Source organism: Emys orbicularis, chromosome 2 (assembly GCF_028017835.1).
Source record: "Emys orbicularis isolate rEmyOrb1 chromosome 2, rEmyOrb1.hap1, whole genome shotgun sequence".
NCBI lineage: Eukaryota > Metazoa > Chordata > Testudines > Emydidae > Emys > Emys orbicularis.
Window position 1 is genome coordinate 278810931 of NC_088684.1, and position 272390 is coordinate 279083320.

A 272390-nucleotide genomic window follows, 5' to 3' on the forward strand; every position below is an offset into this window, starting at 1 on the left:
ACCAAATAAGAACAGCACAGGCAGGAGAAAAAAAATCATCTCGGCACTATCCAAGAGGGAACTAGTGCAGTCAACAGCACAGCTCTTTCTATGTCCATTCGGTCCTTGGTGTTTCTATTGAAGCTGCCAACGATACCAACTGTGATAGAGAGACAAGGTGGGTGAGATAATGTCTTTTATTGGATCAGCTTCTGTTGGTGAGAGAGATGAGCTTTTGAGTTTACACGGAGCTCTTCTTCAGCTCTGGGAAACTTCCTGAAGGCAGCTCTACACTTACAGTGCTGCATCTGTGCCGCTGTAGCACTTAAGTGAAGACCCTCCTATGCCAATAGGAGAGCTTCTTCTATCAGCGTAGTTAATCCAGCTCCCCGAGAGGCAGTAGCTATGTTGACTGGAGAAACTCGCACATCAACATAGCGCTGTCTACGTGGGGGATTAGGTTAATATAACTATGTTGCTCAGGCATGTGGATTTTTCACACCCCTGAGCAATGTAATTATGCTGATATAGGTCTGTACTGTAGACCTGGCCTCAGAATGTCATTGGTGGAACAGATTATTTAGCATAAGTAGTTACTCCTGGGGGAATTCTGCACCAAAAACTTAAAAACTCTGCACCAAAAAACTAAAAATTCTGTGCACAATATTTTTAAATTCTGCATATTTTATTTGTCAAAATAACACAATATAATCATGCCAGTTTCAATTACTTTGGTAATTTATTTCAAAATATCGGTCAGCAGATATAGCTGTAACAATACAGACAAAAAAAAAGATTGTTTTTTTACAAATAGATTCCTTACTAGGCATATTATTACAGAACTTTGAGTAATTCATTTACATTAAAATACAGAACTGTATTTCCTGCACCTGTCAGAAGCAGTGCAAAGGCTTGGGAGTGTCAGGGGTAACGGAGGAAGTGAGAGAGAGGGAAGGAGCCTGGAGTCAACCTGGAGGGTTGTTGGGTGTGGGTGGGAGAGGAGCAGTATGGAACAGGTTTTTTTGGTGGGGGACAGGCTGGATTATTAGGGAGACCCTGGCTGATCCCAAGCCTCTCCCATTCAGTCAGGCACATCTACCCCTGTCCCCCCCCTCCCCCATCCTGATGGGTCCCTGCAGCCTCCTCCCTGTGTGGCCATGCACCCCCACTCCCATTCAGCCCCTGGCTCAATGCTGTCACCCCACTAGTTCCTGAGCCCATGTCCCAGTCAGTCCCCCCACTAACCATTCTGAACCCCAGTCTGTGACCCCCCCAGCAGCCCTGTGTGCCCCACTCTGTCCTAACCTGGCTCTGCAGGCAGGGTGCTGTGAGGAACTCCTGGGGGGATTCTGTGTTACTGTGCGCACACGGAATTTTTTTCCCCACAGCAAATACATTCTGACCCATAAATGCAGCAGAGGCCGCTGTGGCACCAGAACAGCCTGCGGCATTCATGCTGTTGGCTGTTCTGGCACCACAGTGGCCTCTGGTGGGCAAATGGTGGAACTGCAGCACTTCTGGCACAGAATGTATTTTCTGCAGGGAAAAATTCTGCGGGTATCATGAATTCTGCGCATGCGCAGTGGTGCAGAATTCCCCCAGGAGTAAGTAGTTAACCCATATTTCAAGGGACCATTCAAAGTGAAGTGTCCCATTAACACCCCTCCAGGGGTGGGGAGAAAGGGAAATGCAGCTGTTCCACCTTTTATTTAGGTGACACTCTTGAGTACCGTTTCCTGGCCCTGAAGAAGAGCTCTTTGTAAGCTCAAAAGCTTGTCTCACAAACAGAAGTTGCTCCAATAAAAGATATTACCTCACCCACCTTGGCTCTCTAATATCTTTGGACTGACAAGGCGACAACACTACTGCGTACAAGTGTGATAATGATTCTTACATTTGTCCACAGGAATTCCAGTGTTTTTGTAATAATTTAATATTCCCTAGCTCCTATATAGCACTTTTCATCTGTAGATTACTAAGCACTTTACAAAATTACTAAATATCATTATTTCCCATTTACATATGGGGAAACTGAGGCATAGAGAGAGGTTATAGTGGCTTTCCCAAGGTCACCCAGCAGGCTAGTGGCAGAGCCAGTGACAGCATCCAGCTTTCCTAAATCCCAATCTACTGCTTTATCCCCTAGGCCACAAATAGAAAATTCAAACAAATGGGCAAAAGTATAGAAACAAACTAATGAAATAGTAAATTGCTAAAGTGTAGTTTATCCAGTTAGGGTTTGTCATATCATGCTAACATAGTAACTTTCTTAAGATTCTTGATTAAAAGGTCACCATCAATTTAAAAATCTCACTTCTCTCTGAAGTGAATTTTTTACCTATTACTGTTACACATGGTACCTGAGATTACGATGATTGAAAGATATTAGAGAAAATATATTATTTTTCTCTATTTTTTCCAGTTTATTTACTTTGTGCATTTGACAGCAGTTTGTATACAGTATCCCTGTCAGTTTCACTGTTTGTGCAGCTTTTTCATGCAGTAACAAGAGTGAGAGAAACATAAGGGGGGGAAAGGGAAAATGTGATTGCCTCATTAACCTCCTCCTTCCCAGTGTAGGGCCTGCCCATCCCATCACAGCCATAGGTAGTGGATTAGGGATAGCTCATGCTTTTAGAAAGAAGTTGTGATAAATGAAGCGGAGTGGGGGCTTCCTTTTATGGACACCCAGCCAGCCAGTTAGCTATAAAGTCCCTCTTGGTAGCTATTCTCTACTTTCTTTACCTGTAAGGGGTTAAAAAGTTCCCCCGGTAAAGGGGGGAAAAGTGGGTACCTGACCAAAAGAGCCAATGGGAAGGCTAGATAGAACTTTTTAAAATGGGGAAAGAAACTTTCCCTTTGTCTGTTGCTCTCCGTGAAAGAGGGGAACAGAGGGCAGCAGGAATGCTGTGTAAAGCTTAAGCCAGGTCCGATCATAAATCATCAGATCATGCCTAGAACTACTTATCTGAACTTCAAATGTGTAAGTAGATCAGAATGTTCAGCTAGATGCGATCAGGTTTATTTCTTATTTTGGCTTGTGGATTTCCTCTGTGCTAACCGCAGATACTTTTTTTGCTTGTAACCTTTAAGTTGAACCCCCAAGAAAGCTGTTTTGGGTGCTTAATTTTTGTAATTGTTTCTTTTAAGATCTAGCAAAAAGCCTAAGTTCCAGATGTATTTTTTCCTTTTTGTTTTTAATAAAATTTACCTTTTTTAAGAACAGGATTGGATTTTTGGTGTCCTAAGAGGTTTGTGCATGTTGGTTGATTAGCTGATAGCCACAGCTAATTTCCTTTGTTTTCTTTCTCAGCTCTTCCCCGAAGAAGGGATGGGGGTGAAAGGGCTTGAGGGTACCCATAAGAACATAAGAATGGCCATACTGGGTCAGACCAAAGGTCCATCCAGCCCAGTATCCTGTCTACCGACAATGGCCAATGCCAGGTGCCCCAGAGGGAGTGAACCTAACAGGTAATGATCAAGTGATCTCTCTCCTGCCATCCATCTCCACCCTCTGACAAACAGAGGCTAGGGACACCATTCCTTACTGATCTTCGGTAATAGCCATTAATGGACTTAACCTCCATGAATTTATCTAGTTCTCTTTTAAACCCTGTTATAGTCCTAGCCTTCACAGCCTCTTCAGGCAAGGAGTTCCACTGGTTGACTGTGCACTGTGTGAAGAAGAACTTATTTGTTTTAAACCTGCTGCCCATTAATTTCATTTGGTGGCCCCTAGTTCTTATATTATGGAACAAGTAAATAACTTTTCCTTATTCACTTTCTCCACACCACTCATGATTTTGTGTACCTTTATCATATCCCCCTTAGTCTCCTCTTTTCCAAGCTGAAAAGTCCTAGCCTCTTTAATCTCTCCTCATATGGGACCCGTTCCAAACCCCTAATAATTTTAGTTGCCCTTCTCTAATGCCTTTTCTAAACCTTTTCTAATGCCAGTATATCTTTTTTGAGATGAGGAGACCACATCTGTACGCAGTATTCAAGATGTGAGCGTACCATGGATTTATATAAGGGCAATAAGATATTCTCCATCTTATCCCCACAGGGAGAATTCCCAAGTGCTCCTTCCTGGGTTCAAAGGGTGGGGTTTTTTTGCATTTGGGTGGTGGCAGCATTTACCAAGCCAAGGTCAGAGAGAAGCTGTAACCTTGGGAGTTTAATACAAGCCTGAAGGGGCAAGTATTAATTTTTAAAATCCTTGCAGGCCCCTACTTCCTGCACTCGGAGTGACAGAGTGGGGCTTCAGCCTTGACAGAAGTCGATACAGAAACACCATATTTTTTATGAAAAGCAGGAAAAAGGTGATGTTGTGTGCTGGTAAGTGCCATGTCAAAGCACGTCCAGCCTGAGGAAGTGAGCTCTCTGTTCTTACAAAGGCCTTCAAAAGGCACAAGGCTGAAGAACTGAATCCTCAGTTCCATTCTGTAGCAGCTAGCACATACCTGGGCTACAGTGTTTACTCCAGTGTGTGAGATAGGAGTAAGACACCTGGCCCACGGTCCCCAACTTGTGGTGTTTGGGGATAGTAGGGCTATGTAAATACCCCACGCCAGCTCACCCACAATCCCACCTTCATGGAATTGGTTCCATGCCTGCTGTCCATTTCTTAGTCAATGGACTCATGGCGTTTCTAACCTATTTGTCTCCTTAGGCAAGATTTGCCCAATGAAAGAAAAATGAAATATGGAGTGTTCTGAGTTATGTACTTTTTGCTTCAATCTTGAAACTGTTGAAATATACATTGGCTCTGTGTGTAGTATTACCACACAACAGGGTACATGGTTATGAGATAATCACACATCAGGCATACAGCAAGTAAGGAAAATGACTGCAGCATGACCCATGCTGGGCCACAGCCAATACATACCCTGATGGGTGTTTTTTCTCCTTTATATAATGGGGACATGATATTTAAACCTTTAGCACAAAGTATGCCTGACATTTTGGAGGCCGCCAGATTTTTCACTCCAAGCAAGAAGTGCTGAGCAATATGAGTGAGGTTAGTCAACAGTCTCATTATGTGCTGGTATATTTGGAAGATGGGTTGCATGACAGTGTAAATATGGCTCCTTCAGCATAAGCTTTTCTATGTGGGTGGCCTGAACTGCCACCAGGACTGTCAAGGCAACCAGTAATTTCATGCAATCAGTGTTCCTGCGGTAACTTCATTTGTGTAGATACAACCAGAAAGAGGCCCCCACAAGAATTAATTCTCTCTCCAGTCCTTTTCAACATCTGCATGCAACCACTAGGTGAACTGGTCAGATGACATGGACTCAAGAGCCAGCAATACGCAGATGGTACACAGCTGTAACGATCCTTCACTACATACAACCACACCACTACCACCAAGCTGGCCAGTGCTTGGATGAGATCAGCTCATGGATGCAGAACAGCGCGCTGAAGCTTAACCGGAGCAAAAGGAGATGAAACTGATGGGCAGAAGAGAATATTTTGAGGCGTTTGCAGCTGTGATACAGGCTCCTTTGATTGATGGTTCACATCCACAATTGATCAGTTCAATCCATAGTCTAGGAGTACTCTTGGATTCCTTGCTGATGCTGAGCTCTCACATTACAATGGCTGCACGTAATGCTTTTTACCATCCCTGTCTAGGAAACGCTCTCCCATCCTGGCGGATGAAGACATGGTTTTCGTTATTCATGCCATCATCATCTTTCATCGGCTGGACTACAGCAGTGTAATATACCAGGGCATGAAATCTTAAGCACTTCGGAAACCCAACTAGTACAGTGCCTCTCCTCAGCAACACAGGCTACCACGAGCACATCACTCTTGTCCTCCATTCTCTCCAATGGCTTTTTATAGAATTTTAAATCAAGCTCAGGGTCTCAGTCCTTATCTTCAAAGGGCTCCGTGGCCTGGGTCTAGGATACCTGATGCTCCGGAACAAAGACCATGGTTGACAAGTTTGTTCCTCTGGCACAATCGAACTCTCAACAATAAGAGTAAAGCATGTCTGTGCAGGAGACAGAACTTTCTCTGGGGTTGGTCTGAGACTTGGCATGAGCTCCCCCAAGAAACTAAGGGCCATCACAAACCTCACCACTTTCTGCTTCAAGCGCAAGGCGCATTTCTTTGACCTGCCTTCTCGAACATAAACATGTAGCAACAGCACAGGGGAGCATCAGGTTATGTACTAGTTGGAGTTTCCTAAATACTTAAGGTTTCATGCCCTGGGTATATTACATTGCTCTAGTCTGGCTCTGTGCAGAGACCCAGCAGTCAGCACCTCCCCTCCTGGTCATGCCTGAGACAGCAACACAGGGCAGCCCTGTGGCCAGATTCCACTGCCTGCACAGGAGATAACAGGCTGGGGCACCCACATCCCTGCCCAATGGGGACCCTCTGCCAGACTCCCAGTGCTGTAGGCTGGGAAGGGAGTCCCCAGCTCCCTGAGCTCCCTGCCCTGGGGTGAGTAGCAGCAGGTATGGGGCTACAGCCCAGATACCGGGGCTTTCCATGAAGAGTGGGGGTGCTTGAGGGCCCAAGGGGCTGCACGATACCTTCCCTTGTGCTTTCCACACTGCAACCTGCCCTGGCACGGGGGACTCAGGCTCAGTACATCCCAGCACTTCCTTCTGTGCCTGCAGACCTGCATGTGGCTGGCTCTGCCCTCTGCAAATCGTACAGCAAGCCAAGCTGTGCCCCACCATCTTCACTCTGGGACAGGCGCCCTACTGAAAATGGGTCCTCTCACTAGGCTCCCTCTTGAGGAAAATTCTGGTTGTCACCCTGAACAGGTATATTTATTTAATAACAATAAAAATCAAACTGTACCATAACAAAACCACTGCACACACTTCTCCTTTTGGGGAGAGGATGAGAGAACAAATGCCATGTGACCAATGTTAGTCATGTTGCTTATGGTGAGAAGCATTGTATAAAAACCTATAGAAAAGAGAATTTTCCTCTGTTTTGCTCCAGCTCTAAGTAATTTAGCATTTACAGTGTGGCATATGCAGAATCAGCAATCTCTCAATGTGCTGAGACAGAGTTTTCCAACGCAGTCTTTTTCCTAGTTTGAATCAATTTCTTTCTTAGGAATGACACTCGATGTTGAAAATTGGAGAAAAGCCCCCTGTAAATTAAGGGTGTCTGAACTGAGTTAGGAACCCTAAGATCTCTCCTTGTCCCCTTTTCTTTATAATTAAATCTTAATGTTTATTTATATTTGTAATCCTCCCGACTGTGATGCAAGAGCGTGAATATCAACCTCAGGGCAGACTGTTAAAAATCAGGGCACAAACCCTAATTGGTTGTGAACTCTAAACTTAGATTTCACTAACCAACTGCACCAAGTGCAAACTCCTCAGGCACTTTAGCAGCCTTAACCCGGTGACACAGACAATTTCCTTGGGTACTCTGATCTTTCTTGCCACCCACGTGTTATGCTTATAGGAAGCACACAGGATCTTTTTCAGGGGAAAAGGCAATAAGCCACGTTTATTGAAGATACAACAATTAGCATATGCATTCAATCTCACACACACACACACAGTCCCGCCAGTCGATGTTATAGTTAGCAGTCCAGAGTCCAGATCAACCTAGTGGCCAGCTAGGTTGATCATGGGTAGGTAGGAGCCGGGTTCTGTTGGTCACGACACGATGCTCCAGGGAAGTCTTGGCAGGACGAACCCAAAGTTTCATGGAAAGGCACCCTGTTTATACAGTGATTTTTCCTTCATTGGGACCAATGAGTTTTTCACCGTCATGCTGTAATCAATTGTTGTTTGAAGAGTGCTTGTTTTCTTAAATTGTCCTCCTCATCCTTTATCTTGTTCTTTCATCAAGTCTCTCAGGGAATTATCCCATGCTGGTTTTGATCACAGCTATCTTGTCCCCATTGATAGCTTCCTGTCTCATCTTTTGAGTTGTCAATCTGCCCTTCTCTGACATTTCAATAGGGGCGTGTTGCAGCCTCCTGGCGCCCTTGCGTCTGTCTTCGGTTCCTCCCTAGAACATCTGGTTCGGTGATGGCCTTCACACTTATCTCTTAACACACATTCCTCATTCACACACAGAACAGAACTAATTTACACAGAACATTTTGAACAGGAACATCAAGTTGCAATGCAAAAGAAAAGCAATCATTGCATTCTTTTACTTATTTTAAAATGCAAAACCTACAACAAAGTGGTGACCTTGAAAGGTCTGTTACTGTCTTGAAATCAGCTCAGACACAGATTCTGGCTGATGTATTTCTACCAATGGCACATTAGACCATTCCTTTCTGCTATTCCAAAAGGGTGGCTGGCAGGATATGGTCAAATCATACATCAATACATTTAATACATGCTACATTATTATTCTTTATCCTTCAATCTAAATTATATAAAATACAAACATAAAATCCTACTACTACACACGTAAGTGTATCTCTGTAATCAATGGCCCCTTACACCAAGAATCTCAGCAATATTCAGGTAACTCCTGATCCCAAAGGACCAGTCACTTACCCCATGTCAACTGTACTTTTTAAAGACTCACACTAAAGACAATGCTCGTAGCCAATCCTGTAATAAATTATATGAAGATTTATTAAATAGAGAGTTATTTACAAGATTAAAGCAAGCAAGTAGACACATGAATGAGTTACAGTCTTAGGTTTCAAAAGGTAATATAGACTTCTATAGTCAGCAAGCTCAATTTGACCTTTAGGGCAAACCCAGACTATGCAGCTGGGGATCTCTTGCTTATGCCTAGAATCACTTCCCCTGCTCCTCCCACCCTGAATCCAAGCAGCATAGAAATGCCTAGTTCCTTTTGTTTGGGGTTTTTAATCCCCCTCCTGCCACGTGCTCTGAGCTGCAAACTCAGCTGATGGGTGGAGTCCTCTTGCATGAGTCATCTTCATGAGGATGAAAGCAGAACTACAATAAGAGTCTTTAGTCTTTTTGTTGATGGTGTCTCAATCCAGATGGAAGGAGTTTCCGGTTGTAAGATCCAAACCTAGCTCATCAGGTATCAATGGGTCTCCTCTTTTAGAAGAGGCATAACAATTTCTGTAGAAAAGCAACTCTTCACACTAATTAACATCCCGCTCCTGTATGGTGATTCATGCGGTCACAGAGGCTCACAATACATCCACTCAAATCCTACATTACAATACGGAACACAGATATTACCAGCAAGATTAATGCAGCAAATCACAAGCATTCAATAGAGTCCAAACACTTTCTTATAATTCTATTACCTATTTTATCAATATTAACCCACCAGGGACCCAAATAGATTCCAGCTGTGGATCTGTCAGTGTCCAGCTGAGACATGGGGACCATGACTTGAGTGGCCCCTGGTCTGCCAGCATCACAGTATAACAATAGCACCTAGAGACCCTGAGAGGAGATTGGGGCTAGGCGCTGTACACACACATAATAGCAAGACAATCCCTGCCCCCAAACCCTCAATTCTCTAGGTATGATGCAATGCCAAGTGAATAAAACAACTAAACAGGGAAGGAGTTGGTGAAGGGAAACTGTGAAACAATCCTGGTTAACTTAATAAGAAGCAGTAGCAGCACACCCTTCTGCCTAACCATTGCAAGCATCACAGCAGAGAAGCATTTAAGGGGGCATTTGAAAGAGTACAAAGTATGGCTTCACAGATTTGTACAAGTAGCTGCCCCCAAGCACAGAGGGCAGCATGGGCAAAAAAAAGCACAAAAACACTGCAGGGAAAATTGCCCTAACGGGAAGACTGGCATACTTGGCAGAGAAGAGGCTGGCATCAACAGTTTAACAACATATAAGAGGTGATATGTGAGGCAGGGCTAAGCAATGGAAAGATTTTTAGGCAAAAATCATGAAGTTTGTGTTTGATGCAGTGGCAAAGAGGGAGCCAATGGTATTCAGAAACTAGAGAGGCTCTTGAAACTGGAGCACGCAGTTTCTCCTTGCCTAGCACTTGTGCTGGAGGGGACAATCCCCTTCAAACGGATGCCCAACCCACTGTAGGCATTCTAGGCTTCTGTTTGTCACTAGTGTCTGTGCGTTTTGGAGTCTTCCAAGTCACCACAGCCGGTTGCACTGAAGTGCTCCAGGGGTCCAGCTGTTGGTCCAGATGTCTGGGATGGGGAGACTCTCTCAGGCTTGTAGGCAGATGGGAGAACCGTAGACTTTTGGGATGGCTCACTTTGGGGATTAGTAAGCCTGGTAGGATAGAACAGGAAAGGACTTGATGCATCAAGCTCACCAGGCAAAGCCCCACAGCCAACGGTGCTGGGGACAGGAAGAGGGATTGTTGGGGCTGGGGGGGGCTCATCTGTGTGTGGACATGCACAAATGATACTGTCATTGGCTTCTCCAAATCTGAGATGGGTGAGAGTTAGCTGGTCGGAATAGGGCACCTGATCCAGCCCCCTGGGACAGGAGCCACTGCTTCAGGAGTGTGGGCTGGGCTTAGCACCCCCAAAGAATATTATCAGCCAAATATGCCTCTGTCTTCTTGGCTAACTATTTGCCTCCATTTTGGACCAAAATTCCAAAGGCTGGTGGCAAAAGAATAACAAAAGATGGTTGTTGACAAAGTGCTGTCCCACTAGGGTGACCAGATGTCCTGATTTTATCGGGACAGTCCCGATTTTTTGGTCTTTTTCTTATATAGGCTCCTATTACCCCCCACTCCGTCCCGATTTTTCACATTTGCTGTCTGGTCACCATATGTCCCACTGAAAGGGAATAGCTCTAAACAGTAGACTGACTCCCAACCAGGAGAACTTTCATGGGCACGAAATCAGCTGGCAGGGTCTCTAGTCTGCTGGCAGAGGCTACTGAAAGTTATAAAAGAGCAGGAGCTGCTCTTTTTAGGGGCCATTTTTCTTCAGCTCAAGAGAAGGGAGAAGCAAGCCAGCAGGTAGGTGCCACTGCCAGTTGAAACGGTGGGGGGCGGGGGAGCACTGCTTCCTTCCCTGAACACAGATGGTCCCCAAGGACTCCAAAGGGAAGGGTGAGTTCCAACTCTGAGGAGGGGGTGCCAGAAGATCTGCATCCTGGCTGTGCGCCTAGGGACCCCAAGACTGAGGCAGTCGCTGGGCTCCATTAAAGCTGTGGACTCTTAAAACACTTGGGGACCCAGTGGCTGGGTTCTTTAACAGCATTCTAGTGAGGGCTGGGGTGGGGGTACTCAGCTGGTACCTATGACAGTCACAACAAAGGAGCATCCTTTTGAGAGAAGTTACTCCTCCATGCATCAGGTGAAAATAGCCTTTAGTCATAAGAAATAAACCCCTATTACTGTAGAATAAAAAATTTTGATACTTGGGTCTTTAACTTTTTCACCTGATGTCAGCACTTAAAATGACGGGTGTTGCTATATCATGAAAATAATGTGGCATCATTCCATGAGGTATAAGCCACTCACATAGTCCCCAGCTTTCTGGATTAATTTTTATGATATATGAAGGTCAGATATGGATAAACCCAACAGAATTGAAGAAATGTTGGGAAAAGGCTACATTAGAGACATATTAATATAGTACTCCTGACATAGTAATGATTATGGCCTTTCTTGCATGCTGCTTAATGCAGCTAGTTTTTCTATTTACAGATAGCAGTTATTTTTGGAATTAGCAAAAGGCTAGGAGATGCATCAAAGACTGTTCTTAAAGTTAAATATAGTACAACCAGCAAAGCAATTCTGGAAAGTATCATTTAATTAAACACTACCATTAACTTCTTGTTGATAACTTATCAGAAACAATTAGGTCTGAAATATTGGTGGTACACTGAACATTTCAGAATCCAAACAGACTCTTAACAGAAATATTTAAAGCACAAAAAGGAAAAGACATAACCAGCTTTCATGCTAGTCTCCTGAGCTTCTCTACAATTTTTCATCAGAATTCTATTAATACATGCTGCCCAGCAACTTCTCTTGAATCCAGCTGCGTTTACGTACATCCAGACTCCTCTTTGTAATTCAGGCCCAGATCCTCAAAGGTATTTAGGCGCCTAATTTCCATTGCTACAACAACAATGCATAGTGAAATCAATGGAAGTTAGGAATTTAAATACCTTTGAGGGTCTGGGCCTAAGAGCCTAGATTGAATTGATGTTTGTTGATGCAACTCAAGAACAACCAACTCCGTGTGCCCTAGGAGTTTTCCATGGAGCACCAGCAGGGACTCCACTGATCATACCTCATCTGTGGACCAGTTTGAGAATAGCTGCTGTGGATTATCCACAGATCTGGCAGCGGTTCCCTATTAGTTGCATGCAGAGCTTCATCAGCAATTATGCTGAACATTCCACTTTCATTAACTTGATCTATGATTTGCTTTCTTATCCATAGGCCCACACCAGATATTAGTTAATTCTGTAGAGTTTTTGATCAATTGGTAGTATTACATGGAGTATTTACAAACTGTCTCTGCAGCACTTTGCCTCCTTCATCAATCCTGAGCCGTAGCAAGGCTTGAAAATGACCAGGATTCTCCTATGGTAAGAGGTTAGTCAAATCACCATGGTTATCCCTTAGTCTCACATTTGTTCTCACTCAGAGGGTCAGATCCTCAGCTTGTGTAAATGGACAGAGCTCCACCAATGATGTCCAGTTACAGCAACTGAGGAACTAGCCCTGTATTTTTAGAACATTTTTGGTTTCAGTAAAGAACAAAATTGTCAGACACGTAGATGGACATAATTTGTTGGGGAAGAGTCAACATGGTTTTTGTAAAGGGAAATCATGCCTCACCAATCTACTAGAATTCTTTGAGGGGGGTCAACAAGCATGTGGACAAGGGGGATCCAGTGGATATAGTGTACTTAGATTTTCAGAAAGACTTTGACAAGGTCCCTCACCAAAGGCTCTTAAGCAAAGTAAGCTGGTATGGGATAAGGGGGAAGGTCCTCTCATGGATTAATTGGTTAAAAGATAGGAAACAAATGGTAGGAATAATGGTCAGTTTTCAGAATGGAGAGGGGTAAATAGTGGTGTCCCCCAGGGGTCTGTTCTGGGACAGTCCTGTTCAACATATTCATAAATGATCTGGAAAAAGGGGTAAACAGTGCAGTGGTGAAATTTGCAGATGATACAAAACTACTCAAGATAGTTAAATCCCAAGCAGACTGCGAAGAGCTACAAAAGGATCTCATAAAACTGGGTGACTGGGCAACAAAATGGCAGATGAACTTCAATGTTGATGAATGCAAAGTAATGCACATTAGAAAACATAATCCCAACTATACATATAAAATGATGGGGTCTAAATTAGCTGTTACCACTCAAGAAAGAGATCTTGGAGTCATTGTGGATAGTTCTCTGAAAACATCCACTCAATGTGCAGTGGCAGTCAAAAAAGCAAACAGAATGTTGGGAATCATTAAGAAAGGGAGAGATAAGAAGACATAAAATATCATATTGCCTCTATATAAATCCATGGTACGCCCACATCTTGAATACTGCGTGCAGATGTGGTCACCCCCATCTCAAAAAAGGTATATTGGAATTGGAAAAGGTTCAAAAAAGGGCAACAAAATTTATTAGGGGTATGGAATGGCTTCCATATGAAGAGCGATTAATAAGACTGGGACTTTTCAGCTTGGAAAAGAGACGACTAAGGGGGGGATATGATAGAGGTCTATAAAATCATGACTGGTGTGGAGAAAGTAAATAAGGAAGTGTTATTTACTCCTCATAACACAAGAACTAGGAGTCACCAAATTAAATTAGTAAGCAGCAGGTTTAAAACAAACAAATGGAAGCATTTTTTCACACAACACAGTCAACCTGTGGAACTCCTTGCCAGAGGATGTTGTGAAGGCCAAGACTATAACACGATTCAAAAAGGAACTAGATAATTTCATGGAGGGTAGGTCCATCAATGGCTATTAGCGAGGATGAGCAGGGATGGTGTCCCTAGCCTCTGTTTGCCAGAAGCTGGGAATGGGCAACGGGATGGATCACTAGATGATTACCTGTTCTGTTCACTCCCTCTGGGGCACCTGGCATTGGCCACTGTTGGAAGACAGGATACTGGGCTAGATGGACCTTTGGTCTGACCCAGGGTTGTGAGTTCAATCCTTGAGGGGGCCACTTAGGGATCTGGGGCAAAATCAGTACTTGGTCCTGCTAGTGAAGGCAGGGGGCTGGACTCGATGACCTTTCAAAGTCCCTTCCAGTTCTAGGAGATAGGATATCTCCATTAATTTAGAAAAAAAAAATTAGACCCAGTATGGATGTTCTTATGTTCAGTTATTTGTTTTTGGACACCTTTATGGAATTGGTGGTTAGGTTACCTGACCTGTGACAGGTCGGAAAGAATAGTAGTCTCTATTGGAAGGAGCTGGTCTAGTTAAGAGTGGAGTTTCAGTAGCACAGCGATGCTCTCAATTCATGACTGGGCTCCCATTGGTTCCTGTCCTGCTCTTCACTTTTCCTTTAAATGGGCAGGATATTCGTGTTTCACTGCAGTTTAACTGAAAGTACTAAAAGTACTGGATCTCTGCCCTGTATGGATATTACAAAAAATCCCATCCTAGAAACCCACACAATTCTCCTCCAGTCATTTGTCCATATACTATCCTAGGAAACAACAACAAAATGGCACGTCTCTGTGAAATGCCAGCACCATTCACAGTCACACAGGAGATACTAAAAGAGATGCAGGTAATTCTAAAAAGTTTTTCGAAAATTTCTGAGAGATTTTTAAGTATACAGTTTCGCATGAACAAGAAAAGGTGATCACTGTAGTTATCCTTAAAGGTACAAGGATTAAGAGACCCAAAATAAACAGGTTTCCTGTTCCACAGATGTGGCTCTGCCATAATAAAATGTAGGGGAAAGGATTTGCACTGGAATGCGTTACCTAGGGAGGTGGTGGAATCTCCTTCCTTGGAGGTTTTTAAGGCCCGGCTTGACAAAGCCCTGGCTGGGATGATTTACTTGGGAATTGGTCCTGCTTTGAGCTGGGGGTTGGACTAGATGACCTCCTGAGGTCCCTTCCAACCCTGATATTCTATGATTTGAGGCTAGAGCCTCGCCAGTAGCTGAAACTGTGTTGTGCAGGGTATTTACACCATTTTGTTTTCCATCACAGCCCCATAATTCATGAGGATGGTTTGTTTTTATTATAGTCCTAAAAAGCCCCAATCAAATATTGGGGCCCTACTATGCTAGGAATACTGCTTTTGCAAGTTTCCATGTATAATCTGCATAGGAGCCAAGATCAAATATGATACACATTCAGTTTAGTTAAAGCATTTGTGCAAAACATCTGTGATGGCCCAAATAGTTTAAGTTTCAGTGAATTCTTTGATTATGTCCTGCTAAACAAATAACCAACAGAAGGCCTCATTCAGATGGGTGGAATGGATGCCAGCCAGTGAAATGCCTTCTCGTATTCTTATGCAAATTATCTACTTTTTCCCTCTATGCCGCAGAGACAGCAGATTTATTGTCTGAAGAGATTTCCACAAGTAATGTGTGACTCTGACAGGGAAGTTACTAGTGTTGCAGGTGACATTTCACTGAGATAATGAGAGATAATTTTGTCTTAAGCAATTGGGGGAATGGCACCAAGGGATACCGATTAGTTCTGATAAAAATAGAAACAGCTGTTGAATCATGGCAAAAATAAGGAAAAAATCATAAACACATTTTATAGCAACCAAACACCCCCATAGGGCCAAGGCTGCTGAGAGCGGGTTCAGGCCCTGGTGAAAAATTTTTTTTGGGCCCCCCAGCAAGAGGGGACCGGCTAAACAGGGCTGACGAGGGGGGTGGGGGAAGCCAGGCCCCGGGCTCCCTTCCGGACCGCCGGGCCCTGGTAATTTGTACCGGCTCCCCCCCCCTCGTCGGCCCTGCATAGGGCAGGAAGTTTTGAAACTGAAAAAATAATTGCTTTAAATTTTTTTAGCTAATCCTCTGAATGTCTTCAACTGCCCTTATTACTTCCACTGTGTGGCCAGTGATCAAGTTCCCATATGACCCTGTAATGTTGTTACAATTTGTTCAGTGGCTCACCTAAATATTTCCTCTAAAACAGCTCCTTCTCTTTTTTACCCCCAGATGTTATAATGGGCAGTCCTGACACCAGCTACTAGGGACAGTTGAGTCACAGAATTCACACCAGGATTGAATTTGGCTTAATAGGAAATCTAAACTTCCAACATCACATGCTAGTTTAAAAACAACACTCCTCATCTCTGCCCCAGTGGTTCATACAATAATCCAGGAAGCAGTGGCAGGATCAAAGAGCCACAGGGAAGCCCTGGCTTAAAATTCAAGCGTAACAAATTTATTTGAGCATAAGCTTTCTTGGGCTACAGCCCACTTCTTTGGATGCATAGAATGGAACATATATTGAGGAGATATATATACACATACAGAGAGCATGAAATGGTGGGAGTTGTCTTACCAACTCTGAGTGGCCAATTAAGTAAGAACACCACTAGCTGTCACCTTCAGCCCCCAACTAAAACCTCTCCAGTGCATCATCAAAGATCTACAACCTATCCTGAAAGATGATCCCTCACTCTCACAGATCTTGGGAGACAGACCTGTCCTCGCTTACAGACAACCCCCCAGCCTGAAGCAAATACTCACCAGCAACCACACATCACTGAACAAAAACACTGACCCAGGAACCTATCCTTGCCACAAAGCCCGATGCCAACTCTGCCCACATATCTATTCAAGTGACATCATCATAGGACCTAATCACATCAGCCATGCCATCAGGGGCTCGTTCACCTGCACATCTACCAATGTGATATATGCCATCATGTGCCAGCAATGCCCCTCTGCCATGTACATTGGCCAAACCAGACAGTCTCTACACAAAAGAATTAATGGACACAAATCTGACATCAGGAATCAGAACATTCAAAAACCAGTAGGAGAACACTTTAACCTGTCCGGTCATTCAATGACAGACCTGCAGGTGGCAATTTTGCAACAAAAAAGCTTCAAAAACAGACTCCAACGAGAAACTGCTGAGCTTGAATTGATATGCAAATTAGATACAATCAACTTAGGCTTAAATAGAGACTGGGAATGGCTGAGCCATTACAAACATTGAATCTATCTCCCCATGTAAGTATTCTCACACTTCTTATCAAACTGTCTGTACTGGGCTATCTTGATTATCACTTCAAAAATTTTTTTTCCTCTTACTTAATTGGCCTCTCAGAGTTGGTAAGACAACTCCCACCTTTTCATGCTCTCTGTATGTGTATATATATATCTCCTCAATATATGTTCCATTCTATGCATCCGAAGAAGTGGGCTGTAGCCCACGAAAGCTTATGCTCTAATAAATTTGTTAGTCTCTAAGGTGCCACAAGTACTCCTGTTCTTTTTGCGGATACAGACTAACACGGCTGCTACTATGAAACCTTAAAATTCAAGCTTATGCTGGCTCTGTCATGAGATTACAGATACTGCGAATACACACATACTTATCACTATGCATGGGAGTAGTCTCACTGGCTTTAATGGGGCTACTCAGCTAGCGGAGTATTAAGCATGCGTATAAGAGTTTGCGGGTTCATGGCTCTATGTCCCTGACACACACTAATTTCAGCTAGGTTCTGAAATGGCTCAAGATCAAGTCTTGAAAACTCTTGCAGCTAGCTACATTTTTGCTGGCAGGCGGTGGCCTCTGCAGGATAAAAAAAAACAAAACAAATTTGACGAGCTCTTGAAAAACCATTCTCTAACTAGCATACCACATGGAACCTATTAATATTGTGAAGCAGTGGGTTCTAAGTTAAGAGAACAGCAAGAAGAGCATGAAGGAGAAGAAACAGGCAGGAAAATGTACACCCCAAAGGCATATCTTCTTAAGAGCTAAAATAGAACTTCTTGAAGAAGTTCTGTGAGAATTCATTCCTGTGCTTGCTTCTTCAAAGGGTAACATTCTCTACAATGAGTGCTCTCTCTCATGCTTCCATTCACTGAAGGAGGGTTTTGTTCCCAATGGTGTAGGATAAGCTGTTTAAAAAGGGGATCATTGATGTTTAGGCTGTTTTTTTAAAGATATGCAAACAAAACGAAGCCTACAAGGCACAGTTTGGCTGATGGTGTACTTGGGAAGTTTTGAACTTGAGAATAAGGTTACAGGCTTTATGCTAGATGTGTGCAATTTTGTCACAGGCTCAGAGAATCATGGAGCTGTAGCAGCCTCTACCTCATTATAGGGTACAACTAACTTCCACATTATGAAGCTCTGTTTTAGTCTCATATAACCTTAGCTTGGAAAATTTCATGTGTTCTGAAAGTGACCAGATTTACTCCAAAAACAAAAGAGAATGTTGCTGAAAACTTTCAAGAAAAGTCAAAATTACTTTATTCTCAAAATCTAAGGTAAATCAAAATATAGATATCCTGCTCTGTCTACACATCATATTCATTTCTTCCTCTCCTTCAATTAGAGGCAAATTGTCATAGAAAACAGAAAAATATTAACATAAGCTTTTACATCAGGGCTATTATTCACACAGATTTAGGTATACACCTACATTTATTTTGTATAATTATAAATAAATACAGAACATTATTTCACTTCTCCCCAAAATGACCCAAGAAAAACAATGTTCCTGTTTTGTCTGAGTGTTGTGTCATTTTTCACCCTGTAGGAAAAGATCACAGCTGCCAACATTTTACAAATAGTTTTTGGTTTAAACAGACTGAAATTCAGCATTAGCTCATTGTACTTCCCAAAATGCTCACTGTGAATTCCAAACCCTTTTGTGGTTCAGATTAGGAAGTTATTAGATTTGCTTTAAGAGATGCTGAAAAATTGTCCAGACCATTGCCAACAGCACCAGTAAACTAATTTTATTTTAATTATGGGTGTAAGCAGGATCTGAATGAGCTCTCCCCTGACATCTAATGATGAGCTGAGGAAGGGGACATCAGGAGCTGACTTTGTTTGCATGGGCACACCCACCCTGCCGAGGTGCTCAGCATGATGGGGCTGTTTTGCCCAAATGATCACTTTTGGCTGGTGTTGGGTCAAAGGCACTAAAGGGTTGGTATCCTTGTTGTGTGAATCAAGGGCAGCTGAACTGTGCTTGGCATACCCTGATTGAGGGACTCACCCTCAACTAAATTGCACTTGGTAGGCAGGGGACATGGGTGCCAAAGCCCAGGGGAGTTGAGAGAGGGTGGGGACAAGTACTTGTACCTGGTGGTGTTTGCCCTATTTGACTCTTCCTCTCTCCCTTGTGTAATAACAGAGCTGATTAAGACTCAGTTGAGAGTCTTGTTGCACACCAATAGAGCTGAAATCATGGATAACCCAGCCTAAGCATTAGGCCTCCTTTGGGACAGTGTCTGTGATGCAAGAGACTGCCCAGTCTGCACTAGCAGTGAGGCTTCCCCACTAACAGCTGAAATCACAGTGCTACAATGACTCTGAGAGCTGTGTTAAGTGGTGGGATCTTAGACATCCCTGAGAATGTGGAGCGTGGAGGCGAGCGGCCAGCAGGGCAGCTGATGCCAGAGCACGTGCCCAGACAGCGGGGCAACCAAGATGTCCCCCCCTGAGAGCTCATGCAGATGCACCTCTGAACTCTGGGTCTTCACTGACCAAGAACAACTGAGTGGGATGCGGTGGAGGGAGGGGCATGTAAAAGGAGCCTTTGGTTGCTGGACTTAAGAACCTGAGGCAAAAGGACACTGCTCAACATACTCTGGGGTGGGTTGTTTGCTTATGGTTTTATGTTTATGAATCCTGCTTGTGGCATCTTCCCAAATTAATGCCAGGTTACTTCCCTCCTTTTATTCAAAGTTTCTTTTCTACCCTCGGACTCTGCTTGCGAGTGGGGTAGTATTGCATCTCAGAGGCGTCTAGGGGGTGATGTGTAATTTCCCCAGGTTACTGGGTAGGGGTTTGAGCCGGTTCTGTGTTGTATTGTTGAAAAGGAACCCCTAGATATTGAACCTGGCCCTTGTTGCTGCCGACTCCAACTGACAGAAGGGTTACATGGGATACCCCTAACAGGAATGTGGATGTATTCTCCCTTTTTACATACAGATGCTGGTCAAATTTTGATCCAACTGAAATCAATGGTGAAATTCCCATTGAGATAAATGGGAGCAAGGACCAAATTTTGCTCCCATTTAAGCAAATTTTAACCCTAAGGAAAGTTTGGAGCAGGTTCAGGATTTCCCCCTTCATGCATAGAAAAGTATAAAAAACAAAATGATTGAGGATTAAATACCAAATCTACAGAAGAAACTGATTATGTGGAATATTTTTAATGGTCTACAAAGCTTGTAATCACATTCCCCTGCAACAATATTTGTATATTTATATTCATATAGTCACATCTATAAAGTATACTGTTCCTCTTCCTGTAATCTCATGCCTACCCCAGTCTCTGTTCCACCAGTACTTGTGTCTATGTCTAGGAATGGGTGTGTGTTAGGTCTCTTTATAAAATAACAAAATGTACATATTACCAACCATTGTTATGTGGCATGACTCCAACACAATCGTGGAAATGTGAATATTTAATAGAAAAAATTTAATTTGCATTTTACAACATACAAACATGACACTATCAAATTGTAGCAAATGAATTCAATTGAAAAATATTTTCAAAATATTTTAAGTAATGGGTTGGAAAATAAATAATGTTATCTAAAGGAAATGCTCAGGTTTTGCTTTTAAGAGGAGGTAGTAATACTATCACTGACCTCTTTTCAGTCTTCTGTTCCATAATTTATGTAGAAAAATATACAAGAAACCAATTTTTAGGTAAAGAATATGTTGGGTTTGTAACATTTAACAAATAAAACAGCCTAAAGCAAAACCAAAAAGAATACAATTATTTTATTTCTGTACATCAAGACTACAAATAGTATTTTAACACTTCATTTATTACCCAAATTAGGAAATTATACATTTTATACTGATACTAGTAAACACCTTAAAACCACTCCGTTTCTCCACATTTAAAAGTATATTGCTGGTTACTGCTTATTAAATACGAAACCCAACAGAGCTTCCAGTGACAGCGAAATAGTTTTAGAATAATGTCTGTAAATTCTGATTTTTTATTAGTTATTATTAAAAACCAGAGAGGATGCACGTTTACGCATCTTATAGTTTGACTTATAATTATTTTTTTTAATTGAATGCAAATTAAATGTGAACACAAATCTTGACTCAGTGATGTACCTATTATTAGAGAACTGATTACTTTCATATGAATCCAATTTTTCCCTTGGCAATCAAATTATGTTAAGCAACATGTTCCCACCTACTTCTCTGAGCAGAACTGCTAAGAGCCAGATGGATGCAAAAGCTCCTTAGTCACAAAAATAATGAATTAAGACAAGTTTCTACAGCACATACATGGTATTTAAGATGAAGAGAAATGATAGGGAGAAGGAATGTGAACACTGCAGGCTTCAGATATAAAAGATAAAGCCTGATGCTTTGGTTGAAATACTTTTAATAGTTGTTACAAGTATATTTTTTCCAAAGTCATGACTACTGTATGTACTGTGTATGCCATAGGAGTTTGATACATTAAAAAAAAATCTTTACAGGCACAAAGGAGAGACAGAAACAGAACAGAGAAAAGCATGGATAGTCATATCTGTTTACGACAATGTCCAGCTGATCATGACGCGGCCAAACGTAGAACTTAAAAATAATCATGCAAATCCAATTTCTTGAAGATATTTCAGAAAGCACAAATAAAATATCAATGTTATATCTCAGTGCCTGCCATCTCAAGAGATGGTAGTTTAAAACAAATCCATTCTGTTTTAATTGCAACAACTAAGTTTTGTAAACAATTCTACCACATGAGAAAAGATGTGGGGTTATCAGTAACAAGCGTTTTCAATCTCTCAGTTCTGGGATATCTGCAAACATCTACTTCCCTCTGAAGATTTATAACAGGATGTTAAGACCTCTCTTATCCCAACATGCTGCACTACACACAACTTTATTGCCAACTTGTAGAATTATTTATATTTGAACAGCACAGAGCCAAAGCTTCATCTTTGGTTAATTTCACTGAGATGTCACTGTTCGTTAAATGTGCTCTTGCTTGGCATAAACACAAACCCCAACCACACTGCACACAGCATTCATTATTTTGAGTCATAATAAAGCAGTGCCAATGTAAGTTTAATGACACTTAACTAACAAATCATGTATTTAAAAATGAAACCTATTTGAGGGTATCTGATAAGAAACGAGAGCTGCAGAAACCTAGACTGAGTTCCCTTCATCTGCTTGTGTATGGGTGCTGCTTATGGAATAGGCACTGGTAAGTTCCTCTGCAGAGCTTCTGTTTAAACCTCAGTTCAACTCAGCTCAGCTCAAATCCAGCAGCACATTCAATGGCGTAAAGAAGTTTGCTCCGCATAAGGTTTTCATCATAAAACTCAGGAAGCTTCAGCAAGTTCATGCAGGTACTGGCAGTGGGTAGCCTGTCTAGGTCAGATCCTCCATTGTGAATGCAAAATGCAGGATATAACTCCTGGAAAATACAAAAATAGGAAAAAATTAAGATAGATACACACAGGCTAAAAAATAATTCCACGACAATCCACAAACTTCTAGGCAAGGAGCAATTAGAATTTAAGTCTGTTTCAATGGCATTTGCAAAGGTTTAAAAAGGTCATAGAGGATTTTTTAAACAAAGGGCTGGGGGAAAGCCAACAGATACGGAGGAGCACAAGGTTCAGGCAGTGACATCCATTAGGGATGAATTTATTAAAGGCGGAACTCTATATCCTAATAAAGAGGATTGGAATGAAGTTGATAAAGTACAGGTAGGAGCTGTGAGGTCAGTCAAATGTAAAAAAGTCCTATTTAAATATAACATGAAGGCAAGCAACTGAATATTGACAACATGTATGAGTTCTTATATACAAATATTAGAAGTCTAAATACGAAGGTGGATGAACTAGAGTGTTTGGCATTAAATAAAGATATTGATATAATAGGGATCACAAAAACTTGGTGGAATGAGAATAATCAATGAGATATGGTAAGGGTATAAAATATATAGGGATGACAGAATAGGTTGCATTTGTGGGGAGAGAAGCCCTGTAGGTGAAAGAAAGTAGAGTCAAATAAAGTAAAAATCTTTAATAAATAAAACTGTACCATGGAATCTGTATGGATAGAAATTCCATGTTTGAACAATAAGAGTATAGCAGTAAGAATATTCTATCGACCACCTGAGCAGGCTGGTACTGGTGACTGTGAAATGCTCAGGGAGATTAGAGAGGCTATAAAGGCAGAAAACGCAATAATAATGGGGGATTTCAATTATCCTCATATTGACTGGGTACATGTCACGTCAGGAAGGGATGTAGAAATAAAATTTTCAGACTCATTAAATGACTACTTCTTGGAGCAGCTAGTCCTGGAACCCACAAGGGGGGAGGCAATTCTTGATTTAGTCCTAAGTGGTGCACAGGATCTGGTCCAAGAGATGAATATCACTGAACCGCTCATAATAATGAGCGTAATGTAATTAAATTTAACACACTTGTAGGGGGGAAAATGCCAAAGAAACCCACCATAGTAGCATTTAACTTCTAAAAGGGGAACTACACAAAAATGAGGAAGTTAGTTAAATGGAAATTAAAAGGAACAGTCACAAGAGTGAAATACCTGCAAGCTACACAGAAACTTGTTTAAAACACCATAACAGATGTTTAAATTAAATGTAACCCCCAAATAATACTTTAAAATGCCATCATGGCTAAACAACAGAGTTAAAGAGGAGGTTAGGGGCAAAAACGCATCCTTTAAAAACTGGAAGTCAAATCCTAGTGAGGAAAATAGAAATAAACTCTCGCAAGAGTAAAAGTATACTTAGGCCAAAAAAGAATTTGAAAAGCAAATGCTAAGGACACAAAAACGAACAGCAACTTTTTTTTATTTTTTTTTAAATTACATCAGAAGCAGGAAGCCTGCCAAACAGTCAGTGGGGCCACTAGATGATCGAGGTGCTAAAGGAACACTCAAGGAAGACAAGGCTCTTGCGAAGAAGCTAACTGAATTCTTTGCACTGGTCTTCACTCTAGAGCAGGAGTGGCCAACCTGTGGTTCCGGAGCCACATGCGGCTCTTCAGAAGTTAATATGCGGCTCCTTGTATAGGCACCAACTTCGGGACTGGAGCTACAGGTGCCAACTTTCCAATGGGTCAGGGGGTGCTCAACTGCTCAGCCCCTGGCTCTGCCACAGGCCCTGCCCCCACTCCACCCCTTCCTGCCCCCTCCCTTGAGCCTGTAGTGCCCTCGCTCCTCCCCCACCCACCCCAGAGCCTCCTGCACGCCACAAAACAGCTGATCAGGAGGTGCGGGGAGGGAAGGGGAAGCGCTGATCAGAGGGGCTGCCGGTGGGCGGGAGGCGCTGGGGGGCTGATGGGGGGCAATGTACATTGGTAAAATCTGGCTCCTTCTCAGGCTGGCTACCCCTGCTCTAGAGGATATGGAGGAGATTCTCACACCAGAGCCACATTTTGTAGGTGACAAATCTGAGGAACTGGCCTACATTGAGGTACAGTAACTCCTCGCTTAACCTTGTAGTTATGTTCCTGAAAAATGATACTTTAAGCGTAACAATGTTAAGCAAATCCAATTTCCCCATAAGAATTAATGTAAATAGGGGGGAGTTAGGTTCCAGGGAATTTTTTTTTGGACAGACAAAAGACAATATATATATATATATATATATTATACACACACACACACACACACACACACACACACAGTATACGTTTTAAACAAACAATTTAATACTGTACACAGCAACGATGATTGTGAAGCTTGGTTGAGGTGGTGAAGTTAGAGGGTGGAAGAGGGTGGGATATTTCCCAAGGAATGCCTTGTTGCTAAATGATGAACTAGCACTCGGCTGAGACCTCAAGGGTAATACATTGTTGTTAATGTAGCCCAGGGGTTCTCAAACTGGGGGTCGGGACCCCTCAGGGGGTTGCAAGGTTCTTACGGGGGTTGGGTGGGTCACGAGCTGTCAACCTCCACCCCAACCCCCACTTTGCTCCAGCATTTATAATGGTGTTAAACATATGAAAAAGTGTTTTTAATTTATAAGGGGGGGGGGGTCGCACTCAGAGGCTTGCTATGTGAAAGGGGTCACCAGTAAAGAAGTTTGAGAGCCACTGATGTAGCCTCACGCTCTACAAGACAGCACAAATGGAGTGAGGAGACACAATAGACACATGACAGTGTCTGCAAACACTCCCTGCGGAAACTGAACAGTGATGATGAACCCACGCTTTCCCACTGGAGCGTACCACTTTCCAAAGTGTGTGTGTGTGTGTGTGTGTGTGTGTGTGTGTGTGTGCGTGTGTGTGTGTGTGTGAGAGCGCGCGCCACACACACCGCTTGTGTGAGAGAGAGACATGCATTGGCCCTTTAAGTACGCTGACCCCACTCTAAGTACACTGCCTTTTAAAGTAGATCAGCAAGTTGAGACAGCAGCTGCTGCCAGCAAGCTCCCTCCGTCCTGAGCCCTGTCATGTCCCCCCCTTCTCTGTGGAGATGGGGTACAGGAATGGGGGAAGGGGGACACCCTGACATCAGCACTCCTCTTCCTCCCCAACCCCCTGCACAGCAAGCAGGAGACTCCCGGGAGCAGCTCCAATGCAGAGGGCAGGAGCAGCACACGGCAGTGAGGGGAAGGACATCTGAACTGCCTGGCAATTGGTAGCCTGCTGGGCGGCTATCGCACAGGGAACTAAGGGAGCTGATGGGGGGCTGCCGTCCCACCCTGGTTCCAAGCCCCCACCCGCTATCTTCAACGGTCTGCTCTTCCTGCAAGCAGAGGACAAAGCAGGTGGCTGCCACACAAAGTTATAAGGGAGCATTGCACAACTTTAAACGAGCATGTTCTCTAATAGATCAGCGACGAAACAATGTTAACTGGGATGACGTTAAGTGAGGAGTTACTGTATCACTAGCAGAGGTTTTGGAATGAACTGATAAATTAAACAGTAATAGATCACCAGGACCAGATGGTACTCACCCAAGAGTTCTGAAGGAACTCCAATATGAAATTGCAGAACTACTAACTGTGGTATGTAACTTATCACTTAAATCAGCCTCTGTACCAGATGACTGGCAGATAGTTAATGCAAGGTCTATTGTTCAAAAAGGCTCCAGAGGTGATCCTGGCAATTACAGGCAGGTAAACCTAACTTCAGTACCAGGCAAACTGGTTGAAACTATAGTAAAGAACAAAATTATCAGACACAGATAAACATGATATGTTGGGAAGAGTCAACATGGCTTTTGTATAAAGAAATCATGCCTCACCAATCTATTATAATTCTCTGAAGGAGTCAAGAAGTATGTGGACAAGGGTGATCCAGTTGATATAGCATGCTTGGACTTTCAGAAACTCTTTGAGAAGGTCTCTCACCAAGGGCTCTTAAGCAAACTGAGCAGTCATGAGATAAAAGGGAAGGTCTTTCTCATGGACAAGTGGTTAAAAGATAGGAAAGAAAGGATAGGAACAAATGGTCAGTTTTCACAATGGAGAGAGGTAAAAAGCAGGGTTCCCCCAGGATCTGTACTGGGACCTGTGCTGTTCAATCTATTCATAAATGATCCAGAAAAGGGGATGAACAGTGAGGTGACAATTTGCAGATGGTACAAATTTACTCAGGACGGTTAAGTCCAAAGCTGACTGTGAAGAATTACAAAGGGATCTCACTAACCTGGGTGACTACATGGCAGATGAAATTCAATGTTGATTAAAGCAAAGTAATGCACACTGGAAAAAATAATCCCAACTATACATACAAAATGATGGAGTCTAAATTAACTGTTAATTTAACCACTCAAGGAAGAGATCTTGGAGACATTGTGGACAGTTCTCTAAAAACATCTGCTAAATGTGCAGTGGCACTCAGAAAAGCTAACAGAATGTCAGGAACCATTAGGAAAGGGATAGGTAATCAGACAGTAACTATCATAATGCCACTTTATAAATCCACGGTACACCCACACCTTGAATACTGCGTGGAGTTCTGGTCACCTCGTCTCAAAAAAGATATATGAGAACAGGAAAAGATGCAGAGAAGGGGTATAGAACAGCTTCAATATGAGGAGAGATTAAAAAGACGGGAATATTCAGCTTAAAAAAAAAGACGACTGGGGGCGGGGGATATGACAGAGGACTATAAAACATGAATGGTGTGGAGAAAGCGAGTAAGGAAGTGTTATTTATCCCTTCACATAACACAAGAATCAGGGGTCACCCGAAGAAATTAATAGGCAGCAGATTTAAAACAAACAAAAGGAAGTACTTCTTCATACAACACACAGTCAACCTATGAAAATCATTGCCATGGAATGTTGTGAAGGCCAAAAGTTAGGGTTACCATACGTCCGGATTTCCCCGGACATGTCCGGCTTTTTGCTACTCAAATCCCCGTCCAGGGGGAATTGCCAAAAAGCCGGACATGTCCGGGGAAATAGGGAAGCAGCATAAGCCCGGGTCCGCCTGGCCCCAGCACAACCCGCCGGGTCCGCAGCGCAGCCCAGCCCAGCCGCCCGGCTACATTGTAGCGAGCTCGGGTGGGGGAAGGGGGGGCGCAGCCGCAGAAGGCGGCGAAGGGGCCGCTGCTGCCCCCGGAGGCCGGGCGGACCACGCGCCCCAGACGAGCCCGCAGGACCACGGGGAGGCCGGGCCCAGCCAACGGCTCGGGCTTCCCTCGCGGGCGGGGACTCCCCGGCCACTGGGGGACCCTTCCTGTGGCCCCATCACCCCGCGGGGCAGGGAGTGCGGCGTGTGCCAGGGCTGCAGGGACCCGCGCTGCCCCGGTCGCCGCTGAGCATCCGAAGCCCCCGCCAGGCAGAGGCTGCCGGGGGAGCGGGGCAGGCGGGGGGGTGCAGAGGCTGCAGGGCGAGGAGGAGCAGGGCAGGCAGGGGCATAGAGGCTGCAGGGGCGGGGGGGTGCAGGGGCTGCAGGGTGAGTGGGGAGCAGGGGGCACAGAGGCTGCAGGGGCGGGGGGGGGTGCAGGGGCTGCAGGGTGAGTGGGGAGCAGGGCAGGCAGGGGCATAGAGGCGGCAGGGGGGTGCAGGGGCAGGGCAGGTGGGGGGCGCAGAGGCTGCAGGGGCGGGGGGGTGCAGGGGCTGCAGGGCGAGTGGGGAGCAGGGGTCACAGAGGCTGCAGGGGCGGGGGGGGTGCAGAGGCTGCAGGGCGAGTGGGTAGCAGGGAAGCACTTAGCAACCCCAACCAAGATCAGAGCGGGAGGGAGGAGGGGGAATGTGGGGTGCTCAGAGGAGGGGGCAGAGTTGGGGCAGGGACTTTGGGGAAAGGGTTGGAATGGGGGTGGGGAAGGGGCGGAGTTGGGTGGGGCCGGGGGTGGGGCCGGGGCGGAGAAGGGGCGGAGTTGGGGCGGGGCTGGGGGCAGGACCGGGGCCCCGTGGAGTGTCCTCTTTTTTAAATGTTTGAATATGGTAACCCTACAAAAGTAGAACTGGGTTCAAAAAAGAATTAGATACGTTCATGGAGGAAAGGTCCATTAATGGCTACTAGCCAAGACAGTCAGAGATGCAACCCCATGCTCCAGCTGTCTCTCAAACTCCAGCTGCCAGAAGCTGAGACGGGACGACAGAGGATAGATCCCTTGAAATTGCCCTGTTCTGTTCGTTCCCTCAGATGCATATGACCCTGGCCACTGTCAGAGACAGGCTACTGGGACCATTGATATGACCCAGTATGGCTGTTTTTATGTTCCCTTGGTTGCCCTAAAAGCATGCCCAAATAGGTATGGCAAAAAAAAATTCATGGCCATATTGTAGAAAACATAAGGTCTTAAGGTGAATAGCTAGCTGTGTTATTGTTCACGTGCTATATTCTGCAAATATCTGGTTCCACAGAAACAGTGAAACAGGAAAATTTAAAATATAGTAGCATGCAGAAAGAGGTCTTTGATTTATTTGCAACTAAGAAATTATTTGCAGAAATCTTAGGTACAATTAAGTATAGGCTCGCCTTACAAAGTCTTCCAAACATAGATTCATAGATTCTAGGACTGGAAGGGACCTCGAGAGGTCATCGAGTCCAGTCCCCTGCCCGCATGCACAATTCCTGTCATTTCCCCATCCCTACAGAATTTGTAGACTTGGAGCTGGGCACTGGAATTTCATAACACTTGTATACTTACTGAAAATGCACCACTGTTAAGCATTGGGAGCAGAACTGAGCGATTTAAAAAAATTTTTTTTTTTACTAATAGTTTTCCATAGATAAAAGCATTTCTTGGGTCCTAAAATCTATTCAAGTAGATTTCGGCAAAGGGTTTCAGATGACCCACACAAAAAAAAGTTTTTGAAAGAATTGAAAAGTTTCATTTAGACTATTTTGAAATGTTTTGTTTAAACTTTTCAATTTGAAATAGTATTTTAAATGGATCTTTGGCCAATTAAAAAACAAAACAAAAAAACCACACACACCAAAAAAAGATGAAAAACATCTGAAACCACCGATTCAAAATGAAAACTCAAAAGAAGTCCAATCCCTGTTTCAAGTCATCTCAAAATGAAACTGTTTTAAGTTTTTGTTTCAACAAAAACTTTTTGGGGAAAAGGATTTGGTCCAAACTGAACAGGAATATTTTTGTATTTGCAGTTTGCCTGCCTCTCTCCTTGCCCACTTCCCGAACTAAAAAATCCATTATTTGCTCAGCTCTAATTGGAAGCTAAAGACCACCAGCAGTACTGGGGGCAAGTATAATGGGCTGGGTCCTTGGGCCTGTTCAGCCCACTTTGCATTGCACTTTTTTGTTATTTTCCTTATTGCTTCATGTTTTTCCTTGATACCCTTATATAGATGAAGATCTCTAACAAAAATAAAAGTCCCTTCTTCTCTTGCTACCAGTCAAATGGATTTTCTATAGAGTTTAGTTAATCAAGTCTTACAAGTTAGAATTTGTATATACACATCTAAAATAAACTTTTTCTTTCAAATTCAATTTCAATTCTCTCTACATTCACATTAATATGTTACCCACATCGTATCAAGCCAAGGCTGGATTAAGAAGTAGCGATGCCACAAATAAAGATTGGTTAAATGTTATATTATCATGTGACCATCTGTCTCGGACTACAACCTGAATTTCATACAAAAAACAATGATCAACCACCTCCTCCTTGGTCCTCAGGTTATTTTTTAGTACAGTTAGAATAGGTAAAATAAATATGGCCAGAAAGCACATACCAAGCACATTACCAACAACTTAATCTTCCTACTGCACATAACAAGTCAGGACATGTAAATACTATTTTCTTTGCTAAATTCTGACAGTGTGTCTAATGCTCTCCAAGACACAGATCAAAGGCAGTCCTGGACCCAAAGACTTTGCAGTCTAAGGTCCTGATCTTTTTGCATGTACTTAACTGTATGCACATAAACATGAGTTGTCCTAATGAGGTCAATGGCAGTATGTGCATATGTAAAATTAAGCACATATGTACATTTTTGCAGGACTGGGACCTAAAATTGTCTATTAATGAGACACTATATTTTCCAGACAAGATGCATAATATTTTATTTTAAAGACCATACACTTCTGTGCTTTTTAAGATGCAGAGTACCAATAATATACCACAGAATCATGTAGTTCTTATGTACCTACATATAAAACCAATAAGGAGTCTAATAAGGTAGAAACTAGCCAAATTTGAGTTGGTCTTCTGATATGCTGAGCAAGTATCTGAGGTTTTATTTCATGTATAGTTTTCTAATTTCTTTAAGAAATCAAGTTTACCTTGCCAAGACAAATGGGGATGCAGAGGACATTTATTTGTTACACCTAATGCTCTGCTTTCATTGGCAAGGGAATATTAATTTCAACAAATGCTTGGCTGAGCTAAAATAGATCATCTGGTTTTAGAAATTGTAAAAAAAAAAAAAAAAAAAAAAAAAAGCCACCCTAAAGCAGGAGGTCAATGAGATTTTAAGTTAAATTATTGTTTAAATGGAGGCCTTAAAATGTGTTTCACTGCTAAAATGCTGCAATTTTAGGGTTCTTTTCAAAATGCTAATTGAATTTTCCTACTTTAAGCTTTAAAAATGTAAAAAATGAAGTTCTATATTGAAATGTCACGCCAAGGGCACCATTTGTTGCATAATTAAATACTCTACAACGGGAAGCTGCAACAGTTTGGAAGTAAGAAGTATCATCAATTTATTATGTGACCTGATTGGAACTTAACAATTTTCAACCACACTTTAATGATTTTTTTGTCTGTAACAATCACATTTATTAAACTTATTAAACTTTAATTAGCTTTAGCAAATGTTACTCTGAGTCCGATAATCTGGCACTAAGAGTTTTAATAATTTTTAAATGCTATAAACCCAGACTGTGCTATTTATAAGCTATGAACTCTGAAACAATCCCTTCTCTTAAATAAATATGAACTATAGCAAAGGTGAAGGTTCCACAATGTAGTACGTACAAGATTTTAGAGTCTGAGTGCTAATGATTGTGTTCTTAATAGCAAAATTTAATATCTATTTTAATACAACTATAGAACAATTAATTACTGAGGACATTTTGCATTAATTTCAACCCTCAACATATTGCAAGCTTTTTTTTTTTATAACAAACTCATATACTCATTTGACTTATTTGACTGCTAATACTTAGCACTTACAGTACATAGTGCTTTTCATCTTGAGAGCACTGTACAAACATTAATCATAGGCTACCACTATATGAACACTCATGCCAATAGACATTGCCTATTCCCTTTTCCGGTATTCATTTACAACTTGAGGGCACCTATAAGGGCCTTAGCAGCTAGCACTAGATTGCTTGGGCACATTTATGAGCAGCCCAACTTCTCTTGGGTGGCTGGTGAGCCCCATGATGCCAATGGCATACCCTACTTGGTAGGGGGCTACTGCTAGCCAATCCATGCACCCCTCAAGTGCTGGAACTGGCTGGTGCTCAGTGCTGCCCACATAAAAAAAGCAATATTTTTTGCTGTACTTCCTACTGCCAGAGTAGCTGTGTGGGGCGTGGCTTGTAGTTCAGTTCTATAATTAACTCCAACTCCTCGCTGATGTGTTTGACCATGATGCCCTTGACATAGCTATTCTAGCCCGCCCATTCTCCTCTGGCACAGCACAGCCATGCTACAGCCGACAGCCCCCGAGCTGCTCTCCTGCCTTTCACACGTGACCCAGTTACACATGGGTTCTAAAGCCTCTCCTTGAGCACTGACCTCTTTGGATTCACATTCCACATCTTTTCTTACACCTCATAGGCTGCTTCAGTGCTTGGCCATTCTGTACCTCCTGCTTTTGCTGACTGGTCTCCCTCCCTCCCCTTTGTTAGAAAGACAAGTGGCAATTTGGTGCATTTCTCTCTCTCTTTTATTATGTTTTTTCCTTTGGTGTATGGCCAGTTTTAATTGTGTCCTGTCCCCTACACCTTAGGTCTCATCTCCTGTGAGTCTAATCTCTGCTTTCACTGGCACCATCTGGAGTGGTCTTGAGACTAGAATAATGTAGCAACTAATTTCCCATCCATAGGTGCATACAATTGGGGGTATTGACATCAGTGTTTGAGGGCTTTTCAAATAACTGACCATATATGAGGAGTCTCACTGGATACCTTGCTATCATCCTGGTGTGCTTGAGCCCAGATCTGAATACAATAGATGAGGGGGACAGCTCAAGACCACGCATGATGTGAGTTTCAAATGATCACACATTGTAATTATCACATACTGTGTAGTATATGCCACATGCGTGGGTAAAAATAAAGCAAAATAAACATTTTGTAAGTGGAGCTAGTAATGCTGCTTCTCCTTACAGTTGCCCAACACTTCCCACTATATGACCCTGCTTCAGTTACTTATAATTTAGCATAAATGGTTAGTTTGGCAGAAATTTTACATGCTGTGTATAACATAAGAACGGCCATACTGGGTCAGAACAAAGGTCCATCTAACCCAGTATCCTGTCTTCCGACAATGGCCAATGCCAGGTGGGAATGAACAGAGCAGGTAATCATCGAGTGATCCATCCCCTGTTGCCCATTCCCAGCTTCTGGCAAACAGGCTAGGGACAGCATCCCTGCCCATCCTGGCTAATAGCCATTGTTGGACCTATCCTCCATGAATGTATCTAGTTCTTTTTTGAACCCCGTTATAGGCTTGGCCTTCACAACATCTTCTGGCAAGGAGTTCCACAGGCAGACTGTATCTATCTCAGGCTGAACGTTTTGGAGCGTTTCAGCCACAATGGTTCAGCCATTGCTGAGAATGAGGCCAGGGAAAATTATGTTGTTAAAAAATTCTTACAACCATTTTGTTAAGGTGTTCTAGTATCACCATGCCTTAGAGAAAGCCCTTAACATTTAGCAGAGTAGTCGCCCTGATATCAGTGATGTGCCTTTTGCTTTCTCCATGAAAATATGCCAGAATCTGGGCAGTTACAAGCTTCTGAAAAATCAGTTTTCACATGTTCAGTAGAGACTTAAGTTTGGCAGATCAATTCTTTCAAGATACCGTCTGCACTGAGCATGCTACAGCCCAGGACTGAGCAAAATTTTTCCTGCAATTGCTCCTTCTAGCCCAGAGGTGGGCAAACTACGGCCTCCGGGCCGGACCGTCCTGCCTGGTCCTTGAGCTCCCGGCCGGGGACGCTAGCCCCTGGCCCCTCCCCTGCTGTCCCTCCTCCCCCGCAGCCTCAGCTCGCCGTGTTGCCAGCGCTCTGGGTGGCGGGGCTGCGAGCTCCTACCGGGCAATGCGGCTGCGAGAACCGCCGGCTTGCTCCAGTGCTCTAGACTGCGGAGTGGCGTGGCTGGCTCCGGCCGGGCGACGCAGCTGCCAGTACTGGTGCTCTGAGCAGTATGATAAGGGGGCAGGGAGTCCCGGGGGGCAGTCAGGGGACAGTTGAATAGGCATGGGAGTCCCGGGGGCCTGTCAGGGGGCGGGGGTGTGGATAGGGGTCGGGGCAGTCAGGGGACAGGGAGCAGGGGGGGTCGGATAGGGGGTAGGGTCCCAGGGGGGGCAGTTAGGGGCTGGGGGTCCCGGGAGAGGGAGGTCGGGACAAGGAGCCGGGGGGGGTGTTGGATGGGTTGGGGTTCGGGGGGGCAGTCAGGGGGTGGGAAGTGGGAGGGGGCGGGGGCCAGGCTGTTTGGGGAGGCACAGCTTTCCCTACCCGGCCCTCCATACAGTTTCGGAACCCCGATGTGGACCTCAAGCCAAACAGTTTGCCCACCCTTGTTCTAGCCACATCTGGCTCTGGAACTGGGAACAGGGAGACTCTCCTGCACTCTCAATGCTCCCCTGCTACTGGCACTCAGGCAAGTGAGGACGACGACGCAGTCACACACCCATGCAGAGAGGTCAGGGGAAGCAGAGCCAGTAGATGTTGGATAAGGAAAGAGGTGGAGGAGCTGAAGTGGGGATGGGTTGATAGAAGCAGTGAGGGACAGATGAAGGGCACAGCGGAAGAAGGGTCTATATAGCCATTTGAGAACACTTCCCTGCAGAATATGGAACTGAAAACAGCAGTCCTCAGTTTTCACATTATTTTGCTGTCAGCAAAAAGCTGTGAAACCCATTGGCAAAGTGTCTCCCCCCTCTGCCTCTAGTGACTGGATCCACATAGCAGATGACAACTTACTACTGTTATCAGTTAACTTGATTACTTAAAGTGTAAGAGGTATATGCTGTGGATCGAAGCATCTGAACACTGCTGATGACCCAAGTTAGGAGTCAGTATGACTCTACATATGGAATGTGTTTTTTCCAGATGTTTTAAAATTAGGAAATAACATTAAAAAAAATCCCCATGTTAGGTTGCAAAGCCAAATACACAAAAGTTAGGAAATGCCAGAATTAAGGCTGCTTGTTCAACCTTAATTTAGCCCTTTGTGCATCATGATACGGTCTTTAATTACAGGTTTCAGAGTGGTAGCTGTGTTAGTCTGTATCAGCAAAAACAACGAGGACTCCTCGTTGTTTTTTTTTAATTACATGATCACATATCAGTTTTCCACAGGATCCTGGCCTCATTCAGTGCTCAGGGTTGTATAGTGAATGAGGCAACCGATTACAGGATTAAGGAAATCCTCATGATTTCATGATTAAAGAAATTGAATGCTACCCTAGAGAAGTAGATTCCTTACCTGGACAAGTCCCTTAAAACAAACTTTTCACAGTTGGCCACTAATTGTGAGTTCCTCGGGTTTCCAATGTGAAACACCTGGTGCCAGATCTGCAGAAGTGCTGAGTACTTACAGCTGCAATTAAAAATTCACTGGAGCTGTGCTTTGAACACACAAAGTGCTATAAAAATGTGAAGTAGTTTGAAAAAATCAAGTGCCAGGTGTCCCAAGTTGAGCACTGTAACAAGGGCTTCTCCCCAGCTTAAGGACTCATTGCCATGACCACAGTCCCTTTTATGCAGTTTTACTGTCCAAACAATGTCAAATCAACTAACATACAGTTCCTCAACTTACCCCAGGCTACAGCTCTCAGAGGTTTTCGCCCTTTTAGTTCTCAGGTTCCTTCTGCTTCCCCTCCAGGGAACTCTGGCAATCCTGCTGCTCCAGGGTTCCCTAGTCCCAGGGAGCAGGCAGTGAGGGCCCCTTTTCCACTCTCTCTGCCCCTTTCCTGACTGGCTCACAGCTTGACTCACCCAAGCTCGCCCTCTCTATACCTAGATGCCCTCTTTTACAGCTCAGCTGGGGTCAGGTGGCCAGTCACAGGTGCACTGGCCCTGCTCCCTCTTAAAGGGCTAGTATCACTCTGTGACAAAACTCTCAAAATTAATGGAAAATTTTGGCCTCTCTCTCTTAGTGTCTCAGTTCCCCAGCTGCAAAATGGGGAAACCAACAGCACCATCAAATCTCACAGAAGTGTTGGGAGAATAAATGTATTAATATTTGTGAAGCACTCAGATACTACAGTGACAGCATCACAGAAAAAATGTCCACGAGGAAATGAATAATTCTATATTCATTAGAATTATTCACTTCCTGGTGGACATTTCTAAGATGGGGCTTGTATGGAGTGCCTGGAGCCACACACTAAATGGTGATCAAAAGAAATATTAAATAATTACTCATTTACTGAGTGGGGCAGAAGTCCTGGGGAAAAAATAGTATGTGATCATGTAATAAAAGCCCGTATCATAATGCATACACACAAGAGGGCTGAATTAAAGCTGCACAGGCAACCTCAATTCTGGCACTTCCTAACTTCTTAGTGCTTGACTTTGAAACCATACAGTTCTTTTACCATAGGTTTTTTAGGTCTAATTTTAATATATCATGTATGGTGAAAGTGTGCAGAACTCCAAATATATTTTCCTCATCTCCATGCTGTTGCACTCATCTGAACTGCATAATGTTCTTATTTAAAATAATGTTAAAAACTGCTCTGGAAATATTTATTTAGCGAGAAAATTATCTCACTCACAACCCTAAATAGAAATAAGTACAGATATTTTGTAATCTAATAGTGATAAGAACTGCAATACTTGACACAGAACTTGCATTCATCTGCCGTTAGAACATAAGCCTATATTTATCCAGAAAATATGAAAAATGACTTACCACTCCATTGCTAGTTAAATATAACCTCAAATTGCCTTATAATGTGAAATGTTATTAACTGTATAGCCTAAGAGTAAGTTAATTCAGCAATACATCTAAGATAAGAGCGAAAGAGAGCAATATATCAAAGTGTTATTTGAAAGTGATTGTCTGCACTGATGACTGTCTATACATTCCAGATAAGCACAGATTTGTATTAATTTGTTAGACAGAACAGTACTATAGTGTTTGACAACATATTTACTATTACTGTACTACTGCGTTGACATTCAACAGTCTATTCTTTACAATATATTCACTAAAGACAAGCACTGAACATTCCCAAACTTCTAGAGGAATTGGAATCCAAAGCCAGATTTGGGTCAGAATTGCTTCTATTACAACAGAGCAAACCAAAACCACTGGTCTGAACATCCCTGAAGACATTTTAAGATTGAGATCTGCACAGACCCATCACTAATATTTACAAGTGGCAGATAAACATTTTCTCCACATTCAGACTCTATTGCAAATAGCAGTCTAAGGGCAGGTCTTCACTACGGGGGGGGGGGGGGGGGGGGGATGGTCGATTTAAGATACGCAAATTCAGCTACGCGAATAGCGTAGCTGAATTCGATGTATCGGAGCCGACTTACCCCGCTGTGAGGACGGCGGCAAAATCGACCTCCGCGGCTCCCCGTCGACGGCGCTTACTCCCACCTCCGCTGGTGGAGTAAGAGCGTCGATTCGGGGATTGATTGTCGCGTCCCGACGAGACGCGATAATTCGATCCCCGAGAGATCGATTTCTACCCGCCGATTCAGGCGGGTAGTGTAGACCTAGCCTAAGAAAAGCTACTTGTTAGCACAATATTTGAATGATGGGTAATGAAGTATAAGCAGATAAATGGTATTCAAAAGGAAACATGAGAAATATGTTCCCGGATTCAAATGCTGATGGGTTTTAGTGGATGTTGATATATCCTAAATCCTCTTCTGCCTATTTCTGAACACATTCAAGCTAAAATCAATCTGTTCCCTGAAACTGATGGCAATGCTGCTTTATGTACACTATTAATCGAGATGAGATGCAGTAAAAGCAGTGCAGCAAGCATCCTTCACAGCAAAGTACAAACATTTTTAATGATGTGTACTTCTTGCAAAGTCCCACTACCCACCTAAAGGAACTCTCCAGTCAGAATGCATGAATCTGAAATAATGTTTCACAAAAATATTTGTAAGCTATATGATTAACTATACTCATTATGCACATTTGCAAATGTTTAAGTAGCAATTGTGGTTATAAACAGACTTTTTTCTTGCGTTTTCTTAATTCCCAAAGATATAAATGTCCATATTTTAAACCAGCCAGTTTGTTTCTGTGATAATTGGATACTACTAGTAGTCTGGACAAGCACTCTAATCAAAGCCATGTAATTAATTTTAATCAAAATTCAGCAAGGTGTGTACCTTAAAACCCAACAGAGGAGGTCGAGAACAGCTTGTTACAAACTTGAGTAGTTTGCGTTTCTCTTCATCAGTGAAGCTTTCCACAACTCTCCAAAATATTTTAATTACAGGATGGTCTGCAGTGTATCCACCTATAATACAATTTTAAAACATTTTAAAAGAAAACAAATCCGTTTTATACAATACGCAAGTAGACAAACTATTTTTAATATATCATTTTAGAGACTATCCTATCAGTTCTAGTCAGGTTGAAAGAAATTAAAAGCATCATGCCAATTCATCTGATTTGCTGTTCACTATCACCTGCAGGCCTCTTTGGACATTAGTAATTCACAAACTTCTCCCTCCCTTAGTATCTGTGTTTTGCATCATTTTCGTCCAGTCCTATTAATTGCACTTTTACAGGATGAATCTCATTTAAAAAAAAATTTCTGGCTCCCTTTGCAGTAACATTACTAGTAACAATTCTTTTAAAGGAAAGTAAAAATAATTGAAAAAAAAAAAATGAAAAATGAGAATATTGAAAGCCTACTGACAGCAATAGCTAGGATATTCAAAGGTAGCCATTTATACAATCATAATATGCTTTTATACGGATTGAATATTCATTGGTAGAAAGAAAAAAGATGGATTGTATTTTGGTACTAATGAATTGACAATGCACAGAATTGCCATGCAATGTGTGATTTAATTTGTCTTTTTATAATGGAAGAACATTTCACTGCACAAAATACATTCCTGGACTTGGGTAAAATCATAACATGCAAGAAAACTTCGCTGTGCAGAATACTGAGGAAAGCATTTCTTTATGATTAAAATGGAGATTCAAAGAATTACTCAGAAATAAAATACTTTTAGCAGACTTAAAATATTAATTCAAGACCTTTTCTGAGATGGGTATGAGACAAATGAGCATGATAAATGGGTTTGAACAAAATTTGTTTAGTCGTTTTCACAACTGATTATGCAATAATTATTATAAAGAGGTAGGACAGAAAGAGTAATGGGAATGGGTGAGTATGACTGTATATCTCCTATAAATCAATATACCCAGGAAAGGGTGAATATAATACAGACAAAATCAGTTTTTAAAACATGCATTGACATTTATGTATCGTCCAATTCTGCAACCCTGAGCAAAGCCTTTCACTGAGGACTAGTGTTTTCAATGGGCAGCTCGCAGATTAAGGGCGGAAGAATTATCCCTTCTTGACTCCTTCAACGATAAGTATTTGAATGCGTTGGTTGAAACAGAAATCTAAAGTCACTTGGGTCCTTATTGTCAGAGCTGTTGAGCCTCCCAACTCCTATTGAAGTCAATGAAAGCTGCAGTGCTCACTTATTTATACCTAGGTACCTAAACATGGGTTTATCTGTGTAACTCTAGTTACCCACATTTGATAAATCTGATCTTATTTTTTCCAACCCTCTTAAATTCAGGGAATCCAAAGGCCTCTCATTTTGAGAGCTTTGCCACGGACATCAAAAGGGCAAGATTGGGCTCCATCTCCTCTTCTAAGAAGATGCTTTAGGATGAAAATGTAAAGAAATTTTTTTTTAAATTCTTTATTTGTGAATCAGCCATGATAGCTCATTTGTGTAGTTGTGATATACTTGCCTGAATAGTTTGTGAAGGATTTAAGGTCATCCAGACTAATGGGAACCTGGGCACCAGAAATCAAAACCTGCACGTGGTGAAAATTAGATAAGATTTGAGATAGAAATTGAACAATTTTTTCAGTTTTGAAATAATTATTAAGCAAACACTTCTCCAACATAGCTAAACAGAAGTACCTGTATTTCTTGCTGATCAAACATCCTAAGACATTCGAGGTTAACAACATTGGCAAGACCCTGTCGGAATGCAAGGCAATGTTGTCTAATCTGTTTGTTTAGTCTGTAGTCTGCTACAAGATGGATGTAGGCTATTCTGTTTGCACTGGTGACAGGAATATCCTTTCCACCTGGCTTCAGTTCAACCACCTGTAAACATAAAAATATGTATTGGTTCATAATCCTGGTAAACACTAATTCTATATATTGCACGTAAATGGAAAACTTACGCTTCCAAAAATGAGCCGCAGAAAACTCAAGGACATGACTTACATACTTGAAAATAACAAACATATTATAAAATCATTGAAATTGGAGAAAAGAATATCATGAGGCTGTATTACTACATATTGATATATATATAAGCAGTACAAATTATGGTATAAGATGTGAGGTATCACAGGACCTGATTTTTCAGCCCCTGACCTCCAGTTGTACTTGTGTAAAACTGGGTATACATATATACACACACCTGTGCCTAATTATACCATAAAGTAATTGGGGCTGGGAGGTGTCAGAAACTCCACTTCTAGGAAGAATGAGGTGTAAAATACTAAATAGAGTATTATGAATCAGCTAGAGCAGCGGTTCTCAAACTTCATTGCACTGCGACACCCCTCTGACAATAAAAATTACTACATGACCCTCAAGACCAAAGCCTGAGCCTGCCCGAGCCCCACTACCCCAAGGGGAGGCGGGGGGAAGGGAAGGAGGCAAAGCTGAAGCCCAAGGGCTTCAACCCCAGGCGGGAGGCCTGTAACCTGAGTCCCAATACACAGGGCTGAAACCCTCAGGCTTTGGCCTCAGGTGGTGGGGCTCGGGCTTCAGCTTCGTTCCTGGGCCCCAGCAAATCTAAGCCAATCCTGGTGAGCCCATTAAAATGGGGTCGCAACCCACTTTGGGGTCCCGACCCACAGTTTGAGAACCACTGAGTTAGAGACTGGTGGCAAAATCCTGAGCCTGTTAAAGTTCATGGGAGCTTTGCCATTGACTTCAGTGGGGCGAGGCATTCATCATCGATATTTATCCCTGGGAACAGGAGTAGCTTCCACAAGTGTATGAACCTCAGAGTTCTCCTCAGGAAGCAGTTAAAAAGGCTCAGTTTGGCTGGACTGTGCTGTTCTAGCTTAACTGTTTGGTAAAGAGAACACTGGTACTAGTGCATTCTGCAACATCACATTACAATAAGGAAATCCCAATTCCTGATGGCCAAAAGTAACGATTTTGATATAGGCCTGATTTAGAGAGCTGTTGAGCACCCACAACTCTAACCTAAGTGAATGGGAGTTGTGGGTGCTCAACATTTCTCTACATCAGGCTCATATCAAAATTGTGAAGTGATGAAAAATTATGGGCCTGATTTTTCAGAGATGCTGAGCATCCACAATTCCAACCTAAGTGAATGGGAGTTGTGGATGCTCCACATCTCTGAAAAAACAGGCCCATAATTGTTCATCATATTGAAAAGAGAAGGTTACTCACCTTGTGCGGTAACTGAGGTTCTTCGAGAGGTTTCCCCTTGTGGGTGCTCCACTTCAGGTGTCAGTGCGTCCTGGCGCCGCTGATTGGAGATTTTCGGTAGCAATGTCTGGTTCAGGGTGCGCAGTAGCAGTCTTGTGGCGCTACTGGTGCCTCATCTAGCACGCTCATGCCCCAACCCCTTCATTTCCTTCTCTACCATGGAGTGTTTAGCTTGTACTCTGAAGTAGAGAGGAGAAGGGTGAGTAGTGGAGCACCCACAAGGGGACACATCTCCAAGAACCTCAGTTACTGCACAAGGTGAGTCATCTTCTCTTCTTCTTTGAGTGCTGTCCCTGTGGGTGCTCCACTTCAGGTGAATGTAGAGCAGTGCTTTCATGAGGACGGAAGGGACTTCGTAGTTGAGGTAGTTGCTGAGGCTAGTACAGTGAGGCCTAGTCTTGTGTCTGAGCTTGAACCGAGAGTAATTGCGGAGTGGTTCGTGAATGTGTGTTCGGAGGCGCAGGTGACTGCCCTGCAGATGTCTAGAATGGGCACATTGTGGAGGAATGCTATGGAGGTAGATAAAGCTCTTGTCGAGTGGGCTCTGATGCCCAGAAGGACTTCAGTGTTGTGTAGTGAATAGCACATATAGATATAGTTGGATATTCATTTAGATAAACTTTGCGTAGATATGGCAGAGCCCTTTGATCGTTCTGTTGTCAACACAAAAAGTCTAGGAGATTTTTGGAAGGGCTTTGTTCCGTCCAGATAAAAGGCCAAGGCACAGCGAACATCTAATGTGTACAGGACTGCCTCTTGAGTGTTAGTATGTGGTTTTGAATGAAATTTAGCTAAGTGAATCGGATGGTTGAGGTGGAACGAAGACGATACTTTGGGCATAAACTTAGGATGTGTTCTAAGTGTTACTTTATCCTTGAAGAATATTGTGTACGGGGGGTGAGCCATGAGAGCCTCTATCTTGTTGACTCTTTGCGCTGATGTAATGACAACCAGGAATGCCACTTTCATAGATAAGTGAAGTAATGAGCATGTGGCTAAGGGTTCGACTTTTGAGAACGAAATTTAAGTCCCATGCTGGCGTGGGTTCTCGGATGTCTGGGTACATGTTCTGCATGCCCGTTAGAAATGGCTTAGTAATCGGGTGAGTGAACATTGAGGTGCCGTCTACCTGTTGATGGAAGGCCGTGATGGCAGTGAGATAAACTCTAAGCGAGCTCATAGCAAGCCCTGAGTTCTTTAAGGATAATAAATATTCCAGGATTAGTGGAAGTGGTGCCTGGCTTGCAGATATTTGTTTGTTCTAGCACCATAAGAAGACTCTTTTCCATTTTTGGAGGTAAGCAGTACGCATGTTGTGTTTCCTGCTGTTTAACAACACTTGTTTTATTTGTTCTGAACAGGTTAGTTCATCGTGGTGGAGCCATGAAGGAACCACGCCTTCAGGTGAAGTTTTGCCGGGTCCAGATAGAGAACTTGACTGTCCTCCTGCGAGAGAAGATTCCATCGGCAAGGGAGAGTGAACGACGTACAGCTCGCCATTCGTGTCAGGTAAGGAAACCAAGTCTGTCTGGGCCATGTCAGTACTATGAGTATTATTTTGGCCCTGTCGGTTCGTATTTTGTGTATTACTCTGAAGATTAGCGGTATCGGTGGGAATGCGTATAGGAGAGGAGCGTTCCATTTGAAGTGTCCCCTAGGGATCGAGCAAAACTTTGGGCATTTCTTGTTTGCTGGCATCACGAACAGGTCTATATATGGGGATCCGCACCTGTGAAAAATATGATGTGTTATTTCGTCGTTCAGTTCCCATTCGTGCTCTTGGAAAAACTGTCTGCTTAATGTGTCCACCATTATGTTCAGCCAACCCGGGAGGTATGCTGCTGTAATAGTGATGTGTTTTATGCACCAGTTCCATAGTTTTAAGGCCTCTGTACATAAGGAGTAGGAATGTGCTCCACCCTGGTGGTTTATATAGAATGTACACGCAACGTTGTCCATCAGGACCCTCATCGTTTTGTCTTGTATAAGAGGGAGGAAATGTAGGCATGCATTGCAGACCGCATGTAATTCGAGCAGATTATCTATAAATGTGTTTCCGTGGGGGACCACGTGCCTTTGATGGTATATTGGTTTAGGTGAGCTCTCCATCTGATCAGTGAGGTATCTGTTGTGATTTGTATGGATGGCAGATCCTGCTGAAACGGGATGCCTGAGCAAACATTTATTGGGTTTGTCCACCATCGTAGTGAATGTAGAACCTCGGGGGTCGGTGTGAATCTTTTGTTTAGGCTCTGTTTTTGTGCGATATATACTGAGCTCAGCCATCCTTCAAGGCAGCACACGTGTAGCCTGGCGTGTTTTACAACGAAAGTGGTGACTGCCCTATGTCCCAAAAGTTGTAGGCAGGTGCATGCAAACACCCATAGGCTGCCTGAGACCACCGATATGAGGGAGGTCATTGCTATGAACCGGGGCATCGGTATTGATGCTTTGGCCTCCACTGAGTCCAGGTGCGCTCCTATAAAGTCTAATTGTTGTACAGGAGTTAAGGTAGATTTCTTTTAGTTGATTTGTAGCCCCAGGGAGTGAAAGAGAGAGATGGTTTGTCGAGTACCGTATATACTCGTTCATAAACCGAATATTTTTGGTAAAAAAGTGACGCATCAAAGAGCGGGGGTCGGCTTATAAACCGGTCTACACCAAAATTTGATGAGTTTAAACTTTATGAAATCATTGAATTGAATATCTAATACATTGTTGTTTTGTTTACCTGGAGGGGCTCCATGCCTGCAGACACTCCAAGTAAACAAAACGTCCCGACCCGCCGGCGGCTTACCCTGATGGGCCAGGAGCCAAAGTTTTCCAACCCCTGAAATATAGGGTCGGCTTATGAAAGGGTCACACAGTTTTTGCTATTTTTACCTATCCATTTGGGGGGGGGGGGTCGGCTTATAAACGAACGGGCTAATGAACGAGTATATACGGTAATTCATAATGCATCTGTCAGTGTGGTGCCTTTTAGCAGGCAATCGTCTAAGTATGGGAATATCAATATTCCCTGTCTCGCAAATGAGCATCTACCACCGCTAGGGTTTTGGTAAAGACTTGTGGAGCCTTTGACAGTCCGAATGGCAGAGGTTTTGTCCCACTGTGAATCGTAGGAATCATCTGTGAGGGGGATGGATGGTAATGTGGAAATACGAATCTTGTAGGTCAAGGGCTGAGAACCAGTCCCCTTCTTCCAGCACAGGAATGATTGAGTTCAGTGTGACCATTTTGAATCTGTGGGTATGGACAAATTTGTTGAGTTTTCTGAGATGTAGTATGGGTCTCCACCCCCATTTTTCTTTTGAGTCAGGAAGTAATGGGAATAAAATCTCTTCCCTCTGTTGTGGTGGAACTTGTTCCATGGCCCCTAATTGTAGATGATGTACTTCTTGTCTCAATAGATGCTAGTGAAAAGGGTCCCTGAAGAGGGATGGGGAAGGGAGGTGGGTAGGTGGGATGGAGGTAAAGGGGATGGTATAACTCGTTCAAATGATCTCTAAAACCCAATGGTCTGTGGTGATAGAGGCTTACGTTTGGTAAAATGGTCAAAGCCGATGACGCTGGTGGTCGGGGAAAGTCAGTCAGACCCTTGACCAATGTTTCAAAATTGCATCTTGTTTGGTGGCGCTTGGGACGTCGTGGCCTGAGATTGGTTAGGGCGATGTTTCTGTGGTCTGTGCCTTTGTCTCTGATTGTCATATGGTCTCTACTGACACTGCGATGTGTTGTCCCTGTTACGGTTGTAAAGCCTGTTAGGGAGCGTGTAGATCCCTAGGGTCCACAGTGTCGCTCTACAGTCCTTCATGGAATGGAGGACCTCATTCGTCTTAGCGGAGAAGAGCTTTTCCCTATCGAAGGGGAGGTCCTCTACCTTGTTCTAAAGTTCCCTTGGGATACCCGATGAGTGTAACCATGATGCCCTGCATGTAACTATGGCTGTCACCGTTGTGCATGCCATTGTGTCTGCCACGTCAAGGGATGCCTGCAGCTCTGTTCTAGCAATAAGTTGGCCCTTGTTGACGATGGCTCGGAAGTGGTTTTTTTTCCCCTCTGGAATATCCTGGACAAAATCATTCAATTTGGTATAATTGTCGTGGTCGTAGCTGGCAAGTAACTCTGTGAAATTGGCCGTGCGAAATGAAAGAGTCGAAGATTAAACCTCTTTGCGCCCCAAGAGGTTTAATCTCGTCCAGTCCTTGTCTAGGGGCGTGGATTTGAATTGAGAATGTTTGCCCCATTGGTTAACTGCCTCTCCTACTAAGGAGTTAGGTTGTATGTGTGCGAAGAGGAAATCCATGCCACACGGTATTTCCTGTCCGTATGCTTATTGTTTGGGGGGGATGGTGGCACGCGTTTACCACACCATTTCTGCAGGTTCCATCAAAGCGTCGTTTATGGGCAATGCTATCTTCGTCATGGAAGAAATGTGTAAGATCTTGAGGAGTTGGTGTTGTGTCCTTGGTATCGCCTCAAGAGGAATGTTCTGACTCTGTGCCATCTGCCAGAATAGCTCCTGAAAGTGCTTTAAGTCATCTTTAGTAGTGGGAGGCGGGGGCATAACTGCTTCATCAGGGGAAGAAGAGGAGTTGTGAGCTGGGGATGTCTCTTGTTCTGTGGTCTTCTTCCCTCTCCTCTGTTACCTCAGAAGGTTTGGGTACTGATGTCGTTGCAGAGCGTATGGGTTTCCTCTGAGTAGGAGGTCGTCTGTGGAATTGAGACCTGTAGGCTGCCCATGGGTCCCATTGCAGCAACTGAATGGGAAATGGCATGGGAGGGCACATCCATGGGTTACGAGCCATGGGAGCAGATCCCTGGTATTCTGTTCCCATGGTCTATAATAAGGTTCAGTGCCTGCTGGAGAGGAGTGTCCAGAAGAGAAAACTGCCTCCTGTGTATCATCCTCCTCGAAAAAAAGGTCGAGCAATAGGAGATTCAGGTGCCGTCAGTACCAGAGAGCAGGCAATGCCAAGCAGTGGAGATCCGGGTGTAGAGGACACTTGCATGTTTGACGAGTGCATAAGGGGGATCGGTGCCGACGTATGCAATGCTGTATCCTTCTGTGCCGCCTCTTTAGGTGGAAGCGAAACTGGTGCAGACTTTTTGTGTGTAGCCTTCTTAGGTGCTGTGGATGCAGGTCTCGGCGGTTTCGCGGTTGGTGCCAATGAACTCAGTGCCAGTGGGGGAAGCCATCACAGGTGGTTAAGGTTGTGGTACTGTGCCCTTTGTAGGGGTAGTTGGTGCCATGGAGGAGGATGTTGCTTTGTGCCTGTTACTCAACTCCTTTATCCTGCCAGCAGAGGTCCCGGAGCAGCCCAGTGCGTCAAAAGTGCTTACTCTGGAGGAGGTCGGCACTGCAGGCAGAGATCTCACCAGAGACCGTTTCTTTTATAACTGTTCTCGGCTCGGTGGAGACATGGCCGTTTGCCTCAATTTTATAGAGGTGTTGGCATTTAGTCTGCCCATGGAGGATGCGCCCGGGGAGTCCCTTGTCGCAGTTTGTCCGGGGTCTGATGTTGGAGTGAGGGATTTCTCCATTAGAATAAGTTAAAGGCAAAGATCCCTATCTCTCCTTGCTCTAGCTTTAAGATTGTTACAGTGAGCGCACTTCTGCGGTATTTGCGACTCACCTAAGTATCGGACACAAAGGGAGTGACAATTGGAGGTTGGCATCGCGTCCTTACATGAAGTGCATCTTTTAAAGCCTGGGGAGCCAGGCATATTTGAGACGTCCCTGGTGAAAACTGGGGGACGGGAAATGAAAGTTTGTTTTTTTAGTGGCTATCTAACTAGATTTAACTAACTAACTATACTAAGTAAGTAACAGATTGTTAATAAACAAGGGTAAAAACTAAGCTATCTAACCTTATTGGAAGGTTTACAGTGACAACGCTAATGGACTCCGTGTCAAGCTGAGGACGGTTGAGAAGGAACTGAAGGGGTCGAGGGCATTTGCGTGCTAGATGAGGTAACAGCGGTGCTGCGAGACTGCTACTGTGCATGCACACGCCCGACCAGACACTGCTACCGAAAATCTCCAATCAACAGTGCTGGGATGCACCGACACCCGAAGTGGAGAACCCACAGGGACAGTACTTGAAGGTTTTGTTCCTGTACTAAAAAACCCTACAAATAAATAAGCTTATCAAACTACTTTGGCATGCAAAACTATTGATTTGCAAATGGATATACAATATTATCAGTAAGATATAAAATGGGTTCCAATATGGATGCTGAAATATTCCAAATACAGCAGGATTAAAGTAAGGCCATTAATCTTTTAATATTATCCTTCACGAAAGGAGAATAATTTTGCTGAGCGAGCAACCAAACAGCGGTGATTGTTAGGGTTGGGGATGCTTTTAGAAACTATCTGTGACTCTAAGGTTATTCCTACATTGGGGCTGATGTAATTTCCAGCTTGGATACACATACACACACTAGCTCTGATCGAGTGTGCTAAAAATAGCAATGTAGCTGTGGTGGCACAGGCAGCAGGACAGGCTAGCCACCTCGTTTATAATCTCATATGAGAAACTAAGCATGTATTCAGGTGGCTAGTCTGTCCTGCTGCCTGTGCAGACGCGACCACACTATTATTTTTAGCGTGCTAAGTCAATCAGAGCTAGTGTGGATATGCAGGGGCTGGACTAGATGACCTCTCGAGGTCCCTTCCAGTCCTACGATTCTATGACTACCTGAGCGTGAAGTTACACCTGCAGTTCCAGTGTAGACATACCTACCCTAAGACCAGATCTACACTTGGAGCTGGAAGGTGCGATTTCCAACTCACACAGACATACCTGCGCTAGCTCTACTCAAGTTAGCATGCTAAAAATAGCAGTGTAGCTGCAGTAACATGGGCAGTGGCTCAGGCTAGCTGCTGAGTACATACCTGGGGGTCCATGCAGGAACATACTTAGGGTAGCTAGCCCAAGCTGCTGCCCATGCTACCATAGCTACCCTGCTATTTTTAGAACTCTAGCTCAAGCAGAGCTAGTGTGGATACATAAATGTGAGCTGGGAACCTCCCTCCCCCCCATCTACACTTCTAAGAGAAGATGTAGCCTAAGGTTATGTCTATGCTACAAGTAAAGGTGTGATTGCAGCAGTGGTAGACACACCTATGCTTTAATTTAGTTAACACAAGTAACAATAGTGAAGGCTTAGTGGCATGGGTTTCAGCACAGGCTAGCAACAAGAGTACATATCCAGTGTCCCCACACTGGACTTGTACCATGGATGCTAGCCTGTACCACCCCATGTACAGTATTATTGTTACCTGTGCTAGCTAGATTAAAGCTAATATAAGTATGCCTACCTGTGCTATAACTGAACCTTCACTTGCAGTGTAAACATTCCCTAACCCTTTTAAAAGTGTTTGATTTGATAGGTAAATTCCCTTCTGGTACACAAATATTTTCCAGACACTACCCTCCACTGCATTTTGAACTGGTGCGCTAGTGGTCACAGCTTTGAACACACAGGTCCAAAGAGTTAATAAAAATGGCTTCTTTATGTAATACACTATCTCATGCTATAAGATGTTCTAGTACTACACACAATGAAGAGTGCTAATATGATAATCTGTATAGCTTTAGCAGCATTATTTTTATTGATTCATAGATTTTTAAGGCCAGAAGGGATCATTATGGTCTGTTAGTCTGACCTCCCGAACAACATATGCCACAGAATTCAATCCAGCTATTCCAGCATCTAGCCCAATACATTTATAGTTGAATTAGAACATAGTTTTTAGAAAGAGCCAATCTTGATTTAAAGACTTCACATCTTGATGAAGTATTTACCACATACTTTGGTAATCTGTGCCAATGTTAATTACCCTCACTGTTAACAATGGGTGTCTTATTTCCAATTTTAATTTTGCTGAATTCAGCTACAAGCCATTTGATTATATCTTTATCTGCTAATCTAAAGAGGGCTCTCGTTAGATATCGTCTCTATGTGGGAACCTACAGACTGTTATCAAGTCACGTCTCAACCTTCTGTCTGATAAACTAAGTAGATTGAGCTCTTTTAGGGTATATCTACCCTGCAAGAAAACAATTCTCAGAGCCTGGGTCAACTGACTCGGGCTCGTGCTACGCAACTAAAAATAGCAGTGTAACCATTCCTGCTTGGGCTGGGGCCTGAGCTCTGAGACCCACTCCCCTCGCTAGGTTTCAGAGTCCTTCTCAGGGTCACTGCTTTATAGAATACAATTCCTAATCTTGAAAGTATAGCTTACATTGCATTTGGCCATATTAAATGTGTGTTTGTTTGTACCCATCTTACAAAGGTGCTTTGTTTGTTTTAATAAAAGACCAATAGATGTCTCATGACTTTTTCAAATTCTGCACATAAACAAATCTTTAGCTACTATTCCATTTGTGTATCACATTTTCTATTAGCTCTCCTCTTCCCTAATCTTTACTACAAGATAGTTGAGATCAATCAAAACACTTGTGCTAGAGCTCCCTGAATAGCAATTGGCAGGGCATCCTCTGTGAGGATTCCTTGAATTTGGAACTCACTCCTGCACTTGGTGCACCAGAGCCTGGATTTGTTAACCATCCCGGCATGCTGAAAAGCCCAACTTTTCCCCTTCTCTGTTCAGGGCCGTGTAGTTTGAAGTGGATATAGTTATGGACAGCCCTTTATCTAGATTTACACTGTAATTTTCAGTCTATGAGCTAGGTGCCGAGCATGCTGCATGGGCACCTATAGATGTATTTTAAAAATCTGAATAAATAAATGTAAAAAAAACAGAATCCTGGTTTCCTAATAAGTTCTCTGGTTCCTATTTCTTCTTTAACTGCAATAAATAATCTTGCTTCTGACACAGTAACATTTCCATGGCAAACAACTGTGATACCACAGACAAAAGTAAAGACATTTGCTTGAAAAGAAGATCCTTGGAGATTTTGCTAACTACATGTTCCTAGTGTTCCAACCAACATGGGATCAATTTTATCATCTGTACTCAAACAGTGGGGTCTTACTCTGAGTAGTAGGACTGATATGACAGACATACAAGGCACACGATGCCAGGAAGACCCAAAGGTATTTTGCACAAGGGGCAAAGTTTGGGCTGACAAAAAAGTTTTTGTGGATATAGGTGTAGTTTAGTTTTAACCCATCCTTTATTTAGTTAGAATTTCAAATGGGACTACTGTAGACCTGCCACTCAACTTTGAAAGCTATACTACTCACCTGGGTGTATATCAGACACCCTCCATTAGCAATGACATGATAGGCTGATAGATCTTTAAGACAGGCTATGTTGTTGCCTTTTCTGTCTGTTCAACTTTTGCCACTAGATGGTGCAAGAGAACAGTGTGGGTACTTATGTATGAAGTCTCAGTGGAAAGCATCTCAAAAAGAGCACACTTACAGAAACAGTTTTAATTTTCATTTTGAATATGTCAAAGTTAAAAAACTTCCAAAAATCTTCCTAAGTACTTTAAGAGGTTCTTTACCAAAACAATGCATTTAAACTTCAAAAGAAATTGGTCTGAAGAAAATCATTACTCTGTGGATAATAGGCATAATATACAATGTGGGTTCAGTAGGTTAAAATAACTCTATTTCATGTATTGAAACTGTGTGTTTCTTTAAAACGATAACAAAAAATCCAGGTGGAATAAAAAAAGAACAAAGCCACCAGTTTAAAACTATCAACTGGTAATTGATCTCAGACATTTATCTCGATAAAAGTTCAATACCCCTATGTAATGTGTTTTTTAGAGAGAAAACATGTTCAGGGGGAAAAAACAACAGCTTGCTTAATTCACATTAATGTTCCTACAAGTAAAGCAAAAACAAAATTCGAAACTTTCACTTGTTTTATGAAGCTAGACACTTTGAAGGTGCGAATAATTATTTTAGATTTGCCCCCCAAAATTTTTTTAAGTCCATCGGTGTAGACCTCTGAATTATTTCCTCATGTCTGGAGCTGGCAATAGAATTGCTCAAGTGAGCATAATTCAATTCAATAACAATATGGTATGCCCACTGCAAAGAGATTACCAGACATGTTAAGGAATGGCACTGAAATAATCGAGAGATTTTACTTTAAAATACAATTATGAAGGCTCAGTGAAAATCATAAAAATAGTCCAATGGCAGGACTAAAAACAGGATGCTACGGTTATTAAACTGAAGTTTCCTCATGTGGTTCTATATCCCAGATCAGGCCTTTGGGATGTCAACTACAGTTTCAATTAAAAGTGAGATACCATCCTGCCTGAAACAACCCCTTCCCTTCGTGTTTCTTAAAGGGCTCAAATGATAACGTCTGGCTTTTTATGTGCTTTTCACATAAGTAGAGAAGCTTCTGAACACTTACCTGCTGGGAGGCCATAGGTCAAACAATGAATTTTATTTATTTGGATGAGACTTTGTTCCTTGTTTGATAGGTTTCTTTCTGAGATCCTGTATTTCATATTGTTCTGCGTACTGTAAGTTAGTAAGCCTTTCTTCCAAGTGTCAGAAAGGAAAAAAAGCTCTCCGACTTCTGGTGCATAAATCCAAGAGCAAGACTCTCCGAGTTCTCTGAGGACAATTTGTGGTGCAAAGAGGGCTTAGAGCAACTGGAGGCAGCTGGTGGAGAAGTCCCCCTGCGCAAAGGAACTTTCTGCTGGTGTAAATCTGGCCCCTCCACCACAGAAGGTGGAAGGAAGGGTGTTTGGGGCATTCTGGGGGCAGAGAGAGGATATGCATATTTTAAGAAAAGATAATGTCCCCTCTACACGTTGTTGTGAGGGGAGGAAGTGGTCATCTTAAGTTAGCATTGTTGGATTTGCAGGGGGTCAGGTAATCTGGGGTGGATCTTTCGACCTCAGTTCCACTCTTACCAGAGAGCTGTGAAAGAGCACTCTCTGAGGGTATGTCTATCCTGCAGCTGGGAGTGTGCTTCTCAGTGGTGGGTAGCTCTGGTCAAGCCAGCATGCTAAAATACCTGGGCTGAAGGGAACATGGTCTGAGTTCAGTCTAGAGGGTCAAAGCCAGAAGCACCAGTCCGTACTAGTGTGACGCTATAGAGTCAGGCTGAAGTCGAAGTTGATGAGCTGCATCAGTTCAGTGTCAAGGGAGTCAACCACAGTAGGGTTAATAGACCAGAGTCAGGGAGAGGTGTCAGGACCGGAGCAGGGAACCATGAAACAGAAGTGAGGCTATGTATCAGGAGCAGGGCTGGGGCCAGAAATCAGGAGCAAGGCAAGGTATCAGGAGTGTGCAGCAAGGTCTGTGTGCAGCAGCAAGCCACCTAGTTGCACAGACAGACTACAGGTGTTTCCCCTAGGCCTTGAATAGTGTGCCTGGGCCAATCAAGGAACAGAGTAGGCTCTGCCAGTCAGGACCTCCATGGACAGGACATCCAATGGCGCTTGATCCCATAAGGCTCACAGCCTTATAAAAACAATGCTCTGTCAGAGCCATTGGGTGGTGGTGTGGATGCAGCACTCAAGTGACCAGCACATCCAGGTTCTAGCCCCACGGAGCCTCACACCACTGCCCGCCCTCAAATGTTGCCTGATCAGGCTTATCAGGATGGGTCCTGTGAAAGGCCTCCACCAGTTACGGGGCATGTATGTGACTGGCAAACACTTCAGGGCTGTATTCCTCCCAGTCCACCAAGTACCACAACTTGCCTTGTCTGAGTTTGGAGCCCGGAATGGCATTGACAACATACTCTTCATGACCCAGGACCTTAAGAGGCAGAGGTGGTGGCTATACATGACCAGATAACAGGTTCTCTGTGTGCAGTTTCAGGAGCGAGATGTGAAAAACAGGATGTATTTTAAGGGACTTAGGTAGCTGAAGTTTAAAGGCTACATGGTTAATCCACTGGCAGATCTGATATGGCCCATGATATTGGTGATCCACCTTGTGAGACAGCCTGCCCATATGGAGATGGTTGGAGGATAGAACACCTTTTGTCCAGTTGTGCTTTTCTATTTCTGACAGTCCACATGCTTCTTATAGACTTCCTTGGTTTTGTTGAGTTGACCCTTCAGCTGCTTCTGAATGTGGTGAAGTCATTGGACCATATCAGTAGCTGCAGGGTTTTGGGAGGCTGTCAGCAGTGCAGGATGGAACCAGGTATGAAACTTGTAGTTGGCAAAAATGGAATGCTGGCAGAGTCACCTGTCTTTATGCTCCGTCCCTGGACCTAACCCCCCGACCAGGCTAACAAGGTAATCAGCCTGCTGACAGGAGAAGTCTTGGACTGGTTCTCTCCCCTGCTGGAGCCAGATGATGTGATGTTGACAGTGTTGGGGATCCTTCCTCCAGGCCTTCTCCACCATCTTCAGTGATCTCCATCCTACGCACATGGCCAAAGCCATCCTTGGAAGCTTTGACAGGGTCAGGGGTTGACTATGATCCTATGCAGCGCATTTCCACTGGCTCGTGGCAGACATGGAATTGAGTGAGGCAGTCCTACTATACCAGTTCTGAATTGAGCTGAGTGAGGAAGCCAAGGACAAATTAGCCCGCATGGAGCCTCCCATGGGCTTGGAAATGTACACTGACATATGTATCTGGATTGATAACCAGCTGCATGAGTGTCGAAGGAGAAAGGAGGGGCTGCACTGCCACCATGCCCATGCCCCACACTGCCAGCCCAAAACCAGACTCCTGAACCAGAGGCAGCTGACCACCGATGAGAAGAAGTGACTCTGATGCATTAATTTGTTCCTTTTCTGTGGAGACAGAAGCTTTCATAGCAACTTCTGAGGCCTCAAAATTCTTCCTCAGAGAATCTTCTGTCACAGCTCAGGGCACCTGATTCCCCCTTGATGGTCCAGCAGGCTCCTCAGCCATCACCTCTCTTGGGTGAATACATGTCTCTCTCTCCCTTGGGACTGGGATATTTCCAGGTTGAAGAGTTCCATTCCTACACTGTATTATTCCCCAAAAGTTGAGTGCCTAAGCAGGCTTGCTTCGCTTCTCTCCTCAGTGATGGTAATCAGTGTAATTCCCAGCACATACAAGTTACCACATAGTTCTTTCTAAGCAAGCACTTTTGTTCTTAAGGTAAAAGCATTACAAAGAAAACATTCGAACAACAAAAGAACCTACACACATTAACAAAGCTTCCAGAGATCACCTCCAACAAGGGCTCTGGTTGGTGATTTGTCCTTCAAACCCCACACAGGGGGTATTCCTGAGATCACCAGTTCATAATAGTTTTTATTCAAAACTAGCCACCAAATCTTGTATGGTCTCAGCGGGCCAAAGACCCTCCAACTCTTCCCTAAGGACTGGGACCCCCCCCCCTTGGACCAGAGGTGCTGTTTGTCTGCTGGATCAGAAAAAAAGCCCTGAGTCAGTTTTAACTCAGGCTATTTAATCAAACATTCTCCCTTTGTCTGTTGGTCCCTGAAGAATCCAGTCTGAACAAGTAGATGCAAGCCTCCCTCCAGACGCTGCCAGCTCTCTGGAGGTGCTGCCTAACCACCCCATACTGGGCTTAGTTCCTGGAAGGCTGTGGTCTCCCCTCCTGTGGAAATACACACACTCCATCCACAGTACATAAACATTTGCATTTCTAATACAATGAACGCCTACAAAACTTAATTCAATAAGGTTTGTCCAAGATATTGTCATATCTATCATACCTTCTACCCTGTGTGTGGTCTAAAAGGGGAAAAAGTCTCCTTTAGCTGGAAGACTCAAACTCTTAGCAAAACAAATGACTGAGTTCACTTTCCTCATTGGACAAAGAGGACTCTGAGGAAGAGGAAAGCGTTTTCCTATTTTTTTTTTTTTGTAAAGACTGTTTGAACTTAGTCTCATCCTTATGTTCTGAGCATTTTACAAGAGTTTTTAGTTTCTTAGCTGCCAAACCAGGAGTTAAAGTACAGAAAGAATTAGAGTCAATATACATAGCTATTTGGGAGGAGCCTTTTCCCGTGAGACTTTTTTTACTGGCTGCCATTTTGTGCACTTGAGCCCCCAGTGAAAAACCAGGCCAGTGTCACTGCAGGAGCTACCTCTTTATCAGGAGCTACTGCTATTTCAAATGGCCTGGTACAGTGTTCCTTCTCCTAACTAGAAATCCTAATGAGTGCAACCTCAAGTTGACTGAAAGTCCATGAGAACTGAGAGCATTTAGCACCTTGTTGGACTGGACCTAATGTGTTGGTAATAGAATTCCAACCTCTCTTGCTGATAGAATCCTTACTGAAAGTGACTTTCACTGTAGATAATGTCTGTGCCACAGCTGCTGGGTGGGCACTGTTATGAAGACAGCTATTTACAATGGTAGATTTATGGTGCATTTATTAGGCACTAATTCATTAGGAACTAAAGTGGTTGTTTAGCTGAAAACTAGAGATAATGTACACTCGACATATAGTATAAATTAAATACTCAGCTCTTTTCCAGACAAAGTGAATTAGCCTTACCTTAATACAGTTAATTAGTACTCAATGCTTAAGCAAGCTCTGGTGATCAAACACAGGACAGAATGTATTTGTCTACATGAGGTTTATTAGCATACTAAAGTAAAACTAGAAAAAAAACCTCAATACTCAAATGCTGAAGATAATTAAAAAATCAATTAGTCCTGCAGCAATTACACTAAAATCCAGAGGGTCTCATTCTTCAAGGCTAAAATGTTCTTTATCCAAGTATAAACAAGAACACTCAATTTTAAACAACCTGACAGAATTTCAGTTAGTTACTCAGAAGTGCATTTTATGTTCAACCTTTCTTTTAAAGATATTCTACAATTAACAATCAAAACCCTTGTTACTATTAACTGCACCCCCTTGGTAGAGAATTTGAATTCAAACTGCTTGGCAAGAATGCACTTGGTACAATTTTTTGGTATTAATAGTTACACCTGGCAGCATCTCCATCAAGAAGAATCTTCCTCAATGCTCTTCCTGGCAGCTTTTTGTTTTTAATCTCTCCAGCTGCTTGTTGTTCTACGTTCTCCACTGGATGTTTGGCTGACTTTCTGAGTACAGATGGACCAGATGTGTTATAATAGATCAGAGACTGGAATCCTTCCATGAAATAATAACTTTTTGAATTGGGGGTTGAATTGTTTTTTGTTTGTATTATTAAACCCTCAGTTTTTAAATGCTCTGAAAGGAGTAATTCATGCTATTGGACTAATACTTAAAACAAAACAAATAGCAGCTTATTATCACAAACACTCATGTTTATAAGTAGAGGCAACCACTTTGTATATCTGGTGACCTTAGCAACCAAGTATCAATAAGTGATAAAACTAAGTCCACTGACCGGACAGTTCTAAGGCAACTGCAAAACACTTGACATGAACATTTGTAGATGGATACAATTGAGAAAATGATTTCCCATACAACAGTATATTGGATCACTGCTTTCAATTTTGGATGTTGTTATACAGACATGCATAACTCACAAATCTCAGCATATTGATGTGTAATCCAGAAATAAATGTTAATGGATTACATTTTACATGAACTATTATTTATGTTAGGCAATTGGCCACCTTTCAATGTGATTTATGATCCCCAAATTTGAAGATATTACTTTAAGAATGTAACAGGGTGTCAGGTTCTAAGATCCTGCAAACGGAAGAGAAATGGATGATGGAACAGGAGAAACAACAGCAGCAAGATTAAGCAGTACGCCAAAAGTACCAGAACCCAGACTTGCTGCAAGAAGGAGCACTGGAACCAAGAGTTACAAATTCCAGGAGTGGCTGCTGCAGAGGCTCATTGACCGTTTCATTAGCCAGGCTGCCACTAAACTCAGGCTTTCCCTGTCTGAGTTGAGAAATGAAGAGGACCCAGAGGTCTACCTGGTCACTATTTAGTGAAAAACTATGAGGCTTACTACATCTAAGTGTGAAGAAGGGTCCCAAGTTATCTGTTTGGCCTCCTTTCTTATAGAAGAGGTACAAACTAACATCAGGCCCTGAAAGAGGATGCCGCTATATATTACAAAACTGTGAAGACTGCTATTTTGGAGCAAGTATAAGTAATACAGGAGATGTAAAAATACCATCTCTCTTATATAGCGCTTTTCATGGGTAGATCTCAAAGCACTTTACAAAGGAGAGCAATCACTCCTTTGCTTAAGCTTGAGAACTAAAGGATATCCTGATATTGGAGTGTTAATTGAAAAATCTGCATGAGAAGCATGCAGATAGACTGCTCTTGTGATTCTGCTGCTGTTCATAGCTTTGCTGTTCAGAACCTTGTGGGCAGCAGTGAAATTGACAAAAATCAGGTCTGTTTCCAACACTTACTACTTGGGGAAGATCAGAACAGCAGAAGACGCAGCATTAGAGATACTCAGTGAGGAAAAATATACACAGCGTATTAGGAAGTATTCCTACTATTATAAAATACTTTGTTCAAGAAATTGACTAGGATATTTGGGGCAATTTACTACTAGAACTATCAGTCTTTTTATCAACAAATAAGCAATGCTGACACAAATGAGAGTCTTTTTTGTGTTTTTGATAAGTACAGGATCAGTTATTATTCACTCCAAATATTGAAATAGTCAGAATCACTGTGCCTCTTTACTTAAAGTTGCACAAACAGCACTTGTCACACATGTGCCTTATCACTTTTACATCCAAATACGAATGTAGTAGGGAAATTAATGATTAACTTGTCAAGCTGGGAAGGGGAAAAAATGCCACACTTACCTGTGCCTCCCCAAGGTCATTATTCACCACAGTAAAGTTTAGCCCAAGTTCTTCTACATCCCCTTCGTAGCTCTTGAGAAAAAGCAAATTTTTGTACATTTCTGGATCTAATGAAGCCAGATGATGAATGTCCACATCAGCACTTGTCCCCAGCAACTTTGAGAGGAAAAAACTAGCAAATGGCAGCTCTACCAGCATATTTTCATACAGTGCCTAAGAATAAGAACAATTAAGAAAACTACATTAGCTTTCATTATGGGTACTACGAAAGTTATTTTTAATATCTATCATCTGTTTCTTACATTTCTGTAACTTTCCCTTAATTTAATGTCTGAATAGAACCTCTTGGTGTAAAAATATCCATGTATTGTATCCATTTACATGTGCAACTGTAGTCTGATATTTTAACAATCCTGCTATTGAAATATCATGCTTTAAAACTTTACAAATAAGTTATCTGCCCATTGCAAAAGCCATGGCATTTTCATACTCTTTCTAACATATATCGACACTATGAATATAACAGTTGCTGGGAACCTGTTAGACACCATCATTCATTTACAAGAAAAACAAGGGTTATCAGTGCCAATAACCACCTCCTCCAGAATGTCTTCAGATCAGATGAAAGATGTCTATTCTATGCCATTAGTCAACCCATACAGCTACTGTGAAGCAGATTCCAGAGTTTCCATTCTTAACTCTAATTTGCCAGCCATTTCAAAGGTAAAACGTGAGTGCGATTCTACTCTGAAAAATAACTATGTAAAAATTGCCTCTTACTAATAAATAGCAGATCTTCATTCTTTCTGTACTTAGAGTCAATGTTGCATACTTTGGTGAACAAAATACGTTACTAAATAACAAAGCTAAGAAAGAGAAATGGCTGGATTCTATTCCTTATTGTGCATTGTCAACATGATTTGCAAATTTCCAATTACAATGCCTATCAGCTATACCTGTGCAACATACCAAACTGAAGTCACTGGTGGGGCATAGGAGCAATCAAAGGCATAAGTTAGCCTGGCTAAACATTTATTATTGTTGACGTGAGAGTATGAAAGAATCCACCTTGATTTTCAGTTCCCAACATCATTGATGGATTTTTATTTTTATAACCTGTAAACTGAAAGTATTTGATCTAGAAATTGTGAAGCCTACATGGAACCCCACTAATCCATTTTTTACTGAGTCAAACTTTGAAATGTGATTATACACTGCTACCTTGATATAACGCGACCCGATATAACACGAATTCGGATATAACGCAGTAAAACAGTGCTCGGGGGGGGGGGCGCTGCGCACTCTGGTGGATCAAAGCAAGTTCAATATAACGCAGTTTCACCTATAACGCGGTAAGATTTTTTGGCTCCCGAGGACTGCATTATATCGAGGTAGAGGTGTACTCTATGTAAAGTCCATGCATATTCCTCCCATATACCAACCTGTCGGTCAGAGAAAATATCCAATGATAGCCATCCTCAAAAAGAGGGAGAAGGGGAAATGTGTGGAGGAAGAGAGAGAAGACTAAAATTTTATAGAGGTGTTGGGGGGGAGATGGAGAGAAGGGAAAGCATCCAAATGTTATACACTTTTAACATAAAAATAGATAAAAATGTGCATTTTACATTCAGACCTCCTTCTACTGTTCATTAGCCACATTAGCATTTTTCTCTAGACCACAGTTCAACAATCATGACCTCAGTATTTCACACCACACCAATGGAGAGAGAACGGGAAAGGGGCATAAGGAGGCTATTACTGACAGTTTCCCTTTCTGCTGTTTGAAAGTTTAGCTATTTACGTGTTACTCAATTCCCCTGAGATTGCTGTAGTATTTAGAAAAGGAAATAATATGTAAGCAAGGAAAACAATGAAGAGCACTAATCACCCAGTGATAGCCTAACAAAGGTGTTAAAGAAAAAACTCACAATTGCTTAACCTTTTGAAGGAACATTTTTTGGTTGTCTTGTTAGACTTACCATTAAGAATGCATGAATAATGAGTTCAAAGCCAAAGGATGTATTATACATATAACTATATGATTTATTCAAGGTGTGGAAGTCGAACCCCGCATTTGTGTAGCTGACTTTAAAAGTAAACTAAAAGTGTAAATCATTAATTTGCAATGTATAAGATCACTGTTTGCCATTCCAGCATTAGTAACAATAAAACCATTGTAATTCCTTAAATATATCAAAGCTACCTGAATTTAAAATGGAATCCCATCTATGACTCATAAAATGTAAATGCAGAGGTATACTTTTTTTTTTTTTTTTTTTTTTACACAAGGCAGGTTTAAACCTTTAAAGCATTTTATATACAAGGACTAATAAATGATAGCACTAAAAACCATGATCACATCAGCTAAATGGATTATAAATTAAATTTCCATAATATATGCAACTGAAATACAAATGTAGGCATAAATCAAGGTATTTTCTAAACACAGGTTAATTACACAAATTCAAAAACTGTCTATTTTTTATGCAAAATAATCCACTTAGCATTTTTCATATTGGTCTTAATTCTTAGCCACTTGCAACACTTGCTCCTAGAAGCCTATCAATAACTCTATGTCAAGAAAAAATAGCAATAGGTAGATTGAAGAAACTTGTATGTTATTTTTCAAGTGTCTGTCTTTTATGAGTGTTTATTGCCAGAAATTGTGCCAAAATGATCTGAAATAAAAAGGATTAATTATAGTAGAAGCCTTTTAATATAAGTGAGTGCACTAGCGATGCAATTAATGCAAATCGTGATGCTATCAGGAGAATAAATGTGAACAACATCACAGGCCATTTCTGTTTGCTGCCAAATAACTTTAGTAATTTACTACATTAAGAATCAATAAAAAAATAATGCTTTTCAAATGCATCACTATCAATCTTCAGGTAGTTCCAAACTGAACATTTATAACAATCTAAAAACTATATAAAACATTTTTAAGCCACCTTGATTGTGCAGATAGGTGATAACTTTAATTGCTGCTTATGTTAGCCAAGTGATTCTAAATATAAAAAGTAAAGTACATTTGTAAACAAGGTAAAATAAACAGTTAATATTCTAATTAGTGTAAAAGCTAAGTTTTGATATTGAATGTCCTAATAAAGTTTTCTCTTTGATAACTTAAGTCACGATCAGCTTCAGTCCTTTCAAAGAGGTGAAGTATAGTATAACAAAGCCAACATTGCACTGAAGTGGACATATGCCCTACTCTGCAGGAATCTGCCTAGATTGTGAACCTTTATCTTTCAACTGCAGATTAAGAGCAGCAAACTCCTGAAGGAAAAAATTAGCTTACACTTGAGATGGGATCTGTTCTAATGCCTTCTCTTTGACCACAACTCTGATGCCTCCTGTCCATACCCTGGTGCATGAGACCAAGGAGCCATAATGGCTGATCCAATTACAAACAAACAAACTCCCTTGCTACTATTACAAGAACTCTAGTCCTTCATTCAGCCAAGCTTCCTTTAGCCCTTAATGGTTGGCTCTTTTAGAATCCATTGGAGGATGACACTAGTGTTTGGGAGGTCATGTGCCCTACTTTCCTATGTTAAATTTGCCCTTTAATTTACTCCCTTGCATTGGCTAATCTGTCATTATCTTGTAGACCTAAGAGTTGCACATAATTACAGAAAGGAAATAACCCAAACAGAAACTCATGAAAGAAGCAAATCTAGCCTAAAACCTGAGAATGAATAGATTATGGGCCTGGTTTTACTAGATGGCAAACATCTTCAAAGACAATGAAAGCTAAATAGTGCCTCCCAGGATCAGGCCCAATCTTGCCCCCACTGATTTCAAAAAGAGCAGAAGTGGAAGCAGGTCCTTTCTTGGATTGGGAAGACTGCCAGTAAAACTCAGCTCAGGCCACTCATTTATCATTCCTCAAATTTTGAGTCCTAGTGCTCAATCCTGCAACCAGATCCCTGCAGGCAGACCCTTGCACTCATCCAAAGCCCCACTGAATCCACCTGCATGGAGACATTGCAGGATAAGGGCCCAAGTCAACACTTTCCTGGTTGTCAAAAAACAACACATCATAGAAAGAAAAGGCCATTCTACGTATACAAAGTGTTTTTTTAATGTAGAAGAGGATAAGGTATTTTTTTCAAACACAGAAGGTATCAAATACCTTAAATGTGTAACAAATACATTCAAGCAGATGTTATATAAAACAATAAATACCATAGCTCTGAGATGTATACCAATATCATCTCAAGAAAAACCAGAACAGATTTTGTACCCGTCCTGTAATTTTAATGACTTTTTGTTAGAATATCACTTTTTCTGAAATTTCTGGTTGTAGGGAAAAAGCTTTTGTTTGTTGTACCTAGTGTCTTGGATAAATTTCATTAGGTTGATTACATTCTTTCTCATCTACTGCTTTAAATGGATACAGTATTCTCCCTCATCTTCTGTACCTCTATTTTTGGATAGTCTTGCTGGGGTCATTATAACGGTTGCCATACTGCATCACAGAGATCAAATACCATAGCATTATACTATATGCATATTGTAGCAATTTTATAGGAACTGTGTAAATAGTTATGTTCATTTTAGGATGTAACACTTCTATTGAAATACCATGAAAGTAGTAATACAAATTTACAGTTCTATTATGCTTTTCATCTAAGGATGCAGTTTTACAAATATTAGTGAATTTATCCTCCCAACACCCACCTGAGGCAGGGCCGGCTCTAGGATTTTGGCCGCCCCCCGCCCCGTTTTTTTCTTACCCCACCCCCCGGCCCCGCCTCAACCTCGCCCCTTCCCCAAATCCCCAGCCCTGCCTCCTCCCCCCAGGCTCTCAAGCCTAGGAGGGAGGGGGAGAAGCGGCGCGCGCACCGCGGCCACTCGGGATCTCCCCCTCCCTCCCAGGCTCTCAAACCTGGGAGGGAGGGGGAGCAGCGGCGCGCGAATCAGCTGTTTCGCGCGCCGCGGCCGCTCAGGATCTCCCCCTCCCTTCCAGGTTTGAGAGCCTGGGAGGGAGGGGGAGCAGCGGCGCGCGAATCAGCTGTTTCGCGCCATGGCGTGCGAGCGGCGGCAGCAGGGGAGGTGAGCTAGGGCGTCCGGGGCACATTTTTAGGGGCGGCATTCTGGCGCCGGCCATGCCACTCCTAAAAATGTGCCGCCCCAAGCACCAGCTTGTTTTGCTGGTGCCTAGAGCCGGACCTGACCTGAGGTAGGCATTATCTGTTATCTATTTTCCATAGCAATGGAAAAATGAGGCACAGAGAATTTAAGCAACTTGCCACAAGTCACAAAAATCTGTGGTGGAGTGAAATAGTCCTGGGCCTTAACCTCAAGACCATCTTTTCTCCCTTTATAATATTAAATAGTTACATTTACAAATATAAATAAAAAGTTACCTGAATATATTCAGAACAAATATATAGCCAGACTGAAGTGCAACTGGTTACAATATGGGATAAGCAGAGGGGACAATTTGTTTGACTTCTAGACCTTTTATAGCATACCAACATAGGTAGAAACTTGTTTGCCTAAACCACATGATATATCATAATACTCAGGTTCTAAAAAAAGATTTTAAACATATTATTGCTTATGATATTGAAGACAGGAATGAGCAGAGTAAGATAGGGACACACAAAACTTTTAGAATATTTTTATACCCATTTTTTTCTGATGTTTAAAAAGTTTTAAGAGGCTAAAATGAACAAACGACATTTTCCAGGGTTATCAAAGCTGAAAGTGTCTCTTGGCAGTTGTAGCACAATGTCCTGATGTTGCATCTTCCTACTGTAATGTGCTGAGACATTGCTGTGGTCAGTCCAGGGCATTTTAGAAACTCAGGTGGTGAATTTATTACTTTATGAGTGACACTCAAAGTGGAAAAGTTGAGTGTTGAAATTCTGAGGGACATTTGTGGATGGGCAGGAGATAACAGAATGTCATGGAGACAGCAGAAGAAAAACTAATGTGTTGAGAATGCTGTTTTTATCATGTATCATCAGAACAATTCTCAGGGCAGGGACTGCACCTTTTCTATATTCAGCACAATATTGAGCACATTCCACAGATCCTAAGGCTATGTATATTGTCCATTATCCTACTACTTACGCACTACACAGGCACATTAGATTTGTGTATTATGGTCAGAGGCAGAAAGACAGTTATGATGGAAAAGCTCTTCCAAAAAGGAAATTCTTGTATTGTGTTCTAATATTGGCCACGCTTTGAGTTGGTCTAGTCATTTCAGTGTGCAACAAGTTAATACAGAATGTATAAAGGATTTGGTAGCTTGGAATAACAGAGCTTACATGAATGTTAGAGCATGCTGATTAAGGATCCAACCCTGCAAAGCAGATACATGCATGTACTCATGCATCCACACTGAGTGTGATGGGACTTCAGGAAAGGGTCTGCTCCAGTGAATTTTTTTTGCAGGATTGGGGCCCAAATAAGTTCTCACTTATGATTCCCAATACCTTCTGTATGAGGAAAAATGATTTATGATTACTTTATATACTCTCCATTAACCCTTTATAACCTAACACCACTTTTAAAAAAGCACTGAAATGATAAAGTAAAAAACACCTAGAAAGTGAGTGTGGTCTTGAAGGCTCACAAAGGAAAAGACTGAATTTGAAAAGACTGGTCTTTTAAAACTAAGTTATTTCCTTCATCAGCCTTCAAGACCCCAGGCATCCAGAGAGTAACCTTCTCTAATTTAGTCATTTGTAAACAGTTATTAAATAATACTTTTATAGTGAAATTCATCTTCAAAGCTGTATAGGACCACTAATAAAAATTAAAGAAAAATAGAGAATCATTAGTACTTTCTCCTACCTTATATTATTTATATTCTAGTTATATTTCATCCTGTTCACAAATTCCTCTTTAAAATAGCCTAATTCTTTGTGGCCTTGTTAAACAAAAGTTAAATGTGAAGATTGACTGCATAAAAAATAATTCAAAAGTGTTTTTTCTTTATCGTGACTCACTGCCCTCTCCTTACTCATTTTACCTTTTTTTCAAAACTAGTATTTTCTCATTTTGAAGCACGAAATCATTTCTTGTAGACATGAGCATAATAAAATTTTTGAAAGTGAGAAAAAGTAGATTAACATATTGCTTTCAACACAATTATGGAAAAACAAATTATAAAACAAGAATATCAGCTGTGTGTTACTATTTGGTTGCTGTAACCCATTGCCCCTCAGTCTGTATTTCAATGAATGCAATCCATTATATTATTGCAGTATAGAAAGACCCACTCAAGTCATTCTACAAATGGAAAATCTGCTATATAAAATATATTTTTTTAAATATTGCTGTACTTTTATTTGGCCACTACTGCATAGCTCTTCTGCTTCATAAAACATAAGACTAAGACTTTATAGTACTGGTGCCTAAAGTTAGGTCTTAAATTCATGTTTAGGCACCGAAACAAGTGGCCCAATTTTCAAAAGTGCTGAGTATGCAAAAGGTTCATTTTGCTTCAATATGCTAATATTTTACTTCTGGAATTCTAAGTTGAAATATGATTTTCATAGGATATAAAATAAGATGAGATTGGTGGTCTCAAACTAACTCTTGCTAGTTATTTATTAACATCACAAAACCACCACAACATACCACAGCACTACTAAAATCCTCAGCTCTTCAGAGGAGTAAAGTTTTCAGATAAAGCAAAGTCATTTGTAAATTGGTATTATCTTTGATTTCTTGCCTGCTGGAAATGTTGAAGGTCAGCAAGTACAAGTTCATAAAAGCTCCAGCCATTTTGGGTAACTGAGTGTTTCGGTTGTGGAAAGCTTGCTTGTCAAATTTGCTGCAGTCAATGTAAAAATCTGAAATTGATTAGAAGTTTGTGATAAGCAGAGAATGTACTAGTGACTGACTGATTAATATTATCTTAAAAATCTAGGGATGTGGTTCTTAACTGTATATCATAGAATACATTTCTAATTAAACTATTTGAGAATTTCTGCTATAATGATCTTGAGTCATTTTGATTCATAAATGACGATTCATACCAAAGAATATTTGTATTACAAGAATAGTGGAGAGCCATTTTTAATCACCAAAACAATATACAGCACGTCACATCTACTCACTATCAGGGAGTGTTATAATGAGGAGAGGCAAACATCATTCTAACTTACACTACAATTGATAGCTAAAAGTAGGCTAGGAGTACAAGTCAATCAAACGTTGACTCCACCACTTACCCCTAAGGCCCCCTCCACCTGTCACCATAAGTCCCTCTCTCTGGGTAATTACTTCCAGGGTTGAGATTAACATATGACTAAAAACAAGAGGTATTATGTGACCCCTCTAAGAACTCCTCCTACCACCCTCTATCAATTGGAGTAGATTTCAGCTTTGTACGACCTCCCCGAGAGTGGGTTTGACCAATCAGGGCAAGTTCAGGGACAGGGAGACCCATTCAAAAGAGGGGCCTGTGACGCCTCTAAGAACACCTCCAACCACCTTCTTCCAATAGGCATGGGTTTTACTCCTTTATGCCCTCCCGGAAGGGAAACATGTATAAATTGGAATAGGCATAGAACGAGGATCTAGGCAGAACCCTCAATCTCCGGAGCTCAACAGTTGGCTGGTTGGCAGTACCACCCCTGAATCCCCATCGCTGTGTGGAATAAGCCATTTTGTTTCAAGAGCATATTTTTCAGACATCGTGGAAACACTGAGGGGAAAACATGGCCTCTTTCATTACCCCCATGAGAATTACAGAATTCATTTTAGCTCTGAGAGCACTCAGTTGTCTGTGGAGAAAGCACTACGTCAGCAACAGTTCTGAGGAGCAGGGAGCTGTCAAGGGGAGTCCTTTGGCCCAGCCATTGACGGATACCTCAGAACCTGACCCCGAGACTCAAGCACTCGTGAGGCAGACTGACTAGCATGATGGCCACCGAGCCATGGAGGAAGGCAACCATGGCTGATTGAAGAAGATGAACGGCGAAGATGTTGCTCAAGTAAATAGACTATAGAAAGTAGCAGTCAAGGATGGGGTGTAGTGGGGTAGGAACTGACCTAGGGTTGCATATATACAAAAAATAGCGGACTTACAGCTGTTTCTTTTCTGAAAGTCTCGACAGCTCAATGACAACCTTTCTAAAAGACCTGGAGATGCTGGACAGCACTGCATCAGAGAGCAAAGGTGAATCAGATCCAACTTGTTTTTGCTGAAGATGACACAAAGTGTGAGGAAGAGGATGGATTTAAGGAAGGCCCTTGCCATAGCACTAACAGCCAGTGCCATGCTGAGAGTGTAAACGAGTCAAGCAGTCTACTGTAAGCATTTCTGTTTATGCTGTCCTTGATCATTGTCTTAGGGAGAAGCTTTTTGAAGACTGAGGGCTGTGTTATAGATGCACCAGACCAGCGGCATCATAACTGTATGAATTGGACTTCAGAGAATAGAAACAGCATGCTCCAGACCCTGTGTGCTGACCTGTGTTTGTAAAGCTTATTAAACGCCATAGGTTATGCAATGCCTGTGCTTAACCCAAGAAAATTTAGCACCAGGGGTGACCTTGGTAAATGCTGTGCACAGCGCTTGAGATTCTAACAGTGTTTTAAACAAAATTACTAAACCGAAGGATACCCACTTAGTGCATTATATTGACTGCTTGATCCACACAAAAAGTTACAGAACATTGATTAGGAAAAAGACTAACTGTAAAAAATCTAAAAGGATTAAGTTAGAGAATAGTGAGGGGACGATATAAAATATTATAAAACTTGGTATCTGTAAATAAAAATATCTATTGAAAAGGTCTTTGTGAGTATCTGTGTTTCTGTTACAAGGACTGCGTGGCCCTTAAATAAGATGAAAGTTTTGATGGGGCATCTCAGTTTGTTTTCAAGGGTTGTGTCTCTTTTAAATATAAATAGTTTGTGAAAACCCAGCTATTGTGTCTTTAATAGAAGAAACCTATTTATAGCAAAAAGCTGAAATGCGTGTAGTAGAATCGGGGGGGGGGGGGGGGACGAACGAGTTTAAAGCAAAAAATATCCTATATTCTGTATAAAACAGATATTTGAGAAATGTATTTGAGTACAACAGAGTTGACTCAATACCATCGAACTACAATGGTTTAACTATGACCTATTGAAAAAATGGGGTTGTGTGGAACTACTGACTTCAGATGTAATCACACACCCATGTTTCCTTAATGTTCCATGTTATGCATATTAGGCCCTGCTGAGGTTGGAAAAATTATCAATAATTAGGTTTGATGGGTATTCACCCAAAGTAAGTGGGGGAGGTAAGCTCTGTTAATATGAAATTAAATAAAAGCTCAGGAGTTTGCAGATTACGATGGGTCAGTCCTTCTAGTAACTCAAAGTCATTTCAAGTTTAAAAATACTGTATTTTCAAAAATAAACAATGGTTTAACCCAAAAAAATGAAATTCTGCCAGGATTCACAAACCTCCATTATATTTATAAAACAAGAATATGCTATAAGAACAATCAAACATTTAAAAGCTATGAGTATTTGTAGGGTGTTTACTATGGTTGTGCTACATCCATTTTTATTTAAAACCAACCAGAACTTCAAGCACAAAAGAAACGTGTTTAAAATGAAAAAAATTAAGACATGCATTGAGATCTACAAGGCCCCCAGTCAGGAGAGGGTGCAGTAACACTAAGGATTGTTGTGTATGGTGATCTACTGTTTAATTCTGTACGATATACCTATAGTGCTCTGTTTTTGATTGAAACAGAAAAATATATTGTAACTAAAAATTAGACAAAACCATTAAGAGAATTTAATAAGACAATTAAAATTTTCACCCATAGATCAAAAAAGGGAATGTTTAGAGAGGGGTGCATAAACTCCTCATGTATCTATTTATTAAGATCTGTAGTGATCAAAGCACCTCCTAACTACAGACACTGAAGTTTGTTTGAAACAAAGAGTTAGGTTGGTATAAAATCCTGAGCTTTTTTGGAGACTGTCTTTTATAACAGAAACCAGAATGGCTGCTGCTGGACGGCAAGACGTTGCTTGTTTTAACTCTGAAAATATTTATTATATAATCTTACTCTTTGTACATGCTGTCCTTACTAATAATGACACGTCTTTATTGCAGTGTGATCTGTTTAGTATGGAAAGAGCAACTTCAAGCTGTATTTCACCAGAGCAAAGTACAATCCCATTTTAACTATGGTTGCGCTTAATACTGTTTTTAAGTGGTATTCAACAGGTTGTACATGAATTTGGTGCATTTGGGGAATAATACTAACTAAAATTTTGCTTGTTTTTTAACCCACAGACCCAAATACACTTTGGGGGGGGGGGGGGGAGGAAATAACCATGTGCTAGCTAGCATCGCTTTTCCCTGTGGCGGGAAGTAAATTTCTGTAACTGGCTTTTAAATAGGTTTTTAAAATGGGTCTTTCAAAAGTTTGGTTTTAATGATTAAATTGTTGTTTGTGATTTAGGGCATATGCAGGAGATAGGGGTGGGGTTTTTTAAAAGGGATTTTGTTGCAAACTTTGTTTTTGGGTGCCTGGGGAAAACATGCTTGTATTAAAAATGTCTATGTATTGGAGAACCACTAGTGATAGAAAGAAACCAAAACCTGTGTGTGGGTGTTTGTTTTACAGCCTGAAATGGATTTTGTAAAGCGGACTTGGAGGTTGACTCTCACATAGTGTCTGATGTAGAAGACACACCTGATGGTTCTGTTGAGAAACCTCCAAACACTCTGAAAATGTAGGTGCAGACCCCCAAACAGATGTGTATATGGAGTAAGAAGCTGGCAATGGGTATTATGTAGATTTAGGAATGAGATGTATTCTGAGGAATTTCATTTTGTCAATCTTGAATGTAAAAATTCAAGCCAGCAGGTTGTTGAAATCATACACAGGGGAATACAGTTAGTTCTTGAAAACATTAATGGTAGGCTAGCCCCAGATGATTTTGTTCAATTACGTTTAGACAGCTGTAATTTAAACAATTCTTTGTTTTCAGTAAGAAGAACTAGGAATGACCTGGGTGCTGAAGATTTCTTAAATCAGGCTGCTAAACTGCTAAAGAGTAATAGGGTGATACTTGTTGATGGGACCATATGCATCATTGTGACAATTGTAAAAAACACATCACCACACATGGATGGGGGTGACCGTAGAGTTTTAAATTCTATCCTCAATAATCTAATCATACATAAAAAGAAACTGTATTTAGTAGACTTGACTTACACCAATACTAATCTGTTTGTTGCACATAGCCTCTTGGCTGTCATGTCCAATAGTAAACCTACAGATGCAGAACTGTTACATGGGTCAAGAAAGCTCCATGAGAAACTGGGGTGGTCAGATCAAAAGATTATGCTCAGCGATCTAGCATTGTTTGAACAGCATTTACAAGTCAACATACCGGTGTGCTTTATGTGGAGGAAGGGGGGTGGGGTTTTGTTTTTAAACGTGGGACACAGTGTATCCCGAGACTTTTTTTACCCTGCTGTACAATAAGCATTATTATGGAGTTCTGGAGGTAAAAAAGTCGTTTGACGTGAGAAATTATTGAGAGTTCTGCCACATGCAGTACAGTCACCAACATTTGCAGGTATCTGTGCTGCCTCTGCTTAAGCACAATGTGTGCAGACAGTATGGGCATTCAACTAGGATGCCCTAGCTGTAGACTATATTGCAGGTACAAGGAGCGTTCAGAAAGACGCAGACTCTGCATGAAAAAAACAAGTTGTACGTCTGTCTAGAACTTTATGTGATAAGGATCAGTCTTATGTTGACATGGGGCACAAATGCAAAGCGAGGTGCTGTAAGCAGAGTCAAGGTATCACCTCCAGGGATGTAAACAGTCACCTGTATTTTATGGATAAACTTAGAAAGCCTGAATTATCAGAAAAGTATAATTTTTTACAATTTTGAATGCACGCAAGGGACAGGGTTGCATGTGCCCAGGTACATTTTTGCTACGTCCCTGAAGCCAGAAAAATCCTGGGAGTTCAGGGGCAGCAAGTGTCTTTCTGCCTTTTTTAAGACTTTTTTCAGAAAAAGCTCCAGGACTACTCATTCATAGTGCACAATTCCAAAGGTTATGGCGAGTACTTCATTGTCAGACAGTTACTGAAGGAAAAGATATTGACAGAACTGATAATATAATGTAGTAAACTGGTGTGAATGTGACATGGTCACAATGACAAATTTAAACAAATTTTATTCATTGGCTGATTTAACATACCATTTTACAGCAGACTGAAAAATGGACACTAAGACCCCTGCCTATACAGGGGTCTGAGCTGCTTCATTCTTCCGTTTTGTTCTTATCCAAGGTCTGCTCTTGAGATCTGTCTCATGCATGAGCAAAAACAGCTGATGCATGACAGATTTACCCACACAGGGCTACTGATATGTGGGTACTCAAAGGCCTTGTCGAGCTGTCAAGAGATTTTCAGAAAAGAAACAGCTGCAAGTCCGCTGTTTTTTAGATTTATGCAACCCCAGATCGGTTCCTACTCATTAAACCCCATCCTTTTTATAGTTATGTACCTGAGCAACGTCTTCAACAGTCACCTTGTTCGACTCTGATGAGCCACGGTTGCCTTCCTCCATGGGGGTAAATGCTCGGTGGCCATCATGCTCGTCAGTCTGCCTCACAAGCGCTTGGGTCTCGGGGTCAGGTTCCAACATATCCATCAACAGCTGGACTAAAGGGCTCCCGTCGACAGCTCCCTGCTCCTCAGAACTGTTGCTGATGTAGTGATTTCTCTGCAGGTGACTGAGCAGCCTCGGAACTAAAACAAATTCCATAATTCTCATGGGGGTAATGAAGGAGGCCATGTTTCCCCTCAGCGTTTCCACGATTTCTGAAAAACACGCTCTTGAAACAAGATGGCTTCTTCCAAACAGTGATGGGGCTTCAGGGGGTGGTGCTGCCGACTGGGCAAATGCTGAGCTCCACAGTTTGAGGGTTCTGGCCTAGACTCTCGTGCTATACTTATTTCTGACTGGTACGTTTCCCTTCCAGGAGAGCTTAAGGGGGTGAAACACTCATGTCAATTGGTAGAGGGCTGTGGGAGGTGTTCTTAGAGGGGTCATACGTCCCTCTTCTGGACAGGTCTCCATGCCCCTGAACTTGCCCTTATTGGTTATACCCACTCTTGGGGAGATCCTACGGGGCTGAAACCTATTCTGATTGGTAAAGAGTGGTGGGAAGAGTTCTTAGAGGGATCACACACAATCCTTGTTTCTGATCATGTGTCAATCTCGACTCCGGAAGTAATATCCCAGGGTGCAGTGTCAGGAGGGTGGGGCCTTAGGGGTTGGGGTCAATATTTGATTGATGTTTTACTCCTAGACTGCTATATCATTTGCTTTTCTTGTTATGCATACAAATTCTGCACATTTGGAAAAACCCTGGATGAACTGATAGTTACTAAACTACTACACTATTAGTGTTCCTAACTGAAATTCCAGTGATCTGTTTTACAGAATTTTCTTGCTTTAAGTTTTAACATAATTTGATGGGAAGTAAAATGAGAATGTGGAAGTAAATTAGAAACAAAGTTTTACTTTTATCATCTGAATTACAATCTTTTAAAAATAGTCCAGTTATCTATTATTTCCCTAACCTCTAGACACACTTTATCAAGATAAATCAACATTTATTAATATCAGTAAACCAGTCATTTTTAATAAGAATTCAAATACAATGAATTCATTTCAGTAAATATTCTGAACTTAACTTAAATGGACCTAGGTGTTTCCAACTGTGAAAAAAGATCAGGGTGCCATTACCACATACTTTAACTGTTTATTTATTTCTTGTCCAGGAGCTTGATTTAGAGGCAATAAAATGCAATCAGTACACAAACCAGAAACAGAATCATCTGCTAATGGAACTTTTAATTGATAAGTGACCACTGACATGAGGTAATTCTTTCCATATAGAGCTGCTTGCAGAGACCTTTGTGCACTTCATCAGTAAACAATCACTAACATAAGCATTAAAGAAAATTTAAATACATTATGACCCAATAAATATCACAATCAATCAATATACTCTTTTCTCGCCTAAAGATTTAGTGTTAAAATACCACATCTTAGTAGCCTTTTAGTGCTGGACATATATTTACAATGTTGGTACTAAGTTGAGTACTTTGTAATCAAAAGATAATTGGTTAAGTAAACCAGCACACAAAGGAATTGTCAGGTTGAATAACCGTGTTAGAAAATAAATTCATACCAATGTATGTAAATATTCAAAAATAGGCTGAGCAGCTCCTTTAAAATATCTCAGAGTTGCATATTATTATGTCATAATTAATGGAACATGTAACTTTCAGTGGTAAACTCTTATTTTGGGGATTTACTATTTTGACCCTTTTAAACAGATCAGGAAACTTAAGGAAAAAATGCTAAATCTGCTAAAAAGAGAGATTTTTCTTTTTTGAACAATCTTTTAAACTGCTTACTTCTCCTTTTAAAGTCATTGTAAGGAAGATTCATGTCATTTTTGACCAAACACAAAAGTACTATGAGTTTAAGCAATATTTGACCCCTTGATTCCATTTTGTTGTTTGGAAATAGAACTTTTGAAATGATTTAAATAATGACTTTGTACAAACAATCTACTTGTTTGTTAGCATACTAATTCCACACCCACCTTTTTGGGAATTAATGCTTGTCAATGGAGCTTGCACTACAAATGAATAATACAGTTGACTGATTTAAGCCAAACCAGAGTAGATCTTTCCTATATGGACAAAACTAAAGGGAAAAAAGTATAGCCTACAAATTAGGAAAAAATTCTTGACAGAGAAACTAGGCAGAAGGAGACTACCACGATAACGTCTAACACTATGGGTGCTACAGCAGCACAGCTAGTGTGCCATAACTTAGACACTTTCTACAGCAAAGGGGTTTTTCTCATCGCTATAGGAACTCCACTTCCCCAAGTGATGGTAGCTAGGTCAATGGAAGCATTCTTCCATCAACTTAGTTATGTCTACACCAGGGGTTAAATCAGCATAACTACACCACTCAGGGGAGTGAATTTTACACGCCTCTGAGCTCCATAGCTATGTCAACCTAACTTTTATGTGTGGACTAGGCCCAAACTGTGGTGGTTGAGGCACCATGATTTTAGTTATTAAAATGAATAAGAAGTTTAACTGCTATCTCTATAGTCTTTTCCTACTCTTTCTTTGTTTTGCCTGTTCATCTTTTTAGTGCAGGGATGTATGCATGTGTGTGTTGTTTAAAACTCATATACTCAAAGCCTTCACATATATTCTGTTCATGATTTAGGAGTTTAGTCCAATATGCACCGTAGCCAATGGAAAGGTTCTGCTTGATTTCAATGGGTTTTATATTAGTCTCTAAAACAATTAAAAAGGATTTTAGTTCACCTTTAAAGGAATAGTGTAAAGGCCAATAAGATTAAAATTGGACCTATGGATAATATCTTGCACAATAACAAAATGAACTAGTCTACAATATTTCAAGTTTTGGATTAGCTGTACATACAGGAATTCTGCACATTGTATATGAAGCCTTGTGCACTATTTATCCCGTTAGATTTGTCAATTAAAATCACAACGCAAACTCTTCATATTTCAGAAATGTAACCCATTAAATTTCATTAGAATCAATAATTAATTGTTCTCTATTTCAATTTGATTTAGTCATAATAAGCCATTTAGAATTTGATCCAATACCTTTTCATTCAGTAGTTATCTAATCTTACTGAAAGATACAGCTTTAAAACCTAATTTGTCAAATATCTAAGCTTAATATAACACTCTTAGATCTCACTGCACATAGTCCACCATAATCAGATCACCACATATATTAAAATATTGCACAACATATATATATATGTTGTGCAATCTAGGCAATTTAGAAAATACTTTCTTTAATATGCATCAATATAATGCGCACAAGGCCATAAATCAATTATTTCAGTCCTATGTTAATATTAATTGCTGTGATTGATCTTTAGCACAGATTATTAACAATATCCCTGCATACTATCATCAAAATACTACTACCAATTTTTAAAAAGTTAAACATCTTTGCCTCTCTACTTAACATGTCTCCAAAATGCTACTTGACCAGTAAATTGGTTCCCAAGTGGACGGGCTTTCATAATTCAAAGCAAGCAAAGAACAAACCCTTCATTCTGTGTCCTGCCACCTTTCTAAGAAACAGGAAACACCATGACAAAACAAACTCCAATTTCTTTTTCACAAATCTTCAGTGTCTTTAGAGGACTTTTGATTGACTTCTGCAAAGAAGCTTCACATTGATAGATCATACAAATGAATCAGGAACACCGATCCATGGCTCACTACTCCTCATCAATGGTCTAGAGTCAAAGAGCACAAATAGAGGAGATAGCTCATTCGGTCTTGGGAACCAGTTGAGTCTAAGGGTATGTCTACACCCAGCCGCTAGTTCGGCGGCTGGGAATCGAAGTTCTGGGTTCGACTTATCGCGTCTTGTCTGGACGCGATAAGTCGAACCAGGAAGTGATCGCCGTCGACTGCGGTACTCCAGCTAGACGAGAGGAGTACCGCGGCGTCGACGGGGGAACCGCGGCGTCGACGGGGGAGCCTGCCTGCCGCGTGTGGACCGAGGTAAGTTCGAACTAAGGTACTTCGAACTTCAGCTACGTTATTCACGTAGCTGAAGTTGCGTACCTTAGTTCAAATTGGGGGGTAAGTGTAGACCAAGCCTAAGTGTAATGGAATACTAGTGTCTGAAGCAATCAAAAATCCTGTCAAAGACATTAGAAGTCATGACACGACAAAACAGTCATATTTTCAGAACTATCAGGCCTGCTCCAAAACGGAGGTAGTAAGAAACCATAAAAGTTCTAGTTCCAAACATGAGAGGACTAACAAGTTCATTTCTGTTCAACAATCTTTCAGACACATCTCTAAACTAGCCGCTGATTCTGCATAAGAATATAACTAAAACTGTCAAAAAACCCACCTTTTATAATCTAATGTATAATGTCAAGGTTCCAAATTATATATTTTGACTATTTATCCCTGATGATTCTGATTTCTAATCCTTCTTTGGGCACTGACTGTGAACCACTTCACTTTTCTGCCTCAGATTCCACTTCTGTAAAATGGCGGCAGTTACAGTTATAAGGATGTTGTAAGATTGATTTATGTTTTCACAGCACTACACAAGTGCTAAGTATTTTTATACGGGGTGTATATTTAGGTCGCCTAACACTTTCCATTATAAAAAAAAAATTGTAACCTTTTTTGAGAAGCTTTAACAATTCCATGTTTGCAACAGATCTTTGAAATTCATCAGATAGGAAGTTCTTTGACCACAGAAGTGCCTTTTCACTGTCCCATGAAATTCCATTCACATTTAGCTGATTTAGAAACTGTTAGAAATCACAATTTTCCTTCTCTTACTTGTGTTCCTCAGGAAAATGTTGGCAGCCTAACAAAACAACTGAACTCTAACATTCTAAAGAGCCACACTGCTGCCAAAGTAGCAGAAACTGCACTGGGAAATCTAGGAGCTGGCAGAACAGCTGTTGTGGAAGGGGAGGGAAAAGGAAGCTAAACCAAGCCATATACTTCCCCTCCCCCTTCCCTCCTATCCCCAGAGCACATGATAACAGCATCCCATTCACAGCTCTGGAGGCACCACAAGAAACAGGAGCTTCTCACCTCCAAGAGAGGAAGACAGAGGGAGAGCTGGGCTGAGCAGGTTCCCCCTTACCCTTGAATAGTCCATATCACCAGCAGTCCATCCCCCGAGAGATAATAGCCTTCTCCTACTGCCAGCTAATGTAGTTAGTCCTGTAGCTCAAGAGGTAGAAATCTGTGCTGCAGTGCTAAAGGGTCAAGATTCAAACCCTGCTAATAATGCACAGTTTTTGCAGTTGTACACAGAAGAATTATTTTTAAAAAAACTAGGCAATTACTTATGATTGACAACTATTATTTTCCACAGGATCGCTGCCCTGACTCATTCAGCGTACAGATTAAATGCACAAAGGGTCAGAAATAAATTTGCATGGGCAACTGTAAATCTTACATTTCCAAACTTTCAACTGCTTGACTTTGCAACCTAAATAATTAACAGCTTTTTGGTAGCAATTTTGTAATTAACATCTAGATTTAAAAAGCCTGAAAATATAAGATTTAGAAGATATTTTATTAATCCTTAGCTAATTTTATTAATGAATCAAATAGCATTATGAATACATGTTAAGTTATTAAAAAACCTCTGGACAGGAAACAGAAAAAAGTAAATCCGGTTATGAATCTACACATTACTGAAAGTCAAACGCATTTGGCTGATAGCACTGAATGGTTCCTGCGATACACAGAATTTATGTAAATTATTAAATTTTAATGTATTTGTTTTCTGATAACACTGAAACTTTTTAAGTGAGAGTTTTCAGTGGCAACACTCTGTCTTTTGGTTTATGCAAATAAGAAATTGCTGTGGATGCCTGACTGCTTCCTTTGCAGTATTCCTATTTTATTTACAAAAAAGCTTTTAATAATGTACTACTGCTTTTAAATAATTCTGTGCAAATGCATAAAATGAAGCATTTCTGGAAATGGATGAATGACTATTCAATAATGTCTAACTTAGACCACAATACTGGCAGTTACTGAATAGTAAGGCCGTGCCTTATCTTTCTGTTTAATGAATCAGCTCTCTAAACATGCCAGTAAAAAGGTGTCTCTGCACCTGGATAGAGCTAATTATTAAATAACACTGTCACTTCATACCTTATACAAACATACTGCAAATACAACAATAATCTATGCCTTCAAAATGTTAAATGATATATTCTCTGATTTCAAAGGGCAAAAACAAAACAACATTTGTTCTGATAGAGCTCTTCCTAAACAATGGACAGCATCACTTTTTCTTTGTGACTTCTCATGCCCTTATATTAATATTTAAGATGCAATCACAGAAGTGCTGTTGAACTGATAATAAATAAAATTAAGGGTCCAAGATTGCAATCAGTTGTGGAAAAATAGTTCCAATAAATATAAGCATCTCCCAGCACTGTCTGCTCCCAGATCAACTCCAACTTCTTTTGGAGCTCTGAGAGGCACCTTCTGAGCCCTCAAGAGAGAAGACTCTGCAGGCAGCTTTTAAACAATTGAGATCCCCACCCCCACCCCCACCCCAGCCCCCAACAGACTTATAGCTGCTGGGCCCTGCAGACCAGGGAGAGAACGAAGTCGTGAATCTATAGGCAGGTCAGACTTACAACATTTTCCATAGTTCAGGGCTATTTGGATGTGAGGTTTGGCTTTGTCCCACTCCTAATTATAGCGTGTCCTTCAAAATGGATACATTGCTTTAATGTAAGTGGCTGATTTGGATTTTTCCCTGTTTCACAAGTCTTCATGTAGTGATCATTTGGATAGATCTAAAGGTGGAGGGTTGCCCAAATTAATTTTTAGACCAGAATTCCATTCTTTTGCTATTTTTAAGAGGGCACTGTCAAGTTAAAAACAAATTTTTTAAAAAAATGTTCTTACTTGCATTAATGACATAGTTTATTAAAAGTGAAACATTGTTCCAAATGTTTACTTTTCACACAATTTTTACATTTTTCTAACCAGTGTTTAGTCCATATAATCTTTTTTTTTTATTATTCTTGTGCACTGAATTTTTTTTCTTCCAACAAACCTGCTTCTACAGAACTTAAAAAAACAAAAACAAAAAAAACAAAAAAACAAAACACAACCCCCCCCCACACACATTTCTGTGAGATAATCACCGGTATAAAACTTTGTTTTTTCAGTCCTAAATTTTGGACCAATTGACCTGGCTATGGTGTAACTTCCCTACTCTGCTCACATACATTGCAAGTGGGGGCTCAACTCACCAGCCCTTGTATACCTGTGGTTTTGTGCACACTCACTCCTGTGCACACATTTTTCCAGCATCTGGATAATCTCATGAAGTAGAGAAGGACTAAAAATACAGAATCCATCTGAATGCAAGACAAAAGTTTTCCTTTAAACTTAAATATGGAGAGTAAAATTTTCAAAATCTGAGACTTCAGAGCCTTAATCTGAAAGTCTATGGGAGTTTCACACCAGTGCCCAAATTAATTTTGAAAATGGGATACTAGATGCCTTTGAAAATTTACCTACCGTTTTTATCAATTAAAACAATAGCAATCATTGCTATGTTTATGGTTGAAATACAAATGCTCAAAATTACTGGTTAGAAGTCCCTGGCTTTAAAGAATGTTGACAAGAACTATACTCAATGTTCTTTGTAAGGCACTCTCAATACCAGAGCTGGCCAGAAAACAGCAAAAAATTTTAACAGAAGTCATAGTGAAATTAAGTTCCCATTTCTCATTAAACGTTCATTACCAACTAGCTCCATTCAACAGTAATTTATTGTCATTTGGGTTTTCACAGCATCTAAATCCAAAGCCCCCAAAACATGGTACCACAATTATAACACAGGTGCATAATGACAGGTTTCAGAGTAGCAGCCATGTTAGTCTGTATCCGCAAAAAGAACAGGAGTACTTGTGGCACCTTAGAGACTAACAAATTTATTTGAGCATAAACTTTCGTGGGCTACAGCCCACTTCTTCGGATGCATCGAAATCCATCAACTTCATGAAAAGATGCATCCGAAGAAGTGGGCTGTAGCCCACGAAAGCTTATGCTCAAATAAATTTGTTAGTCTCTAAGGTGCCACAAGTACTCCTGTTCTTTTTACAGGTGCATAGTAAATGATAAACTCAAACATTGTGAAAGTTACTATATAAATAAAAAACTCTTTATCAGCTCCCTTCTATGCTAAAATTCTTCATGAACATCCTCATTACAACCAAAACTCTGTCACCCAAAATTTTCCCCTTTTAAAAGTAAAACTGAAGAAAGGTTTTTCAGAGCTGTGTGTTGAGAATTAACTATGGAATACTACTGCCAGTGCAAAATGTACAGCTAAATTCCTAAAAAACGGCTCTCTACATTTCCCAATCTATTGTAAAGGAAACATTTCCTTTCCTCCCCAGCCTGTGAACTATCAACAGAGTCAATAGCTACAAACGCAATTGGTTTCAGAGTAGCAATTGGGTATCTATCCACTTCAGTTACTTAAAGTGTGGGCCAAAAGACAGAGAATTAAAATATTATTTCCTCTATAGTACGTGGCACCAAAATTTAACACATTATTTATTATTGGTAGTACTGAACCCCCGTCAGGGACCAGGATCCCAGTGTGCTCAGAGCTGTACAAACCAAGAACGTAAGGACAGTCCCTGCCCCCAAAAGCTTACAATGTCAGACAAGAGAAAATAAATGGATACATACAGATGGGGGAGCACAAGGAAACAATGAGACAAAATTGGTCAGCATGATAGACAGTGGTCTCAGAACACCAGCAGCCTAATTGTTGTCAAGTTTTTTAAAGGCATAATAGAAAAAGAGAGTTTAGAGAAGGGATTTAAAGGAGGAGAATAAGGTAGCTTTGTCATTGTTTACAGTGAGCTCCCCCCAAGAAAGAAGCAGCATAGGAAAAAGCACAAAGGTGCTTGCTTGAAAATTTAACAAGTGGAAAATGAAGACTGGCATCATCAGCCAATCGGAGGCAGGTGTCAACATCTCAACAGCAAATGAGAAATGATATTTCAGGGTGGGGACAGGTTGCTAAGGGCCTTTAAGTGAAGATCGTTCCAACCAGTGGCAGCTCCAGGCACCAGCGCAGCAAGTGCGTGCCTGGGGCGGCAAGCCGCGGGGCGGCGGCCTGCTGTTCGCTCCGAGGGCGGCAGTTAGGCCGCCTTTGGCGGCATGCCTGCGGGAGGTCCGCCGGTCCCGCGGCTTCGGTGGCAATTTGGAGGCGGGTAAGCCGAAGGCGCGGGACCGGTGGACCTCCCACAGGCATGTCGCCAAATCCGCAGGACCAGCGGACCTTCCGCAGGCGCGGCGCTGAAGGCGGCCTGACTGCCATGCTTGGGGCGGCAAAAAAGCCTGGTTCCAACAGCATTCTGAGTGGATATGAGTGGGACAGGATTCCATTTGTCAAGGAGAAAATGATGTTGCAGTAATTGAGATATGAGATGAGGAGAGCCTGAATGAGAGTTTTAGCTTGGATCGATAGGGAGGTTGCATCTGAAGAGATTTTATGCAGAAAGTGTCTGCAAGATATAGTCTGATGTGAGGACCTAGAGAGAGGTCCAGGTCAAAGATGATGCCCACGTTAGAATCCAGTAATGAGTAGGAAAAGAAACTGAGAACGAGAACTTAACTCAGTATTACATTATGCACCTTTTCTATATGGTATTGTTAGGTCACATTGGTTAGAAATGATCAGAGCAACAGTTCTGAAATTTAGCAATGTGCCTTGTGTAACCAAAAACCTGTTAATTCCTGCAAATATTCATTTCACATAACTGGCATGATGAAAAAATATTTGCAGCCAAACTCTTGAGAATAGTTTCTAAAACCCTAATGCACGATGACTTGTGCATGTGAGTACTTCCATTGGCTTCAATGAGACTAACCTCATGGTTAAAGCTAAATATATGTAATTCAAAGTTTGCTGGACTGGGATTTAATACCGCTAATTCTCTTCTCACTTCAACTGTGTAACTACCATTAACATTAATGAGAATTATGCAGGTGCATCAATAATATAGCTATACAGCCAGTGAGTAAATAAAGTGGCAATATTATTTACATTACCAGTAAATAAAAATATTCCCTTCTCTCCAAACTGACAAAGAAAAACATTAAACTTCCCCAACTTATTCCTCCTTTCTTAAATTTACTTTTTTTAAAAGCTTCCACTGTAAATGATCTTTTTACTCCTAATGTTATGAATTGTACAACAATAATTTTTTTAAAAAAAGTTTTCACCTTTCCAAGCATCCTTCCTAGGAAGTAATAGTGTCTGGCATAAGAATCTCCAACGAGCATCTGTGCAGCAGGGTTGGGGTAAAGAAGTCCTTCATTAGTGGTCTTAAAAAATCCCTGGTTAGGGTTAAATCCTGATTTAAGCAGTTCATTCAGAAATTCTCTAAAAATTCCACCACCATCAATACCAGCTTCATCCAGGCCATGTGCGTTAAGTAAATGAACACGAATTCGCTTTTTCAGATCAGGTTCTGGGGGGAAAAAGTTGAGAAGAAAAGTCACATACAAGAACCTATACAAAGTTTGTTTCAGGGAAAAAAAATACATGCACACTACACTTAGATGTCAGTACAGATATATATAACAGTGTATTGTGCTGTTGCAGAAATCTATTATTGGCTTGAGTTTGAGATGGTTGCATTACTCAAAAGCAGAGAAGTAACTTGTGAATAATACAGCTCATCCCAAATGAATGCTACAAAGACTTCATACCAAACCACCTGGACACATATGTGGTTTATAAAACTTATTTTACAGAAAAACTATTGTACACGGGTTTTATTGAGCGTAATAGTGGCACCATTTCGGGTGTCTCTCCACCTGTAAACCGAGTCTCTTTTCACGTAGTAAGTTCAACTATATCAGCCTCAAAGGCAGAGAGAAATTATAGCAACCTCCATGAATTTTTTGAAATAGCTACTCTTTACATAATAATGTTGGGAGTTTAAGACCCAATATCTTCCAATTCAGCAGGTTTAGAAACAAATGCTATGTATCTCACTAGAAAAGAGGGTTGTCCAGCTCCTCCACTAGATAAAACATTTTTAGTCCAGATGCATGTTCTGGTTCATGAAATACTGGATCTTAAATCTGTCACTAGTCCAGGACTGAATATTATCCATCCTGCACCTTAGATCTTACTGGTTTCAGAGTAGCAGCCGTGTTAGTCTGTATCCTCAAAAATAACAGGAGTACTTGTGGCACCTTAGAGACTAACAAATTTATTAGAGCATAAGCTTTCGTGGGCTACAACCCACTTCAAGCTTATGCTCTAATAAATTTGTTAGTCTCTAAGGTGCCACAAGTACTCCTGTTATTTTTTAGATCTTACTGTAATTTCAGGGGATGAGGTGTGGAAATTCCTCATTAGGGAGGCAAAGAAGAAAACATTTTTTGTCATTTTTTTTTTTAAATAAAATGGAAGGCTGCTGTTTGAAAGCTGATCAGAGATTTGGATATCAGTCGTCATCTCAGGGAAATGATTTATAGGACCAAGTCCAGTTGACAAAGGACATGAAAAAATATCACATACTGTACACACACACATACACCTAAAAGGTGTGGAGTGAGGGCAATACTCACTGATCATGCCCGTTCAAACCTCCTTATCTGTACTCTTCACATTAAGTTCCTGATCCTGCTATTTGTTGCAGGTGGATAGACTGCTGCACCCATATACAGCCCCAGTGAAGTCTTCACACTTGAAAGCTGGTTGCAAACACCTACATTTTTTTCTTTTCTTTTTTAAAAGTCTGCCTGAAAGTTTTCTTTCGTCCAAAATTATTCCTGCCCAAAGCAGAGGATGGGCATTATTCAGTCCAGGACCAACACAGGTATAAGGTTTGACATTTCATAACATATAATGGCTGGAAACAGGAGATTTATTCCATTGCATCGGGTAGCGTTCTAATAGGATACATAACACTTGCTCCTAGGCCTGTCTAGATTATAGACCTTAAAAGTACAGGATTAACTATATAATTGTCACAGGGATTTCTTACATTTCATTAGCTGTAATTCCTCTGTCCCTCAGAACTGTGGAAAGTTGGGCTCAGGGTATTTAGGGAGCCGGGCTTTACAAGGGAGGGTATAAAATATAGTACCCATTTATTTTTTCCCCTCTAGAAGATTTCAGACAACATTTTTCTATGAAACATATAGCGTACATATGACGCACAATCAAGTGGGAAGGAGGATATAAACTTTTTTATCAGCACTTGTTTGGGCCAACTCCTGTCACTCTGTTGTTGATCAATGTGACCAATACCAAACAAATGCTGATAAAACTTTATTCCATTGCAATACGTACTGTATATAGCACATCATATATGTAGGTAATATTCATGGGATTAAATTGCAGTATCTTGTAATAAATGCCAGCTTTACATGCATTCTGCCCAATAGTCCATCTCACCTGAACTACTGCTAATATTCCTGTTCTCTGAGCAACTTCACTCAGCTACTTTAAAAAAAATCCACTAGTCAGAAAAATGTTTTCTGCTTTCTCCCACTACAGAATGCCCTCTTCCACAAAAATCATACTGGCCTGAGACACAGAATCGGCAAGGTTCAGCTCGGTACCAATGACAGCTGTAAAGTCCAATACCTTATGATTATTCAGCAATAGAAAAGGGAGTATTATACCACTGAGAAGAGGAACTTCTCAGGTTCAGTGACATACATTACTTGTCAGGAAGTTCATTAAGATATTAAGCGTTACATTTTATATATGCAAATGTTGTTTTGAGTCAGAGCTTTTTAAAATTATTAGTTATAATTTCTCTCTTCCTGTGAGTCCTATACAGTTGGTCTTACAGTAAGTATGTATCTGGCTTACAGGTGGAGGAAAAAGGTGGTCCCAGTAAAATTTTTAGAAACTGAAACAATTCTAAAATAGTTTTTCCACAATATATGTGATGACATCTACAGTATACATGTAGGTGTGGTATGGGGTAAGGATTTTATCAACACTTGTTTGATGTGGCCTGCATAATTCATGACTTTGCCACTCATGATCTTGAGGCAGTCCTACTAATACATATAAAGGGGTCTTTGTCTCCAAAATCTCAATTCCATTCCACTCCACTCCTATTTTTTAAAATGATCTAGACTGAGTAAGGTACCACTGAAGCATTAGTTTATAATGATTCTCTTTTACTTGAGTGCATATGGAAAAACTGGCTGCCTTCTTCCAAAATCAATGCCCATTGCTCTTTTGTGATCTCTTTTCCTATTGATCACTTCTAAGACCTCATCTATGTTCACTCAATCTTCCAGGTCCATTTTAATCAATTCAGTCTATGATCCTGAAACTATCCCTGTTACAGTTTCTAGGAATTTCTTCTTTTCTATACTACTCACTGTATCTGAACCACCCCGGATCTAACTAGAACTATGCCATACAACTATACTGACTCAAAAATAAACAATGAAATAAATATAATGTTTGTTTATCACCCACTATAGCTGCTGTTGATTAAACCAGATTCCACATGTACAGGGTTTGGACTGAAACTGAACAGTATTTAAATATGTGTGTGTGTGTATATATATATAGAGGGGGGGGAGGGGAATGTGAGGTGGGATGTGGAAAATAATCTATAAGCAGCATGTAAACAATTATTCTATGTTTGGAATGTATCTATATCTGGCATGGAGGGGTCATCTCTAAGGGGTCAAAGGATAGTTCAAACTCCATGCTCATTCTGTGTCTTCAACGAGATTACCAACAAGTGTGTTCGTTGATAATACATGTGACGATAGTTTGGGGATAGAGACTCTTGTCCATCTGGAAATGGATGAAGACCACTGAGTCATTTCATATAGGTCAAACAGCCATCATCAGTAAAGCATTTAGTCACTTCTGATATAGTAATCTGAGCTTGTAAATTAGAAATGAAAAACTTCATACCATTACTAGAACCCCTTTAGTGTAAATAGCTTTTAGTCTCGTTTGACACATACACAATGACCTTTAAAATGAAAACAGGTTATACATGTATGGAAGGGAAAGCAACAATAATATGTAGACTTACTTAGCCCTTTTATCTACAGAACTCAAAACACTTTTAAAAAAAGAGCATAAAGTAATAGAGCGGAGCAAAGAGTGGGGAAAAAAGTCTGCAAATATTAGTTCAGATTCAAAAATAAAGTTTGATTTGACTCTGTTCTTGAACCTTCCTGTTTGCATTCTGTGACCATATGAGAACTGAAGCTTTAACAGAGTGAATACTTGCAAAAAGCTCACTTGAGGCTTGAATAAACAAGCACGTGCTGAAAGCAAATTTTAAATTATGTTTGTAAATGTTTGTAAAAATTCACAATTCATGCTATGTTGATTAGTTACATAAGCTACCTAGTCAGAAAATTTTTTTTGACTTATGTAATAATCAACCCAGTGTGAACTATGAACATTCATAACCTGTCTGAACAATTTACAGACCAAGAGTACGTCTATACTACCCGCCGGATTGGCGGGTAGTGTTCGATGCATCGGGGATCAATTTATCGCCTCTCGTCTGGACGCGATAAATTGATCCGCGAATCGACGCCCGTACTCCACCTCGGCAGGAGGAGTAAGCGGAGTCGACGGGGGAGCCGCGGCAGTTGACTCGCCGCTGTGAGGACGGCCAGGTAAATCAAACTAAGATACTTCGACTTCAGCTACGTGAATAGCGTGGCTGAAGTTCCGTATCTTAGTTCGATCCCCCCCGCTAGTGTAGCCCAGGCCCAAGATTTATTTGCTGAAAAAAATTACAATTTTGAATAATAAAAACATTTGAAAAATTCATATTTTGCTTCCTTTCTTTTCCTGTTTGTAAAGTTCAATAATTTTTTAACCAACTACTCCCAGAACTCTAGTATCATCTCCATTTTTGCAAAGGCACACTGAAGTTATGTGACTTGCCGAAGGGCACATGCATCTTGAGTATATGACAGCCATGGACAGAATTCAGGTCTCAACTACCAGTTCTGTGACTTATCCATTTTTAACCACCACCACCACCACCACCACACCAAAGGTTAATAAATGCACACAAAAAATATACAAGTTAATTCACCTTCTGTTCCTACAGTAAATATAATCAACAATTGGATCACACATCAGATAATATAGGAGTGCTTGTCGTATGTTGCCATATTGTGTACCTCTTCTTAAAACAGAGAGGCTATCATGGATACACCACAGACCCAACCTTCAGTACCACATTTTCCCTGAAGCAACTATAAATATCTAGTTACAAGAAAGAGTAATATTAGGACTATATTAAGGCAACCAACTGAAAAGAATCAATAAAATACAGTACATTTCCCTTTCCTTTTAAGCATGAAAAAGATCTACCAAAGTCAGTGTTTAAGATGATTAATTTAGTAGCTTTGAAGTTATAAAAGTTTAAATCTAGCAAGGCAGATCTCCCCGCCCAAGATTACTTCAAATTTAGTGGAGTTTAAAACATTATGGGGCTGTGAAGCACTTCAGTTTTGCGTCTCTCTCACTTGTAGGTGCCAGGGATCTCAGAGTTCGGGATACCGCTTCTTCTTTTTTTTTTTAAACCTTCCAGTCGAGTAAAGGCAAATATATAATTATATGGTGAGATTTATACACTCAATCAATGTTATTTTTAGTATATTGTAGAACTTCAATGCAAACATACCATTTTCAGGGGAAAGTTTGTCATAAGCATCTTCATAAATATAATTTCTTCGGATAGTGACATTAATTCCATCCAGAAATGGACCATCTCCTTGAACTTCCTGTTTATCTGCATAGATCAGTCTTTGAAAGATCTGGTAAAAAGAATAGAAAAAAAAATCAAATAATCATACTGAAATCTGCATTTTCAGTAAAGAGGGGTTACCTTATTAGTAACTATTGTTCTGCAACAGTTGCTTCTGTGCATTCACATGCATGAGATTTGTGCCTCTAGTGGCCATTTATGGAACTGCATAACAAAGCCATACTCGCTTGGGGGGGGGGGGGGGGGAAGGGGGAGAGCACTCTTGAGCTAAGACAACAAAATGAATTCCATCTGCCTAATGGAGTGCACCCCGCACACCCTGACCATCTCAGTTCCTCCTGCTTTTCGGCAAAATTCTGACATACAAAGAACTCCAAGGCAGAGGGGAAAGTGATGAGTATTCTGAATGTACAGAGGCAACTCTCAAAAAACAAGAGTTACTAGTAAGTAACCCTTCCTTGTTCAAGGACCTCTGCGCTGCCTCACTTATAGAAATAACAGGAGTACTTGTGGCACCTTAGAGACTAACAAATTTATTAGAGCATAAGCTTTCGTGGGCTACAACCCACTTCTTCGGATGCATCCGAAGAAGTGGGTTGTAGCCCACGAAAGCTTATGCTCTAATAAATTTGTTAGTCTCTAAGGTGCCACAAGTACTCCTGTTATTTTTGAGGATACAGACTAACACGGCTGCTACTCTGAAACCTGTCACTTATAGAAGATTAGCAAGCAGTGCCCCCAACAGAGGATGGTAGGCAAGGACTTAGAGGCAAAAATAGACTGTAGCACCACTTTACCAAACCGATGCCAAGTCCAATTAATAACACTTAGTGAAAGTGTGACCAGAACTCAGTGTTGCTGCTTGGCAAATCTCTACGATAGGAACCTGTCTCAAACAAGCTAGAGAGTCCACCATAGATAGCCTTAATGGAGTGTGTTTTTAAGACAAGTGGTACTGGTTTTCTGGCTAAAGTATAAGAATACTCAATACACCTCTTAATCCGGGGGGGGGGGGGGGGGGGGAATTGTTTACTAAATGGTTCTGCCTTACACCTCTCCCTATGGCAACAATCAATGTTAGAGTATTTTAAGGGCTTAGTCCTGTCCAGATAATAGCACAGGGCTCTTTTCATATCTAAGCAATGTACGCTGGACTCCCTGGGTAAGAATGGTTTCTGGAGAAGGAAACAGGGAGGGAGACATACTGCAACAGATGGAAGTTGATACCACCTTCAGCATAAAGCTGGGTGAGATCTCAAAATGACTTTGTCTTTATGTACTACTGTAAATGTTAGAAAGGCCAGCAAGCCACTGAGCTTGTTAACCCTCCTAGCAGAAGTAATATAGATTAAAAATGCAGCTTTGATAGACAGGTACCTATGGAAGCTTGAGACAGGGGCTCACAGAGTAGAACTACCAACAGTTAAAACCCTGGTCAAATCCCTGGCCAGAAAGGTCCTTGTGTGCTAGGAAAGGCATTAACCATCTCTTAAGAAACCTGGAGACTGTGGGATGAAAGAATAAAGACTTGTCTAACAAAACAGTAAGAGGCAGAAACAGCAGCTTAATAAACCTTCATGGAAACTATTGCTAAACCTTGTGATTTGAAATATAAGAGATACTCAAACTGCTGGGGCTCCTTCGCATGATGGGGTTAACCCATTACTTTTCACCCAACACATAAACCATGTTCCATTTTAGTTCTTTCATGACTAACAGTAGTGCTTGAACACTCCTAACTTCCATGGATCTTATGTGTTCACTATCTTTGGTTCTTCTGGTGAAGAATCCTCCTTTATTGATTAGAGAGGAGGTGTGGGCACAGAGGAAGATGAATGGATGATTCTCTGATTAGCTGGAGAAGATCTGTATATCAATGTTGCCTAAGCCACATTAGTGCTATCAGTAGGATACTGGTTCTGTCCTCTCTGATTTCCTTATGATTCTGGGTATCAAGGGAATGGGATGGAAGACTGCTTCAATACAGAAGGAATGCATCCAATAAAGATTTCTTCTCACTTTAAGTCCTGGTGCAGGACAGATGACATTTGGCATTCTGACTAGACATGAATACTTTGATTAGAGGTTGACCCCACCTGAGTAAGAGTGAAGACACTCCTGACCAGTTTAGGGACCATTTGTGTTTGTTATAAGAGTTCATGCTGAGTGCATCTGCATATATACATTCCTCTTCTGCTAGGTGTGCTGCTAGTGGGTGAATGTGATGATGAATACATCAGAGCCATAGCTTCCTTGCCTCCATAGATGAAGTTGAGAATGTGCTCACCATTTGTTGATCCACTACATGGCCACGGTATTGTCTGTGAGCACCTGGACTATGCGATGTCTGGACAGCCACAAGGCCTTTAGAACCCATTTTACAGACCAGTTCTTCAATACATTGATGTGCAATCTGGATTCCCAGGTGTTCCAGTGGCCACATGCACCACAACCCAGAGTGCAGGCATCTGTGGTGACTGTAACAGTAGCGGATGGAGGAGTGAATTTTCTCTGCTCTACCATCAACGAAGTTGTTGAAGCACCTGCAGGAACAAGATCAGCTTCCTTTTCAGACTGTGTACATTGGATCATCCAAGTTTACTATTAATACTGGTATGAAGCAAGGCTGTGTCTTAGCGCCCAATGGCTTTGGCATTTTCTTCTCTATTCTTCTTAAGTACATCTTTGGAAATGATCCACCTGGCGTACTAGTTGAATCAAGGATGAAAGGCAGCTTGTTTAACATCAGACAATTCCAGAGCAGAAAGCATGTCATCCAGCTTACTATTCAGGATCTGCCTCTCTCAGGTGACACTGCATTCATCTCTAATTCACCTGATGAACTGCAGGTCATGGTGAACAAGTTTTCTGATGCATGCACCAAGTTTGGCACAGTAATCAGTATAAAAAAAACAGTTGTCATGTCACAAGGTACCAACATTCCACCTAAAATCTATGTCAATAATGAAGCTCTGGACAACGTGGATCACTTCTGCTATCTTGGCTCAATTCTTCCCAGCTCACCTAACTTGATAGGGAACTTGATATAGAATCGGCAAAGCTTCTGTTACCTTTGGCAAACTTAACGTCATGTGTTTGGAACAAGTTGCTAACCCTGAATACAAATGTGTCTGTTTATCAGGCTTGTGTCCTTAGTACCCTCTTTTATGTCTGTGAAAGCAGGCTTACCTACTCCAAGCAGGAGTGGAGACTGAACAGTTTCCACTTCCGCTGTCTCAGAAAAATCCTTAGAGTTACTTGGTACCAATGGATCACTGATAACAAGACCCTTGAGAGAACTGGACTACAGTCTATGCTGAACGTTCACAGGCTTTGCTAGTTAGGACACGTGGAGTGCATGCCTCAAGATCGTCTGCTGAAAGCTGTGCTTTATGGTCAACCTAAGAACTGCCTGCAATGCAGAGGAAGGTCAAACCTCTGATACAGCGATAAGGTCAAGCAAGTCCTCAAGAAATTCAGCATTCCCACTGACAACTGGGAAAATCCTGCCAATAATTTTTCAGTTTGGAGAAGCCGTGTTAAGACTGGTGCAGTCACTTCAACGAACCATCAGAGAGCCCAGGCTGAGGCCCTCCGGTGAGCCAGGAAGCAGAGTATGCTTCAACTTCCATCTGGTGTTTGGACCTGTAGTCACATGGGAAGCTTTGCCGCTTGTGCATTGGGCTCTTTTCTCATACCACTGCTAAGCATCGACAGACCAGCTTTGTCACATCTTCTTTCATCTGTCAAGATTTTGGATGGCCATGCACTGGATGTGTGATGAGACACTATCTAGTGTTGATGGTGAAGACAGAGGATAAGGCCAAACGTCCTTTGCTGGATTGAGTAAACCCAGGAGAATAGGAAAAGCAAATGTCTTTTTTCTGTTCTTGCATGATGCTGAAAAGGGGATCAGACTGTCTGAAATTCCACTCTGTAACTGAAAGATATTAGCCATTCTCCCCATCAACTCCTGAAATAATTTCTGGTCATCAGGAGGGGAGATGGACAAAGTCTCCATTTCATCTTCAAGTAATATATATTCCTCTATGGGAAATTGCTCCATTTCCTCTGGGCATCTCCTCCCCATTGTCAATCTTCTTGAGGAGGCAATAGCGCTGGTCGTATCTGTGCCAAATGTTTCATTTGAAGGTAGCGGTGCCTGAGGCGAGTCAGCTGTCAGGAAAACTCTCAAGCCTTGATTGAGCTGCTTCAGTGCCAGAAGGGGCATTGGTGCCTACATTCTCATTAGTGCTGAAGTTAGTGCCATGCTAGTTTTGGCAGCATTGAGCAAAACTTTCACTGGCTCCTGAATGTGGGGCCACATTAATAATTGAAGAGATCCCTTCATAAGATCTTTCAGACATATGGAGTTTTTGGAGAGGGAAGTCAGCTGGGCTTTCTGGAGCAAATTGGAGAAGTTAGCATATTCAATTCCAAGGAAATCCCATGCTCCTGAAGGATGTTCTGGATCAATACTGGCAATGAATATTGAAGTGCAGAGTCAAAACGCAGAGGTGTAGCCAAAAGCTTTGATAAACAAACCTCAGCCATGAGAGAGGAAAGTCAGTGGTGCTAGAGACATGCATGCCAGTGAGGTGTCTAAGTCACTCAGCATTGAGGAGGAGTGTGTATTAGAGGCAGTGTCGAGACTGGTAAAGCGTCTCCAAAAATTATATGAATCAGAGGAGAATGAAAACAATGTTTCCTCCCTTGTTCTCCTCCTTGGACCCCTTCTGCAGATCAGAATACTTCCTCTTTTCCTTTCTCTTCCCCAAAACAGGGGCACTAAGGTATCTGTAAGCGTGACTCTCTCTCTCGTGATGTCAAACTTTGCCAACTCCAAGGGCAGTGAGGGAGTCTTTAGTGTCATCGCAGACTGAGGTGATGGAGCAGTCTGTTTTGACAAGAGCCTGCAGTCCTGGATAGTGCTGGGCCAGAGGGTCAGTTCCAGTAAGTGTTTGCCTCAGGGAGGTCAACCTCAGCCCCAACAAAGAGGGCTGCACAAAGGTCTCTTTACAGTAGGCCTCGGCAAACAGGCACACCTTGAAACTCCTGAGGGAGCACTAGGATGGTCTGGCTAATGGCTCAAAGAAGCCTAGTGAGCCTGCAGTCTTAGCTGTCTGTCAATAATAATAATTATATATGGAGATATACGTATCTCATAGAACTGGAAGGGACCTTGAAAGGTCATCGAGTCCAGTCCCTTGCCTTCACTAGCAGGACCAAGTACTGATTTTGCCCCAGATCCCTAAATGGCCCCCTCAAGGATTGAACTCACAACCCCGGGTTTAGCAGGCCAATGCTCAAACCACTGAGCTATCCCGTCCTCAACCAAGGAGTAAAGGCATGACAAATTGGGCACTGGCACACTCGGTGAGCCTTTCAGGAACACTAGGCACCAAACATGTGCATCTGTCTCTAGAAAGATTGCTGAGCAAGATGCACAACTTTTGGACCCAACATAACCGCAGGATAAATGAAGGCAAGTAGCCTCAACTACTCCAACTATACCATGTGTAATTAACTAACTAATTATAGAAGATAGATTAGGCTAATTAGCTCACAGACACAAGGAGTAGTTCCATTTAGCTTTTAGCAGTAGCAGAGAAGAAACTGGGGTGGTCATGGGGGTAGGGGTAATACTCCCTTATATGGACAGAGCTGATCATCATAATGTGAGAGCATTCTGGCACCCTTAGGAGGCATGGCTTTGTTACACAGTTCCACAGCTCAACACTAAAGGAGCTAATCCTGTAAGTGGAAATGCACAAACAAACTGGGACTGGATTACTCAAGTCCTAGCTGTACAGAATGTATACTGAAAGCCAATGAACAATAATCTCAAGTGATCTAATCAGAATAGGATGTTGAATGGTTTGGAAAAAATACCTATCAGAACTTGCATTATCACATTGCCATGCTATATGAATATGTTTTAAATAAATTTTTATTCTCTACTGTTTCCAATCTCTGATACAAGCCTAAAAATACACATTATTTTTCTACCAAATTTATCACTGTCCTTTCAGTAAACATTGATTTATTTCCCCCATGAAACTATTTTTCATTTCCTTGATGGTGCTGGTACACAATGATTCCAACACAATTCTGGGAATAGTCTGTTAATTAACTGATGCTGTAGAGCCAACAGAAGCAGCTCAGAAATTGTTTCTAGGGGTAACATCACAATGGTAGCATTAAAAAAAAAATCTTGTGGGATTTGAAAAAACATGGCCCTCAAAATTATACACTTAAGATCCAGAATGCATTCATAATCAAATTATAAACAACTATAAACAATATATGGAATTGAAAGTCACATTTTTCCTATACAGTAATTAAGTGTTCCTTTAAGTCCAACTACCACTGAATGCAGAAACTTAAGTTCTGGGCATTATTTCCCCAAAATGACTCTCACTCATATTGTACTGGGTTAATGAGTACACTGTATATGAGAATCTTGGATCCTGCAATAAGATGCAGGTACATGCACTGTGCATCTACTTGGAGCTCCACTAACTGCAATGGGGTTTAGTATTGGTGCAGAGGTCCACCCACATAGATCCAATTGCAGAATCTGGGCCTATGCTTGCTTATTATACAGCATTACCATTTCTCAAATGATGTTAGCATAGTCTGTCCTTCTAAGTAAGGAAAAACTATTCTAAAACATTGTAAAAAGGGAAAATAAATTGAAAGACATAACAGTCAATCTTGCCCAGCACCTTCTGCATTGTAGTGGCCATGCAAATACTGGGGACAAACAGGAGCCGCGTGGCCTGATTCTCCACTGGATAGAGGGATGGGATGATCTGAGGCCTGATTCCCCACATAGTTGAACTCACTGTATTACATTTACTGTAAAATCCTCAAAATACACAAAAATTAAAAAAATTAAATACCTTTACTCTTTCCTCAAAAGGAACTACAAAAGGTAGCTCCGTCAGAATTGCAAGTTGTCGTTCCTCAGACACAGAAAGAGGTGCTGGCTCCAAACCCACTTAAAAATATGAACAAAGAGTTTATCAATTTTGGTAAAAAACTGCTTTTCTAATAGTGTTTACCTTGTAAAAATAAATTCATAATTTGCATTCAATCAAAAAACTACATACATGAAAAAGCAACAGAGGGTCCTGTGGCACCTTTAAGACTAACAGAAGTATTGGGAGCATAAGCTTTCGTGGGTAAGAACCTCACTTCTTCAGATGCATCTGAAGAAGTGAGGTTCTTACCCACGAAAGCTTATGCTCCCAATACTTCTGTTAGTCTTAAAGGTGCCACAGGACCCTCTGTTGCTTTTTACAGATTCAGACTAACACGGCTACCCCTCTGATACATACATGAAGACAACTGATTTAGTGGAAGCAAAGTAGCCAGCTGTAAGTTGGCTTCTTATGAGCCTTACCTTCCTAAAATATTGCAGTTTCTACTGGTAAAGTGAAAATTGAGCAATTAAAACTTACTGCAGACAAGATGTATATAGAATGATATGCTATTGTGCTTTTCAATCTCCTTTAGAAAAATCATGTTATTTTCTGCTTTTCTAAATGTTGTTTAATACAATAGAAAAATAAAATTTTAAATATTAGAAACTTATCAGCTAATTAAGGGAAGGTTGTAATTATTATTTGCATTAAGGCAGCGCCCAAAGGCCCTATCACACTGACCAAAGGGCTCCATTTCCCACAGTAATTTGGTGTACTTAGCTTTCAACCATGGAATCTGTTTTTGTCCAGCACATAGGGTGACCAGATGAGGGAAAGAAAAAATCGGGACACATTGGGGGGAGGGTGGGGGGGCGCAAAAAAAAAATCGCTGCCGGCGGATATCGGGACAAGATCGGTCGGGACGCGGGACACATGACGTCCTACCGGCACACCAATTTTGGCATGACACTCTAGTGCCTCAGCCAACACCCAATGAAGTCAACTGATTTATTTCGATAGGCTTGGGAAGTGCAAAAAAAAGACATTTGTCCTGTGATCAAATTAAATTTCAGTCCCCATGGAAAGGTGAAGGGAACATCAAAAAGCTACATTAGCGGCTTGAGTGAACAGCAAGGAGAAAATAGCCAAAGAGCATAAGGAGTTAAAGGAAAAGGCTTCCACTCCAAGATAGTCTCAAACCATGATGCAACTCTTTTGGAACTTTCTAGGTGTATCCCCATAAGGAGGTATTTAAGAAATAGTTCCCATTTGGGTTTTGGATACTTAAAGTATATCATCTTAACCTAATTTAATAGAAAGAAAATTAAGTCAGCTGGGCAGATGCCTCATATTACAGCAAACGAATTAAAGTGCAGCGTGAGACATGAAACCAGCACAAGATGCTATGGGCTTTATTAACCTCCTTGATTGTGTTGATGGAGATTCATCTAGCTACAGACCGAATACCAGATAATAAAGCCCCAGACATTTTCACTTTCTTGCTTATCATCAGAGCCAGAAAAAAGCTGCCTCAGAGGCAAGGCCAGGCTGTCTGCAGACAAGGTAGGAGAAAAAAAAAAAGGCTGAAATAAATAGTACATGTAACTAATGGGGCCACGGAGATTACACGGGCATTTGCAATCCTTCCTTTGGCATCTGTTTATGGGGTGGTGATGCCTGGCTGCCCTTCTGCAGCTAGGCACCACATCAATGATCATTATCAAAAGGTGCTGTACTTTAAATTTCCCAAATCATTTCTAAGTAGAGTTATTTTAGGTACTGATTTAGTGTGACATGACCCCACATATTAGTATACTTGATGAATATTCACTTTTGGCAAATCTCAGCATTGCAAGCCCCTGGAATTTTTGATAAAGTGCTTCCTTGAGGTTACTTAGTTTCTTAGTAAACATTTTTAATTAAAGTCAATGTATGCTGCCTCTTAAGCTAAGGGTTAAAAGCATTTTAAACAGAAAGTGCATGTACAGCAAAGGTAAACCACTATCCAACTTCGACAGTTCAATTATTCTGGTCAATTAGTCAATTTTATCTGCATTTCTCCATCAAGGTTTCCATCTTTAAAAAGAAATATTGGATGGAGTCATCAATACACAGTGCATTTATAACTCAAGAGTCTGCCATTTAAGTAAATGAAAAAGCACAAATAAACACTACCATATGTGATTCAGCAGTACTTTCAAATTAATTGACTTTATCCCATATGGAGTCAAGTGGGATTAAACAGATCATACGTATATTGTTATATGTTTGTTTTCACACAATCACGTTGATCACACCTTTCTTCTTGTCAGTGAATTTTGTGGTCATGAAAGGTGCCAGACTGACAACCCTGGAGGCTGAAGCACTTTATTTAGCTAAAGGAGGACAGCACAGGCAACTGCAGCATGAGTTTCCTCACACACGTGCCTTATCCTGGACCTTGACAGGTACTTGCAAAGGGGAGGGGTAGTCCACATCACCCTGATATTCAGTCTGTCCCATACAAGCAGCTATAAATTCTCTAGGCAATGTGGACGGACCTGGTGGTGGATGAAGGGTCACAAGCAAAGTTACCAATGGCATAGCAAACATTGTATAAAGCTAGCAACGACGACTCATGGTACAATATTGTCTTGGTCATTTCTATCAGAGCTTAGCCTAAGTTTTGCATTTTGTATTTTGTGATAGTTATTTAGTGGAGTTAAGATGCAAAAGGATAATAATTGTGTCTTGAAACTCTGTTTTGCTGAAAGCATATTGATGCTTCTGGTCACAAGTGCTTTGGAAAAACACTGACTCAGACCAAGGTGGAGCTTCTGGAACAGGATGTGCCAGTTTACAGACCTGAGCTTCCTGTACTGAGAGTTGACTCCCAGGACACAGTGCTTGCTTTGGCACAAAAAGCGCTCCAACTGTGCCGAAAGCACCACTACCTTCTGGCAGAGAATGAGAGCAATGCTTCTAATGCAATACTGTGGGCTTTAATGTCAGACTTACTCCTTCCGTCTACACACACATTACACTGACCCAGGGTCCCAGGACCCTGTAGGGCTGCAGGGCCTGAGCCCGGGTCAAGCCTTGACCCAGGGTTTCAGCATTATTGTTTTGCAGTGTAGACAAGAGCCCCTCAGGACTCAGGTCCTGGGAGTCTTCCAAAAAGCATCCCAAAATCCCATGGGCCACCTTCTTTTGTCCTCTCTATCCCAAGCATCTTGAATCTACTCTACTGAAAACAGAACAACCCTCCTTGGTGTACTGCTGCAGCTCAGTGAGTCAGCACTTAACACTTCCATTGTCTTCTGATTACCAAGCTGCAAACACACCATCAGAGAGCCTTCTGCGTTTGTAATGGAGACCGACCATAACAAGCCTTTTCCAAAGTGGTCATGGGAACACAGCCTGATTTTGGTAAATCTCTGGTGCAAAGCCAGCAAAGCTGTGGACTTTAGAAAGAGTACCAGGAATGACCACGCATACTAGCACATAAGAAAACTGGCAGCTGCCTAGTGCAGGGAGCAGATTAAGCAGCTCTAGAACAAGTACCAGAAAACCAGGGACCAGAACTGCACCTCAGGCAACTTTCTAAAACCATGCCCATTTAATGAGGAGTTTGACCTGGTACTGGACACTGCACCAAGCACAGAGCCAACGGTGGTGCATGATGACTGGGATGGTACCCTGCTGGCCCCTAAATCCAACATGGAGACTGATGGGAGCAAGCAGCAGGCACCAATTGGGGACTATGAAGTCACTGTGTTGCTGAAACTGGTCCCAGAGCAGGCTTTGGAACATGAGCAGCAGCAGCACATTCTGGGTCCACACTTGGAGGAGCAGTTTGATGCACCCCTTGAGGAACAACCTGCTGCTGAGCCTGCAACAGACTCAGAATGGACAGAAGTCACCCCTGAGCCCGATAAGTTTCTGACTCCATTTTAATGTTTATTACTACAGTAATGGGAGGGATTTCTGCTCTATGAACCAATAAGTTATGAGAAGCCCCAGCTAGCAGCATGTATCTGCTAATGGCAGATTTTATACTGGTACCTTGGCTTCTCCCCCCTCCCCCCACATGAAGTTCAAAATGGCGACCAGGAAATGCAAACAGTAAACACCTTTAAAGTGAACTTTTACTGGAAAGACACAGATTTTTGCTAAGGTTATTCCTGTTTCTTAAAAATAACTTTACATTGCCATGGGTATAAGTATGTCACTCTGTAAACATTCAGCAGTCTAACAAGCTGCCTGGAAACAATGAACTGTATGGGGGTGGGGGACATGGAAATGCGTTCCATTCCCAAATCTAGTCCATTTCAATTAGAGGTAGTCCATGCAGTCCATAGGGACAAAATCATTTGTCCCAAATACAACTGTGGTTTGAAATTTTGTCCAGAAATGTGCTGAGAAATCCCTCATGAATTCTGAGCCACTCCTGGGTACTGATGGCTGCAAACTTCTCCTGTAGCAGGAACTCCAGATAGGTAGTCACATTTTGCGGAATGGTGCATTTTCCAAGGCCACCTCGGTAGCTGACCAGCCCACTCCACTCACAGATGTGCTGTTCAGTCACTATACATTTGAATACTTCTGTTACATAAACTGCAAGTTTCGCACTAGCAGTTTGGAGTAACATCTCCCTTTGCCAGTTGGGCACCACAATAATTTATGTCCTCCAAAATGCGAAAGGCCTGAAATGATAGAAAATGCTTTTGTAGCACAGCCACTGATGGCAGGATTCCCTCCCCAATCCAAGTAGTTTTTCAATTTTCTAAAATCAAAAAAGCAGCTTTGCATTTTTAACTTATCATCGTGCCTGAAATTCTTTTGCTGCCATTAACCAAGCTGCGTCCAGGGGGCTTCTGTGGTCTGAAGCATCCTTCTCACAATAGACTGAAGTTAAGTTTATGTCCTTGAAATTCCACAAGGATTTTTCCTGTGCTCCTGCAAGTGAGCTATTTGAGATAACAACCCTCTGTTTCCTGTCCTGTTCCAGGCCCCTTGACCTCTACTGGCTGCAGTACCTCCACATTCGTGGACTGTTCAAAAAACAAAAAAAACCACTGGTTACTAACCTTCTGTAACTGTTGTTCTTCAAGATGTGTTGCACATGTCCATTCCAATGTAGGTGTGTGCGTGCCCCAAGCACAGTTGCCAGAAATTTTCCCCTCAATGGTATCCATTGCTTCGGCTCTGGAGCTCTCTGGTGCCATGCGCTCATAGTGCCAGTTTAAAGAGGCCGGCCGACCCCAGGCCCCCTCAGTTCCTTTTTTCCAGCCAACTCCAATAGGCGGGGTAGGAGGGCAGTTTTTGGAATGGACATGTGCAACGTCTCAAAGAACAACAGTTAAAGGTTAGTAACCGTTTTTCCTTCTTTGAGTGATTGCACATGTCCATTCCAATGTAAGTGACTCCCAAGTAGTTGAATAGGTGGTGGGCTCAGAGTTCACAGACATGCTGACCGCAACACAGCTCAACCAAATCTGACATTATCCCTGGCCTGCTGGGTGATGGCATAATGAAAAGAGAATGTATGCACTACAGCTTTGCAAATGTCCTGAATAGGAACCTCTGCCAGAAATGCTGCTGAGGATGCCTGTGCCCTTGTGGAGTGAACAGTTAGTGGGTGTTCCACTCCCACCTATCCTAGTTCATAACATGTGTGGATACAGGATATGATCCACGAGGAAATTCTCTGAGCAGACATGGGAAGACCTTTCATCCTGTCTGCTACCGCTACAAATAGCTGGGTGGACTTCCGGAATGGTTTGTTCCTTTCTATGTAGAATGCTAGTGCACATCTAACAGCCAATGAGTGAAGCTTCTGCTCTTTCCTGTTTGCATGCAGCTAAGGGTAGAAAACTGGCAAGAAGGCCACTTTTGGGAGAAATGTGGGGTGGGGATGCAACTGCACCTTATCTTTAAAGAAAACCATATATGGCAGTTTCGAAGCGAGAGCACGGATCTCTGAAACCCTCCTAACAGAAATGATGGCCACTAAGAAGGCCACTTTCCAGGAGATGTATAACAAGGAACATGATACTAGCAGCTTTAATGGTGAGCCCATAAGCTTTGATAAGACCAGATTGAGATCCCAAGGAGGGACGGGCTCTCATACTTGGTGGCCCTTAAAGAAACACAGACATCTGGTGTGAGAACATGAACCGGTTATCAACCTGAGGGGGAAAAAGCCGGTATCACTGCCAGGTGAACCTTGAACAACAAGATAACCAAACTCCGCTGTTTCAGGTGTAGTAGGTAGTCCAGAATGAGCTGCAGCGATGACCTTGTCGGCAAGACCTCCATCTGGTCATCCCAGCGGGCGAACCACTTCCACTTAGTGAGGTAAGTGGCCCTGTTAGAGGGTTTCCTATTACCTAACAGGATCTGTCAAGCTTGCTTCGAACAGGCTGGCTCTCCCAGATTCAGCCATGGAGCTTCCAGGCCATCAGGTGGACGAAGCCAAGGTTTGGGTGGAGCAGATGACTGTGGTCCAGAGAGATTAGGTCTGGGTGCAGAGGGGTCTGGGGGTCACCACAGAGAGGTCGAGCAGGGTGGCGAACCAATTCTGGGGGAGGGCCATGCCAAGGCTATCAGGATGACCTGCACTCAATCTTATTTGATCTGTAGCAGAACCTCGTGTAGGAGCGGAATAGGAGGGAATGCAGAGTATAGGTGACCCTTCCACGGAAGTAGGAAGACATCCGTAAGCAACCCCAGGCTGTGGCCCTGCAGGAAGCAGAGCTGATGACACTTCCTGTTGTACTGGGTCTACTTGGGGAGTCCCCCACTTCTGGAAAATGTTCTTCACTAGATCTGGTCCAAGGGACCACTTGTGGTGATCGGAGAAAGACCTGCTGAGGCAATCCGCCAGCCCATTCTGCGCTCTTGGCAGGAAGGAGGCCTTGAGGTGAATCGAATGAGCTATGGAAAATTCCTACAGCCAAATTGCCTCTTGATGGGCAGGTGTGTGTGTGTGGAAGGGAGGGGGACAACATCGGCTGAAGGCACTCCTCCTCACCTTCTGCACTGGATGGGTCCCGCGGTACCAGCTCCTGGTACTTGGCACCAGCCTCTGTACCAGAGTCTGGATCAGGGACTGTCATCAAGTAAGGAATGCCTTGACTGGGGTCTCTGCATGGAGGGAAAACTGCCCATGAGTTCCAAAATGGTCACTGCATAGTCACCAGCCAGTGGCCAGGGAGCCAAGTACTCAAGGGCACCGCCTGGCTTGCATCCACCACTGGGTAGGGCCAACAGGAGGTATGCTGAGGTTGACTTCTGGCACAAGAGGAGTACGATTCCACCTCCAACTCCAATGACGAGGAATCTCTGCCCTGCGACCACACCGGAGTGAATCCCACTGGTGCTGGTGATAGGTGCCAAGGAGGGTAGGACCAGGACAGGTCCATCATGGCCGGCTTCCCTTTAGATAGCAGCATGGGTTTTGGAACTGAACTGTAACTGATGGCCACGTGCTTCCTTCTGTCTGCTGGCACCAACCCTTGTACTGCTGGTGAGGGCGGCACCAATAGTAAGAAAAGGTCCCTGGCTGCAGTGAAAGCCTCTGGTGTGGATGGCATTGTAATAATGCTGGCATCTCAATGACCCTCCAGTGCTGACATCATCCAGGACTGGAATTACCAGTGCCTGCGTCAGGGCCAGAGTCAATGGCACCGACTGTGAGCTTCACCCAAATACTTCAGGCAACTGGAGTGCGGGTCGCTCAGAGGCATAGCCTTGTTGCAAGAGGCATGGCTCAGTACTGGGAGCAGAGGAAACACCGCTAAATAACTGCTAACTGACAAAATATGAATAATCTGAAAAATATATACAGACGGCAATACAGTCCACAGAGGACTTGCAAGAGCAAGAGGAAGTTCCAGCAACAGTCACAAGCAGTAAGAAGGAACTGAGGGGATGTGGGGTCGGCTGGCCCCTTTATACCAGTGCTATGAGCGTGCCGCACCACAAGGCACCAGAGCCGAGCCAACGGACACCACTGAAGGAAAATTTTCCGGCAACTGTGCTTGGGGCGTGCACATACCTACATAGGAATGGACATGTGCAATGACTCAAAGAAGAAGGAACATTTTGTGATGAACTTATGGTTGAAGTGCTAGAGAGGGCCAACAAGCAGGTGCAATACCAAAGACAGAGATTTGTGGTTAGAGGAAAGGCCTGCCAAGAGGCAAGAGGAAAGGCTCAGACTGGCTGCACAGCTTGAGGACAGAGTTTTAGCATGGGATCAAGCACCTGCTTCACAAATCCTGGAACAGGAATGGCAGCTAAGATAGGACAGAGCTCAGCAGAAAAAGCTGTCCAAGTGACTCATATCACTAATGACCGTGAGAGCAGCAGCTCCTGCTGCAACACCCACACCACAATCTAAGTCCCGGTGTGCTACCTGTGCTATGGTTCAGAAGCAGCTTGGAAGCCTCAATGGCTGGGTGGCCCAGGCAATCAGGCCCCATGAGTGCCTGGGCAGGGCAACCTTGCCCATGCAGCCCTCCATATTGACCCCCTTCCATTGTGGATGCCTCCATCTCCCTCCCACAGTTCCACATGCACAGCAAAGGGGGAAAGAAGGGAAAGGAGAATGGGTGGCCAGAGGACATGCCACAGTAGGGGGTATGCGTCTCATACGTGGTTTCACTGTTCACACTTGTTCATGTACTTTGTTTTTATTGATTTTTTTCCTGTAAGATTCTGTTGTTACTGATGTTTTGGTGTGGTAATGGCAGCTGGCCTCCCTGGAAATGGGGGACGGTTGTACTTTTCTAATACAGGTTTATAAATAAAGTTTATTTCATCAAGAAAGTTTATTGCTATCACTGCTTCACAACATGTAATCAAAATAATAAAGGTAAACAGATTATCATGAACAATTAGGAATTAGCATGACAATACTATCCCTCAATACAGTTATCTATAGCAATTCAGATTTCAATCACTTTCTTACATCATTCCATACTGTGAATAATTCCCCTCCTCCCATTTCATAAGTGGTCATGTCATTCATTAGTACATTGCATGGCACTAAAATTTCACACTCCTCCCCACAATCAATGAGTCTCCATACCACTGCCACAAACAAGCAAGTTCATAAAGGTACTATTCCTTCTCTTCCATTGGGCCACGCAAGTCCATAATGTGGGAGCACAAAGCATCCCTGACTTCTGTTGCCTGAATGCATCCAACTGCATTGAGGGTAGCAATTCAGTGGCCCCTCACTGTCATAGATTCCATTCGGGGGGAAATGGTGCACTTCTGGCTTCACAAAGATTGCGAAGAGCATAGTAATGTGGACAGTACTGACAACACTGGAATCCAAATGGGTCTGTAAACATTTCAAATGGGATTTCAATCTGCCAAAAGCATTTTCAACAACAATTCTGCACCTGCTGAGACTGTAATTAAACCACCTTTTGCCAAGGGCCTCTGAAATCAGTGTAGTTTCACAAGCCAAAGCCAATGCAGATATGCAGCTCCCCAGAATAACGATGGGGACAGTAACTCCGTTTATGACAATGTCATTTGGTGGGAATAGTGTCCCAGCCTGTCCATGAATTTAGACTCCTGAGCAGCAAAAAACCCTGGCATCATGAACTTTCCCAGTGCAACCCACAAAGGTGTTCATAAATCACCCTCTGTGGTCCACAAGGATCTTCATATTAATGTAGCAGTATCCTTTGCAGTTTATGTACTCATGTGCTCCTTGAGTCCCAGCTATAGTCCATAGAGCTAGCTTTGTATTTTATTTAGCAGTAATACAAGAAACCTACGGGCCTATCCTATTAGTTTAAGCAATTTGCATAAGGCTTTGAGGCCTATGAGCCGTAGCATAATTTAGTGGCTCAACAGTGGCCCTGAATTCTGGGGACCTAGGAACATTGTGCTTAAGGGGTAATTTGTACAAAATGATATATGGTAACCGCAGGAACATTGAACTGATACTAGGCTTGGATATTTTACTATAGAAACACTAGCAGATGCTTAACCATGGACTTGCCATGGCAACAAATTGAAGTGTATACGTTGAAATAATTAATACATGAACCTACAGAACGAAGACACAGCAACATTACTAGGGTGAGGAAGTTAGATATGGACAAAGGAGGCTGGGCATTTGTATGAATATCCATGGCAACTGTCAGGCCCTATAATGGGACCATCACGTAAGGGGGAGAATCTGGACCATCAAACTCATTTGGCATGACAGGGTAGATACCACTTGTCTTTTACCACCAGATCCCCAAGAAGGGGTGTGAGTATATGCGAGGAATGGTACAAGAGATTACCTTTAACGTTATATTACTGTTATATTTTTGTGTGTTTTGGAGCATTTATCTCTCTATTTATTGTTCTAATAAAATTGCTTAAAGCTTTGCCCTCAGTGTGAGTGTCATCTCTGTGCACTTCAGGGTTCCCAACCAGATACTGAACTTGATAACCTGAATTCTGTTGTGTCTGATTCAGGGACTAGACCTCATCAACCCCAGCTTTTTAAATTAGTATTAACTGGAAAATATTAATAGAATCAGTAACCACTTAAAGAATCAGGCAACACAACACAGTTTGGAAACCCCATTCTCTGAAAGCCAGCAATTACTTCAGGAATATTTTATGCCCCCCACTTTGGGTCAAACCATGTGACTGATTGCCTTAGAAACCTCCGCCACCACTTTACCCACAGTTGACTTTCCAACACCAAACTGGTTGGCAATGGACCTATAGCAGTGTGGGGTAGCCAGCTTCCAGACAGCTACAGCAACCTGCTTCTGGCCCAGGAAGGGTGGCCTCATGCATGTGTCTTTATGCTGGAGAGTTGGGGTTAGCTGCTCATAAAGCTCAAGAAACATAGCTGTCTTTATGTGAAAGTTCTGACCCACAGCTGGTCATCCGAGGTCTGCATGACCATGTGATCCCACCAGTCTGTGCTTGTGGGCTCTGATCCAGAAGCACCTGTCGACATAGGGGGTATCAGCAGCTATACCAAGCGTTAATGAGCAGAATCAGCCTATTCAAGTCTGCCATTCCTGGGTACTCCTCCACCTCCATCATAAACTGTGGCAGGTGCCTTTGGTGGGTCAGAAAATGCTGCCAAAATGTCCACCTGTTTCTTACAGAAGGTCTGCCTATTTCCTGACACAGGAGTGAAAACGCAAGCAACCGAAGTTCTTCAGAAGGTGCCTCCTTCCTGTTGCTGGCTCCAGTAGCTGGGAACGCACTAATCAAAATGACTGCTCAGCAGGCTGTGTTGGCGGGCTGTTCAAACTTCCTGTAATGTGCAGGATGGAGAGTCACATTTTCCTACAGTGCACCACAAAGGGCTAGAGGGTGGCCACATTTTGGTGGGGGCTAAGGAGTCTGGGATATGGTTGCTTTGACTAGGGTCTGTGTGCTGCAGTATGGATGCCGGAGCCCCAGGTTCAAGCCTGAGTTAGAAAATTCCTAATCTAGGGTTAACAATCAGTGTAGATGCTCAAGCCCTGTGTTCTCTAACCCAGGGGTAAACTGACTTGAGTCCCACTAACCCTGGGCTTATATTACAGTGTAGACATACCCACAGAGGGCCAGGAGCAATCTGGGCCGATTGCCAAATATATCCTGATGCTGGAGTCTTCCTCTCCTTCGAGTGCATGAATTCAGGAGGGGAATATCTCAAGGTCTCAATACGGAGGTATATGAAGTTAGAAACTTTGAAAGGGGTGCATGAGGCGAGGCTGTCTTGGAACCTCCTCCCTTGGTCTCTCACATGGAAGCTCTGCCTTGTCCAATGAGCCAGAGCTCAATATCACCAACAGGAAGCACTGGTGACCCAAATGCCTAGAGCAGCATACACTTGGCAGAACCTAGGCTTCAGTGGTGATGTTGTCTCTATGTGAAGCAGCCTGCTGGGCTTGCCGAAGGCGTGGGAAAAACTGAGTTTGTGCCAACTCAGGGAGGGCTAACACTAAGCCCTGGCACTTGATATTCTTGGCCAACTTGAGCTTCTGCTTCAAAGGTTTACCCACTCTGAAGCACTTCAAACAGTCCTTTTGTTGGATTTACATGAGTTTCCTTGGGGGTGGGGGGCCCTTGAGGGGTTGGAAGTGCCCCCCTCCTTTCTCAGGACCCAGGTTAACACCTGGAGGCATATCTGGCACCTCCTGTACAACATGGATGACTCTTGAGGCAGACAACTCGACAGAAATGACAGTCTGTATTCCAGTGTTAAGCTGAGATCATAGCTCCCTCCGACAGAACTTCCCAAACCCAGAACTGCAGAGATGTGATTCTTATTCCCTCTGAGGGCATTACGTATTATGCTGCCTTTCTCCCACTTTCCCTAGCTATGTGAACTTGGGGAAATAAGAAATCCCAAGGGTTTGAGACATTCAAGCTGGCAGGAGCAGACACAAGCAGCAGCCTCAGCAGGAACTATTGGACACTCATGGTATCATTAGAGTGCTTTCCACAGTTTTTACTCTGTATATTCTCTCTTCTGTGCTGTTAGGCTGAAGTGAAGAGACTGATGCAGAGGGCAGAAGCTAACAGCCATTCTTCACCTCCCCTGCATCTCCTCTGTCCTCCTCTCCTGCCCTATCTTCCCAACTTCCCTCAAGTTTAAGGACCCTATCTTCCATTACTTTCTCAAATCTTCACTTAAGCAAAATTATTGACCTACTGAACATTTCGCCTGAGTGCAGCAGAATAAAATCCTAAAAGAAGTGGAGTGAAGATACAAAGGTTTGAAAAGCAGCTGATTATGCAGTGAAGTTTCTCCCTCATATTTACATACACCTCTACCCCAATATAACGCGACCTGATATAACACGAATTCGGATATAACGCGGTAAAGCAGCGCTCCAGGGAGGCGGGGCTGTGTGCTCCGGCGGATCAAAGCAAGTTTGATATAACGTGGTTTCACCTATAACATGGTAAGATTTTTTGGCTCCCGAGGACAGCGTTATATCGGGGCAGAGGTGTATTATGGCAAATAAAGCTCATCTGTTATATTTATATATTAATAGGTAGCTTTTTAAAACACGAATTTCCCATCATATAACATAAGAGATGCTTATATATATATATATATATATATATATATATATAACAATGAGATGCTTTTATGTATTATACAATAGTCTGATTTTATATTATAATATATATATTATGTATACACACACCAAGCCTAATCATTTCTTCACCCTATCATCATTGATAAGTAGGAATGGCAGCAGAAAGCTTAAGGGAAGCTTCTTCTTCCATTCAGGAAGAAAAGTTAAAAGTCTATGCATTTAAAAAAATATAAAACTAGTCTAACTCTACATCACAGTCAGTCACATTTTAAATAAGTGAGGGTACTGAGAGCAAATTACAACTTAAACACTACATTGCTATTAGGAACCATTATGGTTGTCATGAACTATTCAACTGAATTTTAAAAACCTATATTTCCTTAGTATAACCACCACCTATGAGAGACAAACTGAGATTGCTCTAGTTCCTAAGGCAAAAGTGATGTGGACACAGTATCTTACCATCCAAAGTAGACTGCAGTGGTCCTATTCTTCCCATTCTTCTGACTCTCCAAACATGTCTGGCTGATGGCACATAAAGCTGTGTAACCTAATAAGTTAATAAACCTTGTAGTTAAGCATTTCCTATTAAAGATGTAACTAAATACATGCTTAAATAGTACGTTGATGAGTCCAAGCAGTTGTGTTTGAAAATCTAAATTGTTATTAAAATAATATTCAACTAAAACTAGAGTGAATGCAATGTTAAGATAGAGAAATCAAGAACTCAAAAATCAGGATGTGACAGGGTGAAAGGTAAGCCTTAACTCTGCCTCCTTGTGGTTATGATGTAAAATATGGTTGTAAAACACTGGTGAAACACAATATACAGTATAATTCACACTACCGATTACATAAAGTATTACATAAAGTAAGTTACAGTACTTAACACACATTCTTCAGATATAGTTTGGTTTTTTAAGTGTCAAATGAAAACTAATTCCTTTCAGCATTTCTGAGAGATATCCAGGCACAAGATCTTAACAAGCATGAAGAACTGGACCATTCCAGAAATTTAGATTATCTCAAACTTTGGGAAGTCTCAAGTGTGTAGATCACATAAAATAAACAGATTTTTTTTATTGTGCACGAGCAACACTACCTGCTGCTAAGAGCTATACAGTTAAAACTGCTGGACCAGTTTACTTCAAAGTTGGCTTGTTTCTTAGATCCAAGCCTTCAACTGTTCCACTTATGCTTGTGCAAATTTTCTCACAGGCATATTAGTATTCCATCTCTAACACACACACACACACACACTTTTCAGAAACAACAGACATGATTTTGCTCAAACTTTAAAGGAAATAAAGTCTCTTTTTTTCCCCACACAACAAACAATGAACCTGTGGAACTCCTTGCCAGAGGATGTTGTACAGAGCAACACTATAACAGGGTTCAAAAAAGAACAAGATAAGTTCATGGAGAATAGGTCCATCAATGGCTATTAGCCAGGATGGTCAGGGATGGTGTCCCTAGCCTCTGTTTACCAGAAGCTGGGAATGGGCAACAGGGGATGGATCACTTGATGATTGCCTGTTCTGTTCATTCCCTCTGGGGCATGTGGCATTGTCCACTGTCGGAAGACAGGATACTGGGCTAAATGGACCTTTAGTCTGACCCAGTATGGCTGTTCTTATGTTCTCTTCTAGGGTGAGATCAAGCATGAACATTTTTATTTCAAAAGCAAAGCTTGACTGCTTCCACTACAATTCAGAGAAATCCTCTTTCAACGAAGTAATACTTGCCATAATGTATATTCCTTATAGTGAGAAGAGGCTCACTATAACCCAAATTGTAATTTGCCCACTGTAATGTATCGAGACAATTTGGGACTTGCATTCTCCTTTCACTATAAATAGAACATTACTACATCCAGGATCACTGTAAGTAGGTTCCACTTTATAAATTAATAATATGACTACATGTAACATCTTCTGATTAGTTGCAAGACTAAATAGAGATGTTTCAGAGAACAGCAACATATGTCTAGATTTTAAACTAAGTTAATTCCTGTGCAATATCGATGCCACACTCCAAAAGTAATTCTCATACCTCACAGCAAATATCTGACTATGTATTAAAACATCATATAATTTAGTCTTGCACTAGCTGTTACTAGTGCACACACTGCAGGTCATTTCTTTTTCCCAAGAAAACCTGATTCCCTGTATTCGGGAGTTTAAATATATTTGATAAAATACAGACTAGATGGGGAAACTCAAGGTAAATATCTAAAATGTTGTGTGAAGAAACATTATTGTTACCTTATCTGCTTTAATGTTTTCTTGTTCTGACAGCCAGTGATTTGGTGGACAGAAATTTCTCCTTGTGTCTCTAGATTTCAACATTTTCACTAAATTAGTGATGACCTAGATGACAGAAACAGTTCCATTAAATATAAACTAGTTCACTAAATGAAGCCATGCAAAGGAAAGGCAATTCTTCAAAGCAAATTTCTAAAGAAATCATGTAATAGTGTGTCAGGTTAAGTTATTTTCCCCCTTAAATAACACTACATTATTCGCATTGCTAAATACTTTAGAAGACGGGATTAAGCAATTTAATTCTGGTGGTGATTTATGGCCAGATTTTGTTTACTGAAAAGTGCTTCCCCTTCTGCAGATCACAGGAGTATCTCTAATGTATAAAAAAGTTATATGCTAACTCAGGAAAGCTAAAAGTAATCACATCAGCACAAAATAATTTCCTTCTGTAAGATCATTTATTAAAAATAAGACCTAATTCTAAGTATTTATACTGTGCTTATCAAGGTACCTGAGCCTTGTGTAAGATTTTTAAATATTTTTATATTAAGCATATCATATCACCTCAGTCCCATATCCTAAGACTGAGTATATATCTCAGGCTGCCAGCTCCAATTTTAGATTAGAAAAAGTGTTTTTTTAAGAACATTCCCCACTTCTTCTTCTCTCCCCAGCACCAAACACATTTTTCACAGACACCAGATACTGACCTAATATAAAAAAATAAAATCAATTATATTTAGTCTTGAAATTGTATAACTCCAATCTTCTCACCAAAATATTATTTTATATATTCATACATATTTGACAAAAATTAAGCAAGAAAGTGGTAAGGCTATCAGATGGTCCAAGAGGATGAGAGTACAGGTAAACACAAAAATCTGACATTTTTATATATTTATATAACAAAATGAGGAAGCTGGGGAAAACACTTATCCTGGGCACTAGGCACCTCTGACAATTTAAAAAATACAAAGGACACATCAGCAGCCCCCCAAAACCAGAAAATAACCACTCAGAAATATCAAATCAAACAGTACCTTTACAATACCTTTTGCACCCACAAATATCACCCCTGATCACATCCCTCCTGCTCCCAAATCTAGGTACAAATATTTGAAATGACTTAGTAATCCTACCCAAATATATGTAATAAACAAATGGAAGGATGTATTATATTTTTACAGGAGAACTAGCCTAAAGCAAGTTACCAAAGCTACCACAAGTAGGAATCCACTTTGCCACTTAAAATTATAGCACTTGAAAAACAAGTAGAAGAAATGCACAGACAGTGCTTTCAAGGTATTTCTTGCTTAAACACAGTCTTAATGGGCAGGTGTCAAAAGCAACAAAGAACTTAATGGACCTTCCAAAGAGATTTGTCTCTAGATACTAAACAAAGGACCTTTTAATATCCAGTTTGTAAAGGAAGGTCCCGCAGGTTGGAATAAGACTGAAAGAAAACGCTATTAGGAGAACTGTTTGATTACACAGGAATTCTTTAATCACCTTGCTCTTGTAAAATTCAATGCAGCCTAGATGAGTCATTAAAGTTTTGAGATTCCATTAGCCGCCCCCCACCCCTCCAGTTACAAAATCTAGAAAAAAATCTTCCATGTGAAGTAAAAGGATGTGTTGTTAAAAAAAATTAAAAATAGTTTAAAAGAAGACTGCATTAAATTAGCTGGGACTGGAGTTACCCCAACAAAATGTATTGGGTTCTTAAAAATGAAAAGCACAATAAACAAAAACGAGTCCTTTAAATTTGTTTATATTTTTAAAAAACTACATACAAATGGGAGTTTCCTTCTAATAATGTACCAGACGCAAGCATCAGTGTAAGTTAAACTTCAGGAAACCTAGTTTGACTCTACTGTTTTAGAATGGTAAACTCAGAACTTAGTACAATATAATCAACTACTTAAGTGTTTGAAAAACTCCTGTTATTGATTCCACAGAAAGGCTTAGAATTCTAAATGCATCAAATCATATTTTGACAGATATTTCTATTTCAATATTCGTATCATAAAGAGAGAGGTATTCTACTGAAAGGAAAGAGGTCAGATGGTTCCATGTGTCAGATTGTGTCACTTCTCATGCCCCAGTTATGCTCATGCTTAACTTTACTGTGAGTAATCTCATTCATTTAAATTGAAAATACTCACATGCTTATCGTTAAGCACATCTGCATTTGCAGGATCAGGACTTAAGTGTATGTCAGTATTAAATATTGCATATATGTGCTTTCCATAAACATTAATGGAGGTGGAGCAGGGAATACATGCAAAACAAGTAAGAGAAATCCAGAGCATAGCTCATAGAGAAGACTATACCCTATTTTCTTAGCTATGTAGCTATGGCATTAGAAACCAGTAATCTTTTCCCATTTGTATAGAGTTCAGAAAAATGAAAGGAAAAGCAAATAAATATTTTCTCAATAATCACAGAATCATAGAATTATAGGACTGGAAGGGACCTTGAGACGTCTTCTAGTCCAGTCCCCCCCACTGAAGGCGGAACTAAGTATTATCTAGACCAGTGGCTCTCAACCTTTCCGGACTATGTACCCTTTCAGGGCTTTGATTTGTCTTGCGTACCCCCAAGTTTCACCTTACTTAAAAACTATTTGCTTTATAAAATCAGACATAAAAACACAAAAATATCACAACACACTACTGAAAAATTGCTTCCTTTCTCATTTTTGCCATATAATTATAAAAGAAATCAATTGGAATATATATATATATATATATATATATATATATATATATATATATATATATATATATATATATATATATATATATATATATTGTACTTTCATTTCAGTGTATAGTATATAGAGCAGTCATTGTAAAAAATTTTAGTTTGTTCTGACTTCGCTAGTGCTTTTTATGTAGCCTGTTGTAAAACTAGGCAAATATCTAGATGAGTTGATGTACCCCCTGGAAGATCTCTTCGTACACCCAGGGATGCACGTACGCCTGGTTGAGAACCACTGATCTAGACCATCCCTGACAGGTGTTTGTCTAACCTGCTCTTAAAAATCTTCAATGATGGAGATTCCACAACCCCCCTAGGTAATTTATTCCAGGGCTTATCTACCCTGACAGTTGGCAAGTTTTCCTAATACTTAACCTAAATTGCCCTTGCTTGAAAACTTATGTCCCCCCTCAGTCGTCTCTTCTCCAGACTAAACAAACCCAATTTTTTCTATCTTCCCTCACAGGTCATGTTTTCTAGACCTTTAATCATCATCATTCCTCTCTGGACTCTCTCCAATTCGTCCACAACTTTTCTGAAATTTGGTGCCCAGGCTGGACACAATACTCCAGTTGAGGCCTAGGCAGCACAGAGTAAAGTGGAAGAATTATTTCTCATATGTTGTTTACAACACTCCTCCTAATACATCCCAGAATGATGTTTGCTTTTTGGCAACAGTGTTACACTGTTGACTCAGATTTAGCTTGTGATCCACTATGACCCCCAGATCCCTTTCTGCAGTACTCCTTCCCACTCATTTCCCATTTATATGTGTGCAAATGATTGTTCCTTTTGCATTTGTCCTTATTGAATTTCATTCTATTTACTTGATCTGGACAAACTGGAGAAATGGTCTCATTTTGAATTTTTATCCTATTCTCCAAAGCACTTGCAGCCCCTCCCATTTTGGTATTATCCGCAAACTTTATTAGTGTACTCTGTGCCATTATCTAAATAATTGATGAAGATATTGAACAGAACTGGACCCAGAACTGATCCCCGAGGGACACCCCCCCTCCCCCCCCGATATGCCCTTCCAGCTTGACTGTGAACCACTGATGATTACTCTCTGGGAACAGTTTTCCAACCAGTTATGAACCCACAGGATAATAACTCCATCTAGGTTGTATTTCGTAGTTTTTTTATTAGAAGGTCCTGCAAAACAGTATCCAAAGCCTTACTAAAGTCAAGATACACCACATCTACCGCTTCCCCCCTATCCACAAGGCTTGTTACCTTGTCAAAGAAAGCTATTAGGTTGGTTTGACAGGATTTATTCTTGACAAATCCATGCTGACTGTTACTTATCACCTTATCTTCTAGGTGTTTGCAAATTGATTGCTTAATTATTTGCTCCATTATCTTTCTGCGTACTGAAGTTAAGCTGAGTGGTCTAATTCCCAGGGTTGTCCTTATTCCCCTTTTTATGGATTGGTACTCTATTTGCCCTTTTCCAATGCTCTGGAATCTCTCCTGTCTTCCACTACTTTCTGAAGATAATTACTAATGGCTCAGATATCTCCTCAGTCAGTTCCTTGAGTATTTTAAGATGTATTTACACTCATCTATGCAACAGTCTACTATTTGATAAGCTATTGCAATTTCTAACTTCAGCAAAGTATTTTACTTTTTTTTTTTTTTTTTGAGAAACGTACTGCTCACTTTTCTTTACTGTAAATCAGTGCAAAGCAAGTGTCAAGTCTGGATGGTCTCCTTTGGAAAAGACCTAGTGCCTTACATTGAAATCTTGCCAAAACAAGGTGAATTTCAGCCTTGACTGTTAAATTTTATCAATAAATTAGTCATGTGTTTGAAAAGTAAACAAGTGCTGTTTTGTTATTAACCACATTTCTGATCAGAACTAGAGACTAAGATATCTTTAAGATTTACATTTATAATTGGATTAATAGACAAAACACGAACTACTGAGAATAGTATGGGTAAACTGAAAAGTAAATAAGTTCAGATAATTTTTCTGGAGTCTAGTAGCTGTCTAGAAAAGAGTAATTTTTTGTGTACTGTATACACAACTATCATCTTGTATCAGAAGACACGAATTCAATAGTTGCTTGAAAGAAAACAATGTTAAGACAATTTTATCATAACTGCAAGTGAAGGAGAATGATAAAATAGGATAAACTAAAAGGCACAAATAGAGGAAGACATGATATAAACCACATACATAAAACATGCTGTCATTCCCAGTAAAATAGAAATACTGGCGTCTCAATTTGTGACCTTTAAATTGAAAGTTTATTTGGTAATTTAAAGACAAGTAATTAAATTAAATTGTGCAAACATATATTAGATCAATCTGCACAAATTATAAATTCAGTGATGCATTAGGACTGTATTCAATGCAATCAAAACATTATCAGTTACTCTCACTGCTACTAATGCTCATAATGCTCATGCTCATAAGTGAAATGTGTTGTAAAATCAGGCAGAATGGGCTGGATAGAGGCTATCATAGACTTGTAGAATGAATAAGCATTCCTTAATTAGCCCATCAGGTTAAGTGCAAGCATTAATGGGCCTTTCCTAAAGTCTAGCATGACATCTTTCTCCAAACATGGCCAAGAAGAAAGTTCCATTAGCAATATTAATACAAGCTTAGTTGATCATTTTCATTCAATTAACTTCTTTCAATTAAATAGATAGCTTGACAAAAGCAGTGATAAAAGACCTGAAGGGACAGCTGATGACTCGAACTGAACATTAGTGTGCGAGAGGTCACCAGTATTAAACGGACTGTAAATCTAGCATTCAATTTGGAAAATGCATTTCTTCTGCTCCCACTCCTTTAATGAGCAATTTTAGCTGACTAGATGTGTTTGCTGCAGAAATTTCATGGCAAGTCAAGTACTCTTCCCCCCCCCCCCCCCCCGCAACAGTTATATTCTTAGTTTTTTTCCTGCCAACATTCTCAGCTTTCCTTAATTCATACCTTCGGTTTCCCCGGGTAAAACTGGGTAGGAACGTATTGGTAGTTATTTAAGAATAACATACATTTAGGGTATGTCTATCGTGCAATAAAACACCTGCAGCACAGCCGCAGATGGCCCAGGTCTACTGACTTGGGCTTGTGGGAATTGGGGCTCTGCGGCTAAAAACTGTAGTGAAGACATTCAGGCTCAGGATGGAGCCTGGGCTCTGAGACCCTCCCCATCGGGAGGGTCCAATCCAAGTGTGAACACCTACATTGCGATTTTTAGCCGCGTAGCATGAGCCCCACAAACCCCAGTCAATTGACCTGGGCTCTGAGATTCAGTGCTACGGGTTTTTTATTGCAGTACAGACATACTCTAAGTCTACTTCATTGGACTGATTCACCACTGCATTACAGCAATTTTCCACCACTGGTCTCGATGCAGTTGTGAAATTGGTGTAACAGCAGTGAATATCAATCTCACGAGTCTGCAGGTCAGCAAGGCACTTACTCATAGAATCATAGAACTGGAAGGGATCTCGAGAGGTCTTCTAGTCCAGTCCCCTGCATTCATAGCTGGACTAATTATTATCTAGACCATTCCCTGACAGGTGTGTGTCTAACGTGCTCTTAGAAGCACGTAGAACCTCCATAGGCAATTTATTCCAGTGCTCAACCACCCTGACAATCACAAAGTTTTTCCTAATGTCTAACCTAAACTGCCCTTGCTGCAATTTAAGACCATTGCTTCTTGTCCTATCCACAGTGGCTATGGAGAACAATTTTTCTCCCTCTTCCTTGTAACAACCTTTTATGTACTTGAAAATTGTTATGTCCCGTCAGCCTTCTCTTCTCCAGTCTAAACAAACCCAATTTTTTCTATCTTCCCTCATGCAGTCATTTCCCATTTTGTATGTGTGCAAATTCTAGCTGAAGCCTAATCAGCGCAGAGTAGAGCAGAAGAATTACTTCTTGTGTCTTGCTTACAACACTCCTGTTAATACATCCCAGAATGATGTGTGCTTTTTTACAACATTACATTGTTGACTCATATTTAGCTTATGATCCACTATGACCCCTAGATCCCTTTCCGCAGTACTCCTTCCTAGGCAGTCATTTCCCATTTTGTATGTGTGCAAACTGAGGGTGGAGATAGATGGCAGGAGAGCAATCACTTGATCATTACCTGTTAGGTTCACTCCCTCTGGGGCACCTGGCATTGGCCACTATCGGTAGACAAGGTACTGGGCTGGATGGACCTTTGGTCTGACCCAGTATGGCCGTTCTTATTGTTCCTTCCTAACTCTTAACATTAAGTATGTGAGCAGATCCACTCATGTTAATGGAACTTCTCACATGTTTAAAATTAGTCACATCTTGCTGAGGCCACATCTGGCCTCAATTAATACTCATATTCTATACCAACTCCTGCATAAGTCAATTAAAATATGAAAAACTCAAGTCATCTAAAAAAAAAGCTACAATTATTTAATTTACCAAAATGACATTGTTATTCTGTATACTCTTAAATGCAGAATTCACATTAAAGCAAATGTTATTTCCAAATTCCACATTTCCTAAAGATAACCTCTGAGATAGAAGTATAATTGTGAAACAAACTGCAGCCAAATACTGTTATGGTAAATGTCAGTAGAAGAAGGTCTAAAGTCTTGTTTAATCTGTAACTGAAAAATGACATCCTGTACCTTAAACAGTTGAATCCATCGTTTTTGTTCTGTTTGTATACATTGCTGCATTTCTGTATTTGTTGTAACTCCAACACTTCTAAATGCTGCAATATATTCCTCACGAACTTCTGGCTTTGTTTCTGGGTAAGCCAACTTGATGATTCCTAAACATGCATCTCGAAGGCAGTGTGATAATATTACCAGCTCTTCTAGTGTAAAAGGCATCATTGATGATTGTCTTTGACCTACAATTACATAAACTACAAGGTTACATTTCTAAAATAACATTTCTAATCAATTTTTTCTATATTTATATAATTATTCTTTTACTCTGTTGTGCAAAAACAACAATAGTCACACAATAGAGAAAGGAGACGCACAAAGGAAACAAAAGCTACAAAACATAAGAAGTTGGCAAAAATTAATGAATCTATCAGTCATTTTATTATTACAATAGTACTGGCTTAAAATTACAATGAAATGGATATTAACATGCGCACTTAATTTTTGTACTACATACTTAAATGTTCAGCTAACAGCCTGCAGACCCAATCTTCATGGTCCTTACTTTACTCCTGGAAGAATTCTGCACCAAAAAATTTAAAAAATTCTGCGCACAATATTTTTCAAATGCTGCAAAATTCTGCATATTTTATTTATCAAAATAATAATATAATCACACCAGTTTCAATGATTTTTGGTTATTTTATTTCAAAATAACTGTCAGCAGGTATGTCTGTAACAATACAGACAACAAAAACGTTTCAGGAAATGTTTTTTGACAAATAGATTCCTTACTAGGAATCTGTACATATTAGTACAGAACTCTGAGTAATAATTCACTTAAACTACAAAACCATATTTCCCGCACCCCTCAAAAGCAGTGCAAAGGCTTGGGAGAGTCAGGGGTAACGGAGAAGCTAAGGGAGAGAGAAGTTGCCGGGAAGGAGCCTGGGTGTGAACTTGGAGGGTTGCGGGTATGGGTGAGGAAAGTATGGAACAGGTTTTTTTCAGGGGTGGGGAGGGCTTGTTAGGGAACTTCCCCCATGCAAATGCTGGCTGACCCCTAGCCTCTCCCATTCAGCTCAGGCACATTTGCCCGTCCCCGTGTGTTCCTGCACCCCCATGTGACCTTGAACCCCCCTGTCCACTTGTCCCTCCACCCCCCACTCAGACACCCACTCCCCCTATGCCAATGTGGCCCTGTACCCCCTGTGGATCTGTACCCTCTCCCCCCTCCCCATGTGTGTCTGTGCCCCCACCCAGCCACCCCCCGTCCTGTGTGTCTATACCCCCTCCCCCTGTGCCTTTGTGCCCCCACTCAGCCACCCTGTCGCTATATGTAGCTCTGCACCCCTCCCCCATCACCATGTGGCCCTGAACCTCCCTCCCCGCTGTGGCCCTGTGCCTGCACTCCCATTCAGCTCCTGCCCCAGTCTGTCCTCCCCCAGGAGCCCTTATGAGCCCCCATCTGACCCCCCCCCCCCCCCAGCAGTCCCACGCTGTCTGTCTCCCCATAGCCCGTCACCTGACATGGCCTGACAGGCGCTGCGAAGAAGGCAGGCTTTTTCTCTTCCCTAGCTGGCTGGGAGCTGCTGCTGTGTTCTATCGCCACAGAGCCCTCTGGTGGGAAAAAGGCATAACTGCAGGAGTTATTTTCTGATGGGAGCTGCTGCTGTTCTTGCACAACTGTGCCCTCTGGTGGGCAAAAGATGGAATTGCAGCAACATTTTAGAAGCTTTTTTCTGCTCAAAAAATTAAAAATATGCACGTGTGTAGTAGCGCAGAATTCCCCCAGGAGTAACTCATGCAAAACTCCTACTGAAATCAACAGGAATTTCAAGAGAGTAAGGTCTGTCAGATTAGATCCTAGAGAATGCTTGAAGCTCTTACCTTCTATAGGGTCACCAAAGAATTCATTATCATGTATAGAAATAAGTGAATGACTAAACAAAGAACTAAAAAGGTAGAAGAGTGGAATGATCCGACTGGAATCTTCTAAAGACATTGGCGATCCCCTTGATATTACTTGAAGCAGTGGGACCATAGACCTTAAAATATAAAAATCAAAATACAAAATCAATTAAATGTTTCCTTTTAAAAAATGCTTTAAGCTTCATCAACGTAGTCAAAGTATTATTGACTAGTACTATAAAGTTTGCAATGTTCTAGCCATGTTGGTCCCAGGATACTCAAAAGACAAGGATGGTGAAGTAATATCTTTTATTGGACCAACTTCTGTTGGTGACAAAGACAAGCTTTTGAGCTTACAGAGATCTCTTCTTCAGGTATGGGAAAGGTACTCAGTGTCACAGCTAAGGGCAGGTCTACACTTAAAATGTTGCAGCGTCACAGCCGTTGTAGCGCTTCAGTGAAGACACTACTACGCTGATGGGAGAGCTTCTCCTGTTGGCATCTTTAAATCCACCTCAGCAAGAGGCAATAGCTACGTCAACGGGAGAAGTACTCCTGTCGACATAGTGCTGTCTACAGCAGGTGTTAGGTTGGTCTAACTGCATCATTCAGGGGTGTGGATTTTTCACACCCTGAGAGACATAGTTATACCAATGTGAGTTTGTAGTGTAGACCTGGCCTCTATATACATGGTGGAAAAGATTGTTTAGCATAAGGAGTTAACATGTCAGGGACTATTCAAGGTGAAGTGGGCAGTTAACACCTCTGTAGTTCTAAAACAAAAGAGGGATAGTGGTTAACAGACTGTTGTAATGAGCCATAAATCCAGTGTCTTGATTGAGTCCATGATTTTTATTGTCTGACAAAGTTATGAATTTAAGATTCCAGGCTTACCTTTTCCAGGTGTTGTGAAGGCTTCTTTTGAGGACGAGGACTGAGAGGTCAGATATGGAATGATAATTTTGTGAAGAGTTTGCCCACGAGTAATATCGTGTTTTTGTTTTGTTTTTTAAATCATTTTGCTGTGAGTTCATTCGAGAGCATAGTGATTCACCCACAAAATTGGTACTCGGGCATTTAGTGCACTGGATGAGGTACACAAGCTAATAAAGCATAGTCTTAGTTTAACATTTTATATGCCCTCTGTTGGGAACTATATCCTGCTTAAGCAAGATGGAATGATTATTTATAGGTTGTCACTGTTTTGTATCTGAGTGCTTAACAAATACAATTACCACACCTCTGTGTTATCTCTATTTTAGAATCGTGTCTTATTTCTGGTTTAGAACTGGAGAACAGAGGCAAAAAGAGATTAAGTGACTTGCACGTTACCACACAAAAAGACTGTCAGAGCTGGGAACAGAACTCAGATCTTTTACACCCGTCTTGGGCCTTAGCCACAAGACCATCCTTCATCCATAAGATAAACCTGATAGCCTAAAAGGTCTTTTTCCACCTCTAACTACTATGACCCTATATGAAGAGTCCCCTTATGTTTTATGGCAATTAAATGCATCTTAAGAATAGGCATAGAAGATACATCAGCATGCAGGATGACACTGGAGAAAGGACTGGTAGCACAGAATAATGAAATATTTTGAATATAAGTACTACACTGCAATTGGAAACTGATACAAAATAAAGCAATTACATGCTTAGAAAATATATTTTCATATTTAATTTTTAAGCAAAAAGTTGCAACAAGGACTATAACTGTGTAATTATCAAATACACATGGATGCATATTGAGGTCTAAGAGAAAGTGCCATTTGGCATCTCTACATGTTATTTAAATAACTTGAGGGTGCTTGTGATCTTGTGGAGTAGGCAGTCAGCTTCTCTGGAGGTGAGTTGCCTGCCAGATCATAACACGCGTGGGATACAAGAAGTTATCCAAGATGAAATTCTCTTGGATAATAAATTGGAAAACCTTTAATTCTGTATGCTATGACCATGAACACTTAGGTGGACTGCTGAAATAGTTTGGTCCAGTCCATGTAGAATGCCACTGTTCATCTAACATCTAATGAGTGTAACCATTGCTTGTCCCTATTTGTGTGTGGTTTGGGGTAAAATACAGGTAAGTAAACTGATTGACTGATATGAACATGTGAAATTACCTTAGAGAGAAACCTCAGATGAGGGCATAAGTACACCTTATCTTGAAAGAAGTCTGTGTATGATGGTTCGGATGTGAGGGCATGCAGTTTGGAGACCCTTTTAGCAGAGATGATAGCAATTAGGAAGACCACCTTCCAAGAAAGGTGTAATAAGGAGAATGTTGTTAGAGGCTCAAATGGTGGTCCCATAAGTTTAAACAAAACTAAATTCAAGTCCCAAGGGGAAATGGGCTCCCTTAGTTGACGGTACAATCTTTTCAGACCTTCAAGGAATTTAATTGTCATTTATTAGAAAAAACAGGACAGTTATGCATGTGAGGGCGGAAAGCTGATATTGCTGCCAGGTGAACCATGACAGAGGAAATCACTTAAGCCTTGCTGTTTCAGGTGCAGCAAATAGTAGAGAATTTATTGGACGGATGAATGCATGGGTGAGACTCCAGTTTGACAAGTCCAGATAGAGAACTGCTTCCATTTTGACAGGTAAGTGGCCCTGGTGGACGCCTGTCTGCTACCTAGTAAGATCTGGTGAACTTGCTCCGAGCAAGCCTACCCTTTGGAATTTAACCATGGAACTTCCAGGCCATTAAATGAAGGGTTCACAGGTTCAGGTGGAGCAGCCCATCATGGTCCTGAAAGATCAAATCTAGGTGCAACAGAGTTAGAGTTGCCACTGAGAAGTCCAGTAGAGTAGAGAATCAGTGTTGGCATGTCATGCTGGGGATATTAATACAACGCAGGAGTGGTCCCGCTTGACCTTTATTAGCACTCTGTGTAGTGGTGAGATTGTGGGAAAAGCATAATAAAGCTTTCCTGTACAGGGTAGCAGGAAGACATCAGTGATAGAACCCAGACAGTGGCCTTGTACTGGTGACGTTTTCTGTTGTACTTTTTTTGCAAATAAGTCTATTTGGGGAGTCCCCCACTGCTGAAAAATGCATCTGGCTATATCCAGGCAAAGAAACCACCCAGGGTGACTGGAGAAGGACCTGCTCAGGTGATTTGTTGACTTGTTCTGCACCACTGGAAGGTAAGAGGCCTTGAGGTTGATTGAATGGGCTCTGCTAAATTCCCATAGGTGAACTGCTTCCTGACACTGGAGGAATGACCAAGCTCCTCCCAGCCTATAAAACATGTTGTCCATAAGGACAAACAGGTTATCCCCCAATATGAGGTAGGAAAAGCCTGACAGGCAAGACAAATCACCCTGAGCTCTCTGACACAGATATGAAGAGTGAGCTTCATCAAGGACCAAAGACCCTGAGTTCAGAGGGGCCTCAGGTGAGCTCCCCATCCTAGCGTCAACGTGTCTGAGACTAGAGTCAGTGACAGTTGAGGGCAGAGGAAGGGAATGCCTGCACAAACACAGAGGATTCAACCACCAATTCAGCAAAATTAGAACCTGCAAAGGTACCGTGAGTACAGCGTCTAGATGCAGACGGCCTGGCAAGTACACTGAGGCCAGCCACATCTGAAGAAGGTCTGAGGTGCAGCCTTGCATGTTGTACTACATATGTGCACGAGGCCACCTGCCCTAGGAGTCTCATATAGTTTCAGACTGTTGTGATTGGATGAATCTTGAGGTTCGTCACAAAAGATTGAATATAATGGAACCTTGACTCTGGGAGGAGCACTCCCAGAGTAGAGTCCAACACAGCCCCTATAAACTCTATCTTCTGCACTAAGCAAAGGATAGACTTGTGGTCACACATCTGCATATGTTCCTAAAATACCCAAGAGCTGGGGTTAGCTCATGTTCCTGTGGTTGTCTGGAGTCATTATGGACAAACTACCACTTAAATACTCTACTGCCAGTTCCCCAAAACTTAGGGGTGACCATTTATCTGTGCCAAAGTTCACAGGCCTCAAGCCTTATGCTAACTGCTGAAGCAATGTCTTACAGGATACAGGCCTGTAGTTTCCTTGCATTAGTGCTGAAAAAAAAAATGCTAAAGCTAGCTATAGACTAGATTTGGCTTTCGGGATTAGGAAATAACGGGAGTAGAAACCCTTCCTTCTTAAATTCTGCAGAACCTTTTCCCATCTGAAGAAGAGATTGAACCTCTTGGACTATAAGTTCTTTGTGAGAGGAGTTCCTGAAAAGGGACGAGAAGGGAGGGTGGAAAGGAGGGGTAGAAATAAATTGGAGGGTGTATCCCACTTCTACGGCACTCAACACCCAATGGTCTGTGGTGGTACAGGACCAAGTACTGAGGAAATGGGAAAGCCCCTTTGCAAACAAAGAAAAAATGGGGTCTAGCATCCTTGAGGGTCTCATCAAAATGCCTGCTTATAATGCACTAGATGTTTAGGTGGAGCAGGCACTGAAGCAGAGGTAGAAGGAGGTGGTAGTCTACAATTATAACCTCTACTCTTCCTTCTCTGCAGATCCTGTTGGACAGCTGAAGCAAAGTATGGAAAGGGTTGCCAAGGCCCAAAGCGCTTCCTGGAAGGGGTTGAGGTGTACAACCCAAGGGACTTTAACGTCTCCCTCAAGTACTTTAACCTATGGAGCTTAGCGTCAGTCTGCTCTGAAAAGAGTGAGGATCCTTCAAAAGGTAGGTCCAACACAGTCCATTGGACCACCTGCGGGAGCCCAGAGAACTGCAACCAGGAGCTCCTACGCATGGCCACTGCAAAAACCATGGACCTGGCGGCCAAGTCAGCTGAATCCAGTTGCACTGCGGTCCTCGCCACCTATTTTCCCTCATCCACTAGTGAGAAGAACTCCTGCCTAGCCTCTTCTGGGAGCAGAATGTCTTTAAATTTCAGTATGGAGTCCCATACATTAAAGTCATATCTGCCCAAAAGTGCATGGCGGTATGCAATCTTGAGCTGCAACACTTCAGTAGAATGAACTCTCTTTCCAATCAGGTCTAACTATTTTCAGTCTTTTGATTTTGGGGTTGCACCCTGATTTCTCTGCCTTTCTCTCTCATTGGCAGCAGATATCACCAGGGACCCCAGGAGGGGATGCAAGTAAAGAAACTCATAACGCTGGGTGGGTATTGTGCTCGGCCGTCTTTCAAGTTGGGGGAAGAGATGCAGGTATCTGCCACAGTCCCTTAACTGGGTCCATAATGGTGACATTGAGAGGCAGGGCCACTCTGGAAGCACCTGCAATGGCTAAAATATCAACCAGGTGGTGAGAGAGTTCTTTTACTTCCTCCACCTGTATGCCCAGACTTAAGGCAACCCTATAACAATTTCTGGTGCGCCTTATAGTCATCTGGGGGAGGTGACATGCCCTCTCCCCCCCTTTCCCCACCCTGAAATTGCCTCGTCAGGGGAAGAGGAAAAGGAGGCAAGTACTGGCTGCAGATGCTCTTCCTCCTTTTTTTGATCTGCAGGGTCCTGTTGAGCTGGCACTTGAAGTCTGGTACCAGGCTCGGTACCAGAGTCAGGAACAGGTGATGCCTGGTGTGTAGGTGCCACATACCTTTCCGAGGTTACCAAATAGGAGTGCCTGGAATACGATCAGGAAACTGGGGAAAAGCCCCACAGATTCCAAAAAGGCCACTGGACAGGCTTGGGCCCCCAGAGACCTCCTGGCAAACCACTACACAGTAGTCCTGTGACAGGATCCATTGGAAGGGTGGAAAGGTCTTAAGGAGGAGTTGCTCCGAGGATGGGAAATGTAGAACCCAACCTCCAATTCAGAAGATGCGTCTCCTTCCACTGACCATGGAGATGCAGTTCCAGACGGTGTCGGTGACCTGTACCAAGTTGGAGAAGCCCACAAAAGAAGCAAGCACTAGGGTTTCCCCTTGGATTGTACCAAAGCGTGGACCATCAGGGGTACATGAAGCTGGCACGGTACCCAGCACTGTAGCAAACCTGCCGGTTCTCCCTTGTCCACCAGCACCAGTAGCGTCATCTCTTGTACTGGCACCGACAGGGTCAGGAGGTCCCTGGCAGCAGCAAATGCCTGCGGCATGGTCACTACAGTTCAGTGCCACAGATGTAGCTCTGGCCTTGACAGAACATGCCTAGGCACCCTAGTGTAAACTGCCATCTTTTGAGGAACCGAAGCAAATAAGTGCTTGGGCTTAGACCACACTCTACTCTTATCCCCATGCCTAGCAGACTTCGGTGCCAGGGATCTCCCCCTTTCAGCACTCTGCTTCTTATGCCTCCTCTTAGGTACTGGGGATGGTGAGCAGTGTTGGGACTCGGGTATGGTAGGAGGTGCACTCCTTACCAATGCCAAGGCACTTGGCACCAAGTCTGACCTACCTGGCTCAGAAGGAGGTCTCAAGGCCACCTCCCTGAGTCTAAACTTTACCCTGGCTTCACAATCTTTCTTTGTGAGAGGCTTAAAGTCCCTGTAAATTTGGCAATGCTCTCCAATATGAGCTTCCCTGAGGCACTTCAAGCAACTCAAGTGTGGGTCACTGACAGGCATAGCCTTTTTGCAGAAAACGCAGAGCTTGAAGCCCGGTGACAGAGACATCCCTCAGCATTGGGAGTCGACCAATACCCTGAGATGGTTTAAAAAAAAAAAAAAATCTAACTAAAATACTAATAATCTTAATCACACTAACTGTTTACAGTACAAGAGAACACAGTTCACTGACAGAATTTGTAAATGCAAGAAAAGCAGATCCAGAGGCCACCATGGGCAGTAAGAAGGAACTGAGGGAACTTGGGGTCGGTTGGCCCTTTATACCAGCACCAGCAGCACGTGGCAGCAGAGGATGCTTGAGCCATCCTGATGGGTACCACTGAGGGGAAAAATTTCCAGCACCGGTGCATGCAAAAAGCAGAATGCACATGTGCAATCACTAGAAGAAGGAAGTACAGGTATTGATAAACATTTGTGCAATGATGCTACAAGTCTCTGCACTCTGGAAAATAGCTGTCAACCAGATTATGGGATTATAAATACTGTAGCAGTCTTGAAAAACAAGCCAGATGCCCCTTAACAGAGAATTATGTAACTAGGGCACAAATTACACATTTATGCATTAATAACTGCACAGATTTGCTACATTCTGTTTGGCTTAGACTCCTCTTCAGTTATCATACATAATAATGTAAACCTGAAGTGCAGCAGTGCAGTTATATTTTTCCAATTTATTTAAAATTGTTTCTTTTAGAATACTTGCATTGCCATTATGAAAAATATTCTATTGCACAAAATTAGAACATAAACTTATAACACTGTTATGGGTGTTTAAACAACTTTTTAAATATAACCAGTGTTAACACCCTGCACACATACAAAGTGCTCCTAAAATCTGGTGGCATCAAGGAACATTGTGGGGGAAGAGCAGGAAGGCAAATGGCTGCTTATGAGCCATCTGCCATTTTACCTACAGCCACAGGAGTACATCTACAAAGGGAGTTAGGATGTGGATCCAGGGACATACTGTTTTCCTCACCTCCACTGCTCACTCTCTCTATCCTGAGTATCTGGCCTCTAGACTAGTCTGACATTCCTCAGGTTGAGAAGAACCCACATATGGGGCAGAGCTCTTCTTAGATTCCTGCTTCAATTTGTTTAGAAAGTACTTTCAATGTTTGCTCACAGGAACTGGCATAATAATTAGAAAACTTCAAATGTCATCATCAATATTTTTAAAATAATAAAGCCATTTTTATTTTTATTCTAAATAAAGACTAAGTCAAACTCCCACTGAAGTCAATTGAAGTTTTGCCTTAGTAAGAACTAAGTAAAAACTTTAGGATTTTGTTTGTTTTTTGGTTTGTTTTTCCTACCATCATATTTGTCCACTGTACCACTAATTCACTTTTCCTTTTCATAAAGACATGCTATATTATGAAAAGAGTTCAATTATAGAAATGATATAATACATACCCTGTAATCATTCGTGTAGTCATTGAAGAGATTAGATACCAAAGATGCCTCAGGAACCTGGCATTAAATGCTAAACTGTAAAGAAGCCTAAAAGAGAAAAAACAAATATATTACTGAAGCAAATGAAGGTTGTCATGCAAGAAAACCACAATATTTCTATCATGCCTTTCAAATCAAGCATTCCCCAAACTGATGTACAAAAATATAAATTAAGGTAGCTTTAATATATATAAACATTAAAAAGATTTTGAACTGTTAAAGAAAGGGAGTAATAATGCCATAAGGTAAAATCCAGCAATTCTGCAATGAGAAGTGCACAGGCAGACCCTGCATTAAAACCTGCATCACACTGCAGTACTGAGGCCCAAATTTGTACAAAGGAATGAGGCACACATTAAACAAACATTACATGCTTCAAACCTCTGAGTTATTTTATGAGTAACATTATAATGCTGAGGTGGGAAACTGACAGGTCACTCTGTGTGGCTTAATTTATTTTAATTAGCAAAGCAAATTGATATAGATGGTTTTAAAGTACAAAATTTTTATCTGAAAATAGATTAAAATGTCTTATGAATAGCTAATCTCCACAAAAATAATTATTAGTTTAAAAAATCTAATACACTTATTTTTGTGTGTGTTCAGGTACAAGTTATGGAATCAAATACTTTCCTTTTTTAGAATCTAGCATAACAATTAAATCCAAGGGACAATGTTTGTTCTCAGATATATAGGTATTTTCCTTTTAGTTTAACAGGAGTTGCATCCCCCAGTGTACACACATACCCATTTGAAGGCAGAAAATGGCCCTCAAGTATTTTACACATGTATTTAAAACCTGGCGTGCACTTTAACAGATTAAATGTATCATTCTTCGAAGAATCTCCAGCCACAGGTAAATAATCGCCATTTCTTCTTCAAGTGATAATCCCTATGTGAATTCTACATGTGGGAGATTAGTTAGCAGCAGTCAATCAGGAGGGGGTGCGAGGATGCAGATGGTATGGAAGTCTGTAATACTGCCGCTCCCACAGCTGTATCTGTAAAAGAAGTCTGCACCAATTCACGACGTTTTGTAAAGGTGTGGATGGAAATCCTGGTAGCCTCCCTACAGATCATAGAATCATAGAATATCAGGGTTGGAAGGGACCTCAGGAGGTCATCTAGTCCAACCCCCTGCTCAAAGCAGGACCAATTCCCAACTAAATCATATCTAGTAAGGGTTCATCTTGCAGAGATTCCGCAGAGATTGCTTACACTCTGGTGGAATGGGCTTTCACCTCCATCGGGGGGGGGGAGGAGGGAGGGAGAGAGGAGGAAAGATACGTGCTAGGTGGTAGAGAAGAATGATGCAGCCCGACATCCACTTAGAAAGAGTCTGTGCAGATAGTGGTTGACCCATTGATTGCTCTGCCAGGACAACAAATAGTTTAAGTCAGTGGTTTACAACCAGTGGTCTGCGGATCCCGGGGGTACACAGACTATGTCAAATATTTCCAAATGGGTCTGTACCGCCATTCAAAATTTTTTAGGGGTCCACAAATGAAAAAAAGATTGAAAACCACTTGTCTAGGTATCTTTCTAATTGCATTCATTCTCTGTAGAGACATCTATAGGGAGCAATTTGTTGGGGAACAGTCAACATGGTTGTTTGTAAATCATGCCTCGCCAATCTGCTAGAATTCTTTGAGGGGGTCAACAAGCATGTGGACAAGGGGGATCCAGTGGATATAGTGTACTTAGATTTTCAGAAAGCCTTTGACAAGTTTCCTCACCAAAGACTCTTAAGCAAAGTAAGCTGTCATGGGATAAGAGGAAAGGTCCTCTCATGGACTGGAAACTGGTTAAAAGATAGGAAACAAAAGGTAGGAATAAATGGTCAGTTTTCAGAATGGAGAGAGGTAAATAGTGGTGTCACCCATAGGTCTGTACTGGGACCAGCCCTATTCAACATATTCATAAATGATCTGGAAAAGGGGGTAAACAGTGAGGTGGCAAAATTTTCAGATGATACAAAACTACTCAAGATAGTTAAGTCCCAGGCAGACTGCGAAGAGCTACAAAAGGATCTCACAAAACTGGGTGACTGGGCAACAAAACGACAGATGAAATTCAATGTTGATAAATGCAAAGTAATGCACATTGGAAAACATAATCCCAACTATACATATAAAATGATGGGGTCTAAATTAGCCGTTACCACTCAAGAAAGAGATCTTGGAGTCATTGTGAATAGTTCTCTGAAAATATTCACTCAATGTGCAGCGGCAGTCAAAAAAGTGAACAGAATGTTGGGAATCATTAAGAAAGGGATAGATAAGAAGACTGAAAACATCATATTGCTTCTATATAAATCCATGGTATGCCCACATCTTGAATACTGAGTGCAGATGTCGTCACCCAATCTCAAAAAAAGATATATTGGAATTGGAAAAGGTTCAGAAAAGGGCAACAAAAATGATTAGGGGCATGGAACAGCTGCCATATAAGGAGAGATTAATAAGACTGGGACTTTTCAGCTTGGAAAATAGACGACTAAGGAGGGATATGAGAGAGGTCTATAAAATCATGACTGGTGTGGAGAAACCAAATAAGGAAGTGTTATTTACTCCGTCTCATAACACAAGAACTAGGGGTCACCAAATGAAATTAATATGCAGCAGGTTTAAAACAAACAAAAGGAAGTATTTCTTCACACAACTCACAGTCCACCTGTGAAACTCTGCCAGAGGATGTGAAAGCCAAGACTATAACAGGGTTCAAAAAAGAACGAGGTAAATTCCTGGAGGATAGGTCCATCAATGGCTATTAGCCAGGATGGACAGGAATGGTGTTCCTAGCCTCTGTTTGCCAGAAGCTGGGAATGAGCCACAGAGAATGGATCATTTGAATACCTGTTCTTTCCCTCTGGGGCACCTGGCATTGACCACTGTCAGAAGACACGATACTGGGCAAGATGGACCTTTGGTCTGACCCAGTAGGACCATTCTTATGTTAAGTCTCCTCTCTTCATCAGAAGAATACGGATGAATATTGGTTGGAGGCAAAGATAGACCTTTTTATGAAAAATGGTATTTGACTGATCTGCTGTAAGTGCTCCCAGCTTGCTCACCCTTTTGGCTGATGTGATGGTGACTCAGAAGGCAACTGTCATCTAGAAATGGGACACAGAACAGGTGGCTATTAGTTTGAAAGGAAGTCTGTTGAGACCTGAAAGGATGAGAGTGAGGTCCCATTGTAATGTTGGTCTCAACACTGGTGGGGAAGTTCCAATAAATCCCTTCAGGAATCTACTTATCGTTGCATAGGTACTGATGATATGATCCTCAACTGGAGGATGAAAGGCACGGATAGCTGTGAGGTGGACCTGTAAAGAACTGACAGAGGCGCCCAAGTTCTTAAGAGTGAGTAGGTAATCTAGAACAACAGGAATCCCAGTAGACTCTGGAGAAAACTGGTGCTGTTGTGACCCAGAGGAGAAACATTTCTATTTGGCCAAATAGCATCTCCTGATAGAATCCTTCCTGTCTTGTCTGAGGATGGAGTGGACCATTACCTAACATGAGCACTCCACATTCAAAACCGATCCAAATATCAAGCCTTGAGTTGTAGAAGTCCTGTATTGTGGCGCCTGGTTACATCATTGTATTGCATCGGTAGATCTGGAAATGATCTATAAACCGGCATTCCTAAACTTCAGAGAAAGTCCAGATCCGTGGGGCCGGCAGGCTCTCTACCTGGCGACATGTCCCTGGCTGCTCCTAGACGGAGGAAAGGCCACAAGAGGTTCGGAGATTTTGAGTGCGGGGGGGGGGGGTTTGGGGCAAGAGATTGGGGCACGGGAGGAGTTTTGGGGTGCCAGATCTGGGGGGCGCTCATCTTGGGCGGCTCCCCGCAAACAACAACCTGTCCCTGCTGTTCCTAGGTGGAGGCGCAGCTATGCAGCTCTGCGTGCTGCCCCCGCAGCTCCCATTGGCATCAGTTCCCGGCTAATTGGAGCTGTGGACTGAGTGCTCAGGGCAGGGCAGAGTGGGGGGGAGTGCACAGAGCCGCCTACCCATGCCTCCGCCTGGGAACAGCATGGATAGGTCTACCGCTTGCGGGGAGCCACCCAATGTGAGCGCTCCCTGGATCCGGCACCCCGAAACCCCTCCTTGTGCTCCAACCCCCAGCCCCGCACCCAAACTCTCTTCCTCTTAGTAAAACAGAATTTTTCACTTACCGGCCCCAACATTCCAGTTTAAAAAGCTTTTACTGTACTTGACTGATTTTGCCTGCATCCTTATTGAAAAATGGGCAGGGTCGAGTCCAAGTTAAAATGGAGTGCAGGTTCTAACCCACCCACCGCCATCCATAGCCAGCTAGCCTGATTTAAAGCACCTCCAAATCCAGGTGTGAGAATTTTCTGTGTGGACAGTAAGGGGGTTATGGTTAAAACCCAGGTAAGAGCCCCAGTTAATGCAATGTCTGCAACGTAGGCATAACAATACACTCAACCTCAATGGCATTTCTGTCTACCTGTATTATGAGAACTGTGAAATGCCATCTCTGATCAATCCCAAAATTTCAGGGAATGTTTTAGGCATCAATGAGCAAAATCCTATTGATTTTGGTGAAAATACAAAAAACTAAAAGAAGGGGGTTGCAGGGAGTCCCTGAAATAGAATGGGAAGGTGGAACACAAGGAGCTTGGTGGGGGATGGAGGAATGCAAGGAGCCCTTTGTGTTCAAATACAGATTTTGATCATGAGTTAAATCAACAAGCAGGAAACCTTGATTTAAATAGTTAATTTTTAAATCTTGTTTTGCATTTGTACTTTAGTTATTTTCATAGATTCAGTCTCATTGGCTGGTATAACCATTAAACATGCTGATCTGCAATCAAACATAGAATCATAGAAATGTAGGACTGGAAGAGACTTCGATAGGTCATCTAGTCCAGTCCCCTGCATTGGGGCAGGACTAAGTATTATCTAGACTATTTCCTCACAGGTGTTTGTCTAACCCAGGGGTTCTCAAACTTCATTGCACTGCAACCCCCTTCTGACAATAAAAATTACTACACAACCCCAGGAGCAGGGACCAAAGCCTGAGCCCGCCCGAGCCCTCCTGACCTCCCCGGGTAGGCGGTGGCTAAGCTGAAGCCCAAGGGCTTCAGCCCCAGGCAGGGGGCCTGTAACCAGAGTCCCAATACAGAGGGCTGAAACCCTCAGGCTTTGGCCTCGGGTGGTGGGGCTCGGGCTTCAGCTTCAGCCGTGGGCCCCAGCAAATCTAAGCCAGCCCTGGCAACCCCTAAAAATGGGATCCTGACCCACTTAGGGGTCCCGACCCACAGTTTGAGAACCGCTGGTCTAACCTATTCTTAAAATCCTCCAATGACTGAGATTCCACAACATCCCAAGGTAATTTGTTCCAATGCCTAACTACTCTTACAGTTAAGAAATTTTTCCTAATGTCTAACCTAAATCTCCCTTGCTGCAATTTAAGCCCATTAATACTTCTCGTTAGCAAATGATAGGACAACAATTTATCACCCTCCTCTTTATAACCACCGTTTACATACTTGAAGACTGTTATGCCCCTCCTCAGTCTTCTCTTCTCCAGAAGAAACAAACCCAATTTTTTCAATCTTTTCTCATAGGTCTTGTTTTCTAGACCTTTAATCATTTTTGTTGCTCTCCTCTGGACCTTCTACAATTTGTCCACATCTTTCCTGAAACATGGTGCCCAGAACTGGACAAAATACTCCCATTGAGATCTTATAAGTGCTGAATAGAGTGGAAGAATTACTTGTCTTGTCTTGCTTATAACATTCCTGCTAATACATCCCAGAATGATGTTCTCTTTTTTTTTTTTTTTTGCAACAGTACTACTTTGTTGACTCATATTTAAATTGTGATCCACTGTAATCCCCAGATCCTTTTCTGTAGTACTCCTTTCCTAGGCAGTCATTTCTTTTTTGTGTTTGTGCAATTGATTATTCCTTCTTAAGTGTACTACTTTGCCTTTCTCCTTATTGAATTTCATCTTATTTACTTCAGACCATTTGTCCAGTTTGTCAAGATCATTTTGAATTCTAATCCTGTCCTCCAAAGCACCTGTAACCCATCCCAGCTTGGGAGCATCTGCAAACTTTATAAGTGTAGTCTCTCTGCCATTATCCAAATCATTTATGAAAACACTGAATAGAATAGGTCACAGGAATGATCCCTTTGGACCCCACTCAATATGCTCCTCCAGCTTAATTGTGAACCATGGATAACTACTTTTTGAGTATGCTTTTCCAACCAGTTGTGTATCCAACCCTACAGTAGATTCATCTATGCTACAGTTCTCTAGTTTGTTGATGAAACGTCATGGGAGACACTATCAAAAGCCTTTCTAAAGTTGAGATATATCACATCTATTGCTTCCCCCTAGCCAAAAGGCTTGTTATCCTCTCAAAGGATATTAAGTTGGTTTGACATTATTTGTTCTTGACAAATTCATGTTGACTATTACTTATTACCATATTTTCTTCTAGGGACTTACAAACTGATTGATTATTTGCTCTATTATCTTTCTGAGGACCAAATATAAGCTAGCTAGCCTATAATTCCCTGGGTTGTTCTTATTCTCATTTTTATAGATAGGTACTATATTGCCCTTTGCCAGTTTTCTGGGATCTCTCCCATCATCCATGATTTCTCAAAGATAATCACTAGTGGATCAGAAATCTCTTCAGCCATTTCCTTAACTATTCTAGGATGTATTTCATCAGGCCTGGTGGACTTGAGGACATCTAACCTAAGTAATTCTTAACTTGTTCTTTTCCAATTTTATCCTCAGATGCTATCCCATTTACACTGATGTTCACTATGTTAGTCATCCAATCACTGCTAAAAAAGTTTTGGTGAAAACTGGAAGGGAAAAAAAGGCATTTAACACTTCATCCATTGCTGTGTTTTCTTATATTGTCTTTCCCACCTCACTGAGTAAAGGGCATACCCTGTCCTTGGTCTTCCTCTTTTGTCTAGCGTATTTGTAAAATGTTTTCTTGTTATCCCTTATGTCCCTAACTAGTTTAATCTGGTTTTAGCCTTTCTAAATTTTGTTCCCACATGCTGGTGTTGTTTTTTCATATTTATCCTTCATAATTTGACCTAATTTCCACTTTTTGTATGACTCTTTTCTGAGTTTCAGGTCATGGAATATGTCCTGGTTAAGCCAGGGTTGTCTTTTACCTACCTTCCCTCTTACCCATCTTTCCTATGCACTTCGATAGTTTGCTCTCGTGGCCTTAATAATGTCTCTTTAAAAAAATTACCAACTCTCCTGAACTTTTTTTCTGTTAGACTTGTTTCCCATGGGATTGAGTTTGCTAAAGTCTGCCTTGTTGAAGTTTATTATGCTATATTTAAATATAGCTATTCAGTTTGGTACTTCTTTTTGATTTAAGAATCACATAGCTTAACATCCTTTTTACATTTTTTTTTAATGTTATGTTAGAAACTGGTGAATGACATTTCTTATTTACTACATGATAGTTTTGTACTCATGATTTGTATCAAGATGCATTTGTGTGGACATTGGAATTCAATAAAAATGTACAACACTGCTATTTTAATATGGCTATTTGTTAGTTAAATAAAACTACCTTAACTGCACTAGATACATAAAGGAACATAAGTTAATCTAAACAAGTTTTGCATTTAAAATTAACTGATTTATTAAACAAAGGAAGTATTATCTGTAGTTAATAAATTGACACATTGTTTTTGGTCACCATAGGCCAGCTTTTCAAAGCTATTTCGGTGCCTAAAGATGCAGAGAGGTGCCTAGTGGGATTTTCAAAAGCATCTAAGCAGCTTCGGTATCTACGTTCCATTGAAATGAATGGGAGTTAGGAGCCAAATCTGCTTAGGTGCTTTTGAAAAATTCTACTAGGGACCTGTCTGCCTCTTTAGGTGCTTAAATATATTTGAAATCTGGCCCCATGTCCTTCAAGTTTTTAGAATTAATAGATCTGATTCTTTCCCATCTCTTCTTTTATTCATAGATTGGAATAGGAAAATAAGCTTTTCTGCTTTTTCAACGCCAAACTAATTCCTGGCGCCTCCTTGTGGCCGATGTCCCAGTACAGCATCGGTTCCCAGACTGTCCAATTACAGGCCTATATTATTTAACTACAATAAAGTATTAACAATCTTCTCGTTCTTGATTATGAATATAAGTAGACAAGAATAAAGGTATAAAAGTACAATAATAATAAAAATACAACTATAAATAAAAGTATATAACTGCAATGTTTTCAAATTTCATACCACGAAATGCAAATATTTATTTTTTTGCCTTTCGACGTGTAGGAGTGCCGTTTTGGTCGGTGGGGAGGCTGAAGAACGATATAGAAAGCGATGGAACTTTTTAAAACTTCCTAGCTCACTCGCGTGTTCGAGACTGTTCTATCGTGGGAGTGGTTACCTCCACCACTCACTGCGCAAGCAATTTTACAGTGCAAATATTTGCACTTTGTATTCTGTGTTGTAACTGAAATCAATATATTTGAAAATGTAGAAAACATCCAAAAATATTTAAATAAATGGTATTCTATTATTGTTTAACAGCATGATTAATCGTGATTTTTATTCACCTGGGACTCAATTTTACTTTCTTCCAGATTCCTATTATTCTGATATTTGCGTGGAAATTGTGCATGATTAGTTACTAGCGGCTTATTAAATTATTTAAATAAATAAAGAACAGGTAATTTCTCTTTTAACATTGAAATATCTAAAATGACATTAATTTCAATGTCTTGGTTTCTAAGCAGAGGAATTTGTGCAATGACCTTCAGTTCTTGGCCTCAGCTTCAAAAAGAAAAGCTATTTGGCAGAGTGCCTTTACGTCTCCTAGGACATCCAAGTAAAAACCTGTTAATTTTACAATCATCCCAGGAAATTATATACTAGTTTTAGTTGAAATGAACAAATATCATGGATACTGGACCTCCTATCATAATGTAATTCGCTTTTTCATTTGTTCTGTCAATGTTCAGTAGTATTTCTAAAAAATAGGAAAACTTTAAGAGCTTAGAATAACAACAGTAGCCTCAGTTTTATCCATCTTTCAGAACTCTGAAAACTTCACCCAAGTGATTCAGAGGTCCAACTGGAACAACTGCTAAATATTATGGCCTGAATTCTAAAGTGATAAGCAACCACAGCTCCAACTGGTCAGCAGAGAGCTGCAGATGATGAGAACCTCTGAAATCCATCCCTTATATCTTATACTTAACATAGATAGGACTGAAGATTTTACTGTATCACTCATTATGTTTTACAGCTATGTCCTGCACTTGTAAAACGTTGATATTCTATGCTTTGGATTCTTAGCCATTACCACAAAACAGCCGTTAGCCCAATAAACAAGGAATTAAAACAAAGTGCCAGGCTTAATTCACCATGTTACAACAGTTTTACATTTGTGTGACTCCAGTGAAGTGTCATCCATTGTAACCAAAGGAGCCACCATAAAACGTATGTAATCAAGTGCTGAAACTTGCTCTCAAACTAATAATTTTAGTTAACGTAAACAAACAATGCAAATGAGGCTTTCAAGAATTCTGTTCTTTGTAAAGGTTTGGAAAAATAGCTGTTCTTTTAAATTCTTCTGGTCTTTCCTGGTGTACATTATCGGTCATGGAAAAATTTAAGAGCTAAAGAGAGACAAAACACACTCTAGTTGTTCTTGTTTAGAACAACAGTCTGTGTTTAATATAATCTTAAAGTCACTATTCCTTGACAAAACTACATCAAAATTGAGTTAAGGTTGAAAATAAATATCATTTGGGTAAAATACATTACAGCGATGTTGTAATTATCCTCCAAACCAAGCACTACAAATCCAGTAAATTCAGAGTTACAGGTAAACTTAAAAGAAATCCAAGTAGTTCAGATATGAAAATGAACAGTTAGGGAATTTAAACAACCTTAACTCTGCCCCCATCTTTTTTTTTTTAAATTAAAAATGTACATGAACACTAAAACAATAAACTCAAAGAGATTACCACCAATTCTAATAGTATAATACATCAATATTAAATCTTTTATTTTAACTTTTATGGTCGGATTCACCGGTACCCTCTGGCTGATTTATGCCACTCTGGAACAGTGCAAAGCAACCAGGGGTTTACACCCAAGTCTTCCCCTGCCTCCTGACCTATTCTTCAAAATCCCTCTCTGTTATCTGTTCCATTACTGAGATTATTGTGCATGTGTGCGCGGGGGGAGGGTGAGGGGGGGAGAGACAGGGAAGGTGTGCTAAATTTATTAATTAATTTTTTTTCTAAAAGGGATAATTAACAGACTGACTTACAGATTCATTGGTATACTTTCAGAAAATTCATTTTATATTCAAAGTGAGTGCTGTAATTTTTGGGAGGAGATGCTGTATTTTCCATATAATAAAGAGGTTGACTCCCTACTTTAAGTGCAAAAAATCAACCAACTCAACCTTAGGTACAACTAATGTTCTCATAATTTAGCACTTACGAGTTAAATTTAGTGCAATGACTTTTGCTATATCTATTTTCAACATGTTAAATCAAATGATCTCTACTGCTATATCTAAGTACATAATGACCATTTACAGCGAACCCTGCAGTTTCTCTCTGCGGGTGTCTAATTGTTCACAAAGGGCACATGATTTATATGTATTTGTTAAAAAGGTATTTTTGGGCACCCTTGGTTTTAAAAAAGTGTCAAATTCCTTCTGCACAATCGGACAGATTAAATGACCCATTAAGCTTTATTTAGCTGAGGCACCACTATAAGTTAATTAGTTAAAGGCAAGATTTTCAGTCTAGGTCATAAATTGAGCCCAGTTTCCCACTGAGACCATTTAAGTTAATGAAGAGAATACAATAGAATGAGACAAGCTCATACAGTCTAGTAAAGGTCACTATTGCAGGAGCAGTGTATTTTGACACTTCCTTCGAACTGCCAGGTGTCACAGGTAGAAAATAGCATATGTGACTACCATTAAATGAGCCATACAATTCCTCTGGCATAAAACTGCAAATGAAAGCTGCTTTGTGTTTCTATCTTTTTTTCTGAATATATATCACAACAAGATTGCATAACGCTGATAAGGTAAAAAGGTTTTAAAAAAATTAAATGCAGTAGTGCTAGCTCTTAGAAAAAACATAAGAGCAAATACAAGAAACAAAACCAAAATGTGCCTGTTAAAATGAGAAAGCTCCCAGAAAGAAATACAAAAGTAGCCATGTGGAAATACTAAATAACTTCCCTTTACATGTGAAAGCAGACTGCTAACATTACACCACAATGTCAGTTTTCCAACTCATCATCTGCCCATGTGAGAAGATTAGCAGTGTTTTGAAAGTCAAACAGTAGTAATGTATTGTCACTATGAAGGAGTTTTACTGAAATTAGCAATTGCCCTACACAAACTAACCAGAAGGCTGCTAATCAATAAGGCCCCGATCCTGAAAATATTACACAAGTGCTTAATTTTAAGCATATTGTGTAGCCCCACAGACTACTTTTGAAATCAGTGACACTATTCAGATGTTTAAAAGTAAAGTACCTACATAAATGGCCTAAATAAGTCATTGAACATATAGCATTTCCAACAAAGAGCCTTCAAAATCCCTCCTAGATCAGCAGTTACAAGTGTGTGCTATGACTCAGTTATCTTGTCAGGTCTTTTTACAATATCCAATAAAGGAAATTATCAAGTTACATATAAACTTTACACTCAACAGATGAAATCCTGGTCCCATTGAAGTCAATGGCATACCTCTCTCTGACTCTGATAGAGTCAGGATTTCACCCTGTATCTCATTTGGTTTCCCAACATTGATTGACTATGACCATGTCTTCCAACATTTATGCTTCTTCCTTTAACTAGGCTTGTTCACATCTGTCCAATTTAGATAGTAAATTCTTCAGAAGGACCTGTTAAACTATATGATTCTGTAATGCACCTGAAAAAGCACCTATGTTAATGCATAATATATGAAAATAGTAACATGCTAATTAATTACTGTAGATTAAGTTATGTTGTATTTAAGTACATTTTACCAGCTTCTAGTACTAGGTACAGTAGAAAAAATAAATTAATTTGCACCTAAATAGATGTACTATACAAAAGCAACTACCATAAAGGTAATGTATATTGGGTAAAGTATAAGTGACTTCTTAACCTTCAAAAGCTTTAGTTCTCTCTCATATATGTATCTGATTAAGGAGAATGAAAGCAGTAAGTCATATTTTACTTCTGAGTTGCTGCAATGTGAAGTGAAGTTCTGATCATGCCCATCTTAAAAAGAGACAAAGCAGAAATAAATGGGGCCCAGAAACAGGCAATTAAAATTATTAAGATGATTAGATAATGATACATGGGAAGGCTTCTGCATAAGAAGAGATTGAAAAGTTTAGGATGGTCTAAAGAAGAGAGGAATAAAAGGGACATGGATATGGGATGTGGGGGGGTGGGGAAGGAATAGAGAAATTCCTATTTAACATCTCTCATACTACAGAACAAAGGGAATAATCAGTGATTCTGAAAAGCCAAAATGTAAAACTTATAACAGGAAATATTTTTTAACATGTAACAATTAAATTGAACTCATGGTAGCAAAGTATCAATGAGACCAAGAGTTTAGCAAGAGTCAAAGAAAGAGTGGATAATGAGAATATCTAAAGTTATGTTAAGACTGAATAAAAAATAGTGACATATACCCTCATGGTTCAGGGCAGAAGACAACCACTGACTATTTGAGGTTAGGAAGAAACATCCCCCACAGGCATAACTATCTAGTACACAGATTCTTGTATCTTTCCCGAGGTACCTGGTATTGGCCACAGTTGGACAGGATATCTGACTAGATTTAACCATGGTCTGATCCAGCATGACAATCCTTAATTTTCTAGAATACTTTGCAATCAATGCATCTCTCCTGCTGCACTGAAGATCCATAGAAAGCAAAGGAACTACCTTTCCAGTGAGTTATGTAGTATGTACACATTGTAAGATAAGATTTTTCTGTCTATTATAAAAGAAATAAACCATACATTTTTAGAAAGCTTTTTTTAAAAACCCAGTCTTAAGACATTCATTCTTTCCCTACTACTCATCTGACTTAATCTTCTGCTAAATTTTTGTTCTAACAATATTTTCAGTTTTAAAAGGTAATTAATTATTTTCATTTACTGTCTCACCTTGCAATACCCTGCATTACTAGTTCTCTTAATTGACATGATTTACTTTTATATTTGAGAGTTCTATTGTTCAGTATATAAAATTTTCATGCTGATCCCAGACTAATTTTACCACTAAGACTTAAAATTTAATAGTAATTTTTTCCCTAGAACATCTAATGCACTGTGAATGAAAGGTTATTTTAAATACATTATTCTTGTTTACCTACAACGTTCCCATTTTAACATGGCTTCTGCAAAAAAAGCATCATTTATTATGTAAATATTTACTCAAAATAATTGGTATTTTAAGTAAACCAGACTCAAAAAGACAAACTTTGGAGTAGCTTTAACAGCAACATTAAATCTGCCATACAATCACTTTTATAATATTGTGATCTTTGTATACAGTTTAAAGTTTGATGGGAACTAAATCTGTAACTGGACTTAAAAGCTACAGTTATCAGCACTCCTGAACTTGTAACACACAAGCTGAAACAAGGAAGAGCATTTTTCTCAATAGGCTATAAAAAGCAATAGTATGTAAGTTGAAACAAAATGACCTGTAAGTTTTTAACTACTTGTGAAAAATATACAAAATGCAATACTTCAAAACAATAGGCAAAATCTCCTTACAATATACACACACAAATATTTGTAATAGTAGCCAGATAGCACAGGTTTGTTCCAAAACCCATTAAACATAAATGGAAGAACTGACTTTAATGGTCTTTGGATCATAACCTATAGGCAACATTTAAAAGGGTAATAAAAAAAAGCACACCAAGGTTGTATTTATCTTCTGGAGATATAAAAATATAGGATTCAATCCTGAAAATACCTCTATGGGTGAGCTTAACTTTAATTCTCTGAATAACTGCATTGAAGCCAATGGGCCTACTCATGCTTAAAGTTGAATACATATGTTAGTGTTTATAGAACTGACAGCTTTAAAACATAATGAAAAGAATGTTATGAAAATGTTTGAGAAAAATATCTATGACAGTTTTTACTGTTTGGCTTGTCTGATGCTCTTGTGAAATACAGCAGAATTGTGCTAGTACATGAGAAACCTAAAGTGCAACAGGCTAAACATTTACACTGATTAACCTAGTTCCAATGTTGAGGATTATGTAAAAGTAAACTAACATTATAAATGGAGAAAAGTAATATAGGTCCTGATCCCATACCTACTGAAGACAAAGTGAGCTTTATCATTAACTTCAATGGGTCCAGCATCAGAACCTCTGATTTTCAACTTTAACCAAGTTTTAATAATGAAAGATATTATAAACAGATAAGTTAGTCTTTCACAGCTAGTTGTTTAGCTGACAATATTCCTTTAAAATATACCTAACATTCTAATAAATAACTGAGAAAACAGAAAAATCAATGTTTCTAATATTTAATTCTGTAGAAGACAAACTCATCTTTTCAGTAACTATTCCAAAATAATTACAATGTGGAACAGCTGTGTTGCTCTAACTGATTTAACACAGGTTTGCATATTTCTAAGTTGTTGAACCATCTTACATAACCTGTGACATATATATTGATGCATAACACCCAACGCATTACCACAAATAATTACAAACTTCTAACTATGGTTCCTCAGAGGAAACAGATGCCTTACTCATACAATTAAGGCTATGTAAGACTTCTTTATTCATTAAGCACCTTTTCCACACAGTTTACCAGTAAACCTCAAGCCAGAGCAGTGATGCATTTAAATCCAGTAATTATTATCCAAGGCAATGGACTAGCTGCAACAATAAAACAAGCGTACTAATTCAGCTGCTGCTATGATCTTCAGATCTCACATCCTGTCCTAATGCAATTAGTCTACAAAGAGCTAATTACCCTAATCAAGCAATCACAGTTTCACTGACATCTTACTTCCTCTATCAGCTATAAACACCAGTGGGCTAAGATAGAACCTAATTAGTTTGGTGTATCATTGTTTACAATGCAGTTTGAATTGATTAGGTTTACTACATACCAAAAATACTAAGAGCTTTTCATTTTACTACCAGTTACTGTATATGTTTTTAAACAAAACTATTTACTCCAGAATAGTTTAATATTAGGGCTATCAATTAATCAGTTAATTCACACGATTAACTCAAAAAAAAAATGAATTGCAATTAAAAAAATGAATCGCAATTATTTGCACTGTTAAACAATAGAATACCAATTGAAATGTATTAAATATTTTTGGATGTTTTCTACATTTTCAAATATATTGATTTCAATTACAACACAGAATACAAAGTGTACAGTGCTCACTTTATATTTTTGAGAACAAGCGTTCGCAGGGGACTTTTGTAGCCAGAGTTGCAAGGTATTTACGTGTCAGGTATGCTAAACATTTGTATGCTCCTTCATTCTTCGGCCACCATTCCAGAGGACATGCTGATGATGCTCGTTAAAAAAATTAAAACGTTAATTATATTTCTGACTGAACTCCTTGGGGGAGAATTGTATCTCTCCTGTTCTGTTTTACATGCATTCTGCGATATATTTCATGACATAGCAGTCTCAGATGATGACTCAGCACGTTTGTTTTAAGAACACTTTCACAGCAGATTTGACAAAACGCAAAGAAGGTACCAATCTGAGATTTCTAAAAATAGCTACAGCACTCGACCCAAGGTTTAAGAATCTGAAGTGCCATCCAAAATCTGAGAGGGACGAGGTATGGAGCATGCTTTCAGAAGACTTAAAAGAGCAACACTCATATACGTAAACTACAGAACCTGAACCACCAAAAAAGAAAATCAACCTTCTGCTGGTGGCATCTGACTCAGATGATGAAAATGAACATGCGTCGGTCCGCTCTTCTTTGGATCATTATCGAGCAGAACCCGTCATCAGCATAGATGCATGTCCTCTGGAATGGTGGTTGCAGTATGAAGGGACATATGAATCTTTAGCGCATCTGGCACATAAATATCTTGCGGCGCTGGCTACAACAATGCCATGTGAATGCCTGTTCTCACTTTCAGGTGACACTGCAAACGGGAAGCTGGCAGCATTATCTACTGAAAATTGTAACCAAACTTGTTTGTCTGAGCGGTTGGCTGAACAAGAAGTAGGACTGAGTGGACTTGCAGGCTCTAAAATTTTACATTGTTTTATTTTTGAATGCAGGTTTTTTTTGTGAATAATTCTATATTTGTAAGTTCAACTTTCATGATAAAGAGATTGCACTATAGTACTTGTAGTAGGTGAACTGAAAAATACTATTTCTTTTGTTTTTTTTACGGTGCAAATACTTATAATCAAAAATAAATATAAAGTGAGCACTGTAGACTTTGTATTGTCTTGTAATTGAAATCAATATATTTGAAAATGTAGAAAACATCCAAAAATAATATAAATAAATGGTATTCTATTATTGTTTAACAGTGCTATTAATCGCGCGAGTAATCGTGATTAACTTTTTTAATCGCTTGACAGCCCTATTTAATATTTATTACTGATGTGTCATTTAAATTAAATAATCTGATACAAATATAATCAGGATCTTTATTTTGAATACAGGAAACTAAGTATCATCATAGCTACTGTATTTTTCAATCTTTTTAAAGGGACACTACAAAATTAATAAGTCCAAATTTTCACCTACATTTAAAATTTCAATCCACACACCCCTCCAACACACACACACACACCCCTGATCATGAGTACTCTATCCGTTTCAGACACCTACGACTGAACAGGTGAAATACTAACTTCACTGGGCAACGCATTAACAATAAATGAGGGGTGCACACTTATGTATGCAGTGGTCCTTTCCAGAATGAGCAGAAAGCACACTCAACAGGCGCAGTACAAAAGAAGTTTTCTCCCTAAAGTGCACGAAAAGCAGGATTCTTATACATTTCAATATCATGATTGAGCACAACACTAAAAAGTCGACAGACAAGCAGAAGAACATCATTATAGGCATGCATGACACTACAAACCAGAGCCAAACTAGTTTTAGGCCTACTAGAGTTATAGGTCTATATTACTGGTACTTGCCTGACTTTTGGCACCATCATTCGGTGTTGCACCATTAGTGTGTGGCAGATTGATGCCATCAGCGTGAAGACTTCTTCACTAGCTGAATCTCTCCAGACCATATTCAGTAGAGTGTTTGTCTGCTGTTTTGTATCCAGTTTCTTTAGACACTCCTCAGTTATATACTGTACTGATATTCTCCCATCACCCTGTAAATATACCAAAAAACAATCTGTTTTGAAGACTTCTAAGCTTTTAACACTATGGAGCCTACCGTTTCTTTAAACAAAGCTTCAGAATTTTACTATAAACAACACAATTCACTCTCCCACAAAATAAATGTATTAAAAATCATTTCACAGGCCACAGCAAAAGATTTTGGCGGTGGTTTAAACCCCCAAGGCAGGCAGGTACTTGTGTCAGTACAATATGCGCCAGATCCAATGCCTGCTGAAGGCACTAGAAAGACCACCTTTGACTTCAATGGGCTTTGGAGCAGACCTGTATATGCCTACTTTCCATGTCCATGCATATGGCCAGATCCTTATCTGGTGTCAAATATTACAGCTCCACAAATATCACTGAGCTATGATGATTTAGCCCATGGATGGGAGCCCTCAAATCTTTCATTGCCTCTCTAGCCAGGTGCATACATCAATCAGGGCTTGCTCAAATGTATCTGGATACCTAACGCATGTGCATATATATATACACACACACACACACACACACACACACACACACGTAGAGTGCTCCGGGGAGGGCAGGGGGAGAAAGGGAGATGTGACAGAGTGCTATTAAGCAGTAAAGTCTCCTCAGGGCAAGTTTTGCCTACTCTGTTTTAAGTCAGGTACAATGGGGTATTTATCAATTATTGTAAATTGTCTCTGAACAGACCTTTAGATTCCATTTTTACCAAATCAGCATTCAGGTACCACAAATTTCCATGGAACATTTAGTTAAAGACCTGCCAGCATTTACATTATCAAAACCTAAAAATTGTTAAGACATGAAAATGTACTCCATGCAGTAAGTTGGCACACAGTGTCTAAACCCAAACCAACATTATTATTTTTTTTAATTGACAAGATGACCAGTTTATTTTTATGTTTTTAAATGCACTTGATTCATTTAAAGACATTGACTAATAATAATATATAATAATTAATGGAGATATCCCATCTCCTAGAACTGGAAGGGACCTTGAAAGATCATCGAGTCCAGCCTCCTGCCTTCACTAGCAGGACCAAGTACTGATTTTGCCCCAGATCCCCAAGTGGCCCCCTCAAGGATTGAACTCACAACCCTGGGTTTAGCAGGCCAATGCTCAAACCACTGAGCTATCCCTCCCCCCCTTTTTTTAAGCAGTCATGACTTTTCTTGATAGGTTTTCTTAACATTATAGAGAAAGGTGCTGTTTACACTGCAATCTCTATTGACTATTTACTAACTATATAGAGCAGTAGTTCTCAAACTTTTGTACTGGTGACCCCTTTCACATAGCAAACCTCTGAGTGTGACCTTATAAATTAAAAGCACTTTTTAATATATTTAATACCATTATAAATGTTGGATGCAAAGCAGGGGTTAGGGTGGAGGCTGACAGCTCGCAACCCCCCATGTAATAACCTTGCGATCCCCTGATATAGAGCAATAGGTGTGCAAGGTGCTTTGCAATGTGAAATAATATGAGGAATTTGCAATCTAATAATACAGATAACAAAATGAGTCAATTCAACATTAGCAAGGGATGATGATTAGCAAACTGACAAAGCAAAGAAAGCTGGGAAGCACAGTGCATAGGATGCATATTGTTTTTATTCTGCATGCCGCACTCACAGGAACTTTAGGATGTGATAATAGGAGTTACGTTGTGTTAACTATTATTACTTTTATTTATGATAAGGTGAAGGACTAGAAACCAGAGCACGACTGAAGGTTAGCAGCAGAATGCTAGCCAACAGAAATGAATACTGAGGAGGAATGTAAAGGAGACCTATGGCTGGCCAGGAGAAAAAAAGTCTATTTCAGGCAAAGCAAAGTAGCATTGAAGGGGCATGGACAAGGCTAATAGGAGGAGAAAAATAGAGCTAGCACAGTATGCAGGGGAGGGAAGAAAGGAAGCTGTGAGAGCGCAAATACACGCAAGGGTACAGTTAAGACGACCTCTTAAGGGAGGACAAGAACTCTGATCTGGCAGAGGAGCTAGAGAGCCTGTGCAGAGACTGAGGAAAAAAAGTGACAAAGTCATAACACCTGGAGAGAAAGATTTTTTTTCAGGTGTGTTTTGGACAGACTGAAAGGGAGCAAGGGGGTAAATCATGTGAAGGAAGGAGACTAAAGCAGTCAAAGCAAGAGATGATTATAGGCTGAGACTGACTGTGGCGATATTGAACAAGAAGTACCACCATGATCTGGTGACAACCTGGATTGGGTGGGATGAAGAGGAGGTTGGAGGGAAAGCATTACAACAAAATTGTGAATGACAACTAGATTAACTGAGTTGTGAACCACAAAGGAAAAGGAAAATAAGTGGAATGGTGTATGGCAGTGCAGTAAACAGGTATGTGACCCTGCACCCATCTCTCTGCTGCACAGGGATACAGGCCTGCAAAGAGCCACACATGGCTGGACTCTTTGGCACACAAGTGGAATTGCACAGGATCCACAAATCCTGTATCAGACTCCACACAATGAAACTACACTAGTTCTCAGAGGGCTGTCCACAGCCACAAGTAGGGGGGCAGGATTTGTCCCCAAGAGTAAACTGTCTCCACTTCTCTCAGTGTGTTGTCAACACAGAAGTTTCTTCATGTATTCTTGTCCTACAAAAATTATCAATTTCAAAGTTATAACTGTGTAATGGTTTATTTTAAACAACGAAGATGGCCATAATTATTGTGAAGTTATTTAAATCTAGTGAAACCTCAAAAGCTATTTTGTCTTCACACAAGCACAACTTCCCCGGAAAATAATGGATTAAAATTAGGGGGGAAATGAATTGGGGGGGAGGAGCAGCATATACTTAAAAATGTTGATAGCTCATAGCAATATTCATATAATATAATAAATTAGGGCTGTCGACTAATCGCAGTTAACTCACACGATTAACAAAAATATTAATCGCGATACAAAAATTAATCGCGATTAATCGCAGTTTTAATCGCACGGTTAAACAGAATACCAATTGAAATTTATTAAATATTTTTTTCACCTCATACCAGTACTGTAATGCAGTCTCTTTATCATGAACGTGCAACTTACATATGTAGATGTTTTGTTATGTAACTGGACTCAAAAACAAAACAATGCAAAACTTTAGAGCCTTCTAACCCCTCTCAGTCCTACTTCTTGTTCAGCCAATCGCTAAGACAAACAAGTTTGCTTACTTTTACGGGAGATAATGCTGCCCGCTTCCTATTTACAATGTCACCAGAAAGTGAGAACAGGTATTTGCATGGCACTTTTGTAGCCGGCATTGCAAGGTATTTACATGCCAGATATGCTAAATGTTCGTATGTCCCTTCATGCTTTGGCCACCATTCCAGAGGACATGCTTCCATGTTAATGACGCTCTTTAAAAAAATAATGCGTTATTTAAATTTGTGACTGAACTCCTTGGGGGAGAATAGTATCAGAGGGGTAGCCGTGTTAGTCTGGATCTGTAAAAAGCGACAAAGAGTTCTGTGGCACCTTACAGACATGCGTCTCACAAAGTGGGTATTTACCCACGAAAGCTTATGCTCCAATACGTCTGTTAGTCTATAAGGTGCCACAGAACTCTTTGTCGCTTTTGGGGGGAGAATAGTATGTCTCCTGCTCTGTTTTACCCACATTCTGCCATATATTTCATGTTATAGCAGTCTCGGATGATGAACGAGCACGTTGTTCGTTTTAAGAGAACTTTCACAGCAGATTTGACAAAACACAAAGAAGGTACTGATGTGAGATTTCTAAAGATAGCTACAGCACTCGACCCAACGTTTAGGAATCTGAAGTGCCTTCCAAAATCTGAGAAGGACAAGGTGTGAAGCATGCTTTCAGAAGTCTTAAAAGAGGAACACTGCAATGCAGAAACTACAGAACCCAACCACCCAAAAAAGAAAATCAACCTTCTGCTGGTGGCATCTGACTCAGATGATGAAAATGAACATGTGTCGGTCCACACTGCTTTGGATTGTTATTGAGCAGAACACATCATCACCATGGATGCATGTCCTCTGGAATGGTGGTTGAAGCATAAAGGGACTATAATCTTTAGCACATCTGGCACATACAGATATATCTTGCAACACTGGCTACAAACAGTGACATGCGAACACCTGTTCTCATTTTCAGGTGACATTGTAAACAAGAAAAGGGCAGATTATCTCCTGCAAATGTAACCAAACTTGTTTGTCTGAACAAGTAGTAGGACTCAGTAGACATGTAGGCTCTAAAGTTTGGTTTTTGAATGCAGTTATTTTTGTACATAATTCTACATTTGTAAGTTCAACTTTCATGATAAAGAGATTGCATTACAATACTTGTAGTAGGTGAACTGAAAAATACTATTTTTTTGTTTTTACAGTGTAAATATTTGTAATAAAAAATAAATATAAAGTGAGCTCTGTACACTTTGTATTGTGTTTTAAAATAAATCAATATATTTGAAAATGTAGAAAACATCCAAAAATATTTAAATAAATGGTATTTTATTATTGTTTAACAGCGTGATTAATTGTACAATTAATCACGATTAATGTTTTTAATCGCTTGACAACCCTATCATAAATATGTGCGGTAGACATCTGTGGCAGAAAAAACAGTTACCTACCTTTTCGTAACTGTTGTTCTTCGAGATGTTACTGCTCATGTCCATTCCATTTTAGGTGTGTGTGCGGCCACGTGCTCAGTTGTCGGAGATTTCTGCCTTAGCGGTATCCATAGGGCCAGCTGTGGCGCCCTCTAGAGTGGTGCTCCCATGCGGCAGTATATCAGGCGCCACCGGCCCTGTGCCCTCTCAGTTCCTTCTTGCCAGCAACTCCAACAGAGGGGTAGGAGGGCGGGAAATGAAATGGACATGAGCAATACATCTCAAAGAACAAGAGATACGAAAATATAGGTAACCGTTTTTTCTTCTTCGAGTGCTTGCTCATGACAATTTCATTTTAGGTGACTCACAAACAGTGCCCATGGAGGTGGGCTCAGAATTCACATCTTAGCGGCTTGCAGTACTGCCCTACCAAAGCCAGCATCATCCCAGGTCTGCTGGGTCAGTGCATAGTGGGACATAAAAGTGTGGACAGATGACCAGGTGGCCATTCTACAGATGTCCTGGATAGGTACATAGGCCAGAAAGGCTGCCAAAGAGGCCTGCGCCCTAGTAGAGTGGGCGGTGACAATCGCCAGGGGTGGCACCTTCACTTGGTCATAGCAGAAGCGAATGCAGGCAGTGATCCAAGAAGAAATTATTTGAGTGGGTACAGGGCGACCTTTCCTTCTGTCGGCCACAGCAACGAATAATTGCGTCGACTTACGGAACAGCTTGGTCCTGTCAATGTAGAAGGCCAGAGCCCTTCTGACGTCCAGGGCATGTAGCCTGCGCTCCTCCTCCGACCATGCGGCTTCGGAAAGACCAGTAAGTAAATGTCCTGGCTTGAATGAAACGGAGAGACTACCTTTGGGAAGAAAATTCAGGTGCAGCCTTAGCCGGACCTTATCCTTGTAGAAGATAGCATATGGCGGCTCTGAGGTGAGCGCCCGAATCTCAGATACCCAGCAGGCTGACCTCACCGCAACCAAAAATGCGACCTTCCAGGAGAGGAGACGGAGGGAGCAGGAAGCCAGCAGCTCGAAGAGAGGACCCGCGAGCTGTGACAGTACCAGATTCAAGTCCCACGGAGGGATGGGGTCCCTGACGTGCAGATAGAGGCGCTCCAGGCCCTTAAGGAATCTGGCTGTGATATCCTGAGCAAAAACCAACCTGCCTTCAAACAGCGGGTGGAAGGCTGAGATGGCTGCTAGATGGCCCTTGATCGATGAGAGGGACAAGCCCTGGAGCTTGAGGTGCAGAAGGTAGTCCAGAATAAGCTGCAACAAAACCCACTCGGGATGAACACCCTTGTCTGCAATCCAGCAGGTGAACCATTTCCACTTGGCCAGGTAGGTCGCTCTGATGGAGGGCTTCCTTCTTCCCAACAGAATGCGCTGAAGCTCAGCCAAGCACTGCTGCTCCTGCGTGTTTAGCCATGCAGCAGCCAAGCCATCAGATGTAACACCCTCAGGTTGGGATGCAGAAGACTGCCATGGTTCTGGGACAACAGGTTCAACCTGAGCACTAGCTGGAACAGGGTCACCACTGAGAGGTCCAGCAGAGTGCTGAACCAGTGTTGGCGCAGCCACGCCAGCGCTATGAGGATGACCTTTGCCCTGTCCTGTTTAATCTTGGTGAGGATCCTGGGTAGCAACAGCACCCCCAACCATGGGAGCAGAAAGTCATCTGACAGGGCTCCTCTGTCCATGCCCCCAATCAAGCAGAAGACATGGCATTTCCTGTTCTGCCAGGACACAAACAAGTCCACCAGGGGAGTTCCCCACTTGCGGAAGATGGAACTGACCACCTTCGGATGAAGGGACCACTCGTGGTTAGACGAGAACGTCCTGCTGAGGCGATCTCCCAAAGCGTTCTTGATCCCTGGAAGGTGAGCAGCTACAAGATGGATGTCGTGCTGCAGACAGAAATCCCAGAGCCGGAGAGCTTCCTGGCAGAGGGCAGATGTCTAGTTGGCAGCTAGTATCAAGCGGTGTGCCCATGGGGTCGGTCCTGGGGCCAGTTTTGTTCAACATCTTTATTAATGATCTGGATGACGGGATAGATTGCACCCTCAGCAAGTTTGTGGATGACACTAATCTGGGGGGAGAGGTAGATACGCTGGAGGGTAGGAATAGGGTCCAGAGTGACCTAGACAAATTGGAGGATTGGGCCAAAAGAAATCTGATGAGGTTCAACAAGGACAAGTGCAGAGTCCTGCACTTAGGAAGGAAGAATCCCATGCACTGCTACAGGCTGGGGACCGACTGGCTAAGCAGCAATTCTGCAGAAAAGAACCTGGGGATTACAGTGGATGAGAAGCTGGATATGAGTCAGCAGTGTGCCCTTGTTGCCAAGAAGGCTAACGGCATATTGGGCTGCATTAGTAGGAACACTGCCAGCAGATCGAGGGAAGTGACTATTCCCCTCTATTCAGCACTGGTGAGGCTGCATCTGGAGTATTGCATCCAGTTTTGGGCCCCCCACTACGGAAATGATGTGGACAAATTGGAGAGAGTCCAGCGGAGGGCAACGAACATGATCAGGGGGCTGGGGCACATGACTTACGAGGAGAGGCTGAGGGAACTGGGCTTGTTTAGTCTGCAGAAGAGAAGAGTGAGGGGGGATTTGATAGCAGCCTTCAACTACGTGAAGGGGGTTCGTTCCAAAGAGGATGGAGCTCGGCTGTTCTCAGTGGTGGCAGATGACAGAACAAGGAGTAATGGTCTTAAGTTGCAGTGGGGGAGGTCTAGGTTGGATATTAGGAAACACTATTTCACTAGGAGGGTGGTGAAGCACTGGAATGGGTTACCTACAGAGATGGTGGAATCTCCATCCTTCGAGGTTTTTAAGGCCTGGCTTGACAAAGCCCTGGCTGGGATGATTTAGTTGGTGTTGGTCCTGCTTTGAGCAGGGAGTTGGCCTAGATGACCTCCTGAAGTCTCTTCCAACCCTAAGCTTCTATGATTCTATGATCTGGCTCCGCCCTGCCTGTTGACATAGAAGACTGTAGCCATGTTGTCAGTCAGGACCTGGACCACCCTGTTTTGTACATGAGGTGGAAAGGCTTGGCAGGCTAGTTGAATCATTGATATTGATATGCAGGGAACGATTGCGACTGGACCAACGACCTTGAGCATTGAGAGCGCCCAGGTGGGCTCCCCAGCCCAGGTCCGAGGCATCGGAGCCAAGGGTCACCAATGAGACCGGGGCCGCAAAGGGAACTCTTTCCAACACCGACGTGGGATCCTGCCACCAGATGAGGGATGACAGTATGCTGTCCGGGATCCAGACCACCCAGTCCATGCTGTGCCAGTTGGGAATACAGACCAACGTCAGCCACTCCTGAAGAGGTCTGAAGCAGAGTTGTGCACGCCCGACCACATAATTACATGCTACCATGGGGCCCAACAGCCTCAGGCACGTGTGGGCGGTGGTGAGTGGGTGGGCCCACAGGCCCGTGATGAGATCCGCCATGGCCTGGAACCGAGTCTCAGGGAGGAAGGCCCTGGCCCGAGTGGAGTCGAGGACCATTCCAATGAATTCTGTGTGTTGTACTGGTGTTAAGGTTGACTTTTTCTTGTTTATGATCAACCCTGGATCGCAACAGGTGGAACATACGAGGTTGAGATGTCTCCACAGCTGAGCCAGAGACCAGCCCCTTATCAACCAGTCGTCGAGGTATGGGTAGCAGGAGTAGAATCCTCTGCCTTCCATGTTTCGAGGGACCTTTTCCACTGCCCCCAGGTGCAGGAGGTTTTCGACCTCCTGAACGAGGAGTTGATCATGAGAAGGGTCCCTGAAGAGGGACGGGGAAGGAGGGTTGGAGGGGTTGTCAGCTATAAACTGCAGGGTGTAGCCGAAAGAAACCGTACCTAGTACCCAGCGTTCCAAGGTGACGCGGGACCAGGCCGACCGAAAGGGGTGGAGGCGATTGACGAAAGGGAGGGTTGGATCCAGTACATTGGCTGGGGCGCCGTCCTCGAGCTCACCCTTAAAATGACTGCTTCTGGCCTCCCTGACTTCTGGAAGGGTCAGGTTGGGCAGCCGGGTGGGAAGAGGACGGGTAGCATCTCTTAGGCCTTTTGTCCATCTCCTTTCTTCTATAGGAGCCAGACCTGGGAACCCCCCAAGACCTAGACTGCATCGGAGGAGGTGGCAGAGGACAGAATGGCTTCCTGGACTGCTGAAAGGTGTGCAAGCCCAGGGATCGGAGGGTGGCTCATGAGTCGTTGAGCCCATGGAGCCTAGAGTCAGTTAGCTCAGAAGAGAGCCCTGAACCCTTGAATGGCAGGTCCTGGATTGTGGTCTGCATCTCTTGGGACAGCCCAGAAGCCTGCAACCAGGAGCTGCATCTCATGGCCACTGCCGATGCGACCACCCTGGCAGCTGAGTCCATCATGTCCCACATGTGAAGGACTCCCCGGGCCACCGCCGTGCCTTTGCTCACTAACGCGGCCAACTCTTGGACATGTTCCTGTGGGAGGGCCTCCATGAACTTATTCAGGGAGTCCCACAGGTTACAGTTATGAGGTCCCAGCAGGGCCTGGTGGTTCGAGGCCCGAAACTGTAAGCTGGCCGTCAAATAAACTTTCCTGCCGTATAAGTCAAGTCTTTGGGCCTCCTTATTTTTCAGCGTTCCGCTGGGGTAGTCCTGCCTGTCCCTTTCGTTCACTGCGGACATGACCAATGATGCCGCGGGAGACGAGTATACAGATACTCGAAGCCCTTTGCAGGGACATAGTATTTCTTTTCCGCTTTCTTTATTCTGTCAGCAGAATAGATGAGGGGGCTTGCCACACCAATTTGGCTATATTGAGCATCCCTGGGTGGGCAGACAATGCAATTTTTGCCGGTGTAGTGGCCGAGATGACATTGAAGAGGTTGTCTGCCTCCTCAGCGACCTCAATCTGCAGGCCAAAATTTTCAGCCACCTGTTTAAGGAGGGCCTGGTGCTCTTTAAAATCGTCCAGGGCACTGCTGGTATGGGAGGGTCTGGCCACTGCCTCATCCAGGGACGACGAGTTACGATTGTATTGCCTGAGGGATGGTGTCATTCCCTCCCTTGTCGGGGTAGGGCTCCCTCGGTGTCGGGGTATGGTGCGCAGGCTCTGCTTCTGCTTCAGTGCCGTGTTCCGATTGCAGCACCAGCAGTACCTCAGCTGGTTTGCCCGATGCAGCCAGGGGAGGGCTGGGAGTACTGGACCAGCAACACCAGCACCCTCCACGGATTCCAGTATGGTCAATGGGGGGCCACGGCTCCTGCTGCGTCGGTCTCCCGCATTGGAGGAGAGTTGCCTCATCTCGGTGACGGGCTAAAAACGTGGTCTGACCCTGATCACTATCCCTCTGGTGACCACAGCAGGGCCATTGAGGCCTGGGTCTGCCTACTGACCCTGGTAGGCGATTGACAGGGGAACCAGGAGAAACACTGTCAGAGGAACGGTACCAGGATGAGCGGGAAAGACGCCGAGATCCCGAACAAGCCCTCCAGGACAGAGACCAAGGATGATGAAACCTTCTGGGAGAGGGTGTTCAGCGTGTAGACGACCTATGGCCAGACAGTCGTCAGTACTGGCAGTACGGGGAGTGGTGCCACAAGTCTGGAGTCCCTCGCCTAGTAGGAGGCGATCTCGATGGAGATCTAGGTCGTCTGGCCAGTAAGCTAGACTGCGTTGCCGAGTCCTAAGGGTGCAGCGATGGGGACTTGCGCCTGCGATCCAGCGACCTGCGGTGTTCCTCCAGTCTATGCTGCAGCACCCCAGTGGCTTTCCCCTTCGGTGCCGCAAGCGGAGCTGTATCGGTCACCTGGCGTGGCAACTCCGGAGCCAGTCGGCCTTGCTCCTTAGCCGCTGGGACCGCTTCAGGCACTGAAGGCCCCATCACTGGCTGGGAACCCCTGCCGCTAGCTGGGAACCCCTGCCACTGCCCAGGGTGGGGGGTGCGTGGCTGGTGGGTCTGACCTCCACAGTACCCCCATGAAGCCCCATTGCGGGCGCATGGCCTGACACAGGTCCTTTGACCGAGGCCTCTCTCTCCTTCGGTGCCGAGGGGCTTCTTTTCTTCAGCCTCTTCTTCGGCGCAGGCCAAGCCCGGTGCCGGCAGTACGCTGAGTGCCAAGGCCGAAGTGCTGAGTGTAGGTGCCACGGTGGAGGATTCCAGCACTGGGCGAAGAGCAGCCTCCATCAATAATGTCCTCAAGCAGATTTCCCGCTCCTTCGGGGTCCTCGGGCGAAAGTTCTTACAGATGCAGCACCTGTCTTTTCTATGGCCTTCTCCCAGATGCTTAAGAGCGTTATCATGCAGATCGCTGATTGGCATCGGCCTGCTGCATGACACACACAGCTTGAAACCGGGGGAGCGGGGCATGTCCCACTTGAGGCAAAGTTCCAACTGGGACTCTATTGACTACCTAACACTATCAACTATCTATGAAACTATGTACAACAACAACTAAACCAGTCAATGGATAACCGCTGCTGCTCTTGCGAAACAAAACAAGGCGCTCCAACCAACCGTCACAGATGGTAAGAAGAAACAGAGGGCACAGGGCTGGCGGCGCCCGATATACCACTGCATGGGAGCGCCACTCCAGGGGGGCACCACAGTCAGCCCTACGGATACCGCTAAGGCAGAAATCTCTGACAACTGTGCACGTGGGCGCGCACACACCTAAAATGGAATCTACATGAGCAAGCACTCAAAGAAGAATATATAATTTCTCCAAGGAGAGAATATAATATTTTCAAGTGGCAAGATTTGATGGCTGTGTTCCTTGACAACTCAGTGTTATCAGATACAAGCCCTATAAGGTCCCCTTTAAAATACAAAATTAAACTAGGAAAGTAAACTGTCATTCTTTTTCTATCAAAGTAAATCATTCTTATACTGTCTTCCTGCCTAAATTAATTTTAACAGGTCACTTTTTTCAATAACTTTATTTTGCTTGAAAATGGCAAAATCTGAAAGTATATTAAGTTTAAAAAAAAGTGTCTTGATCTTAGCAAAATTTAATGTAGAAAGCTATTTTGAGACCCTTTCATAAGCAGTTTCTATAAATATTTCTCTGTAGAATCCAACATTCACCTCCCATCTTTTCTCCTCTAAGAACAAGATTAAAAATAAAGGAAGCCTTTAATCAGATAATGTTTTATGTAGCAACAAATTTTTTTAATATAAATTTGTGTCTTAGGATTGTGTTGCTGCTCCTGTACTTTTAAGAATTCTTGGTTATTATTTGTATTCTTGTAGTGCCTAGAAGCCCCAGTCATGGACCAGGACCTCACTGTACTATGCGCTGTACAAATACAGAATTATATTTAGGATTCCATTAAAAAAAATAATGACTAAAAACTGTCTACCTCAGAAATTTACATTCAGAGTTCCATTTGTATGTATGTGCATATATATATATATATATATATGCAATACAGAAATGCTTGTACATAACAAACACCTACTAATCAGAGTCACCTTTCTTTACAATGATCAAGGTCTATGCCTCCCTCAGAGTTCCATTCTTTTCCACTGTAAATCACACTGCATTATGCAGCCAACTGCATAACGTGCTACCAAACAACTAACTTGCCCAGCCACATAAAGTGCATTGTAAGCAAACTACAGTACACCTGGGAATGAAAAGTTTATACTTACGGCTTGTCTATACAGAACAGCAATGTGCACTACGGGGGTATGATTTCTAAAGCACACTAACTTGTTACACATTAATCAATCTGTGTAGACCCTGCTGGTGCACACAAAAGGTTTCCTAGTATGCTTTAATGTAATACTATTTGAATTAGCATCATATTAAAGGACACTACGGAACCTTTATTATCTCCAGGCACCTAAATACCTTTAAAAATCTGGTCCCAACTGACCACGAAGGTCCTAAATAAAAAAATTCATCTTCAATGTTTTTGTGCACTTCACATTAAATAAACAAGGCATATATATTTTTTTAAAACAATACAGTAAAATTTGTATTATTTGGTTCTAATAACCAAAATAAGCAGTCTCTTTACCGCTGATGCATGTTTCACTGCATCAGCGGTAAATTAAATGAGGGGAATACAATGAAAGTGCCTTCCTCAATTTTAACTATGGTGTTGCTATAAGATGATTTTATTCAGAGTAACTCTTTAACGCTTACAGGTATGGTCATCATCTTACTGATTTCTTCATCCTCATCTTCAGAATCACTGGTTGCATCTTGACAATTTGCACCAGTAGCAGACACAGGTAACTGAGAAAGAAATGTTTGGAGTACCCTTAAGTACACAAGTAGCCCTTCCTCTGACAGGGATCCTACAGCAAATAAACAGAAATAAAAGAAAAGTAAGCAGATCATACTGTACTACCGCTGAATAGAACAGTGTTCAACAGGAATCCCATATCAATAAACAACATGCCCAAAAGCTTACAATTAAAGTATGCCCTATATTGCAAACAATTATATGAATCTTGGAGTGGGCTGTAAGAAGAATACATCTAATGATCTTCATATTTTAAATTGTCTATCACTTTTGATTTCTTTTTCAGACCATGAAATATACTAAAATATATTATAGTGATATGTAACATGCCAATTCAAAGAACTACATTATACAGTACACAAAAATTAATTTTAACTGAATAGATTATATATTTTTCATACCCAAATATGTTTCACCAACTGTTAAAACAAAGTAAAACAGCCATGGAGCTCTATCACTTTTTCTTGAACGCCTGCTTTCTGTTAATAGTGCATTCAGGAAGAGTTCATAAGGGAAAAGTGTTTGCACATCTGCAAGCGCTGGAATGATGAAATGGAATATCTGATCTGTAAAAGGTGCTGCCAGAAACTCCTCTGTGAAGGCAGCAAAAATCTGTTGCCTGAAAGGGGGAGAAAAAAGGTTCTTTACAGAAAATGTAAACATAATTTTTCACCAGCACATCCATGAAGTGATTGATCATCAACTTGCGAGTCTGAACACATTATTTTATCCATCAAGGAAACTATGTATAGCTTCATTCCTTAATTCTATGCCACTATACTAAACTTGTCAGATTACTCAAAAATTAATCAGCCCTTCTCAATATTATTCTATTTGTATTTTTCTTTAAAGCCTAATGCACCCACATAAAACTAGTCTGAAACTATTCCAAGATTATGAAAAATTATATTTAACTGAATAAGTGCTGTAAAGAATTTCAGAAAACCTACTTCAGTACATTATTGCACTATCACATAAAACTTTTTTCTGTAATACTGTGCACTCAACAGCACATATAAAATCTTAACTAAAAACTGCATGTACCCTATGTATATCAGATAATAATGAGTTGATATACAAATATTGAAAGATCTCCTTTGTTTACCTTGCACCCTCTGGACAGGAGCTATATGTAAAGTGCAATGGTTTCAGAACATTCTCTAGCAGTATTTTTGCAATAGGAACTCGAGAGACATCAGAATATTCAATACTCGATGGAAGCTTGTTATTAATCAACAAATAAAGCGACCTGTAGAATCCTGAAACAAATAAAAATATATGCAACCATTTATTTCTTGAGTTGTAAAGAAAACTGCAATTTATAATTAGGAGCTCTTTACAATTCATAGCTTAAAGTCTGATTTAAACAAACTGTAAAAATGCAGCAAAAAGCTATACTCATAAAAGAAAATGGCCAGGTCATCACCAGTTTTTTGGAAATGCAGTTTATTTTGTAAATTGCAGAGACAAATAAATGTACACAGAATTAGCCTGACTTTCAAAAATAACCTGCTCCTGCTGAACTGGCTCTTTAAAGCAGTTGCCACCTAGACACAGTATCCTAAATCTCCTATTTCTCTGAACCCAGCCGCCTGTCACATTTCTGTTTTTTTGGCCTTTTGGACACCATCAATGGCTCCCACTAGATCCAAAGCCTTCCAGAGTATCATATGACATCCTACACACATACCTGCTGTTGGAGGAGTGTCACAATTCTACAAACACTTCTGACCTCCACCAGTCTGGATTGAAAATTGTTCCTAAATTGTGGATTTCTTGCATAATAACATGATGTTCCATTGACTATGCCACAAAGATGTGGATGGGAGGTAACCTGAACAGCATCCATGTCAATAAGATGCAAAGACTATTTCATGATTCCATCCTATCCTTAATTCACCTTCTTGCTTAATGAACTTAAAAGTGTAGAGCATCTGGAAACTCACGTAGATTCAAACATTTTCTAAAGATATTACAGTTCTCATATGCTTTTATCATCAATAATAAAAACCATCCTATTCAAATTACCTACTCTAGTCTGTGAAAATCAGTCCATGACAACAAGAGACATCACAAAAGCATATTTGGAAGGTTTCTAAGGCATTGAAAAGTTGAACTAACTTTTCCATCCTTTCCACTGCCTCTTAAAACCACACCTGAGAGAGTTTAAACTTGCTCTGCCAGCACAGCATCACATCATAATAGCTGAAAGTGAAGTGCAGTAAACATAGTACTCTTATGAAGAATCCTTTGTTGCACCCATTTCCTGAAAAGAACATTCACTGTTGTCAAAACTGGAAATGTATATTTGAAGCTCAGTCGTTGGAGACTATAAAACATTTGTTCAACTTTAAGTAAGAGGGTATGGTTAAAATAGTGTGTCTTTTAATTGTATTTCTCAAATGAAGCACTTCTTCTCAAGTGTACACTTGTAAATATGGATGTGCACTGAACTTGCCCTGTAGCTGACATTTCAGTTAAATTGATATTACTACTTTTAAATTGCCTTAGTTTGATAAATGGCCCCTAGGTTATCTAGATTTCATACATACCTACAATTTATTAATACTAGGGCTAATGAAGGGGTATTTCAGCAGTAAAAATTATTTGAGTTTTGAAGTTCCAGAAATCAGTTTCTTATTTTTATAAGTTACAATGCCTTTATATTGCCATACACACTTTTTCTTACTATAAGGCCATGTGTACACTAGGAAAAAGGTGCATTTTTAAACACAGTAGCTAATGCATATTAACACGTATTGAGATTCTAGTACTGACAAGGCAGCTGTAGCTCTAACATCTATGACTTGATTGAGGTAAAACCTAGGGCCCCTCTAAATTTTACCCTTACCAACTTACATGTTAAAATTAATGGTTACTTTATCTTACAGTTACTGTTGCTCTTAGAAATGTGTTGTCCATATATATTCCATGATCTACCCTCTTTCCCTGTTATTATGAAGTCCCATAACTCATGGATTCCATATTGGCAAAGGAATGGAGGGTCCCCTGTCCTTTTTCCTCTCAGGCGAGCGGCACAAGGACAGTCAGGGCACAGGCATGGCCCCAAGGAAGACTGTTGGCCAAATAAATCCAAACTCAAGTGCACAAGGCACATGCACACCAACAGAAGAATATATATGGACAAGTACTTGAAGAACTACAACTTGCCTAGTCTATATTAGGATTTTAACACATTAGCTAATACGCGCTAACATGAGTTAAAAATACATCTTTTTCCTAGTGAAGACAAGGCCTAAAAGGCTGATATACTTTACCTACCCCTCCTCCAGAGGAACACTGCATAAAAAGTTTCATTTGTACTCTACTCCAAAGCCAGTATTTAAATCAATACACGCATGCATTTCAATACATAAGCACATTCACAGATAACCACTGTGTTCTTTACAGGCCTTTCCAGATGCTATGGATAATTAAAAATAAATATTTAAAAATGATTTCCGTGTGTTTTCAACCCTTTGAACTTCATTTTTAAATGTGAATATATTGTTTATCACTTGCCAAACCCTGAAAACTGTTTTGTTCCCCTTTTTATGGTGCAATTTCTTTTCATTAAGCAGCTCTTGTGTCCCCTGGACCAAATCCCACTTGCCTTAACTCACTCGAGTTATTATTAACAACTTTGTATTACAGTAGTGCCTAGAGGTTTCAATGAAAAATCAGAGGCCCTTTGTGCTAGGACAACATATCATAAATAACTGTTAAGCTCTTTGGGGTAGGGGCTATATGATAAGATGTAACAAGAGGTGGAAATAACAAATGGAAAGTATAGGGGATGCAGGAGCTAAGGTAATAGTTATCAGAAGCACAGGCTAGATGGACTGTGTGCAAAACACAGTTTAAAATGATATAAACAAAGATCACAAAAGTGTTTTGTACAATTACTCGGGTATCATGTATGATTAAAAGGACAGCACAACTGCAGTTATCATGCAGTCTTACTATTTTTGCTTTTTGTACCATGATCAGACAGACAGCTAGATTTTATGGACTTAGATTTTTAACCTATCCAGATTTAAATTCCCATATATCAATTTTGAAAACTGGATGTTATGTAGTAACAACAAGCTAACATCACTATATGGAGGTGACAGATTCCAAAATACTTTATACAAGAGCTAAACAAAGATACAAATTATGGTGTTCTTAATAGCATACTATGAAAATTTGTAATAGCTTCTAGGCAAGCCAATTAACGTATTGCAATCTCACTCACACTGTATTATGCTCTGGTAAAAAGTAATTTCTGACTGTAGCAGTTCCATCTAAATCAACAGTACCAGAATAAGAGCAGGATTTAGTCCACTATGTATGTTTTAAACCTTTAAAATATGGATCTATTCCAAGAAGTGACTGTAGAAATGACATCCTGGAGTTCTGTGGTTTTTTCCTATAAATGGCTGTCAGGTCAAATATGATCAGTTAAGAATAAAAAGTTTTTCCTTTCCCTTTGATATGAATCTGGCAAACTCAACCCAGGATCAGAAAGCCAAACTGCATTCTTTCCTTCTTGCACATCCCACAAGTAATAAAAGTTCCACAAGCCAAATTACACCCTCAGTGACACCTATGCAATCCGTTTGCTTTCAACAGGTTTGCACAGGTGTATCTGCCTGGAACTTAGCAAACAGCTCTATTGATGATGGAACAAAGGAAACAGAACCTAGCTCACTATCTCTTTGCTGTGTTGGTGCTATGGTGCTAACAGGATTAAAAATTAACAAACACTTTAACACCATTTAGCAGATAAAGGGAGATCATCTGTTGCACAAGAAGGTAACATTTTTACAAAGTCATTTTTCAGAGTAGAACTTCAGTTTGGGTTTTGGGGGGAGGTTATTTGCGCATATGTAAAACAGCAGTTAGAGGAATGAAGCATATTCACTATATAATATTAGCATATAGTAAAACACATTGTACTAGCAACCTAGTAAAATATAGTTTAGAAACACGATTCCAAAGAAATCAAGTACTGAGCTGTAACTTTTTGTTCACAAACATGTTCATTAAAACTATGGGTCAGTGTCTGCACTACTTAATGTTAACCATAATGTCTGTTGTCAAAATACAATGTATTTCAGTAACATGGCCTTCAGCAGTTACACATTTGTTCAAAGTTTGTGTTTTTACCACAACTTCTAATATTCCTGCTACTGACCTTTTTGAACCATGTAGTGCAAAATTTGTTCAAATACTGATGCCACATAGTTGGCATCTTGTAAAACAGGTAAATACGTATTCTCAGATGAAAATACCTCAAGCATTCTCATAGGAAGTGCAACATTCAGACTGTCATCGTTGCAGTTTTGCAGTAACCTGTAAATAAAATAAAATTCACAATTAATTAACATGAGAGGTTTTTCCCATTTAAGTTAAGATTCATGCATACTTTTTAAAAATTGAGCTACAAAGATTTTCACATCTTCCTTAAAAATAATCTTATTCATAATGGATTCTAAACATTCTCAGAACTTCAACTATCTTTACAAGACAAGTGCTTCAACAACTCTGGAACATAGGAATTGCCAAACCAGATCAAACTCATGGTCCATCTAGTTTAATATCCTGTCTTTGGCAGTGGCCAGCACCAGATGCTTCAGGGGAAGGAAGGCACAAGAAACCCTGCAACAAGAAGATGTAGGATAAACTTGTCCCACACAAACATGTAATTCTAATTCCAGCTTGGTTTAAACCCTGAAGCATAAGGTTTTCTATTCTTTCCTGAAGTCTTTTTTTCAATATTAACTATAACAAATCTCAATATTTTTCTTTTCCATACAAACATCCAACTCCTCTTTGCTAAATTCTTGGCCTCAATGACTTGCAAAGTTTAGTGGCCTGTTGCATTCACTAGACAGACACAATCATTATGAGACTCCTCAGAAGAGAAGTCCAGAGTATCTATTTGCCAACAGTTATGACATGAACACAGAAAATGAAGCCAGGTCTGCCAGGACTAAGCTGTGTGGGATTCTGGAGAGGCAGCTGAAGACAGTCCGATGTCGGACAAAAGCTCTGTCCTCAGCTACAGAACAAAGTGCCAGACATTCTATTCTCTATACTTCTTTGCTAAACTATTCATCAAATACCTGCAACTACAAAAATGGTGGAGAATAAATATATGGCACCATGATGGGGTGGGGGGTGCATACGGGCAAGGAAAATTAGGAAGGGAAAGCTTAAAAGGACAGCCCCAAAATGAAGGAAATAGTGCCTTAGAAACCTGGGTTGAATCAGCTTTTGAGTTCTACCATGGGAAAAATGGAGTTTCACTCCGCAGAACAATAATGAAGCCTATGGTCCATATAATCTAGTTTGTATTATATAGATTATTATATTATATACACACACCTATATTATAGTGAAAAAAATCAACAATTTATAGGGCCACTGCCAACTTGAAATCTAGCTATTAAAAAAGCATTAAAAGTAGTTTCTGTTACTATCCCTGCCCCAGAGATCCCCTGCCAATTTTTATAATTTTACTTTTCCTATCCCTCTTTTGCTATGTAAAAAGCCAATTCAAACAGAGAGAAAATAATAGGCTATACAAAGAATCAATGACACTAAGAATACACAAAATACTGACAAATGCACAAAGTAAATAAACTAAAAAGCAGAGAAAAACATTTCCTCTAATCTCTTTAATTTATAGTAATTTTAGGTGTCATTTGTAAACACACTAGTTAAAAAAATGTCCAGAAAAAAAAAAGGATGATTTTAATTGACTGTGTCACTTTGAATCAAGAACAAAACATCTCAAACCAACCTAAAAGCTCTGACAGGGTAACAAGCCTTATGGATGGGGGGGGAAGCAGTAGATCTGACTTTTGATACGGTCTCCCATCACCTTCTCACAAACAAACTGGGGAAATGCAACCTAGATGGAACTACTATACCAATGATGCATAACTGGTTGGAAAACCTTTCCCAGAGAGTAGTTATCAATGTTTCACAGTCAAACTGTGTAGGGCATATCAAGTGAGGTCCCGCAGGGATCAGTTCTGGGTCCAGTTCTGTTCAAAATCTTGATCAATGACTTAGATAATGGCACAGAGGATACACTTATAAAGTTTACGGACAATACCAAGCTAGGAAGGGTTGTAAGTACTTTGGAGGATAGGATTAAAATTCAAAATGATCTGAACAAACTGGAGAAATGGTCTGAAGTAAATAGGATGAAATTCAATAAGGACAAATGCAAAGTACTCCACTTAGGAAGGAACAATCAGTTGCACATATACAAAACGAGAAATGACTGCCTACAAAGGAGTACTGCGGAAAGGGATCTGGGGGTCGTAGTGGATCACAAACTAAAATTAACAATTTAACACTGTTTCAAAAAAGCTAACACCATTCTGGGATGTATTAGCAGGAATGTTGTAAGCAAGACACAAAAAGTAATTCTTCCGCTCTACTCTGTGCTGATTAGGCCTCAACTGGAGTATTGTGTCCAGTGCTGGGCACCACATTTCAGGAAAGGTGTGAACAAAATTGGAGAAAGTTCAGAGGAGAGCAACAAAAATGATTACAGGTCTAGAAAACATGACCTATGAGGGAAGACTGAAAAAATTGGGTTTGTTTTTTCTGGAGAAGAGAAAACTGAGGGGGAACATAACAGTCTTCAAGTATGTAAAAAGTTGTTATAAAGAAGAGGGTGATAAATTGTTGTCCTGTTCTTAGCGGCTAAGGAGAAGAAGTAATGGCCTTAAATTTCCACAGGGAGATTAAGGTTACAGTTAGGAAGTTTTTCCTAATGTCTAAGAGTAGTTAGGCACTGGAACAAATTACCTAGGGATGTTGTGGAATCTCAGTCATTGGAGGCTTTTAAGAACAGGTTAGACAAACAACTATCAGGAAATGGTCTAGATAATACTTAGTCCTGCTTTGAGTGCAGGGACTGAACTAGAAGATCTCTCGAGGTCCCTTCCAGTCCTACAATTCTATGACGGGGTGGGCAAACTACAGCCCGCAGACTGGATACGGCCCACCAGCCGTTTTAATCCGGCCCTCGAGATGCCTGGGGAGTGGAGACTGGGGCTTGCCCAGCTCCGGCGCTTGCCCAGCTCCGGCGCTCCAGCCGGGAAGCAGGGTCAGGGGCCACTTCACGCGGGTCCCAGAAGCAGTAGCATGGCCCCTCTCTGGCGCTCCAGCCAGGAAGCAGGGTGGGGGGCCACTCCACGTGGCTCCCAGAAGCAGCGGTATGTCATAGAATATCAGGGTTGAACGGGACCTCAGGAGATCATCTAGTCAACCCCCCTGGTTAAAGCAGGACCAATCCCCAACTAAATCATCCCAGCAAATATGTCCCTTCTCTGGCTCCTATGCATAGGGGCAGCCAGTGGGCTCCGCTCTGAACCGCGGCCAATGGGAGCTGCAGGGGCGGTGCCTGTGGACGAGATAGCGCGCAGAGCCGCCTGGCTGCGCCTCCACGTAGGAGCCAGAGAAGGGACATGCCGCTGCTTCTGGGAGCCGCTTGAGGTAAGTGCCGTTTGGAGCCCGCACCCCTGAGCCTCCCCCTGTGCCCCAACCCTCTGCCCTAGCCCTGATCCCCCTCCCACCCTCCTACACCCTAAACTCCTCATCCCCAGCCCCATCCCAGAGCCCGCACCCCAGCTGGAGCCCTCACCTCACCCGACCTCCCGCCCCAACCTGGAACCCCCTCCCACGCCCTGAACTCCTCATTTCTGGCCACGCCCCGGATCCCACACCTCCAACCAGAGCCCTCAGCCCCTCCCACACCCCAACCCCAATTTTGTGAGTATTCATGGCCCGCCATACAATTTCTATTCCCAGATGTGGTCCTCGGGCCAAAAAGTTTGCCCACCCCTGTTCTATGAAATACAGTGGGGAAATGTATGCAGACAACATCAGCTTTTATTTTTTCTTTATAATTACTTATCTTGGTGCATCAATTCACAGGAATTTATTTTCTGGTTTGTTTTTTTTTTAAGCTAACCTTCCTACTGAGTCAATATTAGAAACTGATACATAACCATTTACACTGAGCAATTTTCTCACACAGAAATAAACAGTTTTAAATAAGCCCATTACTTTCTAATCTGAAGTACGATGTATACTTTAAATTCTATTTCCATGGTAGACTTTACATTATCAAGGGACACATTAAGAAGTATGAGAAATATACACAAATATTGAATCCATGAGAATTGATAGAACTGAAACATCTGATATGTAAATATAGATGTTATCTGAAAATATACATTAGTATCAAAAACCTTTTTCGTTCCATATTGCAACAACATTTTAGCTGTCTTTAGTACAAATATTTTATAGAGTAAAATATACAGTGAACTCTGATGTAGTAAAACTTAATTTCTAAAGTAGAAAGAATATCCCAAATTATTTCAAATTTTAAAACTGTAAATTGCAATTCCAATTACAGTGAAACTTCACTTCTAGTGCAGTGATATCATGAAATGAAAAGGTCTTAACTACAACTGGGTTCCAATATACCCTGTATTTTTGTTTACAGAGTTTTGATGTCATAATCCACTATGTATATGGTATGTATACAGTTACCAGAAGAATGGAAAAATTAATCAAATCCAAATGCATTAGGCATTCATTGTCTAGAAATGCCCTTAATATTAACTGAATTGAGACCACAGGACAAAACAGATCTACATGTCTAGTTCCACTGTTGGCTCTGCACTCCAAGGTAACAGGAAACAGTATCCTCTTCACAAGACCTTTTAGCTCTGGAGAAGGGAGCTGGCTACCGTTATCACATCAATGTGAAGAATAACCTTTTTGGTTCCAAAGAAGAGTGGGCTACTTCTACCAGATCCAGGTCAGCTACTTATCTCTGTCCCAGTAGACTTTGCTTCCTGTGGCCCTATGAAAGCACTCTCAGCATCACTATCTGCAATTATCACATTGCTGAACTCAATGACATGCATGCAGGTCATGCCCCAAATTCAAAATAAAAGTGGGAGCAAACAGTATTTTAAACAACCATATTAGCCATAAAACAGCAATAAACATGTTAGTATAAGGCATTTCGTGACCAACTGGGGATACTGGTAGGATTCATACAGCTCTTCCCAAACAGTCATTAGTTCTGAGGAAATGTTCTGATTTGGACAATTATTGCTAATGGCCCCAATTTAGGAAAATACTTCAGCACATGCTTAAATCCATCACTATTGTGGACAGCCCTCAAGCACATGCTTAATTTTGAAGTCAATGGAAAATAAGCGCATGTGTAATTACTGTCCTGAATAGGAAAGTTTTTCCTTTATTGGAGCCTGTATATCTAACATGAATTAAAAAAAAAAAAATGAAAAACCCTCTCTACTAAACAAACAGAATCACATTTAATTCCTATATTTTATCTTGTGATATAAATACATGTTTTCTGAACATCATTTAGATATTAGTTGGAGAAAGAAAAAGATTTACCTGCAACATAGGCCCAACAGTCTTTTTATTTGGAATAAGCAAGTAAGTCTGTCGGGACCATCCAGCTGCTTAACGAACTGAGAACTTTGTTTAATTAAGTTCTGACACATCCATATCTGGGAAAAGCAAAATGCACAGATTTGATCAAAAACTCTGTAAAAATGAATGCTGTTATTCATTATGGGCCGATCATGATTTCCCCATTCATTTTGAAAAAGCACCTTACTCTACCAGAAGTCCCATTAAAGCCAATTCATGGAGAAAGGTATGAGTGAGTATATCATATTTTGGCCTACCATTTTACATTTGGCATACCATTTTACAGTAAGTTATAAAATGAGATGTAGTTTAGCACTGTGAATTATCTAATGAGAATGTGACAAGTCATTAATCAATAACAAATTTCTCTAATCAGGATTCGATTAAGCCACTGGCACAATAAACCCAAGCCTGGGTCTCCAGCTACTGGAGTCATGTCAAAAGGTAACTTTCATTTAAAAAAAACAGAAGTACTTGTGGCACCTTAGAGAGTAACAAATTTATTTGAGCATAAGCTTTCGTGGGCTACATGACTTCATGAACTGGGCTGTAGCCCACGAAAGCTTATGCTCTAATAAATTTGTTAGTCTCTAAGGTGCCACAAGTACTCCTGTTCTTTTTGCGGATACAGACTAACACGGCTGCTACTCTTTCATTTAAAAAGTAGTTTCTAGCTCTCATGTTGCTAAGAAAAGCTTGAATATGAGAACTGATTATAATTAGTGGTGTCTGCCTGAGTCTGCAGACAGCCTGAAGCAATAACTCTATAAGCTTCCCTATACATCCGAGATCCACTACTCAAGGAGGTCCCGCCACCATGGCTGCAGAAGACTGACTCTAAGAAAAGCGCAGCTGTGACAATTTGAGAATATGTCTGTACAATTTATGAATTCTGTGTGAGATTATGATCCCTATATGTCTGCAAACTCCACTCTGAACGTGCAGCCTTTTGACTTCTCTATGGTCTGTTTCTCCATGGTGGGTTGAGATTCCAAAGGTTGGTGGAAAAAACAAACATACAGAGAGTAGCTGATTCTAAGTACCCAATCTATACATTCATACATTGGAAATCTATACATTCTAGACAAAAGACTGGTCCCTGCCCTGAAGAACTGGATTAGCAGGAGGCAAGTCACCTTGACAACAAAGTCACCTGGCAGGGTTTTGTGCTCAAAACGGGGAAGCTGACAAGAGTGTCACCTGAAACAGATGACTGAAGGTTCTAAAAAGAATAGAAGCGGTTGTGCTCATGGGCCATTTTCTCCCAGTCCATGAGGGAGAAGCAACTGAGCATGCAACACCTTATGAGGCTGGGGACTCCCTGCCTGCCTTCCTGGACCCAAATGCAGTGGCAGAACTAAATGATGTACATGTGACACCTTTTCAAGCATATTATGCAACTGACAAAAGTACGTGTATGACACGAATTTTCATACAGGGCTGACGAGTGAGCCCGCCCTGCACTCAAACAGCAGCAGTGCTTCCTGTTGCACGAGGCTGGGCCTGGCTCCCCACTCCTAATGTTGTGACATGGTGCACGTCACAATGCCACTCACTCAAATTTGGCCTGGCCACCGCTCCATAATAATGCGCTACTCTGCAACCCCAAGTGACAGGTTGCAACACGTGGAGTGGAGAGCTGGGCCCAGCCCTCCAGGACAGGAGCCGCTGCTGCCAGGTGAGTGTGGGGGTAGGCTTGCTCTTCACCCCACCAGCAATGACCCATCCCTCTTTCCCGCCCCTCTCCCCCACCTCCCAGATGCAAAACCTGGCTCCACCACTGCCCAGATGGTTCTCCCAAGACTCACAGCAGAGGGGTGAACTAGCGAGGGACACTGATGTTTAAGATGTTTATTTTTGGTACGATATGTACTCTCTTGGGCTTTCTGTGATTAAATAAAAACTTTGTGTGTTAACTGCTTCACAATGCTGCATGTCCTTGAATTAAACTGGAACCAAAAGCCTCCTAACTTTGGGAAGGAATTCTCGCAGAGGGGTGTGTTTAAGTAATTGGGGTAATTCAGGGGTCAGTGCTGCTCCTGGGGGCTAAAGGCAGATGGGCTGAGAAGCTCCATTTCCAAGAAGGGGAGCAGACTGAGAATCAGTGCCAAGGAAGTGCTAAAGAGGGCAAGGAAGGGCCCAATGATGCAGACTGCTAAGATTCTAGAAGCTTGACACATCCTGGGGATCCAGAACAGCAGAGGCTTGGACTTCCCTCACAGCAGTCCTAGTGAGCAGCCATGAGAGGCGCTTGCAAGGATCTGTGACAGCAGCAAATCTGACTCATCCATCCAAGCAGATACCTCTCAACTGCTGAGATAGGTACTTTCCCCCCACCAACCCTGCTGCCACTCCTGCTGCTGGGAGAGGAGGGGGAGAAGAGGACCCCATAATGCTACCCCACCTCTCAGAGGGGAGGGAGATGCCCTGCCACCACCACTCCAAGTAGAGACAGGACAATGGCAGGACCCTTATTGTTGTTTGCTTGGTATGCCCCAGGTTGCCTTAATTTGACCCAGTATCTACAATGAGATAAACTACATTTAAAAGTTTCTTTTATGAACCTCATATGTGTCAATCCCAATTTCTAGTTTGGTGGTGGGTGGATTTTGTTCCACACTCCTACGTTGGTTATGCATGCTTATAGCACTTTACTGCTCTAGTATCTTAAGTATAGTATTTAAAAATGCTTAATTTTTTTCAAATATTTAACAGAACATTTAAAAATATGCATAAAATAGTTTACTATTCTTCCCTAACTCCTCAAATGTAAAGTATTTTGTGTGAAGCATCATAATATGGCCTTCCCCCCCCCCCCCAAAAAAAAAAAAAAAACTGACTACAAAAGAGTACATATCAAGGGCGAATAGTGTGCTCAACAATTAGAAATTCTCTTCTTGTTTTCTTTCCTTGGCCTGGATTTACTGATAAAGTTTTATGATTCTTTTAATGTTTTAGGCATTTCTTTGATGTCTTTATTAATTACTCATTTCCTCTGAAGTTAATGTAATTAGGTTATTCTTTCAATGGGAAATATCTCCAAGACTTGATTACACTGCATTAGTACCCTCACAGGGAGAAAATACTGGGTAATAAAGGGCTCTTTAATTGAGCAAAAAAGGCATAACAAGAACCAGTGGCTGAAAACTGAGGCTAGACAAAGTCAAATGAGAAATAAGGCAGAGATTTTTAACAGTGAGGGCAATTAACCAATGGCACAAACTAACAAAGGAAGTGGTGGATTCTCCATCTTTTGATATCTTCAAATCAAGACTGGATGTCTTTCTAAAAGACATGCTTTAGCCAAACATGAATTACTGGGCTCAATACAGGGTACCTTAGTGAAATTTAAGGGCCTGTGATATACAGGAAGTTAGACTATATGATCTAATGATCCCTCTAGCCTTAAACCTCTCTGAATCTAGGAAACACCTTGATGTCATCTGAAAAGGTCAGGGTTAATTACCAGTTCCCTAAAATAGACTATTTTTAATTATTTATATATATTAGTAAATGTGGTTCACAGTTCAGGTTCTACAGCTGTAGAATAGAATGAGATGGCAGTGAGACTGCTGCAACAGGAAAGAGGTATGAATGATATGATGGCTGCTTAAGCCATTTGTTGGGATAAGAAAAGAATGCCTTGAACACACTGACAAATTTAGTGGAAATACCACCTATTAACATCAAAAATAGTCTAGCAGCAAGTTTTTAAAATAAGTATTATCTGATCCCCTATACAGGCAAAATTTTCAGGTAATAAATGTAGGGAAAAACATAGGCAGAAGGTGATAAAGCATGTGAGCTAGGACTGTAGAAAAAGCAATGATTTTCAGGTATAGTTTTAAGAAGGTCAGCTTTTAGGCAAATATTCAGTCATGAACTCTACACTAGGACTTACTAATTTAGAAATGACAGGGTTAAAGAAATTGCTGAGGAAATGGGACAGCTGCCTGTTGGACCTGGGGCTAACCACTTTCATCATATGCAATTAGGTTAGACATTGGATAACTAGTGAACCACTGGGAAAACAGGAATGGCTATCCCTCTTAGCTAAGAATATAAACAAAGCAGTGTGTAGGGTGATGCAAGATAAAAGGGAATATATTGTAATCTAGAATGTATGAACTGGTTAAAAGGTCCTATTACTGAACATTTTGGCTTTCAGAAGAGTTGTGTAAATGTGTAGAATTACAGGGTCAACTAGTTTATACCCCCCGCCTCAAACTGCCCAATCTGCATGACCATTACACCTCTTTTCCTATCGATTTTCTCCTTTGATAAAACTGGGAATTTTTCAAACCCTATGTTTTAATGGAGCACATGCAAACAACCACCTTTCGCTTACTTCATTATATGCACCTGCATCATCAATGCCAGCAGAATGTGCTCTGGGAAAAGCATGATTAACTCCTTGGTAGCAAGGGAAGCTTGCTTTTCAATGTTGCATAAAAATAATATCTATATTAGTCCTTTAAAATTCTCAGAGCTAGGCTAACAGACTAAGCAGCCATGTCTTGTCTTAGTCTATGTTTTGTAACATGCCATATAGACTGTTATATAAATGAACCATTTTAATATATTATCTTATACATATGCAGGCACACTAAATGCACAAGGCACTTTATGCTACTACGTCTTAGTCTGTGTTTTGTATTCTTCACTGCGAAAGAAGGAGATTCCTCATTTGAAAAGTTTTAAGATGTGAGAAATGTTCATCCCATCTTTAGAAGTTGAAACTGAAAAAGCTTTAGACTTCCAACAAGGAAAAAGCATATTCTTCACATATTTTAAATTTTCAAACTGTCACAATAGTTTCATATTCGTCTACTTTTATGTTTAAATCTTTCTTCCTTGCAGGATTTAGACTTCTGCAGAGACATGCTATCCCTATCAGTCACTGCAGAAAACTCAACGACTTCACATAAAACTTGTGCAAAGAGAAGAAGCTACAGAAAACTGAAGAAGAAAAAAAAAAAAAACCAATGCTAACAGCTACAATATTTTCAAACAGTGGTGGTTTATTTTGAGAGTAATTTTTTTTCTTATGAGTTATGTATATTGTTTATGCTGCTATTCACAACGGTTTCTCAAACTTTCCACTGATTTTTAATATTTAATTATATACATGAAAAGTGGATTTGTGCTATTACATCTGAATTGGCGTTCAGTAGGAAGTGCAAAGAAGAAAGCTAGCCACCAAAATCCACCAACTCTGGCTCTCTTTGAAACTGGATTAAAAAAAGAGGGCTACAGAACTGTAACATTTCTAACAAATGGATCAAAAGGATAACTAAGCCTGTTCTGCAGCCACACACTTATTTCTGCTGAATGAAGCAATTAGTAATAAAGTGACTAAAAAACATGCAAGAAATAAAAACTAACTACAGTAGAGTAAAATATGTACCAGCACTCACCAAACGCTTAGAATCCTCTTTCTGTCTATAAAAAAACAGAAGTTGACGTACTAAAAGGGTCAGATTAGCTCCACTGGTAATGGAGACAGTTCCTCCAGATTGTGCCAGATTAGCACAGCGATCAAATTCACTTCTTTGGATGGAGTACTTAAAAGTTAAAAATAAATTAAAATTATGTTCTGACAACACATTAAAATATAAATGCAGGATTTTAAGCTATTGTTTTGAGTTTCTATCTTAACTGACAGGTAAAGTGAAGGTAGTATTCTGATCTTACATATTTGTTAAGAGTCCAAGTTATACAAATCCCCTCAACAGCATAATCCTGAAGACCCATGTTAAGAAATAATATCATTTAATAAACTTGTTTTGAGCCAGCCCACTGTGTTAGCCAGTTCATAAACATAAACAACCCTTTTGCAGAATAACTGACCCAGTGCTGTCTTAAAGAAGCCCCTTCAAAATCAACCTATCACCTAAATTATATGAAGAATCATGTTTGTGTATCACACACTAGAAATGCCATTTCAATCACCTGAAACATATTTGGCCCAATTTTCAGAGGTGCTAAGCAACCTCAGCTTCTCTTCATGTAAATGGGATCTGCAAGAACATGGTCCAGCAATGCCCTTATGCATGTGCTTAACTTTGAAAACATGAATATTCCCATTGAAGTCAATGCTCAACAATGCCCTTTAAAAATAAAGCCAAACTGAGAATAAAAAACTCTTGCTTTTCACTATTCTTCTATGGGTTTGCACCATGCTTACCAAAGGAAGTTAGCAATATCGAAGTTTCTCAACAGAAATGGCTAGGACTATAGTATTAAGAAACCCCAGTTTCAATTAAATTGTTTTACACATTTATTTTATCACAATTTTCTCTCTCTCAATTGATGAGAAAAATACCTACTTGGTACTTTCTGGCCCTGTACCCCCGTACAAAGGACTGGATGATTATTGCATTTTTCAGCCTTCGTCTTTCTTCCTATAAAATGAAAGAAAAAAGGCAGTCAAAAATACAAGATGCAGAACCGAATCTTGTTTCTATAATTTTATCATATATATTTGTATTAAAAGATATTTTTGTTTTTTGTATACTCTATCCAATTTGCTTTTTCTGTATGTTTGCATATTTATGAAAATTAAATATACCTTTATCAAAATAAGAGAAAGGTGCCTGTGACTTAAACATCAGTGACAAACGTATATACATAATTTAGTCCTGCCCAGGAAGAGGTTCCTTTTGTTTGTAAAGGTAATGTAAATTTATAGCAGGATAAGCAATTTTTAATAATCAATAAGAATTATATGAAAAAATGTCATGATTTCAAGAACAGAACAGGAGTTTTCATATCTCATTAAACATAGTGTTAACACCACACTTTTCAATGACTGATTCAAATCTGATAATACTGTTTACTGGCAAAAAAAAGTGTAAAAATACAATTAGGAAGGCCAAAAAAGAATTTGAGGAACAGCTAGCCAAAGACTCAAAAAGTAATAGCAAATGTTTGTTTAAGTACATCAGAAGCAGGAAGCCTGCTAAACAACCAGTGGGACCACCTGAAGATCAAGGTGCTAACAGAGCACTCAAGGACGATAAGGCCAACCGCAGAGAAACTAAATAAATTCTTTGCATCGGTCTTCACAGCTGAGGATGTGAGGGAGATTCCCAAACCTGAACCATTCATTTTAGGTGACAGATCTGAGGAACTGTCCCAGATTGAGGTATCATTAGAGGTGGTTTTGGAACAAATTGATAAATTAAACAGCAATAAGTCACCAGGACCAGATGGTATTGACCCAAGAGTTCTGAAGGAACTCAAATGTGAAATTGAAGAACTACTAACTGTAGTCTGTAACCTATCATTTAAATCAGCTTCTGTACCAGATAACTAGAGGATAGCTAATGTGACACCAATTTTTTAAAAGGGCTCCAGAGGTGATCCCGGCAATTACAGGCCTGTAAGCCTGACTTCAGTACAGGAACTCCTCACTTAAAGTCGTCCCGGTTAACATTGTTTCGATAAAAAGCAACAGAGGGTCCTGTGGCACCTTTAAGAATAACAGAAGTATTGGGAGCATAAGCTTTCGTGGGTAAGAACCTCACTTCTTCAGATGCAAGTAATGGAAATCTCCAGAGGCAGGTATAAATCAGTATGGAGATAACGAGGTTAGTTCAATCAGGGAGGGTGAGGTGCTCTGCTAGCAGTAGAGGTGTGAACACCAAGGGAGGAGAAACTGCTTCTGTAGTTGGATAGCCATTCACAGTCTTTGATTAATCCTGATCTGATGGTGTCAAATTTGCAAATGAACTGGAGCTCAGCAGTTTCTCTTTGGAGTCTGGTCCTGAAGTTTTTTTGCTGTAAGATGGCTACCTTTACATCTGCTATTGTGTGGCCAGGGAGGTTGAAGTGTTCTCCTACAGGTTTTTGTATATTGCCATTCCTGATATCTGACTTGTGTCCATTTATCCTCTTGCGTAGTGACTGTCCAGTTTGGCCAATGTACATAGCAGAGGGGCATTGCTGGCACATGATGGCATATATAACATTGGTGGACGTGCAGGTGAATGAGCCGGTGATGTTGTAGCTGATCTGGTTAGGTCCTGTGATGGTGTTGCTGGTGTAGATATGTGGGCAGAGTTGGCATTGAGGTTTGTTGCATGGGTTGGTTCCTGAGTTAGAGTTGTTATGGTGCAGTGCGTGGTTGCTGGTGAGAATATGCTTAAGGTTGCCGGGTTGTCTGTGGGCGAGGACTGGCCTGCCTCCCAAGGTCTGTGAAAGTGAGGGATCATTGTCCAGGATGGGTTGTAGATCACTGATGATGCGTTGGAGAGGTTTAAGCTGAGGACTGTAGGTGATGGCCAGTGGAGTTCTGTTGGTTTCTTTTTTGGGCCTGTCTTGTAGCAGGAGGCTTCTGGGTACACGTCTGGCTCTGTTGATTTGTTTCTTTATTTCCTTGTGTGGGTATCGTAGTTTTGAGAATGCTTGGTGAAGATCTTGTAGGTGTTGGTCTCTGTCTGAGGGGTTGGAGCAGATGCGGTTGTACCTCAGTGCTTGGCTGTAGACGATGGATCGTGTGGTGTGTCCGGGGTGGAAGCTGGAGGCATGAAGGTAGGCATAGCGATCGGTGGGTTTTCGGTATAGGGTGGTGTTAACGTGGCCATAGCTTATTTGTACTGTGGTGTCTAGGAAGTGGACCTCCCGTGTAGATTGGTCCAGGCTGAGGTTGATGGTGGGGTGGAAGCTGTTGAAATCATGGTGGAATTCTTCCAGGGTCTCCTTCCCATGGATCCAGATGATGAAGATGTCATCAATGTAGCGTAGGTAGAGAAGGGGCGTGAGTGGACGAGAGCTGAGGAAGCGTTGTTCCAGGTCAGCCATAAAAGTGTTGGCATATTGTGGGGCCATGCGGGTGCCCATAGCGGTGCCACTGGTCTGGAGGTATATATTGTCACCAAATTTGAAATAATTGTGCGTGAGGATAAAGTCACAGAGCTCAGCAATAAGTTGTGCTGTGTCATCATCAGGGATACTGTTCCTGACAGCTTGTATTCCATCTCTGTGTGGGATGTTTGTGTAGAGAGCCTCTACATCCATGGTGGCTAGGATGGTGTTTTCTGGGAGTTCACCAATGCATTGTAGTTTTCTCAGGAAATCTGTGGCGTCACGGAGATAGCTGGGAGTGCTGGTGGCGTAGGGTCTGAGTAGGGAGTCCACATATCCAGACAGTCCTTCAGTGAGAGTGCCAATGCCCGAGATGATGGGGCGTCCAGGATTTCCAGGTTTGTGGATCTTGGGTAGTAGATAGAATAACCCCGGTCGGGCTCTAAGGGTATGTTGATTTGTTCCTATGTTAGTGTAGGGAGTGTCCTGAGTAGATGGTGCAGTTTCTTAGTGTATTCCTCAGTGGGAGCTGAGGAAAGTGGCCTGTAGAATTTGGTATTGGAGAGTTGTCTGGCAGCCTCCTTCTGGTAGTCAGACCTGTTCATGATGACAACAGCACCTCCTTTATCAGCCTCTTTGATGATAATGTCAGGGTGGTTTCTGAAGCTGTGGATGGCATTGCGTTCTGCATGACTTAGGTTATGAGGCAAGCGATGTTGTTTTTCCACAATTTCTGCCCGTGCACGTCGGCGGAAGCATTCTATGTATAGGTCCAGACTGTCATTTCTACCCTCAGGAGGAGTCCATGTGGAATTCTTCTTCCTGTGTTGTTGGTGGGAGGGTATCTGTGTATCAGTGCGCTGTTCAGTGTTATCTTGAAAGTATTCTTTGAGTCGGAGGCGGCGAAAGTAGGCTTCCAGATCACCGCAGAACTGTATCATGTTCGTGGGGGTGCTGGGGCAAAAAGAGAGTCCCCGAGATAGGACAGACTCTTCTGCTGGGTTGAGTGTGTAGCTGGATAAATTGACGATATTGCTGGGTGAGTTAGGGGTACCCCTGTTGTGGCCCCATGTGGCAGGTAGGATTTTAGACAGCTTACGGTCCTTTTTCCTTTGTAGAGAGGTGAAGTGTGTAATGTAGATCTCCTGTCTTATTTTAGTAAAGTCCATTTGTGTGGAGGGTTGGTTATTTATGAAAGTCTCCAGGTTGGAGAGCTCTTTCTTGATGTTTTTCTGTTTGCTGTATAGGATGCTGATCAGGTGGTTCCTCAGTTTGATACTGTATGGCATAATCTCTCACTGTGGTCTGTGCAGTATGTAGATAGCAATGGATTTTTCACCTTCAGTCCATTTGGTATGATGTCCATCCGTTTGCATTTTGAAAGGAAGATGATATCTGTCTGTATTTGTGCTAGGTTCTTCATGAGGTTGATAGATTTCGATGTTAAGTTGCTGATCAATTAGGGAACATGCTCATTTAAAGTTGTGAAATGCTCCCTTCTAACGTTGCCTGTTTTGTCCACTGCTTGCAGGAAGAGCAGCCCGTTGCAGCTAGCTGGTGGGTGGTGGGAACAAGGGTGGACCAGTAGCCGCTCATCAGCTCCCCCCTCCCCTAAGTTCCCTGTGCAGCAGCTGTCTCTCCCCCCACTGCCATGTGCTGCTCCTGCCCTCTGACTTGGAGCTGCTCTCAGAGACTCCTGCTTGCTGTACGGGGGGAAGGGGGAGGCTGTCAGGGTGTCTCCCTCTCCCCCTGCTTACCCCATCTTCCATAGAGCAGGGGGGACACACAACGGAGAGAGCTTCTAGGCAGTAGCTGCAGTCTCAGCAAGCTGATTTAATTAACAAGGCAGTGTACTTAAGCCTGGGGTCAGCTACTTAAAGGAGAAATGTGCATTTTTTCTCTCACACACAGGGTGTGTGTCTCTGTCTGCCCTCCCACCTTTCCTGCTGCCTTGTAGAGTGTGAGAGTTAACCCTTGAGGGCTCAGTCAATTGCTAGTTCATTTAGCAATAAGGCATTCCCTGGGAAATATCCCACCCTCTGACTCCTCCACCTCAACCAAGCTTCACAATCATCATCACTGTGTACCAGTATTAAATTCTGTTTAAAACTTATAGTGTGTGTGTGTCTTACACACACACATATATGTGTGTGTGTGTGTGTGTGTGTGTGTGTGTGTGTGTGTGTGTGTGTGTGTGTGTGTGTGTGTAAGTCTTTTGTCTGGTGAAATTATGCAGCAAGGCAGATATATTTTCCCTCTCTGCAGGTATGGATTTCATCCTAGAATACATAATTGTCAATTAGTGACCCATAATTGCGAGTGTTTGAAGTCTGAGGCCACTACTGAGATTTCATTGCATGCATTTTTTCAAAGCTATAACTGATTTTATTCTCAAAGGACTCATTCTTTAAAAAAAAAAAAACTTCTAAAAAGGGACTTTTCTTTCATACTGTAAAACTAATATATGTGGAGATTAGGGCTGTCAAGCGATTAAAAAAATTAATCGCAATTAATCATGCGATTAATCACGCTGTTAAACAATAATACAATACCATTTATTTAAATATTTTGGATGTTTTCTACATTTGAAAATGTATTGATTTCAATTACAACACAGAATAGAAAGTGTACACTGCTCGCTTTATATTTATTTTTCATTAAAATATTTGTACTGTAAAAAACAAAAGAACGTTTTTTTTAATTCACCTCATACAAGTACTGTAACGCAATCTCTTTATCATGAAAGTTGAACATTCAAATATAGAATTATGTACAAAAAAAATCTGAATTAAAAAATAAAACAATGTAAAACTTTAGAGCAGTGGTGGGCTACTTGGAACCCATCCGGGTAATCTGTTGGAGAGCCGCCAGCCCGTTTGTTTACATTTGCACGGCAGCCCGCAGCTCCCAGTGGCTGCAGTTCGCCGTTCCCAGCCAATGGGAGCTGTGGGAATATATTTGAAAATGTAGATAGTAAATAGTTCTTATAGAAGAATATTCATATCGGGGAAATCTAGGGGGAAAAGTTTAAATGCGTCTGTTGATTCTGATATATGGAAGAACAAAATGTACATAGAAAGTTCACAAACTGGTAAAAAAACCCTATAGAATAATTTCAAGTAAAACTCTACTGAAGTACAAGATTTCAAAGTGTAACTATCATCAAGCTGAACAAAATTACAGCGTACATGCAAGCTGTTTTCCATGACACTATCTCTATTTTACCTCTCGTTTACGCCTTTCTTCCTGGGTACGATGCAGAAGAGAAGCCTTTTCTTCCTAGAAGGGGACAAAAAAAAGGTGCTGTAGTGTTTTCACTCAAAAGTTCAGGTATTTGTATAAAGCAATACATACTTTTAAATGGTTCACAGTACAGAATATATTCCATGTTCAAGAAAAAGCAGAAAAGTGACCTATTAGCATTTTCACTGTTATGGGCCCAGATCTGATGCAATTACATTTGGTATTAACTATCTACTTCTGCCTACCCATTTGTTACTTATATGGCCCCCATCACCATCCATCTGAAGGTTCACAAACATTAACGAATTTATACTCAGAACACCTCCCTGTAAGTTAGGGAAATACTATCCCTATTTTACGGATGGAAACCTGAGGCAGAGAGAGAGAGATTAATTACCCAGTCCAGCAAAGCACTTAAAAAGGTGTGTAACTTTAAGCATGTTATGCATATGCTTAGTACTTGTTTGGGAACAAGTGACTTTTCCAAGGTCTGTGGCAAAACCAGGAGACCCGAGTCCCAGTCCTTTTTGCCTTAATCACAAAATCATTAGGCTTCCTCCAACCCCACAAAACATGGTGTGAGATGTCAACAAATGGTCTTAACATATTGTCTTCAAGAAGAATATTTTGACATCCTTATATTAAAAAAATCACTTTTTCCCCCCCACAGTATAGATGTATCTATACTGGTTCAAAAGAAATTAACTATCTGAACCTATGATGTGCAGAGCACTCAACTCCCATGGCAGACAATGAAAGCCGCAGTTCCCCGTTCTCAGCCAATGGGAGCTGCGGGCGATGGTGTCTGCAGGCAAGGGCAGCGCACGGAGCCCTCTGCACCCTCCCTCCCCCAGGGGCTGCAGGGACATGGTGCTGGCCACTTCCGGGAGCAGCGCGGGGCCAGTGCAGGCAGGGAGCCTGCCTTAGCCTCACTGCGCCACGGGGCTAGCAATCCCGCGGGCCAGATTGAAAGCCCTGACGGACCGTATCCAGCCCGCGGGCCGTAGTTTGCCCTCCCCTGCTCTAGACTCAGACTTCAAAGCCAGAAACGACCATCAGGATTATCTGGTCTGACTTCCTGCACATCACAGGCCACAAAACCTCACTCACCCAATCCTGTAATAGGCCCATAACCTCTGGCTGAGTTACAGAAGTCCTCAAATCCTGATTTTAAAACTTCAAGTTAGAGAGATTCCACCATTTACTCTAGTTCAAACCAGCAAGTGACCCAGGCCCCACACTGCAGAGGAAGGCAAAAAACCCTCAGGGTCTCAGCCAGTTCTCACCTATTCCTCTAAAGACAGCGTTTTATTTTCCAAAGACACCATTACAGTCATTGGTCTCCAAAGAGAACTGTTTCCACATATTTTAAACACAATAAAAAAAGATAATAAAAAGATCTTAGACAGATTTTTTAAAAAAACCATTCAACTGGAAAGGAGGCCTCTCACACTGGCACGGTAAAAGTTTCTGACTACATCATGTAAAAAAACCCTGAAATTAATAATATGCCATGAATTAAGTATATAAAAGGGTAATTTTGATAGCATGAATCAAGTATGAATTAACTGATAACTTGAGTGTTCAGGATATACCCTTACAGATTACCTCTTTTCTAGCAATTGATATCCAGTGGACTACTAGCTTTGGCGCTTGATGAAACATTCTTAGTATCAAACTCCTGCACAAAAACACAATCCCAGTGACACCACCTACCTGTCCATCTGTTTCACTCTGCAGACAGAACCAATAAGAAAACGGTCCTGGTCTGAAACATGTACACTTGTAATTTCTCATATTTCAGGGCTGGAGGGAAAAACAGGAGAGAAACAGAAAAAGGAAGACATACCTGGCTAAAGATGAATGTGAGTGGGTGAGGGATGAAGAGAGGGAGATGGGAAAGAGACAGCCACAGTACATGAAAAATGGGTTGAAAAGAGATACACGGACAGGAAAAAATGGCAAGAGGGAGTGGAGGCCCAAAACCATATTCTCCTTATAGTCTGCTTCCCCCCACTCCTCCCTTTATGGCCCTTTCAGTTTCAGTAAATTAATGATTAATGGACTGCCATGTTAATAGTCCATTTCCTCACACTTGAGTGAACACTTGTCTAAACTAATATACTTACAAAAATAAAAAATAAAATTAATGCTCTTGATCCAATATTGTATAAATAAATACTTAAAGTTACAGTATTCAAATACTCTTTAATTTTGAGAGTATAAACTAGATATCATGGACGAACTAACTTTCAGAGAACAAATAGAACAATTAGATGTGTACAGCCTGGCTAACCAATGACCAAAGGGGAAGGGAGACAATAAATCTCCATTTATTTGAGTTTTAAACATCAATATAATGGAGTTATAACTAAGATTAAAGGGTACATTTATAATGAAAATCAGAAAAACCTTTTTCACAGTGAGATCTGTTTAGCTGTGAAATAACCCCCCAAGGCAAGTGGTGGAAGACTCATCACTTAAGACATTTTTAAAAATGTGATTCCATAAAGAAGCAGTAAACAAAGACCTGGTAAGTCAGCTACTCCAATTCTAACATGCATGCTCTATGACTAACAATTTTTTGGGAAAATCTCAGTAATTATTCGTATTTCAAGTGCATCTTTATCTATCTAGTTATATTTCTTTGCTTTTGCATTTAGAATTAGCACACCGGAGGAAGAACAGAGTAGAGGAAGTTTCAATAGCAGTTACAAAAGCTATCACAGTAGACAACAGAATCAGTCAGTCTGAAACTAATATAACTGTGGATTTCTGCAATCTCATTACTGGTGCTGAGTCATATTTGGCTTCTTTCATCTAGGGTGTCAACTAGTTTGCTGATAGCTATTAGATGATGTTTTTAACTCCCTCCCCTGGCATACAGCAGTGGCCTGAGATACTGGCACACTGGACAGTCACCTAGGTTTTAACTCTGCAGTGGGCTCCAAAATCATCTCCATCTCATGCTACCTCCCTGCTTTTCTGCCTCATATCTGCTGTTTCTGAGCATCTATCAGATGCTGCTGCTGCCACCTCACTTCCTTGCTGGACAGTCAGCCAGCCACTTCTCAATTGCATTCTCATGTTTGCTCCACATTTGGAGGTAGGGTGACCAGATGTCCCGATTTTATAGGGACAGTCCCGATTTTGGGGGGCTTTTTCTTATATAGGCTCCTATTACCCCCCACTCCCGTCCCGATTTTTTACACTTGCTATCTGGTCACCCTATTTGGAGGGCACAGATGCAGGGAGCGTGTAGCTGCAGTTCCTGCCTTGGCCCCTTAGGGGTGTGGAAGTTTTTCTCCAACAGGTCTAAATCAAAGAGTCTTTAGGCTGGGTGTGGCCCAAGCAGGAAGACAAGGAGAGGTGCAGATGCAGTGGAGGAAAGCGGAGGCATAAACCTGGGGAGAGAAGAGTGTAAGGAAGCCAGAAAAAGAGGCTGGCAACCTTAAAGCTCTCTGTGACTTATGAATAAAAGAAACCCTTGAACCCGTCACCATTATCAAATATGCAGATCAAATATATGTAGTTTAATGCTCCATCATTGCAACAATTGAATGAAAAACAAAATCAGGAAAACAGCATTCCTGTCCTCTCCTGCATGTCACTGATTTGCACTGCTATCTTTAGAGGGACTGTTCTTACATATTATTTATCATACACTGCATATCGTTACTGAGGGAAGTTGTGCAGAGAGACGGATTTACCACTGCACCCTAAAAAAGGTAAGTGGAGAGACAGGCCAGCTGGCAGTTCTTCTTCACACTTAAGGTATGGACTGTGTCTGTGTGTTTCACGCAGCATGGAGCACAATGTCAGCACTTAATAAATAATAATCTCTGTTCCACCCATTCTTTCTTCCAATGGAGAATCAGAGCTGAGGCCACTCTCCCCTGCAGCAAAGGTTGCCAGTAACCATTTTTGCAGGCTCCCCAGATGTAGTATACTGAGCCTGGGAAAGTTGAGTTTCAGAAGCCCTTTATGACCAAACAAGTGGCTGTTGTACCAGCCAAGAAAAATCAAAAACCTGATATGATGCAGTCCTAGAGGCAGGTAAGTACAGCATGAAAGAGTCCCACATTTTGAAGTGAAAGTAGACAGTAGCTTCAGACATCTGGAATCCTGTACATTTCACTTATCAAGCACAGGAAGCAGATAAGCGGAGCAGAGCTAAGCAGAAGAAAGGTAGACAATGCACAAGGACAAAGACAGAAGACGACAAAAAATAGATATGCAAAGACAAAATGGGACAGACAAAACAGAAGAGCAGATGAAGACAATGACACAGGCAAGAAAGTTGAAGGAGAGAGCAGAGAAACAGAGAAGTGAAGGAAGCAGGCAGAGGACACAGAGCATATTATAAAAAGAAAGGCTCATGGCAAGAAAATCAGTGATTACAGCGGAAGAGACACTTTTTTAAAGTAACATTTAAAATACCAGGGGATAACATAGTTTGTAGCTTCTGTAGGCCATGCTTACTATATGTAAGGGGACTGTTGCCCCCTTACTAACATTCAGTGGGGGTGTTTTGGTTGGCTAGCTCCCAGCACTAAAAGGGGAAGGGTCGATGGGAAATCAGGAACCTGAGACTAACAGTCCCGGGGAACAATGGGGAGAGGCCAATGCTCCAGATCAGCCTGATTGACAGGGCGGGCAGGCTAATCAGGGAGTCAGGAGGTCAGGGGGGGTCCCGTCCTCCGTGTGAACTGGAATGGCCTGAGTCAGACAGAGTGGGGCCGAGCTAAGGAGAGAGCAGGGGCCCGAGCTAAGTCGCTGGAAGCAGAGCTGCAGCCCCAAAAGCCAGAGCACAGCCCAAAGAGAGCAGACCTGCCCTGGGAGGAGAGCTGCAGCAACCAGAGCCAGAGGGGCTAGACAAGCAGCCAGGAAGCAGGTCAGAGCTGGGAGCAGAGTCACAGAAGCAGCCTGCAGAGCAGAGCTGTAGCAACCAGAGAGGCCAGAGAAGCAGCCCAGGGAGCTGAAGGCAGAGCAGCAGCAGCAGCCGTGCTGAGGCAGAGTGGAGCTGGAGCTGGAGCAGTCCGGAGCTGGGTGCAGTGAGCAGCTGGGGAGAGGAGGGGGACCCTGGGCAGCAGGCCCAGCGCAGGGAGACACCTCAGCCAAGAGGCTCTGCAGGCCAGACTTGGAAGGGGATCATAACCCCGACCGGGCAGGGGTGACGCTGGCAAAAAGGGTCCTGCCACCTAGAGCCTGAGAGCGTGTGTGGCCACCACCAGAGCAAGTGTCCAACCCACAGTGTCTCTGCAGCACAGCCAGGGCCTTAGAAGGAGCCTGGGACCTACAAGGAACAGACTGTGAACTGCCCTGACGTTCCAGAGACACTGTTTGTGATGTTCCCTGCCACAGAGCGGGGTGATGTATTTTCCTTTAACTTTTCCCATTTTTCCTTATTCTTTTTTTAAATAAGTGGGAGCGAGGACTCAGATCCTTTCGCTAGCCCACTTCACCGGGGTAGTGCAGAAGCCAGGAAAGTTCCCCACAATAGCGGGACCATTCCCCCGCTTACATATACACAACCACCACTCTCTCAAAACTCTGTCTGCCACTGTCCCTTCCCCCTCTGTTTCAAAAACTCCCTGCAACTCCCTCCAGTCTCCTGGGACAGGAGCTCTGTGCGCCCCTATTCCTCCCCAAGCCCAAGGCTCTGTCTGCCCCCCAATCATGCTTTCACCCATACTAGAAGGTCTGTATGCCCCTATCCCCCCTTCCTATACCAGGGTCCCCCAATCCCCCCTCAGCCAGGGGTTGTGTGCATGCCCTAAATCTCCACAGATCCTACTGTCATTCTTCTTCTTTCTGTCTGGGAGATAAGACATTCAGGGTGTCGACATGTTAAACTCTACTGGGAGGATAAGCCGAGATGAAATGGGGGGGTTGTTATGGTGGGAAGCATTACTGGTGCCATCAACCAGTTGTTTGATCTATAGACAATTGCAGAGGTGCCTAAAGATGTGGCTGTGCTACTCAGATGGCAGGGGCGCCATCTCTCCTCCATTTTTCCTCCTTCAGTTTCAATTTTCCCTAAAATCAATAAGGTTCTGTCCGCTGGTGCTGAGAACATTCCCTAAAATTTTGGAATTGATTAGATGTGGCATTCAAAAGTTATTGCATTACATACAGCCATGAAGTTGAGTGTAAGGCCTTCACAAGGTTCACCAATTACATGTTAAAACCTAGAAATGGCAAGCTGATAATTTAAAAAAACTGGCTGCATTGCATTATACACCAAGAGAAAGCTTGCAGTTTCATTGGTGTATTAAGTAAGATACCAGGGTGGATAAAAATCAATGATTTAAAAAAAAAAAAAAAATCAGATTTTTTTTATTTAAATTGGATTTTTTTATAAAATGCTTTTTGAGAAAAAAGCAATCTAAAGATAGTTTTAATTAAGATACATTATAGCTCAAAGATATCTCATCATGGAATAGGGATTATAAATTCTAATTCTATAGTACGAGACAATATATTCATGTAATGTTTAAGAAAAATTTTGTAAATGAGTTCCAATAGTTCATTGATTATGGACCCAATCTTATGGGGTTCCAGGGGCTTCTGTATAGATTATTTAGGTTAATCTTTCTATCTACCCAATGGGACTAAGTGCTCAGTGTAGAAGTTACCATCAGAGATGCTTAGTTTTGCAGTTCTCAAACTGTGGATTTGTGTCTCCAGAGATAACATGCTTGTTAACAGCAAAAATGTTTTTAAATAAATAATATATAGAGGTGAGAAATAACAGACCTCAACCCTTCTGTCCCTCTGCAAATTTGTGCACAGTCAATCCCTTACCTCTCTCTAAAAGTGCAAAGTTTCAAAAAGTTCAATGAATACAAGATTGGTGAGGGCGGAATAGACCTGGACAAGGAGAAGAAGTCTGGAGATAAATGTGAGAAGGGAGGGTCAGGCAGTAGAAACAAAAGTGAAACTGTTTGAGCAGCATATTCCAGAATGCACTTTTATGTAGAAATCCACGATTAAATTGAGTCTTCCTGACTAGTGATTTAAATCATGATTTATATAAATTTGATTTAAATCAAATCCACCCGGTAAGATACCAATTGATATGATGATATGATGATAATATGATGCTTTAGAAAACAGAAGTAAGTATGTTATTGAGTGGCCATCAGAAACACCAATACACAATAAACAAGAAAATTCAAAATTAGAAATGTTTCCTTCTCATTTTGCTCCTCTGTACTGTAGAAAATATGCTCCACTGTAATGTAAAAAATGATTTCACCAATCCGAAGACTTAACTTATGGGTTCATGGATCTAAAAAGGTCAAAGAGATGGTCTATCGGGGATGAGATCCTGGTCCTACTAAAGTCAGTGCGGGTTTTGTCATTGACTTCAGTGAGGCCAGGATTTTACCCTAGGATATTAGCACTATTACCAACTCTTCGGAGAGTAATATGTATTTCCCAGTTGCTTACAAACTTAAACTTAGACCTCAATCCTTCGTTTATGCAAGTAACTTTCCTACAAGTTCATCAACCCATACAACTTTGATGTCTTGTAAAGCTCCACTGACTTCACTGAGACTCCACAAGGACATGATGATCGATCCACATGGACCTGTTTACCAATCTGAACTTAAGTTTGTAAACTCTTTGGGGCTGGGGCTGTCTTTACTATATGTCTGTAAAGCAATGGGGCCCTGACCTGACTGGAGCCTCAGGCTCTACTGTATTATAAGTAAACAACAGGTTATATTTTTTAGCAGCATGTTATTTGATTTATTATACCAAAACTGGAAAGATGTATGTTTTCCACAGCCTGCTAACTAAGTGTCTTGTCCAATTTTTCTGAAAATAACAGAAAAAAGTTCACCTTTAAGATTAGAAATTTCAGCCCAAATTTTGAAAAAGTACCAAAGGATTGAGAATAACAGGTTAAAATGAAATATCTTCTGCAACCTTAACTACCACTTCATAATTTGTAGCTTCAATTTAAGGATGAGGAAAATTCCCCATGAAGTAGAAGGAAGAAACCCCCCAGAAAATATATGTATTAATAAATTGTTTCTAAGGTTTCCCTGGTGAGATGATAAGAATACTTGAACAGCATTACCTCTGAACTCCAAATCTATACAGTGGAAACAGTGTAGTCTGCTGCAAAACTTAGGCCTCAATATTTCAGAAGTATTGGTATGGGCAGAACCTTATACCAGTTTGGAGTCTGGACTCCACCTCTGCATAAGGGTCTGCCAATGCTGTACCGTTTGCAGATATAATAAAGCAGTGTAATCCTTTCCCAGGGTACCAATACCCATAACACAAATTTTAATCACATAATCTAAAGCCCTAGGATCTGTTCATTTAATAGTGATCTGGCGCACAGTTATAACTGCAATATAAAACATTTTCTTTCTTGTAAAATGCATTTCTAAAGAAAAAAATAGATATAATGAAACCCTCTAAATAAAATAAGGTTAAGACTTCCTTTTTGAAAGAAAGGATGAAAAGTTTTCAATCAATAAACCAGTTGTGTCACATATCACTTTTTTTTCATTCAAACAGATCCCACAATTCTATAATTCTTACAGCTATATATAATTGTAAATCCAGATCCCACAATAAAATCTATACCAGCAGACCCCTGTGCCTGTTCAGATCTCATTGCAGTACTGGGGCCCTAAATCCTACTGTTTAGCTCACCAATTTCTGTTTATTTCCTAGTGAGTCATTCCACGTGCAGACTATATTATGCAAGCTAAGTACTTTCTCTAGATCCCATCAGTGTACCTCCTATTAAAAAAATACAAGAATCCTCATTCTTAAAGTGATGTTGTCAATGTAAAGAGTCATACCAATATTATGTGAACAAATTTCTTAGTTCATTATTAAAAACCTCAGATTATTGAAATTGAAAGAATTTTAAAAGTCAAATTTACTTGACACTATTTAAGCTTTGTTAACTTTTCTCATTTCTCCAAGCATCAATTTAATAAATAAAATATCAATGAAGTCAGTTTCACTTTCAGTTTTGTGGTACTGAAATATCTGAGTTACAAACACTGCAGGGGAATATTTATTTTAAAACAGGTGTTGGATTATTTGTTGTTTTTTAAATTATGATACTATTTAATGGGCTTAAGTTTTATAAAAGTTTGTTTTACAAATTCTACATTTTGGGATAAGCTTGTATTGACAGTGTCCCTTTTAACAGTTTGTCCTGCCAAGTATTACAAAATGTCATTACCCTGCAAAGAGCTCTCATAGGCAGATCCCTACTCCCATGCAAAGTCCCTTGCCTTCAATGGGATTCCATACAGGGACAACATGGATGCAATTGCAGGTTTAGGACCCAAGTTTCTGTTGAGGGTAAAAGTTGACCAACCTTGACAATTGGCCAGTACTGTAGGTCTGACCTTAATTAATCCGAAGTATTTAAAGCAGTTTTTAATTGAAATCAAGGACAGCCTAAAGATTTTTGCAGCAGATCAGCAAAATGATTCTTTGGCCCATCACTTCCCAAACCAACTCTTCCTCCCCCAAATCAGAGGTTCTGTAGCTGCAAGCCTTTTAGACCTCAAAAACAAGCCCTGGAGTAAGTGGAGAAGGTTGTCCACAAGTAACTCATAATGTTATGAGGATTTTTCTTCAACTCTCAACCCTGACAATCAGTTTTCAGTTTGAAGACTACCTTTCAAATGAAGAGGCCTAGAAACTTATTGTAATAGTTAAATGAAAACTGAAACTAACAGTGATATTCAAAGGGTCTCAAAAGCCAGGGTACCAGTGCGCTTTGTAGGAAGACACTACAAAAAATTAAAATAAACCAACTGGTCATCTAATTCTAAATAAATTCCGCATGGATAATAGCTGATCCTGCAAACAAATACACAACTAGTATGACTAGTCCTATTGAAGTAAATGGGACTAAGCATGGAAGTAAACACTACCAGTGGTGTTTGCAGGCCCTTTGATAGAAGATACCATGCGTGCACAGGTTTATTTACTATGAAACATTTTAAAAATTACAAAAATATTACAATTTAAATCTTCAAAGGAACTCTCTCAGGTACTGTAATATTAGGAACAATTTTTTTTCTAGCAATCAAGAGGTTTAATGAAACCTAAAACAAAAAATAAAGATTTTTTAGGTCAGTTAAAAGACTTTAGCTGGCTTTAAACATTTCCCTTCAAAAATTACATTCCAGATTATATTAATGCACATGAACCAAAAGGTAAAATGATCTAGAGCAAAACTGAACTAGTCTATTTTCAGTACCCAAGCCAACTCTACACAACCATAGTGATAAATTACATTACATTCAGCATCTTGGGTCAAGAAAGCTGTTAGTAACCCCAGTAAATAAATCTTCTTTTAAAATATGATTTTTAACTCAGTGTCCCTTTAAGAAAGACCTGCCATTGTACAACACAGTGTGGGCCTATTATCAGGAAGAATCAGCTTTTAGGCCCAAATACCTAAGTGTCCTTTCCAAATAAATTGACCTATTAAAATGTCCCTTAAGCCTGGTCTACAGTTAAAAGTTGTACCAGTATAGATGTTAGCTAGGGAGTGAGATTTTTTTTATTGACATAGCTATGCCAATATAATGCCTAGTGTGGGAAACATTTACTCCAGTATAACTATATTTATGCCAGTATAGTTTATGAACCCACACTAGAAGTGTTTTGCCAGTTTAGCTATACCAGTATAACCATACCAGCAAAACATTCCTAGAGCAGACAAGGCCTTAATTTTAGAAGCAGACAGTCTATATACACACTTAAACATTACCATTTACTTGAACCCTAATCCTGAAATTGTATCAATGTAGGCAGAACCATGCCCCATACAGGGCTTGGCTGGACTTCAATGGAGCTCTGCACTGGTACCAGGATCTGCCTGGGTGGATTCTTTTGCAGGATTAGAGGTTTGAACTGTATCTTTTTTTAAAAGGTACAAACAACTTGAGGAAGGGAGAGTTTATGCCAAAGAACAGTTCAAACTTTCAGAAAAAGTTGACACAAGAAACAGGTTTTGGATTTTGTAACCCATTAGTATGGGGAAATTCCCCACAAAAGTCTATCATGTGGTATCAGCAAAAATAGTGAGATGCACAATTCCTGAACTCTATGCAAATATTTGCGACACTAATATGTCTACTATAGCATGTCCTGTTATGCAGAAATTGTGATAATCTGTATTTTTCATGTGACATGACAAATAAAGTTCAATTATTACCTTCACCAAATGCTTTAAGTACTTTCTTCAAAACACATCTATATTAGAGCTTCCTATGGTGCCCATATTAATACTAAAAACCGTGAGTAACTTTACTCAAGTAAGTAGTCCCACTGATAACACAAACACTAAATAGATCTAGGTGGGCAGATGCATGCATCAGGGCACAGCTACTGAAGTCAACAGGGCCCACCCATCTAGATCAGATTCCAGAAGTAAATTGTATGGGACAGAGTTGTATACTCAATTTCGGCTTTCACATTTCCTTACTTCTGATAATTTACCCTTGCAACTTTACCCTTATAGGAATTTAACCTTTGTGTGTGCTAATTCAGAATATATTAGTAAACTGTATACCATATTACAAAATATTATTCCATATTATAAAATATTATTCCCACCATGATTGGGAATCCAACTGCAATTTGCACAAACTAGAGAAATTAATAATAGTATCAGAAGATATTATAATACATTTTTCCTTTCTGGAAGAGGAAACGTATTCTGTAAGTGATACTATTAGCGATCATAACTTGATGCCAAAGGATGTAAAATACCTAAAATACATTCCTGAAGAGCAGGGCATGCTCTGCCAATTGCCACTTTTAACTATTAAGATTTATTCTACTTTTGGCATACAAAAATGTAATGCCATGTATGTGCTCTAATGACCATAAATGGCTTTTAGTCATCAGAAGTGTCAGAAGAAGATAGTTCCTCCATAATTCAGATGAATAGTTACACACACTTAATACAGTTCTGATGTACATTTTCTTTATGAAAATATGTAGCAGATAATACTGTGATAGCAAAGTTCACTGTGAATTTAATATCGGGTAACACAAATTTCTCTTATTAGCCCAGACTTCTAAGTTTACTACCTAACCTAAAAAGTCCCAGAACAACAACAAACATGATTATAATGCACAGCCCTAAATCTATATTTTCATTTATGTTACTGAACAATAAAACAAATACACTACATCGGAGCTCAAACAGCTCCCCCCCCATGACAGCGATCATGACAAGCAGAACCCAAATCTAACTGATGAACCAAAGGGAGGCACACCTTTTCAATCAGACTGCTTCAAAAACTTTGTTTTGGAATTTGTTTGCTCTTTAGATCTGAGGGTACCCTGTGGCTCACAAAATTAAATTATTTATAACCCTTCCCAATCAGCAAATCCTAACCAAACCATTTCACTTCCTTTTAAGCAATAAACTGGGGGGGGGGGGGGAATACAGTAGTCTAGTACAGCAACAGCACCTACTGACTGCTACTCACTCTCCACATGACACACTGATTTCAGTTTGCCGTTTGAATGCAAATTCGGCGAGGAAGGGGTAAAATTGTGCCCTGACAACCCTGAGCCATTTGGGATGGAGGCCCCATGAATTTGCATTTATTTTAAGTTCTACAAGTATATCCCTCCCCCATTCCAGTGACGCATGATTTTTGTTGTGTGTTTCAAAGAAGAGTTTAAAAGAAACGACAGAGGTTCCTAACTATCTCCCTTCACTCAAAGAGCCCCAGAAACTAGCTGCTGCAAGCATGGGTCCCACAACAAATCAGATCACTTAGAGGGGGGGTCAAGGGGGAGTAATTTCTCTCACTTTTGAATGCACCTGGAGCTTTGAGGGGTGCGTGGCCTGATTGCATCTGGAGCTTTGAGGGGTGCGTGGCCTGATTTAAAGCACAAACAAATCAAAACAAGTGAGCAAACACATCATCCATGGGGGTGGAGAGCTATTTCTTCTTCTGCCCCTAAGAAACCTTAGTCACACCTGCTCCCATTTGTAAGGCCCAGCAGCTGGGTGCAAAAGGCAAAACAGGCAGGCTAGGAAAATCAGACACGATCAATAATTCAGACAGACCCACCGCGTTTCTTACCTTCCTACTTGCTCCTCCAAGAGACACCTTGGGCCTGGTTTTGAAATCCCCTTCAAAGCTGAACATGTTTACAGCTTATCCCATCTAGAGCGGCGTCCTTGCTGCCTCCCAGGCTGACGCCGCACCGGGGCAATGACCGGGGCTGGGGAAGGGGCAGCCGCTGCCCGTCCAGGGGAGGCACAGACCCAGCCACCCCCGTGCCACCTTCGCTGCCTCCCTCCCACTGCTGCCGCCGGGCTGCCCCCAGCCAGGAGGGGCTGCTCCCCCTCCCACACACACCCCCACTCGCTCCCCCGCCTCCCCAAGCCCCCTCCTCTCTGACCACCAGCTACTGCTCCGTGCGGGGGAGGGGGGCTGGCTCGGCTGCTACACTTGCACTGGGGCTCAGCCGGCTCCGGAGAGAAAATGGCCGCCGACCAGCTCCCTCTGCGCGCTCCCGCCGGCCAGCCAGTCGGCGCGCGGCCCCGCCGCAGCCGGCAGGAACGCGCGCTGCCTGCCTCCAGCGCGCGCCCGGCCTCCCGTTGGAACTCGTCAGTGTCAAAGCCCGGCCCGGCCGCGGGCAGGGCTCGGCTCCGTGCTGCCCCTCGCCAGTGGCGCAGCCCCGCGGCAGCCCGCCTGCCGGCCTCCCGTTGGAACTCGTCAGTGTCAAAGCCCGGCCCGGCCGCGGGCAGGGCTCGGCTCCGTGCTGCCCCTCGCCAGTGGCGCAGCCCCGCGGCAGCCCGCCTGCCGGCCGTTCTCACAGCCCGGGCACAGGCATGGCCGAGGGGGGCTGGGCCGTGGCCCGTGGGTCCTGACCAAATAGAAGGAGCCTGGGCCGGCTCCTCGCTGCCTCAGTCAGGGCCCTCCGTGCCCTCAAATCCATCTCCGCAGAGCCCCTCAGCAGCGCGACAGCGACAGGCCGCCACCCCACCACCACCACCACCCCCTCCGCACGGGCAGGCCCTGGCCCTCCCCAGGGGCAGTTGGCCGAACCCCCAGTCCCCGGGCACGCCTCAGTTTTCCAGCCCTCCAGGGCCTGAATCAGAATCCCTGTTATCCGAACACATGGCACCTCATCCAGCACCCCAGTGTCACCATACCCAGACCCCCCCCTTCGCTAACCCTGACTGTCAGGTTAGCCAAACCCTTCTTATCTGAACCTAAATGTCGCATCCAAGCGCCCCTGATCTGAACCCCTGTTAGCCACATTTCAATTCCTCCAAAATGCGGCGGTTTCGCCCAAACATAGAATGTGTCTAGGAAAAATATTTTTATCCAAAGCTCCCACTAGCTGAAGGATTTAGATGCTTTTCCCTTGACAGATAAATGTGAGTTATCTGTACATAACTGAAGTCTACCCCAAACCAGAACACTGAATCCAGACCCCTCTGAACTATAGTGGGGAAGTTCAGCTCCAGATCCAAACTTAACTCTGACCTGTCACCATAACAGGCCAAAGCACAAATTTGATCTGAACTTTGCAAAGTCACATTGTCTAATTCTTAGGGCTGTCGATTAATCACAGTTAACACGCGATTAATTCAAAAAAATTAATCGCAGTTTTAATCGCACTGTTAAACAAGAGACTACCAATTTAAATTTTGTGTTGTAATTGAAATCAAAGTGTATATTTTGATTACAAATATTTGCACTGTAAAAATGATAAACAGAAGAAATAGTATTTTTTCAATTCACCTCATACAAGTACTGTAATGCAATCTCTTTGTCCTGAAAGTGCAACTTTCAGATGTACAAAATATTTTGTTACATAACTGCACTCAAAAACAAAACTGTAAAATTTTACAGGCTACAAGTCCACTCAGTCCTACTTCTTGTTCAGCCAATCGCTAAGACAAACAAGTTTGTTTACATTTACAGGAGATATTGTAAATAAGAAGAGGACAGCATTATCACCAGAAAGTGAGAACAGGTATTTGCATGGCATTTTTGCAGCCAGCAATGCAAGGTATTTACATGCCAGATATGCTAAACATTCATATGCCCCTTCATGCTTCGGCCACCATTCGAGAGGACATGCTTCCATGCTGATGACGCTCATTAAAAAAATAATGTGTTAATTAAATTTGTGACTGAACTCCTTGGGGGAGAATTGTATGTCCCCTGGTCTGTTTGACCCACATTCTGTATATATTTCATGTTATAGAATATCAGGGTTGGAAGGGGCCTCAGGAGGTCATCTAGTCCAATCCCCTGCTCAAAGGGGGACCAATCCCCAACTAAATCCCCAAATCCCTTCCTCAAGGATTGAATTTACAACCCTGGGTTTAGCAGGCCAATGCTCAAACCACATGTTATAGCAGTCTTAGATGATTACCCAGCACATTTTGTTCATTTAAGAACACTTTCACTGAAAATTTCACAAAACGCAAAGAAGGTACCAATGTGAGATTTCTAAAGATAGTTGGAGCACTCAACCCTAGATTTAAGAATCTGAAGTGCCTTCCAAAATCTGAGAGGGACAAGGTAGGGAGCATGCTTTCAGAAATCTTAAAAGAACAACATTCTGATGCGGAAACTACAGAACCCAAACCACCAAAAAAGAAAATTAACCTTCTGTTTGTGGCATCTGACTCAGATAATGAAAAGGAACATGCATCGGTCCGCACTGCTTTGGATGGTTTTCGAGCAGAACCCGTCATCAACATGGATGTATGTCCCCTGGAATGGTGGTTGAAAAATGTGCTTCTGGCACGTAAATATCTTGCGATGCTGGCTACAACAGTGCCATGAGAACACCTGTTCTCACTTTCAGGTGACATTGTAAACAAGAAGCTGGCAGCATTATCTCCTGCAAATGTAAACAAACTTGTTTGAGCGATTGGCTGAACAAGAAGTAGGACTGAGTGAACTTGCAAGCTCTAAAATTTTACATTGTTTTATTTTTGAATGCAGTATTTTTGTACATAATTCTATATTTGTAAGTTCAACTTTCATGATAAAGAGATTGCATTACAGTGCTTGTATTAGGTGAATTGAAAAATACTATTTCTTTTGTCTTTTTACAGTGCAGACACTTGTAATAAATATAAATATAAAGAATGCCACTAGCCGTCACCTTCAGCCCCCAACTAAAACCTCCCCAGCACATCATCAAGGATCTACAACCTATCCTGAAGGACGATCCCTCACTCTCACAGACCTTGGGAGATAGTCCAGTCTTCACTTACAGACAGCCCCCCAACCTGAAGCAAATACCAGCAACCACACAACAAAAACACTAACCCAGGAACCTATCCTTGCAACAAATCCTGTTGCCAACTCTGTCCACCTATCTATTCAAGGGACACCATCATAGGACCTAATCACATCAGCCACACCATCAGGGGCTCGTTCACCTGCACATCTACCAATGTGATATATGCCATCATCTGCCAGCAATGCCTGTCTGCCATGTACATTGGCCAAACCGGACAATCTCTACGCAAAAGAATAAATGGACACAAATCAGACGTCAAGAATTATAACATTCAAAAACCAGTCGGAGAACACTTCAACCTCCCTGGACACTCAATTACAGACCTAAAAGTGGCAATTCTTCAACAAAAAAACTTCAAAAACAGACTCCAACGAGAAACTGCAGAGCTGGAATTAATTTGCAATGTGGACACCATCAAATTAGGCCTGAATAAAGACTGGGAGTGGATGGGTCATTACACAAACTAAAAGCTATTTCCCCATGCTAATTTTCCCCCCTACTGTTACTCACACCTTCTTGTCAACTGTTTGAAATGGGCCATCCTGATTATCACTACAAAAGTTTTTTTTCCTCCTGCTGATAATAGCCCACTTTAATTGATTTGTCTCGTTAGAGTTGATATGGCAACCCCCATCTTTTCATGTTCTCTGTATATATATATCTTCCTACTGTATTTTCCACTCCATGCATCTGATGAAGTGCGTTTTAGCCCACGAAAGCTTATGCCCAAATAAATGTGTTAGTCTCTAAGGTGCCACAAGTACTCCTCGTTCTTTTTGCTGATACAGACTAACATGGCTACCACTCTGAAAACTGTACACTTTGTATTATGTGTTGTAATTGAATATATTTGAAAATGTAGAAAACATCCAAAATATTTAAATAAATGGTATTCTATTATTTTTTTAAAGTGCAATTAATCACAATTAATTTTTTTAATTGCGTGATTAATCACGATTAATATTTTTAATCACTTGATAGCCCTACTAATTATTATTATTATAAATCTGTTTATATTCTGCAGCACAAAAAGCATTGGAAAGCAATTTGAAGATTGCTGCTGCTTCAAAGAGCTTACGGTTTAAGGCCTGGATCCTGCATTAGATCATCTAGCACAGACTCCTGTGGATGTGTGGAATCCCACTGACTTCACCAGACACCTTAGGACAGAAGAGGGTCCGTACAATCAGACTCAATGCAGATTAAGACCTAAATAGACAATCCACAGAGGATTGTGGAAAGGGCATCAATGAAAAAGCAGCATGACTGAATTGTGAAGCTGAGCATGTGGCTTGTTTGTCCTATTATTTCATTTGCTTGTTCTTCCCTTTTTGAGTTTTTAAGTATATTGTTTCAGACACATATTATACCCAGGAAATGAGTCAACAATAATCATAATATAAAGCATTTACATAGACTTAGTACCTACAAGATGTTGTACAAATATTAATAGTCTAATTCCTCACCTTAGAAACATTTGAATGGCATTTTAGTAAACTTTTCCATAGAATGTAGTCCCCAAACATCACAACCCTCCATCACAACAGACAAAATTGGGACTCCACATTAGAAGGTGACATTCGGGGATAAATGTTGGAACAGTTTAGTAAAATGTCATTCAAATGTCTCTAAGTGTGGGATTTTTTTGGATTTGGGTGACTCAAGAGTTTGAATTTTAAAACTTCAGACTTGTCATGGGCATAGTCCTTGAGGGAAACTAGAGCTTGATAAGGTTGACCACTAGCCCTGTGTTTTTGGGGATTGCCACAATTTCAAGGAGGTGATGCTACATCCTACAAACATAGCTTGTAGATGCAGCTATATTATGGAGGCTTATGAAATACCATGTCATAATGCTGGGTCACAGATTCATCACATTACATTACTGGGAGGCAGTATCCCCACATTGAAAAGCACAACTTTATCCCTGTGAACCAACACCGAAGGCTGATAGTGCAAGCCTTTGGATGTTTGAAGAAATTTCATTTCTGGTGAATTTCAACCAAAGCAAACCACTTTAGTTCCACATACAAAGCTTAAGAGCCTGACCCAAAGCCCACTAAAGGCAATAGGAGTCAGTTCATTGATTCTAATGAGCTTTGGATCAGGCCCTACATAGGGCTTTATGTGTAGCATGTCTTTGACAGGTACGCTTTTGACAAAGCCCAACTTTGTTCACTGACACATCATGATAATACAAGGCTCATCTTTTGGCCCAGGTTATTCCTGAAGAGGTAGTTTGAGATATTTCCCATTATTATTAATTGACGAGTCCAGTTGATGAATGTATGTTTGCAAATATTAATGATTTTTGCACATGCCCTAAAGGCCACTCTAGATGTGTTTTTATAAAATGAAGGAAACTAACATAATAAATATTTGTCTGCCTGTAACTCCATATATTGAATAAATTGCACTTATTGAAACTAGATAAGCATACATGAGGTTTCTCTGTTTAGTTTCTTTTAAAAAAAACACAGAAAAGATGCACAAAAATATGTTGATGTTATATCTGAGAATTTAAATGCACAAAAGTCAGAAAACTCAACTTTACAGTTAATCTGGAAGACAAAGAATGGCTCGTATTTTATACATAAACGTAAGAGTTCAGGAATATACATCTACTAGCTAGTCCCCTTTGAGTATCACTAATATGAATTCACTGGCTTCCCCTTGCCTTCTATACCATATTTCAGCTCCTTGTCTTCTGTATAACACATAATATAGTTAAATTCAGTGCCTTGCATGGTGACAGGCACGGCTACCCCTCCGAAACCTGTCCACATCATATAGTTGTTCCTTAACTCTCTGATCTTCTTTCTTTTTGTACATTCTTTGAGCCTTTTCTCTCTTTCCAAGCCACACAACAACCCCTTCATCTTCTCCCATCATTTTGCAGGAACTGGGACTATAAAGGGTTGCTTACAGGTCTGGTTTCACGAATAGAAGCCAACTTGTCCTTCATGAACTTATTCTTACTCTTTAGAAAAGATGCTACTGCTTGTGATTTCTTTGTTCCTAAGAACACCGATATCTCTTTTCAGCAATAAATGTTGTAACTCAGACACATTGTGCTAAAAGGGGAGCACTTCTGTCTTTGATGTCAAGCTTTTCTTTAAATTGTCAGTCTAGAATTCTTTACATTAGTAAAAAACAATCAGAAATTTTACCCTTAGAATTTTTCACCACAGCACAGTGACATCCATTACATCTATCTTTACGCTATTGTTATTTATTCTTACATGATTGCTTATGAAGTTAGGCAAAAAATTTCCAATAAAATTTTTATATGAAAATGTGGTTTTGTCAACACTGACATTTTCCACAGGAAAATGTTAATTTTTATTTTTCCCCCCCAAGGTGATATTTAAGATTGAAAAGTTTTGTTTCCTGTCAATTTGAACTGAAACATTTCATTTAAAAATGTAGATTTGAACAGAAACGTTTCGCTTTAAAATGTCATTTTAAGTTGAAATGCCAATTCAAAACTAAATATATCAGTTCAAATTAACATTTTGTGTAAATCAAAAATGTCAAAATACTGCTTCTTGGCATTCCAAAATCAATTTTTTTCAGAACTTTTCATCCCCAAAAAATATATGACAGTTTGACTTTTTGTCCCAATTTGGGATGAAAACAGTGTCAAAATATTGTTAAGGCCTAAAATATCAGTCCTTTAACAAATGAATAAGGGATCGGTGCTCAAGGTTGAAGCCAAGGGCACATAAAACAATACCAGTCCTTACTGGCTTGAAACAGGAGCGGAGCTACTTGTCCCACACCTGTATTCCTATTGTTGGATCAATTGCTTTAGGAGCAGGGAAAAGCCAGTGTTCAGAGTCTAGAGACGAGAGAGTCAAGCAAGCCAGGCTGTCCAGCTACTGCTACAAAAGTCATAGTCTTGCTGCTTTCTTCAATGGTCAGGAGATTTGGGAGTACCACCATATGTGTGACCCCAGAGATTTACACACTAGTCAGCCAACTGGAACAGTACATTTGAAGTCCCACTTTTCAGTGGGGTTTATAATTGTCTAAAATCCATGAGTAACAGTCCTCACAGCAGTTTTAAAGAGTAAGGGTTAGATTCTGTTCTCAGTTGTACTTGTTTAAAATTACAGTAACTGCACTGAAATGAGTGGAGTTTCTCCAGATTTACACCTCTGAAACTGAGATCAGTATCTGGCCCTAAGACTGGGCCCTGAAAGAGGGTAGGACAGCTAGCAAGGAAGGGAAAACAGGATTCTTTCTGTGATCCTTTATCATGGTCACGTGATAGAATTCAGACACAGGTTGAGGTCAATCTTAAGTGTTCCCTAGGAAGTTTCTGATATTACAGCCAATTACGAGAATAAAATAAAACAATAGTAATATTTAATAATACCTAACACTTTTATATAGCTTTTGATAGCATTCACAGGACCAGCCTATGGTGCATTGTGCGGGCATATGGAATTCCTTTCCGTATAATCAACGTAATCAAAAGCTTCTATTTCAACTTTACATGCAGTGTTGATCACAGTGAGCTCAGTTTTTAAGTCAAAACAGGAGTACGACAGGGGTGTGTCTGATCTGCAATCCTCTTCAACATTGCCATCAACTGGGTAATGCGGTGTACAACAGAAGACATGCCAAGAGCATTAAATGGACACTCTTCTCATCCCTTGAAGACCTGGACTTCGCAGATGATGTCGCTCTCCTATCACATACCCAACACCAAATACAAGAAAAAACAACTCGACTCAACACATTCAGCCAGCAAATTGGACTGAAAATCAACCGCAATAAGACAGATATCATGACCTTTAATATTGCTTCACCATCACCAGCATGGATAGAGGGTTATGTTCTCACCAATGAAGAAATGTTCACATGCTTGGGCAGCACCATCAGCCAGGACAGTGGAACAAGCCAGGACATCCGAAACGAAATCAATAAAGCCAAGAACAGCTTCAGAAGCTTAAATACAGTCTGGAAATCATCAAAATACAACACCAAAACAAAACTTAAGATTTATCATTGCTGTGTACTTTCAACACTACTTTATAGTGCAGAATGCTGGGGAATGAGAAAGTATGACATGTCCAAACTGTCTTCCTTCCATACAACCTGCCTCAGAAAAATCCTCCGTATCTTTTGGCCCAGAACAATCTCAAACCAAGATCTGTTGACACTGTGCAGCCAAGAGGATATTAGCACCATCCTTGCCAGGAGGCGTTGGAGATGGATCAGTCATGTGCTTTGGATGGAAACTGATTCCATCACCAGAGTAGCAATAAGATGGACACCTGAAGGCAAGTGAAAACGAGGCCTCCCGAAAACAACATGGCAAAGAGCTGTGGAAGCTGAGCTGAAAAACCTGGGGCACAGCTGGGGAACCATTGAAAGACTTGCCAGAAACAGACAGGAGTGGAGGAGCCTTGTCACTACTCTAAATGCCAGAGGCGTAATAGGAACATGATGATGATGATGAATACCTTTATAGCACATTACATTTTTAAAGCACAATACAACTGATTAAGAGCAGAGAAATACTTTGTCAAACCCACAATATTTTTCTGTACTGAGGATGGGAAGATATCTCTATAACAGATACAAAGAATTGCCTAACTATTCTAATACATGTTGTTGCAAAAAATAAGAGGGACACTATCAGACCAATGTATTGTACACTTAAAAGGTAGGTTCTATAAAAACAAGGTTTTGACCAAATCAGTAGAAATGTTTTCACAGAATTAAAAACAATCTAATGAATACCATTGTCCTTTGGACTTAAATAGTCCCTTGTATTGTACAATGCATCAGAGCTAGGAAGTGATAGGGAGTATAATGAAAGTGAAACTTACTAGTCTATTTTCACTATCAGTGCTGAACAAATAATCACAGTTACTAGTGAAAAAAACATAAATACAGTTATTCATATTTTCGTTGCCTGTAGTTAAGGCTGCTCGACCCTACATTATAAGACCCTGTTTTCAGTTGCTTATAACTTTGCCAAACTTTAATCATTCAGTCTGAAGTTTTCCAGATCAAATGTTTGCCTCCAGCTGAATTTTTTTTTGAAAGTTTCAGCTAAAAGGTTCAGCCTTTCCAAGAATGAGATCTGGGAAAAATACATTGTTTTGCCTATGTTAAAAAAAATCATTGAGAAGCAGTAGAATCTCTATGATTTGGATCAAGACCTAGAAATTTGTCAGGGTGCTAGGGATGTGCTTTTTGCCATCCCTCTGAAAATCCACCCAAATTTGACCAAGTCATAAACCCCTGAATAATCTCTGTTTATATGCGCTCAGTAGAAGTTTGTTCGAATTTGGCAACTTAAATTCTCTGAACAGTTCACCTGCACTGAGGATGCTCCGTCTCCTCACAGCTCCTATGTGCTGAGTGGAGTGTACGTGCGCCATCCCCACAAAGCAACTAGGGATGCACCAAACCTGGGCCACGGGGGCTCAGCAGGGTTTTCCCTTCAATTGCGCCGCTTGGTAGAGGTCATGTAGAAAAATACTATGTATTGTAGTCATATAATTATCATCATTATCATAATGCATACACACAAAAATGCATACATCTGGGAGGGAGGATACAAGCCAGCCAGAGAAGATTACAGTGGCACCTGAGGAGGAAGGAGAGCCGGCTGCTTTTCAGGGAGGAGACTGGCTGCTGGCTACCTTGGACAGTACACAGTGTTCAGGTCCCCACCAACGTCCCCTGTTTGCCTAAGTCAAGAACTGGGGGGAGGAGTGGAAAATAGCAATAAGATCATAGAAGCAACAAGAGGGAAAACAGCGGGGGAATCAGCTTAACATCTTAGATATCTATACACAAATGCATGGAGCCTGGAGAGAGTCCAGAGAAGAGCAATTTAGTCTGGAAAAGAGAAGACTGAGAGGGGACATGATAACAGTCTTCAAGCATGTAAAAGGTTGTTACAAGGAGGAGGAAGAAAAAAAAATTTCTTAACCTCTCACGATAGGACAAGAAGCAACGGGCTTAATTTGCAGCAAGAGTGGCTTTGGTTGGACATTAGGAAAAACTTCCTAACTCTCAGGGTGGTTAAGCACTGGAATAAATTGCCTAGGGAGGTTGTGGAATCTCCATCATTGGAGATTTTTAAGAGCAGGTTAGACAAACACCTGTCAGGAATGGTCTAGATAGTTAGTCCTGCCATGAGTGCAGGGGACTGCACTAGATGATGCACTCTTGAGGTCCCTTCCAGTTCTATGATTCTACGTTACAGACGTGGAAAAATGGAATTGGCTGATGCTGCTTACAACTTTCAGCATAGCCTCTGATGCCCCCTGCATAGAAAGGAGCTTCTGGAGCAGGGCCACAAATTCAGACTGGTAGGATCACATCATCATATAGACCTGGGATGACCAGCAGTGGGTCCAGAACTTTCACACTAGGAAAGCTGAATTTCTAGAGTTTTGTGAGTAGCCTACCCCATCCTTCACCATCACAAGACATACGAGGGCAGCCACATCGGTCCAGAAACAGGTTGCTATTACTGACTGGAAGCTGGCTACCCCAGGCTGCTACAGGTCCACTGCTAACCAGTTCAGTGTTGGAAAGTCAACCATGGGTAAAGTGGTCGTGGAGTTTTTGGAGTATATCAGGCATGTGATTTTCCAAAAGGTGGTGGGCATAAACAATATCCCTTAAGTGATTGCTGAGAGAATGGGGTTTCCAAACTGTGCTGGGGCCATTGATGGGACTCATGTGCCCAGAGTTTGTCCTCTGTAAGGAGCATGTGAGTACATAAATTGCAGAGGGTACTAGTTCATTATTATGCAGGCCCTGGTGGACCACAGAGGCTGATTTATGGTCACCAGCTGCGGTGCATTGGAAAAGTTCATGATGCTAGGGTTTTATGACAATCAGGATTCTACATTCATGGAGTGGCTGGCTGGGACACTATTCCTACCAAATGACATTGTCGTCAATGAAGTTAATGGCCCAACATACCTTCTTTTGCCTTCACTTTTGAAACCATATCCTGATCTCAGAAGGCCTCGCAAAAGAAGATTCAATTACACTCTCTGCAGGTTCAGAATGGTGGTTGATTGTGTGTTAGTGTTTGGCAGACTGAAATCCCTCTGGCATTGTTTACAGACACATTTGGATGCCTATGTTATCGGTGTTGGGCACATTACTGTGGCTTGCTGTGCTCTTCATAATCTTTGAGAAGTCAAAGGTGAGCCATTTGCCCCTGAATGGAGTTATGACAGTAATGGATTGTGGAACTTGTACACTCAACTAGAAAGTGCACCTACCACAGCTGGGGCAGAATGCACCTAAGCAACCCAATCAGGGATACTCTGTGCTCCCACATTATGGACTTGCATGGGCCAATGGAAGAGGGAACATAGTATGTTTATGAATGTGCTTTTACAATCTTTTACCGTAAATGAGGTATTATCACATCATGCAATGAAATGGAGCTTGGGAGCAGGGAAGTGGATTACCATGCACTGTAGTTCTGAATGACATGACCACTTATGAAATGGGGAGAGGAATTGATTGCTATGCATTGTAGTTATGAATGACATGACCGCTTATGAACTGGGGTCAGGGGATTGATTGCAATGCATTGTAGTTATGAATGACATGACCGCTTGTGAAGTGGTGAGTACTGTGGATTTACAGTATGGCTTCATGTAGGCAGGGGTCGGCAACGTTTGGCACGCGGCTCGCCAGGGTAAGCACCCTGGCGGGCTGGGCCAGTTTTATTTATCTGCTGACGCGGCAGGTTCGGACGATCACGGCCCCCACTGGCCGCGGTTCGCCGTCCCGGGCCAATGGGGGCGGCGAGAAGCCGCGGCCAGCACATCGCTGGCCCGCACCGCTTCCCACCGCCCCCATTGGCCCGGGACAGCGAACCACGGCCAGTGGGGGCCGCGATCGGCCGAACCTGCCGCGTCAGCAGGTAAATAAAACTGGCCCGGCCCGCCAGGGTGCTTACCCTGGCGAGCCGCGTGCCAAACGTTGCCGACCCCTGATGTAGAGTAATGTATTGAGAAATAGTGTTTGCATACAACTTCCCAGTTGTTCCTTATCATGTGTTTACCTTTATTATTTGAAATATACATCATATGATGTGATGCAGTGACGGCAATAAAATTTCTTAATAAAATAAAAACCTTGTTTTTTGCTCATACATTAGAAAAACACAACATTAAATAATTGCATGGTAGGCCAGCTGTCATTAACACACCAAAACACCAGTAATAATCCAACACCAAAACCTTTAACAAAAACAAGTTCATGGACAGTGCAAACAGTACGGCCAGTTCCAAACAATAAACTCCTTACTGTTTCATGTCTCCTGGCTCACCTGTTCTCCTTTCCCTTCCTTCCATGTTTAGTGAGAACTTGGCACCACTGCTACTGGTTGAACTGTTCACAAGGGCAGGGGTCTGCATAGGAGTGGAGACCTTCAGAGGGGTGTAGACTGATTCTTTAATGGTTAAAATTGTATTGGTCACCAATTAATACTAATTTAATGAGTTGGAGGTAATAGGGTTCTAGTCCCTGAATCAGATACAAGTCAATTAAAACTAACAATTTCAATATCTATAGGGAAAGACACTCACACTGAGGGCAAAGCAAAACCTTAGCCACTCTTATTAACACAATCAGTATAGACAAGAAAGCTCCAAACCACATAAACAAATACCAGTAATATAGTATTGGGGATATTTTGGGTATCATTCCTTGCATATGCTCATATACTTATATACTCACATCCTTCTTTGGGGATCTGGTGGTAAGAGACAAAGGACCAGCCCTGTCCCTGGCATGCCAAATGAGTCCAATGGTCCAGACCCCAGTGCCTGAAGGTCGGTTGTAGATGATGACAATGAAGAGCTGAAGGGTCAATGATGGAAAGCTCGCCACCACTTATATAGTGGCTGGGCTAGTATAGGGTCTGGGGACTATCATGAATATTCATACAGATGCCCAGCCTCCCATGTCCATATCTAACTTCTTCACCCTCATAATATTGAGGTGCCTTTATCCTATAGGTTAACATATTAATGCCTTTTAGCTCATTACCATATATGTCAACTATTGCTCAAGCAAGTTTGTGGTTAAACATCTGCCAACAATTTTATCCAAAAATATTCAAACCTAGTATCAGTCCAATATTCCTTAGGTTGCCTCATCTAGTTATGTACCAACTCCCCTCTTAAGCAAGCTGTTCCCAGCTCCCCAAAATCTAGGATAAACGTTGGGCCATTTTATCTATGCTAAGGGTCGTAGACACAGGCCCAGAGGTGCCAAAAAGAGATTTTATTCCAAACTGCCAGTGGCAAACCAGCTGTGTATTCTACAGAGGTTTTCAAACGTATGGTGAAGGAGTCCTACAAAGGAGGGTCTGGGAAATAGGCCCTTCCCTGAAATTTGACTACCTACCTGGAGTTCCTAGTACAGGAAAAGTTTGCAGCTATATGCACCCAGGATTGTGTCAAAATTCATGGGAGAATCCACAGAATGCTGCATTAGCATCCAGAGGGATGACTGCCTCCCTATGGCTCCATGCAGCACCTGGTGTTGGCAGCTCTGAACACATCCACCCAGGGACTGCATGAAAACACAATGATAATATGGACTCTCAAAGAACTACACAGCCATCCCTTTGCCATCCCCTGCACATTTCTGGATTGCCATCAAACACCCACCCATACTCCAGACACTGATTTTGTCACCCATGGACTACATTTATCCTTAGGGTTAGGGTTAGGTGCTAGGACCCGAAAGATGGTGAACTATGCCTGGGCAGGGTGAAGCCAGAGGAAACTCTGGTGGAGGTCCGTAGCGGTCCTGATGTGCAAATCGGTCGTCCGACCTAACCCTAACCGTAACCCTAACCCTTATCCTTTCCCTCCCCCACCCCGGAACAGTTTTCTGTTTACAGGAGGTTTGCTATGTTGTGGCATGCCCGATTTGCATGCCATGGCATACTAAAAGGGAAGGCAATATAAAGTTCTTATTTTAAACACTCTGGCACATCTCTGTGAGAATGTGCACGTTTCTAGTAAAAAATTCATTTTAAATGTTTGTTTCACTGAAGTTTGTGCTTCCTGGTCTCCATTTTGAATGCAACGTGGTGGTAGTGGTGTTGGGGAGTTACGCCAGGGCACTGATGTGCAATCTGCTATTAGTGGACACATGCTGCTGCCCATGGCTGGCAAGAAATTTTGCATTGGGTAATGAACAGAAATCTCTCCTATCCCTATACTAATAACAACAAATTTGGAGCCAGAAGCTTACTAGGCTCAGGGGGCTACTTCTGCCTCTTGTGTTTCTGATGCCGGTTCCTCAACAAGCAACTTCTCTGGGAAGGCATTAAAAATCTCCTCTGAGTAGGGACCCAGAAGGTGCTGCAGCTGCTCTAGCGGCAAAGCCTCCTCAGGTACTGGTTTGAGTAAGAGAGTCATTTCAGCATTTCAGTCTGACCTGGTGCCTGCTGGCTCCCTGCAAGTCCTACACTGGATTCAGGGGGGAGGAGGTCTCCATCCAGGCTGAACAAGCTATCATGAAGCGCATGTAGCTCAGTGCTATGCGCAGTACCCAGCACTTGGCTAAATTCCTCACAAAAGCAGCAGGATGATGGTAAGTTCCCAGTGGGTCTCATCCGTGGCTTTCTGGTAGTTGGTCTTGAGCCACTTAATCCACTCCCTGCACTGGTTGTTGGTTTGGCAAATCCCCAACGCTACCAGCTTCTTCGCTGTTAGCTGGTACACATGGTCATTCCGGGAACTCTTGCTAAAGTCAAACTGTTAGCTCCCCTTACACCAGAGATCAACCAAAATCTGACTGTTCTTCCATGACTGGCTAGCAGTGCGCTTGGCAAAGGACTTCTTCATGTTGGTGAAACAAACACAGGAGAAGGTTCATTCTGCTTGCAGCTCAGTGGTCAGAACAAAATGGAAGGGTTAAACACCAAGCAGCTGTACTTGAACCAGGAGGGTGGCTTCCATTTCCTGGGAGTCAATTGGCCAGTCTTGGGATAGAAAGGACAAAGGCTACTGTCCCATGGTATGGTGGGATAGCATTGGTGGACTCTCAGGACCCAAGTCTAGGAGGCCCAGGCCCAACCTGCATCCACACTGAAAAACTATGGAGTATGGGCCTGAGCCCTCATGGGAATCGGGTTCAAATAGGGTTGTCAACCCTCCAGGATTGGCCTGGAGTCTCCAGGAATTAAAGATTAATCTTTAATTAAAGATTATGTCATGTCATGAAATCTCCAGGAATACATCCAACCAAAATTAGCAACCTTAGGTTCAGACCCTCCACTACTGTGGTGCCCTGGGCCCAAGTTAGACAGAATTGTGTGTGAATGGAAAGGGGGTCTTGGCTTCAGTCTGAGCCCAGGCTTACATTGCAATGTAGACGTACCCTAAGGAAAGCAAGGCGTGAGAGCAGCAGAATGACAATGGACTTCAAAAAAGCAGACTTTAACAAATGCAGAGAACTGGTAGGTAGGGTTCTTGGGAAGAAAAGGAAAAAGGAGTTCAGGAGCAGTTTCTCAGACAAAATCTGTAACCACATAGAGGATAATACCTTGATAAATATATCTTGATTGTAGTAAGACTTTTGACACAGTCACACATGACGGTCTCATAAGCAAACAAGGGAAATGTCATCTAGATGAAATTATTAAGGTGGGTGCACAACTGGTTGAAAAAACATACTCAAAGAGTAGTTATCAAGGATTCACTGTCAAATTGGGAGGGAGTATCTAGTGGGGTCCCACAGAGGTCAGTCCTAGGTCCGATACTAGTCCGTATTTTCATTAATGACTTGGATAATGTAGTGGAGAGTATGCTTGTAAAATTTGTAGATGATACTAAGCTGGGAAGGGTTTCAAGCACATTGGAGGACAAAATTAGACTCCAAAAGGACTTTTACAAATTGAAGAATTGGTTTGAAATCAACAAGATGAAATTCAATTCATAACAAGTGCAAAGAACTTCACTTAGGAAAGAAAAATCAAATGCACAACTACCAAATGGGGAATAACTGGCTAGGCAGTAGTATTGCTGAAAAGGCTTTGGGGGTTATAGTGGATCTCAAATTGAATACAAATCAACAATGTGATGCAGTTGTGAAAAAGACTAATATCATTCTGGGGTGTATTTAACCCGAGTGCTGTATGTAAGACATGGGACATAAAGCAGACAGAAGAGTTGGCCAAATTTAGACTGCCATTTGTAAAACAGGTGTGCAATTTTGACGTGGTATTATATCCTGGGCTGCTCCTGGATGGCCAGGTAGCAATGTGGTTAAAGGCATTTTTTTCCCCATCTCTGATTTGCAAGATGAATACAAACTTTTCTGTCATTGTGGCTCTTTGTCACTTTGAGATTAGATTGCTGTGATGCTGTGATGTTATCTGATTAAAATATGACCATATAGATCATTGTTGCAATCACTTTTATATATTTGCAGCAAATCTTGTACAAAGGTGGTCAAGTGAGGTGTCTATGAAAAGGTTATGATTTGCTGGTTATGATTATCCTATCTGTATGCATGTATCATTTTTGTATTTGAAGTTAAAAGTATTGGCTCTATACTTATTATTAATTATTATTATTATTTATACTTGGATTTCAAATGTTTGCTCCTGGGGTAATGCCTACAAGCTTGCCAGCCAGCACATCTTGGAGGGACTATTCAAATTGAGTGGCCCATCAAAAGAACATTTAACTGACAATGGACCCTGGATGCCAATCTACACTTAATGGCATCCTGCAATGACTAGGCGAAATGCATGGACATGTTACTTGCCCATGTGACTCCAAACTCCATCTTGTTGCTGTAATTTTCCACAGTAAGAGCAATGGGATTCCCTCCACATGGCTGAAGCTATAAAAGGCCCTGGAAACTACTCCATTTTGCCTCTATCCCGCTCCAGCCTCTTTCTTGCCCAAGCCTCTGTACTATGAATTTATACTAATGAGAGCATTCTAATCAAGGAATTGAGGACCGTCCAATTATTTGGAAGCAACCAGAGAGAGATTTATTAAGCCAGCAGTTTATTCCATCACTGCTACAAGCCTAAACCAAGAACTTTGCAATTACTGTATGTATTTGATTCCTTTAACCAATTTTAACTCTCACCCCTAGTTTTTGTGTTATGAGGAGTAAATAACACTTCCTTATTTAGTTTCTCCACACCAGTCATGATTTTATAGACCTCCATCATATCCCTCCTCAGTCCTTTATTTTCCAAGCTGAAAAGTCCCAGTCTTATTAATCTCTCCTCATACGGCAGCCGTTCCATACCCCTAATAATTTTTGTTGCCTTTTTCTGAACTTTTTCCAATTCCAATGTATCTTTTTTGAGATGGGGGTGACCACATCTCCATGCCATTATCAAGATGTGGACATATCATGGATTTATATAGAGGCAATATGATATTTTCTGTCTTATTATCTATCCCTTTCTTAATGATTCCCAACATTCTGTTTGCTTTTTGACTGCTGCTGCACATTGAGTGGACGTTTCCAGATAACTGTCCACAATGACTCCAAGATCTCTTTCTTGAGTGGTAACAGCTCATTTAGACCCCATCATTTTATACGTATAGTTGGGATTATGTTTTCCAATGTGCATTACTTTGCATTTATCAACATTGAATTTCATCTGCCATTTTGTTGCCCAGTCACCCAGTTTTGAGAGATCCTTTTGTAGCTCTTCGCAGTCTGCCTGGGACTTAACTATCTTGAGTAGTTTTGTATCATCTGCAAATTTTGCCACCTCACTGTTTACCCCTTTTTCCAGATTATTTATGAGTATGTTGAATAGGACTGGTCCCAGAACAGATCCCTGGGGGACACCACTATTTACCTCTCTCCATTCTGAAAACTGACCATTTATACCTACCCTTGGTTTCCTATCTTTTAACCATTTACCAATCCATGAGAGGATCTTCCCTCTTATCCCATGACAGCTTACTTTGCTTAAGAGCCTTTGCTGATGGGCCTTGTCAAAGGCTTTCTGAAAACCTGAGTATACTATATCCACTGGATCCCCCTTGTCCACATGCTTGTTGACCCCCTCAAAGAATTCTAGTAGAAATTCACTCTTTCTGTTTCTGCCAACCCCTCCTGCTGGCTTCCTGGTGCAGATTTGAAGAAACAGAGCCCATATCCCCACAGGGCCTATGACACATGGTTGAGCAGCTCTGATTCCATCCAGTAGATGGCACTGGTACACAGACAATATATTTGTCTACTTGTTATAACCTATTGCAAAATATGTGGAAAGTTGCATGAACATAAATACCTATAGACCTTGATTTTACAAGCCATACATGGAGCCCAGCAGGGTGTAAAACATTGTTCTGTTTCAGTGCAAGTGTGAGTGAAGACTGTGCAGGAGCAGAAATAAGGCTAAGTGCTGGGTGTATTCGTTTGCACTGTATGAAGGTAAATCTGAAGCTACCTGAATGTCTACTCTTTTAAGGTATGACTACACTGCAATCCAAGGTGTGATTGCAGCATGGGTAGACACACCTGCAATACCACGATTAAAAATAGCAGTGTAGACGTGGTGGCACAGGCTTCAGTATGGGCTGTACAAACACACAGATGACCCTGGGTCTGTACTCAGGTTGCTAATCTGCACTGAAGCCCATGCCACTGCATCTACACTGCTATTTTTAGTCATGCTATTCCAGGTAAAGCTAGCATGGGTATATCTACCTGGGCTGCAATCAGACTGTAGTGTACTCACAAGTGCATAGGATGAAAATGAGGCAGGGCATGGGTAGAAAATGGTCATATCTGAGGACACATGGACAAAAGCACAATCCTCATCATACTAGAGAGCAGAGCCGGCGCTAGGCATCAGCAGACTAAACAATTGCTTAGGGCCCCAAGCAGCTCAAGCCCTATTCACTTTTTATTATGTGTTGGGAGGGGAGGGGGCCAAAAATATTCCTGCTTAGGGCCCCCAATGAGCTAGCACTGCCTCTGCTAGAGAGACATTTAATATGCACTCCCTCCTAGGCCTAACTCCTGGTACTGAAAGACAGGAGAAACACCCGTGGCAGTATAGCAGTCTTCTGATTAACGCAGGACCACGTTTTCTTATGCTCCCTGACCTGCCCATCACTTTTTACTTTGCACTTTTGCATGCAACACTCCGTGCCTGCACTGTTCAGTAGCAAGGCCTTAATGTAAATCTGGTGTATCAGCAGCATGGCATCAACACTGAGCAGACAAGAAACAGGAATGATTATTGGGCTATTGGCAGTAATGAAAACAAAAGAAACATCTTTCCCAAGAATTGATGGGGACTTTCAGTTAATGGACTGCTGAGTGCTAATTTACGACCGTAGATGTAACACTTACTGAAAATAACATGTTAACTTTTATAATCTGGTAGCTACTTATGTTAGTGACTTACTGTTACTTTAAACTACAGGCACAGTCTTGCCTCTGTCAGTGACAGATTTAATAGTTTTCATAAATTCTCACTCAACACATTTTTACAAAATTAAATAGCATTAAAAAGCTAAGAAATATTGCACATGCTGGTAATATTACAATTGATTAATTTTATTAGTGCTATTTATATACTTTGAGTTTACAATAAAAATGCATTAACGCTAAACAAAGCCATTGTTACTGCGGTAATTCTGTTCTGTGCATTTATTTTCATCACCTCACTCAGGCTAAAAAGGATGGCCAATTAAGAATTTATTTGGCCACCACACAGTACTTTAGAAGCTGGTGGCCAAGTTCTCACAAATTCACCATGACTTTTCCATCTCTGCATACAGTCATAATAAGATGTCCTGAGCTTTTATGTAGACTCACCAAACTCAAATTCAGTGCTATGATACACACACAGACAATGCCTCACTATGTGCTGCATTTTCCTCAGATGCAGCAACATTCTTCTACAACAATGCCTAGTAAATACACAGTGAGTTGAAAGTATTCTAATTTATAAGAGTCAAGGTCTGAGGTCTATCCAAGTGCTGTGTTAGGCCAACTTCTGATTTCTAGTAATATTCATTAAGGTTTGCTACAAATATGGTCTGCCAGGTTTTTTTGTTTTGTTGTTTCCCCCCCTCCCCCTTCTTTATTTACTCTGAATAAAACACTGAAAACTAGACCTTTTCTATAAGATAAGACATTGGCAAGACAATTACGTAAAGAGCTCTTCTCTTAAGCACTTTCCTTTAGTTACACATGTGTGCCAGCATACGTTGCCAAAGAATGAAGACATTTTATTTAAAATTACACTGGCAACAGACCATCAAATTATCCTTAACATTTTCATTAAATTGAGATACAGATATAGTTAGGGTAGTAAATCTTTTAGATACAAGGAGTTTATTCCAGAGCCCGGGCCCGATGCAGCAGTAATTGTTGGAACTATTAAGGTCTAAGGCTTTGTCTACATTACTAATACAGCTGTCCAATTTAGCCAGTTATGAAACCCAGACAAGGACCCTTCCATACTACAAAAATGGAACTGTACTGTAACCAGATCAAGGAACAATAATGCTGCAACTGGATTCTGTACTAAAGCAACTATTTCATGTCATGCTGGCCTGATTAGATGGGATCTGAGTGTAAGTACACAATATTGCCAGTGGAGATTTTTGTCAATGTCTCTATACTATCTTCAGTCCATATTCCCAAAGGCTTTAGAACAATCAGACAAATAGAACTTATATAACAATAGTACTTTGCTTTTCTATAGCACCTACTAGCCAAGAATCTCAACGCACTTCATATTCTTAGATTCAAGGGCCAAAAGAAATATTATGATCTAGTCTGACCTTCTGCATAACACAGGCCATAGAATTTCACCTGGTAACTCCTGCATCCAGCCCATAACTTCTGCTAGAACAAGAACATATATTTTAAGAAGACATCCAAACCTGATGTAAAGACTTCAATCATAGAATCCATCACACTCCTAGATAAATTGGTCCAGTTGTTAATTATCTTCATTATTAAAATGTTGATCCTTATTTCTAATCTGAATTTGTTTACCTTCAGCTTCCACCTATTGGCTCTCATTATGCTTTTGTCTGCTACATTAAATAGCCATCTCCCCATCTAGCCCCTTAGAGACCTCACTCAAGTCACTTCTTTACCTTTTCTTTTATAAGCTTAATAGACAAAAGAAGTTCAGTCTCTCACTGTAAGGCAGGTTTTCCAGACCTCGCATCATTTTTGAAGCTCTTTTCTGAACCCTTTTCAGTTTGTCAACATCCGTTTGGAAGTGTGCACACCAGAACTGGACATGGTATTCCAGCAATGGTCTCAGTAAAGCCATATACTGTGGTAATAATACCTCACTTCTTCAACTCAGTACTCCCCTTCTTATATAGCCAAGGTTTGCATTTGCTCTCTTATCCACCACATTGCACTGGGAGTCACCAACTTTTCCTTTTCCCTGGGGATGCTCAACCCTGCTTGGCCCCAGCAGCTTCCAGCAGCTCCCATTGGCCCGGAGCAGCGAACCGCGGCCACTGGGAGCCGCGATCCGCGGCCACTGGGAGCTGCGATCGACTGAACCTGTGGACGCGGCAGGTACACAAACTGGCCCGGCCCGCCAGGGGCTTTCCTTGCACAAGCGGCGGAACAAGTTTGGGAACCACTGATCTAGACTATGGAATTCTATAGGATTGTTCATAAAACCTATACAAAATACTGTAAATTCTAACCTAAATTCTGTAGGTTTTTAGAGTCATTCTTGAAGAACCCTGTTAAATTTCTATAGAACCATATTGGTTTCCTCCACGTTAAATTCTATATGCCCTTTCCATAAAGGTGTGTTTTGATCATCCCAAAGTTTAGGGTTGTTCAGATCCAGAGGTTTGGTTCCGGCCTTTCTATATAGTAAAATTATTCTTACTTGTGAAAGTACAGGGAGAAAGCATGGCTCAATGCACTAGACTAAGAGAAAGGAGATCTGGGGACAGATTCTCAGCTGGTGTCAATTACCATAGTCCCATTGAAGTCAGTAGAGCTATGACAGTTATGTCATCTAAAAATATAGGTCCAGATCCACAAAAAGTATTTGGGTTCTGAACTTCCATTGATTTGAGTGGATATTTGGAGCCTAAATACTTCTGTATTTTGACCTGGACACTGCACTTTTGCACTGGGCCCTAGTCTCTGGATTCTACTCCTACCTCTCCCAGTATCTCACTGTGTGAATCTGGGGAAGTCACATAATATCCTTGTGCCTGAGATTCCCCATCTATAAAATGGGAGTAATGATACTTATCACCTTTGCAAAGTGTTCTGAAATCTGAAGATCATCAGTACAATGAAAATGCTCAGTATTATTATTAACGTGATGCGCCATCACAAGCATGGTATTGAGATAAAGTGTCAGAAACAGTTAAGTAGCTTATCATTTTGTTTTAGTACTGAATCTACAATCATTTTAAATTCTAAATTAAAGTTCTTCTAGTGATTTTTAAATCGGAGGGAATTTGGCTTATGATTAAGGCTAAGATTTTGTCATGGATATTTGTAGTAAAAGTCACGGACAGGTCATGGGCAATAAAGAAAAATTCACGGAAGCCCGTGACCTGACCTGTCGGTGACTTTTACTAAAAATATCCATGATAAAATGGGAAGAGACTGGGCAGCTGCGGGGTAGCTGGGGCTCTGAAGCCCCCACCACGCTGTGGAGGCTCAGAGCTCAGGGTCCCACTGCCTCCCACGGCAGAGGGGAGCTGCAGGGTCCCCCTGTCCCCTCCCCAGCGGCGGGGAGCTGCAGGAATCCCCCTGCTGCTGCCGTGGTGGGGAGCTCCGGGGATCCCTGTGCCACCGCGGCTGGCGGGGAGCTGCAGGGGTCCCTCTGTCCCCCACAGGAGCTGTGGGGTACCCCCACTGCCATGGCAGCTGAGAGCTTGGGGACCCGCTGCTTCAGGCAGTGGGGGTACCTCACAGCTCCCTGCCACTGTGGGAGGCAGAGGGACCCTGCAGTTCCCAGCCGCCTGGGCTGAAGTCATGGAGCTCTTTGGAAGTCACCAATTCCATGACTTCCACGACCTTCGCGACAAAATCGTAGCCTTAATTATGATCTCTTACAGCAGCAAGAGCATCTGGTTACTAAGGCACTGGATTGGAATTCTGGAAATCCAATTTAAATTTCCAGCTCTTCCACAGACTCACTGTGTAATCTTGGGCAAATCACTTTGTCTCTCTCTGCCACAGTTCCCCATATCAGTAAATTAGGAATCATAATATTCCGAGCTCACAGATACATCGATTATAATTTTATCAGGAGAACACATTCATTTATATTTGTGACACACTAAGATACTCTGGGGATGGGAGCCATGTATGCAGATGGCAAGAAAGAAGAAATAAAATCACAAATGATGACAGCAGCATGGCTGCTTCCTCAAGAGGCTTAGAAATGCCAACATCAAAAAAAGCCCACCTTATTTTCAGATATATTTCACAGCCAATTCATAGTGCAAAGAGCTTCTTAACTTATGAACTTTCAGACTGCTGGGCTGAGGAAAATATAGAGTTTTCTTGAAATAATTAGGCCCATTTCTCAAATCAATTTTTGTCAGGCTCTTGGAAACATTTTTCATTATCAGATTCCAAATTGCCGTGAACAATATGAACTCATGACCCTTTATCAGTCCAGTTTTGGGCAATCTGATACATCCCTGCTCTAGTTAAATAAATCAAGAACCTTAATTAACAAAGACTGGCATGACTGCAAAAGCAATGAATTAGTTTGTGCACTACCTGAGGGATCACAAAAGTACAGTAGTTACAATTAATGGATTTAATTTTAAATGCTGGGGCCTCTGCATGAAAGTGCCTGAGAAGTCCATTTTGGCATTCTTATTACTCTTTAATTATAATTGATGTACCTGGGAAAGATGTCAGCAGTGTACATTTTAACACAGGTGCTAGTTTCCCTTAAGAGCTTGCAGTCTTTGCATGAAGCAGTCGATGATATGCAACAAGATTTTGATGACATCCAAATTTATTAGTGCTATTAAGAAAGACATTAATTATTAGACACTATACACATGTAATATGGTACCTCTTTTTTTTTAAATGAACACTTTTATATATTTAAGTTTGAGAATTAAGTTTTATATTTATTTTAAAATACTTCCTGTCCCTCTTGACCCCTCCTTTCACTTTTGTTCCCTTGCAGTTTCACTTTGATCCTTTTTTTTTTTTTTTTTTTTTTTTTGCTCTTGTCTCTGCCTCAGAAGAGGCCTTCACTGCTCAAAGATATATATTCTGATGTTGTTATGTGTAGGGAAACTCCCATTAAGAGCAACAGAAGATGAACAGTTAGAGTCAAGCTCAGAACACCGCTAAAAATATACCTGACTCTCCCCTTAAATGATAACACAGCAATTAGCAACAGCTGGGATTCTTGAGCCTGATTTAAATGTGAACAGAACAAAGGTGAAGTATTTTCCATCACAGATCCTTGATTCTGGAATGTATTCCTTCATCTTGCACCTAGTCCAACAGGATCCAAGTTAGCATACTGCAAGGTGTATCTCTTTTCATAGGTTCTCTCGGAGGGTGTAGATTAAAAGGATGTATATTTGTAGGGTTACTAACTCACATAATTGTATCATGAGTCTCATGATATTTGATGTTTCTCCTAACTGCCCAGCTTCTGGAGTCAGTGGAATAGGTGAGAGTCTCAGCCTTCATGTAAAAAGGAAAAGTGCGGTTTTAGTCCTCATGTTTGCAGAGATCAGCTTGGACAGGTGAAATGAAAGATTCCTAAAGGCTCAGAAACCAGAAGGCCAATAAAAAGAACATAAAATGAATTTTGCCATTGACTTTAATGGAGCCAAGATTTCACCCATTATTGTTAAGCCAATCACGATTTTTTAGTGCCTGACTCATGGATTTTGAATGCTTGAAGTTGGCAATATTGTAATCTGAAGGATTATTTAATGCAGCCATTTGGCCAGCTGGGAATTTTTGTGTATTTTAAAGCCTTGTACTTTGGAGGGGTATATTTTAAAAACCAAAATTGAATAAATTAATTAAGGTAATTAAATCTTGTTCTGGGGTAATAATATGCCAAGTTCTATTACATCCATTTTTCAGATTTGTCAACCTGAAGTCAATAGAAAAACTCCCATTAACTTGAGTAGTGAAGGACCAGGTCTTTTCAGAAAAAAAAGTACTTTAAACTGACAGACATGAAAGGCCAGATTAAGCAATACACTCTGGCTGCTTTGCGCTTCTGTGGTGGCACAATGCAGCCATAAACTCATATTTATAGATTCATATTTGTAGATGTTAGGTAAGAAGGAAACATTAGATCATATAGTCTGACCTTCTGCATAACATAGGCCACAGAATTTTACCCAGATACCCCTGTATTGAGCCCAATAACTTGTGTTTGACTAAAGCATATTGTTATGCTGAGAGATACTGGTGACTTCCTGGATCACAAATCTCACAAACTCCTCAGTTAACAAAACTGTCAGAATAAATTAATCACAAGCCCTGACCTAAGAAAAAGGGGGTTATGAACCCATCCCAGAGTTTCAGACTGAATGGGTGGAGAGGTTTTGCTGAGTATTGTTTGGGTAAGGGCATATGTGAGAGTGAGAGCAAGTAAGACAGTGAGAGAGTGAGGATGGATAGGCAACGGAGTGAGACTCAGAGGCAAGAAGAAAGCCAAGCAGCTGTGATCCTGGAGAAGCCTAGAGGAAGTTTCCAGATCTGGGGCTGACTAGAGAGGCGACGGGCTGTAAGCAAAGAAACTATCCCCTACTTCTTGGTTCTTCCTGCCAGGGCCAGCTCTAGAATTTTTGCCGCCCAAAGCAAAAACAATTTTGGCCGCGCCCCCCCCCCCCCCGTTTTTTAATTACCCCACCCCCGCCCCGCCTCAACTCCGCCCCTTCCCTGTCTCCTCCCCCCAGGCTCTCAAGCCTGGGAGGGAGGGAGGGAGGGGGAGCAGCGGCGCGCGAAACAGCTGTTTGAGAGCTTGGGAGGGAGGGGGAGACTCCGAGTGGCAGGAGGAGTACAGAAATCGAATTAAAGGGCTCTTTAATTCGAATTAAATGGCTTCGTTGTGTGGACGGGTCAAGCGTTAATTTGAATTAAAGCAGCTAAATCCGAATTAAAGTCGTAGTGTAGACCAGGCCTTTGTGGCAGGGGGAGGACGGTTACAGATCCCCTGCTGCGTGGCTCTATGATCCAGGTTAAGGACCGCTGCATAAGATCTCTAACCGCCCTCCCCCGCCACAAAGTCACATAGCCCCTCCCCCCCCCCACAGAACATGAAAACCACCTCCCAGACTGACCAGGGTGCCTAGTGACTGCAATGTGTGTGTGACCTGCTGCTGAACCTGCCCCCGCGTCTGTACCCTGGTAAAGGTGACTGTCCTGTCCAATTACCAACCCCCTTCCCCCCCTTCAAACAGACTCTCCTCTAAAAGAACATGATGGAAACAGTAATGAACAGAAACGTATTTTTTATTAGCAACTACAGGGGATGAAACTGGGACGGGGGCTTGGGTGAGGCGGGAAGGAAAGGACTTATCAAATTTTGGGGAATGACAGCCTTCTGGTACTTGAGCGGTCTGCAGGGGTGGAGTGAGAGTTTTCACGGACTCTGCCGCCCCTCCTTCTTGGGACTTTGGGTGAGGGGGGTATGGGACTTTGTGGCGGGGGAGGGCGGTTACAGATAGACTGCAGCGGGGCTCTGTCCTCCTGCCTCCGGTCCTGCAGAACATCCACAAGGCGCCGGAGCGTGTCCGTTTGCTCCCTCATTAGTCCAAGCAGCGTTTGAGTCGCCTGCTGGTCTTCCTGCCGCCACCTCTCCTCCCGTTCAATGTGTGATCGATGGATTTGGGACACGTTCTCCCTCCACTGGGTCTGCTGGGCTGCCTCGGCTCGGGAGCAGCCCATAAGTTCCGAGAACATGTCGTCCCGTGTCCTTTTCTTTCTACGCCTAATCTGCGCTAGCCTCTGGGAGTGTGATGCCAGGGTAGGTCGGGAGACAGTCGCAGCTGTGGGATGGGAAAAAGGGAGTGAATTCCTCGGAAAGATAAATTTTGTTGTGAACAAAGAACATAGTCTTTCTCTGTGAACAAGACCATGCACAGCACCTATCACATGCGCACTCAGGACAAGGTCGAATTTTCGGCCTTCGCATTCAGTGCCTGGGGTCTTGCAGTGCAGATCTGACAAGCGGGGCAGGACAGCGGAATTTGGGTAGCAGTCTGACATGGTAAGCCGTAGACTTGTGGCTGCTTAAAACTTTAATAATAGCACTGGCCTCCTTTCACGTTCAAAGCAATGCTCCTAGCGTTGGCCAGTTCCTGCTGCCAGCAATCCGGCAAGCATGAACTCTGCCCCTGTCCCACCCCCTCGCGGCTGTCCCAGGGAAAGATCCCTGTATGCTGCCCCTCTCCCGCCTCCACCGCGTGGCTGTAAACCGCCGGTTACAGTTCTGTAAAGGAACAGGCAAGCAGTCCCAATACTAACATTCCCCTACCTAATTCAAAGCAGGTCACCATGAGCGACATCACTCTGATGAGGATTTCAGAGACCGAGAAAGAACGGATGCTTCGTGAAAGCCTGCAAAGACCAGGGCCGTATGCCGCCATGCTCTGCAAGGCAATGATCCCGGAGTACTTGCTGATAGCCTGGCGCGGAAACGTTTCCTACTATGGAGGACACAATAAGGCCGCTCTCCCAAGGAACCTCATGCAAAGACTTTCCAATTACCTCCAGGAGAGCTTCATGGAGATGTCCCATGAGGATTTCAGCTCTATCCCCGGACATATAGACCGAATTTTACTGTAGCTGCACTGCCAAGGACTAAACAGTAGAGCGCCTAGGGCAAACCAATCATGATAAACCGGACATTGTTAGATTTTTTTGCAGTAGTTGCACTGCCAAGGACTGAAACGTTAAGCGCCTAGGGCAAACAAATCATGAAAAACACACTGTTAATATTAATGTTCTGTTCAAAATAAATGTTTACATGTTTAAAACACTTACCGACTGATCCTTCCCCTGATTCTGGGTCCGGGTTAACGCCTGGGGACAGTTGGTAGGGGATCTCTGTGAGGGTGATGAAGAGATCCTGGCTGTCGGGGAAATCAGCTTTGTAAGCGCTGTCGACTGCCTCGTCCTCCTCATCTCCTTCCTCATCTTCCCCGTCCGCTAACATCTCCAAGGAACCGGCCATCGACAATATCCCATCCTCAGAGTCCACGGTCACTGGTGGGGTAGTGGTGGCGGCCGCACCTAGGATGGAATGTAGTGCCTCGTAGAAACGGGATGTCTGGGGCTGGGATCCGGAGCGTCCGTTTGCCTCTTTGGTCTTCTGGTAGCCTTGTCTCAGCTCCTTGATTTTCACGCGGCACTGCGTTGCATCCCGGCTGTATCCTCTCTCTGCCATGGCTTTAGAGAACTTCTCATAGATCTTTGCATTCCGTCTTTTGGAGCGCAGCTCGGAAAGCACGGACTCATTGCCCCACACAGCGATGAGATCCAAGACTTCCCGATCAGTCCATGCTGGGGCCCTCTTTCTATTCTGAGATTGCACGGCCATCTCTGCTGGAGAGCTCTGCATCGTTGCCAGTGCTGCTGAGCTCGCCACGATGTCCAAACAGGAAATGAGATTCAAACTGCCCAGACAGGAAAAGGAATTCAAATTTTCCCGGGGCTTTTCCTGTGTGGCTGGTCAGAGCATCCAAGCTCGGACTGCTGTCCAGAGCGTCAACAGAGTGGTGCACTGTGGGATAGCTCCCGGAGCTATTACCGTCGATTTCCATCCACACCTAGCTTAATTCGACATGGCCATGTCGAATTTAGCGCTACTCCCCTTGTTGGGGAGGAGTACAGAAGTCGAATTTAAGAGACCTCTATGTCGAACTAAATAGCTTCGTTGTGTGGACGGGTGCAGAGTTAATTTGATTTAACGCTGCTAAATTCGACATAACCTCCTAGTGTAGACCAGGCCTCTGAAAAAATGTAACCATGCAAAGCAGCCAAAGTGTACCAGAAAACCTGAATTTGTCCCTCACTGTCCCAAGAAACTTATAACTCAGAACAGAGACAAAAAAAGTACAGACATGTAACGCATCAGCTGGCTGGAAGGAAGATCAAGCTTGCAAATGGTTTGAATTTTGTTATTTGATTAATTTATTAATAACCATTTGAAATGAGATTTTTTTTCTATGGTAGATTATCTCTAAAAGAGCCTTATTGCATACACAACTGGTGAATAATACAGATAACTAGTTTAGATGTTCTAGATAATCTTTTATTATTTCTCTCACAGTTAATTAAACTCCCACTGCTTCCACTTTTTAAATGTTTTGCCAACAATGATGTAGCATGTGTAACATCATTGGGAATCACCAGATGACACCATGACAGATAGTCTTACAAGTTTTTGTTTAGCTGAATGTACAGGAAAGACAATTAGATCTTGGCTAAATGCCAGTCCCTAGCTGGTGTTAGCTGTGGTGAAATTCTTTTTAGAAGCTGTGCCTATCACACGTACAGTCTGTTCTCTTTTCCTGACTCTGTCTTGAGCGGAAATCATTGTTAGGTGCTGCTGTCAACAGGCGGTACCCACACAAGCAAAAAAGCATTGCATGGTACCAAAAACGTTCCAGCCCCATTGCCTATTGTGAAACGTATTTGTTGGTCACATACTGTTCAGCACCACTCTAGCTTTCAAGACAGCAAAGGGGAACTACATTACAGTTATCTTCAACTTTTGAATTCTTGAAATATTGTTTATTTTACTTCATTTCAGACTTATGACTAAAACACTGGCTTTACAGGACAGTTTCACAGAGTACATTATATTCTAGTAATGTGTCATTGTTAAGCATGAATTAGCTACAATCATAAAATGGAAAATATATCTGGTAACAATTTCCCTTTACACGTCATATTTGGTTGATTATATTTTGATTTCAGGAATTTGATGTTGTATATTTCAATCCCCTGAACTAATAACAAGGCCTATTGGAGAGTAATAGTTTCCTATATAGTCCTGGTGGATAGAAAAAAAATTATAGCCATGAACACAGAGAAAGCATAATTATATTCAAAGAGCAGTTATTGCTGTACTTGCATTAACCTTGCAAGTCGCACACCTAAAATGTCTATATAATGTATTTAACCTTGCATTTGATAATGAAATATGATGAAGAGATCATTATAGTACAGTGCAGATGATGATCAGTGATCTCTCCACCACGTACTCTTAGGAACACAAGATGAAAACTAGGAGATACAATTGTAAAATATGTGAGATGTGGCTGCATGAGAAATATTTTTTGTAAAAAAAATGGATAGGGAGAGAAAATCTCAGTTGTTAATATTATTTATATGATGGTGGTGCCCACAGGGCCCACCTGAGACTAGGGTGCTGTCACAGGTTGGGTAGCTTTTTAAGGGTAGCTGGGCTCCACCACACCTGTGCTAGATTAGTTACCCTGCACCCCTACCCCCGCTGCTCATAATCAGCTGGGTGATTTCTTTAAAAGACTGAGAAATTCAGTTTGAAAGTGGTTTCACAGAGAGCAGGTAGGCTTCTGTGGAAGGCTCTGAGCAAAGGTCTGCAGGAGATTGTGAGAGGACTTCAGGGAAGGAAACTGGGAGTCAGGGATCTATCCCACAGCCAGAGAGACTGAAAGGTAGCCCAGAGGGTCTGAGATTCTGAGGGGGACTCCAGACAAGGAGTCTGGGAGTCAGGGCTCTGTCCCAGAGCCAGAGAGACTGAAAGATAACCCAGAAGGGACTGGGAACTGAGCCTGAAAGGTGGGCTGAAGAGCAGCCCAAGTGGAGTCAAAGTACTTTTGGTTTTGTTAGGACCTGTATTACCCCAAAAGGTGCTTGAGTTCAGAGTGATGCAGCTGGAGAGCTGAGCCACGAATCCCTGGGAGAGACATAAAACCCAGGGGGGGGAAATGGATGGGGAGACAGAGAGTTCCTATAGCACCATGCTACTACTGCATGCCTCATGACAACTTGGTATCAGAAGTGGAGTCTAGGACCTGCTGCTATCCCAGGAGGGTGCAATTGGGAGATGGAGTGAAAACACACAGAAGCCCTCTTTGCTGGGAGAAGGTCTGCCCTCCCTAGCTGGTGCATGGGGGCTAAGAAGTGGTCACTGGAGTTCCCATGCCAGTTGCCAGAGGCAGCAGGACCATCCGAATAGATCCTGGCAATCCTCTGAAAAATTCAGGAGATCCAGCAAAAACAGCAGGATCTGCAGCTGGATTTACAGAGGCATCTGGCCAGGGTAGAAGAGCAGCAACAAACCATGCTGGAGATCCTGTGTAAGGAAACTGTCAGTATAGTAACCATCAAGCTGGAGAAGAAAAACGGTATTTGGGACCCAGGAGCCTGGAGGCCCAGCCAGGGGTATGTTACGCTCATGGGAAAGTAGAACACATAGGCAGTGCTTGCTCCTACGTAAGGCAGGACATAAAGGCTTGCTCTGGGGGACAGACCACAGGAAAAACCACAGAGTTGGTGGATATGGACACTCGATGTGTGTTTTGGGTATGGAAGAGGGTCTGCTTTCACAAGGAATCAAGATGCTGCAATGGGAAAAGCAGGTCCCTTGGAACAAGAATGAAAAGGAGGAACTGGTCTGCAGCACAAACATTAAGACTGCCTGTGAAGTTGAGGTTGTGGGGGTGATAGAAGCCCTTATACTTTTGCACTTGATCTACTCACTAACAGGCCAGAGGGAACGAAGGGACAAAATTGCTACCACAGAGATAAAGTGGGTTGATGTTATGACAAAAATGTGTATTAAACAGTCCATGGAGGGAGGGGAGGGGAGAGAGGGGGAAGCAGTCCCCTCCACAAATAGGGAGAAGGATGGATATGTAGAAGTACTAAAGATGCAATGGTGGAAGCAAAAGGTTGGCAAGAGAAGCTGGCAACAGGAGAGTGGGCCTCACAGGTCGCTCAACAAGAGAAAAAAAATTAGACTAAAAAGAAGTCTGGGAGGGAAGTCTGGAGAGAACACTTGAAGGAGAAACTTCCCACGTGGATGAAACCCATCCAAGTGGATGGAGTATAGACTATAGATCTTGCCCTAAGTCTGGATCTGGTTCTAGGGAGGGAGGCGTGTCATGGGTTTGTTGGCCCTTTAATGGTAGTTAGGCTCAGCCGCACCTGTGCTGGATTAGCTACCCCCACAGATAGTACTGATCAGCTGGGTGATTTCTTTAAAAGGGCTGAGAAACTAGTTTGAGAGTGGAAAGGCTTCTGTGGAAGGCTCTGAGAAAGTGTGTGCAGAAGACTGTGAGAGAAGTCGGGGCTCTATCTCAGAGCCAGAGAGTCTGAAAATAACCCAGAAGGGACTGGGAATGGAGCCCAAAGGATGGGCTGAAGAGGAGCCCAAGTGGGGAGAAGTGCTTTGGGGTTTGTTTGGGATTTTGTTACTCCAAAAGGGGATTGAACTCAGAGTGACCCAGCCAGCTGAGTCATGTGAATCCCTGGGAAAGACAGAAAACCCTGGTGAGGAGGAAACTGAGGCAGGAAATGTCTGCCACACTCAGCCAGCAGGGGTGCTACATGATAGACAAGCCCTGTGATAGGCCCAATTGTGTTACATAATGTAGTAAGAAACAGTCCCTGTCCTGAAGAGATGGACAAAACAGAGGGTGGGGAGAAAAGGTGGAAGTATTATTATCCCCGTATTAAGAAATAAGGCACAGAGAGATTGAATGACTTGCCCAAAGTCCAAATAGAAGTCTGTGGGAGAGCTGGGAATTCAGTCTGGAACTCCTGAGTCCAGGGCAGGGTGATGGCCACTTCCTTTCATGTATAAACTGAAAGTCTGGCTTGGTGTTGGTGAACTACAAAGTATGGAATGTTCTTGTAATGGGAAAGTTTCTCCGCATCAAATATAGAAAATATGATCAGCAGTTTGCAGTCTGGTCACCTTACATCAGGCATGCTGAATCTGATGTCCAAGAAACTAAACCATGTTGTCATTCTTTCCTTATTGATTATGCTTGTAAACCCTTCTCTTCATTGTTAAATGACCTTCTACTATGGTCTGACCATCAGTGCTTAGATACCAAAGATGATAGACACTTTAGAATTAAAATACACTAGACTTAGGGCTTGTCTTTTCTGCAAAGATAACTCGAGTTATAACTCAAGTCTTGCCCCTAACTGCAGTTCCATTCACACACAAAACCCCTTAACTCATGTTGATTGGTCCATTGGGGTATAGGCTAATGCTCAAATTAGCACAACCCATCAGCTGCTAACACAACCACTCTGTAGCGTAGATGCAGATAGCTCCACACCAATGCCACTAGTCTGCCAAAGCCTTCTCACAATTCCCCCTGTGTGCCCAAATAGGAGGGACAAGTTCTCCCACAATTCACTGGGAAAGAAATGTGTAGAGTGGCTGATCTTACTCCAGCACAAAGAACCAGGGAATATGCCCCCAGAAGTCTTAGTGCCACAATACAGTGAACACAGTGCCAGTGTGGACAGAGAGCTTGAATGTTATTTCCCAGCGTGGCTGCTCTCCCTTGAGCTAGGCTGAATCGGGAGGTGTAACTGAGGTAAATCTGCAGTGAAGACAGACCCTAAGTCTAGCTCAGTTCATAAGAGCTGTGGATACTCAGCCGCTTTCAGGATATGATCCAGTGACAAAACATGTCGTTTCCAAGCATCCAAAGGGCATTTTGCTTTAACATTTGAGGGCAATTGCTTATACCTAAAGCGCTCAGTCCAGAAGATCTTATTCAGGCGTAAACAGTTTGAAACTAGAGGGAGTTTTGGCTGAACAAGGACTTCAGGACTGGTCCTATTATTTATTCTGTGTATTTAGCCTTTATAAAAAGTAGGGAGATATGGTCCATGAGATGTTCATTATGGAGGCATCAAAGGGGCTCCGTAGTGAAAGTTGCATTGAGATTTACCCATGAAGCTGGGGTTCAACTATTTTCTTATATCTGAATAATAGTGTCTCCTCCCCTAAATGTGTAGCACTTATTCTCTGAGTTCACTGATTTTCTGAGAATTTACAAGTAAATCTGTTAGTTTGTAAGTTATATGCATGTCATAATGGACCCCTTAAGATTTTTTCCCCCTCCTTTGGTGAGTGTAACCTTTTATTCAGCTCCCTCTCATACATAGATTCCTGATTGGATAATTTCAAACTTGACTTCTATATTATAGCAAAATCAAAGGCATAGAATACTTTTAAAAATTATTTATGTGCTACTTTATTATTTATTGATACTATTAGTCATATGTACTTTTCTGTACATTACATTTATTGTTGATTTTTTAAAATTTTATGTTTCTAGCCCTTATGGTTAAACCTTGACAATATGAAGAGTGAAAACTGATGTGGTGGTATCTTTCCAAGCTTTCAGACAGCCTAAAACAAGAGCTCTGAGAGGCATGAAGTATTGACTCTGAAACATGACAATGACTATTTGAATGTCAATATCATTTGCTATTTAGTTGCTGATTATTTTAGTAGAACCATCAACAAATGTGACCAATGGATCTGGTTACAAAGGAATTAAAAATCATATGTCAAGTGGGTTTGATGACAAATTCTAGGGAGACAGAACAGTGCTTAAAGTTGCATTGACATTTGCACTTAAAGCAGGAATTAAATCACTTTCTAATATATAAATAATGTGATGTATCATCCCTAAACTTCCAGCTCTTACTGAGTCCTGAATGCACTTGCTGAAAATGTTCAAATCAATTTTACAGAATCCCTTTTGGAAACTTTACTGGTGAATCTAATCTTTTTTCAGATCTGTCTAACACAAAAGTTCCTGAAGTCTGAGAGCTGAAAACTGACTCTCTTGTAGATTATTCCAAAATCTTAGACATGGGCTAATTTAGAGTTTAATAGTGTGGAAATATCTGATTTAGTAAGTGTTAGTCATCTCTCTTTCTATTTACACTGCAATGTTTGCCATATAATATTTTTTCTTCAAATTAATTTGTCATAAAATGTTTTCTATGGCAAATATCACAGCATATAATTGATTTTGTATCATTTATTTTTGAGCAGAAATGGACTGCACAATGTGTTTTTTGCAGGACAAGTGACACAGTGGAAGCCAAGAGAGAAAGTCCTTTGGCCAGAAAAAAGCCACTAATTTATAGCTTTGATTCAGCTCTTCACTGGCTGAACTATAAGCTTGTCTCCTGGACCTTGGGATGGAAGCTTGTCCAAGGCCCCCTCCCTCAAATGCCCTCCCCTTAAACTGCCCCTTTCCTCCACTGCTGCCCTCTTTCCATTGCCTATTAGGATACTATTGGTAGAGTAGAACCTCAGTTTTATGAATGACCAGTTATACAAACCATTTTTCCATTAACAGGAAAAAAAAAATCACAATGAAAGTGATGTCGAAGAACAAGTCAACATCCCAGCATGTTCCAATGCCTTCGGTATATTGGAACAGGGCCGCCCCGGGGGGGGCGGGGGGGAGAGCAAGTGGGGCAATTTGCCCCGGGCCCTGCAGGGGCCCCCATGAGAATATAGTATTCTATAGTATTGCAACTTTTTTTTATGGAAGGGGCCCCCGAAATTGCTTTGCCCCAGGCCTCCTGAATCCTCTGGGCGGCCCTGCATTGGAAATCAATTGGCAGCCATTTGAAGGACAAGAAGAAAGTGATGCAGTGCACCAGACTGCAACATATGCACAGCACCTACCATAATTTTGAGATGTTCAATGTTAAGAACTTTTCGGTTTTAGGAACTCCTCAGTCCCCAGTTAGTTTGTAAAAGCGGGATTCTACTGCACATGTGAACTGTAGGCTCAATCCTGCACAGTACTGAGCACACTGGTCCTGATCCAACAAAGCACCGAAGCTTGTGCTTACCTAAGAGGAAGAATTTGCCCTTTGGTAGCTATCTTAAATTTTTTTAATCCCATGCCCAGATCCTAGTTCCCAAAAGTTTAGACATTGGAGACCAACTTAATGAGTGTTAAAGCAACAACAAGCTCACATCTGGAATCCTGTGCTCCTTTCATGTGCAGCATGGTTACCTGACCCAGCACTGAAAAAAAGGTATAGACATTTTTAAATAAAAATACAACCTCAATGGGATTTTAAGTCAATTTTTTTACAATATGAAGCAGCCACTTGAGCATCTCAAGAGTTTTGAATAATTCACATCATCGGAACAGAAAGCTGATATTTTGGCTGCCATAAGAAGTTCAAAACTCCTACTGACTAAAAAGAAAACAGAGCTGGGCCTTTCCTATGTGTTTTGCTTCTTTGTCAGAAAAGTAAGAATTGTGCTACATCTTTTCTGCATATTTCTTCATGAATAAGAAAGCTATTAATTATGTTTATGTGATATTAGGGCAATTTGGCTGGAGCCTCTGATCAGGCCAAGCTATGCGCAGCATGGTACTGGAAGAGGGAGCAAAGGAAGTTTTAAGCCTCCTTTAAACTTCCCATCCCAATCATGGGGCTATTGGGCTAATCTAAATTAAACCCCCTCTGCCAATGGCCCTAAAAGGCCATTCTGGCAGCCAGGGATCACCAGAGTGCAGGAGAAGTCTGGCCACACCCCTTTCTCCCAAAAATACACCCCTACACAAGGGGAATCCCTAGCTAGCCAGTTAAGATGGCTTTCCAGTTGCATTGCAAGGCTGTTGAGATACAAAATAGCTATAGAAGGATCAAGGATCTGGCCCAGTAGATCTGCATAAAAACAAATAAATTGCTCATTTCCCCTGATCCCTAAAAATAAACCTTGACAATGGATAGGCATCTGGTGTACTGAGACCTCAGCCTATCATGCTGCTCAATACTGTCTCATTGTTTCATTGTGATCCCGTCTCTGTCTGTCTGTATACACTTGTTGCCTCTTGTCTTGTACTTAGGGCTGGTCTACACCTGAAATGCTACAGCGGCGCAGCTGCACCTGTAGCATTTCAGTGTAGACATTACCTATGCTGACAGGAGGGGTTGTCCTGTTGGCGTAGATAATCCATCTCCCCAAGAGGGCATAGCTAGATGGATAGAAGAATTCTTCCATTGACCTGGTGCTGTCTACACTGGGCATTAGGTTGGCTTAACTACATCACTCAGGGATGTGGATTTTTCACATCCCTGATCAACATAGCTGGGTTGTCCTAACTTTTTAGCATAGAGAAGACTAAGTTCTTTGGGGCTGGGACCATCTTTTTGTTCTGTGTTTCTACAGTGCCTAGCACAATGGGGGCTCCTAGGAGCTCCTGAAATACAAATAATAATGAAGTCATAAGAAGAAGAACTAGAATTAGGCTCCAGTGTCTGGCATTATCAGGGCAATACCCCAAGGTTCCCATCAAATGTGGTTCCCCATAGATAGCAGTAGCAACACTCTTTTTTGGCTTTGAGTCACTACTATGACTATCAATTATTCAGAAATTTTAGGAGCAACAAAGATTATAGTAAAAATACAGTCTCATCAGTCATTTTACAACAGCACCACCAGCAATATGGAGTGTTTTAAGCACTCTTCAGGTCAAAATTAAAAATGGAATAATTTATTACTGCTGATTTCGAGATTAACATTGTGCCAATTAATCAATGATTCAATTGACAATTAATTGACATTTCTCCTCCAATCTGGCAAAGTCTTTTCACTTTGTGGTTGAGGATTTAAACTCTCTGTCTGGAGTGGGAGAACAGCTATTTTTGGAGTGAAAAGGGACAAAGGGAGGTGGACAAAATAAAAGCCTGGTCATTTTCACCCAGTCTAACTGCATAAAAAGAATTTGGAGACTGCATTAAGCTGCTGTATAGACTACACATGAGGAGGCGTCTTTCTTGACCTGCTCTACAATCACAATCCACAAACTAGGAAGTTGATACTCATCATCTTCCTGAGACTGAATATGTTAACAAAGAAAAAAAACAGTCAGAAAATTTACACAGTTCATCTCAAGCCTTCTCTTCAGGCATGGCTATTTCTATGGTTCTTCTCTCAGGCCAGCTCAGCCTGCACCTCAGGTCCTCCCTCCACGGAGAGCCACTTCTACCTGTTATATAAGAACGGCCGTACTGGGTCAGACCAAAGGTCCATCTAGCCCAGTATCCTGTCTACCGACAGTGGCCAGTGTTGTTTTCTTTATATTCAGGAGTGAGATCAGAATCGGATCTAACTTCATTGACTTCAGTAGAGCTGCTCCTGATCTACATTAGTGTGAAATCTGAATCAGGACCTTAGTCTGAATGTTTCTTATTTGCAAATATGCAATAACTGGGACTGCCATGTACGTGAAATGTGCATGACTTTGGCTACAGGAAATATGCTCCTTTGCTTTGCACCTTGTGCAGTCATTTATACCAGTATAAAGTAGAGGTAAAACTCTCAATCTTTAGCATGCATTAAATACAGTAAAACCATGAATGACAAAGAGAAATGTGAGTCTTAAGGATATTTGAGAGCCTGTATTATGGGTCTGATTATGGTGTAAACCTGAAGTAGAATAGTGGTGAATAGAGCTATGCTGGCATAAGACTGAAGTAATACAGAGGTCCCTATAAAGCAGATGCTTCTCCATAGAAAGGCTTGTAATTCACTGCTTTCTTGAATAGAAGACAGGGCTAAGTTTTCATTATGTAATGAGCATAGCATTTTTTGCATGTCAGGGAACATTTTTGTTTGTGTTTTTATTCCCATTGTCATTAATGGGAATATGTGGTTATGTTTCTTAAGTGGAGATGTGGCTTTTGGAGTTAATGAGGGTTTATTATTTCTACTCTCAAACTACATTTCTTTGTTAAGAAAAAAAAATCAACAAATGCTAATTCCCTAAAGGGGAAAGCAACTTCCCCAGCTAACATCAATACAGCTACCCCTGATTAATGCTGGTTTAACTAAGAGAAGAACCAGGCCAAATGGGATTATACTAGTGTAAAATATGTGTTGGATCAGAATCATGCCCTAGGTCTCTGGCATGATTCCAGCCCAAGTCAGTTGTGAGAGAAAGTCATTATCATATGCAAGGTGTTTAGTGCCCTGTGTATACTGGCCAGTGAGGTTCCCAAAAGACAGGACATGTTTGACTCACTCTGAAAAAGCAAAGGTTGCATAGTGCCATGTTCACCAAGAAAAAGCCTATACACTGATCTCGGTCTATAGCAAATGTTATTTCTACATCAAATTGATTTTACTGCAGCTTTCCTAAGAACATCACAGAAATCATTGTATCTGTTGTGACTGGAAAAGAGAAGAAGCCCATTGTTCTGTGGTCAGTAAGTGAAGGCTGGCTAATCAGCTTCTCAGCATGTCCATCTCGGTGTTTGGACACTATGTGCCCAATCCTCTGTTGATGTAAATCACATAGCTCCATTCAGAGTCTGAGGAGTGTGGTACTCCATATACTTCGATTTACAGCTGAGGGTCAGACCCAGTTACCAAGAACTGGTCTGAATGTGCATGAGGAAAAGATTATTTCTTCCAATCAACAGCTTATTTTCATTCCTTGTATGGGAACAGAAAGAATAAAAATCAAAGCTCCAAAATCAGGTTTAGTACAGTATTCACAAACCCACAAAAGTTGTATAAATGTAAGGTACCAAAAACCCTGAGCATCTGCGTCAAATCCAACAGTGGGAAATGGAAAAGCAAAGGACAGCATTAGCATTTAAGTAGCTTGTTAATGTTTGGAAACCAAAACAGTCACAGAACAGCAATAAAGTAGCTCTTCAAATGTTGCTGGAGGATGTCCATAAAGAGGATATAATGAAACGGACTGCCCAAATGTGCAAGGATAATATAGTTAATGTATTACTTCTTTTATTATTTTATCATCTTTCATTAATTGCTGGCTTCATTCCTACAGGAGTTGGTTCCATGAAAAGGGCTTTTAGTCAAATGTCCTAAATGAAACGACCACTTAGAACCTAAGAACAAGGTTGAACCAAGGTTCACTTGATTTCTTTAAATCATGCCTGTGATGGGGGGGACGATGACACATTGGGTTAGTTTTTTGGCAGTCTCATGTTTGCCCTAAGGGGAGGATCCGCTCTAGAACCACTCTTGGTAGGATCGATCCCCCGGGCTGGTAGATTCTGTCTGTATTGCAGTGACTCAGTACTCAGGTACTGCTGGTCCAGCTGATTTTCCTGGACTATCTCAGAGGCAACCCACTAAGCGACGCACGTCTTTGATTACGCATTAGTGCGAGGCTAATAGCCCATTACTTGTATTCAGGTGATATTTGTATTCAGGAGACTATTACAGGGATATCTGAACCCTGAATACGAATTCAGAGACGCCTCCATTATCCAGCCTCAACAGAGGAATGTGAAATTAAGTTGGATAGTCAGGGTATCATGAAGAAGTTTAAGGGCTAAAGATGGGAGGCCGCAGAGTTCATAGAAGAAAGCCCATTTAAACTTTGCAGCGTTAAGCACAGAGTTTTCTACATAAAAATTGTAGGCAATTTAGTCAAATTTCCGGGGACACAGCCAGCATTTTGGGATCTGATCCAAAGCCCAATGGAATGAATAGAAGAACTCCCATTGGCTTCAATGGACTTTGGCTCAGGTCCTTGGTGAACTAAGATTTGGATAATCTACTGTATTAACCAATCAAAAATCCCTCTTCAATTCTTCCTAACAAGCCTAAGATTTCCCTCCCGCACTGCACCCTTTAGCTTGTGGAAGGTCCTGTGAACTACTCCCCCTCCCTTCAAGGACAGCCAACTGCCAAACTTCCTCATCCCATTTTTTGAAGGAGCAGACAGTGAGCTCGCCTACCTACATTCATGTGGTTTTCCACAGCAAGACCCACAACTACTTTCCTGGGTCCCATTATTGCTCCTGACTACCCTTTTTGGTATCGGGGGATGGGGACTGTAACTAATCAGACTGTCATGGTGATGTGAAAATCACCACTCCTCTGTGGATATCAGAGTTGTTGTGAAAATGTGGGTTTTTTTAAAGTTTCCTGTGACACAGGTACAATATTTTCCAGAATTCAACCTGACTGTACAATACCATCACTTCTATGCTTCCAGTGTGAACAGTGGGCATTCTTCTGTTCCACCGGCTTGCGCTGTCCTTTTTCCAAATCCCAAGTGTTAAAGCACATTTAAAAAGTAAAACAGAGCTGACATTTTGAAACTTATAGGAAATATGTCTAGAGAAGAAACCAAACAGATTTGTAGTGGGGTAAGCAACATAAAGGCAACCCTGGAAATCAAGAGAAGTCAAAAACTAAGGGAAAATACATTTCTGTTCTCTTTCTGATAAAGTCATCCTGACATGGACATTTTCTTTCAGAGCAAGATTATGGCAAACCCATGTGCTTGATTCCTTTCTCATTTAGACCAGTCCATTGATTTCAGTGGAGATACTCCTGATTTACGTAGCGGTAAGTGACAAGAGAATGGGTCCCTCCATCTTCATATTTATAATCAGTATTGAAGTGGTGCCCCAGTGTGCTAGGCACTGTACAAACACAGAACAGTGACAGTACCTATATCAGAGATCTTGTCTAACCTAAAAAAGTTGCACTGTTTTAACTAAATCAGTTTAAATCAAGCTAGTTAAACTGATGCAAGACCCTAATATAGACACACTCAAATCAGTTTAACCCCTGCTTAAATCAGTTTACCTCAAAGAAGAGGGGGAATCAATTTGTATCTATATAACCCACTGGTTGATGTGTGTTACACGTCCCACTCTGTGCCTGATCCACAGAGAATATGACAATCTGAGTCTGTCACAGCCCCAGCAACAGAAGCTGCCTTTTTAGCTGAAGCTATGGAAGAGACTCAGTGCTTTTCGCTCCAAAGTTACCCAGTTCACTCTATTCTGTACAGATTCTTATACTGCACTTATCACTGTAGTATCTGAGCACTTTCCAGCTATGCATTAAGCAACATAAGTAACATCTGCTATGGTTTTGTTGTCTCATCCTCTTCCTGGGAAGAGAAATGCATGCAGTGGAGTGTTTTGTTTTGATGGGGTGCTATATACACGCACACAATGTTGCTATGTATTTATGTTGACGAGATGCACATTGCACTTGGAGCAGAAGTTGATGAGGTTTGTGATGGTCCTTAGTTTCCTCACCCATCTACTAGAATTCTTTGAGGGGGTCAACAAGCATGAGGACAAAGGAGATCCAGTGGATATAGTGTATTTAGATTTTCAGAAAGCCTTTGACAAGGTCCCTCACCAAAGGCTCTTAAGCAAAATAAGCAGTCATGGGATAAGAGGGAAGATCCTCTCATGGATTGGTAAATGGTTAAAAGATAGGAAACAAAAGGTAGGAATAAATGGTCAGTTTTCAGAATGGAGAGAGGTAAATAGTTGTGTCCCCCAAGGATCTGTACTGGGCCCAGTCCTATTTAACATATTCATAAACGATCTAGAAAAAGGGGTAAACAGTGAGGTGGCAAAATTTGCAGATGATACAAAACTACTCAAGATAGTTAAGTCCCAGGCAGACTGTGAAGAGCTACAAAAGGATCTCTCAAAACTGGGTGACTGGGCAACAAAATGGCAGATGAAATTTAATGTTGATAAATGCAAAGTAAAGCACATTGGAAAACATAATCCTAACTATACATATACAGTTGTGGGGTCTAAATGAGCTGTTACCACTCAAGAAAGAGATCTTGGAGGCATTGTGGATGGTTCTCTGAAATCATCCACTCAATGTGCAGTGGCAGTCAAAAAAGTGAACAGAATGTTGGGAATCATCAGGAAAGGGATAGATAATAAGACAGAAAATATCATATTGCCTCTATATAAATCCATGGTACACGCACACCTTGAATACTGCATGCAGATGTGGTCGCCTCATCTCAAAAAAGATATATTGGAATTGGAAAAGGTTCAGACAAAGGCAACAGAAATTATTAGGGGTATGGAACAGCTTCCATCTGAGGAGAGATTAATAAAACTGGGACTTTTCAGCTTGGAGGAGAGATGACTAAGGGGGGATATGATAGAGGTCTATAAAATCATGACTAGTGTGGAGAAAGTAAATAAGGAAGTGTTATTTACTCCTTCTCCTAATACAAGAACAAGGGGCCACCAAATGAAATGAATAGGTAGCAGGTTTAAAACAAACACAAGAAAGTATTTTTTCACGCAACGCACTGTCAATCTCTGGAACTCCTTGCCAGAGGGTGTTGTGATGGCCAATACTATAACAGGGTTCAAAAGGGAGCTAGACAGATTCATGGAAGATAGGTCCATCAATGGCTATTAACCAGGATGGGCAGGAATGGTGTCCCTAGCCTCTGTTTGCCAGAAGCTGGGATTGGGTGATAGGGCATGGATCACTTGATGATAACCTGTCTGTTCATTCCCTTTGGGGCACCTGCCTTTGGCCACTCTCAGAGGACAGGATACTGGGCTTGATGGATCTTTGGTCTGACCCAGCATGGCTGTTCTTATGTTCTTAAGGAGTTCATTCCATAGTCTCAGACCAGCCCCTGAGAAAGCTGTTTCCTGCACAGATGAGATTTACCCTTATTGTAGGGAGTTCCATTGTGCCAGAGGAGCAAAGTTGTCAACCTTGGTTTTCATCCTGGAGCTTTTGGTGGTCTTTTAAGGCAGACTTAAAGTTCTATGTCTCATGCTAAAAACAGGGAGTTGAACCTTCAGCTGGATTTAAATTTGCAAGGCCCCACTGATTTCAAAGGCGCTTCCCTGATTATACCAGCTGCAGATCTTATCTAGGGAGTTTATGCCACTAGGGGTACATCTGCACTGCAATTAAACACCCGTGGCTGGCCCGGGCCAGTAGACTCAGGCTCGTGAGGCTCAGGCTAAGGGGCAGTTTAATTGCAGTGTAGATGTTCAGGCTTGGGCTGGAGTCCGGGCTCTAGGACCCTGCAGTCCAAGCCCAAATGTCTACACTGCAATTAAAAGCCCCATAGCCCAAGTCCCATGAGTCCGAGTCAGCTGGCATGGGCCAGCCATGGGTTTGTAAATGCATACCCCAAGGGCCTGGCCAGAAGCCCTGCCTACCTGCTAGCATTTGACAGTAACATTGTAATGGAGCCTAATACTGGGATTCAGGTACCTAAACCCCAGACTTAGGTGCCTAAATCTAGGGTTTAGGCACTTAAGTGCTTTTGTGGATTGGGGCCTGAGTCCCCTGGAAGGGAGGCTGTAGCAGCATCATATACATCCTTTGTGGATCAGGCACAGGTTAAGGGATGCTTCCTGAACCCCTGGCTACACATGCTCCTCTAGTGTTTCTTAGGACATTATGCCTGCATTCCTATTCTCTTCTGTTCAGGTTATTGTACCAGGCCCAATACCTTGGTTTCTAAGCTTCCCTGCAGCTTCTCACCCAGCTCTCCCAAGTCTCTGAAGAGAAGTAGATAAAAGTGCATTGGAAACTGTTAATAAGTGTCAGCAAGTTGCACATGGACATCAGCTAGTCTCAAAGAGAGAATACTGGTTCTTCATTATACAATCACTCAAGATTTTTATTTTACTACTGGCACATCCATGGGCACATTTTTTTGTTTGTTTCTTTCTTTGTAGCATTATATTGCTCTCTTTGACGCAGAATGTGTAAAATCGTATCTGCTGTTGGCTGGCTGTGACAAAGGCTCATGCAAAGCATTCAGTACTATATGCTTCTATGTCAAAATGCATTTGATTATTCTAAAGTACGGGAGGGCATCCATGAACATCAATTTGCTGCACTTATGGCAACACATAATGTAAGGGGGGGGGACCTATTTTGATATTAACTTCATGCAACTTGTATAAATCTTAGCACCAGCAGAGAGTACTTTTGTATGTTGTAGGCATTTTATGGTAAATTCATCTCTCTTAAATTAAAGCTGTGACTATGGAACTTCTAAGGGGAGGCGGGTGGCCCACTGACATTCTGCCTAAGGCATCAGATGGTCTTGAGCAGCCTCTGCCTCTATCGACTGATAGCAGAAGATCATTCATCAGTGCCATTAAAGCTGTTTCAGTTCCACATCCTGGCCTGAATCCAGATTATGCTAGTTCTAGGACATTATCTTCTATTAGAAGAGCTTTAAGTTGGCCTTTGGGTAGCTTCTCTGTGAGCTTGCTCAGGAATGAGAGGTTTGACAGTGGCTGATAGCTGGCTGGAACAGAGTGGGTTTCTTCAGTGTTGGACTATTGTATGTTTGAAAGAAGAAGAGAAGATTCCTTCCCTGAACCAGGCATCAGCTACTTCGGTTGTGAATGGCACCTGTTGTTCATAACTCTCTTTCACAAGTTTGGAGGGCATGGTTTATATTCACAGGTCTTGGATCAAGACTCCTTTAGGATGTCCAGAACTTCTTGATGAGTGAAAGTATTGGACTCTGGGAATGTAAGTGAGCTGTTGGTTGGTAGGTATAGGAGAAGTGGAGAAGACTTCCCATATGTACGTGATCTCTCCAAAGAACTGGGATGACAGATCTTCACAGCACTTAGTGCTCTGTTTTGATGCAGATTGTAAGCACTCAGGATTGAAGAAGTGGCTTAATACCATGGATAGCTCATTGAGGCGGGACTGGGCAGTTTCAATGGAAGCTGATAGGAAGGGTCTCTTGGCCTGTGATTCAGCCTCAGCATAGGCATTGAGGAATTTGTTACGTCTGTATCAGCCTTTATTTTCCACCATCCTCCTATCTGGTAGAGGGTGTCAGAAAACCAAGGAGATTTGTGTGGGCAATGGGGAGGAGGGGCCCAGTTGTCGATGATCGAGGCTAGTGTACAATGATAATGATTCTTCAAGTCTTCAACTCCATCCTGTGGGTGGAGTGCTGTTGTCTCCTTTAGGATGCTTTAGAATTGTTGGAGTCCATGATCTTTCATGATCGAATCGTGTTGCCTGGGAGCTGGACCACTGCCTTAATATATGGAGATATACCTGTCTCATAGAACTGGAAGGGACCTTGAAAGGTCATCGAGTCCAGTCCCCTGCCTTCACTAGCAGGACCAATTTTTTGCCCCAGATCCCTAAATGGCCCCCTCAAGGATTGAACTCACAACCCTGGATTTAGCAAGCCAATGCTCAAACCACTGAGCTATCCCTCCCCCCCTTAATGATGTAACGGGCTGTCCAGCATGGTGGCAGGGTTGTGATGTCCTCAGTCTTGACATCTAGACTGAAGATCAGGTCCAGGGTGTGATCGGCTGTGTGGGCTGGACCAGAGATGACCTGTGAAAGTACCAGGAGACAAGTGAGATGAGTTTTATGGCTTTTGCTTCTACAGACTTGTCAATATGCATGTTGAACTCTTCCAGGATGACAAGTCTGGGGTATTTCACCACCATCCCTCACAAGGTATCAGTGAGGTAATTTATAAATCTTGTAACATATGGTAGTCTGTATGTAAGCATAAAATCTGTGTTCTATTTGGCTCTGGTTTCTATTGTCAGAAGAATGGATTTGAATGCAGTTGTCTTATCAGAGGCACATCTCTTGGATTTCATGTCTGCAGAGAAGAGGAATGTAGTGTCTTGTCCCCCAGGATACTCGATACATCACAGACTCAGACAGGACAAGTACAGGGCTTGCGACGTCAACTGTGATGTGAGTTATATCAGGTGTTTTGTTGCTGATGAGGTTATGTATGGCTTGTTGGTGGCAGATCTTGCACTGATCAGCGCGAATCACTGGGCTCAGTCAAGATGGGAATTGGTCCTGCTTTGAGCAGGGGGTTGGACTGGATGATCTCCTGGGGTCCCTTCCAACCCTGGTATTCTATGGTTCTAAGATGGCGACTATCATGTTTACATTAGGGATTTATACCAACTTGACTAAACTGATTACAAAAATATTTGTAGATTCACAGAGTTTAAGACCAGAAGGGATCATTAGGTCATCTAGTCTGATCTCCTGTATAACCCGAACATAGAATTTCACCCATTTACCCTTGTATTGATCCCAATAATTTGTGTTTGACTAAAGCACATCTTCTAGAAAGTCCAGTCTTAATTTGAAGACCTCAAGAGACGGGGAATCCACTACTTCCCTTGTTGGTTTGTTCCACCCCACATAGCTTTATTTCTAATCTGAATTTGCCTGGCTTCACCTTCCAGCCAGTGGTGGTTGTTATATTTATACCCTGTAGTCAAGTCACCTCTCTGTCTTTTTTTTTTTTAAATAAGTTAAACAGATTGATTTATTGAAGTGTCTTACCACAAGGCATTTTTTCTCCAGCCCTTGTATCATTTTTGTGGCTCTTTTCTGCACCTTCTCCAATTTTTCAACATCCTTTTAAAATGCAGACACCAGAACTGTATGCAATATTATAGTATCTAGCAATATACTCACCAATGCCATATGCATAGGTAAAATCATCTCCCTACTCCCACTCACTACCCCTCTGTTTATAAATCCAAGAATGGCATTAACTCTTTTTGCCACAGTATCACACTGGGAGCTCACTTGGAGTTTCTTGTCCACTATGATCCTAAATCCTTTTCAGAGTCAATGCTTTCCAGCCTACAGGCTCCTATTCTGTAGGTATGGCCTGCATTCCTTGTTCCTAGTTGTATATCTAATTAAACCAAAGCCAACTTTGCATGTGCACCAGTCCCAAAATGAAGTTTGCCTCTCTTTCAAGTTTGAGGCAGGGGGTACATTCTCATCTGGATTCACAGGGATTTCTCTTATGTATGGTGATTAGAATTAGATGTCAGATCCAAACTTTCTTTGAATTCAGTGAACTGCTCAGATCCAGAGTTCTGCCTGTAGCCTAGCTCTTAGATTGTAACAGACCCCCTACGGGGAGTCACTGTAAGTGCTGTAGTACACCAGTCCCCTGAAGTCTAGTAGCAGACTGGGTGTAACACAAACTCACAGGCAAACACTATAGGCACTTCTAGCACTAGGCTCTTCATGTGCTGGGCAGGTTCCCAAACATGCTCTCTCATACTCTGAGTGAGTGAGGATTTCTTTACTAGGGCTGCTAGAAATAAAAGATTCAAATACCCAAGGCAGGATTGTTTTAACAAGAGATAAAGCAACAGTTACTAACCAAGGGTACCGGTCTTATACCCTTCCACACTGTCCTCCTTTCCTGCTATGATGCTACTGCTGGCCTCTTGCCAGCACCTGGGCCAGTCTCAGGGAGCTCATGGCTCATCCTTCTCTCCACTGCTGTTCCTGCTCACATACAGCTTCTGGCTCTCTGTGGACCCCAGTCCCCTTTGACCTAGAGATATCACTTTCCTTTCTTGTCCTTTGGAGATTATGGAGCACTCTATGGGTTGGATGTTACAAAGGGTAACAGTGAACCTTCCACTAACTCGATCCTTTCTCTCTAGCTTAGGTAATGAGCAAGCAGGTCCGTTACACTATGCATAGCTCCTGTCACGCTAGTGTGACTCTGGAGTAACTCCAAGTTCATGGACAGAGACTGAAAGCAGTCTTATCATTCTGAATATATTCTACATAATACATTGCCATTATCATGCATCTCTAACTGAGAATCTCAAAGCATTGGGTACTCTTCATTTTACAGACAGGGAAACTGAGGCACAGAATGACTAAGTGATTTGCTCAAAGTCCCACAGCAAGTCTGTCAGATCTACACAGTTGATATTTACCTTACTGACAGAAGCGTGTACGTGCTAGAGGAACCTGAATTATTTGTTGGGAACTGACAAATTTAGCTCTTTAGTTCATTTGTCAGTCAGTCAGTCATCGGCAGATCCTGATCATAAGTCATTGAACAATATTGATGAACAATTTTCAACCTACAGTCACCAACTATTCACTTTGAGTATTTGCTATTTGTGGCATGTGACTAGTTACTTAAATAACATGGTATTGTTTCTGCTGTTTGATTGGTTGCCTGCAATAAACAGGAGACTTATTAATAATATTGAACAGCAAATTCTCTTGTTCGCAGGTGAATATGGCTATCTGCACAGGGAGAAATTCACCATTGTGCAGAGAGCCTGCATAAGACCTTTAGCACTAAAAACACCCATTCCACAAACATTCACGCCAACAAAAACTCATGCACATAAACATTCAAAGTAATAGCAAAGTGAGAGAGAGACCGGCGTCACACTGTCTGGAGTGGTTCATGACCACAAGTGCCAGCCTCAGGACAGACTGTTAAAAAGTAGAGCAGAGATCCCCAAACTGATGGTGTGTTCTATAATTAGATTTCACCAACCCAGTAACAAATGTGAACTCCTGGATCAATGTAACAGTCTTACCATGGAGTCACAGACAGTCCCCTGGGGCACTCCAGTGTATCTTGACACCCAGACAAGCTGGACATAGTGATAAATGGTCACTTACATCAAAAATCACAAAATATTCAGGTTGCTCTCCAACCCAAGAGACCAGTCACTCACCCCAGATCAATTTGTACCTTAGATCTCACACCAAAGACAACGCTGGTAGCCAATCACATAGTAAACTAACTAAGGATTAGTTAATTAGGAAAAAATGAGAATTATTTACAGGCCAAAGAAGGCAACATATATACACAAATAAGTTACAATTTATGATTTCAAAAGGTGACAGAGATGTAGTAATCTGTGCACTGAATGTCTTTTAGGGCTAACCCTAGTTGACGCTGGGGATCTCTGCTTCTTGTTTCTTAGCTCCAGCTTCTGTAAGAATTCAAACAGCTAAGAGATACCCATTTCTTCTTGTGAGCATCTAGAATACTGACAGACCCCAGTCATCGGGATGGGACCTCTGGAGCTTAGTGCAACCGGCTGTTAGCTAAGGCTGTAGAGCAGACTCATTAATTGCTCCCTCTTTAAGTGGTCTTGGTGCCACTAGATGGGACAGAACACCACACCCTGAAGGTGTGTGGGTTACACATCTTTATATGCCCGTTCCCCAAAGTTCAAACTAGTGGGAGGAGGGTTCCTGCATAACTTCTTCATGGGTGGAAGTTCAGAGCAGGCATTTTTACAGTTATAAAGCAAAACTTACCTATCACCTTAAAGTATGGGATACAGACATTACAGCAGTGGTTCTCAAACTTTTGTACTGGTGACCCCTTTCACATAGCAAGCCTATGAGTGCGACCCCCCTTATAAATAAAAAACACATTTTTATATATTTAACACCATTATAAATGCTGGAAGAAAAGCGGGGTTTGGAGTGGAGGCTGACAGCTCACGACCCCCCATGTAATAACCTCACGACCCCCTAAGGGGTCCCGATCCCCAGTTTGAGACCCCCCAGCATTACAGGTAAGATTAATGCATGCAGCAACTTACAAGCATTTTATAGAGTCTAAACACTAAACACATCTTTACAAGTCTAACACCTATCCTGAATAATATTAACATACAGGTGATCTGGTCTGGTTTCCAGCTATGAATTTGTCAGTGTTGGGCTTATGCCTACAGCCTTGGCAAGAGCTGGCACCTGGTTTACCAGCACCACAACAGAAATATAGAATCATAGAATAGTAGGAATGGAAGGGACCTCAAGGGGTCATCGAGTCCAGTCCCCTGCACTCATGACAGGACTAAGAATTATCTAGACCATCCCTGACAGCTGTATGGCTAACCTGCTCTTAAAAATCTCAAGTGATGCAGATTCCACAACCTCCCTGGGCAATTTATTTCAGTGTTTAACCACCCTGACAGTTAGGAAGTTTTTCCTAATGTCCAATCCAAATTGCCCTTGTTGCAATAAGACCATTGCTTCTTATCCTATCCTCAGAGGTTAAGGGGAATAATTTCCCCTCTTTCTTGTAACAACCTTTTATGTACTTGAAAACTATTATCATGTCCCCTCTCAGTCTTCTCTTCTCCAGATTAAACAAACCCAATGTTTTCAATTTTCCCTCAGATCATGTTTTCTAGACGTTTAATATTTTTTGTTGCTCTTCTTGGGATTTTCTACAATCTGTCCATATCTTTCCTGAAATGTGGCACCCAGAACTGGACACAATACTTCAGCTGAGGCCTAATCAGCATGGAGAAGAGCAGAAGAATTACTTCTTGTGTCTTGCTTACAACATTCCTGCTAATACATCCCAGAATGATGTTTGCTTTTTTTGCAACAGTGTTACACTGTTCACTCATATTTAGCTTGTGATCCAGTACGACTCCCAGGTTCCTTTCTTCAGGATTCCGTCCTAGGCAGTCAGTTCCCATGTTGTATGTGAGCAACTGATTGAGCCTTCCTAAGTGGAGTATTTTGCATTTGCATTTGAAATTCATCCTATTTTCTTGAGACCATTTCTCCAGTTTGTCCAGATCATTTTGAATTTTAATCCTATCCTCCGAAGCACTTGCAACCCCTCCCAACTTGGTATCATCTGCAAACTTCATAAGTGTTCTCTCTATGCCATTATCTAAATCATTGATGAAGATATTGAACTGGACCCCACTCGATATGCCCTTCCAGCTTGACTGTGAACCACTGAAAACTACTCTCTGGGAATGATTTTCCCACCAGTTATGCACCCATCTTGTATTAGCTCCATCTAGATTGCATTTCCCTAGTTTGTTTATGTATGTGAGACAGTATCAAAGCCTTGCAAAAGTCAAGATATATCACATCTACCGCTTCCCGCCCCCATCCACAAAGCTTGTTACCCTGTCAAAGAAAGCTATTAGGTTGGTTTGACATGAAATTCATGCTGACTGTTACTTATCACCTTATTATCTTTTAGGTGTTTGCAAATTGATTCCTTAATTATTTGCTCTATTATCTTTTCAGGTACTGAAGTTAACCTGACTGATCTGTAATTCCCTGGATTACCCTTATTTCCCTTTTTATAGATTGGCACTATATTTGCCCTTATCCAGTCCTCTGGAATCTCTCCCATCTTCCATGATTTTCCAAAGATAATCACTAATGGCTCAGATATCTCCTCAGTCAGCTCCTTGAGTATTCTACGATCTATTTAATCAGGCCATGGTGACTTGAAGACATCTAACTTGTTTCAGTAATTTTTAACTTGTTCTTTCCCTATTTTAGCCTCTGATCCTACTTCATTTTCACTGGCATTCACTATGTTAGATGTCCAATCGCTACAGACCTTTTTGGTGAAAACTGAAACAAAAAAGTCATTTAGCACAGCTGCAATTTCCACATTTTCTGTTATTGTTTTCCCCCCCTCATTGAGTAATGCCCTACCTTGTCCTTGGTCTTCCTCTTAATGTATTTTTAGAATGTTTTCTTGTTATCCTTTAGGTCTCTAGCTAGTTTAATCTCATTTTGTGCCTTGGCCTTTCCAATTTTGTCCCTACTGGACCCAAACAGTTTTTTGAAATATGAATGACTGTTCCCATATACTGCAGTATTCAACCAGCTCTAGGGAGATGTAGTTTTTAATAGGGAGAAAATTATAGGGAAAATCTGTTTTATCTACATAAATAAGAATAAATAAAGTCATAAGTTAGAAGGACCTGAATAAGCATGACTATGCTCTTATTACTGTTGTAGTCTGTGGTAATGACATTTGGTGGCCCATAAGGGAACTTTGCTGTACAAAACGTGAGCCAGATCCTCAGCAAATCAGCATCTCGCCATTGAAGTCAATGGAGCTCCATCACTACACTAACTGGGCAGCTATCTCTCTGATTCCAGATTCCAATCCAGCAGAAAGTGGATTGAGAACTGGTTAAAAGACAGGGAACAAAGGGTAGGAATTAATGGTAAATTCTCAGAATGGAGAGGGGTAACTAGTGGTGTTCCCCAAGGGTCAGTCCTAGGACCAATCCTATTCAACTTATTCATAAATGATCTGGAGAAAGGGGTAGAAAGTGAAGTAGCAAAGTTTGCAGATGATACTAAACTGCTCAAGATAGTTAAGACCAAAGTAGACTGTGAAGAACTTCAAAAAGATCTCGCAAAACTACGTGATTGGGCAACAAAACAGCAAATGAAATTTAATGTGGATAAATGTAAAGTAATATGCACATTGGAAAAAATAACCCCAGCTATACATACAATATGATGGGGGCTAATTTAGCTAGAACAAATCAGGAAAAAAATCTTGGAGTCATCGTGGATAGTTCTCTGAAGATGTCCACGCAATGTGCAGAGGCGGTCAAAAAAGCAAACAGGATGTTAGGAATCATTAAAAGGGGGATAGAGAATAAGAAGGAGAATATATTATTGCCCTTATATAAATTGATGGTATGCCCACATCTTGAATACTGCGTACAGATGTGGTCTCCTCATCTCAAAAAAAATATACTGGCACTAGAAAAGGTTCAGAGAAGGGCAACTAAAATGATTAGGGGTTTGGAATGGGTCCCATATGAGGAGAGATTAAAGAGGCTAGGACTTTTCAGCTTGGAAAAGTGGAGACTAAGGGGGGATATGATAGCGGTATATAAAATCATGAGTGATGTGGAGAAAGTGATAAGGAAAAGTTATTTACTTATTCCCATAATACAAGAACTAGGGGTCACCAAATGAAATTAATAGGCAGCAGGTTTAAAACAAATAAAAAAAGTTCTTCTTCACACAGCACACAGTCAACTTGTGGAACTCCTTGCCTGAGGAGGTTGTGAAGGCTAGGACTATAACAGCGTTTAAAAGAGAACTGGATAAATTCATGGAGGTTAAGTCCATTAATGGCTATTAGCCAGGATGGGTAAGGAATGGTGTCCCTAGCCTCTGTTTGTCAGAGGATGGAGATGGATGGCAGGAGAGAGATCACTTGATCATTACCTGTTAGGTTCACTCCCTCTGGGGCACCTGGCATTGGCCACTGTCGGTAGACAGGATACTGGGCTAGATGGACCTTTGGTCTGACCCAGTACGGCCGTTCTTATGTTCTTATGTTCTAAAGTGGGAGTTTTATTAGCTGCGTCTTCAACAGCTATCAATTTATTTCCTAAAATACAGTGAAATGTAGTACTGAGAAATCTGAAGGACTGACAGCACAGAGAACAAACATCAGATCTGGAATGGAATAGACTGTCCATTGAGCATCAGCAATATTTCTTAATCTGAAGTACTCCTGCTATCCACGGACAGGTTGGTGCCTAATTTTGTTGATACCAGGGCTTTGGAGCTGTGCTCGGCTCCAGCTCCAGGCAAAAACCTGCAGCTCCACTGCTCCGCGCTCCAGCTCCGCGCTCTCCTCCAAAGCCCTGGTTGATATATCTGATCAAGGATTAGGTGAGCTCTGGGACCCTCCCACCTCACAGGTCCTAGAGCCCGGGCTGCAGCCCAAGTGTGAACGTCTACACCCGAGCCCTGCAAGCCTGAATCAGTTGGCATGGGCCAGCTGCAGGTTTTTAATTGCAGTGTAGACATAGTCCTAATGGCATAAACTCCCTAAATCAGGGCAGCTCCTTTGATATCAGTGGGGCTATGCAGGTTTAAATCTAGCTGGAGGTTCAACTCCCCATTTTAGCATGAGCCCCAGACCTTCAAGCCTGCCTGTGTACAGGACGGAATATTACTCATCCTGGGACTCCAGCCAATGTAGTTTTGGGGGACAAATTCTATAGTTAGAGAAGGAGAAAACATTTTCCTACCAGGTTTATTTGAACAATAAGAATTGTTTGAAGCTGAGAGGCCCGGAACCCAGGTCTCTTGAATTCCAACCTCCTTCCCCTCAGTCCAATGCTCCATTAGTCATTAATCAGACAGTGTTTTTCAATTCCATACTTCTGACCGGGGTGGGGAGGAATCACACTCTCAGGGTTCATTTTTAGTTGCCCTGCAGATTTTTCTTCTGTGCACATTTACAGTTATAACCATCTTACCTTGTTAAAATCACCTTCGGAAGCTTTTTGCTGACTTTGTTCCTCCCAGTCTCAAGATTTTAACTGTGGAGCTTTTGATAATTTTCCTCACTTTGTGCAAAAGCCAAAAACACTTAAGTGCCTGCTCTGCCTCTCACAATGGGAAGAGAGCACAGTGCACTAAAAAGCAGATTCTGGAGTTCAAAACCCAGGCAAGAAAAGATTGCCAATATTTTAACAACCACTCATTTCCCTAACAGAAGGACAGCAATTCTATAACAATCCTATCTTTTATTGTCCTCCTTGTGTTTGTGTGCCAGGAGGTACTCTACAGGAGACACATTTTCTCTCGGACAGGCCAAACTAACTCACTGCACTTTTAAAGTCAATTATATTACATCAGGAGCCATCCGCAAAGAACTGCTGTCAGATTATTCCACTAAAAAAGACTTTGTTGCTGAAGACTCTTCAGCTCTCCTCCCGGCACACACTTCTTCATGCTTTTTTTCCTGGCAGGCCCTTACACATGGAATGACCTCCTCTATGGTAAAATGCTCCCTGATAAAGGCTAGTGACCTGTTTAGAGATCTATTAAAATCTCTTATTCATTTCCTTTAGTCCTTCACTCTGCAATGTGCTATTGTTGGCCAGTCCCTTATGTGCATGCAGAAGTCTCACTGAAGTCAATGGGTGGCTGAAGTCAGTGGATGTCCATCCACACAGATCAGATTGCAGGAACAGTGCCTATGTTTGTACAGCATCCAGCACACTGGGGACCTCAATCCGGACTAGGATCTATGTGCTACTGTAATACAAATAAGAAATCTTAAACCTAGGACAATAAGTAGATCCCAGAGGAGAGTGGAAAATGGAGACATTCTTCCATCCCCCAAAGTAAAATCGTATTTCAGGCCAGGGTATCTCACTTCTTAAAAAGAGTTCTAAAAATGTTCTGAGTTACTTGATTCTACTATTGCTCGGCTCGATGTTTTCCCTCCAATATTAATTCACGTTTGAAAGCTAGTTTAGGATCTGATGTTTCAAACACTTCCACATGGACTTAACTTTGCATTGAAGTCTGTGGAACTCCTCACATTTATAAAGTTATGCACATGGTGAGCTGTTGCAAAATCAGAAACTTCAATTCAACCATGGTCACAGTCCATTAGTGTCTGCTTTCCATTCTATTTGCCAGCAATGCCCCTCTGCCATGTACATTGGCCAAACCAGACAGTCTCTACGCAAAAGAATAAACGGACACAAATCTGACATCAGGAATCGTAACATTCAAAAACCAGTAGGAGAACACTTCGGTCTCTCTGGTCACTCAATAACAGACCTAAAAGTGGCAATTCTTCAACCAAAAAACGTCATAAACAGACTCCAACGTGAAGCTGCAGAACTGGAATTAATTTGCAAACTGGATACCATCAGATTAGGCCTGAATAAAGACTGGGAGCGGTTGGGTCATTACAAAACCTAAACTTAATTTCCCCCATACTAATCTCCCCCTACTGTTACTCACACCTTCTTGTCAAATGTCTGTAATTGGCCACTCTCTTATTACTTCAAAAGTTATTTTTCCTCCCTTGGTATCCTGCTGTTAATTGATTTATCTCCTTAGACTGACCTCACACTTGGTAAAGCAACCTCCACCCTTTCATGTATTTATACCTGCTCCTGTATTTTTCACTCCATGCATCTGATGAAGTGGGTTCTAGCCCACAAAAGCTTATGCCCAGATAAATTTGTTAGTCTCTAAGGTGCCACAAGGACTCCTTGTTGTTTTTGCTGATATAGACTAACACGGCTACCACTCAAACCTACGGCAGAGCAGTGTTTTTAAACATGCACATTGGGTCATTTTAGCACCTTGAATTTTAAGAATGACATGATCCATAGTTTTATCCTAACAGAAGTGTACCATGCCCAGCTACTCTTTTCAGAAGGGCATTCGTCTATTTATTATCAGACTCCAGCACTGTGCTCCCTTGCAAGGTTAGCCATTTTATAACGTGCTTTTCCTCTTCCCATTTTTATTTCCATGGAAATGGATCATTTGCATAGTGTCCCTGGATACTGAAATTGACAGGATAATTAGATTAGTTTAATCAAAGACCAACAGAGTAGTCACTTCTTTAGAATCTTTGATCTTTATTAGTTATCTGTATTTTTTGAATGACAATATTATTGAGGTGGTCTAACCTCACAGCCTGTTACATCCTCCATCTGCATGACTGTGGTTGAAATCAGTAAGGAGCTGTGAAGGTGGATCAAAAGCACATTAAGACAGCAGGTTTCGAAGTCAGGGACCGGCATGAAGAGCACTGGGCAGAAAGCAGACAGCAATAATAATTGAAATGTCTGTTTCTTAATTTTAGGTTTAGCCATTTTACATTTCTTTTTAGAGAGAATTCCTTCACATAACTCACCTACAAAAGATCATTCACATTCCCATGAAACTAGTGCTTTCTGTGTCTCCCAGGAAACATACTACAATGCCAGAGCAAGAAATGCCTCTGTGTAAAGGTAGTTAGCTCAGAACCAGCCAAGTCAGGAACAGAAAGATATTTGTTCCAATTTGTTAAGTCACTCCAAGTGGGCAGACCCCTACACCCCTCTACAGAGCCCCACTGAAGTCAGTGACACTCTATGCAGAGCTGGCCACATACAATAATTTAGAGGATCAGCGCCACAGATTACACATGCAGCCAGGTTTCAGTCTCTGCTTCATCCAGAGCTCAAAACAAAGAACTGGTTCCCATCACTCCATATTTTTAACTAGAAACTTACACACTGAAAGCGTTCACAAACATCCATTAATGAATGTCAGCGCTTCCTAGGTTTCAAAGTCAAATGAAAGTGAGAACTTACACCACGGAACAAGTCAAGCCCAAGACAGAACTTTTCCACCAGTACAGAAAGATCCCTCCCTCCTGCAGGTTTACATTCCGAACCCCCAAGGGGGATCACATGCCTGTTGCCAAGCTCCACCTCCTCCTCTGCCCCAGCCCATACCTAAGACACCTGGCCTTGCTCTTCAAGCCTACCTGGTGGGAATGGGAGAATGTCAGTTTTCCCATGCTCTGCAAGGCTGGGTTCTAGCCCTATGCATCCTTACGGAATGTGGCAGAGAAGTGATTAGCTGAAACTGGTACATGCTAGTTCACTTTATCTGTTCTCTGTTTCTTGGAGCCAAGCCTCCCTGGTCCAATCCAGTCTGGCACTTCCTATGTCTGTTGCCAATTAGGTCTAATTACATGTCTCCTGAAAGAATCTCAAGTGGCTCTTCTTTTCTGCCATGAGGCTTTCTGGTTGCCTAGATCAAGCAATCAACCCTGTTTGCCAGGTTGGGGAGGAATTCTTCCATCCCTTTACTTCATACAGTCAGCTATGGGAAAATTCTTATTGACAGTTTTAGAAGTGAACCCATTTGCAAATTGGAGATTCTAGATCTAGAACAGAACTCAAAGCTCTTGCGGTTCTAATTCCATCTGACTCAGCCAAAACATGAGTTCTTGGCCTCTGACTATTTTCCTTTTTTCATTAACCCAGGAGTCATAGGAGCCAAGCAAATATCACTTTTAAATATGGAACTTTGTTGTTTGCATAGCACTGGCTTCCATTTAGTGAGAAAAACATTTTGGTTTTTTTTTTCAATTAACCTTCTTTTGAAAAATTATCTAAATCGAAGGGAAAATGTTTAGTGAAACAAACAAACAAAAAATTCATTGTCCAGAACTCTAAATGTTCTAGAGCAGTGGGTCTCAAACTTTTCGTATGAGTGACCGTTTTCACACAGCAAGCCTCTGAGTGAAACCCCCCTTAGAAATTAAAAGGGGAATATTATTTTAATTTAATTTAATGGGGGGTCCAACTGTCAGCCCCGTGCATGGCAGGGTTTGGGGCTGTCAGCCATGCACATGGCGGGGCTAGGGTTACCATTGGCCAATATTTGACTGGCCTGCCTGGGTTTTTTTATGGATTTGCCAGTTGCCAGGAAAATAATTTAATCTGCCGGGTTTTTTTATGTGGGTCTAAAGATTTGCATTATTATCACAATACACTGGATAAACGTTTCTTGTCCAGCTAAAGATGCTGCAGTGTTCCCGCTTCTGCGGTTTAAGCAATAACAAAACTGTTGAAAATACAGCAGCTGTCTGCCCATCAACATGTAAGTGAACCATGCATGTGTGTGAGAGGGGGTTTGAGTTACGCAAGAGTGAGGAGACATGCAATGTTATCAATTTTATCTATATGTGTTCTCGCTCTAGATACTATAAATGGCTGTTGAGGCGGGGTTGCAGAGTTGCTTTGTGGCTAGGGGTTGGGGTTGTGACTGTGGCAGGTTTGCCTTGGGTGGGGGGAATGTCGTGTTTTTTGCATTTCAAAGCTGGTAACCCTAGGTGGAGCTCAGGGCCATCAGCCCCTGCACGTGATCAGACTTGGGGCTGACATCTCGTGACCATCACGTAACCATCTCATGACCCCTGAAGAGTCACAACCCACAGTTTGAGAATCCCTGTTCTAGACGTTTTGTGAACCCCAATTACCCAGAGGTTTTCCTTATTATGAATCAACTAGGGCTGTCAAGTGATTAAAAAATTAATCATGATTAATCCCACAATTAAAAAAATTAATCGCAATTAATCACACGATTAATCATGCTGTTAAACAATAATAGAATACCATTTATTTAAATATTTTTGGATGTTTACATTTTCAAATATATTGATTTCAATTACAACACAGAATACAAAGTGTACAGTGCTCACTTTATATTTATTTTTATTACAAATATTTGTACTGTTAAAAACAAAATAAATAGTATTTTTAAATTCACCTAATACAAGTACTGTAGTGCAATCTCTTTATCATGAAAGTTGAACTTACAAATGTAGAATTATGTATTCAAATAATTGAATAACTGCATTCAAAAATAAAACAATGTAAAACTTTAGAGCTACAAGTCCACTCAATCCTACTTCAGTCAATCACTCAGACAAACAAGTTTGGTTACAATTTGCAGGAGATAAGGCTGCCTGCTTACTTGTTTGTAATGTCACCTGAAAGTGAGAACAGGCATTCGCATGGCACTGTTGCAGCCAGTGTCGCAAGATATTTACAGGTTTCAGAGTAGCAGCCGTGTTAGTCTGTATCCGCAAAAAGAACAGGAGTACTTGTGGCACCTTAGAGACTAACAAATTTATTAGAGCATAAGCTTTCGTGGGCTACAACCCACTTCTTCGGATGCATATAGAGTGAAACATATATTGAGGAGATATATATACACACATACAGAGAGCAGGAACAGGTGGGAGTTGTCTTACCAACTCTGAGAGGCCAATTAAGTAAGAGAAAAAAACTTTTGAAGTGATAATCAAGATAGCTCAGTACAGACAGTTTGATAAGACACTTGCTTCTTATCAAACTGTCTGTACTGAGCTATCTTGATTATCACTTCAAAAGTTTTTTTCTCTTACTTAATTGGCCTCTCAGAGTTGGTAAGACAACTCCCACCTGTTCCTGCTCTCTGTATGTGTGTATATATATATCTCCTCAATATATGTTTCACTCTATATGCATCTGAAGAAGTGGGTTGTAGCCCACGAAAGCTTATGCTCTAATAAATTTGTTAGTCTCTAAGGTGCCACAAGTACTCCTGTTCTTTTTGAAGATATTTACAGATGTGCTAAAGATTCATATGTCCCTTCATGCTTCACCCACCATTCCAGAGGACATGCATCCATGCTGATGATGTGTTCTGCTCGATAATGATCCAGTGCAGAGCGCACCCACGCATGTTCATGTTCATCATCTGAGTCAGATGCCACCAGCAGAAGGTTGATTTTCTTTTTTTAGTGGTTTGGGTTCAGTAGTTTCCACATCTGAGTATTGCTCTTTTACGACTTCTGAAAGCATGCTCCATACCTCGTCCCTCTCAGATTTTGGATGGCACTTCAGATTCTTAAACCTTGGGTCAAGTGCTGTAGCTATTTTTAGAAATCTCACATTGGTACCTTCTTTGTGTTTTGTCAAATCTGCTGTGAAAGTGTTCTTAAAACGAACATGTGCTGGGTCATCATCTGAGACTGCTATAATATGAAATATATGGCAGAATGTGGGTAAAACAGAGCCGGAGACATACAAATCTCCCCCAAGGAGTTCAGTCACAAATTTAATTAATGCATTATTTTTTAATGGGCATCATCAGCATGGAAACATGTCCTATGGAATGGTGTCCAAAGCATGAAGGGGCATACAAATGTTTAGCTTATCTGGCACGTAAATACCTTGCAATGCCGGCTACAAAAATGCCATGCGAACAGGGCCGGCTCCAGGCACCAGCGCAGCAAGCAGGTGCTTGGGGCGGCCAACAGAGAGGGGCAGCACGTCCGGCTCTTCAGCGGCAATTCAGCGGCGGGTCCTTCACTCCCTCTTGGCTGAAGCGGCGGCGGTAGAGCAGATCGCGATCGCGGCTTTTTTTTTTTTTTTTCTGCTTGGGGCGGCAAAAACCCCGGAGAGCCGGCCCTGCATGCGAACGCCTGTTCTCACTTTCAGGTGACGTAAATAAGAAGCAGGCAGCATTATCTCCTGTAAATGTAAACAAACTTGTTTGTCTTAGCGATTGGCTGAACAAGAAGTAGGACTGAGTGGACTTGCAGGCTCTAAAGTTTTACATTGTTTGTTTTTGGGTGCAGTTATGTAACAAAAAAAGTTACATTTGTAAGTTACATTTTCACAATAAAGAGACTACAGTAATTGTATGAGGTGAATTGAAAAATACTATTTCTTTTGTTTATTATTTTACAGTGCAAATATTTGTAATAAAAATAATATAAAGTGAGCACTGTATACTTTGTATTCAATGATAACAGAACTCAATATATTTGAAAATGTAGAAAAATATCCAAAAATATTTAATACATTTCAATTGGTATTCTATTTTTAATAGTGCGATTAATCACGATTAATTATTTTAATCACGATTAATTTTTTTGAGTTAATCACGTGAGTTAACTGTGATTAATCAACAGCCCTAGAACTAACCAAAAATATTTCCTTACTATTCTACAAAAGGAAACCAATAGGTATATTAATTAATTTTGAAAATTACTGTCTATCTATGTTCTTACCAGGCACCTATCATCCAAGCACTTCTCCGGCACTCACAAATGTTGCCCAGCCACTGAAGTAATTGGGTTATATGGCTACCAAGAAGTGAATGAGATAAAGAGCCAGGTGTCATCTACCTGTTGTTGACATTTGAGACCATGTGGTCTCATGATTTTTCTCAGGGACTCTGTATCAGTGTTGAAAAGGATCTTAACATGTAAGGAGTAGAGGTGGTCAGGGTGTTGCCAGCAAAATGTTTTTCATCAAAATATACTGTTTCTTCAAAGCTGAACTGTTTCGCAGAGATGTATTGATTTCAGTGAAGTTTTCGATCGCAAGGTTTCTGAAGTCCAGTGTGGACTGTCCAGTCACGAGAGAGAGAGACACCCAAATGGAAAACCCAACCTTTTGGATCTGAAAATGGAATTTTTAACTCAATTCCATTTTGTGAAAATGTTTGAAAGGTTTTGTTTTGGTTCCAGTGCAGATCAAAAATAATTTTTGAAACCTCAAAAGTTGTTATGAAATTAAACTGTGGTTCTCTAGCCAACTCTAGTAAGACAATTGCTTGAGCTGCCTTAGCCCTTGATGAATACTTGGTACATTGTGCCATGCAGGGCCGGCTCCAGGCACCAGCAAAGGAAGCAGGTGCTTGGGGCGGCCAATGGAAAGGGGCGGCACATCCAGGTCTTCGGCGGCAATTCGGCGGCGGGTCCCTCAGTCCCTCTCTTCCTCTTTGAACTGCTGCCGAAGTGCCGCCAAAGAGGAAGAGAGGGAGTGAAGGACCCGCTGCCGAACTGCCACAGAAGAATCAAGCAGCGCAATTGAGATGCCACCGAAGTGCCACCGACCGGCTTTATCTTGTTTTTTTTTTTCCCGCTTCGCCGCTTGGGGCTGCAAAAAAACTGGAGCCAGACCTGGTGCTATGCAAGCCTATATGATTATCAGTTACTGATCATTCTGGTGGTGGATTTTGTTATGAGGACACCTGTCCATGAGGACTGAGCGGAGGACAAACTAGTTTTCACACAAGCTGCCTAACAGCTACCTTAGTGACAGTGAGGCCTACGCTTTCAAAGGCGATCTCTAATTTTGGGTACCTCTCTTTTTGGGTGCTGAACTTTAGAAATCTAATGCCTGATTTTCTATTGGAGATGAGGATGCTCAGGCCCCATCTCTGAGTGTTTCAAATTGGATCCCCAATAATGAAGCACTCGGAATTAGAGGCCACCTTTGGAAATGTGATCTTCAGTTCCTATCCTCCTGGGAAAATACTGATTTTTTTCCCAAGTGTAAAATTTGTGACGTTAGCAAGCCAGAAATACCTCTGAAAAATCATTGACACATATTTGTGTATAAAATTGTCCTTGCATTATAGCAAGCCGTTCTGATAAAGGTTAATTACTTGGATAAATTGAAAAATCTATGTTCATTTACAAATGGACATAAAATGAAGTCTCAATTATTATAATTTATTTACACTGTCAACTCAAACCAACGCATAGTCAAAAATATTACCGAAGGTTGGAACCTTGGGTCCTGATCCTGTAAACTGTTAATGATATCAGTAGTCCTTGCTCACTTGAGTAACACCATTCAAGTCATGTGAGGGAGGAGTCACAGGACCTGGCCCTTGTTTTGTGAGGAAATTATATTTGTATAGCTTTGAAACACATATCTTGAACATTGCCTTTATTATTTTAAAAATAAGGAGCATAAATAATTTCTTCCCAAGAGTCAGGCATATTTGATTTGGATGGTCTAGAGCATTTTTTGCGATACTATAAATTCATAGAAAATAGAAATACACATTTCCATATATTGATTACTCCACAGGGACTGTCGATGGATTTCACCTCACTTACCACACCACAAGCAAATTATGTTGAAATCCTTCCAAGATCTGAAATGATATGTTTATAAATTCTCCTTATTGAACTCTGGGCCTCAAGTAACTTTATTATAATAAACCATATAGGTGTTTGTTTATTTATTTATTTAAATGTATGCTGTTTACAGAGAGGGAAGTGGTAGCAGTTCGTAATTTCACATCCATCTGTGGGATTTCATGCTGCAAAACAAGCATGCACCAAATAATAAAATAATACCCCAGTATATCAGTTATGTAATGAAATTCTGCATGTGCTGTTTTATTCATTATGATTATTTATGGACATTTTAATGTACACAGCCTTCTTAAACAACTTAAGGTTGATTATTCTGGAACTACACTGTGATCCAAGAAAATGCCCTGGATCTTTGCCATCATTTAAGAAGTTATCTGAATCCCTCTGGGGACAAACAACCTTCGATTGAAGGACTTTGGTTATGCAGCATAAGAACGACAATTCTCTCTGTTTAAATTGGGAGCACTGAAATATAGTGGAAATAATAGCAAACTATTATTGTTCTGACCTTTCATTCACTGGACACTCATTGAGTCACAGGTGAGTAACCAATGAAGGATTGGTACTAACTAAGCACATACCAATTTTTCAGATCACAGGCCCAGTTCTGAAGTCCTTCCACAAGCAAAACTCCTGATGTAATCAAGTGAATTTTACTTGAGGACTGGGCCCTAATTATATGCATCTTGCGTTGTAAGTGATAGTGTGTATTATTTACAATTATGCACAACAGCCAAGGACGCCATGTGGTATATATTGTGGACTCACTTTTAGGTAAATAAAGGTGGGCTAAAAATAACAGGCAAGCATTGGAGTTACAGCCCCAGACTGGAGGCGATGCAGAGGTGCACCACCCCAGCATGGTCACGTGGAGACAGGCAAAGTGGGTGAAATCCTGGCCCCACTGAAGTCAATGGGAGCTTTGCCATTCTTCTGTGGTTCTTGTGTCTCTGCCCCAGAAAGGGGTACAGTAGTCTGAAAAGGTTGAGAGCCACTGCTATGGGGCCACCTCCTGTATTACCACACCCCAAACTCTCTGTGAACTCAGTTGAGGTCACTTTTGAACATGTTACCCTGGGAATCTTTCCATTGATTTCATTGGGGTTTGGATCAGACCCATTGTGATTACAACACAATTTGAGGAGGGGGGTGGAGAGATTGTGTGAAACGTAATGATGAAAACGTCCAGGGGAAATTTCGACAAACACTTGTGAATTTCATGCAGCATTTGCCTGTGAGTCATGCCAGGAGAGAGCTCTGGTGTTTGCATTTTGAACATCTCAGAACCATAGACATGTTGTGATTTAGCTTCCTCTCTGCCCTATCACTCCATCGGTAATAACATTCAGTACTCCTGCCATGAGCATTATGCTGCCTGAGAAGAAACAGAATAATAAAAAAGAGGTATTGATTTATTCAGGAGTGTGCATGATCACGTGAGGCGCTGAGCTCCCAGGGACTTCATGGGGAGGTACGGGTGCTCAGCACCTCCGAACTAGTACTTAGCATATCACAGGATCAGGCCCTTAATTCCAAAACAATAAATATTTGTGGTGCCTATTTTGGAAGTTAAAACAATCAGTGGCTTATTACGGTTTGGCAGCATAACTCTGTTTAGAATTAATGCAATCATAATACCTTTTAATCTTATCTATTTTACCAGCTCACCCCCAACCTTCCCAGTGGCTTGTAGGCATTGTACTTACATCAATTACATGTCCATTAGCATTGCAGATATCACTTTTCATATAGCATTATCAAGATACAGATATATAAAATGTCAATATTTCCTTTCACTTCATTACACTAATCACAGTGTAAGACTCCAGGCTAGCATTCTTCAAGGAGGCTGAGATATTTGTGCTGATTTAACATTTACAAGCAGCCAGCCTGCCCGGAGCACATGTGGAAGGCTAATGGGCTGCACTCAAAAATGTGTCTGATAAGTAATTTTATAAACACTTTAAACACATTAGGACACTTATGTTGCTCTGTAGACACAAGACCCCACCCTGCTCCCCATCAAATTGTGGCAAAATTCTCACTGGCTTTACTGAGAGCTAGATCGAGCCCATCCACTGTACTTGTTGATGCAATAAATGCCAAAATGCCATCCTGTGCTCACAGGGTTTCTATCCAGCAGAGCTCTCTATGGGAACAGAATGTGCAGCCTAGTTAATTGGGGGCTTCAGAGCGCTGTGATTCTATCTACGTATGTATTTCTGTTGACATATGTGCATCTACGTAAAAACATAAGAACGGCCATGCTGGGTCAGACCAATGGTACAACTAGTCCAGTATCCTGCCTCTGACAGTGGCCCGTCCCAGAGCTTCAAGGACAATGAAATGGATTGAAAAGCCTGTAATTTTAGGGAAGCATTTTCAGACAAATATCTTTTGGTGTTTATTTACAATAACATGTATAGATATTCTTTAGGCTTTCTTGCCTGGGGAGAAACTATACAGGAAATATCATATAATGATCACCATCAAGGATTGAACCTGGAACTCCAGTGCTAAAAGTATGAATGTCAGGAGCAGATTTACCATGAAACAAACTGTGTGGTGGCACAGGGCCCCCAACAATAGGGGTGCCCCAAAATGCAGGACAAATATCTGACAACCTGCCCCCAAGTCCCGGCCAGTGGCGCAGCAGGGCTCAGGCAGGCAGGCTACCTGCATGCCGTGGCCGGTGGCCCCACGCCACTCCCGGAAGCGGTCAGCTGCTGGCATGTCTCTGTGCACCCCTGGCAGGAGGGAGGTGGCTCCGTGCGCTGATCCCGCCCCAGGCAGCGCATAGAGACCTGCTGTCCCCATCTCCCCCCAAGCGGTGCACAGAGACATGCCAGGGCTAAGGCAGCTCCCTGCCCACTCTGCCTCCCTCCCTCCATGCCGCTTCACTCCCGGAAGTGGCTGGCATGTCTCTGAGGCCCCGAAGGGGGGTGTCTCCACGCGCTGCCCCTGCCCCGAGTGCCAACTCCGCAGCTACCATTGGCCGGGAACTGCAGCCAATGGGAGCTGTGGGGGCAGCGCCTGCGGGCAGCAGTGCACGGAGACCCCCTAAACGCCACCTTGGAGACGCTACTGGAGGGGTGTATGTGCCCATCGCTTTGGGAACCACGCCGCCCAAGGTAAGCACCGCCACCCTGCCCCCCTCCAACACCCCAACACCCTGCCCCAGCCCAAAGCCTGCACCCTACACCCAAATTTCCTCCCAGAGCCCGCACCCCTCACCCCCCCCCACACCCCAACCCCAGGCCAGAGCCCACACCCAGCACCCAAACTTCCTCCCAGAGCTGGCCCCACACACTCCCTCCTGCACCCCAACCCCCTGCCCCAATCAAGGTACCTCACTATATTTTCATTTACTTCCCATTACTTGTAATATAGGAGAAGGATGAAGATAAAAAAGAATGAAAAATGGGGTGGGAGATTAGAGAGAATGTTCTTTTTCTTGGCTGGGTCCCAAGGGGGGGCCCCCAAAAATGAAGCTGCGCACAGGGGCCCCCTAACTCTAAATCCGCAACTGATGAGTGTTTAACCTCAAAAGCTATTGAAATAGCTCCTCCACTTGCTAGCTGTAGTAGACTCACATCCTCTATGACCAGCCACTGAGGGCACACATGTAACACACACTGAAGAGTGGGTTACAACTACATGATCAACATCTACTGTATAAAACCCTTGAAGTGTTGCCATGCCATACTTTAGAAGTTATATGTCAAACATCTGTGGGGCTGGAGGGTCAGGTGCATGATCCAAAACATTTCACATGTAAAAGTCACCACAACAGAAAGGAGCAGCTCACTCACATTAAGATGTGATGGCTGTGAGCACAGCCACCTTAGAAAAGTGTTAGGCACTTCTGTAAACAAGTGGTTACTTATAAGAGTCATTTAGGGGTAATTTTGGTCCCCCTTCACCAGTGCATATGTGGGTTTACAAATTATAGGAGGGAGGTCAATTTAGCTTTGTGTCTTGTTTAAATGTGTTTTTTTTAATGTATGTGGTTTCATAGCACTCGTCTCTTCACATGGCTGAGTTGTTCTTTTTCTAGCTCAATTTATTCTATAGGAGATTCCAATCACATGCATTTTAACCTTTACTTGTCAGAGAAAAACTTGGAATCACAAACTGGAGGGTACATCCCCAATACCCAGCATTACCATTTGCCAGGACCTGTTCAGAGTCCTAGGATTGTCTCTTTCCGACATACTCTCATGTGTCTAATGAGGCAAGTACTCAGAGACACCCTGACACTGGGGGCACATCCCTCACCCGCGCCGCTGCTCGACGCCCCCATTGGCCGCAATCGGCCAAACCTGCCGCATCAGCAGGTAAATAAAACTGGCCCGGCCCTCCAGGGTGCTTACCCTGGTGAGCCGCGTGCTGAACATTGCCGACCCCTGATCTAGTTGGTCTTGCACTGAAATTTGCTTTAGATATTATAAAGTGGTCTTCATTGATTTGCATGGACATTGCTTTCTTGTGTCACTGTAAACTGGTCTCCACAGACTTTCAATATCATTGGTTTATCATCTTCTTCACAATCCTATATGGTCCCCCTAAATTTGCATTTGACACTGTCATGTTGACACCAAAGACCTACATCACTAATATTGCTTTAACATCACTTTGACTTGGGAACACAGTCTTCACACCCTCACACTAATACAATTTGCTAATATACACTGCACAGTCACCAGTAACTGGCTTCAGCAGCGCTTCCTTTCTTTAGACTTGACATCTAAACATCCTCTTTAAACACACAGCAATAATGCCCTGAGATTTTGACCCGATGCAAAGTTCTGTTCAAATGAATAGTAATAACAGTAATACTCAGCACATATATATAGTGATTTAGATCCTCAGAATACTTGACAAACAACTACTTAATCCTCCCAACACTCCTCTGAATTATGTCCAGCAAGTATTATTATCCTCATTTTACAGTTAGGGAAACTGAGAACAAAGGGTGGGATTTTCAAGGGATTAGGAGTGCAAATAAACCAATGGGGCTTGTGTTCCTAAATCACCTACGTGCTTTTGAAAATCCCACTCAAAGTCTATAATTTTAAATGTGGAGGGTGGGGAGTTAAGGTCTTGCTGGGTTAAATACAACAAAAGTTAAGTACTTGCCCAAGACTACATAGTGAATCAGCATCAAAACCACAACTAGAAAACATCAGGATTACCAGGCTTCCACACCATGATTGATCCACTAGACCACATTATTTCTTTACATTACAAATATGGGACCAAACTCTTATTTATATTAGTAGTAACCAAGTCCAAGACTGCTTGTGTAATAAAGGTTTGCAGATCAGACCCCCCGCCCCGCCACCAATTAGGAAATAAATATTCTTGCACACATTGTGTGTGTGTGTGTGTGTAAAGCAGATTAAGGATACGTCTGCACTGCAACAGGGAGGTGTCACTGCGACTCATGGAAACATACCTGAGATAGCTTTAATGTAGCCAGTTCAGGTCCCAGAATTCTTTGGCTGACTAGCCCGCACTGAAGCCCAGGCTGCTATCACTTCACTTCTCCATCACCCAAACTAGCTAGATTAAAACTCACTCGGGTATGTCTACATAAACGGCAGCCACACCTATCAGTTGCAGTGTAGACATATGCACAGTCTGCTACAGCTCCATAGGAAACCCCCCTTCTGAAGAGTACACTATTTTTCTTGAATTACAACATACCCAGTCCACAATGTCCCCCAACTCATCTTTGGCCAATACTATTTGCTTCTTTAATTACACGAACTCCCTGCAGGCTCTCAGCCAAAACGGGAGGTGGTGGCCGTTTTCCAATGCCACAAATGCCCTTCTAGCAAACTTTTCACTTCCAGAGGCCCTTCACCCCAAGCCAGCTTAAACCATGGTTGAACCTTGTCTACCGTGTGTTCTACATAGCAGACTAGAGTAACTCAGCTTTAAGTACCAGCAGCGAACCCATACTCAAAGCCAACTAAAATATTCTGAAAAGCCATAGGGATTGACAGAGTTCCCCACTCCTTCTACTCTGCTTACTGAACCAAGCCAATCAATTCAATAGAAAGCTTGATGAAAGATCAGTATTAAACTGTCATTTTGTCAATAAAATGTCATTTCATCAATATAATGTCCAGGTGGCTGAATGTTTTTGCATAATTAATTCTACAGATGCATTAAGCAATGTTATACACAATATTAATCAAAAAGTATTGTCAATATAAGGATCATATATAAACCCAGCTAAAGAAACTACAAACCTGAGCTCTTTCTTTTCCCAAGATGACCCTTCAATCTAGATTGATGTGTATTTTTCCACTGAAAATACTGTTAAGAAAATAGCCTGGTGGGTTATGGAAAAACGTGTGCAGTTGAAATATTTTAAAATAAAGACTTTCGTTCTCAGCACGACATCCTTATCAGCAGAGCATCAATAGAACTGGAGCTATGATTTGAACATTACAATGCACTGGAATCACCTGCAATTAGAGCTCTGCAGAAACCAGACATTCTGTTTCATGGACAATTCCACGATTTCAAAATGTGTTTTTGTTCTGAATCAAAACTAAACCAAACAATTTTGAAATGTCCTGAAAAATGAAATATTTTTTTTTGGGGGGGGGGGGGGAGAGAGTCATTTCCAGTTAATCAAAACACATAATTTCATTCTGACGTCTTATTTTTTTTAATTTTTTATAATTATAAAATAAATTTCAAAACAAAAAAAGTCATTTTGAAATAAAATAAATCAAAAGATTCCAGTCCAAAAATGGGAACATTTCAACCTCACTGAAATATGTTTAAAAAAAAAATCAAATGAAATCTTATTGAAATTGACACAGTCCCATGAAAAAAATTAGTGTTGACAAAGCAGCATTTTCCGACAGAAGAATGTTTCATTTGACATTTTTTTCCAAGTTTTATTGGAGACTTTCACTCTACTTCACTACAAGAAAATTTTCACTGTATCAGAGCACACTACCAGCAAATCCTCCTTCCATACCTGGCCTGAGTAAACAGGACAGAACTGGGAGATGGTTGAGGTGGGGCAGGGACATTGGGTAGCTGAAATATGTCCCTTTTCATACAGAAGGATGAGAGGATCCACATAGTATTCAATTCCCCACCACTTATCTCTGCCTCTCTGATGTGCCACCAAGGCCGGCTCCAGGGTTTGGGCCGCCCCAAGCAGCCAAAAAAAAAAAAAAAAAAAGCTGCGATTGCAATCGCGATCTGCGGTGGCAATTCGGCAGGAGGCCCTTCGCTCCGAGGTGGAGTGAGGGACCGTCCACTGAATTGCCGCCCAACAGCTGGAAGTGCCGCCCCTCTCCGGAGCGGCCGCCCCAAGCACCTGCTTGACAAGCTGGTGCCTGGAGCCAGCCCTGTGTGCCACCCACACCTGCCAATCATCGCCAAGGAACCTTACAAAGCTGAGCCCCGTGATGTGCCCATCCTGGTTGGGACCTTTAGGGCCTATTGTAACATAAATGATAAATTATGCCCAAAAGCTACATTTTAAAAATGTTAAGGTTGCAAAGTCAAGCATTCAAAAGTTAGGAAATGTTAGAATTAAGGTGGCCTGTATGTATGCATTATGACACTGTCCTGTAGAAAAAATACTATGAGATCATGTAATTAAAGACTATATCATACTGCATATGCACGGGGGGTATATTAAGCTTGCACAGACAACCTTAATTCTGGCTTTTCCTAACTTTTGAGTGTTTGGCTTTGTAATCTTAACATTTTGGAACATTTTAAACATTTTTGTGTGTGATTTCCTAGGTGGGCAAAACAAGGTATTTTCCCTAAAATTGTTCTTAGAATAGCAGAACCATTTTTGCTGAAAGTTACAAAATAAAAAAACAACCACAAAATCCACCATCAGGAGGCAGACTCCTCCTGTTTAGCTGTTTAACTGTTTAGCCCAAACAGTTAAAGTTTGGCAAAGTTATAAGCAACTGATAACAGGTTCTTTTAATGGGAAATTCTGGCAACTTTAATTATAGGTAGCACTAGCAGCTGTGCCAATAATAAATAATAAGGAGAAGGAGGATGCAGGGTGCACTCAATCCCTACCCCGCCACTCTGGTTCCACAGCCAAGGGAATCCTCCCTAGCTACAGATGCAGGAGCAGAATTTACCCCTCTAAACTGGTGCTACTATGTTTATACTTTTTATCCTAAGGAACTCATTACACGGAATATATGTAAACCCAGGGTTGTGAGTTCAATCCTTGAGTGGGCCATTTTGGGGGGGGGGGGGGGACTGTCTGGGGATTTGTCCTGCTTTGAGCAGGGGGTTGGACTAGATGATCTCCTGAGATCCCTTCCAACCCTGATATTCTATGATTCTAGTCTGATTTACAGCAAAGTTTGGATAATACTTACACTCAGTGAGTAGTTCCTCTAACATCATGAGAATAACTCCATTGCAGTAAACAGGGCTGCACCCCTAAGTAAAGCAGATGGGATATGCCCCTTAAAATGAAGCAATTTATTTTGAAGTTAATAACATGATCTTTAAGTGATTCTCCAGACCTTCCATAAACAAGATCCTGTCCTATGAATCTTCATGAGTTGTAATTAATTCCATTACTTTCTTGCAATCATTTCCTAAGGCGAGCCAACCCTTTATACAGAAAAATTAATGCGATGAAGTATTACCTTTCCCTGGAAAATTATAGGTGCCACAACAAAAAACTGCCACCTTCTACACAAATAAGCCAGTGAAGCAAAGAAACCATTTAGATTTATTTTATTTGTGTTTGATATTTTCAGTGTGTCTGCATTTTAAATGTATTTTAATGCAAAGGTTAATGGAGTTTTAATAAAGGGCAGATGGCTACTGTAATTGCTGAACGCCCTAGCATACTCTTTTAAAAACCTCTTTAGCTGGCTAGACAGATATTATTAATACTGAAGAGCATTTTATAAAAAGCATAGGTTTGAATCAAATGAGTCTTATGTTAAATTAATTATTAAACCAAAATTGCAATCATTACATACATTTTGCAAAGAAAAATTGTATTATCAATATATTTCCCATCAAGTGCTCCGGTGAACTCCCGATCTATTATCTATAGCTATACTAAAGAACCAAGAGTTGACCTATCTATTAAATATTGTTTCTTATCTAGATGTCAACTTCTAGCCCTCAAAAACTGTCAAATTGTTTAGGAAAATTAAGTTGTCCCTTTTTTTTCTTTGCATCTTTGATCTTTTTGACCCCGGGGTTAGGAGGTAAAATAACATTATGCAGTCACATCACAATCCTATGCTGTGTTTTTTAAAAGGGCATAAAGAGTGCGAGCAGATTTATGTTTCATTTTCCCTTTGGGCCCTACCCCAAGCAGAGTCTTCTAGAACCAGAAAACCAAGATGAGACAGAGATTCCACCAAGTCCATTTAGTACTTTACTGTTGCCAACTGATTTTAGGTGGAAGGTACTCAGAGGCTATGCCAATGGGCAGCAGTATAAAACCCTAAAACAAATGGATATGCTATAGAATCAAAGGCAAAAATAAGAGCAATTTGATTCTTTGGGTCCTAGGACCCAATCCTGCTCCTTTTGAAGTCAATGGGCCAAATTCAGCTCTTGGTAACACTGCTGTAAATGTAGAGTAACTCCACTGAAGTCACTAGAGTTATTCCAGATTTACACTGGTGGAACTGAGAGCAAAATTTGATCCAAGGGAGTTCTGTCACAGAGGTCTGGTCTACACTACAGAGTTAGGTTGATGTAAGCCGCCTTACGTCAACCTAGTTGTGCATGTGTTGAGGCATAAATTTGTCTCCCACCAATGTGAGTGACGTGTTACACCAACATAGTAACATCCTGAGCAGTGTTGAGCCATGGCCGAGGTTGGTGCAGTGCGAGTGTAGACACACTGCATTATCTATGTCAACCCTAAAAGTTTTCCAGTAGCTGTCTCTCAGTGCTTGACACACGCCACTCTGGTCACAATTGTGAACTCCACTGCTGAGGGGTCCTGTAGACCGGAAGCCTCCCCTTTCCCCCACCCCCTTAAAGCCCCTTCAAATTTTTGCAGTGTTTTTTCCTAGCTGTCCAGCTTGGTGAGCACACATCTATCTGCTCTCCATTGTTGTGCACAACTGCACCACTGATCATGCCAGCTACACGCCTGGAGTAACCAGGAGATATCAGATCTCCTGGGCTTGTGAGGAGCATAAGCAGTGCAGGCACAGTTCTGAACCAGACGTAGAAATGCTGACATCTACAAACAGGGGATGCAGGAGAAGGGGTATGATTGGGGCCAGCAGCAGTGCCACATGAAAGCCAGGGAGCTACAGCAGGTATATCAGAAGCCCAGAGAAGCCAACAATCTTTCCAGTGCCGAGCCTCAGACCTGCTGCTTTTACAAGCTGCATGCTGTACTTGGTGGAGACCCTACCACCACGGCTACCACCAAGGAGTGCAAGTCACAGGTGTGACAGGTTGGATCCCCTATCTGGGATGCCACCTGATGTGCTGGGATCTCACTGAGCCCACCCATTCCACCAGCCTGGGCTTCCTCACTCTGTCTTTGCTGTACCAGGCCCTCAAGCCTTCTGTAACACACACACACACACACACACAGGTAAGGCCACACCCAGCTGCAAACACAGACTGAAGTCAGCTCTATGTGAGAGGATTCAGCTCAGGGATCCACCCAGCACTCATGTGCACACCCCCTTTGGGGAGTAAACCCAAAATAACATTGTCTTATCCTGTATAGAAAAATCTACACAGTGCAAGCTCACAAAAATTCGCCCTCTCCCTCAATGTGGAGAGAGATATGCACAGCTTCTTGCCCACCCCCCCAGATATGAATTGCACAAACTGGGTTATGTTATAAACAAGAAATACGTTTATTAACTACACAAGGTAACTTTTAAGTGATTATAAGGGATAGCAAACAGAACAAAGCAGATTACTGAGCAAATAAAACAAAACACGCAATCTAAGCTTAATAGACTAAAGAAAGAGGTTACACACAGTAATTTCTCATCCTAAAGTTGTTTCAGGCAGATTGTAGAGTTCCTTGAAGACAAACTGCTTTTATTTGCAGCTTAAAGTTCCAGATATTATTCTTCACAGGTCAGACATCTTCTAGCCTGGGTTCAGTTCTTTCCCCAGTTCAGTCTTAGGTCTTTCCAGCAGTCATCTTGGGCAGGGATTCAGTGAACAATCGGAGACCTTGATTGACTCACTTCCCACCCTTAAATAAGATTTACATAAGGCGGGAATCCTTTGTTCCCAGTGGAAAAATACCAGCAGTCGCCAAGGTGGCACTCTGTACCAGGTGATAGGGTCACCTGACCTTGCAGTGCCAAAGCAGCATCCCCGGAAGCTTCTCAGGAAGGCTGGAGATTAGTATCTTCAAAGTCTTGTTTTTCCTGACTGTCTGGTGGGTGTTTACCAGATGCAAACACAGTTGTACTTGTTACATAGTCAATATTCCTATCTCCAGATACAGAAATGATACATGTATACAAATTGGATAATCACATTCAGAAAATCATAACCTCTCCAATGATATCTCACAGACCCATCTTGCATAAAACATATCTTAGTTATGCCATATTCCTATCATAACAATATTTCTATGAAGAATATGGGGTGCAGCATCACAACTGGCCCCTGCCATGAACAGAGGAGGAGGAGATTGGCAAGGAGGAGACATATGGGGGCTAGGCAACCGGGGTCCAGCTGTGCCATAAGCCAGGACTTGTTTTTGACTTCACCGCAGTCCAGCCAGTCCCTGCAGTTGAGCACAAGTGAGCCTGAAGCAGGGGAAGGAACCTCAGGTAAGTGTATAAATTAATTTCCCGTTACAGTGAGGGCACCCCCAGCTTAGCAGGACACAGCTATTGACTTTTCATGAATTTATTCATACTAGAAGAGGTAGTGATACAACCTAGAGAGGCAGATTTGCTGTGTGCTTTTCATGCCCCTCTAGAGTTAGGCAGGGGCGGCCATGTGGTACAGTTTGTTTATATACACAGGGATGTCTCTTAAATCCTCCTGAGAGATCTCAATGAAACTTCCATAGAGGTACACGGCAATCCTCTCGTGAAGGTTTCTAGGGGATGGCAGCCTTATTTCTTCCTCCACAGGAGGACACTTCCCATGCCAGTCAGCGATAACTTCATCAGGCACCAATGCTGTAAACAGACTGGCGGCATATGGGCCTAGGCAACTTTGGGGGGCCTGCACCAGTTCTGCTCTCTTTGCCTTTGTTACCCTGAGGAGTGAGAGATATCAGCTAAAACCACCACCACCTGTGGAAAATGGTGCCAGTATTCAGTGCCATAGTCTTGTATTAATAGAATCATAGAATCACAGAATATCAGGGTTGGAAGGGACCTCAGGAGGTCACCTAGTCCAACCCCCTGCTCAAAGCAGGACCAATTCCCAACTAAATCAAGTTTCATGCAAACAAGCAATTCCCACCACATTTCCCTCCCCGCTGATGGGTCGGCCTCATCATGGCTGTTGCTGTAAGCGGTGCTGTGAGCAAGCACTCTCAAGTAAAAGTGCCAATAAACAAGTCTTGTTTAACACTGCAGGGGAGCAACAGAAGGGGGCAGTGCTGACGCTTAAGTTTCACTTTCCCTTCCTATGATGCTGCGTTTTATCTGTAGCTGTTGCAGCCTGGAGGGATACCTCCGCTACACCAGCGAAATGACTAACCCAGATAAGGAGGAGAAAAAAAGCGGATGTGGGAGGACATGTTTTGTGAGATCCTGCAAGTCAGTGCTGCATCAGACCTTGAATGTAGGGCCTGGAGGGTGAATATTGAAGCTTGTATGGAGACTGAAAGAGCAGACAGGAGAAAGGCACAGGAAAGGAGAGGGAGAGTCACCAGGACATCATAGAGCTTCTCCATCTGAAAATTCAGATGCTGCCGAGTCCTGTGGACCTCCAGGTTCAATAATAGGGATGTGAGTGTTGCTCCATTGCAGTTCAGGGATCCCATAGCTGCACCATCCATATGTCCCGCACGTTGTCAAGAGTCACCGTCCTGCATAGCACGAGATGATTAATGACTCTGCATGCTTGCATGACAATGGCTCCCACAGTGGATTTTCCCACTCCAAAATTATTTCCCACTGACCAGTAGCAATCTGGCATTGCAAGTTTCCACAGTGTGATCACCGCTTGTTTCTCCATTGTGAGTGCCTCTCTCAGTTTTGCTGTCTCTGCACCTGGATGGCTGGGGCGAGCTCAGTACACAGATCTAGAAATGTGGCTTTGCACATCTGAAAGTTCTGCAGCCACTGCTAGTCATCCCAAACCTGCATTACGATGCAATTTCACCAGCCAGTGCTCATTTCTGGAGCTCAGAAGCAGTTCTCCACCATTTGCAGCTGCTCTGTGAACACCAACAACCACCTTGAATTGGTTTTCACTATGTTCCACAGCAAACTGACCACCAGGAAATCATCATGTTCCCCAGGGTTCTTCTTGCAGCTCTGCAAATACCAGAGGATCATGTGTCCTATGCTTGCAGTGCTCATGACAATTAGTGCAGAACTGTGCAGGCTCCATGCTTCTGTCAGAGATGGCGGACAGCAACAAGTCCCACGTGGGTTCATGGGAAATTGAAAATAGGCATGAAAACTGTGGGATAGAGATGATATTATGGGCTGGAGAATGTTGCATGATGGGAAGTTGAGCCCTTGTTTCCAGACACCCCTGCGTGACTCAGTTCTACCTCACCATGCATTGCCAAAACTATAACACACTGCACTGAACAGTGGCAGATTGCACACTGGGATACCTACTCATGGTGCATCGCACTGTGCACTGACACAAGCACTCTTGGGGAATACCTACACCACCGACACAAGGAGCCAAGAATGCATGGGCACAAGTTATATACTAACTGCAGTGGCTGTACGCCAACATAACTTGCATTGGAAACACTTTGTAGTGTAGACATGGCCTACATTTTGGTGATAGTAGGATCCAGCTTCTGGTGAGGGGCTATATAGAGGCCATCCTGGCACAGATGGGGGTAGTTGTTGCTGTTCTGCTTGTTTTTAAGCAAGTACAAGATGATTAATGACTCTGATGATGGCCCTAATGGTTTTCATAATTAAGTCAAATTCATTATATCTATTCTATGCTCTTGGGCAGCAACAAACAAAACCAGCCTTTTCTGGAAGAGCTGATGGAGAGAGAGAGATTCAGGAGAACTCTGTGTAAGATATGAAATAATGCAGCAATCTGGTACTTTTCTGCTTTGGAAACAATCCCATTAACCCCCCCACAACAGACTCCTCCCCAAACATGCGGGCCCATAAGCAATCCTGCACACATACGCTGTCAAATAAACAGTGCTTTGAAATATTGGCTGGAGACTTGGGTTACAGAATAGAATAGAATAGAAATAAGTTTATATCATTTTATGAATGGACATTAATCAAAGTTAAATCACAGTGAGAGTCTGATGGAATCACATATTACCTTCACCAAATCGCTGAGGAACTAAGCATAATTAATGTTATAACAATGACACCTGGAAGAATTAATAATGGGAGAGATTCACATTTAGATTTCACCAAATTAGGCACTTTTCGGAGCCCACAATGTATGGAGGGGACCTTTGGAACCCAGAATGGGAAACAAAAGTATGTGTCACATTATTAATTTACCCTGATGATTAATCTTTTATCTCGCCTGACGTTTATGTTGTTCCTGTGCCATTTAAGTTGGAGGCCCCAGTGTTACAAAACTGAATGATGAAAGCCAATCCACACTGCCCATCTGTCTTCTGCAGATGTGACTTCCCGTGTCCATTGACCTGGGTCCCTTTTCTTCAGTGTTCTTCTGCCTATGTACATTTTCCCCTGGAGCAAAGTTTACCCTTAAAATACCAAAGTAGCTAGGAAGAGGCTGATGACAAGTGCAATAGCTCCAAGGCTCTGCGTCAGAGCAGGTGGGAACACCGAGCCCAAAGAGAACCTGGAGCTCGCTGGGGTCAGTGCTGCTGGCTGAGCAAGCGAACATCAGCGCTGATCACACCTAGCGCGTTCTCCTTTAAAAGCTCTCCCGTTAAGGGGTCAAAAATAACAGGAGTACTTGTGGCACCTTAGAGACTAACAAATTTATGCATCCGAAGAAGTGGGTTGTAGCCCACGAAAGCTTATGCTCTAATAAATTTGTTAGTCTCTAAGGTGCCACAAGTACTCCTGTTATTTTTGAGGATACAGACTAACACGGCTGCTACTCTGAAACCTGTCGTTAAGGGGTCAGTGGCCTTAGGGGACACCCAGCGCGGGCTGGGTTGATTTAGTGCATCTTCAGTTGTTTATATGGTCCTGACTCTGCACATAACTTGCCGATCACAGAAAATAAATCACTATCAGCAAATTCTTTCATCTAATATTTAACTATAGCTAATAAAATATTACACCAGTTACCACTCAAGGCAAATGAAACCCCTTCCATTTGTTTATTGAGAAGGCACTTTCTTTCAGGTCATGTAAGTAGGTCCCTGGAGCCCAAGTGTGGGGTAACCCCGAGGTGTAGATGACGTTGAAATCTACATGGGACGATGCTGTCTCCGATCCGAATAACCTGTTGCTTGGTAAAGCCGAGCTAGAGGGGGCGAGGGGCAGGAATTTCTCAGGTTTTTTGTATATATAGTTGGTCAATATTGTTACTTACATTTGGCTGGTTCATTCTTCTATTTTAACCTGCTAGAGATAAATTCCCAAACTGGCCCTGA

General features: G+C 41.8%; 1 protein-coding gene across 1 annotated transcript; it reads right to left on the bottom strand.

The window, feature by feature from the left end:
- Positions 1-20688: 20688 nt before the first annotated feature.
- On the bottom strand, positions 20689-192873 carry UBE3C (ubiquitin protein ligase E3C). Its single transcript, XM_065398772.1, has 23 exons — positions 192791-192873; positions 179664-179717; positions 173960-174034; positions 173048-173194; positions 167592-167707; positions 162325-162482; positions 158251-158404; positions 157547-157764; positions 157043-157197; positions 144120-144307; positions 126892-126978; positions 118930-119087; positions 117055-117296; positions 109657-109761; positions 107855-107942; positions 94311-94408; positions 87322-87454; positions 81890-82137; positions 58030-58242; positions 39804-39992; positions 39628-39694; positions 38010-38140; positions 20689-22469 (listed from the first exon to the last, which is right to left on the bottom strand). Exons 1-23 carry the CDS (start codon positions 192854-192856, stop codon positions 22299-22301), a joined length of 3261 nt encoding a protein of 1086 aa, XP_065254844.1. The 5' UTR covers positions 192857-192873; the 3' UTR covers positions 20689-22298.
- Positions 192874-272390: the final 79517 nt, after the last annotated feature.

Excerpts from the sequence above, each read along its gene's own strand:
- UBE3C (XM_065398772.1), bottom strand. The coding sequence starts at position 192,856 with ATGTTCAGCTTTGAAGGGGATTTCAAAACCAGGCCCAAGGTGTCTCTT. Across the intron at positions 158,405-162,324 it reads GCACTACATGGTTCAAAAAG|GATTCTACAGGTCGCTTTAT; the intron begins GTCAGTAGCAGG and ends TATTTGTTTCAG. Across the intron at positions 144,308-157,042 it reads GTAAGATGATGACCATACCT|GGTGATGGGAGAATATCAGT; the intron begins GTAAGCGTTAAA and ends GTATATTTACAG.